This window comes from Pituophis catenifer, unplaced genomic scaffold, assembly GCF_029215685.1.
Source record: "Pituophis catenifer annectens isolate HBS135680 unplaced genomic scaffold, rPitCat1.0.hap2 SCAF_1, whole genome shotgun sequence".
NCBI lineage: Eukaryota > Metazoa > Chordata > Lepidosauria > Squamata > Colubridae > Pituophis > Pituophis catenifer.
In genome coordinates, this window is record NW_027256881.1 from 77,553,379 (window position 1) to 77,841,736 (window position 288,358).

Below are 288,358 nucleotides of genomic sequence, written 5' to 3' on the forward strand. Positions count from 1 at the left end.
ATATAGGTTTATGTCCCATTCTCACTTAGAAAGTTTGATCAATTTTAGGTGCATTTTATCATGGAGCAGAAGATGGTACAGAACAACTGGTCTCAAGAGCATCCTTGGGTGGAGCAGGTCAAAATTTTGAGATGGTGACGATAGCTGCAAAATTACAGCTGTTCTTTTTTATATGTATCACATGATGCATGTTAAAAAATGTCAAATTTTAATTGCACTGTTAAGGTTGCCATCTTGAGGTTTTTTTTAATGACCCCTCCCTGTGAATAACCATGGTTGATCCTTGGTAAATGCTGTAGCAGTGAACTAATTTGTAAATTCAAGAGGCCATTAATAGATATGGTTCAAGATGGTGTCACTGATGGCAGCCTTGGTGAAATGCTCTCCAATAGTTTGATGTTTCTATTATTTTCTATGACTTGCTGCAGATTACATATGATTAAATTACTTTGTATGTTCACTGAGAACTTATGCACCAGAGACAAATTCCTTGTATGTCCAATCATACTTGGCCAATAAAGCGTTCTATATTCTGTTCTACTCTACTTTACTCTACTCTACTCTACTCTACTCTACTCTACTCTACTCTACTCTATTCCTTCAAGTGATTCTCTATAGCACTTAGAGCCGTATCTGTGGGCACGTGTGAGCATTGCCCTAGCAATGCCCTAGCTTAGCTCCGCGCACTGGCCAGCTGATTTTCGGGCCTTCTGGGCCCACTGGAAGTCGGGAAATGGGCCATTTCCGGCCTCCAGAGGGCCTCCGAGGGTGGGGGGGAAGGCGGTTTTCACCCTCCCCGGGCTCCAAGAAAGCCTCTGGAGCCTGGGGAGGGCAAAAAACAGACCTACTGGACCATCACGTGCCAAAAACGGAGGGAGCAGGAGGGGGTCCCGCACATATGCACAGAGGGGACACATTGAATTATGGGTATGGGCACGCACGTGTGACACCCCCCCCCCCACGCTCCCCACGCTTTTGGCACATGACAGCAAAAAGGTTAGCCATCATTGCTCTAAAATATATAATGTGAAAAAATAGTCAGATGTATGAATCTTACTCAGATTTAAGCTTTCAATTCTTTCTCTGGTTTTTTTTTTTCAATTTGATTTATATGCCGCCCTTCTCCGGAGACTCAGGGCGGCTTACATGTTAGAAACTGGATCTAGCCCAATAACTCAAAGACATAGCCCAATTCTTTTCAGTAGTTTTATTGTTGGTCTGTTGGTACTGGAGGTCACTGACCTTGTACCTTTCTCTTTCAGGTATACATCTGGAATCAACTGTGGAACATGTGGTTGGCCCTTTTGTACCCAGGAGGAGGGGTCAAGAGGTAAGGAGTGGTTACAGGGATTATGGGATATGTGGTTAGTTAACCCTTGAAGGACCGGGTGGTCAGGGAGAAGTAATAGTTAGGCATTTATCATGACAAAACCCCCTCTAAATGCCTAACTGGATACCAGGGGTAATGTATGCGCACATACAGGAAATACACAAGTACAGACATGAATTACAAGCAAACACGCATTTTTGACATTAGGTAAGCATGTTGTTTATGTGGTAGGGGTTTAGTGAGAATATCTGTTGTTTGCTCCTCTGTGTCACAGTGTACTGCTCTAATGAATCCTATCTCTGAAAACTGCCTGACGTGTTTGTATTTAATGTCAATGTGTCTAGAACGCTGACCTATGGCATCGGCCCTAGAGATCTCTATTGCTGCTTTGTTGTCTTCGTGGATAACTATTGGATATGAGGGTTCAGCCCAGATGTCGCAGAGCAGGTCATCGAACCATACTAAATTGTTTGCGGCCTTTGATAGGCAAACAAATTCTGCTTCCGTGGTTGATGTGGCCACCAGTTTTTGCTTTCCAGTGTACCAATGGATGGGGCAATTGTTGAGTAGTAGCACGTAGCCAGAGGTGCTTTTTCTGCATCCTATGTCCCCAGCCCAGTCAGCGTCAGCATAGCAGGTTAGCTTTGGTTTCTCGGATGTTTCTGGTTCTAGGCAGAGTAGGGCATCCGCGCTGAATTTTAAGTATCTGAGTAGTCTTTTGATGGCGTTCCAGTGTATTAACGTGGGCTTGCTTACATGCCTGGACAGTAGATTGACGGCTAAGGCGATGTCGGGCCTGGTCCAGTTGGATATGTATAGCAGTGACCCTATCGTTGATCTATACAGTTTGTTGTCTGTGAAGGGTTCAGATTCCTCATACATGGTCTTCAGGAACTCAGGCTGCATGGGGGTCTCGCTGGGTTTTGCTTCGGACATGTTGCATTTGGACAGCAGCTCGATGATCTTTTCTCTCTGGGAGAGGCGGAAGCCCTTGTTGGTTTTTATCACTTGGACCCCTAGGTACCTGTCAATCTTCCCGAGTGACTTTAGGGAGAAGTGGCTACCCAGGTCGGTGGCGAACTTGTCACATCTGTCCTTGTGTTTGCTGATGTACAAGATGTCGTCCACGTAAACGAGCACACCCTCGAATGTGTTGTTTTCTCTCCTCGTAAAGAAACATTTGTCGGCTGAGGTGGCCTCGAAGCCCATGGATCTGAGGGCCTTGGCCAGGCAGTCATACCACCTTTTGCCTGACTGCTTGAGTCCGTACAGGCTTTTGTTCAGCAGCCAGGTTTGGTCCTCGCCTTTGTTGTATCCAGGCGGCGCCTTGACGTATATTTCTTTGTCCAACTCGGCGTGCAGGTACGCTGTTTGCACGTCGAACTGGAAGACCTCCAAGCCTAGGATGGTGGCTATCACCAGGGCGCTTTTGACGCTCTCCGCCCTGACGGTTGGCGAGTAGGTGTCTGTATAGTCTTCGGGGTATCTTTGGGCGAAACCCTGCGCGACTAATCTTGCCTTGTATAGGACCTTGTTGTCCTCTAATGTCTTGACCCTGAACACCCATTTGGTTCCTATTGGTTTTTTGTCCCCTGGAACTTGGGCAGGTGAGTATACCTGGAGGTTCCTTAGGCTTTCCATCTCCTTCTCCATGGCAGACATCCATTTTTCTTTTTCTTCCTGGGGGAGCCCGAGGATGTCCTCATATGAGCTGGGCGTGAAATGGGTGTTGTGGATGGTCATAACGTAGTCCTCTAACTTCTTTGGTAGCTTGTTTCTGGTTCCTCTGATTGGCCTGCTGGGGGTTGGTTCGGTTTCCTGCATGTTGTCTGCCTCATTATCCGTTAGGTCATCTATCTTCAGTGAGGGGTGCCCTTCTTTCCAACCTTTGACGCTTGCCTTGCGATGGTTGGCTTTGTGCCCTGTGACCTCTCTGACCTCCCTTTCCCCTTGGTCATGCTCGAACGTGACCCTATTGGTTGGGATGTCATTGGAGTGTACCCTCGACCAGTTTGCGTTTTCGTGGAAACTGGCTGATCTGGAAACCACAAAACGGTTATTGTTGTCGACAAATCTGTAGCCCTTTGTGCCCGGTTCGTAACCCACGAACCTTAACCTTTTTGATAATTTTTCCCCCTTTCTTCTTAGCTGCCTGGGAATGTGGACATCAGCTGGGGCGCCGAATATGTGTAAGTGAGCAATGTTGGGCTTTCTGTTGTATAGCATCTCGTATGGTGTCTTATTGATAGAGCTTGACCACAGTCTATTCAGGGTGTAATTGGCGTAGTGTAATGCCTCTGACCAGAAATGCTGCCCCATCTCAGCATCCTCCAGGGCGCATCTCATCATGGTTTGCAACACCCCGTTTTTTCTCTCTGAGACTCCATTTTGGAAGGGGGAGAAAGGTGAAGAGGTGTAATGCGCTATGCCCTGCTCCCTCAGCCACCTTGTGAACTCTTTGGCCATGAACTCTGAGCCCCTATCGGTCATTATCTGCCTTATTCTCATGTTGTGTTGCATGTCTACTCTCCTGTGGAATTCTTTAAACCTTTGGAACACTTCATTTTTGTGTCTCAGGGAGTAGACATACCCGTACCTGGTGTAGTCATCTACAATCGTGAGGAAGAACCGCTTCCTATGTCCTACAGAGGGTTTCATTGGCCCTACCAAGTCCATATGCACCAATTGGAAGGGGTATTCCGTGGTTCGTTTGGATCCCCTGGGGATGGCCTTAACCTTGATCTTAGAACGCTTACAAACTGAACACTCCAAGTAGTTTTCGCAGTTCTTTACTTTGAGACCCTCGGTACATTCCGTCATTTTCTTTACAATGGGGAAGCTTATGTGTCCCAGTCTCCTGTGGAGGAGATGGGCGCAGTTATCATGCAGTGGCTTGCCGATAGATACGGACTTGCTTGTCTTCTCATGGCTACTTCCTGCCTCCTGCTGCACCCCCTCTGTTTCTGGATACTTATCTATCCTGTGGTTTGTGCTGGTATCAATGCCTTCTTCCTCTCTTGCATTGGGTGTGAAGTAGGGGAGTCCCTCGTGTATGGTTACCTTTCCTATCTCTTTCCCCTGCTTGATCAAGTGTGCCTTTCCATCTTTAAACTTTATTTCTATATTTGTGTCTCGTGTTAGCCTCGTGATGGCTAGCACATTGTGGGGAATCTCTGGTATGTACAGTACCTCCTTTAAGTCCCCTAGCTGTGTGATGTGTACGTTTCCTTTCCCCACTACTCTGACCTTGCTTTGGTTTGCCACCTTTATCTCTGAGTCTATTTTTGTGAGTGAGTCTAGCAGCTCTGGGTTACAGGTAGTGTGACTTGTGGCCCCTGAATCTAGAAGCCATGAGTTTCTCTCTATCTTGTGTTTGTCATCTGGGTCATCGTGCCTGATCCCGTACATGGAGCCAGAGCTACTCTCCCTGGAGTGGTCTCTGCGCTCGTGGTGTTTCTTGGGGTTGGGTGACCATCCTCGCCCCCTTTCCTTTGGGTACCTGCGTTCAGGTGACCTTCCCCCTCTACTGTCGTGCTGCCCCCTATCCCTATGGTTCCTGGGGCAATCCTTTTTTAAGTGGTTCCTCGATCCACAAGCATAACATTCTGAGGTATCCCTGGCCCTATCCTGGAAATCCACCCTCTTTGTGGGTCTGGGGTCCCCTTTGGCTAGTTGGCGTTCCCTCCTCAGGGTGTCCTCTGCAACAAGCTGACTGGTCAGTGAGCCTAGTGTGAGGTATTGCATGTTGAGGCTATTTAGTTGGGTCATGAATATGTCCCAGCTGCTATCAAGAGAGTTTATGATTATGCTTATCATGCTCTCTTCAGTGATGATTTCCCCCCTCTGCATGAGTTCTGTCCTTGCAGCATTCATCTTTAAGATGTGCTCACTCATGGGGACCCCTGCCTTATGCTTGGTGGAGTGGAACTCCCTGGATAGTCTAGTGGTGGTGGCTCTGCTTTGGCTATAAAACAGGTTACATAATTTTTGCATAATATCATAAACAGTTAGATTGTCCTCAATAGATGGATACATAGCGGATGGAATGGAGGTTAACATGATGCAAAATGCCCTGTGATGAATGCAGTCAATTTCCAGTGACCAGGGCTTTTGGGGAGGTTTGTTAGCTAGGAACAGTGCATTCTCTCTCATGAGAGCAACCCTTAATTGTTGGCTCCATTCTATAATATTACCCCCATCTAACTGCAGTTTTGGCAAATTGGCATAATTTGCCCCAGAAATGTTAGTAAGGTTACTTACTGGGGGGAGCTGTCCATGGTCCAAGTTGTGATTAAATTCACAATAAGGCTTTGGGATGTCTGTGGCCATTCTGTACTTGCTTGGATCTATGTAACTTGCTTCTCTTATTACAGGCAGGTACTGGGCATGCGCGAAGCTCATTCCGCGCTGGAGTCCATCGGGTGAGGTTCCTGTTGCTGGAGCTCCCAGGCCTAGGCCTAGGCCCGTCGGTGGGAGGCTGGACCCGCCTCCGGTGGGTCCGAAGATCCCTCCCTGAGGTGGACACCACTGCTGGATGGCCGGATCCCCGGCGAAGAAGGGCAGAAGGTGAGGGGGCGACGCGGTCGTAAGTCGAGGACTTTCGCGGGTCGGCGGCGCGGCAGCAGCGGAGGTCGTAGGTTGAGGACTTCCTGCTCCCGGCGGCTCGGCGGCAATGGCGGCGGCGGCGGCTGATCCTCCCTCGTGGTCGCTGGTCCCTGGTCGCGTGGACTGGCCTGATGGGTGTCGTGGCGTTGGTGAGTAGCCGGTCCTTCTCTTCTGCCTCGGGCCTCGCGTTGTCGGTGTAGCGGGTGGTGAGTTCGAGTCCTGCGGTTGACTTTTCCTGCAGGCGGGCGGTCTTTTGTGCCGGTTGCTGGTGCGCGCGGAGTTTTTTGTGGGCTGTGCCTCGGTTGCCTGGTCTCTGTTGGTTGTCCTGGCCTTCTTGTGCCCCCCGGGATTTTTCTTCGATTTATTGAGTGCCGCGGGAGGCTCGAAAGCAGAGCCTAGGGCAGCGGTGATGGTCTCGATTGCCTTTTGCAACTCGAGATCGGTGGGCGTTTTTCTTTTTGTTATTGCGATCTCTTCGTGGTCGCTTTCAGAGTTGGGCTCTTCGTAGTCACTTTCTGAGTCTCCCTCGTCTGTTTCGGGGTTCGGGCATTTTCGCGCCAAGGGATTCAAATCCTGGCTTCCCATTGGCTGGTGCTCGTCCCAAGATGGCCGCCGGGAAGGGGGCGCGGAGATGGATTCTGCCGGCTCAGGGTCATCGGGTTGGGGTGGCTTACCCTTTTTTGCTGGCTTTTCTTTCTCTGTGGTCTTTGGGGCCTCGATCGCTGCTTCTTGTTGCTCGAAGAGGCTTTGAAGGTCCGCGATGAGGTTTTCTTTGTTGCTGTTTCCCTCCATCAGTTTCAGGATGGAGAGTTTGAATTTATTCATTTTCTGTGCTGTTTCTTCTTCCGGGGCGATGATTTCCTTGGATGGCCCCTCTTCATCTGATTGTGAGTCCAGGCTGGAGTCCTGTTCGCTTCCAGCTTCTGTCTCCTCCATGGCTGTGGCTTCGGTTGCAAGCTTCTCAGCCATCTTCTTGGTAAGAGCTCTGGTCTGTGCTCTGTTTGCTTCTTCAGGATAGGTGTTGGGTTCAGTCATTGTCTGGAGTTATGGGCAACCGACCTCTGCTACCATTTTGTTAGAAACTGGATCTAGCCCAATAACTCAAAGACATAGCCCAATTCTTTTCAGTAGTTTTATTGTTGGTCTGTTGGTACTGGAGGTCACTGACCTTGTACCTTTCTCTTTCAGGTATACATCTGGAATCAACTGTGGAACATGTGGTTGGCCCTTTTGTACCCAGGAGGAGGGGTCAAGAGGTAAGGAGTGGTTACAGGGATTATGGGATATGTGGTTAGTTAACCCTTGAAGGACCGGGTGGTCAGGGAGAAGTAATAGTTAGGCATTTATCATGACATTACAATGCGTTAAGCAATAGCCTTCATCCTTTTGTATATTTATACAAAGTCAGCTTATTGCCCCCACAAACTGGGTCCTCAATTTACCTACCTTAGAAAGGATGGAAGGCTGAGTCAACCTTGAGCCTGGTGAGATTTGAACTTGCAGTAATTGCAGACAGCTGGTGTTAATCACAATGCTATCAGTCTGCTGAGCCACCAGGCTCAGTGTTATTCCCGTTATTAGCCCTTTCCCTGTGTTAGCCCATTATTCTCAATGCAAAAGGGTTCGAATCTCGCCAAGGCTCAAGGTTGACTCAGCCTTCCATCCTTTCTAAGGTAGGTGAAATGAGGACCCAGTTTGTGGGGGCAATAAGCTGACTTTGTATAAATATACAAAAGGATGAAGGCTATTGCTGAGCACATTGTAAGCTGCCCTGAGTCTCCGGAGAAGGGCGGCATATAAATCAAATTAAAAAAAAAAAAAAACATACTTAAGGAGTATACATGCATAATATTTCTGGTACCTGCAGAGTGTTCACATTAAAGCTATCATGGGTGTGTCAGCAAGCGTCAGATGTGACCTAGCTTGGGAAAAAATAAAGAGTTCTGTTTTTTCCTCTTCCCATATGAGTTCATGAGTTTTCTTCATTGCCAAACTGGCTCTGCTTGAACACTGACAAATAAAGATCAGCACTGGCCATTTGTCAAATTGCAAGCAGATCAAGATGTGTGGTTAATGTCTTCATTCTGCTGCTAGCTAAACTTTATTTTCCTGCTGTCACCATTTGTCAAGATGTTTCAGAACTTTACACCGGATTATGAAAGGTAAGTAATACTATATTCATTTGGTGATTAAGTGATTTTGGATCCAAAGCATAGCCTGACTTATCCCTGCCAGAAAATGTTCCTTTTGGTCTGTTCTTGCACCACACCTTCTTACACATTTTTCTATTCTTGCACAATTTTCATGTATTATTTCTGCTATTGCAGATATTTACCTATGATTTTTTTTCTTATCTTTTACATTGGTGTGTGCATTAACAAAATAGTAAGTACAGAATTTCAGACACCTGTAATATAATGTCTTATATTTATAAAGATCTATTTTTCTGACAAGAAAGATTGCCACACCATCAGATAATGTGAGTCCTTCAAAGCAGGTTATAAAAGGAGAAGAATACAAGGAGGGAGACAATTGTGCAAAATAAGAAATATCAGCTCTGTTTCTTTTCATTGTGTTTCATTGTTCAGTCTTGTTCAACTCGTGGGTGTGTGCACGCCCGATCCGTGGTGAACCAGTAGCAACCCATCACTGCAGTGAATCGGTGGGATTCAGCCAGTTCGCACCACTTCGGGAGAACCGGTTGTTAAATTTCTGAGCAGTTTGGTGAACTGGTTGTTGGAAGAAATCATTAGGGCAGAGAACCGGTTGTTAAATTAGTTGAATCCCACCACTGCAGTGAATGTATAAACTCATCTCATGAGCCATTTACCTTTTTAAAAATGTTATTTCATTTATTTCACTTTTCTTAAACTGCACTTCAGAAATCTGTATATGCATGCATTCACATCCCAAATAAGTGCATTAGTTCTTTGTTGCAAGGACATTCTGCCTTTTGTTATGAGCATCAAAGCTGACTTACATGAGGCTTCCTACATTTCAATCTCACAGCTATTTGTGAGATGAGGTGAGGCTGAGAAAGGGACAGACTAGTCCCTTGGCTTCCAATGAGCCACAAGGCTGAGTGGAAAAACTTGAAGTGGAAACCTCCCAGTCCTTCAACCAGTTCCTTGTTCGGTGATTCTTTTCACCAGGAAGTAATTTAGAAAAGCCAGATCAGGAGTCAGAAAGAAAAATGCTTGAACCGAGATGCTAGAATTCTAAGAAGCTCAGGAAAAAATTATTTTTTCTGCTTTCCCTGTTTTTCTGTTCCCTAAAAGCCAATACCAAAGTCAGACCACTAGATAAAGAGCCAGCATACCAAAACAATAATTAAACAGAGGGAACAAGTAAGATGGTTAAGAACTGTTTCAAAACCCACTCTGTTTATAAATTTATCTATATAGATATCTACTGCAGGGATGAGTTCTACTTATCTTTACCACCGGTTCGCAACAAGAGCACGCGCACGCGCTTGCTTCACTCGCGCACGTGTGCATTGCTGTGCATGCACAGATTATCAATTATGATGTCCGGGTGGGTGGGCGGAACCTCCCACCGCTTTTACTACCGGTTCTAAAGAACCAGACAGAACCGGGAGCAACCCACCACTGATCTACTGGCTGGTTTAACTAAGGCCACTGTATAAGTAGACTTAAACATTAATTATTTCCAGGAAAAACACTGTAATTATAATCATAATTTTAGTTCGTAGAAGTAGTTTAGTTCAGTTCATAGAAATAGTTGCAAGTATGTGTCTGCATACATGCCTATCCTTTCCCCATTATTCCACCCATTATATCCACTATGGAAATCAGCCACAATTCTGCCATTAGAAATCATACAAGTCCAACCATTGGAGCCCTGCCTGCCCCACCTAGCTAGTAAAAACAGTCAGGGAAGTAACTGGAGTTGATTCCAGGATACAGTCACCCTTTTGGGGAACAAGGAGAGGTTTCAATGCCTTTGATATTCCAAAGTTCCTGGCAGCAGTTCTTGAGGAATTTAGTGAGGGTCTTTCTCAGCCCTGTTCAGAGATTCTATGTCTCAAAATTTCAGTGTTAAGTAATCAGATAATGACCATTTACATAAAGGAGATTTGCCTCGCCTATATAACTCAATGCAACATTAGTCTTTCTAATTTACCAACAGAATTGCATTAGAATTATGGATATTGATTTGCATAATAATTTAGAGGAATATAAGGAAATACGTTCACTGCAGATGTAGGCATTATTATTCCATCTACTAAGTATGTTACTTAAATATGTTTTCTTGATTTTCATTTTTTTCCTCCTCAAATGCTTTCACTCCTTCTGTTAAAATTCCCAGTGTCACTCCAAATTTAGAGATTAGTCTCCTGTGATAAGGAGATACCCAGATTGAGGTTTGTCAGAATCCCTACAGAATCTTTGAATATTGCCCTTCATTTTGGGGTCACGGGTTTCTCATCTTAGAAACATTTCTCAGCTAAGGTTTTGAAAAAATTAGAAATGAAAGAATCTTTTTCCTTTTTTGGGCTGATCAGCAAAGGCACATATGCTTGCCATCAAACCCAGGGCTCTCCCCTATTGGGAGATATAATGTACGTTTCAGTAGATCACATGATTTTTTTATGACAGATGGAATTGCTATTTGGGCCTTGAAGATCAGGCAAATATTTCAGCAACAGCTGGACTGAAATGCCCTTGCCAAACCTGTATCATATGGGTGGTGGGTAAGCGATTTCTAGGGAAGGAGAAAATGTCCACAACATTTTCAAGCTTACATTAATGACAGGCACATTTTTTTTTTTAAATGGAAGGTATTCCTTCATGTTGCCTTATTTTGGGATTTAGTTGAAACCTAGTAAATCTGGAAGACTATACTTTGTTTCCCCGAAAATAAAACATCCCCCCAAAATAAGATCTCCTCGAAAATAAGACCTCTCCAAAAATATTTAAACCCATGTGCAGCCGGTCTCTGCCATTTCCTCTGGTTAGGGTTAGGGAGACAGAGCTGGAAATCAGGTAAGATGGTAAGAGGATCCCTGTCTTGTTCCATGCGCCCCAAAATAATAAGACCTCCCCAAAAATAAGGCCAAGCACTTATTTCGGGGTTCAAAAAATATAAGACAGGGTCTTATTTTGGGGGAAACACAGTAGATTTCTAGAAAGGTGATGTACAGGACATGCAACCATGCTGTTGACTACTTAATAACTAAGTAGCCCTATCTGCATGTCACAACTCAATTGAGGGAGGGATAGTGTCTACTGGTATCACTTACATCCAACCAGATGTGGGATTTGTGTTAGGGTCAGTTTTAACATCAAACAACACTAGATTTGTCTTGAGTAGAACTAGCCTTCCATGATTAGGCAGATCCTGCAAAAATTTCAGAGAAGATTCACTTTCAACAATGTTAAGGTGCCTCTGAACCAGCTGGGCTACTGGATTTTTGTTTCAGAGAGTTCAAAGTCCCAGGTTACCACCTACCTTTCTGCAAAGAATTCTTTGTTTTGAGTGGCACACCCAAGGCCATCTGCTTCCTGGTCTTGGACTATTTACTCCAGCTCACAGCAAGCTGAAACAGTTGTGTCTTGCAAACACAGATACCAGTTTAAGAACATCTCACTCTGCTCATGAGAATTGTTTGAAACTCTCTTCTTGCTTGAAAGATTAGCTGTAAAACAGAACGAGAACTCAGAGAAGAAAATGCATGGGAATTTTTCTGTCCCATGTGTATTTCAGGAGGAAAAAAATGCATTTAGTGCAACTGAGATGAGAGTTGTTAAGAAAACAAAGAACAAGATATTCCACATGGGCTGACAGTGTAAGAAAGAACAAAAAAGGGAATAGGGAAGAAAGAGAAACACACACATTTAGGTGCCAAGAGGAGCCAAAAGTAGTGTGCTTGTAGCTTGTTTTGACGAACCCTTCCCTTTGTTCAGCTGTCAGCTGCAAATAGCTGCATCCAAATACAGAGTACAGTTTGGTGGAGATACAAATAAGGCCATCTGTTTTCTTTCTGCAGAACTTAAATTGGCTCATGGTCGAACTACTACATTTCACAGAACTTGTTAAAATTGGAAAGCAAAAAGAAGAAAAGCGCAGGTAGATGGAGTGAATGCACATGCTGCAAATATTAAGGGAAAAAGACTGCTTGACTAAAAACTTCACAAACAATTTATTTGCTAAAGCGTGGAAGTATTTCACTATATCTATTCATGTAAAGTGCTGACAGGAATGTTGTAAGGAATCAAGAAGTCTGCCTTGTTATATGGCTCTTTCCAAATCCTTTTACAACAGGTGTCAAACTTGATTCATTGAGGGCCGCATCAGGGTTGTGTTTTACCTTGGGGGGGAGGATTGGGGGGGAGGCATGGCCAGCTCAACGTCACTCATGTCTGGGGCACCTGTGGTGGCCCAAGCGGCCCCACAGGCTCCATTTTCTCTGGCAGAAGCACCGCAGGCTAGTCCGCTGTTTCCAGGGCCACCCAGTGGGCCAGATCTAAGCAACTCGTGGGCTGGATCTGGCCAATGGGCCTTGAGTTTGACACCCCCTGCAATACGAAGTTCAACAGTCTTATTAATAGCGGGATTCTTTCTATTTTTACAGAGAAGAAAAGAATACTGACCACTCCATGCATGCCTTGATCACAGAGACTACTTCTACTGCTCATGCAGCCAAGGGAAATGAGACCCAATATTTATTCCAAGAAGAGAAGACTCTGTTGATATTGTTATATATTACTCTACCTTTCTTTTTTTTGGGACTTTTCAGCAATGGAGCTGTTATTTGGTTTCTCTGCTGTAGAATCAAAAAGACTAAATACACAGTATATGTACTGAATTTAGCTGTTGCTGATTTCAGTCTCCTCTTCTGTCACATCGTATACGTTTTAATCAGTCTAGTTGCATGGGATGACTCTGTTTGGATGTCACATTTTCCTTTAGTATTTGATATCTTGAATTATTTGGGATACAATACCAGTTTTTTCCTATTGACAGCAATTAGTGTGGAGAGGTATATGGGTGCTTTTTTCCCTTTCTGCTATCGTTTTAAACGGCCAAAGCATCTTTCTACCATACTGTGCGCTGTCCTGTGGGCCCTCTCCTGTATCATGATGGGAATAGATTATTTATGTTGGCAGGAATACATGTATTACATAGGTATTTATCCTGCAAATACAGTCGTTACCGCTGTTCTCATGCTATTTTTGCCAGTTATGGTCTTTTGTAGCTGCAGTCTGTTTATCAAAATATCTAGATACCCAAAGTCAAAATCTCCAGCTCGCTTTTATCGTACTGTTTTTATCACAGTCATTCTGTTTCTTATCTTCGCTCTGCCTCACAAGATCCTTTGTCTGATGGAATACACCCAGCCAAAGGTGGACATAAAGTGGACGATCATCCGTAGCTTTTCCTTGCTTAATTTAATCAACAGCAGCCTCAATCCTTTTGTTTACTTTTTTGTTGGAAGACAGAAGCAGCAGCATTCCAAGGAACCCTTGCATGTAGTGATCTATAGGTCCTGCAATGATGAAATCCTGGAACATATAAGCAGTGAACAAGTGGCATGAACACCCATTCTCACTAAAAGCAGCTTTCTACAGATCCGTTTGTTGAAAAGTGATTGATTCATTCAAAAGGCTGCTTATGAAGTCAGTTCTCTAGCACGTTCCAGGATGATGATTTGCCAGGGCGGATTTCCATATCGCTTAACCACGCCACCTCTGTACCTGAGGCCTTTTTTTTTTCCCCCATTTTCTTGCCTTTACTAGGATATATAATTTTACTTGGCTTGGCTTTTTAGATAGTCAACCATTATTGTTTGTACCTGATAATAGAGCCTTTCTCAATAACCTTGATTATATCCTTTTTTTGGCAAATTAAGAAGTCTCTTGGTTCTTTGGATATCCAGTTTTCTTCAATATGCAATGAGGCATGGGCCAACGCTCTAATTACATCCATGTGGAAACTTCTTTTGCATTGTGCCATTTATTTTGGCTTGTTTGTTTCTTGTAGAACTACTTTATACGTGTCCCTGTTCTTCATATTATTGCAAAGAAAATGGAGCTGACATGTTGAAAACAGAAAAATAACAGTTTGCAATAAGCTTTAACCAGGTTCTCCTACTTTAGCGATGGAGAACGTACTCTCTCTTCACCTCCAATATTGCTTAAAGTAATGGCATTTGTGGCATTAGAGGTATGTGTGGAGGCTGATTTCCTTAAGAGGACAACATTTTATTTCCTAGGAAAGAAGAAAATAATACCTGAACAGGCTTAGGCACGTCTGCAGAAGATGACAAAATTAGGGAACAATGGAAGTGTGTGGGGAACAATTACAGATGGAATGAATGGAGATGTATATACGCTCAATGTGTCTCATACTCAAATATAATATCCTAGGATATAATATGTAATGATCATGTTGACTTCCTATTTTTTGCTTCCTGCAACACCCCCTATGTCCATGATGGTGAACCTATGGCACATATCGGTGGGCACGCGAGCTCAGCTCCGGCACGCATACGTGCGCCGGCCAGCTGATTTTCAGGCCTTCCGGGGCCACCAGAAGTCAGGAAACACACTGTTTCTGGCCTCTGGAGGGCCTCTGTGTGGGAGAGACCGTTTTTGCCATCCCCAGGCTTTTAGAAAGGCTCTGGAGCCTGGGGAGAATGAAAAACTGCCCTACTGGGCCCACCGAGCCATCGCGTGCCAAAAGGGGGGGAGCACATGGGGGGCGCATAGAATTATGGATGTGGGCATGCATGCGTGTGACCCCACCACGCTCCCTCCACTTTTGGCACATAAATAAGCACAGGTATAACTTTTCTTCATTGACAATGCACCTTTTTCTTTGATCGTTATGCCTGAACTCGGGGAAATATAAAATGCCTCCTTTCCACCCTATGGGTTCAGCCATGCCACTATAGCCCTTTAGTCCAACATTATCCTATCAAAGCATCAAGTTCCATATAATCTGAAAGCAAGCACCTTTCCCACTAGTCACTCTCCAGCCCTTGCTTGCCACCACCACTTCTTTCTCAGCATTTGCCTCCTCAGCACTGTTTTCTTCAGTTTCTTCCTTGCTGATTTTAAAGATATTATTTCCATGATTCCAGCCAGATGTAGAAGAGGAAACTAGAACTGAATTATATGATTCAGAGAAGAAGAAAAGGACATTTTTCTACAGCTCTGAAAGGCCAGTGAGATATCTGCTGCAACCCTACTTTTGTTTATAATCTCCTGAAAACAATGGGGATGTCAATCTGGGTTTATCTTGTTTATTAGCCGGTTTACCTAGACATGTCTGTTTTTGATTATCTTTGTTGCTGGTGAAGAAAGCATAGTGGCAGTGTGGAATATCATTGTTATTTTGAGGAGTTTAGTGACATATTTCTCCTTCACATTAAGAAAAGTCTAGAAGTTTAGAGCTCATTCTGAGCTTAACCTGCTTGTTTTTTTACTCTTGTTTACTGAATAAGGGGGGGGGGGGAGAGAGAGAACTTTCCTATTATGAAAGTCTCAGACTTTATATTCCTATTCTAGAGTTATGTTATCCTAGTCAAGGCCGGGTCTTGTAGTCTCATGACTACAACAGAGCCATGAAGTCATGGTGCCAAATTTTGATTAAAAGGTTGGGGTTGTTGTTTGTTGGGAGCATCTTCATAGAACCTAGCACTGAGTACTGTGGAAACTGACTGCCCTTAGGGTATCTCTGCTGTCATTATTAAGGAGCTCCTGGCAGCTTGTAAGAGATTTGGGTATCATGGTATGCCGTATGTATGCTTTTTACATTACGCTTTTAAATTTGTTTGCCTGAGCTAATAATAAAGTTTAAAATCCCTTTATTTACTGGAGTGTGTATTGCTTTTGAATCCAAAAGAACCAATTGCCTGGGCACCTGATCACTGCCCTGACACCTGGCAAAACAGTAAGAGATGTGATTGTCCAACAGCCAATTTGTTTCTGTTATTCAGCTCTGCAGGACCTTGTTAGCTGCACAATGGGTGGCAGGGGACATCTTTGAGATTATTTCTTCCTTGGGTTTTATTTTAGTGTTTGAATTATTATAAATTTGGTGTTGCTTAATTTAATATTTCTTTTGTGGATAAACAACATGTATGTGTATATGGGCATTTTCTTCTCATATATTTCTTCATTGCATAATTTTATCCACTGGGCAGATACCCTCAAAGAGAGGAAGTTCTTCAAATGTCCTGGTTTTAAAGGTGATGATTAGCACCTTGAATTCTACCCAGAAAGAAACTGGAAGCCAATTCAGCTCACACAGAATGGTATACTATTGGCAAACTGAGGGGGTGTCTATTACCATGCAAAATGCTATATTCTGGACCAACTGTAATTTCCAGGAGGTCTTCAAAGATAGTGTCATGCAGAACACATTGCAATACTCACACCTGAAAGTGACCAAGGTTTGAGTGATCCTAGGCAGGGCATCCCAATCCACAAATGAGTGTGATTGAGACACAATATGTATCTGTGCAAAGGGTCCCTAGACACAGCTGCCAGCTGCTTCTTGAGCAGGAGCCACAAATCCAGGGAGTTCCTCAAATTGTACATCAATTCTGCCAAGAGTCAAAAACAAAAATAATTGAACACAGTTGGTTAGCGAAGGGGGCTTTTCACCACTGTATTCCAGCCTCACTGGACTCACCTCTTCCCTAAAATAGATATTAGCCCCCTCATGCACCCAACCATATGTCACTTTCTCAGAGGTCTTAACCAGCCAGGAGGGGCATGGGTCCAGAACACAGGCTACTGAGCTCACAGCTAAGTTAATGTGAACATGTGCTGTCAGAATCACTAGTAGGGTAATTCAACTTGGTTAGTGGCTGATGATTTAAACATGTTGGGCAAGGCTGTCAAATCCACGGGCCAGATGCATCATATGCTGGCCACGCCCACATCCAATTTAGCAAAGGGGGGGAGAAAGTCCTGATACATCATGTGACAACGCTGTGACAACACGAGTTTGACACCCCTAACGTTTGGGGTATAAGTCCTATATGGGGCCATTTTTGCTACTCTCCATGCACAACACCTACTACATTAGCTTGCTATTCTAATTTCTAGAAGTAGGAATGAGCTGGGGAGGAGTACAAGTGACATTACATGCAGCATGAGGATATCAAACACATGATATTATACCAAATGTCAACCCATCAAGGTGGGGCAAGTCAAGAAACAACAGACAGTATAAAGTCTACTATTGCTATAAGTTACAATTAAAGAATCTTTAAAGTCTTTTAGAGTTTTTTCTATTTCCTCTTATACGTACAGAATCAAGGCAGAGTTATCTTGTGGGGGCTTTTTTCTCACTCCTCATCCCTTCTCTGGCTAATTGTTAATATAAATGGATTTAGCCATTAAAACAGCACAATTTTCATCAAAGACAGAGAAAAGTACAAACTCTTCATGATCTAAAGTGAGACCATTTGGGTAGCCTGAATTTGAGCCCATAATAAACTTGAAATTATACTTTATACTTCATTAAATAAAATTAGGCTGAGAACCACTTTGATGTAATGGCTTAAGGCATCAGCTTAGAAACCAGAACACCATGGATTCTAGTCCTGCCTTAGGCACAAAGCCAGTTGAGTGACCTTGGGCCAGTGACTTTCTATTAGCCCTAAAAAGGATGCAATTGCAAGCACTTCTGAAAAAATGTGCCAAGAAAATTGTAAGAATTGATCCAGGCAATCTCCAAGAATTGGACATGATTGAACAGAAGAAAAATAAAATAGGCTAATGGATTATGAACCAATGAGAATTCTAAACTATGGTAAAAATAGGCATGCCTGCAAGGGGAAGGTACAGTATAAGAAAGTCACAATTGGCCACTTTTATTATTTTGGACCATCCATCACCACCACCATATAGGCAGTCTTATCAGTTTCCTTTACAAAGTGGGGATGATTAAAATTTAATGGAGTAACACTTCTAGCCATGACTTCATTCTGGCATCTAGCAATATTGCTGGATTCTGGATATTTCTCAGCTATAAATATGATCCTCTGTACATAGTACGACGCCATCCAGAATAGACATATTGGCCATCTATGGGTTTGTAGGGTTAATTTATTCCTACCTTGAGTCTCACATTATTCACTTCCACCAATGAAATCAAATCCAAATTCATAAAAGAAGCAACCCATTTAAAGTGAAGAATTCAAAGAGAGTAGATTGCTACAGAATCTTCCCAGCTGGAAGGAGCAGAATCACTGCCATTTCATGATCCTGTTTTCATGCCATCCAAGCCATCCCAGCAGAAACTCATGGCTGATGACTTCAAAAGTTACTGAAAAAATGAGGACTGTCAACAAGAAAACGAATGCTCTTTTTGTCTCTAAGGGTATCTGTCAGATTGATCGCATGAGACTTCAGGCCAAAAATCATGAAGTTAGATCTCAATCGATATGAAGGACAATGACTCTGTGAACTTTGCAACACAGCAGCTAACAGTTTCTATGAGGTCATGAAAATATCATCTTCTGTTTATTACATAGGACACCCATTATCATGTTGCAGTTGGCCATACCTTTGCAGCAAGCAATAAAGCTTCATATGAAGGCAGAAGCATAATCAGACAAGACTGAAAGGGAAGCAGAGAGTAATAATGGTAGTATTTAATTTTCTACTTAGCTGCTTTTCTTACCAAACGGATAACGGTGTTGTTATTGTCATTGGTCACATCACATTGGTTTTATTATATTAACTTTCTATCATGGATAAAGACTAACATGATTGAACATATGATTCACTGAGATGAAAGGGGTGAAAATCTTATTTTCATCTATGACAAATTGATATGTTTTGAATGTATTGAGTGATACATAATTGAGAGGCTCTTCCTTGATTAAGTCACAAGTTCCCAAACCACCAATTAAATATACAGTAGATGGGTCCCTCGATTTAGTCATCCAGCCAGAAAAAAATAGAACTGGAACCAATCAAATATACATGCCTTCTGGAATAGAGTTGACTTCTTAATATAGAGGGAATCTGCAGGACTGTGAACAGACCATCTTCTGATGACTGTGTCACAGATTGTTGAACAAGCCCAAACGAAGCAAGAGGCAGCATTTCAGAGAACAAAATACTTACAAGTATGTTTGACCATTTTTGTTTGTTTGTTTTCCCTCCTTTCTAGTAGCTCTTGTCTTTTGCCTCTGTAGAAATCAGAGACAAATTATCCATGAAGCATCCAAGCATCCTGGAATACTAACATCAAATATATATTCATTACAGAACACACAGCATCTTAGGTCTCTGTTTAACTGGTCATAATTCTAATTCTCTCTCCCACCTTTGCCCCTGATACAACTAAAAGCTGTACCTCTGTTGTAGCTCTCTCTAGAAGGCTAAAAGGGAGGCACAGGAGAAACTGTCAAGGCAAGGAGAAACTAGAAAATAATCTGCCCCTGCCTATTATCAGGAATCTCCACTGGATTACAGATATTTCCACAAATGACAATTAATCTTCCATGTAAGTGAAGTATTCCAGTTATTATCAATTGTATATCTGAATTAATGTGTTCTTTGCCTCATAAATTCTTATTAAGGTGAAAATGTCATAAATCCCTGTTCGCTGTTTGCTAGTCACGTGTCCTATTTAATTCCCAAGTAACTGAAATATAGTTTATTATCAAATACTGCAGCTACAGATGTCAAAATGGTATCACCTGATAGAAACTGGGCTGGTACCAAATTCTATCCCGCTTGAATTTAGAAAGATTCTTTTAATAGAAAAAAAAATGCAGAATGAAAGCTGGTGCCAGCCTCTAGTAGCGTATTTCGCAAACTTAGCAACTTTAAGACATGTGGACTTCAACTCCTAGAATTGCTGGCCAAGCAACGCATTTGCTCCCAAAATCCCAGAAAGTTTGCCCACCCCTGGATTAAATTACTTGAAAAATAACTTTTCTATATAAATGCCTGACTGGGCATTAAGGCCTTTAGGAGGTGTCTTTCCAACAGGGAACCTTTTTAGTAGCTTTTCAGATTTGGCAACATCTTCCTCAGGGACATCAGACTAGCTCTATTCTCTCTCTCTAGTCATGCAAAAATCTTTTTATTTGGATCTGTGGTGTTCTGTATTTTTTATAGTTTTGTTTGTTTGTTTGTTTAATATATTTTAATGGAGTAGTTTGGTGTAGTGTTTAAGACACAGACTGGAAAACAGAAGACTATGAGTTCTAGTCCCACCTTAGCAGTAGTGAAATTCAAATTTTTTTACTACCAGTTCTGTGGGTGTGGCTTGGTGGGCATGGTGTGGCTTGGTGGGCATGGCTTAGTGGGCATGGCAGGGGAAGGATAGTGCAAAATCTCCATTCCCACCCTACTCCAGGGGAAGGATACTGCAAAATCTCCATTCCCACCCCACTCTGGGGCCAGCCAGAGGTGGTATTTGCCAGTTCTCCGAACTACTCAAAATTTCCGCTGCCAGTTCTCTAAAACCTGTCAGAACCTCCTGGATTTCACCCCTGGACCTTAGGCACAAAGCAAGTTGGATGACCTTGTGCCAGTTTCCCTCTCAGCCCGAGAAGGTAGGCAAGGACAAATTACTTCTGAAATCTTGCCAAGAAAACTGCAGGGACAACTCCTGGCAAAGTCATGGATCATCTATGGTATATCTTACGGCTACATTATAAAGGTCAGACCACTTTTTGTAAGCATCATCTATGTGTCTTCTAAATGAAGATCTCTGACATATGATCTAGTACAAAACATTCAGCCAAAGTAAAATGATGCTCAAGTTAGATTTTTCTGCCCAATCTTGTGGATGACAATCAAACAAGCATTCCTATCTTAAAAGCTGATTCACTTAAGTTTTCCTACCTACATTCTTTGCCACATCTTACTAATACTTTTTGTGTTTGATTTTGGCAGATTGAAAAGGATCACAAACGGATCACTGCGAGATGGCAGAAACATACTCTCTGTCTTTCCATACTATTGGAGAACATCAATATGCTGGGACAGAACTGGAAACTGGATACGGTTTTCAAAGAGCAATTACGATTATTTCCATTCCAATCTGCATTTTAGGATTATTTGGGAATGCAATTATCTTCTGCCTTCTCTCCTGCTCCATCAGGAAAACCAACTTTACTGTCTATTTCCTAAATTTGGTAGTGGCTGATTTTGTTGTACTCATCTACTACGTTATTGTTTTTGTTTTATTCTTGAAAGCTCTTCCTATCAGTCTGTATTCGTTACATTTAATGGATCTGGCACATACATTTGGGTTCAATGCCAAGACCTATGTGCTAACAGCCATTACTGCTGAAAGGTATGTCATGATTTTTTGTCCAGCCTGGTATCAACTTCGCCGGCCCAAGCATTTCTCAGAAATCATGTGTACCATTTTGTGGGGCTTATCTGGCCTACTGGCCATCACATTATATTGTACTTGCTATATAGAGACTGATGCATTACTCAAGGACACTAATCAGCATTGTGAGTCTACAAAAATGGTCAGAGTAATAATCAACCTCCTCATTTTTCTTCCCATCATGGTCTTTTCTACATATATTATTTTCACAAGAATGCTGAATGTATCCCAGGAAACTCCTCTGAGAAGACTTGACATCACTATAGTGGCCACTGTTCTTCTGTTTCTTCTCTTTGCTGCTTCAGTGAGGATTATCGAAATCATAGCCCGTTGGGTTCCAAAAATCCATATTCCAATTCTTTTTCTCACTCTTCATTTTCTTGATGCCATTGACAGCAGTGGGAACCCCTACCTCTACCTGATTGTTGGCTATTCAAAGACAAAGCTTGATTCTGAAAAACCTTTCCAAACATTACTTGAGAGAGCTTTGTTGGATGATGGAACAACACAAGAGTAGGCAGGAGCTTATTAAAAGAAGATTGTACCAAAGGGATGCTATCAAAAATTATTCCATTGTAACTAGTTATTGCCTTGAGTTCCAGAATAAATAGATTGCATTTATTGTATAAAGTTTGGCTTTGCTCATTACTTCTAATGTATCTACAAGTTTCTAGACCATGCTTATCATCTTCTATGAACAACACATCTCAAATCTTTAGCCATTATATGCAACCAAGACATTGCCCTTTGGATACATTACTTTTTTTTTTTATTGAAAAAGTTTTACAAATACAAATTTTTCCCCCTTCCCCCCCCTTTCCCTCCCTAGCCCTCCCTTACCCTCCCCTCCCCCATGGCTTCCCCAGGGTGAAATCCAGATCCAAATCATATTATATAATACTTTACCGCCCATCTACTCTACGCCCTGTGAAGTATACATTTCTTCCTGACATTCTAGTATACTATCCCCTGTAAACTATACATTTCTACACAACATTCAACTAAAAATTATCTGGTACTTCCTAGTTTAGTATTTATTCTACATATAATCTATCCATGTCCTCCACTCCCTTACATAGATCTCTTGTGTCCGGTCTTTTATGTATGCTGATAACTTCACCATTTCTGCAAAACTGGCCACCTTCAGAGTCCATTCTTCAATAATAAACATAACATCCCTTTCAGTATTAAACAATCAGTAACCTAGCCTATCACCATATACCATATCAATTTTGTTTCACCCACTTTCCCGCAGGTCCGCCATATATAATAATTTATAAAATCTAAACAATCACATCAAGTCCTTCTTCCAACAGTGTATTTAGTGTCTTTAGTTGTCATCTGTCCCCATCATTGAAGAGTACTTTTATATATAACCCCCCCCGAGTGACTTTATATTTATATTCCATATAATATCTTCTGTAAAGTCTTTCATCTAGATTATTAATTCCATCGACCATGTTAGGGTAACAACCAGATCAACTGCAAATGCCCTTCTTCTGTAGTCCTCTTGCCTCATAGCTATTCCCTTCAACGTACACATAATCCATCTTTCTTAAAATCTATAATAGAAAGTTCCAATTCACTCAATTACAGGCCTTCTCCACATCCTAGAACACCAGCACTGCAGGGTTTTGGATACATTACTTACTTACATTACATTACTTAAAGCTGTGCCTCAAGGCTGCATTAAAAAAAAAACCTGATCTTTGAGCTGCCTTGATGATCTGTCCCTATTCTGGCTTAGTAATGAAGCCAGCAAATGGTACTGCCCTTACCGGTTGAATGCAGATGTTAAGGAAAGCAATTGTTGGATCCCCCTGGTTTATTTCTCGTCTCACCAAACATCACCAAGAAAAACTTCAACCAATGATTCGGCTTAAAGTGGGCTGAGGCAAGAGTTCATATCTAGAAAGTTGTGGACAATTTGGACTGTGATAGAGTTGGACTGATTGGTATCAATACGTTTTTGGATTTGGATTTGATTTGATTTAGCAACTTATTATGATTTTAAATCCATACTATAGAGGACTTTAGCTTGGCACTGAAAAGAGGAGTAAGACTAGTAAAATAATTATTCGACCCCAGGAATGTAGAAAGCTTGATAAAAAGACCAAGAAAAAGACACATCTTGACCTTATTGAGCTTAAAAAGGGGAATTGAAGGTTTTGGATGGTCTTTTAAAATTAAGATACCCTATGCCTGTGATGGCAAACCTATGACACGTGTGCCAGAAGTGGCACACAGAGCCATCTCTCAAGGGACGCTGAACCATTGCCTGTTGCTCCTCCAGGTTCTGGTGCGCTGGCCAGCTGGTTTTCACATGCATGGGCGCACCGGAAACTGGAAGAGCAGCCACCCATTGCACATGCACACTCCAGGAAGATGATCTTCTTGTTTCCAGTGTGCGCATGAATGTCGGCCACTTGGTCTTCTGATTTCTGGCATGCATGCACGTGTGAAGACCAGCAGTGGCAAGAGCAACAGGCCCACGTGCCAAGAGACACATGAGTAGAGAGCCCAGAGCTTTTGTCCAGGACAGGTGGGCCAGGGTTTCCCTCCCTCCCCATCTGAGCGGGCTTCTTGCATGGCCCCAGGGCCTGCCGCTGCTTTTCCCTTGCCTGGTGGGTCAAGGCACTTGAGCAACCCGGCTGCCTTGTGGTGAGAACCACATCGCCCCGCCATGCTCGCCCAGCTGACTGCGAGTCTTTTGGCAAGCTTGGCACGCATTGCGAGGCCGGAAGGCAACAGGTACCAGCCTGTTCCCTGGCGAGACAAAGCATTGGCCATTCCCTGGCTGGCGGCAGCACCCTTGGCACCACCACCTCAGCCTCTGAACGCGCAGCCTATGCTACCCTGCCTGGGCTCCTCCCTGCTGGGAGCCACTGTCTGAGCAGGTGCAGCTGGCAGGGCTTTGGCAGACCAGCAGCCGGTGAGGGTTGGGGAACTGGGCTGCCTGTGCAGGTGGACCCTGTGGCCACCATCAAAGCGGGGCCGAGAAACCCTCTTGGCTTGCTCTGCCGGCTGCGCGGGTCCCCTAGGCTGAGGTGGGGGTCGGGCAGGAGTGCTGCACCACCTGCGGTTGGACCCATTGCCCGACCTCCAACATGCCTGCCGCTGCGCCACCAACCAAGCCAACGCCGGGGAAGGAGCAGAAGGGCGGCTGGCTAGGGCGGGGTGGGAGGGAGCGATTCTTCCACTGCTGCTTCCCCAGCTACGGCAGGAGTAGCGGGCTGAGGCTTCCCTCTCTCCCAGCTGGAGGCTTAGGGCCAGCAAAGTTTGGTGCAGGAGGCTTTCCAGGCCCAAATTGAGATGCGGGGGGGTGTACGTGCAGGGGCACATACGCGGGGGATGTGCACATGCACAGGGGAGCAGGGGAGGGGGCCCTGCGTGCATGCGCAGATGGGGTGCGCATTGTATTATGGGTACCGACATGTGCTGTCACGTGCGCACACACACACTTTTGGCGCGCAAGGACAAAATGGTTTGCCAACACTGTCCTATGCCATAGTATAGCATTACTGGGATCCCTGGGTCTCTCTTTCTTTACTTGTCTACTTTGAAGGGCTGATTGAACTGATGGCTCAAAGCATTGTTCAAAGAGAAGAGTGTAAGAGAAGAAGAGGCAGAGCCTGGGAACAGAGTCAAGAGAGGAACCAGCCTAGAGTCAGTACGTTTCAACAGTGATCCAAGTCCAGCCTGCCCAACCACGAATTCTGTTAATTCTTAAAGTAAAGGTTCCCCTCGTACATATGTGCCAGTTGTTCCCGACTTTAGGGGACGGTGCTCAACTCCATTTCAAAGCCAAAGAGCCAGCGCTGCCCAAAGATGTGTCCGTGGCAGAGGTGGGTTTCAGCAGATTCTGACCAGTTCTGGAGAACCAGTAGCAGAAATTTTGAGTAGTTCAGAGAACCGGTAGTTAAAATGTTGACTGGCCCCACCCCCATCTATTCTCTGCCTCCCAAGTCCCAGCTGATCAGGAGGAAATGGGGATTTTGCAGTAACCTTCCCCTGCCATGCCCACCAAGCCATGCCACGCCCACCAAGCAGCACCCACAGAGCCAGTAGTAAAATTTTTTGAAACCCACCACTGCTCCATGGTCATGTGGCCGGCATGACTAAATGCCAAAGGCGCACAGAACACCGTTACCTTCCCACCACAGGTGGTCCCTATTTTTCTACATTTTTTACCTGCTTTCAAACTGCTAGGTTGGCAGAAGCTGAGACAAGTAATGGGAGCTCACCTGTTACGCGGCACTAAGGATTCGAACCACTGAACTGCCGATTTTTCAATCGACAAGTTCAGCGTCTTAGCCACTGAGCCACCGCGTCCCGGTAATTAATTCTTATTAGCACCAATTTAGTGCTGACCATTATTTGACCAGATTCTTGTGTATAGGCATGAGCAGTAAATCAACTTAACTGGAGTTTAATGTGTGGTCCTGATTCTTCACACCTGGCAGATTAGGAGTAACTTGCAGAGATTTAGCTCTTTCCGATCCAGTGGATTTCTTGGGAATACTGTAAGCACCTTCTTGCTACAGAAAAGAACAGTGTATTTTTTGAGTGGTAAAAATAGATTGAAGTTAGGTACATATTTTGTGTATATATTTTTTTAAAAAATAATATCACAGCAACTAGCATTAACATCAGTGAAACTCAAATTGTCCATGACAGACTAGGAATGAAAAAGCTAGTCTATCTGCCTGTCTGCTGTTGGCCTTTTCTTCATCTACCAATCTATTGTCAATTAAGCCCTCCTGGAATACAGCATTCTGGCTTTTGCCTTGGTTTCTATACTGTAGATACAGGATAAAGTTTCCTAACTTACCTATTGTATTTTTCTTTTTTCCATATTTATCAAGTCTTTTTTCTCTTTTGGGCAGAGGCTGGGGGTCTCCCAGTGTGTGGGTCAAGCCTTTTTACAATTACAGATAGTCCTCCACTTATGATGATAACTGAGCCCAAAATTTATGTTGCTAAGTGAGAAATTTGTTAGGTGAGTTTTGTCCCATTTTTCTTGCCATAGTTGCTCAGTGAATCACTACCGTTGTTAAATTAATAATCCGGTTGTTAAATGTGAATCTGGCTTCCCCATTGACTTTGCTTGTCAGAAGGTCACAAAACTTGTTCACATGATCTGGGGACACTGCAACAGTCATAAATATGAACCCGTTGCCAAGCATCCAAATTTTGGTCATGTGACCATGAGGATGCTGCTATGGTCGTAAGTGTGAAAAAGATGGTCATAAGTCACTTTTTCAGTGATGTTGTAACTTCAAACTGTCACTAAATGAACTATTGTAAATTGAGGATTACCTGTAAACGCAATGTTAAAATTCCTTAGAGCAAGTTTAAGCCAATATTCATGAAACAGGAACTAAAAAACAAAGCTAAGTATCCTCTGGATTTTTTATTGTCTTCTTTTTATAGAATTACTCAAGGATAGTTGAATTACTTGCAATCTACGTGATAGGATTAAATCACAAAGGGAACAAAAGAAAACAAGAAAAGAGTCATAACCAGTTTCTTTATTTTGTTATCTGAAATTATAATCAATATCTCTAAAATGTCTAAATATTGCAACAAAGAGGAATAAGTGGTTCTGGAAAATATTATGGAAAGGCAAGAGTTAAAATAGCAATTGCTCTGTGTTCACCCTTGTTCCTGAAGCTGGATCACAAAATGGACTAGGATTTGAGAGATTTAGTTCAAGTCCACCCTACCATGGAAACTCACTAGTGAGTTTGGTATCTTTCACCTGGTATCTTTCAGCCAATTTACTCTACAGGGTTGTTTTGAAGATTAATTGGAGGCAAGAGTATTATTTAGAGCAGGGGTAGGCAACTATGAACCCTTTATGATCTGTGGACTTCAACTCCCAGAATTCCTGAGCCAAGATGGCTGAATCAGGAATTCTAGGAGTTGAAGTCCACAGGTCATAAAAGGGCCACAGTTGCTACCCCAATCTAGAGCTTGAACTTCAGGAAGAAAGGTAGGATATTAGTGTAATAATACATTTTTTAGACTAAATAAAGTGACTGCATAGAACAGTGATGGTGAACCTTTTCAGCACCGAGTGCTGAAAAGGTCGCACAGAAATGTTGCATGCGCGTGCTCGTCAGGGCTGCTCTCTGGAAAAACCGAACTTTCAGCTGGCCAGCATACACGTGCAGGCCGGTTTTCAGCATTGCCGCGCATGTGAAGGGATCACGCTCCAGAAAAGCCGAACTTCCAGGTTCTAGCGTGCATTCACGGCTGACAATCAGCCAGCCGGCACGCATGTGCAGGTCGGTTTTCGGCACTGCCATGCACGTGAAGGGATCGTGCTCTAGAAAAACAGAAGTTCTGGGTTCTGGCGCGCATGCGCACCTGACAATCAGCTGGCCGTCGTGCATGCGGACACCGGTTTTTGGCACTGCCATGTGCATGAAGGACAGCCGATCATCACATGTGCATGCGTGCCAGAAACCCAGAAGACAAACAGGCAAGACCACTCATGCCGGGCAACATGGCCATGCATGCCACTTTAGGCATGCGTGCCATAGGTTCGCCATCATGGGTATAGAATCAGACAAGAAAGTCCCAGCAAGGAATTCGTATCCCATCTTACTATTAATTTTTGAACATTTTCTGAAACCATGACAAAGTTCAACTTCATTTATTCTGGTCTATAATCAGTCAGAGCAACATACAAAAATACTGAGACATTATACGGAGACACTTCTATTTTGCACCTTCGTCTTCAGTAAAAAAAAAAAATCCACAAATTAATGGAATAATTAATGGAATAATGTAAAAAAAAAAAAAAACCACCTGCTCAGAAAGCTAAAATCTTGCCTTTTGGGCCCAGCTCATCTGCCAACTGCCGAAATCTATTGACCTCCAAGCCCCCAGCCAATAAATTAGTGATAACTTTGAAAATGTCATCATAGCGGAAGTGAGAACCACTGTGAGGTCATAAGGTTCTCATGTTCCTTGGCTGCGCTGCAACGTATCAGCAAAGCTGTCCAGACCTTTCTGAGTATCAAGCTTCTGAGAAGAAAATCAGCAAGATAGAAACAAAGTTGAAAAGAAAAAAAAAAAAAAGGAGAGGATTTGTGGAGGTAATTCAAACAATGACTTGTCTCTTCCTGGGATGACATCCTGGGATGTTGCCCAAATTCATCCTACTGGAGAATTAGATATTTTACTTATTTATTTATTAAATTTTTATGCCGTCTGTCTCACTAACCGAAGTGAGTCTAGGCCAGAAGTACCCAATCCCTTGTCTGCGGACTGGGACCTGTCCACAGCACATTGGGAACTGGTCCGGGCAAGCAGCAGGCAAGTGTGTAATGCTCTATTTATGCATGCATGGGAATAGGTTGTGTGCGCGAAACTATCCCTTCCCCTGTACCACCACAGTTGCTACCTGTCTATGATGCCAGAAAGGTTGGGGACCGCTGCTCTAGGCAGCTTACAATGGCATAAAAGCATAAATATGAAAGCATTCAAAGCATTAAAATTAACAACAATTAAATAAAGGTTAAAGACCAACAGCATGAATGGTACAGGGCAGACCTTTTGACTCTCACTCAACCAACAACCTCCAGTATAGTGCACCCCACTGGGGCCTCAACCCAACCTGCAGAGCCATGTTTATGGTCCTTCCGGAAGGCCAAAAGGATGGAGGTGGATCTCACCTCCAGTGGAAAGATGTTCCAGAGGTTCATGGGCTACGGCAAAGATGGCTTTTCTCCTTGACCCTGCTAGTTGAAATTCCTTGGCCAACGGGAGTCCATTGAAGGGCTCTTCTGATGGAGCAAGTAGAGCAAACTGTCCCACTGGGGTGAGACAGTTTTTTAAATAACCTGGCCCCGTACCGTGAAGGGCTTTAAACATGATAACCAACACCTTGAATTAGACCTGGAAGTAAACCAGCAACCAGTGCAGCTCACATAATAGCGGCTGTTACATGCACCACTTTAACGACATCCAGAACTGTCTGTACAGTTGTAGCTTCTGAATACTCTTCAAGGGTCGCCCCATGTAGAGCATGTTGCAGTAATATGTTGTTTTATTCTTTTATGTTCTATTTTATTTTTATCCTGAGAACACCAAATCAATAAATATAATATGTATATACCAGTAGTGGGTTTCAAATCCTGGCACTACCAGTTTGCTATTGGTAGTGCGTGAGCGCGCAGCACTTCTGTGCATGCGCTGAAGCTTCTGCGCATGCACAAAGCGTTTTTTATGATATCTGGGCGGGTAGGTGGAGCATCCCGCTGCCACTGCTACTGGTTTGCCTGAACCGGGGCAAACTGGGAGCAACCCACCACTGGCATATACGTCTGTGCCTTCTGACCTCTTTCCAAAAGCAAGTCTGGTTTGCAATGACGGAGTTGGGAGTCTCCAAGGCACAGAAACAAGATGGATAACTTGACAGAAAAGATGGCAAAGGACGTACATTCTCTCAGTACATTCCGTCTAGAATAGTCTCTCCTCCAGAAACTCTTGTGCCAGGAAAATTTCCAGAATCATTCTGCCTTTTGCTGGCTTCACAGTTTGAATCTGGAGGCCACTGACTTCTTCTTCCCTGACTTGGATCCTTGTTCCCATCAGGGCCTTGCAATTCCTTCCAGCTTAAAACAAGATACAGTGCAAGGTCCCTATTGAATTCTGGCTCTATTCTTCTTGAGTTGGGGTTGCTGGGTCTAAATGTAAACATTCTCATATAGACGCTTGTTTCCTGAGTGTGGCTGATTTTTCAACATAAATGCTTGCCCCGGGTAATGTGGTATCTCGAAGGGCTGGTTTTTGTGCAAGGTTCCCTTTAATTGAATATTAATTGGATTAACATCTTAATTAACATCTTGAAATGTTAGTTGGGAATAACAGAAATAAATGAGGCAATCCTTTAAAGATGCCAGCATCTCCTGTCTTTAAGAAGAAATTAATGGATGGAAAATGGACCATATAGATCCAGTTATCACTAAATCTGTTCAGAATGGGCTGGTGACCAAAATGCATTCTGTATGTATGTATGTTCATAGCATTCTGCACATTGTTGGGAGTAGGTTTTTGGCAAATAGGTTTGACAAAGGACAATACCAGTGTAGCATTTCCAGTGAAATCATTATGCTATTAACAGTGTTACAATACATAAGTCAAAGGACATTTCCAGAAGACAGAATAACACCCTAGGTCAGGGGTGTCACTCAAGGTGCTTAGATCTGGCCCACGGGACCACCCTGGAAACAGCGAAGGACTGGCCCATGGTGCCTCTTCTGGCAAAAAAAAGAGTTTGGGAGGGCCGCACGTGGCCCCTTGGGCTCCATGTTTGGACGCGACAGCCTCCTGCAGTCCTCTGCCAGTGTACAGAGCTCAGGGGGGCATGCGCAACCCTCCCAGGCCTCATTTTCAGCCATGACAAGCCTCCTGCAGCCCTCTGCCAATGAAAATGGATCCCCCCAGCCCCGGCCAGGTCACCAAAGGTATCCCTGACACGAGTGACGTCAAGCTGGCCATGCCCATCTGGGCTATATCCTCCCAAAGTGAAACACAACTCTGATGCAGCCCTCAATGAAATCCAGTTTGACCCTCCTGCCCTAGGTCCTATTAAAATATCAATATAAACATATCTTCTGATTCCCAGAAAACAGACTGTATGTCAGCATACATTCCAGTTAGCACTTCTTGCCGGTGTGAAATCTGTGTGAAAGAAACACTAGTATTATTGCCAGACAAGGGAAACTTTTTAGTGTTTCTTACTTGTAAAATATGTAAGAGGCTTAATAATGAGAATTGTTTTTAATTTTGACAGATTGAGAAGAATTATTGAACACTGACCATAGCAAGATGACGGAAGCAATTATCTTATCTCCCCACACTATTACAATGAAAACAAATCACACAGAGCCACATATAAGCAGCAAAAGGTTTTTCATAGAAATGGTGGCAGCCTTATCCATTCCAATCTGTTTCTGGGGATTGATTGGGAATGCAGCTGTTTTTTGGCTTCTCTGCCGCAAGGTGAAGAAGACAACATTCATAGTTTATTTTCTCAATTTGATAATAGCCGATTTTATTGTGGCTGCTTACTTCCTTACAGTGTTTTGTGTATTTCTGACATCACTTTTTATCAGTTATTATTTTTCACGTACAATGGAGAGTATTTATTCATTGTCAAGCAATGCCAGCATTTTTTTATTAACAGTTATATGCTTTGAAAGGTATGTCATGGTCTCTTTCCCACTCTATTATCAACAGCACCGTCCAAAGGACTTCACAACGAATATATGCTGCATAATATGGTTCTGGTCTTTCCTAGTGGCCCTGATGTTATATGTTGGCTGCTACCCACAATTGTTTTCAGTCTCCGCTCCAAGGACTTCTATATGTCATGGTGCATTAATTTTTGAATCTATTGTTCAGCTTATGGTTTTTTTCCCCATCATGTCCTTTTCTGCTTTCTCTCTTTTTATCAGAAGGCGGAAAAGAGCAAAGCAAAGGACCAAATCAAGACTTGATATCACCCTCATAATCATAGTTGTCCTTTCTCTTATTTGCATTTTTACATTTCAAACTCTTGGTTTTATAAGCAACTGGGTTTATGCACTTCGTGAACCAACTTTATTTAAACTCTCTCTGCTGTTTGACTCCATCAAGAGCAGCATCAACCCTTTGGTCTATTTCTTTGTTGGAAATCAGCAAAGACAGAAGGTCACAGAGCCTATGTATAAGTTGCTTGAGAGAGCTTTGAATGACAAAGAAAGCACAGATACTCCGGACACGTTAGCTACAGCCGGTCACAAAGGAATTTGGACATCAGAAATGAAAAAAACATAAAGACATATCTGATGAAACTTTTTCTTTCCCCAAAAATGCATATTACAGATATATTTACCATTTGCTACTTCTAATTTAGTTTACTACCTAAGGCCTTTAGGAGAATCAAGCTCATGTTTTAAAAAATGGGATTTTAAGATTTTATATTTGTAAGGGCTACTTTGCCTGGGGGCCAAAGCCTACAAAAAGCACAATCAAAAAGTATGATCACATAAAAATGAAAACTACATACATACCAACCCTATAAAGTGGACTATTCATATTGCTTTGCTAAAAATAAAACTAACACTATTAACTGAACCATTTCATCATGTGTGGCCTTTGTAGCTGGATTAATTTCTCCTATGCATAGGAAATGGCTAAACAAATAGGTGTGTGTTTTCTACATTTATAGTACAAGAAAAGAATGACAAAGAGAGCACATAAAAGATGCTACCTCTATCAGGTCTTTCTGAAAACACAGAAACATTAAGAATGCCACTGTGCATGGTAATGCCAGGGAAGAGAAGAGAAGAGAAGAGAAGAGAAGAGAAGAGAAGAGAAGAGAAGAGAAGAGAAGAGAAGAGAAGAGAAGAGAAGAGAAGAGAATCCTTATTCAATAGATTCAATTTGTTCATTAATTCAGTTAAGAATTATTTATTGAGTAAAACACACTTGAATCTGAAACACTTAAATGCTCTTTGTTCTGCCTATCATTGATAAGGCATTAACCAATTTGCAATCAGATAAAAAGTCATGCTCCTCAAGAGTAGATTCAGATAAAACAGGATATACTATTGTAGTATAGGAATTATACTACAACCCCCAGTCCATGGAACAGCCCAGGTCCGTGGCATGCCGGCAACCAGGCCGCACAAACAAGCAAAGTCCCATCGTGATATGCAGGCAGCATGCAAAACCATGGCCCCTCTGTCTGCAGAAAAATCTTTATCCATGGAACCGGTCCCTGTGGCTCAAAAGGTTGGGGGCTGCTGCCATAGAATCTCCTTTCTACTGTATGTAATATGGTATATGACCTAACATTTTGATTCTAAAATGTTATAAATTGAGCTATTGTCTGCCTTCCCAAGGCAAACAAGACAGGAAATGACTAAATCAGCAAAATCTGCTTTTATTGCTACATTAATAGCATCTTGCAAGTCTGAAGGTATGAAATTACCAATGCCACTTTTTAACACCTAGTTCAATTAGGGCTGGTCTTTCCTGCTTCTTCCTCTGACCATTAATCCATTGGGTGCTCACCCTCTCGTTTGATCATGTCCTATGCAGCACCTCTTTCAATGATATTCCCACATACCATTACAACTATCAATGTCAGGTGCAAAAACCCAGGTCTGCATGTGAAGATTTCAATTAGCTGACTTATTACTTAGGCCTATGTGCAGGAATCTCCTCTTACTGATTGTTTGCATCTGGGTAAGACTAGATAAGGTTGGACTTCACCCTCTTGTGCCTATGCAAGAACTCTAGATCAGGGATCTCCAAGCCCAAAGCCACGGCCCATTATCAGGCCTTGAGAAGTTAGGAACTGGGCTGTGGAAGCAGCAGGCGAGCGTACACATCCGCACTTGTGCAAGTAGTGGGTGAGCAGATATGTGTGCTTCCTTTACACTAGGAGTATGCATGCCCCCCACTTCTGGAAACAAGGCTGCACGCACACACGTGCTCTTGCCCACTGCTCGCACAGAACCATCATATGCCACGGTGGCGCAGTGGTTAGAATGCAGTACTGCAGGATACTTCTGCTGCCTGCTGGCTGCCTGCAATCTGGCAGTTCAAATCTCACCAGGCTCAAGGCTGACTCAGCCTTCCATCCTTCCGAGAATGAGGATGAGGATCCAAATTGCTGGGGGCAAATATGCTGACTCTGTAAACTGCTTAGAGGGGACTGTAAAAGCACTGTGAAGCAGTATGTAAGTCTAAGTGCTATTGCTATCACATATGCACCCCTGACAGTCCACAAAACCAGAAATGTTGTGGAACAACTCTAGACTATAATTCTCTGCTTGATTCCTCCCCTGGGTCTGTCAGTCTCTCTCCAGCCATTAATGCTTTTCAACTGTTAAGGGGACAAGTAAGAACTGTGGTTGTAATTCCAATTGCCCAGGAAGTATACTGGGACAGGAGAGGCTTTAGCTTGTTGGTTTTTAAATCAATCTGAGATGGCTATTAAAATAGAGGCAGAGAACTTGTATTCTGCTCTGTAATCTGAGGGGGAAAGTGTTGGGAATAATAAGGCTATTATTATTTTAAGTGCAACCATAGTTGTCAATTTGAAATGTCGTCATTGCTTACATAGTAGTGACCAACAACAAACACGCTAAGATGATCAGTCATGACTGATACCTGGATAATCAGCTATCCCTCAATGGTGGGACTTGAATAACTTAACAACCGGTTCTCTAGCTGGGCAGGCATGGCCGGTTGGTCATGTGACTGGGTGGGTGATGTCACTTATCACATCCAGCCCCGCCTCCTGGCCACTCGCCTCAAAGACAGAGGTAGGATTCAGCCAATTGGGGCTAATCCCACCACTGGCTGCCCCCCCCGCCCGTTTTTCAGCCTGGTTTTGGGCCATTTCTTGGGCTGTTTTCAGGCCCTTTTTGGCTCCTTTTCAGCTGGTTTTTTTGGGCCGTTTTTCAGGCCCTTTTCAGGCCATTTTCCAGGCCATTTTCCAGGCTGTTATTTGGGCCATTTTCAGGCCATTTTGGGGGCATTTTTCAGGCCATTCTCTAGGCTGGTTTTTTTGGGCCGTTTTAACATTAATATTATCTTGCAAGTCTGAAGGTATGAAATTACCATTGCCACTTTTAACACCTGGTTCAATTAGAGCTGGTCTTTCCTGCTTCTTCCTCTGACCATTAATCCATTGGTCTAGGGATTAAGGCAGCAGGTTAGAAAGTGGGAGACCATGAGTTCAAGTCCTGCCTTGGCCATGAAAACCAGCTGGGTGACCTTGGGCCAGTCACTCCTCTCTAAATTCAACCCCCCAACAGGGTTGTTATGGGAAAAATAGGAAGAGGAAAGTGTGTTGGATATGTTCAGGAGGAAAATGGGTATGTTCACTTCTTTATTTGTAAACAAACAAACAAACAAGAATTAGTGCTTTGTGTCATTCTCTAGAACACAGCCAAAAGTAGAAGTTTTGTCTTTGACCGCTATTCTGATCAGGCTGATCTAAAGACGTTTCGGTTGATAAAATCAAAATGTATTCTAAACACTTCTTTAAAAGGACATGTATTTCCTCTCTTTTCTCCACAACATTTCATCTACAAGACAGACTGAAACTGAAGATAGATTAAAATAGGTCTCAAGTGATTCTATTGTGAATCTTACCATAGTATTAATAACAACTCCTCTGAGGTCACGAGATTCTAGTATTCTATTTGTTACGCAAGGAACACATCATAATTGTGGAGCCAGCTCTATCTTGGCAGAATTGTATTACAATAATGTGAAAAACAGAAGTTTGATCAATGAAGACTAAAAGAAGAACTGGAATCTGGTGTTAGTATTGATTCTTTTGTTTAACAGAAACTTATATTAATTTAATCTCCAAAAACCTACATTTCTTGCCACATCATTATTAAGTGCCTGATTAAGATGTTTATAGGAACTGCCCAAAAATACACGTAGTGTATGGTTTGTATCTCCTGAGAACATCCAGTCAGTGGATAGATTGTTCATTGATCTACCGGAAATGAATGTCTTACAACTGAGTTATAGAAAACAAAGATAAAGCTCAAGGACTTTAATGGCACTCTTCTGGAAAGAAGTGTAATAATCATGCCAAAGGTTTAGACCGAAGCACTATGGATTAGCCATAAATTTCTCTTTTAAGTGTTAACTGAGACTGATGTTCAAATGAGAAAATGACAGATGATTTGAACCAGAGGTTTGGCCAGTTTCTTATGGTTTTGGAAAATAGTGGTGTTTGAAGATCAGTCTTGTCATTCATAATGGCAACAGGATGATATTCCTCATACTTGCCAACTCAATGGAAGAAAGCATCCCACCCTCTTTCTAATTTCAAGCCTTCCTATCTCCAGCCCATTCTTCTGGGACCTATAAATTGTGATCAATCCTATTTCCCCTTGCTACATTTCATTAGATACTCTGCCAGTCTTACAGTCAATCTACTGTATTTCTCCAATCTTTATTTCATCTACCACTTTAATTTTGGGAAATGTTTCTTGCCTATTGATACTTTTAACACTTAAAACATTTTTTTTTTATCCAGAAGTAATTGACGGCATATAGGCTGTAATATAGTTACATAATATTGTAAATGTATTGTTATCCAGTCTAGGAAGCAAGTCTTAGGACACAGAAAAAGTGCTTTCACTTTTTATATAAAGATATTTAATTATTTCTTTTTCTTGCCTGGGAATCACAGAAACTAGCCGAGAGCTGCTTGTAACCAATTAAATGCCATTTAACATTATGCTTTTGCTTTTCCTGCCCAAGTGCTTTGGAAAAAAAAAAAAGAGCTGAAAATTAAGATAATGAATCCTTAGTTAGAACAGAGTTTATTACAAATTAGGCTGCAATCCTCAGGTAATAATTTGGATGTATCTTGCTGCTTGGTGAAATGAGACTTGTCCATTGTCCATTAGACCTCTTGCCCATCATCCAAAATAAAGCAAAGGGAAAAGAGGCATTTCTTTACCCATACCAATGATCGAAGAATTCACTTCAAAAGAATGTGATGAAAACACAAATGGTTCTTTGGAAGAGAATATTTGTAGATCAGGGTTGAAATGAGGGGTCCTTGGTGCTCTCCGAGCTTGGTTGTTTTCTTGCAGATGTTTTATTACCAAACTGGGTAACATTATCAGTGCTAGGTTGGCAAGAAAACAGCCAAGCTCAGAGAGCAGCAAGGACCCCACAGACAGTCCTTGTTTAATGATCACTTGTTCAAGCAACCATTCAAAATTAGGATGGCGTTGAACAAACAATAGTTATGACCTGTTCTCAGAATTCTGGCCATCACAGCATCCCACAGTCATGTGATAGCAATTTGCAATCTTCCCAGCTGGTTTCCCACAAGGAAAGTCAACTGGAAAGCCAACAAGGGATGGGAAGTCGTGGTCACAAAGTCCTTACTTAATGATACCAACTGGGACTGCTGGAGTTGCTGACACTAAGTTGCACGGGCATGGGTTGATGTGCTTTAGACCTGTGGCAATTCCAGTCCCCATTGCCATTGTTAACTGGGAATTACCTGTGCAATTTATGAGACTGTACAATATCTCTCAATACTGGCTTTAAAAATATAGTCAATTAAAGTCATATTCTGAGTGTGTACTGTATTAGTGGGACATAAGTAACATCATACTGATCTGCAAGGTAGTTTCTAGATTGGACAAACCTGGGAGTAAAATTGGGCTTGGATGGCACCTATGCTACATTGACCAAGTGTGCCACGCTGGCTGAAATTGTGCTGTTAGCATATGGTATATTAATCCTACAACCATAATAGCTGATAATCTAACCTGTCTTTCTTTTGCTGAAAACTGAAGTGAAGCCAGAATTAATTCAAGTTATTACAATGTGTAGAGGTCAGTATTTAGGGATTCTCCTGAGGAGTATCATGGCACATGGAATATAAGGCATTCAACCTGTGTCTTCTCAAGGAGGGCTAACAAATCCTTGGTGTTAAGCAGATAGTCTAGGCTGGCTCTTCCCAGGCAAAGCATCTTTTATCTTACAGGCGATTTTGTTCGAAGTTTCCTACCTATCTTAATAATTGTGTTTGATTTGACAGGCTGAGAAAAAATAGCACCATGGACGCAGAGGAAAGTTCCTTGTCTTTCCGCTTCCTTGATGTAGAGGAATACAATTTAGAAGAAAAAGTACTATTCATCTCTCTTCCGATCTGCATTGTGGGATTCCTAGGAAATTCGGTTATTTTATGGTTCCTCTGCTGCAGGCTCAGGATTAAATTAAACCTGTATTTTGTGTGTGTGGCAGCTGCTAATAACATGTTAACCTTCAGCATCATTGCTGAGTATATTATGTTTTTTAGACCACTGATCTTCAGTTTAATGTTTCACCGGGTATTGCATGTTTTGCATTTATGCAGTCATCAAGTCAGCTTTTATATCTTTGCAGTTATCACTGCCGAAAGATGGTGCATTCATTTTTTCCCTGTTTGGTATAAACAATTTCGGCCCATGAATTTCTCAGCCATTATGTCCTTTTCTTTGTGGGGGTTCACCTCTCTGGTATCAATTGTGACCCACTTTCTTTGCTCTCCAATAGCGGAAGTACACTTCAAGGACATTGAGAACTGTACAATTTCAACCATACTACTAATCATCACTCAATTAATTTTTATTCCAAGTATAATGTTTTTTTCTTTGGGCATATGGATTAGAATTCACATGAAAGAGGAAGTTCCCCCATTGAGACTTGATATCACCATTGTAGCCATAGTTCTTCTCTATCTGATGTTGAATGTACCATTTGACTTAGCTACGATCTCGATGTACTGGGTTAACAACATTGATGGATATATTCTGGGTAGCCTTAACACACTATTGGAGTCAATCACCAGTGCTATCAGTCCTTTTATATATCTCATTGTTGGGTGTTGGAAGAAGCCGAAAATGAAGAGCGCCTTTGAGTTTCTTGAAATAGCTTTGTCAGGCAAAACAGCCATGCTTGTAAAAACACAAACACAGACTTAAAATTCAACAACTGTATGCATAGAAGAAAACTGATGTGCATTTCTCTGCTGTAAAATAAATTTGTTTACAAATATTGTATGCACTGTTCTAGTACGTGCCTGTGTATTCTGAGTCATGGTGGTCCAATGTTTAGAATGCAATATTGCAAGCTACTTCTGCTGACTGCAATTCGGCAGTTCAATTTTCACCGGCTCAAGGTTGACTTGAATCTTCCATCCTTCCGGGATGGGTAAAATGAGGACCCAGATAGTTGGGGACAATATGCTGACTCTGTAAACTGCTTAGAGAGGACTGTAAAGCACTGTCAAGTGGTATATAAGGCTAAGTGCTATTGCTCTTCTGTGCTATGCCCCATAATATACCAAGCCCTCGTAAATTGCTTCTCAGCGAGAGCAGGACAGTAAATGGAGTAAGTGAAAAAATCACATTGGCATAGTATTCCGAGTATGAAAATTATATTGTGCATGCATAAAAGACATATACGTATATAAAATACTACATGCAAATTTATATCATTTGTTAATGGAGGGGGCAATGCTTATGCAGTCATCAAATGAGGCACCACAAAATAAACCAGTGACCCCTTGGAGCAGGGGTGTCAAACTGGCGGCCCATGGGCCGGATGCATCACGCGCAGGTCATGTCCACCCCAGCTCCACAAAGGCAAAAAAACATCATGATACGTTACGTGATCAAGTTTGACACCTGTGCCTTAGAGTGATCATTCAATGAAAACTCTAAAGAAGAGAAAGATGTATAGGCAATACAATCAGACCACTGAGAAAGGCAAGCAGTCCCCCCAATGCCAAAATACAGGGAGTCCTCAACTTAGAACAGTTCACCTAGTGACCATTCAGTTACGTCTCTGAAAAAAGTGACTGATGACCATTTTTCACACTGATGACCATTGCAGCATCCCCGTGGTCGCTTGATCAAACTGTAGATATTGGGCAACTGGTTCATGTTTTTGAGGGTTGCAGTGTCCCAAGGTCATGTAACTACCTTTTGTGATCTTTTGACAAGCAAAGTCAACGGGAAAGCCAGATTACAACCCTGCAGTGATTCACTTATCAACTGTGGCAAGAAAGGTCATAAAATGAGGCAACATTGACTTAATGACTGTCTCACTTAACAGAAATTTTGGGCTCAATTGTGATCGTAAGTTGAGGACTACCTGTGTTCGAAGCATATAAAAGTGAGGATTTAGAGATGTTCATTTAAAAAAAAAGGAAATCTAGCTAAGTACTCTGCTATAAAAGTACAATTTGAATGATGAAAGCAACATTTTGGGTCTCTGGGATTCACAAAAATTTGGGGGCAATGGCAATAGCTATAATCTGGAATCATACTTTGTTGTAGGTTCACTCGGAAAAAGGGGACTTGCCCATCCAAAAATGACTCTCATGGTAAACATCTTTCCTTGAAAAAATACAGAATGTTTATTAGAAAACTGATAATGATTGGCTTCCGGGGCAGCCTGGCAGATTGAGATCAACTGTGCTTTTTTCAAAACCAGCAAGCATGGCCAAATTAGGAGCCAATGAGGGGAATGGATGCTTAGAACTCCTCTCCAGGTCAAAGAGAAGGTAAGGATCACCCACACTCGACCCCTAACAGGCACTCCTTATGGAGAAATCACAAAAATACATTCTCCAATGGGTTTGAGAGGTAAGACAAGCTGATATTTTTATTTTCAAATGCTAGATGTCATATGGAGCCTAAAAAAGCATTCTTGGAAATAAAGATACTCACGGCGATATTCCATTTTTCAGTATTATCTACCTCCGAATTTTACCTCCGGAAAAATTCATAAATAAAGAGCAAATGGGAAAATTGGTAACTGTCTAGTGAACATGTCCAAAGGCCTAAGTGTACAATACTGGGGATCCCAGCAATACAAAGCACTTTTATAGTCTGTCTGACAGACACATTACAGTAGATAATACATGATGTATACATAATGTGTTTAGTCTATTAGGATGATACTCTTTTGAGCATAATTAAAGTGTGGTTAACAGTTGCTGTGAGGTCACAGGATTCTCATTCTATTGTTTGATCCGTACATCGTCACAGGCCCCTGGTCATAGAATTAGAGGTTTATGATGAACCAGAAACCTGATCAAAAACGGTTGAAAAAAATGTGGGGCGATAACCATAGTAGCATTTACTTTTCTATCTAATTTGACAAACGGATTTATTAGCCACAAGTGTCTATTTAAGAGACATTCTAGGAATTTGTGAACATAATCGTGTATAATGTATTCTGTAATTTGATTGTAAGAATACTTACCAAGTGATCAGACTGTTAAAAGAGATCACTGCACCAAAAATAGAATAGTCCTTATAACGGCTTGAAGGAAGTTTGGAACTGAGGCAAATGAAAATCATCTTTTCTCTTTGGTGTTTTCTCCAGAAGTAAGGTTAACGTGTTCACCACTCCCATCTTTCTGAACCTGTTTGCTATTCGTCACGACTCAAGAGCAATCCTGTATTGGCTTCAGAGAGGCAGTTAAAAGTTTGATCTGCAGGTGATCTTTAAGTAGACACTGATAGTCTCCAATGCAAGTTGTTTTACATAATCAGTGTCTTAGTAGGTGATTGTTGACAGTTACAGCAAATGTAGTATAAGAATGGGGATCCTGTAGCCTTCCCAACGTTGCCAAACTACAAGTCCCAGCATCCCTTCCCTTTGCCAGTTAATTATACCTAAAGGATTACTGTTGGGATGCGGTGGTTCAGTGGCTAAGACACTGAGCTTGTCGATCAAAAGGTCCACAGCTCAGCGATTTGAATCCCTAGTGCCGTGTAATGGGGTGAGTCCCCGTTACTTGTTCCAGCTTCTGCCAACCTAACAGTTCAAAACACTTAAAAAATGCAAGTAGAAAAATAGGGACCATCTTTGGTGGGAAGGTAACAGCGTTTTGTGCACCTTTGACGTTTAGTCATGCCGGCCACATGACCACGGAGACATCTTCGGACAGCGCTGGCTCTTCAGCTTTGAAATGATCACCGCCCCCTAGAGTTGGGAATGACTAGCACATATATGCGGGGGGGGGGGGGGGGAACCTTTACCTTTTAAGGGATTACTGTTAATTACCTTAATTACTGTTAATTACTGTTAAGAGGTATCTAGAATCATTTCAATTATCAGGGCCCAGTCCAGTATAAACAATCTGATTTCTAGAACCTGCAGCATTTCTGTTGTTTGCTGGTTGCCTTGGTTCATGTGGGAGTCATTGGGCATGAAATGGAACATTTAAGCATAAACCTAGATATTGTATTTTGAATTCAATACTGGTTCACATAGTATTATTGTATATGTATACTGAAGTGGCCACTTCTAAAAGGAGTCCTTGCATGTTGCAATTTTGTTCTAGAAAAGCCATTTAATTAAGAAATATAAGAAAGGGGCTTTATCACACATTTGTTGATTTAGATAAAATGTATTACAAAATAAGTAATTTGGTCCCTTTGCTCCTAATTATATTAAAAATGATTTCTCTATTTGAGCAACCATCTTATCACCAAGGAAACTATTTGGAAGATTATGTAGAAATTTTTCTGGATAAATAATCAATTTAAATTCTCTTTCTTCCTTAATCGTTGGTGAACCACAAACCACAATAACCATGTACATAACCATGGGTATGTCTAGTTTAATGAAAAGAAGGACTAGGGGTGACATGATAGCAGTGTTCCAATATCTCAGGGAAGAGGGAGTCAAACTATTCTCCAAAGCACCTGAGGGCAAGACAAGAAGCAATGGGTGGAAACTAATCAAGGAGGGAAGCAACTTAGAACTAAGGAGAAATTTCCTGACAGTTAGAACAATTAATCAGTGTAACAACTTTCCTCCAGAAGTTATAAATGTAACATGATGCAGGTAGTCCTTGTTTAGCAATTGCCTCAGAGCATGGGTGTCAAATTCACCTTGTCACATTGCTGTCACGTGACATTTCACAACATTTTTCCCATTTGCAGAGCTGGGGTGGGTGTGGCTTGCGCCTGCGGGCCACCAGTTTAACACCCCTGCCTCAGAGAGTGACTGTTTGTATTTACAACAGTGATGAAAAAGTTTGCGGCCAATCCTCACATTTACAACCTTTGCAGGTCGGTAAAGCAAAGCAAAGCTGAAGTAAGATAAGAACAGTTGCATTTTCATTCAGCTCAGCGACCAAATTGCCAATCCCACTTGGGGGCATTTATCAAGGACCACCTGCTGTTTTGTGTCACCTGTGAAAAAATTATGGATTGCCGAGTTTCTTTTCGCAATATAAAATCCCATATCTGCGTGAACAGAGCATAATACCGTAATAACAAAAAATTGTTTTTGCTTTTGACAGGTTGAGAAGAATTTCAAAACACGTGAATAGTGTTGTGCCAGAACAAATTAGCAATATTCCATCTATGCTGACCCAGCGAATGAAAATGAGACTGAAGTGGCCCAGAAAGCATATCACATTGACATAAGCAATGATCGTCATTGCTATTCCAATCAGCATTTTGGGAATATTTGGAAACATACTGGTTATTCTTTTTCTTTCCTTTAAGATTAAGAAGACGAGGTTTACCATATATGTCCTAAATATAACTATTGCTGATCTTAGTATTCTAATCTATCTATATACTTATTTTATGCTATTTTTAGAACCCAGTATTGTCAACGCATCTGTATCCTATGTAATAGAACTGATATATGCAGTTGGATGCAATTCCAGCTTCTATATGTTAACAGCTCTATGCTTTGAAAGGTATTTATCTGTTTTTTACTTTACCTGGTATCAATGTCATCGGCCAGAACATCTTTCATTTTTTTTGGTCAGCACATTGTGGACATTTTCTGGCCTGGTATCACTTTTGGAATACTTTGCTTGCTACCCAAGGTTCTACATATACTTGGGTGAAAATACTTTACAGTGCAGAATCACAAATCTATTCCAAATATTTGTTGAGTTCCTAATTTTTATTCCCATCATGGTCTTTTACACTTTGGCTATTTTTATCAGAATGAAGAAAAAAACCCAGCAAACTCCTCCAGCAGCACTTGATATCTCTATTACTGCTACCATTGTTATTTTTCTTGTATTTGATGCATCGGTTAAATTTTTTAATATTATTGAATTTTGGTTTGATGCAGTACACGTACCAACATTTTCAGTGGCGGTATTATTTGACACCATAAGCAGCAGTGTCAGCCCATATGTGTATTTTATTATTGGAGGTTTTCTGAAAAGGACTTCTGATCCTCTTGAAGTTTTCCTTGAGAGAGCTTTGCAAGATGAAGGAACAATAGTGGGGGGAACACAAATGCAGCAAGAAGCGCTTTCCAAATGACTCTTGGAGCCAAAGAAATATCCATAGAAGAATACACTATCGGCTTACAATTCCAATTCCAAAATAATTCATTCATTACTCCTTATATATCATCCAGGTCCATTAATTAAATAACTCCCTGTTTATTCCTGCCATATAAAAAAATCAGAATAAAGAAGTCGGTGGCCAGGAAAGACAGTTCCGCTGAGAGAATTTTAATTCTGCAAAGACTTCGTTGTGGTTATGATCTATGAGACCAAGAGCTCCTAAAGGAGGAAATAAGAGGAAAGGAGAAACAACTGTAGACTGCCTCTATACATGGAAGATTGGAGGGCAGCAGAGGAAGGAGAAGAGAAAGCTGTGGAGTCAAAGGAACCTGGAAGGAGTGGAAAGAAAAATCTATAGATGGAAATATAGTGGCTGTCGTATACTCCTTAAGACTGACAGAGGTGGTTTATGTTCACACAAACAATATTCATCCCACATCTCCATCAGGAAGGTTTTGATAGGTACGAAGTGATGCATCTTGACTCTTGAGTTACATAGAGAAAACACAACTGTTTATCTTTAGATATAATGTTCTACTTTAAAGGACTTTAATCTAATTAGAACACAAGTGGGGGGGGAGGAATTTCCAAACTTTTTGGATTTTGTATGTTAATGTCATACACTTTTTCTTTATTTGAAATTTTATACCTATGACATAGTACTGAAAGGTTCCCGCTGATGTAATCTTAAAGAAAAATAGTAAAATTTTGCCAAATAAATCAGTAAATGATAAGCAATGCAGTGCCTATTTTTTTAAAAAAAAATCAAGCTCAAAATCAGAAGCAAAAATAGATTAAAGAAAAAAGAAGCAGCATAAAACAGTTCTTTAATTAACTGGTAGAATTAAAAACAGTTCTTCACCTGACAGGAAAAAAATGTAAAGAAAATAAAATCTAGTATTGGGTAACCATTTCTGGAAAGACTGAAGGAGACAGAATAAAATATTTCATGAAACAGTTTAATGCTGTAACCCAAATGAAGGCAGGGCCTTTCATCTCTGCCATTTACTAAAGCAAATAGGCGAGATACTATCATAAAGGAGAAACAAGAGCAGGAATGTCTGCAAGGGGTCGTGTTAATTAAGTCAAAATGGCAGTTGTGATCATGTAACTGAAGCACCGTCCCTTTCTGACATGTGTTGTAATAACCATAAAGTGAAATTTGATTGCATGGTTATAGTTGCTATCTTGATTTTTTTTGATTGTCACTTATAGACACCTCTGGCTGGGTGAAGGTAAAACAATTTGGAAAACCTGCTGCACTTTCTAAAAAAAGGTGTCCCTCAGATGCCATGTTAAATTATCATGAAACTGGATACTATGACATTATTTATTTGATGGGTTTATAGAGCCAACCGATCCTGTACGCCACTTGTGAACACTTATGAAGATTCCAAACAGCTTCACATAAGTTATTTTGTTTTAAAGTCAAAAAGACAAAAAAAGTTATTTCAATCCTTACCCAGAAGCCGACAGCCTGATTACCAACAATGGGATGAATTCCTGTTACTTACCTCAGCTCCTACCTACCTAGCAGTTCGAAATCATGCAAATGCGAGTAGATAAATAGATGCCACCAGCCAACTGCAAAAAACCTCAGTTCCTGCAGTCTACTTAGGAAAAGTTGCTGTCCAGGGTACATGTGGATGATCTCACGATCTCTATTTTCTCTAGTGAATTTGGTGGCCTAGAACTACCCTCTGACAGCCACTCTCCCCTGAATACTATCACTCCTCAGTGACAGATGCCTAGGTCACCATATCCTCATTGGAAGTTCCATGAACAAACAGTTCCCAGTAAATGTGAGTCATATGTGTCTTTTGGGGATATCAAAGAGAACTGATTACATAAGTGTATTTTTAATCCAATTTGACATACTGCCCTTATACCCAGTCTTGAGTTAATAAGACTGTTAAATTACACATGCTTTATATTTTGAATTATTGCCTCTTTTTTCCATGTTTCTTTTTGTACAGTTGAAATGCACTGTTACAATTATATTCATAGTAGATTATTGTTTTAAAAAATTCAAAGCAAGGACTTAAGGTTTTACTATACACTTAGAAGAGAAAAAACTAATTATATTTCTAAATTAAATTAAATTAAATTAAATTAAATTAAATTAAATTAAATTAAATTAAATTAAATTAAATTAAATTAAATTAAATTAAATTAAATTAAATTAAATTAAATTAAATTAAATTAAATTAAATTAAATTAAATTAAATTATGGTGCCATGTTAACTTTGGGGTTTGGAAAACTCATTCAACCTACATAATCAGCACCTCAAAATGCTCAATGTTGATCATTTCACTCATGGGAAGTTAGAGACTGTCCTTTAGTTTGGGACACAATGATAGTGCTGTTCTGAAGATTATTCTTAGTGTGGAGAGATCACTGACACAAACTTGAAAAGAGGCATTCAATGGCAATCAAACATCCTTTTTCCAGTTTTTTCTATGAAGAAGGTTTTTTTCCATCTTGCTGGTAGAGAAAGACCATTTCTGAAGAAAAATGAATGACGATTGGAATGAATGATGAGTTGAGAATGGGCTATGAGTATCAATATCAAAATACTTTGTTTTGTAAAATCAACAGCTCTCATAAATACCACAGTATTTATGTTGGATGAAACTAGAAATATCCATTTTTTGCAGTAGCCATGATGACTGGTGGTTTAAGATGGCTTGTCCTGAGCATTGGAAATTGAGTTCAGGATTGGAGCTTAAAATAATTACAGGATTTTTTTTTACTTTTTCTCAACTATAAATAGAAAGAACATACATTCAAGCAGCATAAACTTTTTCAAAAGCTCTCTCTTCACATTCTCTGAATTACCGAGAAGAAGGGTTGAAATAAGCTGTTAGTGAAGCTGTATGTTCTTGGAGAAGAAATTAAGAAGTAAAAAAAAAAATAAAATAGGGCAGTGATGATAGCTGTTCTACATATGAATGAATTCTGGGTCTTCTAGGGTATTTTACAGCCTAGGAGCCAGATACTTAATGTTATTTTTTCTCCTATGCCAACTTTCCTGTATACAGAGTTAATCTTCTAAGTACCTTACCATGAAAAGTGAGTGGTATGGTGACTGGTGTGTCTTGTATGTTACAGGTCTCTGCAGGAACTGCCTACTACTGCAATTAGCTTTTTGATACCAAATAATTATTCCACTTCTTCCAGAATTTAACATTTATTTGTGTAGTTTGTACACAAATTATTTTGGGTTCCCTAGATGAACTGCCCCGGAAGCTTCATATCCCTCTTGAAAAGAAAGGAAGGAGAGTTGCTCAGTGCTGGACAGATTATGTACAAGCAGCAAGCACAAAATGTTTTGTGCAATACTTACGCTTTAAGAAAATCCGCAATATCTCTTTCATTACTCCTTTTCCATTCTTCTATATATTTTTTCCCATAATAAAGAAGTTTCCTTTTCGCTACATCTTATTTGACCAAGTTCTCTTTTCCTATTCTTCTTCCAATATCAGGAACCACACAACTTGGGGATCATTGCAAGGTGTTTTAATCTATTATTGTGCAGCTTACATTTGAGGGGAAAAGAAACCAAGCATTTCTAGTGGATGAGCTGTTACGCACGACAACTATAAGAGCCTCCAAGTAAGAAAGCCAGCAGAGACCAAGAAGCCACAATGCCACATATTCTGAAAGAGCACAAACAAATAAACATAAATGCAATTGTTCCAAAGCCAAACAATATCAAGTGTTTAACATCAAGTTTAGTTCTACCTGCCATAGATTCAGTTTCAACTGAATTCATCATTCAAATTGGGCAATTTAATTACAAGGGCATTACACAATGGTTTAGATACTCCATGCTTTACTTATTGTGTAAAACCCCATAATTCCCAAAGCAGCTTATAGCTGCTTTCAAATATATTAAATCACATTCAATAAGTAATTTTAAATAAACTCATTCATAATAAAATACAATATCCTGTTAACACAATCCTGTTAATTCTGAGAATCTTTCTCAGATTTTCTACTTGCTCAGCCTTTGTCTTCACTATTTGAAGTAGCAAAACAAAATGAATACATATATAAAAATTTCATGGCCTACATCTGTCTTCCCCAAGCAGATTCTTCCAAGTGTGTTGGAATACAGCTCAATTCAACCTTGGCCTGTGCAACTATGGAGGCTAGAGATGATGGAAACTGCATTTCTCAGTCCAGAGCAAATATGTCTTTATATTCAATGTTCATTAGAAAGTGGCCGGAACCGTGCTTCAGAGTGCATTATCAATAAAGCTTAAAATAAATCCTGCACTTTTTCAACCCTGGTTCTGTTCTATCTTCCCATGGCTTTAAGCACTGTATATCATTGAGGCTAAAGACTGACAGGTTTTACACTGGTAAGATCACAACTGTATTCCACAAACAGTGCAATTTGGAGATGGAAGTGTTTTTGATATATCAATTCAACATCTTGAATAATTAAGCTCCTAAATGATGCTATCCAGGATGAAAACTTAACAATTACATATTTTTTGAGAATTATCTCATAAATTCCTGCTGGCAGAAAAGACAATTGGGCTACTGTATGTCATACTACTGTATGTAGCTGTTCTGTCTCCAATGGCATGAACATCTGACAATGTCAATCTGGATGACACTCAATAAGCTTTTAATCGTTAATATTTTGAAAATTGATGCTTGTCCAATAGATGAGTGGAAAGAAATCATGGCAGCCAAATGTAGCACACTTCTCTTGAAGAATGTACTTCTAATTGAGCAGTTGCAGCCAAATGCAGATTACAACAACTCAAACATTTAAGTAGGGGTAGATTTCTCCATCAACACCCAGACTGAATTAAGGTAAGTTTTGTAAACTACCATTCCAAAAGATAGCACAAAGTCAAGCTTACTTACTGTAAGAAGCTAGTCACTTGTGGAGAATGCTTCCAACGGTGATACACGGAAATCTGCAGGTTGGGATGGGCTTTATATACTTTCATAACTATCCTGATGCTGTAAGAATAATTTGAAGAGGAAACTCAGCTTGTTGGCTAATACAGTAAAGAAGAATGCTTCATACAACCAAATAATAGTTTTGCTACCTGAAGAAGCAGGCACTAATCAATGCTGGGAAACTGCTGCCTCAGCTATAGTCCCAAAGGTGCTTTTTCAAGAGGCAACTGGACTTTCTGGTTTTTCTTTGAAGATGTTTTGCTTCTCATCCAAGAAGCTTCTTCAGCTCAGAGCTGAAGTGAGAAGTGAAACATCTTCAAAGAAAAACCAAAAAGTCCAGTTGCCTCTTGAAAAAGTACTTTTCGAACAACCATGATCTGGATGACTGAGAACCTCCATAGACATTTGCCTCAACTAGTGTTCCTCTTGCCTCACAAAATAAGCCACACTCTTAGCCAGAAGAAATTAAAACAGGAAGGCAGAAATTAAAACAGGAAGGCAGTCAGAGAATGAAGGGACTGAGTTTTTTCTGGCTGATGGCCAATCTACGGCCACCTAACTTACCTCCACATCAACCTGACCAAAGTATGCTTGCTCACATTCTCACAGCACAAAGGATTTATATGTTAGCCCTTTGTCCTAAGGAAAAGAAGATTCCACCTTGCTTTCACTCAAGTTTCCATCTTTTCCTTTTTAATTGTTCTCTTGGCCAAAGCAAAAGACCAAGAGGAACAATTCCACAGCAACTTCTCGTCTTACTTCTTCTGCACAACTTTCATTTAAGCCCATTTCCATTTCCCTATTTTGTTTTTAGGACTGATAATTAAAAGCTCAAGCATGGCACTAGTATATAATATGCTTGGTTCAGTTTTGCCTTAATAGATTTATGAACCTGTCCATTCTGCCACATAAGCCATGGTTTCTTCAATAAATCTTTAAACCATGATGAACGAGGAAATAGCTGCAGAGGAAGGACTCAGAATTGTTGAGAAATTACCAATAAATTGTTCTTATTCTTTGAAGCTATAAGAAGTTTTGTTTTGAGATGGGAAAAGGGAAATGTAAGCAGGAGCAGAGGTTGAGAGAAAACAAAATGTTGAAATACTAATGGAATTTGAACTATTTAAATCTCTAGATAAGTTCCAGATAGTACATAACTAGAAAGTGAGACCATTTTAAAGAAAACCAAGACATAGGACAATAGATCACAAGATGTTTGAGCATGTAAAGATAACTAAGATTTCTCCATCTTTTAAATATTTGAAAGATTAATTCTCATATTATTTGGGAAGAAAGACAATATTATTCATAAAATCATAAGAGTTGGAAAGAATCTTAGAGGTTATCTAGTCCAACCTCCTGCTCAATGCATGATCCACTAGAACATCACAGACAGATGATCATCCAACTCTGAAAATCTCTAACAAAAGTGAACATACAGTGGCAGCCTGGTCCATAGGCTGATAGCCCATACAGTCAGAAAATTGCAAATTCAGACACAGTTGGGATTTTAATCACATACTCTTTAAAATGATTGGAGAGCAGGAGAAACTGGTTCATTCTTAGCTGACGGACATCAAACCTGCAGAAACTCCTCAGCTCTTGATGAATCTGCTCTTCAGTTACCCCATGCCACCCCTTCACAGTGGCTAGTAGGAGGGGTGGACGTGATGTTAGGTCATCCACACCAGAAAAATTCTGAGGAAATAATAAATTTTCAGTTACTTAGAGAAGCAGAAAGATGTTTCAGACTATTAATTGAAATGTTATGGCATTCTATACAAAACGGATACACGCTGTACAGTGATGGCAGGGGTGGGCTGCTAGGGGTTCGCAGGGGTTCGGGAGAACCTCTAGCTAAGATTCTGTGCAGTTTGGAGAACCCCCAAATCCCACTCCTGGCTGGCCCCGCCCACCCTGCCCCTCCTAGGAGTCCCCATGTGGCCCATTTTGGATACAGGTAAGTGTAGGGCGTGTGCGGAGGCTCGGGGAGGGCGAAAAATGGCCCTATCGGAAGTTCAAGAAGGCTGGAAATGGGGCCATTTCTGGCCTCCGGAGCCCGGGAAGGGCAAAATCCCCCCCCCGCCATGATGCAGGAGGCCAACTAGGCCATGCCCCCCAGCAACTGGGCAGAGAACCCCTTGCTAAAATTTTTGAAGCCCACCAGAGTGATGGGAACTTAAAATTAATGTAAATATTTTTAAAAAATAGCTATGATCATATCCTTTAAAGGCTGACTTGCTTATTAAATATACTGATAACATCTTGATGGCAAATTCCAAGTCCAGTTGACTTTAGCTGATCTAAAGGAAAAGTTGGCCAATACTTGTGTGGAAAACAAGCAGGAAATCCCAGAGCTACAGGTTAGAAAGGGACATTAAAAAACCATTCAAGAAGAAGGTAATAATGAACCATTTCTAATGTTGTTTGGACTTAACAGATCCTGGGAACACAGAGGAGTCATCAAGGCAATAAAAGGAGGAAGCAGAACCATTAGAGAAGAGATTTTGGAGTCCAGGGGAAGGGCAGAATTGTGAGAAACAAACTCAAAAGTAACCAGCTTTCTTTTTTGCCCAGCTTAACAGACACAACTCTGGGCAAGCTCACAACAACAGTCAAAATAAATAAATAAAAATTAAATCACTAGGAGAAACCTGGCACCTCAGCCATTCTCCTCCAATGCAACTAGGTTTTACATTAGGTATAAATTGATCTGGAGAATTATTTTGGCAAGCTTTCAAGGTTCTGTTACATTATCCTACTGGCATTAAAGATCTTATCCAGAAATCCAAGTGATACTTGTTTTCTAAGGTTGGCAGCTTCAGAGGGATTGGCAATATTGCTGCAGAACAAATTGCATGGCCTGATGCAGAAAACCGCCAAGAATTGAGTACAATTCAAAAACATCATACAATCACACACTGCAACGGTTGGAAAAGATCTTGGAGATAAGCTACTCCAACTCCCTTCCCACTGGGTTTCTACTACTACGGCAGAATCTTTACTCTCTTCAATAATGTTACATGGTTGGGAATCCTGGATTTGATATTCAGGGTGTGTTTTGATAAAAACACACTTGACAGACTGTAGTCCTGCAAACATGAAATGTAAATTTGAAACAATTAAAACTATTAAGAATCAATGCTCTTGGAATGTAAGTTCACTATGGGGCAACAACGTGAATGTTTAAAGGAAATTTGCTTTCAGAGATTAAATAATGACTAATCACACGAGTCTGTAATTAAGGATGGCAATGTAGCATCAGTATATTTCCTGCTGAATTCCAGGCCCTCATTTAATCCTTTCCATTTTAAAAAAAGTTACATAATGAAGTTGGTGAAAATATTTAAATACTGAGACCTCAAAGCAAGACAGGAATCTTCTGTCATCACTACCCTCTTTTCCTTATATCGTATCATATCAAAGGGAATGATATACTGCTGAACTTCTGTCCAGCCACATTAAAACTCAAAAACAAAGTGGGAGTTGAGAAAAACAAACGAACAAAACTTCGTGACAAGTGGGTGAGACGGGGACATACAAAAATGTCAAAGAAAACAGTGAGAAGGTCAAAAAAACTGCATGCTGCTCAGATGCCCAAATTTAGAGAAAACAGAATGCTGTCAACATTGGGAATTAATGATGTTCCCAAACTTCATGATAGCCTATTTTAAGTGGGTCCCTGGAAACATATTTACTCAAAAGACCCTGGAGACTCGCACTAAATTTGATATATTTCTCTAAGCATATGAACTAGTGCAAGGCATTTAAGTCAAATGTGGTAAACTAGGACATGTAGTCAACTGCCTTTATTATTTGCTGCTGATTATTAATCAGAAAAATTGGACATTTACTTTCTTCCTATAATATGAACAACACATATGCTGCCCATAACAGTATCTTAATAAATGATCCTGTTTTGCCTCCTTGCCTACATAGGGAGAAAGGGAAAGAAGCAGGGGAAGAGAGAAAGAGATCCTTAATTTCACAATTCCTCCCATAACAGATACAAGCTCCGTAAGGGAAAAGGTAGGCTCCTCTGGCTGCAAAAATTATGTTTCTTCATTACACAACAGAAAAAGGGTGAGTGGGACAGAAATCTGGTATAAGCAATTGATGATGAGATAATTGTTTTAATTCCTCTTTTTTCCCAAATTCTGCACTCAAACATCCCAGCTTTTCACTGTGTAGCTATTACAAGCCTCCTGCCCCCAAACGCCTTCTCCCTGAGGCCCACTTCATAGGCCAGGGGTGGGGAATTATGGCCCTTTACAATCTATGAGCTTCAATTCCCAGGAACTCTGGGAGTTGAAGTTCACAGATCATAAAAGAGCCAAAGTTCCCGAGCCCTGTCAGAGATCAATCCCGTAGGATTTTAGCCGATGGGGGAGGAGGAGCCTTTTCCTGCCTGGGATGGAGGGCCGCTGTAACTCAGCTTTTGTGCTCTGATTAAAGAGTCACAGAGGACACAGATGGTCCTGAGATCTGGACCATCCCCACCCTATTGGCCTTCCGATAAGCGGTGAAGACCTGGGCTTTTCCGGCAGGCCTGGGGCCGTTGATCTCGCTGTTGCGATCTGGCGAGATCCGGCCATGAATGGTGTGAATGGGTTTTAATAGTTTTTAATGTTTTAATTTTTAATGTTTTTATATATGGTTTTTAAATGCATTGTAAGCCTCCTTGAGTCTTCGGAGAAAGGCGGCATACAAGTTGAACAAACAAACAAACAAACAAACAAACAAATAAATAAATAAACAAACATTGCTTGTGATGTTGTGGTATCATTGGGGCACCTAAAATTCAGGGATTTTTCGTTCTTACTTTTTTGATTTTGAGATGGCTTTAAGGGACAAATGTGCAATAGAAACCAATCCAATTTGGGAATGGGAGGTGGGAGAATTTAAGGAATACAATCAGTGCCTTAAAGAAATATTTACTACATCCACTACAAGCCACCTTCCCCAACAAAATTAGCCCTGCCATTTCAAGGGAAATCTGAAGCTGCTCACCCCAACTTGCTAGCTTATCTCTTCTCATAACTGGCTGATGGAATCCTTTTGTATTTCATACTCACAATTTTCTGAATTCCGCCTCGAATCAAGTTCACCTGATTCACATATGCAGCTAATACATCAAGGTACTGAGAAAAAGTGGGTGCTGTTGTTTGATGACTAAATGAAAAGAAATAAGATGAGTTTTTAATAATTTAACAAAGTTGCATTGGAGACAGATACCATGACTGCAAAGTATAAATGCCAAATTCCCATTTAATGCTTTTTGTCCAGTTTAAAATGTTTGCTCTTTGAAAAAAAGAAGAAAATATAATTAGACAATTTGCACCTTTTAGCCTAATAATCATCATATACAATATCCCAGTATGCCTTATTCAGTTTCATTTTTTAGAAGTTTTTGAACTATCAAATCCAAGCTTAATGCTTCTTTTTCAAACAAAAATACTTCCAACACTTAACCTTCTCTTTATACAAAAATTGCTCCATTCTTCGGTAATCTCAGTTGATTTATTCATGTCCTTCTTCCAAATCTACAATACCTACCGATTTTACCAGAAATATACATGTGTGGTATAAATATGGAGAAATTCATCTCAGTCTCTAAGATGTAATATCTAACTTTATCCACAGCAATCAAACATACTGATTCAACAAGCGATCCAGAATTCCAAGGCCTCCTGACTACTTATGATTAATTCAAATCCTAAAAGGGACATGTTACTTAGGATTTTTGTCTCTTGCCATAAAAGAAATTCCTTTAAAGTTCCTTAAGTGAAGAATATGACATTTGGAATTGTGATTTTTTAAAACTCCTCCAAGTAATTTGGTGGGGTTAGCAAATTTATTCACCTCTCTGATAATTCTGACTTTCAGAATATTTATTTATTTATTAATTTAATTTAATTTAATAATTTAATTTAATTTAATTTAATTTAATTTAATTTAATTTAATTTAATTTAATTTAATAATTTAATTTAATTTAATTTAATTTAATTTAATTTAATTTAATTTAATTTAATTTAATTTAATTTATTTAATTTAATTTAATTTAATTTAATTTAATTTAATTTAATTTAATTTAATTTAATTTATATGCCGTCCTATCTCCAACGGACTCAGGGCGGCTCACAACAATAAAATCCACAATAACCACAGTGCAAAGTTAAAATAACCAATTAAACCAGATAAAAATTAAAAACCCATATGAAACCCCATCAGTCCAGGCCGGGGGACTTGAATAACCAAGTTTTTAATTCACGGCGGAAAGTGCGAAGGTCAGGGGCCAGCCGGAGCCCCAAAGGGAGTTGATTCCAGAGGGTGGGCGCGCCCACAGAGAAGGCTCTACCCCTGGGGGCTGCCAGCCGACATTGTCTTGCTGACGGCATCCTAAGCAGGCTCTCCCTATGGGCGCGAACCGGGCGATGGGAAGTTGTTGCTGGCTGCAGGTGGTCCGCCAAATATCCTGGGCCTAAGCCATGTAGGGCTTTATAGGTCATCACCAGCACCTTGAATCTCACCCGGAGGGCAACCGGCAACCAATGCAAGTTGCGCAGGAGAGGTGTTACACGGGAGTATCGGGATTCTCCCATCACAACCCACACGGCTGCATTTTGCACCAGCTGAAGCCTCCGAGTGGTCCTCAAGGGCAGCCCCATGTAGAGAGCGTTACAGTAGTCAATACGGGAGGTGACTAGCGCATGAATAACTGTGCGTAGGGCATCTCGGTCCAAGTAGGGGCGCAATTGGCGCACCAGACGAATCTGGGCGTATGCCCCCCTGGTCACGGTTGTTATATGGTCTTCTAAACTCAACCGTGAGTCCAGGAGGACACCCAAGTTGCGTGCCCTGTCTACAGGGGGTAAAACTTCACCCCCTATAGCCAACGATGGAACCTCTCCTTCGGACCGAGATACCGGTACCCACAGCCACTCGGTCTTGGCAGGGCTGAGCTGAAGCCTGTTCCTTTCCATCCAGACCTGTACCGGTTCCAGGCATCGGGCCATCACGTCGAGGGCATCACTGGGTTGGTTCGGGGTGGAAATAAAAAGCTGAGTATCATCAGCGTACTGGTGGTACTTCACCCCAAAACCACGGATGATCTCCCCCAGCGGCTTCATATAGATGTTGAACAGAAGGGGCGAGAGAACCGATCCCTGGGGCACCCCACAAGTGAGGGGCCTCAAGGTCGATCTCTGCCCCCCTGCCAACACCGCTTGCGTTCGATCCGAGAGGTAGGAGAACCACCGTAAAAAGGAGCCTCCCACTCCTAGCTCCTGAAGCGCCACAAGATACCGTGGTCGACGGTATCGAAGGCCGCCGAAAGATCTAATAGGACCAGAACAGAGGAATAACTTCTGTCCCAAGCTCTCCAGAGATCATCCACCAGAGCGACCAATGCCGTCTCCGTGCTGTACCTGGGTCTGAAACCCAATTGGTACGGGTCGAGGTAATCCGCTTCATCCAGGGCCAGTTGGAGCTGACGTGCCACCACACTCTCAACAACCTTCGTTAGAAAGTGGAGGTTGAAGACCGGACGAAAATGACTCAAAACAGCTGGATCCAAGGCGGGCTTCTTGAGGAGGGGCCTCACCACCGCCTCCTTCAAGGCTGCCAGAAAGCTTCCCTCCCCCAAGGAAGCCATTATCATCACCTGGATCCAGCCGCGTGTCACCTCCCGAACTGAGTAAATCAGCCAGGAGGGGCACGGGTCCAGCACACAAGTGGCCGCACTCAGCTTCCCCATGATACTGTCCACTTCCTCTGGGGTAACAGGATCGAACTCTTCCCAAAGCACAGGACCTGCTGCCTCCTCACTCTCTGACTCTGTCCAGTCAGAGTCCAAGCCGTCCCGAATCTGAGCAATCTTGTCCAACAGGTGCTGGCTAAACTCCTTGGCTCGCCCTCACAGAGGGTCTTCCCTCACCCTCTGATTCAAGAGGGAGCGGGACACCCTAAACAGGGCAGCCGGGCAATTCTCTGCGGATGCGATGACATCGGCGAAGTAGCGATGCTTTGCCGTCGCCAACTCCACCAGGTAGGCCCGTGTTATTTATCAGTTATGTAGATGTTTCTCAACTTCTAACATGAAACAGCATTTATTGTTTATTGTTTATAGTGTTTTGTAAGGTTTTATAATGTTTCTAATATGTGTTAGTTTGCATTAATATGAAAAGGGGAAGATGTTACATTTGTTTTCATTGGAACTTTTATACTGTTTTACAATGCTTATAATATTGTTTATGTAATATGAAAAGGGAAGATGTTACAGTGGTTATGTCTGCTGTGCAAGCAGCTCTATTCTGAGATGCATTTCCTGCCTCTCTAGAAATTGTGTTTAGCTGCTCCTGTGAGGCAGTTTTCGGTTTCTGTCATATATATATGTATATATGTATATGTATATGTATATGTATATGTATATGTATATGTATATGTATATGTGTATGTATGTATGTATGTATGTATTTGTTTTCATAGATTTTCACGGGTACAGGTATGCAAGTCTTGGTGTATTCGGGTCTTTTCCCATGTAAGATTGAGAGAATCTTGGGGACGTTTCGACGAGGTCCCACTCGTCATCTTCAGGCTGGTGTCTTCGGCTTCATGCATGTGTGCTCTGCTTGGGATTTGTTTGTTGGGATTTTAGAGGATTTTGAGCTGGGATCTTAGCCAGGATTTTAAGCATTTTAACTAACAGACTTTTAATGACACGAGAAAACTCCTGAGATTTTAACTTTACACACACACACACACACACACACACACACACACACACACACACAGAGAGAGAGAGAGAGAGAGAGAGAGAGAGAGAGAGCAATAAAAAATTAATTATTGCCATTCACACCTATCATTGAAAAGTCAAACTGTTACTTACTCAGTTTTTCTGCAAAGGAGCAAGTGAGCTATTTTAAGAAGGACTAGAAGAAAGGATATATATAGTTATATACACATTGTTAGTTACTATTAGTGCTATGACTGAAAAAAGAAATGGGAAAACTATTAAGTGAAAAGAGAATCTCACAATGACGTTCCCCTACCATAGTTCATACAAACCATTAGGAGCTCTGGGCTCAGACTTGAGCCTGTCTTGAGGGCACCCAACTAACTAACCCTTCAAATATTCCTAGATTTGCCAAATTGCAAAAGTTACAATAGTAAGATTATGGCTGGTTCCTTAGCTAAGAATTTACCACCATTCCCAAAAGGACTGGAATATGTACTCTTGCAGGAGACACAAACATTACTTTCATTTGCTTTTTAAAAACGCAGTAATGGAAGGGAGAGAATTATAAGAGTAGTCCTCGCTAAACGAGCATTAATTCAACAACCATTCATAAAGTTAGTTATGACTGGACCTGGCCAAAGATATGGCCGTTGCAATGCCTCTGCAGCTATGTCATTACATAGCAATAGCAACAGCCCTCAGACTTATATACTGCTTCATAGTGCTTTACAGCCATCTCTAAGCAGTTTACAAGTCAGCATATTGCCCTCAACAATCTGGGTCCTCATTTTACTAATCTCGGAAGGATGGAAGGCTGAATCAACCTTAATCCCACCTGGATCAAACTGGCAGTCAACCCTGATCCCACCTGGCAGTCAGCAGAATTATCTCAATACTGCGTTTTAACCACTGGGCCACCATGGCTCCAAAATTTGGGCACTTCACCCTTATTTCTGACTGCAGCGTGCACTTCAATTCCTCCTATTTCCCTATCTCACGCCATCTCTAGCCTTTTGGCCACCCTGCACTCCACTGAAACCTACCCCTGCTGCCCCTCACTGACGTTTGCCACCCCACCTTCTTACTTCTGCTGTTGAGGCACACAAAACATTGCAAAGGGAAGGAGCTGCCTTGGCTGGGAGAAGTGTGAGGTCTTTTCCTAACAACAGTACAGCCCTCACTTAACCGAGCAAAGGGACTCCCGGAACTACCTTTGCCAAGTGGTGCAGTCATGTGATGTTTCACCTAAGAAACTGCTTCAATTACCAACAGAAATTCCGGTCCCATGTAGGATAATTAAATGAGTGTAAATGGAAATTGGGAGAGTAATCAAGGTTTTAATTTGGACTGGTGGAGCTACATGCAGATAAGTTCTAGATATCAAAAAGATAGGGATCAATTTGGTATAGAGATGAAGTACAACAATTTAGACAAAATTATGTTGGGGATTGAAAAGAAAATGCTAGCCAGATTTTATAACCTCTTATTAGGCGAAGACAGAGCAGAAGGGATAGCCAGGAATCAACTAAGCATTTGGGAAAAAAATATTGGCCACAGACTAAATTTCAACGACTGGGAGGAGGCTTGGAATAGAAACTATAATCTTACTAAATCAGCAACTTATAGGGAGAACCACTACAAAATATTTCACAGATGGTATCTAGCCCCAGCTAGATTAGCAAAAATATTTCCTACCGCCTCAGGAATTTGTTGGAAGTGTGGAAAGGAGGTTGGCACCTTCTTTCATATGTGGTGGTCCTGCTCGGAGACAAAAAAGTTCTGGACAAAAATACGAACTTGGCTGCGAGAAATAGTGGAAGAAGATATAAAATTATCTCCGGAAATTTTTCTACTAGGAATGACGGGAGATGGACTCTCTAAGGACAAGACACAATTAATTATACATATTATAACAGCGGCCAGATTAACCTTCGCAAAATACTGGAAAGATAAACAAATCCCTCCAGAGATGACAATAACAAATAAAATTCTAGAATGTGCAGAAATGGCAAAATTAACTAGTGTTCTTAAAGACGATGAGAATTCAAAATTTAAGGCAGTATGGGAAAGGTGGTACAAATGGTGGAATAATAGAACAAGACTATAAGGATATGCCTATTTCTAATAATGATAGATTTGAAGATACTTGATGTGTATATAATGTATATATGTAATCGCACGATACCTCAGATGTTACCTGAGATTTGATATTTTCTTTTTAAAAAACCTTTTTTTCAAAAATCAATAAAGTATTTTTTTTTAAAAAAAAAAAGGAAATTGGGAGATTTCCAGCGGGGAATTTACTTTTCAGAGGAAAAGCATACAAATACATTTTTAAAAAATGAGTTATTCATGAAATTTCACTAGCAACAAATAAACATTTACAGATTTTATATATTCATGAGCTGTGAAGGTCAGGATCCAGACATTCTATCTGAAGGCAAAAGCTGCAAAGTGAAAGCTTTAACTATGCTGAAGTTTTCCTTTCTACAGTGTAGGAGAAAATAGGATAGAAGCTACTTGGTTGCATCTGAACAAGTGGACAGCATAATTCTATAAAGAGCTGTGGTGGCCCAATGGTTAGAATGCAGTATTGCAGGCTAATTCTACCAACTGCCAGCAGTTTGATTCTCACTGGCTCAAGGCTGACTCAGTCTTCCATCCTTCCGAGGTCAGTAAAACGAGGACCCAGATTGTTGGGAGCAATATGCTGACACTTAGAAAGGGCTATAAACAACTTTGAAGTGGTATATAAGTCTAAGTGCTATTACTATTGCTATAACTGTAAAGCTACCAGTTTTCTATCCCTTGGATAATCCATATCTGAAATTGGACAAAGCCTAAAAAAGAAATACATTAGATTCTTAAAGATAAAGCACATACCTGCTCCACAGAGGAATGCATCATAGGCGGCCTCATGAGGACACTTATTTATAGCTGAAAGATTTCAAATGCAGAGAAAAAGTAAAACATGGAAAAAGATGTTACACAAGACTTATAAAAAAAGCCGGCTGATGTTTTAATAATTAAAAGTGATATATAAACCATAAATGAAGAGAGAATAATGGTTACATGGTAAGAGTTTCATTCCGAACCAGACGTACCGTATCTGAGACAATCATCCGAGTGAAAGATCTCTGGACAAAGCTGGTCTGTTGGATTCACAACACTGTTAAGAGGCAGAAATTATTTTTACTCCCTGCATGTTTCTTTCTGACAGTACTAATAATCTTCATTGTCTGGCCCTTTTTGAAAAAACTAGGTGGACTTTTTTTTTATAAATTGAAGCTAGAAAGACCAGTTGATTCAGTGAATGTATATCTATACCAGGGGTGAAATTCACTTACCTTCCCTACTGGTTTGTAAAGCCTTCTGCGCATGCGCAGAGGCTTAAAATTGTTGCAAAAAAGCGATGTCATGATGTCTGCGTGGGTGGGCGGAGCCTCCCGCAGCCGCCACTACCAGTTCGCCTGAGCTGGATAGAACCTGCTGAATTTCACCCCTGATGTGTATCCATTCTGCTACTGTTTTATTGTAGGGGTAAGAAACAGAATCAGGTCTAAAGACTTCCCCTCCTTCCCCCAATTACCAGTGGTTGGGAAAAAAATTTAACTAGGGCTTTGGGGAAGTCATCTCTCTCCCAGTGAAATTCTACTGCTGCCATAGCAACTTTCTTTTCTTTTCATGAGGAGGTTGCACCCCTTCCCTCCCTCCTCCTCCACATCCACTCATATGGCTGCTTTGAAACAGAGAAATTGAGTGGGACTAGAATTTCTAGAATAGGTCTCCAGAGGTCAGCTGTAAAGACCTGATACCGCTATTTTATACTCTCCTGTAACTTCTCAAGAACACCATTTATAGAAACTTGCTATTCTCAGAAACTATGCATATGTCAATTCTATAAAGCAGACCAGAACAAGAAACAAGCATGATGTAGGCCTAAAAACTACTTTTATTAAAATTGGCCACAGTAACACAAACTTGCAAGTATGAACATGTTCTGCTCAATCCTATTTTGTCTATCAGGTAAAGTTTGTGTATGTATGTGGGTCTGAATGGATGGATGCCTGCTTGAGACATTTTTGCTCCCAGCCCCCAAATCTGGGATTCTGCAACTTTTATCTCCATCAAGGGCATCCTCTTGACTGTCTACACTATTGTAGATTTATGACCATGACATCAGCAAATTCTACAGATGGATTGACTTTAATGTTATCCTAAAATTTGCTGCTTGAGAGGACTACTCTACTGAGAATGACAAAATGTTTGGGCAAAACATTGGTTGTTTATTCCTCTTTCAAATGTCAAACTGAGCGACGTGCCATCTAACTACCTCTAAATGAAGGAAATACTGAAGACAGAGTACAGAATTAAAACACTATTTGATTTCTGAGAGTTTTTACTGGGATAATCAGTCAGTGAAATGAAGTAGTTGTTAAGATTACTAATCAGATATTTAGTGATTGAACAGGGAAGAGTTTAATGAAGAGGCATGTGGCTGACCTGCACAGCGTTTCATACAACTCCAAAAGGTAAGAAACTTGAGGAAACTGAAATTCCTGTGTTGAAAGTGGGGGGGGGGAAAAGAAACAAAAAGTGTTAAGGTGCCATGGATATGAATCAATTGATAAAGTATAAAGTAAAAGTATGGAAGCCAGATGGAAGATGTGAAATCCACTGTGTTTCTGAATTTTCTTATAACACTATCCTCTGGGTCTTCCCCTCTCACCTATGAGGAAAATGAGATCATTACCCATTTCACTATTAAATTTTCTATGCTATGAACACAACACCCTTAAATAAACTTGGAATTTACATGCATCAGAACTGATTAAACAAAGAGCCTTGATACTACAGTGGTCTAAGCACCCTGTTATTAACACAGCTGCCTGCAATTTACTGCTGGTTCGAATCTCTCCAAGGCTCAAGGTTGACTCAGCCTTCCATCCTTTCTAAGGTAGGTGAAATGAGGACCCAGTTTGTGGGGGCAATAAGCTGACTTTGTATAAATATACAAAAGTATGAAGGCTATTGCTTAACGCATTGTAAGCCGCCGAGTCTCCGGAGAAGGGCGGCATATAAATCAAAATTAAATTAAAAAATTTTTTATTCTACTTCCTCTGAAAACACTTCATCAGCTGCCCTCCCAAAAAAGGGGAAGCCTGGGGGAAATAGGATCCTATGCTGAAACTCAAGGAAGGCCAGCCCTACTCCTGTTTCTACAATGAGGATAAGTATTAACAATGATCTTAGCATCCTGCACTGTTGAGATCAGTGTGTGGAACTTACAAAGCAGCCCTCAAACACAGATATCACCATTGTCACTCTGAGCCGAGTCAGTTGTTACATGCTTCCAATTCATTTTTTCTTAAGTTCAAAAAGAGAAGTTTCTATTTGCTCAGTCTTAAAGTGTACAACTTTTAATAAATGCAATTCTCAGGTTCCTCAGGAACCTATCAACACCTTCTTGCAGTTCCTGCAGCACTGGGTTCATAAGCTTGGGACTTATGATAAAGTAGACCAGAAGCAGGCAAGCCACTTCTACTGAACTTGGGATCACTGCTCTTCTAAGAAATACTGAACAATGAAAAGCAAATAGTAGGCTTTCTTGATCTTTACTAAAAGGGGAAATGACTATGTGCTCATTTAATTCAATAAATTAGAATAGTTAATTTGAAAGAAAATGAAGTAGTGACAGAGCTTGATAGTCTAATAGTCCAGAACCATTCATTTTATTTCAATGGCACTTTATTGCCTCACACAAGTGGGATTTTTTTTAGCCACAAACTGAGATCCTTCAGTTATTTAGTCTGGGATATTAAGCATACTTTTTAAAAAACACTTTGAGAGGAAGAAAGAATTGCAGAGGAAAACAAGCTGGAACATGTTTAATTGTGGTAGAGAATGAAAATGACCTTCCAGGTGGCTTTGGCAATGTTCTTCGTATCCAAAAGAACAGGAAACAGGAAGTGAATGTTATCTTTGAATTCTTCATAGCTTTCTGAAAATTGTAAGTAAAAAATGGGAAAAGGAGGGAGAACAAATTACTGACTTGCAACTGGTTTATTAATGACTGTTCATAGTTACGAAGGAGTAAAGGTACTTACGACTTGGTTCTGAAGTTCCAAAGGCTGCTCTCTCCACAGTCAATGGGATTGCTCACATGATCAGCAATCAGCCTGCATTTACTTCTAGTTTTCAGTAAAAATGTTCCATAAAACAGGGCTCCCCAACCCCCAGGCTGTGGACCAGCACTAACTAGTCCATGGCCCTCTAGGAATCAGTCCACACAAGTGAGCAAAGCCCCATCCACACACATGCAAGATCCAAGCAGCAAGCAAAACAATGCCCCCCCCCCCAAGTCTGTGGAAAAACTGCCCTCCATGGAACCAGTCCCTGGCACCCAAAATATTGGGAGGTGCTGCCATAGAAAACAATGGGTTCACTTAACAACTGTGATTTGTTTAGTGACCGCCATAAAAAAGGATTGCAAAATTGGATTGGTCATGTGGGTGACCTGCTTTACGACCATCAAGACTTATGACCATAATGGGCAGACTCCATTACGGTTGCAAGTCGAGGACTATCTATAATGCTTACTTGTAAATCTATTAAGCTAATGCCATTAAACTTGCAAGAGACCAAAACAGCACCAGTTCTGTTCTAATAGCAAAGATCAAGAGCAATTGCTCAAGAGCAGAAAGAGGGATACATTCTATAGGACTAGTATTCGAAATGACTTTACCAGGAAGGGGTTTGTAAAATTTCTCGTGCAGATACAGAAGATCCATCAGCATATTGTGTCCCACCAACGGCTACAGAGAGCGGAAATAAAAATAAGAAAACAAAACAAAACTCAGTAACATTGTCAGTACCTCATTGCAGTTTTGCATTGCTCCTTTAAAAACACTAAGTGCAATTTGCTTGCTATGGCTATGCTTTGCAGAGAGGAACCTTCCAAACCCAGGCACAAAGTGATTATGTGTTAGTGTCAACTTTTAGAATTTTTTTCTAAAAACAAAACAAAACAAAACAAAACAAAACAAAACAAAAGCATTAATTCAAATGCAATGGGATACACATTGTAGGTAAGCCTTCCTCTGCCTTGGAATCCTTAGCAAGTTTGTACAATTCTGCTGGATGCAAGAAGCTTCTAGTTTAGTTTTCCTTTTGCAAGTAGCTTGGACCTTGGAATTTGCATTTCAAATCAGGTAGGTGCGTATCTTAAGCCTTACAGAACTACTGTATATAATTATATATTTGGAAATGCATTCAAACTAACTCCATCATGCTGAGAGATCTACCAGTACACTATGCTAAATATGTATTTGGAGCACATATATATTTATTATGAATTAGATTTAAGATGTAAGAATTCTGTCTTTACCAGCCAATTAGGAAAAAACAGGTAGTCCTTGCTTAATGACTGCCTTGTGCAAGTGATCGAAGTTACGACGGTGCTAAAAAAAAACACTTTGTGACCAATCCTTGCATTTATAACCATTTCAGTGCCCCATGGTCATGTGTTCATCATTCTGAAACTGGCATGCATTTATAACCAATATCCTTCAATCATGTGACCATTACTCACATGTCACTGGGTGTTGTGCCTTGTGATTCTTGACGAGTGTATCTTGTCTTTTTATGTACACTGAGAGCATATGCACCAAAGACAAATTCCTTGTGTGTCCAATCACACTTGGCCAATAAAGAATTCTATTCTATGTAATTTTTGCTTCCAACAAGTAGATAGTGCAGAACATAAGTAATGTAATGGAAGTGAAATCTTAAGTTGTGATCATATGATTTTATGGTTTAGGAACCATATTGCTTCACTTAATGACCGAAGGTTGAAAGCCCAGTTATGGTCATGAGATTTTCTGCTTAGTGACCACGTTACTTAGCAACTGTATTGCCAGTCCTAATTGCAGGTAATCCTCAATTTATTATCATAATCGGGACCAGAATTTCCATTGGTGATTAAGTGAATCACACCCAATGTTATGACCTTGTTTGAGGGATCCTTGGTTCTTTCTGTGTTTGGTTGTTTCCTTGCAAATGTTTCATTACCCAAACTAGGTAACTTCATCAGTGCTAGTCCAGCCTTGTTTGCTGTGGTTGTTAAACGAATCACTGCACTTGTTAAGTGAATCACACAGCCATTAAGCAAATCCAGTTTCCCCCACTGACTTTGCTGGTCGCATGCCAGCTGGGAAGTTTGCAAATGGTCACGTGACCCTGGGACACTGTAACTGTGAAGTTTCCGAAAGATGCTCTAATTAATTCATGAGCCATGAGCCAAACTTCAAAAGAAATACAGTCATTTATTAGGAGCACCATTTCGGCAATATTCGGATGCAGTTAGAACTAATCCCATGTAGATTTACGTTCCCCTATGACCCTGTCTCTCCCCTCCTCCCTGGCCATGTCATAAATCACAATCCCCAATTAACCACTTTGGCTGGCTGTGAAATCCAACACCCTTCTTCTGATTGCAGTAAGAAAGCAGTTCAGTTAGGGAAATCCGAGGTGGCGCAGTGGTTAGAGTGCAGTACTGCAGCTACTTCAGCTGACTGCTAGTTTAGCAGATCAGTGGATCAAATCTCACCGGCTCAAGGTTGACTCAGCCTTCCATCCTTCCGAGGTGGGTAAAATGAGGACCCAGATTGTTAGGGGCAATATGCTATTTAGTATACTGTCTTTGGTGTAAGCCACCCATAGTCCTCGGAGAGTGGGCGGCATAGAAATATGACTAATAATAAAATAATAAATAATAAAATCAATCAGCTCTATCAGTTCTCCCTCCCTTCTGCTTATGGCAACTTGAAAGCTTTGGAAGTTGACAGCAACCATCCTAAATATATGCTGGTTTTCAAGTGCCTGAATTTTGCTCATGGGACCATGGGGGTGCTGCGATGGTCATAAGTCACTTTTTCAATGCTGTCGTAACTTTGAACAGTTGCTAAGCAAATGGTTGTTAAATCAAGGATTACTTATACTATCATAAACAGCCTAATCATTCGCCTTAACAATATGCGACTAATGATACCTGAAAATTGCCTGTAAAGTAAAAGTGTGCAAAGGAAGCCCCCAGAGTTGTATTTGGCCCAAGAACATCAATCTTTTGGAGAGACTGTAAAAGTTACTATCAAATTTTAATCTGACAGAAGGGAAATTAATTCTACAAAAAACAGATCTATGGGCATGCAAAATTTAAATCAATTTTAAATGCAAATAAAATAAACTTTAACTTTTGTCCATCCTTTGTAGAGTGTGACTTTTGGAATACTATTTAAGGAACAACTGTAGGTTGATTTTGCAACAAACTCTGACAGAGTTTGACAGAAAGCTTATCCACTCCTGTTATAGTTTCATGTAACAGCAATAGTTTTGAACATCGTGAAAACACTGTCACTAGAGAATAGAGTATTTAACAATATATTCAAACTGAAAATTAATTTCCACAATCAGAATATGGGATCCATCGATTTCACAAACAAGATTTCAAGATTATTTTAAAACATGTTGAATGTATGTATCCTACATATAGTATGTGAATATAGTTCCTGCTAGGATAAACCCATCCTACTTATGCCAGCAGAGAAGGCCTACTATGGATCCCATTGGTCAAAGAACTCCGACTATCAGGATCCAGAAGAACAGCCTTCTCTGCTGCAGAACCCGCCCTTTGGAACATGCTACCTTCTAGGGCAGGGGTCCCCAACCCCAAGTCACGGACCAGCACCGGGTTGTGTCCTGCCAGAAACAAGTGAAACCCCATCTTCTCCTCTTTTAAATTTAAATTTTAAATACAAATTTTAATCTGTTTAATTATGGGGTATTTTAAAATTCAGCCAAATTATTTAATTCGTTTTAATCTATTTTAAATTTTGTATCTCTGTGTTTTATCTTCTGGCTGTTCACCGCCCTGAGTCCTTCGGGAGAAGGGCGGTATAGAAATTTAATAAAATAAATAAAATAAATCTGTGGGATGCAGGCAATATGTGAAACTACACCCCTTCCGATGCATGGAAAAACCCCTCCCCACAAAATTGGTCCCTGGTGCCCAAAAGGTAGGGGCCACTGTTCTAGGGTAAGTTCTGCCCCCATCCTCCTATCCCTCTGCAGGAGCCTGAAGACCTGGTTCTGCCAGGTGGCCTGGAGCCCCAATGATGGAGTTCCAGGCTGGAGGTAGCTGCTGGATTGATGTCAGATTCCACCTTCCCATCCCCCACCTCCCTTGCTCTCTGCTCCCATATGTCCATCTTTTTTGGTTATCCTATTGATGTATTCTCATTGTTTTCTTTTTCGTAGTTTATTTTATTGTTCAATTATTTTGGTTCTGTTGTGTCACTCTTTTCATTTCTTCCTTTTCATTGTTGTAAGCCATCTAGAGCAGGGGTGAAATCTACTTACCTTCCTTACCAGTTCGGAAGGGCACGCGCTGTGCACACAGACCTTCTGCGCATGTGCAATACCTTTTGCACATGCGCAGAAGGTAAAAAACACATTACTTCCTGGTTAAACCCAGGAAGTAATGACACCTGGGCGGGTGGGCAGTGTTTTACTCCACCATCGCTACCAGATCGCGGAACCACCGGCCAAGATTGCTACCGGATTGGGCGATCCGATCCAATCCGGAAGCATTTCACCCCTGATCTAGAGTATCCCCAGGGCGAGATAGGTGACAAATAAATTTAATAGTAATAAATAAGTATTTTGTAACTCAGGCTTATATCATGAATGAACTTTCTAACAGAAAACTGGGCTTTACCTTCTTAGCTCTCACAAGTGTCTGGAAGATATTGGTGAAGCCCCTTGCAGAATAAAGAATTTGTTCTCTTTGACATGGATCAAAAGCAGTGTTTTCCAGGACCCAGCGGTATTGTGGATTCATCTTTTTCACCATTAACTAAGAGATAAGAACAGTAGTTGTCATTAACTCATTCTCTTTTGTTACATCTGCTTGGTTAAATGTTTAAATACTAAATCTTTTTAACTGTCAAAACATATTTGTCTGTTCAAACTGATGGTGTTTGCTACATTTATTATACAGTATTTAACAGAGAGAATTTTTCAGTCTACAGTGACTGCAGAAAAATCGAGGCAATAAACCACTGTTTTAGGGGACAGGGAAAAATTTTTCGCTGTAGACATAAGCATTTTCTGTTTCAACTGCATAAGTTTTTCCCCTTGCCATATGTGTGTTTCCTTTGGGCAAAATATAAATAAAAAAGAAATTTTCCAAAGAAGAATGAAAGACTATTTAACCAAATGTATATGCATATTTATATGTATATAATTTAGCTCCATTTAGTATTGCATTAATAAAATTTATAGCGCACAAATGCTTAGTCTTTTTTATTTTTATTAAAACTCTCAAGAAACACAGCATTGGAACATATACAGATGCTCCAGAGTTTCTAAGGAATGAGAAGTATTTAAATTTTCAAAATCTAAAAGAAGAAATCTCTCCTGCATACTTTTTTTGTTGATTTTTTAAAATTAAATAAATAAATAAATAAATAATGAAGTGCCACATCTAACAACCAATTACAAGATTCAAGTAACATAATTTGTAATATCCATGAAAAATTAATATAGTGGAAAAAGAGTAAGCATTCAGAGAAAGCTCCCCATTTAATCTTAGCTCAAGCTTTTATGCCTTTTCTTAAACTATAACTTCACTTATTAATAGTTCCTTGTGTCACAATCGAATATTAATATTTTAAATAGAAAGTCACAAAATAATCCACCTTTGTTATTGTTGTGTGTTCTGTGAAAATAATACCTCTATGCCAAATTTCATTACTTTCTACTTTTTTTCAATCCTTTTTTTCCTGTTCTACTTACCATATCTGTTTTCATTTCATGCTAGCTGGTTTCATGGTTTAATCAAGTTCTATTTGTGCAATGACATGAATCCCAACAATCCTTCATAAAATTATACTGCAAATTTTCCCTTAAGATAATCACTACCTTTATTATTCTTGTATATTTCAAATAGTTGATTATTTCTGTATTCAGTATTTTCACTTATTTTTCCATAAACAGATATTCATTTAACATTCCATAATATTTATTTTTAAAAACCTCCTAATACAATTTCTAGAATTATTCATAAGCAAACATTTCCTTAAAAGTATTGTTCCTTAATAATTAGGCAGGATCTAAATGAAGCTCCATGTATGCCCATGCCTTACATATAGCATGTCACTAATAGAGAAGTATAGCATAAACCACTAATGTAGCAAGTATAGCATAAGCTGCTAATAGAGAAAAAAATTATGTAATTTGCAAAGCTGTATCATAAGCCAATTTTGTTCTGTGCCTAGTGATATGGCAAGCCTAATTTAACAACTACTTTTATATAATCCCAGCTAAACATTTGTCAGAAATTTCAATGTTAAAACATGGAAACCTATTCAATGGCAGGAATAGATTGATTTTGAGGATCTTAATACGTATACCAATCTTATCTAATATCCTACAATATTAAACTCACTTTTTCATCTTCCAAAGGAATAGTCCAAATATCTGGAAAAGCTTTTCTTAGAATGAGTTGTAGTTCAATCACTTGAAAACCTGTAAGACGAAGTGTAAATAGCATAATGGAAAGTTGAAAATGGTATAATTACAAGATATTTTTCTGTGATTAAAAAGGCTCTTCAGCCTTGCGCATTTAAGTGAGAAATTCATCACACTGTTATATAATTGAGAGATGCGAAGACACCAAAGGAAAATGTGAACAGAACATAAGAAACACAAATAATAAGATAAGAAACACACATATCACACATTTTCTTATCCTTTTTTCAGTATATTATTATTATTATTATTATTATTATTATTATTATTATTATTATTATTATTATGATTGGTCGCACAATCAACCAAATGTTTAGACTGGATTTGGCATTTTTATTCACCTATTCAGTTCTTCCCAAGGCCCTGGGATAGGCCAATGTTGTTCTTTGATGGGACTAAAGATATCATCATAGATATCATCGTAAGCCGTTCCAAATAAAGCTTCCTTTGGAATTGACTGGTGGCGATTGTTTAAGTGGTGCTCCAGATATTTGGAATTGCACCCAAGGTGCCTATTGCTATTGAATATTTTTGCTTTCTTTTGCCATAGTTGTTCTAATTCTATTTGCAGGTCTTTGTGCTCTGTAATTCTTATGGTTGGTTGCATAGCTAGGCAGATGTTTAGAGTTGGCATTTTTTTCTACCTATCAAGTCCTTCCCAAGGATGTGGGATGTCGACTGGAGAAGAGCTAGTTTCACTTTCGCCATGTGGATTGATAAACAAAGATGGTGACAACTCTGGCGTTAAGCTTGATGGCTGCCAGGTCACATGTGAGCAGGATCAATGCTGCTCCAGAGGTGACTGTCTAGGAAGCCCTAGAAACAGACCTCTTAAGTGCTTCCACAGCCACGATTCCAAATCTGGTGGCTGGAATTGCCACAGAGAGAGAGCAAGGAATAACCTTGCAACTCTCCTTCAAGAATAAAACTCGTTGGTGGTAAGAGGGGAAGAGAAATGCTCCGAGACCCCTGCTTTGAGCTCGTTGGTGGTAAAGCGGCAAAACTGCATAGAAAAAGCCGCGGCACTTCAATTAGCCTCAGTACAGCTGATTGTCGGTGCTGCGGAACTCAGGACGGCGGTGGCAGCGGCAGCCGTATTTAGCGATCCTGGAGCCTTCACCAGGAACCGCTTTAAATCTGTTGGTGGTATGTTGGTTTGAGCCCCTTTTGAAATCGTTGGTGGTATAGAGCTGTAAAATCCCCACCAGAAAGAAAAGGGAAAGAAAAGAAAAACTTCCCTTTAATATGGGGCTTCCAAAATGGCCGCTGCCAGGAGCGAAGCAAAGCCTGGTAGACCAGGTCACTCCAGTAAAGAATAGACCGGCAGGCTAAAAGAAATAAAATAGCCTGGTAGACCGGTACCTTTGAAAAAATTCAAACAAAATTTCAAAAATAAAAGGTAGAGAAAAATAAAATAAAATAGAAGAAATAAAATAAAGTCAAAAAACTCACAAATTGTGTAATATCGAACAGACCTGGGCTGAGAACCAGATCTGCAGATGTTGCTCTCAGGCCGACTGAGTCGAAACTGAGCCTGAAAGGGAGGAGCAAGGGGCGTGGTCAAAAAGCTATGACTCAGCTAGCAGCAGACCCGACTGAAACAACCCATGTCTGGACGATGTCACACCCTGATCAAGGAAATATGCCAAATCCAGTCTTATTATATCCCACGTTTTTTATTTATGTATTTATATATTTCTATCATCCCAAAGGTTTCATATCTATCTCTGTGGCAGTACTAGGCAGCAAACATATCTAATTCTCCTGCCTCCTATTTTCCCCACAACAACCCTGTAAGGTAGATTCAGCTGAGACAGAGTGAATGGCCCAGTCACCCAGTTGGCTTTCATGCCTAAGGCAAGACTAGAATTTACCAGCTCCTAGTTGCTAGTCCAGCACTTTAATCACTAAAACAAATTATGTATAGCAAACAAATATACACTTTCAAAACTATAATGTCTCCTCAATGCAAAAAAACCTGCACCATTTCAAAACAGAGTTTGAGGAAAAATTTTCATATCAAAAACACTGACCCTTTTGTTAAAAGATTGTACTCATGAATGAAGTTATACCGTTTATGAACTATTTTCACATAGATATGTATATTACACACATATTAATAGCTATAGCTCCTTGAAATAGAATCTCTCATGCCACACTACCCATACACACATCCATGAAGGATAAAAATTATGCATATTAAGACAACACTGCCCTCCCCCACCCACCCCGACCTGGAGAAGAAAAAAAAAAAGAGTTTTGAAGTTTTGAAAGAGAAATGGGACAAAATATCAGAAAAGTCACTGAAGCAAGGCTAGGAAAGATGAGAGTTTACCATCCCCCCACAGCATGTTTCAAATTTGAAAGGAAAGAAAAGCAGAATTCGAGATAAAAGGGGATTTTGTTTCTGTCAGATGTAAATGCCTTATTCTCTAATGTGTAAATAATGTATATATGGAACATCAGGGGTTAACTTATTCTTTGGACTTTAATGTATTCATAATTTACCACTCCCATTCCTGGCTCCACCCCTTGTATATATAAGGAGCCATCCTCCCCATTTTCATTGCTTCTATCTTGAATATTCAGCGAATATAGAATGCCTATTATGATTAAAGAGAAATATATTTAAATCTCTAACTTCTATTATCTTTATTGAGTCTGATCCTGAAAATATTGCAACAAGCTGGTAGCAGAGGATGGTTAATTGACTCAATAAGTAATAAAAAATGTCCAAGAAAGATAGGCCCAACACCAGGGCCTACAGCAAAGAAATAGAAACTGACCAAGAGACAATCAACGAATCCACTAATGCGATTTCGAGAGAATCCGAAGAATACACCACTGAAGAAGAAGAACTGATGAGTGAAAATAACGACCAGGAAGAAACCGAGATAGAAAATAACGAACTCAGGTCAGAGATATTAAAGATACTAAAAAGCCAAAAGAATAATGAAAGCCTCATCGCGGACCTCCAGGAGATGCTGAGAAACAGCGGAGCAGCGAGAGAGAAAAACGTCATTAAAGAAAAACCCAAAGATCAAAAAACTGTGAGTGAAATGACTACTGAGAAAATAGTTGTAAAAAAGAAAAGATGTGACATCGCGCGAAATTTTGAATGGCAGCCATCTTGTTTTCAACGAACTTCAAAAGAGAGTGAAGCGGAGCCAATCAAAACGCTCAGTTCAAAATTTCTGGCGCGAAAAACGCTATCAGACGAAGAAAGTGAAAAAGAAGTCTCAAACTCTTCAGATGAACCAAAATCAGAAAGTGAAGACGATTTAACAAAGTCTCAAGTAAAGTCAGCAATGAAAACGCTTTTTGCTGCTTTTGGGCCAAGATTGAAAATTTCCAAGACATCAACAAAGAAGCAAGAAATCAAACCGACAACTCAAGACCTGCACGCTCCCATCCTGACTTCGAAAACGACGACACCCGAGCCCAGAGAGCCATGCCGATTCCGTCCTACACCGCAGACAGAATCGAGTGCCAGCGCACACAAGAGAAAGAAAAGAACCGTCGCCATCACCAAAGCCCCAAAAACCGAGCCAGAGACCGACTCATCTGAAGAGGAGCGGATCGAGAGAGCTGAAATGGAGAGAACCTTCCACAACGGCGCCAAAGAAGAAATGAGCAACGCGCATGTGCAAAACTACGTAGACGGCCCCGAAAGACTTGAACTGGCCAGAGAACCGCGCAGACTCGTTACAAGCATCCCAATGCCGTTCTGTAATTTCCTGCACTTGAGAGACCACGGACTGCCTCAGGTTGTAAGTAATGGACAGAATAATGTAGGGAATTTACCCAGTGACTTCCCAAAACTTAGAGTTGATGGCATTAATTTACAAGAGTGGTACCAACAGCTTCAGGTTATTTTTATGAAAGAAAATTTACTATTCTTTATAACTAGTCCTCCAAGAAGACCTTGGACTTTAAAAATAGATTGTTTACATCATAGAGCATTTTTCATAATAATTTCTAGCGTGTCTCCTGCAATGTATCATAGCATCAAACCAAACCTAACTGTATCAGAAATAATTCAATGCATGTTTAATCTATTTCACAGCGATAGCGTAGCCACAACCACAAGAATGTCTAAGGATTTCTTTTCTTCTAGAGTGAAACCAGGGGTTTCTATAAGTGAGCATTTGATAAATCTAAACAAAATAAGAGCAGAGCTGCAATTGAGGGGGGAAGTGATTTCAGATCAAACAATGAAAAGTGTTATTATCAATTCACTTGATCCATCATGGGATAGCTTTATGTCACACTTAGATACCATTAATTTGGGATATTTATCAATAGAAAGTTTATCTAACAAATTGATAGCAGAAGACAATTCAAGAAAAAATCGTTTCAGTAACCAAACAGAACACAAATCTTTTAGGAAAGTAGTCTTTCAAGATAAATATAATGAGGCCTTTAGATGCCACAATTGTGGATCCAGGGAACACAGTAGAAGAGACTGTCCCAAAGTCCCAAGGGAAAGACATAGGCCAGAATACAGGAGCAAATACAATTACAGACAATCTTCCACAGATAGACACAAATATAGAAGTCCACCAAATTACAGAGAAAGTAGAGGGGGTAGAGAAAATTCAAAAGAGAGAAAATCTGGGTCACTAAATGGGCTAAATAAACAAGACAGCACCAGAACACAACAAGATGAGAACAATAATTGGCTTATTGATTCTGGTGCAACAAATCACACCACTAACAACAAAAGTATATTATCTTCATTTACAGAAGATAAGTTTGTGATAAAGGTAGCTAATCAAGAAAAGGTTCAAGTATTAGGCAGAGGAAATGTGACCTTGCCTGGTTTAGGGAAAATAGAGGGGGTATTATTAATCCCAGAAATACCTCACAACATACTGAGTGCCATAAAACTAAGCAGAGAATCTGACATCAATATAGTTTTCTCAAAGGGGAAAGCAACTATAGAAAAGAACAAAACAAATGTAGGCACTGTGATGATAAAAGGGGGTCTACCCTATCTGATAACCAAAGAAAGATGGTTACATAACATTGATTCAAATATGGAAGATTGTATTGAAGCAGATGATGAAAATGTCAGTAACAGTGACAATGATGAATGTAAAATAACTCATGATAACAAAAGTACACACAATGAGAAGAAACCAAAAATAGGTAAACCAATTCATGATGAGTGTGCTCACATCTTACATAGGAAGTTAGGACATGCAAGCTTTCCTGTAGTACAAAAAATGACTGAACACGCAGAAGGTGTCAAAATAAAAAATTGTGAAAATTATTTGGAATGCTCAGTATGTAAATCCACCAAACTAAAAACCAGTCCCAGACCAAAAAAATCTAACAGATCAACCAACAATATTTTTGATTTGGTACATATGGACTTAGTTGGTCCATTAACTCCATCAATTACCTATAGAAAACGTTACTTCCTAACAATAGTGGATGATTACAGTCGCTATGGTTTTGTTTACACATTAAAGCACAAGGATGAAACCTTTCAGAAATTTAAGGAATTCTACAAACGCATAGAAACACAACATAATATTAGAATAAAACAAATTATGACAGATAGGGGATGTGAATTCATGTCTAAAGAATTCTCCCAATGGTTAAAGGATAGAGGGATGCTACATTTCACGTCCAATCCATTTTCTGCATTTCAAAATGGGATTGCAGAGAGAAAGAATTCCACACTACAAACCATGATTAGATGCACATTAGAGGATGCTGGTTTAGGCAAACATTTTTGGTCAGAAGCCTTACATTATTCAAATTACACTCAAAATAGGACATGGTCCAGTATTGTGAATAAGACACCATATGAGGTGATGTACAATAGAAAACCCAAATTAGCACACATGCACATATTTGGAGTTACTGCAGACGTACACATACCTAAACAATTGAGGAGAAAGGGAGAAAACGTATCCAGGAGATTAAGATTCATGGGATACGAAACTGGAACCAAAGGGTACAGATTCATTGATAATAATAACAAATTTATAGTATCCAGAACAGCTGTGTTCCATGAGCAGGCCAATTGGTCTAAATTGCACCTTAATGAAATATTTCCTAATAAAAGCAAAGATAATATATCTTGCGAGGAAGGAACAACAGAAATTCAAAGTATTAACAAAAGTAAGAACAAAACCAAAACTTGGACAAACAGTCAGCATAAAATAAAGACAGACACATTAACAAAAAAGGAAGCTAGATTTTTGCATGACAACCATAGCAAACCTGAAAGAAATATTAGAAACAATAGAAACCAAATACCAAATAAATACAAAGATTACATAATGCATATGGATAGAGAACAAATAACACCTAATACATATGAGGAAGTATTGAAACTTCCCCGTGAAGAAAGAGAAAAATGGGAACTAGCTATGGAAAAAGAGATGGAAAGTTTACAAGGATTAAATGTATTCACACCTGCGATCGCACCTAAGGATAAAACAATTATAGGTACCAGGTGGATTTATAAAATTAAAAATTTAGAAGGAGGTAATACCTTATACAAGGCCAGACTAGTTGCACAAGGTTATGCACAAAAATATCCAGAAGACTATACTGACACATATTCACCAACAGTGAGAACAGAGAGTGTCAAAACAGCTCTCGTAGTAGCATCTGCACTCAATCTGGACGTGTTTCAATATGACATACAGACTGCATACTTACATGCAAAATTAGATAAGGAAATATATGTAAGAGCACCACACAGTCAATACACTAATAAGAACGAAATTTGGTTATTAAATAAGAGTCTGTATGGATTGAAGCAATCTGGAAAAAGATGGTACGATTGTTTGGTAAAAGTACTTAAAACCATGGATTTCAACGCCACCACTGCTGATAACTGTTTCTTTGTAAAAAAGAGTAATGATCATATTGAATTTGTATTAATTTATGTGGATGATATTTTATATATTGGAAAGCATAAAGAGAGCAGGGAAATCTTTGTAAATAAGTTAAACGAACACTTCTCATTGAAATCACTAGGTAGAGTGAACAAATACCTTGGTGTACAAATTAACAAAACAAAAAGGGGATTCAAACTTACTCAGAAAGATAAAATCATTGAACTCCTAAACAAATGTAACTTAAATAATGCCAAGACATGTGACACACCTATGCAAACTGATTTTCTCAGAAACATTGATGAATCTTCCCCTGAGTTTAAAGACAACACATTTTACAGATCAGTTATAGGTTCACTCCTTTATATATCCAATTGGACTAGGCCAGATATTGCATTACCTCTCAATTTATTGTCAAGATATGTTAGCAGACCAACCTTGTATCATTGGGAAGCTGTCAAAAGAATTTTAAGATATCTAAAAAGTACATTAGATTTTTGTTTAATATTGGAACCCAATAATGACAAAGAACCAAAAATTACTTGTTATGCTGATGCAGATTGGGCTGGTGATACATCATGCAGAAAGAGTACCTCTGGTTATGTTTTTCTATTGAACGATTGTCCAGTTTACTGGTATACTGGTAAACAAGAACTGGTAGCCACTTCTACCACAGAAGCGGAATATGTTTGCTTGTCTAAAGCTGCAAATAACCTTGTATGGTTCAATGATTTGATCACAGATATTTGGAAGAAACCTACTTTACCATTTATTATGCATGAAGACAATAAAGCGGCCATTGAAATATCTAGATCCGATGCAATTGGACAAAGGTCCAGGCATATTGATATAAAATTTAAGCACGTGAGACAACTATCTCAAGACGGATTCATCAAAGCAATACATTGTGATACTTCTGAACAATTAGCTGACATATTAACAAAACCCTTACCTTCTAAACAACACAAATATTTAACTTCTAAATTATATGTATTATATTGTCCTGAATCTGAATGTAACTGGTGTTGTATAACGAACCGGCATTTAGAGGGGGATTTGTCAGATGTAAATGCCTTATTCTCTAATGTGTAAATAATGTATATATGGAACATCAGGGGTTAACTTATTCTTTGGACTTTAATGTATTCATAATTTACCACTCCCATTCCTGGCTCCACCCCTTGTATATATAAGGAGCCATCCTCCCCATTTTCATTGCTTCTATCTTGAATATTCAGCGAATATAGAATGCCTATTATGATTAAAGAGAAATATATTTAAATCTCTAACTTCTATTATCTTTATTGAGTCTGATCCTGAAAATATTGCAACAGTTTCTGTGGAAACAGTTAATATGCTTTAGCCAGGAATCTATACCATATTCTTGGCTTAAGTTCCTTTGTTGTGCTAAAGTCATTTTTATTTCTCTGTACTTCTCTTAAAATAATGTCTATATTTATGCATTCTGAAGGCATGTCCAAAATAAAACCTTGTTTTCTCCAGGCTAATACTTCTCAAAGTATGGTCTGAGGATCGCTGGGGATTCCCCAAGACCCTTTCAAGACTTTTCAGGTGGTCTGCAAAGTCAAATAACTAAATGAATAATTTAAAATTCTCAGGTTTAATTTCTAACACAGTAAATATTGATAGATCTAACGTAAATAAACTGAAGCTTTCTGGATTCCTCAATCATTTTTAAGAATGCAAAGGAGTCCAGAGCAGTGGTGGAATTCAATTTTTTTTACTATCAGTTCTGTGGGCGTGGCTTGGTGGGTGTGGCAGGGGAAGGATATTGCAAAATCTCCATTCCCACCCCACTCTGGGGCCAGCCAGAGGTGTTATTTGCCGGTTCTCCGAACTACTCAAAATTTCCACTGCTGGGTCTCTGAATTTCACCCCTGGTCCAGAGACCAAATCGTTTGCCTGTAGACTATCCTTGGGAACTGCAATATTCTCTTTGCTTATTCCAGACCTGAATCAATTTTGGGTCTACCCAGAATATTGTATTTCTTTTAAAGATCTTTTTTGTTTCCATAAATTTCTATTTTTTTTAAAAAAAAAATTAACTTTAAATTATGTTTACATTTTCTCTTTCTTTCCTTTTAAAAAATAAAGGTAGATTTTGTTTCTCTCTTATGGTCTAATTCCTAATGGGAAAAGACTGAATCCTTTAGCCCCACATTTGCATGCTCTATGGCCACAAAGTGGCTTTCCAGATATAAATTAAACGTTTTAATTTTTAATTCTGGAATACATCTGTCTCACAGTCCAGAGTTTGGGTAGGAAGCCAGGTGAGGCAGTTCCTGAAAGACAAATGGTGGCAGAAAAATTATAAAGATGCTATCAAGAATTATAATGATACACTTGAATTTGATTGGGGGGATGGTTATGACAATATTATCTTTGCAACGCATACCATAAAGCAAGTCAATCTGCAAAAGTCTTTATTACATGTCGTTCAAATGGTTTGAAACTATAATTAACCCCTTTAAAGTGAATACTGCTCCCTAAACTCAAGAACAATATAAAAAATATTTCCAAGGCACCAATAAACAAGAATTTTAAAAATGAAAGAAGCTTAATTCATACCATAAATATCATGCAGAACCATAGAATCTTCCTCTTCCGCTGAGAATATCCAGGAAGTTACTTGATCAATCACTTTTTTCACCTTGTCTTTATCAAAACTACAGTAAGCAGAGTAAGACAATTGAATGACACTATTGTCCAACCCAGCCTTTCCAGTACCTTCAGGTTCTCAGAAAATTAACGCTATTTCTCAATAATAAATCTCTAAAAAGACCCAGCTTCTCAATAAGCCTCTCAGATGTCAAAGCAAATAATAACTTACTGTGTTTCCCCGAAAATAAGACCCTGTCTTATATTTTTTTTGAACCCTGAAATAAGTGCTTGGCCTTATTGCCAAAAGCCCGATTGGGCTTATTATCAGGGGATGTCTTATTTTGGAGGAAACAGGGTAGATGCCCAATGATTTTGTATCATCCCAAAAGTTTCATATCTGTCTGTATCTGTGCATATATTAGGCAGCAAACATGTCTCATTCTCCTGCCTCCCATTTTCCCCACAGCAGACTTTTGTGGTCAGATAGAATGGTGAGTAAATACCAATTCTCATACAACAAGATGCCTTCACAATGCTTCACAATTTTTACTAGTAGCCCGATTACTTTTCTTGATGTAATAAAAATGTTATGTATCTGCAATGAGGAAGACTGAATCCATCTCTAGCAAAATTGTAACAAAAAGGAGAAGGACAGAGCAGGTAGCCTATAGATAGAAGTGGGAAATATATGAGTAGTGATCTGCCTAATGCAGCACAAAGCATATACTGAAGATGAGAAAGAACAATGCTGTGAATTTGAAGTTAAATAAAGGATAATAGCTCACAAGAGTAGAAAAGCAAAATGGCCACAGACATGTGAGAATGAACACAGACAAAAATTCAGGAAGAATGGCAGACAATTAGAGGAAGACTGTGAGGAGAGAGTGTCTGAAATTAAGGCCATGGGTCTTTTATCTATTAGGGAATTGCTTTTTAATTTATCCTTAGGCCTACCAATAAATCTACCAAAGAATCTGAATGTCATACAATATAAACAAAACTTTTTCAACAAAGGATTTCTGTATGTTTAGAGGCCTTTTGTGATGTTAATCATCACAAAACTTTAAATGACAACCGAAGTCTCACTTTAGACTATTTCTGAATTTCAGTTCTTATAGAATGCCATTGGTTGACAGCCATTGTTCTAAGAACAGAATCCTGTCACTCCAATTACTTTTTTTATTGAAAAGTTTTAAAATATTTTTACAAACAAATTTCCCCCCTTCCTCCCCCCCATTCCCTTCTCCCCCCCCCCACCCCCCCAGATTTCCCAGAGCAAAATATAGGGTATAGCATTTAACAAACATAATCAAACATAAACTAACTATAAGCTCTTCACTCCCCCTTACACTTTAACTGCCCCATACATACCAAAATATAAGAATATAAGAATTCACCTAAATATTTCATTCATAAGCTATTTGCAACTTTTTAGTCCCATATTTGTTTTGAACCAATTATTTAAGTGCATAAAGAAACCCAGAAGAAAAAAACCCCAACATTAGTATAGAAACAATAGTGTGGAAGAGGGTTACCTTTGGACCATCCAATTACCAGATAACAGATGCTGAAGCTTCTTCTCTTGTATTTCATTCATATAAGGGATTCCATCTTTAAGAAACTAAAGGCAAATAGTGCTACATAGTATGGAATTCAGGCATTAAGTTCGTTTTCTCCTGACTTAAGAGAAAATCATGTACAGTACTGGGGTAAGTAAAAAAAAAAAAGTAAAGGTTCTCTCAGCTTGGCTTCTAATAACAACATGGACATATTCATATATTAAACCATAAATTCAAGATTAAAAAAAAACCCAAAAAATTGAACTATTTATCAACCACCTATACTCTGGTAATAAGCACAATTCATCCTATCGTCAAGTAATCTGATAAACTCTAAAATGTTGCAAGCTGCTGATTGACAAAAAGGGTGGAGGAAGGAACCATTTAGTTCTATAGCTCACATTAGCATAAAATTGTATATATAAAAAAGACTGGTCTAAATTATTATCTATTAAATAATCTTTATTCAACCTTTTTTTGGTTTTAAAATCACATTTCCACTTTTACAGCATTCAGTTATCGGAATTTATAGTTCTATAGTTCTTTTATTGAATAGCCCGAAGGCCTTTTCAAAAAAGAAAAAGAAAAAGATAAAACAGTTACAGAAATAACAGTCTAAAAATATATATGACATTTAAAATTTAACAATATCGAAGTTCAACAACTAGATTTCCAAAACTAGATAACCCAAATAAGATAGCTCCTCTCTAACTCAGCTCATCTTTCTTACAATCAATGAAATTCTTTTCGATATAACTGACTCGTATTGCTGTCATCCTTTTAAGATAGCGAGTGATAGCCCTTACCAGGGGAGGAGAGTCTGCCTTCAATAGAAATGATAATTTATGCCTTACATTCCAGTGGGGAAATTTATTTATAATTGGGGACAGATATTGTTTTCTTACTTCCTCATACAACCTACATTCAAATATTATATGCGCCGTATCCTCCACAACGTTTGCCCCACATATACATGTTCTTTCGTCATACGGGATTTTCCGGTAACGGCCGAATTTGACGTTGGTATCTAAAAGTTCAAATCTAAACTTGACAAATAGCTCTCTCTCCACTGATGGCATTTCTAGATGTAAATATTTTTCCAGGGTAAAAGTTGTTTTAACTGCTGTCAGAAGCTTAAGGGAGTGATTAGTTGAAAGAGTTGCCATGTCCATTTGCCCATGTATATCTTTAATCCGTTGTTTAACTTGCTTCAGTGTATCACACAACGGAAACCCTACGCCATATCGATTCAATATTTCTGACAGCCGAGTTAGCCAGGAATACCTTTGAGGATTTGAAATCTGCTGTTCCTCTAGGCAGATTTTGGGAAGTCTGCTGGCTTCAATCTGAGTCATTTTTAGCCAGTAGGCTACCGCCCTAGTAATTGTGTAGGTGTGCAGTGGAAAATGTCCCAATTCAGCTCTGATGGCTGCCGCCGAAGTGGAATTGTTATCGGAATCAGTTCTAATTAGATATTTTCCATTTATGGCCTATTGTATTAGACATTTATGTAATTTTTGTATTTACATAAATACAAAATTTAAATACATAAAACCTTTTACTATGTTATACAATTGTTCACCTTTAGTATACATTGTGTAAATTTTTTATATATTAAATATACTTATACTTACATAATCCCTTTAACCTTTAATATCCTTTATCATATTCATAAATATATACGATTTTCACTTTAACATGATTTCTATATCTATTCTATGCATTAATTTTACATCTAGTTTCTAGCCATTTATACTACATGTTCCAGATCTTATAATACTCTGTTTCCTCTCTATTTTTTAACTCCATAGTTAATTTATCCATTTCTGCACAATCGAGCACCTTTTTTATTATCATTGCGTTTGATGGCATGTTTTCCTGTTTCCAGTTCTGGGCAAATGTAATTCTGGCTGCTGTTATGATGTGGAGTATGATCTATTGAGTCTTTTTATTTATATTTCTTTTTATGATACCCAATAAGAACAGTTCTGGTTTCATCTCAATTTTTTGTTCTCTAATTTCTTCTAACCATTTTTTAATTTTCATCCAATACTTCTTAGCTTTCAGGCATATCCATCACATGTGATAGAATGTCCCTTGTTCATGGTTACATCTCCAACAATTTGCCTGTTTATTGGGGAACGTTTTTGCCAGCCTTGCCAGAGGTAGATGCTAACGATAAAACATTTTGTACATGTTTTCCTTATAAACTGCTGACATCATTAATTTATAATTCCCCCTCCCATAATTTTTCCCGATATTCCAATTCGATATTATATCCAAAATTTTTGGCCCAGATTATCTTCATCTTTCACTGTTTCCTCCTCCATTTTGAATCTTAAAAAATAGTTGTAAATTTTGGTTATCACTTTTTCTTCTGTCCCTAATAATATTTTGTCCAATTCTTGTTCTCTTTGGAAGCCAAAATTTTCCAAATCTTTTTTATACCTTGTCTGAATTTGTAAATATGGCCACCAATCTATTTCTATTCCTTGAGATTTTAAGTCTTGGTTAGATTTAAGTTTTCCTTGCCCATCCAATAACCCTAAATTATTCTACTTAGATAGAATGTTAGAGAATTGGTACGCTTAGAATCCTTAAAATCTCTTACCTCCCATACTAAACTTTCCATCCCAAACTAACCTCTACCCTACATTCACCCTGGTCTTTTGGGAGAAAATGTTGATGAAGAATCTCAGTCATCCAGGTAGGTTTTGGAAGTTAAGTCATGGCAAATGGACTTTTCTTTTTTAGTTTGCAATGTTTCATTGCTTATCCAAATAGCTTCTTCAGTTTGAAGAAGAAGCCACTTGGATAAGCAGTGAAACATTTCAAACCAAAAAAAGAAAAGAAGTCCAGTTGCCCTAACTCAACTTCCACACATCTTTCTGGGGAACTGGCCAGTTACAAACCTACTGAGGAGTCTTGTTCAAATGCTGGATCTTCTTCTCCCTCCTGAGACAGGAGCACAGAAAGAATGAAGTAATTCAAGGGGCCCTGGGATATTGACAGTGATAAAAATTAACTATCTATATCACTCCACTGGAAATGAAATGTTGAAAATATATTTTATTATATTGCATTTCAACAGCATTTTAAAGGCAAAGTCGAAATCTAGTTTCTTCCCTACTTAAATCCTTGTCTACTCTATTACATAACATAAAATATACCTTATTATAGTCAAAGTCATAATGAGACAGGAATTGAATACTAGATGCTTGGCAGGAGAACTCTGAATCCATTCGGCCAAACGTGGCAGGGAATAGGAAGAAGTTATACGAATGTGCCATATACCTATAAAAATCAACCAAAATAATTAAGGCTAGCTAACTGGCCGGGAAGACCCGAAAGTTATCATCAGGTAAATATAATTGACAATAAAACAATTTACTTACTCATTTGACATCCCCTTGTAAAATATGGACAAACCTAAAAGAAAAAAAAAGCAGTTCATTGCAAAGCAATATGCTGATCACAGGATCTCCTTTGTGTTATTTTTTTTCCCAACTTCTATGTTAACTAGCATCTTCATGAATGGATTGTGGATCAATCCCCTTTGTACATATCATCAGATATGTTCTATTTGGGAAGAAATGTGTTGGTAAAAGATTTATGAATCAACATCTTAGGTGAATGTGGGGGTAGTTTGTCTGCCGTTAGCCTTCACAGGGATTGCTAATTCACTACACTCTAATACTGTATGTTGCATCATTCCCCCCACCCCCACGTTCCTTAATAGATATATCTCAAGATAATTTAGGAAAGAGAAAAGAGAACATGTATTCTTTTAAGATAAAAACAATTTTTTGGGGGAGAAATTAAGATGACCTAGCTCAGTGAAAGGGACGTGGTGACTCAGTGGCTAAGAAGCTGAGCTTATTGATCAGAATGTCGGCAAGTCAGCAACTCGAATCCCTAGTGCTGTATAACAGGGTGAGCTCCCGTTACTTCTCCCAGTTTCTGCCAACGTATTTATTTGGCATTTAGTGATGCCAGCCACATGACCACAAAGATGTCTTCGGATAGCACTGGCTCTTTGGCTTAGAAATGGAGATGAGTACCACCCCGAGAGCCAGAAATGTCTAGCACGCATGTGCAGAGAAACCTGTTGTGGTCCGCCAGCAGCCTGTGGAGCTGGCAGCGGAATCGGATAGTAATGAGGCTGAGGAAGAACATGGGCCAGTCCTGGAGGCTGGGGAAGGCCCAGATGAGGGCTCTGCATCGGAGGCAGAGATGGGGCCAGGGCCCTCAGGGAGTGATGTGCAGACTTCAGAGCCTCCAGAGGCTGATAGTAGAGAAGCAGAGGAACAGGAGGAGCCTGTTCCTAGTACAAGTATGAGAAGAGCTTCCAGAAGGCAGGAGCAGATAAAGCAGAGAGGACGATTCGGGAGTAGGGCCAAGAGATGATTGGCCCCTCACATAAGGCTTAAAAGACCAGCAACGGCTCTTGGCCTCTTTGCTGGAAAACAACGTTGAGAGAATTGGTTCTTGTTTCACTGTATTCATTTCTTGTTGGCATCTTCTGCTTCTGAACTTTTGCCAAGAAAAGCCTTTGGCAGTTTGCCTAATTATCCCAAGGTCAAGTGATAAACTGTGGAATGTTGTTTTGAAGAATTTGCTTTAATTTAGTTTGGACTACGCTGAGAATGAGTTAATTCTCAGCTGTTCTAATAAAGTCTGTTTGTTTTCGAACTGTTTGTATTTAATACTAACTACTTGGGCCTGGGTCACAACAAAACCTTTACCTTTACCTTAGATCAGTGATGGCGAACCTTTTTGGTACTAAGTGCCGAAAAGGTCATGCGGAAACATCGCACGTATGTGCGCTTGTTGGGGCCATGCTCCAGAAAAGCCAAACTTCCAGGTTCTAGCGTGCATGCGTGCCCAATGATCAGCTGGCCGCGTGCATGCACAGGCCGGTTTTCGGCACTGCTGCATGTGCGAAGGGATCATGCTCTGTAAAAGCGAATCTTCCAAGTTCTGGTGCACATGTGCACCCGACAATCAGCTGGCCGGCGCGCATGCGCACACTGGTTTTCAGCACTGCCGCACATGCGAAGGACAGCTTATCGTCGTGTGCGCATGCATGCCAGAACCTGGAAGACAAACAGGCAAGGCCACATATGCCGGGCGATGTGGCTTCATGTGCCACTTTGGCCACGTGTGCTATAGGTTCGCCATCATGGACCTAGATACTATTCAGATACTATTTCTAACTTTTGATTGCCACATTTTAAACTATCTTAAAACCGATCTTTTAGAAACTAGAAGAGCTCACCAAGTTGATTCACTGTAAACCGTTGAACGCTCTGTCTGCCTTTCCGATACCACTCAGCAGGTAAATCAAAGAGACTGGGAAAAAGAAAGATATGAAGGATTTCCATGTTGTTCATCATGTTCCTAACTTTTATGGGGACATTACTAGAAATATATTTATTTCAACATGCTTACCTAGGCTGATTGTCAGAATGCAAACCTGTGAATTCCATGTCAAGGCCTGCAAAAGACAGAACATGTGCCTTCCACTATTATTAAAGGATGGATACAAAGCTTTATTTAATTCATATATCTCAATCTTACATATGTAGGTTTTTATCGGGGTGAAATGCTCCTGGTTCGGACCGGATCGCCCGATCCGGTAGCGATGGAGGCGGGTGGTTTGGAGAACTGGTAGCAAAAATCCCTGCCCCCCCCCATGCCCAGCTGAGCCACGTGATCATCAGAGGCTTTTTTTTTAATTTTTAAAAGCATTTTTTCTACAACCTCTTCGGCAGAAAAAATACTTTTAAAAGTTAAAAAAAAAGCCGAAGAGGTTGTCGAAAAAATGCTTTTAAAAGTAAAAAAAAAAAAAAGTTGGCCACGCCCACCCAGTCACATTACCCCCCCAAGCTATGCCCACAGAACCGGTAGCAACAAATTTTAGATTTCACCACTGGTTTTTATGTTATTCATAATAATTCATACTGAATATATTAATGAGTTGAAAAAATATATATGTAGTAGTAACATGCTCCTAAACTTTAAAACAGGGATTGAGGGATTTCTTCATGATCTTTGGATAAGAATAGCATAGCATAGGAATAGAATAAGAGTTGGAAGGGACCTTGGAGGTCTTCTAGTCCAACCCCTTGCTTAGGCATTAAACCCTACATCACTTCAGACAAATGGTTATCCAATCTTTTCTTAAAAACCTCCAGTGTTGGAGCATTTACAACATCTGGAGGTAACTTGTTCCACTGATTAGTTATTCTAACTGTCAGGAAATTTCTTAGTTCTAAGTTGCTTCTCTGCTTGATTAGTTTCCACCCATTGCTTCTTGTCCTACCCTCAGGTGCTTTGGAGAATAGCTTGACTCCCTCTTCTTTGTGGCAACCACTGAGATATTGGAACACTGCTATAATGTCTCCCCTAGTCCTTCTTTTCATCAAACTAAACATACCCAGTTCCAGCAACTGTTCTTTATGTTTTAGTCTCCAGTCCCCTAATCATTTTTGTTGCTCTTCTCTGCACCCTTTCTAGAGTCTCAACATCTTTTTTACATTGTGGCGACCATAACTGGATGCAGTATTCCAAGTGTGGCCTTACCAAGGCCTTATAAAGTGGTATTAACACTTCACATGATCTTGATTCTATCCCTCTGTTTATACAGCCTAGAAGTATGTTGGCTTTTTTGGCAGCTGCAGCATACTGCTGGCTCATATTTAAATGGTTGTCCACTAGGACTCCAAGATCCCTCTCACAGTTACTACTATTGAGCAAGGTACCACATATACTGTACCTGTGCATTTTGGTTTTCTTGCCTAAATGTAGAATCTTACTTTTTTCACCATTGAATTTCATTTTGAATTTCAAGATGCTTACAGCTGTAATCCTAGTTTTTGAGATAAGGTTTTTTTTAGCTTCCCTGTTTCAATAATTTTCTCATCACTCTGCGAGTATGAAATCTAAGTGAAGTTGAAAGAGGTGCTAAAAGGAAATAAAAAGCCAAAGGAGTATCCACTACTATAGCAGCCTTCTAACCTGTTCCAAATTATGAAGTAATTTAGATCTGATTTTTACAAACTCGAGAGATGTAAACATTTATGATTGTTCAGTAAAGTGATTTCAGTTATATTTTAATGCACCACACAGATTTTTGTCCATCATTTGCAATATCTTCTCATCTATCATATTCTATACTAATGCATTTAATAAACCGTTCAATGTGCTTTATATTTTTTATCAGTTGGAGCAAAATTCTTCTTTATCAATTTTAAACATTAGCAACATTTCTTCTATAAACTATAAGATTCAGATATGAAATACCAGAAAAGGAAGGATGCCAGAACCGAGCTCTTCAAATAATCACACTATGGAAAAAATATGACTAAAGGATTTATTTTACTGGGGAATAGGAAGTGCAAACTTTACAAATTTGGAGCAACCCATTTGCCCTAGGAAATAACTTATTTTTAAACCACAAAACAAGGTAGTGTTTTTGCTCCTCTTGCACAAAGTATCACTGTACTCACTTAGCATAATCCTGGAAGTTTTCTTGGAATTAAATACTTAAAAGTCTGTTAAGGAAACACTGTACTGATCTTGCTACAACTCTCAAAACCCCATATTGGCTAGGACGGAAATAAAAGAGCTCTGCAATGATTTCTAGACAATTACAAATTATGATCTTTCAAAAATCAGAAGGTATAATCTATATAGCAACATATGGATACCTATTTTCATAAAATCCATCATGCTTGCCTACATCCTCTCCTTATATTCTTCTTACAACAACCCTGTAAAATAGGCTGAGATCATGATTGTGATCAGATATACTAAACCATGATTTGCTCCATCAGCTATTTAACAAGCCACAGTTGTATGATTTATGTAACCATGATGTACAAATTACACTGGCTGGGTGAGAGTTTTATTTTCTATTTATTTTGTATAGATCATCTTTAGGATCCATAACCCAGCAGGAGAGTCATCTAAAGGGTCAAATGGGAATCCAATTAATGATCCCGTCCCCCATCTACAGTAAGCAGATCCTGGTAAGCCCCTGAAGTAGATCCAGTAATTTCCTTGGGATCAAGAACAGCTTTCTCCATTTAAAACACCTCCCAAAGTTTAATGAGGAACGCGCCATCCGTATAGCAGCTGAGACCAAAGTTAGTACGCATAAATAAGGGTGGAGTCGTGTGTGAACAATAGGGTTCCCCTCTTTCGTAGTTTAAAGACGGGGAAGGCTTCGCCCTCCATATCACACCCCTGCCTCACCAACAAAGTCGCAGCCCAGGACAAGCTCCTCTAACCGAGGCAACATTTCTGGAAACTCTGCGGCCCCCACATCCATCCCGCCCTGCCTGCTTCCCGCTTCTCCTCGGAGGCTGAAGTGGGCGGGACCAGCCTCATTTGCTACTCCGCCCTCCCTCCGTATTTAAAGACTTTTCCCCTGAGCATCCGCGTTCCCCGATGGCTGGAAACGATTGTCTGAATCCGGTCATTGATCCTTTTCGTTGTCCGTCTAGGAAAGCAACCCTTGGGGAAGGATTAGAATGCCTAGACTCCGTCAATGATATAAAGGGCTGAGCAACGACTTGAACAAACGTTTATTGGCTAAAATACAGATGGCTATTTAGAAATTAACCCGCTTATATAGATAAGGGTTGTTTTTGGCTTGTAGGTAGCATTTAAGTATGGAATAATCTCCATGATCATATGATCAAAATTCAGATGCCTGACAGCTGTTCCATACTTATGACCATTGCAGTGTTCTGGGGTCATGTGATCCTCTTTTGCGACCTTCTGACAAGCAAAGTCAATAGGGAAACCAGATTAAAAAACCAGATTGAACAATTTGCCTCCAGAAATTGTGAATGCTCCAACACTGGAGGTTTTTAAGAAGATATTGGATAACCATTTGTCTGAAGTGATGTAGGATTTCCTGCCTAAGCAGGGGGTTGGACTAGAAGACCTCCAAGGTCCCTTCCAACTGGGTTACTCTGTTTGTTTCACTTAGCAACCGTGTTACTAATTTAACAACTGCAGTGATTCACTTAACAACTGGTGCAAGAAAAGTTGTAAAACGGGGCAAAACTCACTTAACAAATTTCTCACTTAGCAACATAAATTTTGGGCTCGATTGCGGTTATAAATTGAGGATTACCTGTATTCTTGCAGGTTTTTTTTCTCCTTTTGTGCTCATAATAGGTATGGGTTTAAATGGTACTCTAAGATCAATTAAGGGCTGCTTAATTATCTTACTGAAAATAAAAACTGCACTGCCTTGACTTAATGTAGTATCTTGCTGAATATAGTGTCCGCAGTCATTGAGAATGAGGTAAAATCATACGTATTTTGTTTTCTTTAACCAAAGGTGCTTTTTCAGGAGTCAACGGGACTTTCCTGTTTTGTTTTGAAGACGTTTTGCTTTTCATCCAAGCAGCTTCTTCAGCTCTAACTGATAGTGGAGAATGGAAGAATTTATACTCCTTGCAGAGTTGGTCATTTGCCTCCTTTTAGAGCAGGGGTGTCAAACTTGCAGCCCGTGGGCTGGATGCGGCCACGTCCACCCTTTTTAGCAGGGGAAAAAGTTATGATATGTCACAAGTTTGACACCCCTGTTTTAAAGGATCCTTTAAGCACTTGGCAGTTTATCAGTGTCCTCAGGGTCAAAAGTCCTCTACAGACTTTTCTTAACCAACTTCTTTAGTTGCAGCAATGATCAAGGCCTTTTAAATGGTATCTTCTGAGTAGACCAGAAAGCTGTGGTAATAATGAGCAATCTAGGCAAATAGTTGAGATTTTTTTCCCCTAAAGAGCAGTAGTAGTTTGATATGGTGGTATAATACAAATAAAATCTCTTTTCTTTATGCCGAGTATCCCTTATCCTTTGTTTTATGAGGGAAATGTTTGCTCAAAAAGAAGCAAATGAAGATACTGCAGAGCAAGCCCCTTGATAGTCCTAATCAATTTTCTATTACAGAGATGAAACCTATTAAGCTTCCAGACTCAGCAGAAAATGTGCCAGACTCTGCTAGAATTTAATTAATCCCATGTGGCTCAAGGTCCAGAAGGAATTTTGGAACACCAACTTCCAACATTTTCCATTAAGTAGATCATAATATAGTACTAACTTTTGTGAGCCAATAAAGTTTAAACACTGTCAAAAGAAATCTGATATATACATATTTGCAACAAAATGATTGTTTCTACCATTAAAAAAAATCACCCATCATAGTCAAGTGGTTTATTTTAAAAAGTAAAAGGAAATAAAAGAGCCTTTTGTTACTGCAGGTGAGTGCACACCAGACCTACCATTTTTTAAAAAAAGAGAAATAATATTGGCTGGTTTATTTATTTATTTATTTTAAAAAACCCAGATATAGACACATTGGCTAGGGAACCACCTGTAGCAGGTTATTGTTTTATGCTGTTGTAATATTTTATGAAAATAGTTAACAAGAAAGCAAACAAAACTGTCGCCAACAGTTGTACATCTGTTGGATTTTTATTTAACATAAAAAGATTCAACGGTATTATGTATTAAGAGCAGCGTGTGATCGACTGTCCTCCAAAGATGGAACTGCAGGCGTCTGAGACTGTACTTTCTTGGGCCGCTTCTTATTACCATACTTATCATAAATTCTTTCAAGTTCTTTCAGTTCAACACCACCTTCAGTCATAGCCTGTTTGAAACGTTTCAGCTATTTGCATTTAAAAAGAAAGACACAACTGTTAATTTTGTCAGTTCCATTAGTACTTTCAGCATACACAGTGAATTACAGTTCTCTCAATTCCTTTCTCCTCCCAAATAATGCAATTCTCATGTTAAGAGTATATGCCAACTCTGACATTAAGCATTCATTCATATTTACATTTTTAATGCTTTGGACAGAAAGCCATGCTATAAGTAAACTGTACAATATTGTGGTCAAGAACATAAAACGTAGGATAAGTAGCAACCAAAGTAAGGGAAAAAAATCAACTTGCCCCTTCGCCATGTTTTTCCCATGGAATTATAACCTTGTCATCCACAAAGTTGATTCCAGCTTCGAGACAACGTTGTGCTAATACACGCCCCACATTCTCACATGCTGCCACACCAGTTGTTTTATAAAGATGCTTCTTAATAGCCCATTCGCGAGTGGAAGCGGAGACTACAATATGACCGCTGCAATGTTCAATGTAGCCTTCCACATGTTTTTGGGTTTTTTCAAATCGTAACCTGAATTGTTAAATATGAAAAACAAAATATTGTTTTCTTTTACTAATCAGAGAAATTCACTCGCGGTAACAAAAATTCCTGTACTGTACTTGTAAATCTTATCCTCATATTTGAAATTCTACATATCTCAGATTATTTGTATAATAATTTCTTTCTCTCTCCCTTTTCAAACATTAATTATAAACAGAAAAAGTCGGTATTAGGATGTGAACGTTACCTTGAGTGAAAGGTTTGTCTTTGAGAAAATGCAATCTGCACTTGGATTTTCTCAATGATGGTTCCCTTTATGTGGAACAACCTGTCTCTGGATACCTGGACTACAATCCTCCTGTTGGACTTTCATAGGGTCAAACATATATGACTTTTCAACATGATTTTGAGGGATTTGAATAGTAATCTATCCCTTGATGATAGCATATCAAATGTTAAATTCTGTAATACTTGCTCATTTTGTTTTATTGATTTTAATTCTATGTGTTGGTGGATGTAAGCTACTTAAAACTTTTGGCAATTGAGTGGCACAAAAGCCATTACAAATGAATTAACATGCATATATGCTGCACTGATGAAAACAGAATTATTCCTCTGGTAAGCATAGAATCATTCCACGCTAAGTATATGATTTCCTGCAGAAACTTCTGTGATGGTAGATCCTCAAGTGAGCTCCAAGTCTCTTTGCACTTCCCTCCCCAAAACAACAAACCTTTATTTTTAAACTTCATTTTTAGTGCAATAATCTTTCCCCTAAACTATATTTTCCAATCATAGATATTCCATTAGTGCATCTACAAAGAGGGCATAATCAGAAATAGAACCTTAAAGATTCAAGAAAATAAATATAACTTCAAAACATTGTGGCTGAAATAACATGTGGACTATTACAGACTGTTATGTTCTGTCTCCTGACAGAAATCTCAAGTACCAACAAATTGACTTTAAGCAAACTATGTAGTGTCTTGAATTTGGTTTACAAATGTACACTATAATGAAACAGGAATACAGGTAGTCTTTGACTTACAACAGTTTGTTTAGTGACCATTCAAAGTTACAATGGCACTGAAAAAAGTGACATGACCATTTTTCATACTTATGACCATTGCAGCATCCCCATGGTCATGTGCTCTAAATTTGAATGTTTATCAACTAGTTCATATTTATGAGTGTTGCAGTGTCCCAGAGTTATGCAATCACCTTTTGCGATCTTCTGGCAAGTAAAGTCAATGAGGAAGCCAGGTTCACTTAAGAACCGTCTTACTAACTTAACAGCTGCAATGCTTCACTTAACAAATATGGAATAGAAAGGTCGTAAAATGGGACAAAACACACTTAACAAATTTCTCACTTAGCAACATAAATTTTGGGCTCAATTGTGGTTGTAAGTTGAGGACTACATGTACTACACTAGACTCCATGCTATGGCAGGTGCCACAGGCTGTGAAAATACATATTTTGCACTATAACAGTGGTTCTCAACCTTTTCTTCACCACGGACACCTCTTTTGTTGCCATAGACCCTCAAGACTTAAATCAAAATTTAAATCATAACATTTATTCAAGCCTTTACAGACCCCCTGTGATGATATCGCAAAACCCCCCTCCATGAGTCCGCAGACCGTAGTTTGAGAACCACTGTACTATATAAAGCAAGTTCAGAAGTTCCCAGTAATTAAAAATAGGGTGGATTTGATTTAAATTGAGTTGATTTAAATCACAATTTAAATCATGATTTAAATCACTAGTAAAAAGGCTTGATTTAAATCAACTCGATTTAAATCATAATTTTTAAAGAGCAACTGTCATCTCTGCTACTCCTTTGACCCACTGTTGACTCACCGATAGTCCCAGTGTTGCAGAATATACAGCCTCATGCTACATAACTAAGCTCCATTTCATGCTGAATAAACTAAATTATTTATGTATCTTAAATAGGAAACTATCTTACGATAGATTTTTACCCCAAAAGTTTTTTATTAAAATAAATTCGATAAAAATAAAAAAAATCTGATTTAAATAAAAAAAATCATTGATTTTTATCTACCCTGATTAAAAATTCAGTATACTGGCTTGCTATTTGAGTTGCTCTATAACTTGCTATATTCACACAAGGCATTGCCGTCAATAGGCAGAAAAGAGTAGGAAACTGTAATGTAAACTGATAAGAGGAACAAAATACAATAGCTCTTCAATCACTCGTGCCCAGGTCATTTCATGGTTTGACTGCTGCAATACGCTGGAGGTACCCTTGAAAACCACCCAGAAGCTTCAACTAATGGAATGCAGTGACATAAACAATGGTGAGCATATCTCAGTATGCCCATATATTATCTCTGCTTCATGAGCTGCATTGGGGGCCAGTTTGCTTCCAGGTGCTATTCAAGTGCTATTTGTTACCTATAAAGCCCTACACAGTATAGGGCCTAGTAACTTGAAGGTTTATCTGTCTCCCATAATATCTAGCCAGCTGATTCAATCTGGCAGGGTTGGCATGCTCCAAGTCCTTCAATTAAACAATGCCATCCATTAATACTCTGGAAGTGCACCTTCTTTGTCATAGCACCCTTACCCTGAGGTTACCTCTAAGATTTGATTGTTCCCCAACCTGCTGGTGTTTCCAAGAGACCAGGCTCTTTATCCAAGACTTTGGTAATCTTCTTTTATCCTAGGTTGTTTGCTTTTGTTTTTGTTTCCAGCTTGTTTATTATTCTGCCATCTCTACTCTTCTTGTTTCTTGTTGTTTTTGTCATTCTCTTCATGTATTAAATCATTAGGAAAACATCCAGGATCACTGGGCATTGGGCCCAATATAAATTTAAATAATAATAATGAAACAAGATCTACAACTAGTAGTCAAAAAATGTCAAGTATCAATATTGGGAATTTGGAATCAATCAAAAAGCAAACTGGAATTGCTATAGATTTATATGAACACTAAGATAGAAAAAATTGAGAGGCCGACAACATCAGTATCACTGACAACATATTTGCCCTCTTCAGAATAGAATAAATATTTAATAAAAAGAATTCTTCAAAATTAAGTTATATATTATTGAACATAGGTTATTTTGCATTTTTCTAATTTACCTGTACCAATAATCCCGTTTTGGCCATGAGGTTTTCCAACCTAGATCCTTTCTTGCTATAGCCAATCTTTCCAAATTAAGTGGGTTCCTATTTGTGAACTCAGGAGCAACAATCTCATTTTCTCTTGTATCTACTTCATCAGGAAGAAGTATGGGATTGGGAACAGAAGAATTAAATTTAACTCCTACAAGAAAATAAAAAAAAATGTATACTTAAAGGTCTTAAAAAACAACCAAAAATACAAAAAGATTATCAGTATAATATATCTAAATGAAAATGTACTAGAGTCATTGACTGATGGTGAAGTGGGAATAAGGAAAACAGACAAAAATATTATTAATTTAAACAAGCTGAATCTCATTAAATTATTAATACATTTTGTATTCCCATCTATTAAAAAAATACCTGGCACATCATTGTTTCTAATTTGTGGTTTAGAAAGGCTGCAGAGATGTCCCTTAAATGTTTATTTAACTGCAAAATGCTTATTTCTAGATTGGCTATAGAGTATAATCCCCACTACCTACAGCAAAACAAATGCGTCTCCCTTAAATTAATACTCCCCGAAGAAGTACAATATAATTTAAATCAGCATTTTGCCTGCAATTCAAGTTAAAACCATCTGGAGAGTAAGCAGCTAAGGATGGCCGTCTGTCAAAATATTTTGGTAATCGCAGAAGTTGCATTCTTGCGCAGACTTCCAAGAGGGCAGACCTCAAAAAAAATAACATTACTGTAGCAAAAAGAGACCCATGCAAAAAGAGTTAGAAAAGAGAAAACTCTCTCGCTGACTTAACCGTTCAGTCTCCTTCCCTGTTTTTCTGAATGTCACATTAAAGACACCGATGCTTTAATGTGACATTCCATCAAAAATCTGAATCTCGAAGATTCCCCTACCGTACTCGGGTTCCCCGAATGTCCTGGCCGCCCTGCTCAGCGGCGGAACCAACCTCCTGAACGCCATCACGCCTGGGAAAACTAACAGGAAGAGACCTAGCCGGACCTACAAGAAGCTGGGGGGCGCCACCTTTTTCCTCTCTTGAACTAACGTGTTTTTCCCATGGTCTCTTTCCGTCCTCACAAAAAAGAAAAAAAAAACCCAACTGAAAGCCTGATTGGTCAACCTCATATTAATCTGCTTCATTTCCGCCAGAATGGCTCTATAAACCAATTACATTGCGGATGAATGTGGCTATAGATTTGTAACTGTAGAGCAGCGTTTTTCAAACTTGGCGACTTTTAAGGACTTTAATTCTTAGAATTGCCCAGCCGTCATGTTTGAAAAAAATATAGCTATAGAGGAATGGAAAAGTTTCTGATTTTTAAATCAGAAACTTTTCCATCATCCCCCTATATACTATAGAAATGTTTTCCTATGCTATTTCCTCTGTTCTGTGCCTTAGGAAACCACGGAGATAGGTTTAAAAATGTTATTTTCTAATTAGTTCTTTGTTTTATGCAAATAAAATATAGAAATAGAAATAAAATAAAGAAAAAAAAACCTCAACATATTCTCACGAACATCGCTGGGTTTATGGATGGTACTCAACAGCAAATTTTATAGGTATATAGAGGCTTCTAAAAGAAGTAAAATTAAGTGAAGTGCAAACAAGCGGATACCTTGCATCAAAACGTGGATTCATTTGTTAGTATCAGTAAACCCGTTACTTCTTGTCCTGCCTTCAGGTGCTTTTTAGGTAATCCAATGCAATAATAACTATCGATGTCCACTAACCTCCTACAGAATGTGACGTTTTATTGGCCCAAAGTCACCCAAGCTGGCTCTGTGCCTAAGGCAGGACCACAACTCATGCTTTTTAAGCCCGATGCCTTAACTACACCACCGAAATGGTTCTCAATTATCATAATGAAGATGAAAGTTCGTAACTTATAAAACGTTTAAATGTTTCGATTTCCTCTCCCTTAATTTGCAATATTGAGGGAGTGATTCTGCTGAGACATAGTATTGCCCCCCCCCCCATATTAGAAAATCATCCAGTGTTTTCTTAATCGGGCAAAAATTATGATTCTTGATGAATGTATTTTATTTTTCTTTATGTACACTGAGAGCATATGCACCAAAGACATATTCCTTGTGTGTCCAGTCACACTTGGGAAAGAAGAAAGAAAGGAGGGAGGGAGGGAGGGAGGGAGGGAGAGAAAGAGAGAGAGAGAGAGAGAGAGAGAGAGAGAGAGAGAGAGAGAGAGAGAGAAAGAAAGAGAAAGAATTCGGAGTCAGAGAAAGCTGGCTGTGTGGTCCTTGTGGGTCTGTATGCAGACCTATTGTATACGATCTTACAACTTCCCCAAGAATAACCGTGGCAGCTGAAATTGCAAACATCCAAATATATCAGACTAATGAACCCTTGGGGATCTCTAAATATGTAAAATTTCCTTTTTTTCTCTATCTTCGTGAGATTCAAAGGAAACAACTTCGTTCGTATCCGGTGCAACCTTGACTTGGGAACAGACCACGTGATTGCGCATTTTTTTAACACGTTATGTACCGAGCTTCTCTGATTTCAGAGTTTTAAAAAGCCTTTGCGGAATGGACCCCTTTGGTCAGATTTGATCAGCTGTTATAAGAAACGAAGACTTTTCAATTGACCATTCTTTTTATTTTTGTTTCTTTTTAAACGGCGAGCCCGCCAGTTGGCAGCAGCGCTTGCACAAGCATACGCCCTTTGAAGGAAACGACTTCTTTGACCCTCGCTAGAATCTTCTAGAACACATTGACCCCATCTGTCCTCATTGGTTGTTCCGCGAAAAAAGGGGCGGGTCGTGTGTTGCCCGATCACCAATCGTCCTCCAAGACCCAACGGGCCGCACAGGGGAGTTGGTTTCCTTTTTCTTCAAATCACGCTGGTTTTACGACACTCCCGGGCGGCCGATTCGCGTCTAATCCACCGATAGGCTTATAGGTCGCCAGGGGGCGGAGCTTCTTAGAAGGCCTTGCCTCGCCGTCCGCAATCCCTGCAGGCTCGTGCGCGTTCCCGCCTCGGTCTCTTTGTCCGGGAAAATGGCGCTGGAGGGGCCTTTGGCGGTTTTTGGGGAGCGGGGCACCGGCGAAAACGTCCGGACACAAAACGGTAAACTCTCGAAAGCTTCCCTCGGGCCTTTAAACCGCCACAGAGTTAACGGTTCCTTCGCCGTTGGTCTGTGGCGCGTGGAAAATTGGCCGTGGGCGCGGCCATCCAACGAGGCCAGCCATGCTGTCTGAAGCCGTGGTCCCGAGCAGGATAGGGCCGGGTCTGGGTGCGAAGTCGGCGCCGCGGAAGCAATGGTTGCCGGCCGGCACGCACTTGTGCTTGGTTAACCCGAAAGGGAAGAAGGGTGGCGGCGTCTCGTTCAGTTGATGGTGGGGGGTGAGGGAGAAGGGGCCGCATGAGGAACAGTACGGTCCCCCCCCCTTTTTTTTTTTTTTTGCCTGTTCGGTTCTGGCTGGGCTCCATTTAGACCTGAGATAACTGCGGACCGATTCTGCCCGCACTGCAACTGACATATACGGTTATCCCTGATTCCCACGTGGGAGAACTTGAGTCACGCCCCGTATGAAGGAGTATGAGGGTTTAGTTACAACGGCACTGAAAAAAGTGACTTGTGACCATTTTTCACCCCTGTGACCGTTGCAGCGCCCGAATGGTCACGAGATTTGCATTTGGATGCTTGGTCACAATGACTCAGGTTTGTGACCGTTTGCAGTGTCCTGGGATTATGTGATCCCGATTTGCGACTTTCTGTCAAGCAAAGTCAAGGGTGGGGGAAGGCAGCTTCGCTTAACAGCCGTGCTACTAATTTAACAACTGCAGTGATTCACTTTTAACAAATGTGGCAGGAAAAGTCATAAAATGGGGCAAAGCTCACTTAGCAAATTTCTCACTTAGCAACGTAAATTTTGGGTTCAATTGTCGTAAGTGGAGGACTACCTGTAATGCACTGGCAGTTGAGAAGCAGTGTTGTTAATCCCATCTGGATGCAGAATCTCTGGGGGGAAGATAAGCTATCAGTGGCCTGTGAGCGTTTTAAAATTACTGTAGAAACCATGACGAATATATTCAGTTTAAAAGTAAGTTGGTAGTTGAAACATTTTGGTCCTTAACTTTTACACCATATTTTTTTCAGAGTCTGATACTCCTTTATGTCCTATTAAAATATGTCATGAAGAATGTTAGTTCTTCTGTTGAAGTTAGAGGTGTTTAAATTAACTGTTTCTGAAAGATGTTTCAGAGACATATAGTTCTGTAAAGGGGTTTGCCACAGCTTCTACTTAAATAGTGGTATCTAAGGTTGCTTACTTTGCTCCTGCAAGAAATAATATGCAGAGCAGGCTATTGTAGAAAATAACTGGACTGGGTTTATTTTGATTATTAAATATCAGTATTGTGTTGCAGTTAAAGTTCTAAAGTTTAGAAGGACAAAGACAGTGACCAAACCACTTTTGTGTTGTTAAGCAAATAGCATGTTTCCATGTGGTTACCAAGAGCCCAGCTGTACTATGGGACTGCTTTACTTATTTACATGTTAGAGAAGAAAACTTCTGTAAATGCTGTCTCTTTTACTCTGGACCCTACGGCAATATGCATTTATGAATCTCTTGTTTAGTGTTAAGAGACAATGTAAAAATAGAGTTTGATTATCCAAGTGTGTATAAGAGATTTTTTTTTTTAAAAAGGGTGCTCTTATATTTCAATCTACTGGATTGTCATACATTTATTTCTCTTGTTAAAAGAATTCCAGAAGAAATTGCTAGGTGTTAAACATGTCCCATTGTACTGCCTCTTATTTGAACTACAAAATAAGAGATAATCCTTATGGGATAAATAAATGTCTGTCATAGTCTGATGGAGAAGAATGAATATCAGCTTCTTTCTATATGAAATGGCAGAACAAAGCATTACAAAGAAAAGTACAGTCTTTCTAAGACTGAATCATGTTGTTCCTTTGTTGGAGATGATGCAAAGAACCTGAAGTTAATTATGCATAAAAGTCTTCATAATGGCTTGAATTTTGCTTATGATAAGCTGAATGGTTGGATCACAAACTATGGCCTGGGTATAAAACTACTGCTTTGTATAAATTACAGCATACAGTCTATTTTCAAATTCAACTACAAAATACGTTTGTGTGTAAACAAGATAGTAGTTGAACTCGAAGTAGTAATTGCCAGTTTTATTGCCCAAATCTATTTGCTATTTTTAAAATACTTAAAAGCATATATTTAGCACTTGAATTGCATCAGTTAAATTTTTAGGAAACAATTCTGCTTATGAAGAAAAATATCTCTTTTCTTGAAACAGTTACAGCTGCTGCTTCAATTGCCAATATTGTAAAGAGTTCACTGGGTCCAGTTGGCTTGGATAAAATGCTGGTGGATGACATTGGTGTAAGTAAATCTTGCTTTATGAAACTATCAGTAGAAAAAAAATTGTCTTAATTTTAAAAGTAGGAAGATGAGTAATCATTTATTCAAGGTAGCCAACTAATATGGTGGGAAGATGGATAGGCAGGGTTTTTCCTCCACCCCAGCATTCCTCTTTACCTCTCCCTGATCTGGGAAAGAAGAAAACTACCCCTACCTCTATATATGTAGTCGTCACATAGGTGTCAAAAAAGTAGTCTAGGATACTCAGAAATCTACTCCCAAATAGCCAAACTAGTAGCCTCTTCTTTTGCACTGGAATAGCAAAAAAAAAAAAAAAAAAGGCCTTGGTAGCAGTTTTTGGACTGCTCACTAAGTCAACATTTATGTTTACCTTTATACTGTATTTCTAAAATAAAAAAATAGAAAGAATAAACAAAAACAGGATAAATAGAATAAAATAAAAATAAACTTTTGGTCAGTAGTATTCCAGGCATTAGCCAAAGATGTCATGATGCTCCCTCCCTCTCTTTTCCTTTGCTTCTTTGGCTTCAGTTTGATAGAGGTAGTTTCACAGTGATGTTTCCATATCAGGAAAATATTTTCTATCACTTTGAGCAAGTCACAGTCAGTCCAGCCCACTTCATGGGTTAATGTTTGTGTGGAAAATAGGAAAAGGGAGGATTAGGTATATTTTAAAAATAAGGGTGGGATAATTCTAGAGCTTAATAAGGACAGTAGCATATTACACATTTATTTTAATAAATTTATATAGCCACACAACTCACACATAGGTGGCTCTGGGTGGCTTACAATATTTAAAAAACCCACCATATAACTCCCCCGCCCCCCATGGCATCAACAACACAATCAAATCAGCCACTTGATTGGCTGTCTCCATTTATAATCACCAGGCCCATTGACAAAACCATGATTTTTAAGGCGTAGATTATACAAAGCTATCATTTAGCAGTACCTAGTGTTGGATTGCTAGACAGCTACGTGATGGTTAAATAGCTAAATACATCATTAATTGAAAGGCAGTTATTCCTCGATCCCAATCGATATTAAACTACATGATTTCTGTGTATTTGGAATATTAGGATGTGACTATTACTAATGATGGTGCAACTATCCTGAAGTTGTTGGAAGTAGAACATCCTGCTGCAAAAGTACTGTGTGAACTAGCAGAACTGCAAGACAAAGAAGTTGGAGATGGAACTACTTCTGTGGTATGTATGGGTATATTGTATGCTCTCATGACCATATCAACATTGAAGTAGCATTAATAGTATTTAAAACTTTTATTTTATAGTGAAAGTTTTTGAAATTAATTTGTGCCCCTTTTAATAATGACAAACACTAACTTATTATACCAAAACAGCATAATTAGCTCTGGCACTGTCTTCAGTTAAAATACAATTTCACTTGGATACGAAGAACTGGTATGTATCTTCAGAGAAGTTGAAATTCTAAATCCATTTCAGGGCTACTTAAGTTTGCCTCTAAAAAATGAAATGAAAACTTTCCCATTTAACTACCATTTATTTCTTCTACAAAATAAATGGCTATGCTTATGGGATAAAGGAATAACTGCCAAAGTCTGAAGGAGAAGACTAACTATCTTTTTCCTATATGAAGTGGCAGAACATATTATAGAATAATTTTAACTCTATGCATTTGTCCTCAAGCATTTGTTCAGCGACTGTTGAACAAGGAGATGCTGAACAAGGAGAGTTCTCCAGCGCGCTGCCTGGAGAATCCAAATTATGGGTTGGTTCCTCAGCTTCATTGCCAGACTGGGTGACTGTTTCTTTAAGAAACATCCTTGGCCACTCCTCCCTTGCTTGGCTAAGCCCCAGTTCATTCACTCTGTCAAAGCAAGAGACTGGGTTTTTCCTTGGCTCTGACAATTTGGCTGAAGAATCTCCATAATTTGGTTTGTCATATTCAAATTTTCTCAATTCTGGACTGACTACTAATAGTGCTGCGGTGGGTGAGTACTCCCTGGGGATTTGCCAGGGGACTCCCCTCCGTTGGCCTTCTTGATTCCTCGGAGCACTACCTGTCTGGCAACTCCGAGTGATTATAATTGCCGCTGGTGTGTGTGTTGGGGCCGGATCGCCGGAATTACCACCTCCACCTTTTTTCGCACTCCAATTAATTAGAAATTGGCGGCCAGGAGTCCCTGCAAGGCTCGGCAAACTCCTAACTGTCTGCTTCGCCTCGCCTTACTTCTGCGGCTTTTGGCACCCTCCAGGGGAGCGGCGCAGCCTTCTTAGTCATCTGACGGCTCATCACTTTAAAAAACGGCGTTTTCGGCGGCTAGATTCGAGCCGCGTGCCATTTTGCTTCCCTTCTCGCCTCCTTCTTGACAAGGACAGCAGCGATCGTTATGGCCAGTTTTTCAAGTTGTGATGGTCACAGTGTCCCCTGCAATCGTGATAACGATTTGGGTCCTTGGCAACCGACTCACAATTAAAATGGTCACGGGGTTCTGGAGTTACATGATTACCATTTATGATTCTCACTGCTGGCTTCCAACAAGCACAGTCAATGCAGAAGTCAGCAGGAGATCACAAATGGTGATCATGGGACTGTGATGTTGCAACTGCATGAGATTCACCTAACAACTGGAGCTGGATATGGCTTTGTAAATTGGTGTGGTCATGCGAGTGTGCTTTATGACCACATCACTTAGTGACAGTGTTGCTGGTCCTAATTATAGCTAATGAAGGGCTACTTTCAGAAAAAGAAAGCATGTATTTATTTATTTGTGATGTGATCAACATCACAATTTAATAGTGACAAATATGAGCAGCTAATAGATTTTAATTCCTTGTCTATAGCCAGAGCTTTCTTATTAATCTTGTCACCCTGCTAAAAGAAATGCAAAACTTGAGGACAAGTAATCAATTGTTTTAAATTATTAATGATGGATTAAATAGTTTGTGATGCAAGAATTTAAATTCAGAAAATGTTCTTAGGCTCCCAAGGTAACTCTAGGGTAGTCTTCCCAAGAGAGGTCCCCTTGGGATATTTTTACAAGTACATGCCTATGCTCTTGGCTATTCTGGCTCAGTCTTTTAGTTGCAGTCAAGAACATCTAAAATGTCAACTAAAGGCCTGTGCGCTTCATTGCCTTCAATGTGGCAAAATTATTTTCAGATTATTTTTTGTCCTGGCTGGTTCATCCTACCTCCCCAGCTTCTGCTTAATTTTTGATTATATTCCATGATCATAGGGAATATAATATAGCTCTCTCAATGTTGAAAAGTTCCAAAAAAATGAGATGTTCTGCACAGCTTCAGGCTCAACAGTATTCAAAACAAAAAGTTCTATACACCTGTACCGTGGACCATGTGTTAGAGTAAATTGAATAGCTCTGTATCCTGAAGCAAATGCAACTTGTAAGTTTTTCAAGAATGTCTTTGCTGGAATGAAATTTATGTGGGTTTTTAATTTTTGTTTTGTTTTTTACTGTTTGTATCAAGGGCGTAACTTTTTCACAGAGTAGTTTTAAATTAAATGTTCTCTTTCATAGGTAATTGTTGCTGCAGAACTTTTGAAAAATGCAGATGAATTGGTAAAACAGAAAATTCATCCAACTTCTGTCATTAGTGGATATCGTCTTGCTTGCAAGTAAGACCTGATTTACTTCAAATGAGAAATTATATAAAATATAATGGGAAATTTTACAATTAAGTTTCAAAGTTTCAGCTAATGCATTTTTCTTTAATCAGTGTAGCATTTTTCAAATATCGATGGTCCGCAGAATTATTTTTCAAATATCAGTGATGTTTGAATCAGTGATCTCTCCTATCAGTGATGAGTTAACTGACAAATAGAGAGAGCCCTTTCACTGTTAGTTCTATGTTGCTGGAGTGCTCTTATCTGCAACTGGAAAGCTAGTTTTGGACGTAGATGCAAGCAGGTGTTTATCAGTGAGCATGTAAAAGATGGTACACAGTGCTTTGTCAGTACGGATTTTCCCCTTTACCAATGGAAAGAAAGGATTGTTACTGTCATGATGTTTGAGAGCTAAAATACAATTTGAGATATGTTAGAATTTTTTGTGCTACCTATACCCCAGTTGTGGTTCAATAAAGCATAAGGGTTTGGGGGCAAGTTAGCCAACAATGGTCTGGCTTTCATTGACAGGGAACAATTTTTGTATCGTCCCCATTTTATCCTTTGGTCTTTGGCCAAATGAATATTTATCTTTATATAAATCAGTCTATAACTCTACACCACAGTATTTTGGTCCTGGTTTTTTTTTATTTTTTATTTTTTATTTTTTTTAAGTGTAAATTCTAAATTTTAATGGATTTTAAAATATGGGTATTTTAAATTATGGGTATTAATTCAGCCAAATTTATTTAATTCATTTTATTCGATTTTAAATTTTGTATATCTATGTGTTTTATTTCATGGCTGTGCACCGCCCTGAGTCCTTCGGGAGTAGGGCGGTATAGAAATTCAAAAAAAAAAAAAAATATCTGTCATGATGGCAGCATATCTCAATCTTGACAGCATAACAGGGATTTTGCTAGAATATAGAATTGATCTATATTTGCCCATGAATCTTTAAATTGTTTGAAGCTTTTATGTTTAATGATTAAGTGCACTATAGAAATGATATGCTTTGTTTAAAAATTATTTAGATGTGCGTTTTTAAATGTTTAGTGATACGTTTTAAAATATTAGAAAGCATGGAAATGCAAGGCCATTGAAAATGTAAATTTAAGATATTTTATTTTTCTAATTTGTACACAATTTACTGTTTGGGGGACAGAACATTCTGGTTCTCTTTTCTTCTGGAAAACTCCAGAAGTAAATAGTTGGTCCACTCACCAGAATGGCCAGAACCGTATAGTCTGGAAGAAAATAGAATTTATGACGTTCCCTGAAGGTAGTACGTTTTGCACACTCCTATTATATGTATTTTAATCAACATTTCTAAATTGAAAGCATTTCAATGATTCTGTGAAAATACTGAGTTTCTTTTCCCCAACAGGGAGGCAGTTCGCTACATCAATGAAAATTTGGTTATTAACTCAGATGAGTTGGGCAAAGACTGTCTTATTAATGCAGCAAAAACATCAATGTCATCCAAAATCATAGGAGTGTATCCTTTCACAGAGAAAAATTAGGAATGGGTATTGTGTAGAAATCAGATACTGACTGAAATATCTAATTTCTGAACAAAAATGGCATTTTTATTAGCATTTGTAATTCTCAGTGTTGTGAGGCATATAGGATTTACATTTCATGTATTAGATTATGTTAACCTTAACAGTCTTCTTGTAGTGACAGTGACTTCTTTGCCAATATGGTAGTAGATGCTGTACTTGCCGTAAAATACACAGATCAAAAGGGACAACCACATTATCCTATCAGTTCTATCAATGTTTTGAAGGCACATGGTCGCAGTCAGAAAGAGAGTATTCTTGTAAATGGCTATGCATTAAACTGTATTGTGGGCTCCCAAGGTAAGATCACCCCCCCCCCAATAAAGCAGTAAATGGACATAATTTTAAAAGTTAACACAGTTTTATATCTGTGTATAAACAAGTTTTTAGAAATTGTATTTTTGACTGATAAGTTGACTAGAAGAAATAGTATAACAACATAGAGGTTGAAATTAGTTTACACATTTGTAATAGAGTTGAGGCAAGTATTTTCAGATATATGGTTATCCCCTTTGCTTTTCTAAATTAAGTTTGTACTTTCCCAATCAGAGTAAGGCATTAGTTAGGTATAAGTTTAAACTTAATACTCAGTTTAACTTTCCCTCCATAAATTGCCTGAAAAGATTTGACCAGGGCAGAAAGTGATATTTCAAAGACCGAGAAAGGTGGGGGATTCAGAATTGAACACAGAAATTTTTGGTTATAAACATACTCACCTATGGTGAACAGAAGACTTGGGGGAACTTTTTCTTTCCACAAGAAAAATAATTGTTTTTATACATCTCTTTGGGAAGAAAATTTTCTAGTAAATTGATGATTGTGCAAGATGATCTCTCTGAATGTTTAGCTTTGCATTTTAGTAGTAATTAAGCAGAAATATGATGCACTTGATGTATGCAATGATACGTCTTCAAAATATTGGAAACTTTGGTGAATTTCAAATATTTTAAGATGGATTATTCAGTCTACCCTCACTTTATAATCGAGTGGACCTCTTTCCCATTTGGGAAAGTATATACAAGTCAATTTTTAAAAACTACTTATTAAAGTGAATAGAAGTAAACTGAGGGATACGTATGAAAAGAAAGTATCACTGTGTTTTAGATGCATTAAAGTTTTATATAGAATCTTAAGACTATTTCTCTTTTTCTTTTAGGTATGCCCAAGAGAATAGTTAATGCTAAAATTGCATGCCTTGATTTCAGCCTACAGAAAACTAAAATGAAGCTTGGTGTTCAGGTGGTAATCACAGACCCAGAAAAACTGGATCAGATTAGACAGAGGTATTCTATAGACAGCTTTTTTAACTAAAATGATGCAGATGGGCTGCTTTGAAATAGGAAACATAAATAAATCTATATATTTCTATCATTTGTCCCACACTTACTAAGAGAATGGCATCTTGAATACAAATTTTGACTAAGAATATGACAGTATTCTGTCAAATATCATTCTTTCTATATCCAATAGCTACATTAATCTAATTTGCAAGATCTGGTTGAGCTAAATTAATCATTCCTGTGCCTGGTAAATTCATTTTTAAAAGTTAGTAATGCCTCTTTTAGTTACTGATAGTATTCTGAAATGTCTCCCTTGAATTAGTCTTGAAAATTAACCAAAAGATCCAGTGTCATAATGGAGAAATAGATTTCATCTACGCTTGATTTTTGAGGAAGGCATGGTTAAAGTATTATTTTGACACACTTCTCAACTATTTTAATTAACTTGAACTTAAGTTTATAGTTCTATTTAATCAGTATGCACTTTCTTATGCAGAGAGGCTGACATCACTAAAGAAAAAATTCAGAAGATCTTAGTTACAGGAGCAAATGTTATTTTGACCACTGGAGGCATTGATGATATGTGTCTGAAATACTTCGTGGATGCTGGTGCTATGGCAGTACGCAGAGTTCTAAAAAGAGACCTTAAACGTATTGCTAAGGCTTCTGGAGGTAATTACAGATATTGCTAAATATGATCACGGTTTATATGTCTTGTCAATAAAGAGCTTAATTATGTAGAACAGGGGTCCCCACCCCCTGGTCCATAGCCTGTTGGGAAACGGGCTGCACAAGCAATGGATGAGCGTGCAAGCGCATAAAGCTACATTTGCGCAACGGGTGCACATGTGCAAAACAAATCCACTCCACCCACCCCATTGCTGCTGCTGTTGCTGCCTGTGCAGAACCAGAAAGGTTGGGACCGCTGATGTAGATGATTACTACTGTTCTTTCAGACTAGTAGATATATAAAATTGTTAATGTTCCTTCAGACCAGTAGATATATAAAATTGTGGTGATTTTGTCAAATCTTTTTTACCTTGTATTAGCCATCGTTTGTTCTAATCTGGCAAATCTGGAAGGTGAAGAAACTTTTGAAGCATCAATGCTGGGACAAGCAGAAGAGGTGGTTCAAGAACGAATTTGTGATGACGAATTGATTTTAATTAAAAAGTAAGGATATACCTATCTTGCATAATTTGTAATAGACGCATTTTGTTGTAACCTTTGAAAATATTTCCCATTTAATTGCTGCCATGCTATTTTCAAATTGTATGAGCAGTTATACGCGTGGGATAGATTACTTTTAGTCCCCCTATAAACGTTGAGACAGTAAACGTCTTGACTTTGTTGATGGACTTGGACACACAATTCTAGCATTTCCCTACCATCAAAGTTAGAGATTTATAGTTTGATAATTATTTCACAAGGATTTTTTTCTTTCTGAAACAGTACTAAGGCACGGACCTCAGCTGCTATTATATTACGAGGAGCAAATGACTTCATGTGTGATGAAATGGAGAGGTCTTTGCATGATGCTCTTTGTGTGGTCAAAAGAATACTAGAGTCAAAGTCTGTTGTACCAGGAGGTGGTGCAGTTGAAGCAGCACTTTCCATTTATCTAGAAAATTATGCAACCAGCATGGTAAGTATTTAAAGTTTAAATTGTTTTTTTTAGGAAATCAGACTTTGATTAACATTCAGTGCTATCTATATCTGAAAAGTTTATAGAAGTGGGACTGGAGGGGGCATTTAAGTCCTTATTTCCTGCTTGGTGCAGACCATACTAACGCTTTGTCCGGTGGCAGTCCAGTCTTCATTTCAGCACATCCAGCAAGTGTAGCTTCATTGTCTCTCCATTATTTTATCATACATTAGCTTAAATATTAATAGAATTTTTCTTTGAATTAGGGGTCACGGGAACAGCTTGCTATAGCAGAATTTGCAAGATCTCTTCTAGTTATTCCAAATACGTTAGCAGTTAATGCTGCTCAAGATGCTATAGATCTTGTTGCAAAGCTCAGAGCATTTCACAACGAAGCGCAAGTGAATCCGGATCGCAAAAATTTGAAGTGGTAAGTGCATAGAATTGATGGCAAGATTAGAATATTGATTTATTTTATGCATGTTTGCTTAATCTTGTTGAATGAATCAGAATTGGGCATGAACATTCAGCATCCTAAGCTAAAATGATTCCTAGTTTTAAGATGCTAGCATACAGTAAAGTAACCATATAGTTTAAAGCAAGAGTTGGTGTTTGGTCTTATATAGCTGGTTTATAGCTTGCTTTATCAGAAGAAATGGAGTGGTATATGTATTTTGGGTGTGCAAAATCTAGATTTTAATGTGTGGAGTGTTCTTGATAATTCCAGAATGTTCTAGTTTCTTTCTGAATAACAGTCAAATTCCGTGCATGGATTGGCGATTTCCAAGAAATTAATCCACCAAAATAGAAGTGGTTTGTTATGTTCTGGACATAACTTGAAACAAACTTTCCCTTGGGATTTCAAAAATAGTTTTCACTTTGAGGCATTAACTTCTGGAAAACAGGTGAATCTTAGAAGGATCAGCAGGCCCTGACCAGAAGTTGCCATTGTTATTTGGAATATTCCAATTTTTTAATGCTCCATTTTACCTATTCTTAGCATATATTACAGCTCCTACTCTGTCAAACATTCTGGCACCTGAAATGAAATCTGCTCCCATCTTTCTGGCCTTCCGGAATGGCCTTAAAACATGGCTTTGCCAGATGGCTTGGGCCCGTGGTCCCCTCTGCTGGAGGTGGCTTAAAGTATAAAAGAAGGCTTCATCCCCTTGCTGTCCAGCCCCTTGGGTTAAAGTCTTCCTAATTTTAACTCTTTTAATTTTTTTTTTACTGTTTTGTAAACCTCCCAGAATTGCTTTATCAGTGAGATGGGCAGCATATAAATTTAAGCAATAAAAATAAATATATGATAAAATGGTTGGGTGTTTGCAGGGAACTACTAAGTACTATTTGACTTCTGTTGCATTTGATGTTGAAAAAGTTGAAGTTGATCTCTGGGTTCAGGTTCAGGGTTTGAGAATATCGAAGACATTTGAAATGTGCATGCCTGTTTAAAACAGTATTTTTTTTTTTTAAGGATCGGTCTTGATTTAATCAATGGGAAACCACGTGACAATAAACAAGCTGGTGTATATGAGCCTACTGTAGTCAAAACAAAGAGTTTAAAGTTTGCAACAGAAGCAGCAATTACTATTCTTCGAATTGATGATGTTATTAAGTTGCACCCTGAAAGTAAAGGTGAAAAAGGAGGATGCTATGAAGATGCAGTTCAATCTGGAGCAATTGAAGACTAAATGAATTTTTATTTACCTATTCCAGTGAAATTCTCTCATCTGTATTAACTAGTATGTTGATGAAAGCAAGCTGTCAGACCCCTGCATAACTAGCAAATAAATGAAATATGGCCATATTTTGTATTTGTATCAGTATTATAATGCAGAATGTAAAGGGAAGGAGGTTGGAAATAACCTGAGGGCTTCAGCGGTAGCTACCACTAACAAAGTCCAATTACAGCCTAACACTTAGATTTTGGTGCATTTCTTGTGTAAGTATTTTGCTACTAGTAATAATGCAGAATACAAAAACTTCCCTTGTATGCACACAAACTCTGATTGTAGCTTTATGCTAGTGTTGAAGAAGGGAGAAAAAGTTATACTGGCTGTTTTTCTCAAAGGTAGGATGAAGTTATCTGTAGAGGTTATTGGGGGGGTGTGAATAGTATGTATAGGCTGCCTTCTCCTTCAGTGGATCCCTTGTCTTCATTAGAAATCTTAAGGCAAGAAGAGACCAAGTAGATTGTTGAAGTAAGTTCTACTTAAACTGACAGCAGGATGCTTAGATCTTGCCTAGTATCAATATATAAGTATTAGTTTATATTTCTTTATTACTTACTAATAAAGATGAGTCATGTTACAAATAGATACAAAATCAAAGAAGTTTCCTTTTATCTTTCTATACACATAGCTATGCCCATTCCTCCTCCTATACATAAAGCTGCAACTCCTCGTTTTCCACCTGTTCGTTCTAGTGAATGTAGAAGTGTAACTAGGATTCGACAACCAGATGCTCCAAGAGGGTGGCCAAGAGCAACAGCCCCACCTTCAATGTTAACCTGCAAAAAAAAATAAAACATCAGAAGCATATGTTAAACGTAGAAGTCTTCCTTTCCTATTTTGGAATCTAATATTTAGAACAAGGATTGAAACCTCTGACAATAGATTTTATAGTGAAGACTCTTATACTGAGATCAGAGGAAAGTTTATCTCTGAGGCATCACTTGCACAACATACTTGCCTGTTTCTACTTCAAACATACCTTCAATTTTTCTTAGCATTTTTAGACAAACGCCTCTATTTGGCTATTCAATTTTTATCCCCAGCCATCAAATTTGTGGAAGGAACGTTCTGCTGTGATCTCCAACTTTACTGCTCACCTACTTAGTACTGGAACTATCATAAAATGGTGTTAACTTCTGGCGGTTCTACCTAGGGAAATCAGTTATGTCTGAATGCAGCCCTGAAATAAGTGCTTGGCCTTACTGCCATGCGCTCAAAAGCCCGATTGGGCTTATTATCAAGGGATGTCTTATTTTGGGGGAAATGGTATATATTCCTGAAGTGCAATATTGCTCTTCAATTGCAGAATCTGCTAATGCACTTGAAGTAAATGGACCACCAAGAGAGCCCCTGAGAAACTTCCAGAGAAGGGGCGTTGGTTTTGCTGAAGAAAGGCCAAATGGTAGGGCCTTGTACTGATAGCGTCAGCCTGCAGAGTGGAACTGTACGAACTGCCAGTGGGATGGCAGGATAGGCACGTGGAGGTATGCCTCCGTCAGGTCGATGGATGTTAGGAAGTTGCCTTCTCGGATGCTCTCCAATATGGACTGGAGGGACTGCATCTTAGAATAGAATAGAATTGTTATAGAATAGAATAGAGTTGGAAGGGACCTTGGAGGTCTTCTAGTCCAACCCACTACCGAGGCAGAAAACCCTACACCACTTCAGACAAATGGTTATCCAACATCATCTTTAAAATTTCCAGTATTGGGGCATTTACAACTTCTGCAGGCAAGTTGTTCCACTGATTAATTGTTCTGTCAGGAAATTTCTTCTTAGTTCTAAATTGCTTTTCTCCTTGATTAGTTTCCACCCATTGCTTCTTGTTCTATCCTCAGGTGCTTTGAAGAATAGTTTGACTCCCTCTTCTTTGTGGCAACCCCTGAGATATTGGAACACTGCTATCATGTCTCCCCTAGTCCTTCTCTTCATCAAACTAGACATACCCAGTTCCTGCAACCGTTCTTCATATGTTTTAGCCTCCAGTCCCCTAATCAGCTTTGTTGCTCTTCTCTGCACTCTTTCTAGAGTCTCAGCATCTTTTTTACATCGTTGCGACCAAAACTGAATACAATATTCCAAGTGTGGCCTTACCAAGGCATTATAAAGTGGTATTGAACATCTTGAACGTCCTGTAAACCGGGTGGTTGTTTAATCTCTTCAGGTCCAGAATTGCCCTCTACCCTCCCGAGGTCTTTGGGACTACAAATAGGATGGAGTAGAATCCCTGCCCCTCTTGGTTCTCTGGAACCGGTTGGATAGCTTGAATGTCCAACAAATGTTGGATTGTGGCCTCTGAGAGGCCTCTCTGTGTTGTCTTTTGAGATGGGGCAACGAATGAAAAATCTTGGGGGTGTGGAGAGAAATTTGAGGGTGAGATCTAGTCTCACCGTGTTCCAATGCATTTTGGTCAGCTCCCATGTGAGCTGTGGTTTTAGCCTTATATAGGAGAGATTTAAAGAGATTTAATGAGCTATTCCCTCATCCTCTGAAAGGACCAGTTCTTTCTGGTCGTCATCTCCTGAAAGTGAGTCTGCTCTGCATGGATGAAGTACATGAGGCCCCTGAAAAGCCACCAAGTCTCTTTGAACCTGGGGTGCTAGGTGTTGGCCTTGGTGTAGTGGGGTGTCACAGAAGTAGTCTGATGGCCCTGCTACAAGCCTGCAGCAATCCCCTGGGCTATGGCCTCTTGAGATCAGAAGTTTCATCTGATCAGAAATTTCAGGCCCCTGGCTGTCCCTTATGCAGAGCCCCGCCGCTATGGGTGTAAAGGTGGCCTCTGGAACAGGATTCATCCTCTTTAAAAGTGGCTCCCAATGTCTTTCTGCTGGCAGGTTTGACAGTGGAGCAAAAAAGACCTCATTGCTGACTGATGTAAATGGTGGCTGAGAGGATTGCTCTCTGGCACCATGTGGCAACCAGGCCTGAGAGCTGAATGCATTCTGTTGCCTTGCATCATTCAAACGATCTAACAGCTGTAAATAGCAGGAAATGACAGGTCTTCCCCTAGGGGAATTTTCCTGTCTCCTTCGCTTGGCTTCTCTCTCAACCTTGACCATTTCTTTGTCCAGGGCCTTTTGATACTTCCAGGCATCCTTCTCCTCAGCCTTAGAGGCCTTTTTGGAGGACAGGGCTTTTGTTCTTATCCGGGCAGCCGCTCCTTTAATGGCCAATTTCGGCACTGCGGAGCTTTTCTTGGGGATTTGGGACAGGACTGGGTAACCCTGGTCTTCCCCACTCAGTTGTGGCACCTCTGATGGTGTGGAATCCACCATTTTGAGCTTTTTGGCCCTTCTGGACAAGGCAGGCTCGCTTCGGATAGGAACCCTACTGCCGCGGCTTTTCCTGCTTCGCTGCTGCAGAGTATGCACCTGGAGTTAACTAGGCAGTGATCCCAGTCCCCTCCACTGTCTGTGGGTAGATGACAGGGACCTCAGCTCTATCCGCTTGAGCCGGATCAAGGCGGCTGTGCCGGATGGACTGGGGACCCAGCTGGGTCAAAAGCGGCTCTGCTGGACGGACTGGGGAGCCAACCGGGTCTAAGGCAGCTATGCCAGACGGACCGGGGGCCAGCCAGGTCGAAGGTGGCTATGCCGGATGGACCACGGAGCCAGCCGAGCCCGTTCGCTGCTTTGCGAAGGCTTACACAATGCCAAGGATCTTACTGTGGAGATGAGCAAGAATCCAAGGAATAAACTCTTGTCTTTTTGTCCTAATTCTCCTGAAGAGCTATCTTCCAAATGTGTCTCTGAGCCAAGACTGAGTCAAAACTGGGATCACAGGCAAAGGAGGCGTGACCAAAGTAGATTGACAGACTCAGTCTCAGAACAGAAAGGCAAGAGTTAACCCATTCCTTGGATTCTCCTCAGCACACAGGAGAAGGGATGCATACTATTTCATGAAGTAAATTTTGTGGTTAACTCCTTTTACTGTCAATAAAATCACTATGATATCCAGCCTAAATATTAACTAATTACAACCCACTTATTCTGATCCCACACCCTGGGGAAATGGAAAACAAATCCAATCCTTTGTAGGACAGCCCTTTAGGTAAAATTCTTATCAGTTTTCTGTTCTACAGCCTAAATCAGTGATGTCTAACCTTTTCCAGACCGAGTGCCCAAAGTGCATGTGCAAATGCACGCACGTGCCCCCGAATTCCCAAAATGCAATGCATGTGCGGCCCCTGTGCATGCACGGCAGAGCTGAACTGGGGTGACGGCTCACGTGCCCACAGAGAGGGTACTGCGTGCCACCTCTGGCACGTGTGCCATAGGTTCACCACTGGCCTAAATATATCCAATTCCTTCAATTGTTCCATGTAGAACTTCGTTCTCTGAACTTGCTTTAATTTTTTAATGTCCTTTTTGGACTGCAATGCCTAGATATGTTCCTTGGGAAGTGCTACTAGAAGCATACTGCTCAACATAAGCTTCATTTCCAAAAGTCAATGAAATTTTATTTGAATACTAGCATCATTGAGTGCCAAATTATATCTGATGTTCAATATTTCCTTGTGTGTCCCACCAAATAATCAAATCAATTCCTTGTGGGCCCAATCTAATAAATCAATAATTCTTTGTGTGTCCAAACAAATTTCTTGTGTGTCTAATATGTCTTTACATTTAACAAGCAGATTTTTAAAAAGTGAACATAAGATTCTGAGAAGTTCTGGATCACAGCAGAGAAAGATAAACTTTTAATCACTGAAGTACCAATTAGTATTAGAAGGAATTCCCCATCTATATAGTTTGTCAAATTCCCCCAAATTAATGTCCTGCAATTTATTTCAATTGACAAACTATTTTGAATATTACCCTTCCCATCCCACCTAGCAAATATTGCATATTTGCATCAAACAAAATATATTCCGATGCTCTATTCAACTGGAGCAGCATAAATAAACATTTGCAGTATTTAGAGTATTGTGCTTTTATGGCAATGTTAAACATACCTTTTCTGGCTTCAGTTTTAGTTCTTTTGTTATTGCGACACCTAAGGCAGCAAAAGCTTCATTAATTTCATACAGATCAACTTGATCCAATGTCCAACCAGCTTTTTCCACCTGCAAGATCAACAAGCTTGTTCAGTTAACACGGCTGAATTCTATTAAAAAACAATGAGTCCTGTTCTATTTTTTCCCAACATTTGTAATAGTTAGAGATAAATGAGGCTCTGGTTACAAATATAGTGTTTAATAAACAATTCGATGCTCAAATCAGTATTTAAGAGACAGTACTGAAATAAACTCTAGTCTGGAATTTAAAACGCATAAGGTGTAGGGCAGTGGTGGGTTGCCCCCAGTTCGGACTAGTTCGCAAGAACCAGTAGTAACTGGTGTCCCGCCCACCGCCTCAGATGTCATCAGTGATCTGCGCATGCGTAGAAGCTTCCCGTTGCAAACCAGTAGTAAAGGTAAGTTTAACCCACCCCTGGAGTAGGACCACAAATACATACAATTCCAATGTCACCACTGATGGATTTATCCCCTCCAATAGCTATGATAAAAATGCACAATTCAATTAACTCTTGAGAGTTCAATCTTCACTAATGACCAATGCACTTGTTTTCTTTCCACTAAAGGATATGTGCACGTGCACAAGTGCATACACAAATATACATTTAATATCCAGAAAAAAATGGCTGGAAAAATTCACTAACAAGGAGAATTAATGAAACATTTATTAGCAAAGCTACCATAACTCTAAACAGGATTGGAATGGGTTACACATATTATGATCTGAATATACTAGGCTTAAAAAACAGTTTGATTTTCAGAATTAACAGATTAATTCAGTGTAATGGACCCTGTTCCCTACTTACAGCTTTTTTTATTGCCGTGATAGGTGCTATTCCCATAACTGAAGGATCAATACCAACTTGAGCTGAAGACACGATCCGTGCCAAAGGAATGAGATTTCGTTTAACTGCTTCTGATCTTTTCATAAGAATAACAGCAGCAGCACCATCATTTATACCTGAAGAGAAAAACAACTAAACCTAGCTTTAAAGTATCTAACAAAGCTTGATACTTCTCCAGATACATCAGTTTTGCCCAGGTTTATCTTCATGGATATTTCTATCATAAAGCACTAATTTCCAGTGGATTTTTTTTAAAATTTGGCCAGGATGAGGCATAAGAAAAAAAGAAATTTCCCCTAGAAAAGATCTGTGATCTGTTCCTTAAACTAACATGTTTCTTTAATCATCAAAGTTAAGTCACTTGCAGACAAAACAAATCCTCCTTAGCAATTCTCACAGCCGGTTATCACCATCAAAGTTTTTTTACTTTTTTCAACAATAAGTGTCCAATGTTGTAATGATCCAATTTCACCTGGAGGTGTCTCTCCAGAGTCCACAATTCCAATCAACAGTCTGTAAAAGTATTCATTTTGTTTATAATCCACATCGCCAATCTTCACTAACTTTTTATCCTCTTATTTTTTGTCAATTTATAGTCTAATTTAAAATTTCAAAGTCCGCTTTTCCCCCTTTTCTTTTCCTTGATATAAAACTTCTATTACAGGTCTTTTTAGATTTCCCTTTATTTTTCGTCAAATTAAAGAAAGATCTTTTCAATTTCTTTCTGGGTTCTTAATTCTTCTAATTTTTTAAAGTTCTCCAAGTATTTTAATCCAAAAGAAACAATTTTCTGGTCGGGTTTTGTCACTTTGTACCTTCCGCTTTAATCTTCTTCTTCCGTCCTTTCCCACACCCGCTAGCCGCTGAGACATTTATAAATAATTTAAAAGTCCTCTTTCCCCCCCTTTTCCTGCCTATGAGCTAGTTGTCACTCACCCGGCATCAATGTTCTGCTCAATTCGCCGCTCCTGCACAATACTTATTCTGGTTGCCCCAGTTTACTGCAGTCGCAATGGCCGCTGCCCCCCGCTGCCGAGTCAGGGAGAGTTTCCTCTGACCTCTGAGGAACTTGCCTGTTCCTCTTGGTCTTCCGAGGTGCCTCTCCGTCTTCCCTGTCCCTACAGGACAGGTCCGATCCTAAGACCCCTCGGCAGCGGTTCATCAGCCAGGATTTCACAAAACTCATCAGAGCCTGCTAATCCCAAACTGTCTCGCCACAACGCTTCCAGTCCAAACTAACTAACATAGTTTACCTCTGAAACAACTCTTAACTTTTTAGGTTAGATATATAGATGCTTTAAATTCATATTTAATTCAAAAGTACATACAGGTAATGCCCAGGATATAAGCGTTCATTTAGCGCCTGTTCGAAGTTACAAAATAAACGCTCCCTAGTGTTTACGAGCAAGTCCCAAAATTACGAATGTTGCAGCATCGCAGCAGTTGTTCTCCTCGTGAAAAGTGTTTGCAATATCTGTCTCCTGTCCCCCCCCCCCAACTCTTTCTCACCACCACCAGGGCACTTTTTGGAGATGTGAATGACACTGGAAGCGTCACGGAGGGATTTGCTCCATTTTGAAATGCCCCATAGATGCCGATAAGGCCTTTGAAAATGGAGGGACCCTTTTGAAAGGCCTCATAGGTGTCTATGGGGCATTTCAAAATGAAGCAAATCCCTCCATTTTCAAAGTCCCCATTTCTTTTTTTTTTAATTTGATTTATATGCCGCCCTTCTCCGGAGACTCAGGGCGGCTTACAATGCGCTAAGCAATAGCCTTCATACTTTTGTATATTTTATACAAAGTCAGCTTAATTTCAAGCATCCAGCCACTGTCAGGTCCACATCTGGGCCTGGAAAAGTGTCCCAGTGGTGGTGGTGGAAAGGAGTTGGGAGAGGAGTAGGAGACAGGCGCAGAAACACTTTGCGCCCAGGAGCTTCCATTGACTCTTCTCTCCCTCAAAGCGAAGGAAACTGTGGCAAAGAGGAGTCAGATCTTTGCAAGGTAAGTGAGTCCAGCATGGCAGAGAGTGGGAAGCTGTTCTGCCCCAGCTACGGACCCCAAAGAACGCAGCATACACAAGTACAATTTTAAATTGTACTTTTCTGAACAAGGGCTGTTAATTTAACTTCATTAACAGCTAACAAGAATTCAAAGAACAATAACTCAGTTCTGAGGCACAGTATTTCAGATAACCATAATCTTACTGTAGTTGGCAGAATGCCCAGAAGCAATTTGCAGGAAAACTGATGAAAGAGAAACAAGAGCCAAATCAAAATGTTTCTGGAATCAAGACGCGAAGGCATTTGAACGAAGTTGTTTCCTGCAAATTGCATCAGTCATCGTCCTTCCTTAAATAGGCTAGGGGAGGGGCCAATTAGCCCCAAGCCTTACTCTCAAGGAGACCTCCTCTTGAGGAGTCACTCCTGCCTTTTAACAGCTCTACATGCTTGTGCATCGAGAAGAGGCTCCTCTTCTTCTTCTACTTCACTTATGGGAGCTTCTGAAGGCCATGGTTGAATCCCCGCCTCTGGCACCACCTCTTCTCTAGCCTCCTCATTGTCTGACTCGAGTGCCAGCTGCACAGGCTGCTGGTGCAGCACACCAGCCTCCTCGCTGTTGGAATCAGCTACCAGCTGCACAGGCCGTTGACGGGCCACAACAGAAGCACGAGGTATCTCAGTGGGTTGGGGAGGCCTATTCCATCACTAGCCACCCCCCCCATGGCCTCCCCCCCGAGATACCTCATGTACACTTAACAAACCGTGCATTCGCCCATGCATTAAATTAGTGAACGGGTGGACAAAAGCAGGGAGTCATCTCATTCAAGGTATGAGATTCACTCCCACGAATCCTCGAGGTATGAATGAAATGGGCAGGGTCCATTACATTTGTAACTGGTGGACTACCTGTAGTACCAGAATCAAAACTTTTGCAGTTGTAATTAATGATCAATACCATTGTTTCTTCTTCTGTATTTTTTTGTTTTTTGTTTTGCCATTTTGAGGGAGGTGGACTTGGTATTAGGTATAATTTTTGAATGGTTTTTTGGGGTGTTTTTCTTTAATTTAATGTACTTTCTATCTGGTCCTTTGCATTCTTTGTCCAACACCTTATTCACACAACACCACACTCCAATAATTCATGTTTCTTTCACTAAATCCAAACTGTGCCAATTAAATTAGAAAAATGTCCCCATCCCCTTATTCTTCATCCTTAATAAAATCGGATTGCTAAAACCAGAACAGATCCGATTTTATGACTTATCTTTAAATTGCTCCACAAACCAACCTGAGGCATTTGCTGCTGTCACGGTGCCTGTCCCATCAGTTATGAAGCAAGGTTTCAACTTTGCCACTGTTTCTAGGTTGCACCCATGGCGAGGATGTTCATCAGCTTTAACTTCTGTGGGGCCTGTCAAAAACAAGTATTTCAGCAGCAGCCATTTTATACTTGGTGCAAAAAAGGAAAATTGGAATTTTTCTATAAGGAATTCTACTTCCCATACTACGCAAAGATATGAACTGCCCTTACCGATGGTATTTTAACATCTGATAAACTGTCAAAGATGTATAAGGATGTGTCAAACATATGTTGGAAATGTTAATACCTTTGAAGGTACGTTTTTATCACCATAGAATTCTACATTGGGGTTTAAGTACAGTATGAACCCAATCTGTTGTTTGATTGATTTTGGATTAGCGTAAGAAGTAAAGTCCATCCGCTGTGATTTATTCAACATATCACTATTAACCAAACTATAGCATAAATAAATATATTAAACTCATAATAGGGCCCCAAAAATGGATTTATGTCTTGAAATTTTAAAATTCAGTGAGATTATTCTTTAAATTACTATTAAATTAATAAAAAATTTTTTAAAAAAATACATGTTAATGAAACAGGAAGAAACTTTGGTTCAATCTATGAACCACTTCAAAACTGACATTGTTGTAGCAATGAATGTTAGATATCATTCTTTCCAGATCTCTAATTATTCTTCTTTTTCAAAGTCTAGATGTTTATAATTGGGAGCACACAATGGTTACATTCACAATTTTATCTCCGTCTAGCAGTAAAGACTGCTTTACTAATTATGCCTGAAGTTACTAAGTGTCTCTCCCTTCCCCGTACACCAATTATTGTAACACATGAGGGCGGAAGAATTGAAGCAAATAAACATGAATACAAAGATGAATTGTTATAGTTAGAAACATATCCCATCCCTTTGTCCACTATGTCAAACTGCTCACTGACCTCTTCTAGAAGGTACAACAACAGGTACAATCTCTTTATCAAAATATCCACCCTTCTGGGCATTTTCAGCCTTGTTCTGTGACATTACAGCCTGCTGGTCTTGTTCTTTTCGAGTAACCTTCCATTGTTTGGCTACATTTTCAGCTGAAATAATTAAAAAATACAGTAGATACTCTAATCACAATGCGTCAGAATTTAGTTACTATATACTTATTATATTTATTACACTAATTCTTCTAATACTGATAACAGAATGCATCGTTTACAGCATGTAATGTTCATACATTCCCACCAGGTTTGAATTGGGCTTTGTTGGAAATGTACTTCCACTGAATATATGAGTGCACAACACCACAAGCAAAGAAATGCAATTCTGAAATCCTGTGAGGTTGATCCTACTTGACTAGGTGATTAGGACAAAAGAAGCTATTGAAAATCAACTGAGCAAGAGGTCCAAATGGCTGCAAAGTGGTGGATGCCTTTGAAGATTATTTACAACCCTCTCTAAGCATTTTACAGATTCAGCGTATTGCCCCCAACAATATGGATCCTTACTTTACCGCCATCAGAAGGATGGAAGGCTGAGTCAATCTTGAGCCGGGAAGAATCGAACTGCCGAACTGTTGGCAGCTGGCAGTTAGCAGAAGTAGCCTGCAGCACTCTGCCACCATGGCTCTTAAGCAGTTTTTTCCATGCTATTGTAGTGTGTGGGTACAGGGATTCATTGCAATTACAGCTGGCAAGCCTACATTGAAGCTAGACATTGCTCAATATTTGTCCTCCCATCCTTATAATTCTTGCTTCCTCTCCACTCTTCTTTTTTCCGTGAAATAAAGCCGGGACATGCTTTTATCCAATCTTCTTGTAAATCTTGTTCATATGGCTTACCTGTAATACCCATGTGATAACTGTAGAAGGCATCTGTCAAGCCATCTACAATAATACTGTCTTGCAAAGAGGTTTCTCCCATCTTCACGGCATTACGCAAATGGATGACATGAGGAGCCTATGAAAAAAACATTTTAACACATTTAGGACATTGAAAGCAACTTTCTTTAGAAGTGGATGGAAATAACCTCTGGGGCGCCCATTCTTGCTGTATGACCCTTCCATTCATTGGACATAAGTAAATCTAACATAGAGAAGGTATCTCAACTCAGTTGTAGAACACATGCTTTGTATGCATGAAGTCTCAGCTTCGATTCCTGATATTTCCCATTTGAAGAATGACATGGTATGTATGAATGAGAGTGTAAGAAAAAAGAAGCTTCCATATTGCTTCCTCCTGGATTCTAGCTGGGAGGAAGGTGAAGTCTTGAAAGAAGCTAAAGAATATTTCACTTTAAGACTAGAGGCATCTGCAGGTGAAAGACATATACACATCTACTATATGCACAATAATCTCACTGCTATTTTTTATCAGAAGCAGCAGTAAGACAAAAGGATCAGAAGAACTGTTTGTCCTCTGCCATGGACATTTCAGAAGAAATTGTGCCATTCAAATATGAAATATCAGGCCAATGTCCAAATGCCAACAGCATGAAGGAAAGCCCAACAATGGCATTCTTTCTTTCTTGACTGTGTATGTGTCTGTCATGTAAGTCTCTCTCCCTCTCTTTCTGTGTGTGTGTGTGTGTGTGAGTGTAAGTATGTGTATACACACATGTAATGATAAAAAAAACAAACCCTAACCCTATGTACACTCACACACTTACAATAAACAGATTCTTCCCAGCTATCTTTCTCTCTGGCCCAACTACATTCCTTACTACTTCTACTCATATATACTAGAGATTCAAAGGAGAGAGTAAGTTCAATTTATGATAAATCACGGTTGGAATAACTCAGGTTTGTTTAAAACAGAAACACCCTAGCAAACAAGTTACATTTTAGTTATCCAGGGTCATTTAAACCATAGCTGTACAATCCCCCTTACTCTCCTCCTCCCCTCCCCACACTCCCCGGCAAAATGACTACTTGGTTTATTTCAACTTAGTTTCCCTTCAAGGTTTAGCAATAACCCGTTTTTCCTGTAAAATTGTTACTCCTGCACTACAGGTTTTTTGGGATATTCTGGCATGAATAGCAGCTAACCCAAAGCCCTAACAGTTCTAACTTGTTTCTGGCTGACCATAAAGTGTGAAGCAATTTTTTAGCACAAAGTGCTAATTCTTCCGTAGAAATGACATGATTGAGTATAGTTTATTTTAAAAAAACAAAAACTGGACCTTGCTTTCTAAACTTTTTAAATTACAAGAAGCTTTATAAACCCACAAAAATATGTCATTTTATCTTAATGCAAAAAAAAATTCCAGGTTTATTTCAGATTTTGTTTTGTACTTTGCATGAATCAGGAAGTAATCTAAAAAAGCATGATTACTTGATCTCCTAGTGTTGTATGGAGCCACTCAATTCTATACTCAAAAGTTTTAGATATTGGTGGTGTTCATATATGATTTGTTTTGGCATTGAGTCATGTTCTGTTTAACAAACTGTGGTTTAATAACTCTGCCTGTGTGCCAATAAATATCTGAAATTGGGCTGCAATTATAGAATAATGGGATTGGAAGGGACCTTGGAGTTATGTCAAGCCTCAGCCCAAGCTATTATGGTTGCAGATGTACCTGGTGAGAAAGAAGTTGCTCTTCATAAAGGCTCAAGCTTGTGTATTCTTTAATGCAATAATTCTCCCATGGGAATCATCTTTCCATGTTTTTTCAGCATAAGTCTTAGGAGCAGCAAGCCTTAACCTTCTGTGAACATCAAGTAGCCTTACCTTGCTCATGTTTTCCATACCACCAGCCACCACAATACTGGAATCTCCTGTCATAATAGACTGAGCCCCGAGACACACGGCTTTCAGGCCTGATCCACATATCATTTGACAACTCCAAGCTGGTATCACGTATGGAATCCCTGCCCCGACACTGGCTTGTCGAGCAGGATTCTGGCCAGCACCTAGAGAAATAAACACATAGGAACGACTATGCAGGTCATGAAACTGGAGAAGGCTAAATTAGAAGGGGAAAACACTAGAAGGGGATCTGAAGCAGTAAAAGTATGGGTAACAATACAGGCAGTTAGAGCACATGGTCATGTTGGTGATTTAACACACCCAGAATTGTGGGAAAAGAAAGCACCATTATTACATTCTTCATTACATTCCTGTCCTTGTTTGCCACCACCCACTCTTCTCTCTGATTTATGCATGCATGCTTGGAATCCCTACTGTTGCAACAAATAATGGGAACTGCAGAAGGAGAATCTATGCAAGAATAAGAAGGAAATGTCAAAGTTGTTTCATCTGCTATTTCCAGGAACATTAGACATTGCTACACAAATTGCTAGTTTGGGAGATTGACCTTGAACATATGAGAAGAAAGAAAGTGCAATTTCCAATAAATAAAACTAAAGAACCATAATTCATTATCTCCCTCTTTTTCTCTCTCTCTTTAGTTTCTGCATTACAAAAATGCAAGAGAAGAAGCCATAAATGGGATCCAGATCAAAATCCTGGATAAATGCTTCATCAAGTTCATACCTGCAGTCAATACTTGTCCAAGTATAACTTCAGATACTTCTTTAGGATCAATTTTTGTCCTCTCCAACAATTCTTTAATGACTACTGAAGCCAATTCATGGGCATGCAGGGTTGACAAGACACCATTGAAGGATCCTAGATAAAATATAAAAGTAAGAAAGAGGTGTGTTTTAATTCTACTCTATTCCCTCTTTCCTTTCCTGTTCTTCTTTTAAGCATTCTAGATAACATAGAAAGATTACAATTCTAGGAAAATAAACAAATATATTTTCATGGGTATACTTGGGAGTTAAGATATGTGTATATTATTCATTAAAAGTCTGGCATTTTGTTTTATTATCGAGTCTAATGTCAAACAATTTGAGAACTGATTCTTCAAATACAATAGCATTTTCTTGATCTGCCAGATCACTAGATTCATTTATGAATCAGACAACATCCTATAGTACAGTACAAGGCTTTATTTGGGAGAGCACTATTCCGGTTGTCATACCTAGTAAACTTCAATAAATGCATTTTGTGCATCTATTTTTTACCTCCTTATGCTAAATAGAACTCAAAACTATATGAACATTTTATACGTTTTATTTACAACTCTTTTAATTAGAAAAACTTGGGCTGTCTAATTTTTATACGTACAAGAGTCCTCATTGCTTTCTTGTTAAATATACTCAGGAATTATTCGTATCTCTAACTATGATGTTTTACATGGATGTTTACGAAACTGATTTATTTTTTTTTTTTTTTCCTGCTCTCCAAGATGCTCTTCTAGATGGAAGACCAGGAGTTGGGTTTTATTCATGGCAGGAAACAAGAGCCGGGAACCAGACAGTCCTGGTTCTACCGGCCAGGCGCCAATCAGAGCAAGAGGAATTCCTCAGCAAGAGTCGCGAAGCAATCACAACGCATCTTCACGCGGTGGCTCTATAACTCACTGTCCAATCATTGAGGGAAAAGTACAGGCGAGGGAGGAGCCTTGTGGATTACGCAAAAAACAAACAAAGCAACGGCTGTGAATAAGCCAACAGATGGGCAAGCAAACATGGATCCATTTTTTGTATCATTTCTTCTGCCGTCGTAGCATTAACCCCCTTTTTATTTACTGCAAGCTGTCTAGAGACACTTAGGTGGGGTGGGCGGTGAATAAATTTGATAAACGGACCAGGGGGGGAGAATTCCACCCACCGTTTACCTGGAGCTTAAGAATGGCAAAGTCTAGATTGCAACACCAGCTCTTGCTAATAATTTCCCGTGTGGTCTCCTAATGAATCTCGATGGTTGCTCTGCAGACAAAGGCAGCGAAGAAACGAAGATGCCAAATCGGCGCGAGCTTTGGGGAGATCAGATTGAAGAAGCAATGTCCGTGCAGTGTGGAGCGGTAAGAAAATACGTTAGAAGGACGATTTCGCCTGCTATTTTGCATACGGCAGCTAAAATTAAATCTTGTTAAACTCCATCGGACTACCAGGAATATCGTTTCCAATCTGTTATCCGAATAGTTAACTAAGCAATTAAGAAGCCCTGTATCCTCTACAGTTCTCCACCTCTTCTCGCCTACCACGATCCTACCTCGGTTCATTTTCGTACCTTTCTACCACGGGCAGAAAAAGTACAGGATTTCCTCCCATACCGGGTACCATAAAAGGGGGGGAGGAAATGGGGCGAAGGGAAATTTCCCGTAGACATGAGAATGAATGGACCATTCAAGGTTGGGAGCAAGCGGGATGTCAGTCCACGGAAAGCGCCCCTTTCAGAGCAATCCAAGATCGGGCCCCAGGAGTAGCTTCTACTCACCGACCGGGGTCCTTGCAGCAGCGACGAAAACGACGGCCTCGTCCCCGCGATCCATGATGCTTCGAAGAGGCAGAAACACCTTCGCTTCTGCAGCCGCGCTCTTTGCCGGTGCAAACAGTCTCGCGCCTCCTTTAGACTCAGGCAGCGATGCGCACCTTAGTTCTCATTGGTTGCCTCGGGCCCCGCCCACCTCTTACTTTGCCTGGCAGGGCTTCGATTGAAAGGGCGGCCGTCGTCACGTGACAGAAACTGGGTTGCGGCTGACGGGGGAGAGAGAAGGCGGACCGCTTCATCCAAACGATTTCGGCCTTGATGCTATATGGGGGCTACGCCTGCAGCGAGGAGAAGTAGGGAGCCTCTTTATTCGTAACGAGTAATAGGCCACTGTAACGACATAGCTACCTCCTTCCCTAGTACAAAGCACCAGGACTTAAATCAATCTCTATGACATGTATTCTCAGAAAATCGTCCTGAAGGTTAATGACAGTTTTCCTACCTGGCACATTTTGTGCTGGAGTGAGCATTGACAGGAAGGGTTGTAAACAACATGTAGAAAGGGTCGTAATTGTTTTGTTTTGTTTTTTAAGCTGATGAAGTTGTATGAACAAAGCAACGATGCTTTTAAAGTTTCTGTTTTTATGGAGAAGCCAGCACAGGTTGGGGTATAGCAAAGTTTGAATTTTTTTTATAATTCTACATACTCGTTTATAACTCCGCATACTCTTTTTATCATTCCACATGATGATACAGCGCAGTGTAAGAAGCCCCTTGCAGCAAACCGTATATTCACATTATGATTTCTGACAGAAGAATCAGTCCAAATCATTCCCTTTTATAAAATTAGGAGTTTTGTATACTTTCAGTGGGGTCAATACAGGAATACCTCAAATCTTTTGATCTAAATTAAAGATCTTCTCAAGTAATGTTAGCAGATCTAAAATGCAAAAATCTAGACAATCACTAATTAGCAGTGAAAAGGTTTTGTTTCCTGTATTTTTTTCTCTGTCAATTAATGATTGTCCAGATTTTTATATTCCAGATGCAGTAAGTGGTAGCCACCTGAGTATAGTATAAGACTATAGCTTTGCTTTCTGTAAACAAGGATATTCCTCTTTTTAAACATGCCAATTCATTATGCAAGCACTTTTCTTGCAAATTTTGAATTCTACATTTCTAAGATCAAACATTTGTGTAAGTGTGTGTAGGCTATAAAGAACAAATTTTGAAATTCAAGTACTGTTGTGTCTCCTTACCTAGTTAGTATATATGCTATTATGTGACAGTAAATTAACTGATTTAATTGCTTAGTCAAAATCAATGTGAAAAAATAAAATTTGAAGCTTGTTCAATACATTACTAATATTAGCTTTGTTATTTCCAAGTAAACAGTCAATAACATAGTTTATATCTATTGTAATGGCTAAACTATAATTAGCTTGATGTAGTTTACAGGATAGTGTGTGAATTAACTCAATGTAACTTGTAAACTATGGTTTATGTCTTAATGCTTTTCCAACGACCAGTGTTTCCTCCCCCACATTGGAATGTAATTGGCTGTTCCCGTTGCCCATTTTCATCGTGCTTTTTACCTTAAAAATATACACAATAAATAGAACATGAATACAAGTAAGATACCCATATAATTCAGTTCAAGTTAAAAGCTCAATCATATATTAAATGCCACTAAGACAATTTTTTAAATAATTTTCACAGGAGCATGTTATATTAAATTATACAAACCTTTAGGGGAAAAGTAAATATTACATTTGGATAGCAATATTTCCATGTATAAACACAAATTTATTTCCTAAATTTTAATGTTATAGCACTTCTATTGTGAAGTTCCTGCATTATTTCATGAAAGGATGAAAATCAATTTCATCTTTTAATAACTCAACCAGTGATTATTACAAAACAATAAAAATGTGATTTACTATTACCTATTTATAAATTGCAATTAAAACATTGAAAATCATATGAAATACGTTTAATAGTATTTTTATGAAGAGAGGGACCAATGAAGACAAAAGTGTTTAGGACACACATAGATCATAATGTCCTGATGGGCAATGCAACCCCACTCGGAACCATTGACAGAAAATGTCAAAATGTAAGGAGACCTAGAGTCCACAGTGTCTCAGCATACAAGGGTTGAGTTTAAGCCGGGTTCTCCTTACCCATGTTCCCATAGACTCCAAACACCGGAAAGAACTTTTACAACATCATTTTGTTGGCCAGGTTTGGAGACATACCACTGGGTATTATCAGCTTTACTTGAGTTCCATGTAAGTGATGGGACGTACTATGTCATGATATTACGTGTTCCCTTTTGGACACCTATGTTGTGATAGACTTCCTAAAGGATCAGAAAATTAAGTTTTAGGCTATGAATAAGTGTGTTAATTAATTTAATCAGCAGACATACAATAGTTAGTGAAAGTATAATCTATATGATTCTAAAAGATGGAAAGAGAAGTTAATCTTTGTTTTAGCAACTGTCATAAATGTACTTTGGAATATTCTGAATGTTGTGCCTCTTTGGATGTCAGCATTGTAACTATTGATGTAAGATACAAATATTTGAACAAGAAGAATCTGAATCCTCCTTAACTGGGGGCCCCGATTATTTCAACATTCTGCTGGCAGTTCAAAAAGGTTGCTGATTTACTAACTTTTCTATAGGAATTCATCCTTACTTGATATAAAGCAATTTTTTTAGCAGTGAGTCGTGACATCTTTATACTTTAGAATCAGGTTCTATCCCGCAAATTGAGACTTTGAAGGCCTTTGTTTATTTAAGGCCTGTTTTGTCAGCAAACTGAAGTACATAGAGGAAAAATAATTTAAGCTACTATGTAATAGGTTTCAACATGTTCACCTTATGGTAATCAGAATTAATTATAAATGCCCATGAATAAGAACTTTCTTGTGAAATGTAGAAAATGCTTTGCCTGATAAGTGTTGGTATAGTTAGGCTTAGCTTGCTATGGAGACAGCCATACCATTTATTTTTATGGTTATAGGTGTGTAATCATTTTACTTAATGGCACTGCTCAGGGCACCAAATATACCCCCTCCAGGAATGCCAGTGCAATGCAAAACGCTCAATCTTTTTCTATCTTACACATAGTATCTTTGACTCTGATTGGGCCACCTCATTTTTTAAAAATATTAAAATAAAAGTGGAAAAAATAACTGGAACATGTCAGTGTCAGGTGGCCAATGAACACAAAGGTCACTGCAATGCCAGCCAACAATAAAGGCTGTTGAATTCACTGGCCAAGTGTGGTCTATTGTCTTGGTTAGTATAGGTTTGAAGGATAAGTACTGTAATTATTTTTTTTTTTATTTTTTTAATTTTGATTTATATGCCGCCCTTCTCCGGAGACTCAGGGCGGCTTACAATGCGCTAAGCAATAGCCTTCATCCTTTTGTATATTTATACAAAGTCAGCTTATTGCCCCCATAATCTGGGTCCTCATTTTACCAACCTTAGAAAGGATGGAAGGCTGAGTCAACCTTGAGCCTTGGAGAGATTCGAACCAGCAGTAATTGCAGGCAGCTGTGTTAATAACAGGGTTATTAGACCACTGTACTATCAAGGCTTTTATGATACTATACAAAACATGACTTAGTGTGCTGTTATTTTGATGCATTATCAATATTACTGATCACCTTGACCAAAAATATTTCCTCCATATCCTTACTATATCTGTCCTGCTCACCTAAAAAAACACTCAAGTTCATTATTACAAATTTGATGGGCCATTTAACTATCAAGTCCTATTTCCTGCTCTATCCATGGTGGTGATCCAGTCTTCATTTCAGCACATCCAGCAAGTGTAGCTTCATTGTCTCTCTCCATTATTTTATCATATATTAACCCAGATATTAATAGAATTTTTCTTGTTTGAATTAACAAGGAACAGCTTGCTATAGGAGAATTTGCAAGGTCTCTTCTTGTTATTCCAAATACATCAGCAATTAATGCTGTTCAAGATGCTATAGATCTTGTTGCAAAGCTCAGAGCATTTCACAATGAAGCGCAAGTGAATCCAAATCGCAAAAATTTGAAGTGGTAACAGAGGTGGGTTTCAGTAGGTTCTGACCTATTCTGGAGAACCGGTAGCAGAAATTTTGAGTAGTTCAGAGAACCGGTAGTAAAAATTCTGACTGGCCCTGCCCCCATCTATTCTCTGCCTTCCAAATCCCAGCTGATCGGGAAGAAATACAGTATCCTTCCCCTGCCACGCCCACCAAGCCATGCAACACCCACCAAGCCACACCCACAGAACGGGTAGTAAAAATTTTTGAAATCCACCACTGTGTGGTAAGAATGCATAGAATTGATAACATCAGAGTATTGATTTGGACATGAATATTCAACATCCTAACTCCATGATGGCAAACCTATGGCACGGGTGCCACAGGTGGCACACGGAGCCATATCAGTGGGCATGTGAGCATTGCCGTAGCTCACCTCCAGCGCGCATGCGCACGCTGGCCAGCAGATTTTTGGGCCTTCTGGTCCTGCCAGAAGTTGGGAAATGGGCTGTTCCCCGCCTCCGGAGGGTCCCCGGGGTGGGTCGGGAAGGTCGTTTTCTTCCTCCCCAGGCTCCTAGAAAGCCTCTGGAGCCTGGGGAGGGTGAAAAACAGGCCTACCAGGCCCACTGTGCCATTGAGTGTTAAAAGCGGGGGGGGAGATGTGCGCACAGGTGTGGGGCACATTGAATTATGGGTGTGGGTACACATGTGGGTGACCTCCCCGCACGCCCCCTGCTTTTGGCACGTGACGGCAAAAAGGTTAGCCATCACTGTCCTAAGCCAAACTGATTCCTAGTTTTAAAGGGCTAGCATACAGTAAAGTAAGCATACAGTTTAAAGTAAGTGTTGGTACTTGGTCTTACTGCAAAATTTAAATTTTTACGTGTGGAATGTTCTTGATAATTCCAGAATCTTCTAGTTCCTTTCCGGATAACGTTAGTCAAATTCTGTGCACGGATTGGCAATTTCCCAGAAGTCAATCTCCCAAACTAGAAGCGGTTTGTTATGTTCTGGACATAGCTTGAGCTTGAAACAAACTTTCCCTTGCCATTTCGCAAATAGTTTTCACTTTGGAGGATTAACTTCTGGAAAACAGGTGAATCTTAGCAGAATCAGCATGCCATTCTGCTAAGAAATTGCCATTGTTATTTGGAATATTCCATTGTTTTAATGCTAGATTTTACCTATTCTTAGTATATATTACGGCTTCTACTCTATCAAAAATACTAGCACCTGAGGTGAGATCTGCCCCCACCTTTCTGGCCTTCTGGAATGGCCATAAAACATGGCTGTCAGATAGCTTGGGGCCCCAATGGGGATGCTCTCCACTGGAGGTGGTTTACAGTGTAAGAGAAAACTTCAGACACACCCCTGCTGTCCACCCCCTTGATTTAAGTCTTCTTAATTTTAACTGTTTTTATATTTAACTTTTTTACCGTTTTGCAAGCCTCCCAGAGTTCCTTTATCAGTGAGATGAGCAGCATATACATTTAAGCAATAAAAATAAAAATATGATAAAATGGGTGTTTGCAGAGAGAACTAGTAGGTACTATTTGACTTCTGTTGCATGTGATGTTGGACAATTTGAAGTTGATCTATTATTTCAAGTTTAAAGTTTGAGAATATCGAAGACATTTGAAATGTGCATGCCAGTTTAAAACAGGTTTGTTTGTTTTTTTAAGGATCGGTCTTGATTTAATCAATGGGAAACCACGTGACAATAAACAAGATGGTGTATTGGAGCCTACTGTAGTCAAAACAAAGCGTTTAAAGTTTGCAACTTGGGGTGTACTTCCAAGAGGTAGGATACAAGCTTGCCACTCTGTCTGATTTTTTTACTGCCTTTCTGGGGGCATGTGATCTTTCCTTAAATCTGGATGGTTTCCTTAGGGTATCTTATGAGGTGAGTGAGACCAGCTGGTATCTTGAAGTGGTGCAAATGGATCTAATGATTGCTTCTCCTGGGTGTGAAAGGATGCTTTGTCAGTTCACTGAGCACAAGAGTCTCTTGTCTATGGGGATTCTTCAGTCATCCAGGTCATGGTTGTCCCAAAGGTACTTTTTTCAAGAGTTGTTGGAAAAAATATCCATCTGGTTCAGTGTCCAGAAGAAAGACACTGGAAACATGGAGGATGATTGGAAAGATGGTTTATTGGTGAACAGGACCACTAACAAAGTCAAATTACAGCCAAACCAGGGGAGAAATCTTCCTGGTTCGGATCAGACGGCGGCGGGTGGTTCGGAGAACCGGTAGCAAAAATCCCTGCAAACCCCCCCCCTCAGCTGAGCCGCACGATCATCAGAGGCTTTTTTTTTTTACTTTTAAAAGCATTTTTTTTCTAAAATCTCTTTGGCCGAAAAAGTTTTTAAAAGTTAAAAAAAAGCCTCTGATGATTGTGTGGCTCAGCTGGGATCATCAGAGGCTTTTAAAAGCATTTTTTTACAACCTCTTTGGGCCGAAGAGATTGCAGAAAAAAATGCTTTTAAAAGCCTCTGACAATCAGGCAACTTGGCTGGGATGGATCGTCAGAGACTTTTAAAAGTATTTTTTTAACAACTTCTTCGGCCGAAGAAGTTGTAGAAAAAATGCTTTTAAAAGTTAAAAAAAAATAGTTGGCCACGCCCACCGTCACATTACCCCCCCCCAAGCCACGCCCACAGAACCGGTAGTAACAAATTTTACATTTCACCACTGAGCCAAATATTTCGCTTTTGATGCATTTCTTGTAAGTATTTTGCTACCCAGAATGCAGCAGAATAGAAGAACCCATCCCTTGAGTACACACAAACTGTGGTTGTAGCTTTCTGCTAGTATTGGAGAAGGGGGAAAATGTTATAATGTAATGGCTGTTTTTCTCAAAGGCAGGATGAAGTTATCTGCAGAGGGTAATATTAGGGTGGGTGTGGATGGTATGTATAGGCTGCCTTCTGCTTCTAAAAGGTTCATTGGACCCCTTGTCTTCATTAGAAATCGGAGGCAAGAAGATACCAAGTTGGGGATGTTACTTGGAACCCTGACAGATTGTTGAAAAAGTTTTATTTAAACTGACAGCAGGATGCTTAGATCTTACCTAGTATCAATATATAGGTATTGGTTAATATTGTTTATTACTTACTAATAAAGATGAGTCATGTTACAAATTGATATAAAATCAAAGAAGTTTCTCTTATCTTTCTACACACATAGCTATACCCATTCCTCCTCCTATACATAAAGCTGCAACTCCTCGTTTTCCACCTGTTCGTTCTAGTGCGTGCAGAAGTGTAACTAAGATTCGACAACCAGATGCTCCAAGAGGGTGGCCAAGAGCAACAGCCCCACCTTGAATGTTAATCTGCCAAAATAAATAAATAAAATATCAAAAGCATGTTAAATCAAACGTAGAAGTCTTCCTTTCCTATTTTGGAATCTAATATTTAGAACAAGGATTGAAACCCCTGACAATAGATGTTCCCTCCCAGTGAAGTGGGAAAGACTCTTTTTTTATACTGAGATCAGAGGAAAGTTTGTCTCTGACTGAGCCATTACTTAAACAACACACTTGTCTGTTTCTACTTCAAACATACCTTTATATTTTCTTAGCATTTTTTAAACAAACACCTGCTATTTGGCTATTCAAATTTTATTCCCAGCCACTAAATTTGTGGAAGGAATATTCTGCTGTGACAGCCAACTTTACTGCTCACCTATGTAGTACTGAAGCTATCATAAAATGGTGATTATAACTTCTCTAACCGTTTTTATTGTCAGAAAAATAACTCTGATATCCAGCCTGAATATTAACCAGCAATTACAAGCCACTGATTCTGATTCCACCCCCTGGGGAAATGGAAAACAAATCCAATCCCTTGTAGGACACCTCTTTAGGTAAGATTCTTATCATACACCCCTTTAATCTTCTCTTCTACAGCCTAAATATATCCAATTCCTTCAATCATTCCATGCAGAACTTTATTCTCTGAACTTGCTTTTATTTTTTGATGTCCTTTTGTACTGCAATGGCTAGATATGTTCCTTTGGAAGTGCTACTAGAAGTCTACAGCTCAACGTAAGGTTTGTTTCCAAAAGTCAATGAAATTTTATTTGAATACTAGCATCACTGACTGCCAAATTATATCTGATGTTCAATAATTCCTTGTGTGTCTGTCTAATCGTTCTTGGCCAATAAAGAATTCTAATATATCTTTACATTTAACAAGCAGATTTTAAAAAAGTGAATGTAAGATTCTGAGAGGTTCTGGATCACAGCATGGAGAATGATAAGCTTTCAATCAGTGAAGTACCAATTTGCACTAGAAGGAATCCCCCATCTATATAGTTTGTCAAATTTCCCCAGATTGAGGTCCTGCAATTTATTTCAGATGACACATTATTTTGAATGTTACCCTTCCCATCCCACCTAGCAAATGTTGCATGTTTGCATCAAACAAAATATATTTCAGTGCCCTAGACATCTGGAGCAGCATATGCATTCCAGGCTATAACTAATCTGCAGTATTTGGGGTATTGTGCTTTTATGGCAATGTTAAACATACCTTTTCTGGCTTCAATTTTAATTCTTTTATTATTACGATACCTACGGTAGCAAAAGCTTCATTAAGTTCATACAGATCAACTTGATCCAATGTCCAACCAGCTTTTTCCACCTGCAAGATCAACAACCTCGTTCAGTTAACACCGTTAAAAATCATGCTGAATTCTGTTAGAAAATAATGAGTTCTATTTTCCCCCGAAAGAAAATATAATTATTTGCCATAGTTAGAAATAAATGAGGCTCTGGTTACAAATAGAGTAATATCCAGAAAAAATGCTTGGAAAAATTCACTAACACGGAGAATTAATGAAACATTTATTAGCAAAGCTACCATAACTAAACAGAATTGGAATGGGTTATACATATTATGATCTGAATATACTATGCTTAAAAAACAGTTTGAATTTCAGAATTAACAGATTAATTCAGTGTAATAGACCCTGTTCCCTACTTACAGCTTTTTTTATTGCCGTGATGAGTGCTGTTACTACAACTGAAGGATCAGTGCCAACTTGAGCCAAAGACACGATCCGTGCCAAAGGAATGAGATTTCGTTTAACTGCTTCTGATCTTTTCATAAGAATGACAGCAGCGGCACCATCATTTATACCTGAAGAGAAAAACAACTAAACCTAGCTTTAAAGTATCTAACAAAACTTGATACTTCTCCAGTTACATCAGTTTTGCTCAGCTTTATCTTCATGGATATTTCTATCATAAAGCACTAATTTCCAGTGGAATTTTTTCAATTTGGAGAGGATGAAGCATAAGAGAAAAAGAAATTTCCCCCGGAAGAGATCTCAGAAGTGTTCCCTTAAGCTAAAATGGTTTTCCTCTGAAAACAAAACGCTTAACTTTTTAGGTTAGATATATATCATAGATGCTTTTTAAAAAGTGGAAAGTTCATATTTAGTTGAAGAGTACATAGTACCAGAATCAAAATTTTTGCAGTTCTAGTTAATGATCAGTAGCATGGTTATTTCTTCTTTTGTGTGTTTTTCTTTAATTTAATGTACTTTCTATCTGGTCCTTTGCATTCTTTGTCCAAGACCTTACTCACACAACACCACACTCCAATAATTCATGTTTCTTCCACTAAATCCAAACTGTACCAATTGAATTAGAAAAACGTCCCCCTTATTCTTCATCCTTAATAAAATCAGATTGCTAAAACCGGAACAGATCCGATTTTATGACTTATCTTTAAATTGCTCAACAAACCAACCTGAGGCATTTGCTGCTGTCACGGTGCCTGTCCCATCGGTTATGAAGCAAGGTTTCAACTTTGCCACTGTTTCTAGGTTGCACCCATGGCGAGGATATTCATCAGCTTTAACTTCTGTGGGGCCTGTCAAAAGAAGTATTTCAGCAGCAGCCATTTTATACTTGGTGCGAAAAAAGGAAAGGTGGAATTTTCCTATTAGTAATTCTACTTTTAATACTTTTTCAACAAAGATATGAACTGCCCTTACTGATGGCAGTTAACATCTGATAAACTGTCAAAAATGTATATGAATGTGTCAAACATATGTTGGAAATGTAACCAGCCTGAAGGTACCATTTTTATCACCTTTGGTAGAAATGTAAAAAGGCTAAGAAATACTGGGATCAGATATGTACGTTGATTCAGAGAATTCTTAGAAGGCAGAATTGAAACCGGATATTTTTCTTTTAGGCTTCATGGATACATGTCTTGAAAAAATTATGATAACATCAGCAAGACTTTTGTATGCCGCAGGTATGGAAGGACATACAGATCCCGGCAATGGAAGAACTGATGGTGAAATGAATGGAGTTGGCGGAGATGGCAAAACATTTTGATCAAAGAAAAGACTGTTATCTAACTTTGTTTCTACTTGGAAACCACTTTTGGATTTTTTCCCTGAAACCAAGACAAATGAAACTTTGATTTTGGCATTTCACGATCAGAACTGTTTTATGATTATAGAAATACTGTGTGTTACTGTTAGTCTTGGAGTAAGAGGTCACAGTATGTCACATGTGTATCTCTACCAAAGAAAGTGGGAAGTCGTTTGTTCCCTTGACTTTTTCTTTCCTACTTCTTTATTTTTCTCTTTCTTACATTTTATTCTTTGTTGAAGGTTTTATTTTTTAAAAAACGCACTGCCCTTCAATAGAGACTGGTAGAGGGATCATCTGCAGTAGTATTTTATCCTGGAACTTTAATGTCCAGTTCACAAGCTATATGCTTCTTGTTATTAAAAAGTGGTAAAGGTAAAGGTTCCCCTTGCACATATGTGCTAGTTGTTCCCGATTCTAGGGGGTGGTGTTCATCTCTGTTTCAAAGCCGAAGAGCCAGTGCTGTCTGAAGATGTTACTGTGGTCATGTGGCCGGCATGACTAAATGCCAAAGGCGCACAGTACGCTGTTACATTCCCACAAAAGATGGTCCTATTTTTCTATTTGTATTTTTTAATGTGCTTTCGAACTGCTAAGTTGGCAGAAGCTGGGACAAGTTACGGAGCTCACCCTGTTACACGGCACTAGGGATTCGAACCGCTGAACTGCCGACCTTTCAATCGACAAGCTCAGCGTCTTAGCCATTGAGCCACCATGCCCCCATTAAAAAAAAATGTGGTAGCATGCTTATTTCTCCCTTTATATGACAATGACTATTAGCCAATTTTTCAGTGACTGCAATTTCCCAAACTCTTTAATTATATTATTCTAGCCTAGGAGTGATAAATTGAATTCATATAATTAAGCCATAGATTTCTACATTGGGGTTTAAGTACAGTATGAAACCAATCTATGTTGCTTGGCTGATTTTGGGTTAGCATAAGAAGTAAAGTCCACCTGCTGTGATTCATTCAACAGATCACTATTAACCAAACTAGCATAGAAAAATATGTTAAACTCATAATAAGGTTCCAAGAATTGATTTAGTATGTCTTGAAATTAACTCATGAGAAATTTTAAAATTGTGGATTATTCTTTAAATTACTATTAAATTACACAATTATTTTTTTAAAAAAAGACGTGTTACTGAAATGGGAAGATACTCTGATTCAATATATAAACCACTTCAAAACTGACATTGTGGTAGCAATGAATATTAGGTATCATTCTTTCCAGATCTGTAATTATGCTTCTTTTTTCAAAGTCTAAATGTTTATAATTGGGAGCACACAATGGTTACATCCAGTGGTGGGATTCAATTTTTTTAACAACAGGTTCTGTGGGCGTGGCTTAGTTGGGGGTGTGGCTTGGCAATCATGTGACCGGGTGGGCATGGCTAGCTGGTCACGTGACTGTGTAGGCGTGGCTAGCTCAGCATGTGACCGGGTGGGCGTGGCTATGTGCATAGGGACTACTCAGAGGGCTGAAAAAAGTCATTTCTGACTGGGCCTCGCACTTTTGACCGGTCCTCACACTTATGACCATCCTCACATTTATGCCCATGCAGCTTTCTTAACAACCATGTCACTCATTTCACAACTGCTTCTCTTCACCATGGTGACAAGATAGGGCAAAAACGTAAAATGTGAGGACAGTCGTAAGTTCGAGGACTGGTCAAAAGTGTGAGGACCAGTCAGAAATAACTTTTTCAGCCCTCTGAGTAGTCCATATGCATAAAAGGATACAGCAATAGAGAGGGATGAAGGAAGGGAAGGGAAATTAGAGTAGGAGGGAGGGTAAGAGAAGGAGGAAGAGAGGAGGAGAAGGAGAAAGGAAGAGGAAGTAGGGAGGAGAAGAAGAGGGGGAGGAAGAGAAAGTAAGAAGGAAAGAAAAGAGAGAGGTGGTAGGTTTGAGGAGAAAGATTGCTGTACAATAAAAAAGATGAAAGGGAAGAAAGCCAACCCCAAACAAATATAAAGATATTAAGATAAAGAATGAATTGTTAAACTTTAAAGAATAAAAGAGAACAAATATGAATAAATAACAATAATTAGAAACACACATACAAACATACAATGTATTTTCTTTGAACAGAGTATTTGGCCGGTTCACAAATTTAAACAGTGTTTAGTCATTTCAATTAAATTTACAATTTCTATATTTCCTTTTTGCCATATTTATTCCTCATCTATTTTTGTAAAAAACCAATATTACCCTTCATCCTCATCTCTAATCTTAATCAAATTCAATTTTTCCCTTCTATTCTATATTATACCCCTTCCCATTGTCATCTATTTTTATATCCATCCTCACATTGGTTAATTATGTAATATTAGTTGTTTAATATAAATTCAACATTTTAATATAAATCAATTAGTTATATTACCTTTTTTGTATATTAATCAATATGAACATGAATATTCCAATTATTTCCATGCAATCCAATTTCTTACAAATCAATTAATTATATTTACCAATAATAATAAACCAAATAATTTCCCCCATATATTCCTCCAAACCACAACTTAACCATTTCTGCTTTCAGAAATATACAATTAATAGTATCTCAATTATTACAATTCCCTAGTTAAATAGAGCTTTTTTTCTTTTGTGTTTTAAAATCTTGAACTCTCCTCTTTTTCCCTAAATTTCCCATTGTTTGGACCTACCTTTTTTGGTGAGGAAAAAGAAAAGAATTCTGCCTGCCTAATTTTCCAACTGTTGCAGCAACAGCAAAGCAGTTTCAGTTTCGTGTTTCAGCAGAGCTAAGGGAAAAAAAATCTGCTCCAGGACTCTTTGCAAGGAAGCAGCAGAGCCCTGAACAAAACAGCTGAGAGCAAATCAGCTGAGAGTCGGGAGGCCGATAGAATCAAGGGGCTAATTAGCCTATGCTGAAGCTCCGTGGGCCAATAAAATTACAAAAAAACACCGAACCATTTGTTAAATTGCTGGCTCGCCCACCCCTCGCCCACCACTATTTATTGGCAATAAATAGTGGTGCGGAGAGGCGGGGCAAGCCAGCAATTTAACAAATGGTTCGGCTGCACCACTGGCTATAGGGCGGCCCTTTGAAGCCCCGCGGCAAGAATTTGAAGTTTTTTTTCCTCTAGCCATCAGCTGGGACTCCGGAGGCAGCAATAGATTGGGAATGGGCGGGGTAAGCGAACGGCCGGCGATCCAACAGAGCAGAGAGTGAGGGTGAGTGAAGGCATGGAAGCTGCTTTCTCCATCCTGCTCTCTTGCGTCCGGAGCCGGTGGGGAACCACGTGGAAGCCCACGTGGATCCCAGGCAGCGGAACTCAGGCTAGGGAAGGGATGGGCAATTGTGGCTCTTTTACAACCTGTGGCCTTCAACTCCCAGAATTCCTGAGCTCTCAGGAATTCTGGAAGTCGAAGTCCACAGGTTGTAAAAGAGCCACAATTGCCTACCCCTGGCTAGGGTAGGCTGGCGCCGCGCGGATGGGAGGCGGGGCGGGGCGAGGGGTGGGCGAGCCAGCAATTTAACAAACGGTTCAGTGTGCTGCGGGGCCAATAAATTACAAAAAAACACTGAACCGTTTGTTAAATTGCTGGCTCGCTCGCCCCATTTATTGGAATAAATAGTGCGGAAGGGCGGGGCAAGGGGCGGGGCGAGCCAGCAATTTAACAAAGGGTTCGGCTGAACCCCCTAGAACCCCCAGAATCCCACCACTGGTTACATCCACAATTTTATTTCCATCTAGCAGTAAAGACTGCTTTACTAATTATGCCTGAGGTTACTAAGTGTCTCTCCCTTCCTGGTACACCAATTATTCTAACACATGAGGGCGGAAGGATTGAAGCAAATAAAAATACAAAGATGAATCAATATTGTTAGAAACATATCCCATCCCCTTGTCCACTATGTCAAACTGCTCACTGACCTCTTTTAGAAGGTACAACAACAGGTACAATCTCTTTATCAAAATATCCTCCCTTCTGGGCATTTTCAGCCTTGTTCTGAGACATTACAGCATGTTGGTCTTGTTCTTCTCGAGTAACCTTCCATTGTTTGGTCATATTTTCAGCTGAAACAATTAAAAAGTGCAGTAGATACTCTAATCACAATGCGTCAGAATTTAGTTACTATATACATATTATATTTATTACACCGATTCTTCTAATACTGATAAGAGAATGCATTGTTTGCGGCATGTAATGTTCACACATTCCCACCAGTTTTGGACTGGGCTTTCTTGGAAATGTATTTCCACTGAATAAATGAGTGCACAAGGCAAAGAAATGCAATTCTGAAATCCTGTGAGGTTGATCCTACTTGATTAGGTGATTAGGACAAAAGAAGCTATTGAAAATCAACTGAGCAAGAGGTGCAAATGGCTGCAAAGTGGAGGAAAATATTTGAAGATAATTTACAACCCACTCTAAGCGGTTACAGAGTCAGCGTATTGCCCCCAACAATTTGGATCCTTACTTTAATGCCATCAGAAGGATGGAAGGCTGCGTCAACCTTGAACTGTTAAGAATCGAACTGCCAAATTGTTGGCAGCTGGCAGTCAGCAGAAATAGCCTGCAGTACTGTGCCACCACAGCTCTTAAGCAGGTATTTCCATGCTTTTGCAGAATGTGGGTAGAGGGATTTATTGCAATTACAGCTGGCAAGCCTACATTGAAGCTAGACATTGCTCAATATTTGTCCTCCCATCCTTATAATTGTTGCTTTCTCTCCACTTTTCCTTTTTCTATGTAATAAAGCCGGGATACACTTTCATCTAATCTTCTTGTAAATCTTCTTTTCAGGTGGCTTACCTATAACTCCCATGTGATAACAGTAGAAGGCATCTGTCAAGCCGTCTACGATAAGAGTGTCTTCCAAAGAGGCTTTCCCCATCTTCACCCCATCACGCAAACGGATGATATGAGGAGCCTGGAAAAAAACATTTTAACACATTTAGGACATTGAAAGCAACTTTCTTTAGAAGTGGATGGAAATAACCTCTGGGGCGCCCATTCTCACTATATGACCCTTCCATTTATCGGACATAAGTAAATCTAATATAGAGAAGGTATCTCAACTCAGTTGTAGAGCACATGCTTTGTATGCATGAGGTTTCAGTTTCGATTCCTGATATTTCCCATTTGAATAATCACATGGTATGTATGAATGAGAAAGAATGTAAGAAAAAAGAAGCTTCCATATTGCTTCCTCCTGGATTCTAGCTGGGAGGAAGGTGAAGGCTTGAAATAAGCTAAAGAATATTTCACTTTAAGACTAGAGGCATCTGCAGGTGAAAGACATATACACATCTACTATATGCACAATAATCTCACTGCTATTTTTTATCAGAAGCAACAGTAAGACAAAAGGATCAGAAAAACTGTTTGGCCTAAGTCTCTCTCCCTCTCTTTCTGTGTGCGTGTAAGTATGTATATGCACACATGAAATGATAAAAAAAAAAAAACCTAACCCTAACCCTATGTACACTCACACACTTACAATAAACAGATTCTTCCCAACTATCTTTCTCTCTGGCCTGACTACATTCCTTACTACTTCTACTCATATATACTAGAGATTCAATGGAGAGAGTAAGTTCAATTCATGATAAATCATGGTTGGAATAACTCAGGTTTGTTTAAATCAGAAAGACCGTAGAAAACAAGCAAGCTACATATTAGTTATCCAGGGTCATTTAAACCACAGCTGTACAATCCCCCTTACTCCCAATAATAGTAGTAGTAGTAGTAGTAGTAGTAGTAGTAGTAATAATAATAATAATAATAATAACAACAACAACAATAAACAAAGGATCAGCTCCTGATTGATAAACTGATTCTAGAGAACTGCAAAAGTCGAAAAACAAATCTGCATACAACTTGGATTGATTACAAGAAAGCATTTGATTCAGTACCGCACAGTTGGATCAAGTGCCTGGACGTCATCAGAATATGCAAGTGCATTGGTACTTTCATTGCAAATGCGATGAAGTCCTGGAAAACAGAACTGTTTATTGGAAGTGAAAGCTACGGACTGGTCAACATCAAAAGAGGGATTTTCCAGGGTGATTCTTTGTCACCTCTGTTGTTCATCATCACCATGACCCCCCTGTCAACAATTTTACAGAAAACTAACCTGAGTTATCAAACTGCTAAAAACTCACAGAAAAGCTCTCACCTGCTGTACATGGATGACCTGAAGCTATATGGAAAATCGGAAATTGAGATCCAGTCACTGACCAATACAGTTCGAATTTTCAGCACTGACATCAGCATGAAGTTCGGCCTGAACAAATGCGCCACAGTGGCACTGAAGAAAGGGAAGATCATAGACAGTGATGGAATTGAAATGCCCAATGGACAAACCATCAAGTGCCAGCAACCTGAAGCCTACAAATATCTGGGCATACTGCAGCCTGACAACATCAAGCACGGGCAAGTGAAAAATGAAAAGAATACACACAAAGGGTCCAGAAACTTCTAAAAAGCAAACTGAATGGCGGTAACACCATCAAGGCTATAAATATTTGGGCCATACCCGTCATCAGATATACTGCTGCGATCGTGAACTGGACACAGGCATAGCTGGACAGCCTGGATAGGAAAACAAGAAAACTGATGACCATACACTATGTGTTGCACCTGCGTAGTGATGTTGACAGGCTATATTTGCCCAGAAAAGCCAGAGGCAGAGGACTTTTGCAAGTGAAGCAGTCGAAGAAGAGAAGCATGCTCTGGCAGATTATGTGAAAGACAGTATTGAACCAGCTTTGATGGAGGTCAACAAGAGGAAGCTGCTCAAAGTGCAGCAAACCAAGAATCAAAATAGGAAAACAGCATTGCAAACTCGGGCTGACAGCTGGTGTAATAAAGCACTGCATGGACAGTTTCTTGAAAAGATCCAAGGAAAAGTAGATAAGGAAAAGACCTGGTTATGGCTGACCAACGGAACATTGAAGAAAGAGACAGAAGGCCTGATTCTTGCAGCCCAAGAACAAGCCATCAGAACAAATGTAAACAAAGCCAGAATAGAAAGATCTGCTGATGACCCCAAATGCAGACTCTGCAAAGAAGCGGATGAAACCATTGACCACATACTGAGCTGTTGCAAGACAATAGCTCAGACTGATTACAAACAATGTCACAACACAGTCGCTCAGATGGTCCACTGGAACTTGTGTCACAACTACCATCTGCCTGTAGCAAAGAACTGGTGGGATCATAAGCCTGAAAAAGTGGTCAAAAATGAGCATACAAAACTGCTGTGGGACTTCCGAATACAGACTGACAAAGTTTTAGAACACAATACCCCGGAGATCACAATTGTGGAGAAGAAAAAAGTGTGGATCGTCGACATTGCCATACCTGGTGACAGCAGAATCGACGAGAAACAACTTGAAAAAGTCACCAGATATCAGGATTTGAGAATAGAACTGCAGAGACTCTGGCATAAACCAGTGCAGGTGGTCCCAGTGGTACTCGGCACACTGGGTACTGTGCCTAAAGACCTAGGCAAACACTTAAAAACAATTGGTGCTGACAAGATCACCATTGGTCAACTGCAGAAAGCCACCTTACTGGGATCTGCTCGCATAATCCGCCGATACATCACGCAATCCTAAACGCTTGGGAAGAGTTCGACTAGTGATTTGTGATACGAAATCCAGCATGGTTATCTCGTTTGCTGTGTATACTGTCATTTTTGTGTATATAATAATAATAATAATAATTTTATTGTCATTGTACGTGTATACACAGTATACCCATACAACAAAATTTACTTAACACCCAAAGACCAGGTCCAACACACATAACAATCCCCAAACACACTCTCACCCATCACAATTCCCCACCCCTAAACCACCCAAACATCTACACAACAGATCAAGTAATGCTATTCAACACCTCACTGATACTGGCCCTTTAGTTCATTGTTGAATGCAATTATAGCTCTGGGATAAAAACTATTTAGAAAACGTGTGGGCCAAGTTTTAATTGTTCTGTATCTTCTGCCAGAAGGCAACAGTCCAAAAAGATTGTAAGCAGGATGGGAAGAGTCTCGGAGAATGTTATGCAACTTCCTCAAACAGCGAGATTCAAAGATGTCATCCAGGGCTGGTAGCTGGAGCCCGATGATATTCTAGGCAGTTTTAATGATTCTCTGTAGAGCTTTTTTGTCCGCTACAGAACTGCTCCCATACCATGCAAGAATGCTGTATGTCAGGACACTCTCAATGGTGCTGCGATAGTAGGACAGAAGTAGATGCTGAGATAGATTTATCTTCCTGAGCATTCTCAGGAAGTACAGCCTCTTCTGTGCCTTCTTCACAAGCATGTTAACATTCATAGTCCATGAGAGGTTCTTTGAGATATAAATTCCCAGAAATTTAAAACTACCAACCCTCTCCACCTCCTCGCCATTTATGTACAATGGTAAATGTACATCTCTCTTCCTCCTGAAGTCAATTATAAGTTCTTTAGTTTTTTTGGTGTTAAGTGTAAGATTATTTTCTTTACACCACAATGTCAGCCCTTGTACTTCCTTTCTGTAAGCAGACTCATTGTTCTTATTAATGAGCCCCACCACTGTTGTGTCATCCGCAAATTTAATAATTGTGTTGGTGTTATACAATGGGGTGCAGTTATGTGTGTACAAGGAATAAAGGAAAGGGCTTAGCACACAACCCTGGGGGGTTCCTGTGCTTAGTATCAAAGTAGAGGAATGGTGAGATCCCATCCTTACTGACTGTGGCCTATCTGTCAGAAAATCCTTTACCCACAAACAAATTCTCAGATTTATACCCAAATTGGATTTTTAAGAAACAATCTGTTGGGTAAAATGGTGTTACAGGCAGAGCTATAATCCACAAATAACAGCCTCGCATATGTCCCCTGTTGTTCCAAATGATTCAATACAGTATGGACAACAAGAGACATAGCATCGTCAGTTGATCTATTACTCCTATATGCAAATTGGTATGGGTCCAAAGTAGATGGAAGACTAGCCTTAATACAGTTCAACACCAGCCTCTCAAAACATTTCATGAAAACAGATGTTAAAGCTACTGGTCTATAATTATTAAGGGATACCACTACTGTCTCTTAGGGACTGGCACTATAATGGATGTCTTCAGGCAGGTAGGGATAGAGCACAAAATGACTACTTGGGTCTATTTCAACTTAGTTTCCCTTCAAGGTTTAGCAATAACCTGTAAAGTGTGAAGCAATTTTTTAGCAGAAAGTACTAATTCTTCTGAAGAATGACATGGTTGTGTATGGTTTCTTTTAAAAAAACTGGACCATGCTTTATAAACTTTATAAACTCAAATTGGGCTGGACATGGTGCAATTATAGAATAATGGGATTGGAAGGGACCTTGGAGTTATGTCAAGCCTCAGCCCACTGAAGCCCAAGCTATTGTGGTTGCAGATGTACCTGGTGAGAAAGAAGTTGCTCTTCATAAAGGCTCAATATACAGCTTGTGTATTCTTTAATGCAATAATTCTCCCATGGGAATCATCCTTCCATGCTTTTTAACCTCTGTGAACATCAAGCAGCCTTACCTTGCTCATGTTTTCCATACCACCAGCCACCACAATACTGGAATCTCCTGTCATAATAGACTGAGCCCCGAGACACACGGCTTTCAGGCCTGATCCGCATATCATTTGACAACTCCAAGCTGGTATCACGTATGGAATCCCTGCCCCGACACTGGCTTGTCGAGCAGGATTCTGGCCAGCACCTAGAGAAATAAACACATAGGAACGACTATGCAGGTCATGAAACTGGAGAAGGCTAAATTAGAAGGGGGAAACACTAGAAGGGGGTCTGAAGCAGTAAAAGTATACGTAACAATACAGGCAGTTAGAGCAGATGGTCACGTTGGTGATTTAACACACCCAGAATTGTGGGAAAAGAAAGCACCATGACTTCTTCATTACATTCCTGTCCTTGTTTGCCACCACCCACTCTTCTCTCCGATGTATGCGTGCATGCTTGGAATCCCTACTGTTGCAACAAGTAATGGGAACTGCAGAAGAAGAATCTATGCAAGAATAAGAAGGAAATGTCAAAGTTGTTTCATCTGCTATTTCCAGGAACATTAGACATTGCTACACAAATTGCTAGTTTGGGAGATTGACCTTGAACATATGAGAAGAAAGAAAGTACAATTTCCAATAAATAAAACTAAAGAACCATAATTCATTCTCTCCCTCTTTTTCTCTCTCTCTCTTTAGTTTCTGCATTACAAAAATGCAAGAGAAGAGGCCATAAATGGGATCCGGATCAAAATCCTGGATAAATGCTTCATCAAGTTCATACCTGCAGTCAATACTTGTCCAAGTATAACTTCAGATACTTCTTTAGGATCAATTTTTGTCCTCTCCAACAATTCTTTAATGACTACTGAAGCCAATTCATGGGCATGCAGGGTTGACAAGACACCGTTGAAGGATCCTAGATAAAATATAAAAGTAAGAAAGAGGTGTGTTTTAATTCTACTCTATTTCCTCTTTCCTTTCCTGTTCTTCTTTTAAGCATTCTAGATAACATAGAAAAATTACAATCTAGGAAAATGAACAAATATATTTTCTTGGGCATACTTGGGGGTTAACATATGTGTATATTATTCATTAAAAGTCTGGCATTGTATGTATTCCTTCTCTTGTAGTATCTCTGGGTTTAATGTCCATCTTCTTATTTTCTTTTTTTGATCTTTCCATATTATTTTCAGGAACTGACCTTATTTCTAGAGGTAAATAATAAACAACACACTTCTTTGCAGAATCTATGGGACACAATAAAAGCATACACAAGAGGAATAACTGTAGCTTATATGGATGTTTAAGAAACTCATTTAAGTTTTTTTTTTTTTTTTATAATACAAAACTCTAGGAAAGGCCTTATAAAATATAAAATTGGACTGACAACTGTACTCGCTCCATCAGGAAGGCGAGCAGTAAACCCCGTCAGGCAAGAAATTCAGGAAAAGAGCTTTTTTTGCTGTGACTTTCAGCCTTTGAAATATTGTGCCACTCAACGTGAGGTCTGCTCCTCCATCTTGGCCTTTCGAAAGGCCCTGGAATCCTGGTTCTGCCAAATGGCTTGGGGGCCCAATGGGGGCATCCCACTCTGGAATTGTTTAGTAGATTAGGAGACGATCCCACCGCACCCCATTTATGTATTCATCCCTTTTATCCAGTTTGGTTAACTTGTAACATGCTCATTTTTAAGACTTTATTTTTTTTTTTACGTTGTCATTATTTTATATTATTGTTTTGAGAGTGTAAGTCACCCATGGTCACTTTACAGTGAAATGGATGGATTTATTAATAAATATAATGAATACATAAAAACGTGTAGAAGAACTAATCAGAAGAGTAAAGGATCAAAGAGGATGGGGAATGTTCTGCCCCAGCTCCGGATTCCCGAGGATACTGACACACAACAACGATCCTTATCAAATTTATTAAGTAGCAAGAATAAACCAAAGTCCGGCAAAGGTTGGCAACCAGCCCAGAAAACAAGATACGATAAGACTTTTCCAAAAATGCTCTCATAATTACAAATTGTTTCCAGCAAGAAATTACTAACTGCCTGCGACTTAAATAGGCTAAGGGAGTGACCAATTATCCTCAATCCTTACTCTCGAGGAGACCTCCTCCTCCTGAGTAGCCACTCCTGCCTTTTGGCAGCCCTGCGTGCTCGAGCATTGAGGAAAGGCTCCTCCACTTTGCTCTCTCCACTTGAAGGAGTCTCTGGAGGTTCTGAAGGCCCAGGTTGAGTCTCTGCCTCTGGCACCACATCCTCTTCAGCTTCCTCGCTGTCCGACACGAACGCCGGCTGCGCAGGCTGCTGGCGCAACCCCACCCCAGCCTCCTCATCGTCGGGATCAGCCACGATCCACGCAGGCCGCTGGCGGGCCACAACAGGGAATAACCATCCGAAGCTAAAATGCAACACTGTGTTTTGAAGCCAAGCCTCCAAGATGCTGACCAGGAGTTGGGTTTTATTCATGGCAGGAAACAAGAGCCGGAGACCAAACCGTCCTGGTTCTACTGGCCAGGCACCAATCAGAGCAAGAGGAATTCCTCAGCAAGAGTCGCGAAGCAATCACAGCGCATCTTCACGCGGTGGCTCTATAACTCATTCTCCAATCATTGAGAAAAGTATAGGCGAGGGAGAAGCCTTGTGGATTACGCAAAAAACAAACAAAGCAACCGCTGTGAATAAGCCAAAAGATGGGCAAGCAAACATGGATCCATTTTTTGTATCTTTTCTTCTGCCGTCGTAGCATTAACCCTCTTTTTATTTACTGCAAGCTGTCTAGAGACATTTAGGTGGGGTGGGCGGTTAATAAATTTGATAAATAAAGGGACGGGGGGGGGGAATTCCACCCACCGTTTACCTGAAGCTTAAGAATGGCAAAGTCTAGATTGCAACACCAGGTCTTGTTAATAATTTCCCGTGTGTCAAACTGCTCTTCTAATGAATCTCGATGGTTACTCTGCAGACAAAGGCAGCGAAGAAATGAAGATGCCAAGTCGGGTCATTCTTTGGGGAGGACAGATTGAAGAAGGAATGTTGGTGTAGTGTGGAGGGGTAAGAAAATATATTAGAATATATGTACTGCGAATATACAGTAACAATAAACCTTGGTTCACAGCTAAACGTAAGCAGCTACATCGTTCCAAAGAGGAAGCCTACAAGGGAAAAGGGAGATCAGAGCAACAAAAAGAAGCTACTCTGAAAAGCTAAGGAATCAGTTCTCAACAAATGAACCAGAAAACATGTGGAAAACTCTTAAAAATATCACCGGTTACAGCAAACTTTCTTCCCAAGCTGAAGGAAATCAACAACTGGCAGATGACTGAATGTGTTTTACTACAGGTTTGAGAGAAAACTACTACCACCCATCTCTACAATCCCCATCTCAGACACACCAACAACAGCCAAGCCTCCTACAACCTACCCTATCTCATTGAGCCCACCTCCTCTGGTGATTACAGAGAATGAGGTGCAAAGCTATTTCACAGACAAAAGCCAGGAAAAGCACCAGGTCCAGACAAGATAACTCCTTCTTGCTTAAAAACTTGTGCTGACCAACTGGCCCCCATCTTCACCAGCATCTTTAATAAATCACTAGAGATGTGCTATATTCCTTCCTGCTTCAAATGCTCTACTATCATCCCAGTGCCGAAGAAATCCTCCATCAAGGAACTGAATTAATTCAGACCGGTTGCTCTAACATCTGTAGTTATGAAGATCTTTGAAAGACTAGTGCTCGGCCACCTGAGAAAAATCACGAATCAACTGTTAGACCCCTTGCAATTTGCCTACCTAGCAAATAGACGACAGATGATGCTGTTAATATGACTCTGCACTACATCCTACAACATCTTGAATCTCCAAAGACCTATGCAAGGATCCTCTTTGTAGACTTCATCTCAGCATTCAATACCATCATTCCAGATGGTAAACTGGAATGGTAAACTTCTAACTAAATTAAATCAGCTATCTGTACCTGACCACACTTGTAAATGGATCGTTATCTTCCTAACAGACAGGAAGCAGCAGGTGAAGTTAGGCAAAAATCACATCAGATACCTGCACAATTAGCACAGGAGCCCCCCAGGGCTGTGTGCTCTCTCCACTTCTCTTCTCTCTGTACACCAATGTGCATCTCAAAAGATCCCTCTGTTAAAATACTGAAGTTTGCAGATGATACCACAGTGATTGGTCTCATTCAAGACAATGATGAATCTGCATGCAGACGGGAGGTAGTGTTGTGGTCTGCCAGCAGCCTGCGGAGCTGGCAGCAGAGTTGGACAGTGATGAGGCTGAGGAAGAACATGGGTCAGTCCTGGAGGCTGGGGAAGGACCAAATGAGGGCTCTGCGTCGGAGGCAGAGATGGGGCCAGGGCCATCGGGGAGTGATATGCGGACTCTGGAGCCTCCAGAGGCTGACAGTAGAGAGGCAGAGGAACAGGAGGAGCCTGCACATATGAGAAGAGCTGCCAGAAGGCAAGAGCAGCTAAAGCAAAGAGGACGACTCGGGAGTAGGGCCAAGAGATGATTGGCCCCTCCCATAAGGCTTAAAAGACCAGCAACGGCTCTTGGGCTCTTTGTCGGAAAACAATGTTGATAGACTTGTTCTTGTCTTGCTGCACTTATCTCTGATCGGAGCCTTCTGCTTCTGAACTTTTGCCAAGAGAAGCCTTTGGCAGTTTGCCTAATTATACCAAGGTTGGTGATTAGACTGAAGAATTTGTATTATGAAGAATTTGTTTTGATTTAGTTTGGACTACGCTGAGAATGAGTTAATTCTCAGCTGTTCTAATAAAGTCTGTTGTTTTGGAACTGTTTGTGTCAAATACTACCTACGTGGGCCTGGGTCACAACAGGTTGAACAATTAGCCTTGTGGTGCAACCAGAACAATCTTGAACTAAATACACTCAAAACTGTAGAAATGGTGGTGGATTTTAGAAGAAAACCTCTTATACTACCACCTTTTACAATATTAGACAACACAGTATCAACAGTAGAGTCCTTCAAGTTTCTAGGTTCTATCATATCTCAAGACTTAAAAAGGACACCTAACATCAAAAACATAATAAAAAAAGCTCAACAAAGAATGTTCTTTCTGCTCAAACTCAGAAAGCTCAAACTGCCCAAAGAGCTGCTGATTCAGTTCTACAGAGGAATTATTGAGTCTGTCATCTGGCACCTCCATAACTGGTTTGGCTCTGCAACCAAACAAGACAAACAAAGACTTCAATGGTTAATTAGAACTGCAGAAAAAAACAATTGCTACCAACCTGCCTTCTATTGAGGATCTGTATACTGCACGAGTCAAAAAGAGGGCTGTAAAAATATCTACTGACCCCTCACATCCTGAACATAAATTGTTTCAACTTCCACCCTCAAAGAGACGCTATAGGACACTGCACACCAAAACAATTTGACACAAGGACACTTTTTGGCCAATAAAGAATTCTATTCTATTCTATTCTATTCTATTCTATTCTATTCTATTCTATTCTATTCTATTCTATTCGAACTATTTCGCCTGCTATTTTGCATACCGCAGCTAAAATTAAATCTTGTTAAACTCCATCGGACTCCCAGAAATACCGATTCCAATCTGTTATCCGAATAGTTCTTACTAGTTAACAAGCCTGTATCCTCTACAGCAGTGGTCACCAACCAGTGGTCCGCGGACCACTGGTGATCCGTGAGAAAATGTTGGTGGTCCGCGGCACACCTGGGTGGAGGACCCGCTCTGGGATGAGCAATAGCCAGTCCTGTGACTAGAGCTCTGGAATATGGGACTGGCCAGGCATGGGGGGGGGCTGTAAATCTCTGCTGTAGAGTGGGGTTTGTGCAACTTGCAACTTTGCAGCACAGCCCTCGCGGGCTGGAATGAAGTAATGGTACAAAAGGTACAAAGGTACAAAATGGTACAAAAGTGCAACCAGGCCAAAGCAACGGGTGGCGGCAACCCCAGGCTGTTTCTTCCCCCTGCTTTGACTTTCTGTAGGCTGAACCCACCAGTGGCTGTCCCCGCCCCTCACCCTCCTTTCCCAGTCAATTCTCACCTGGCAAGGGAAAGGGAGAGGGGATGGAGATTAGCTCCATATTCCAGAGCTGGAGTGAAGCTTCATCTCTTGCTGGATCTTGCGGCCATTTCTTCTGGCCCTTATTGGTGCTCTGCATACATCAGTCTCTCGGGGAGAAGCTTAACTTCCTCTCAGCCCCAAAACACTGCCTGGCCCAAGAGATGAGAGCAAGAGAATGAGAGAGAGAGAGGGGGAGGGAGGGAGGGAGGGAGGGAGGGAGGGAGGGAGGGAGAGAGAGAGAGAGAGAGAGAGAGAGAGAGAGAGAGAGAGAGAGAGAGAGAGAGAGAGAGAGAGAGAGAGAGAGAGAGACAGAATGAGAGAGATAATGAAAGAGAGAGAGAATGATAAAGAGGGGAGAGAGAGAGAGAGAGAGAAAGAGGAGGGAGAGTGCCTGAAGGACCACATCTCATCACTGGAAATCCAGGTGCTTCAGCAAGCGGCGCACTGGATTCGTATTAGTGGTCCACGGGATTTAAAATTCTGAACTTGGTGGTCCCTGGGTCCAAAAGGTTGGGGACCCCTGCTCTACAGTTCTCAAGCCCTGTATCCTCTACAGTTCTCCACCTCTTCTCGCCTACCACGATCCTACCTCGGTTCATTTTCTTACCTTTCTACCACGGGCAGAAAAAGTACAGGATTTCCTCCCATACCGGGCAGCATAAAAGGGGGGAGGGAATGGGACGAAGGGAAATTTCCCGTAGACATGAGAATGAATGGACCATTCAAGATTGGGAGCAAGCGGGATGTCAGTCCACGAAAGCGCTCCTTTCAGAGCAATCCGAGATCGGGCCCCAGGAGTAGCTTCTACTCACCGACCGGGGTCCTTGCAGCAGCGACGAAAACGACGGCCTCATCCCCGCGATCCATGATGCTTCGAAGAGGCAGAAACACCTTCGCTTCTGCAGCCGCGCTCTTTGCCGGTGCAAACAGCTTCGCGTCCCCTTTAAACTCAGGCAGCGATGCGCACCCTACTTCTCATTGGTTGCCCCGGGCCCCGCCCACCTCTTACTTTACCTGGCAGGGCTTCGATTTGAGTAACTTGAATAACGTTGAAGAACTGGAATTAACTGGGCTTATAATACTAAAACATAAATCATGTTTCTCCAAACACCTACATCTAGGTTCCCACAACATATTAAGCCAAGGAATTTTTTTGACAGGTGAGCATTGACAGGAAGGGTTGTAACAACATGTAGAAAGGGTCGAAATTGTTTTTTTTTATGTGACAGTAGATTAACTGATTTAATTGCTGAGTCAAAATCAATGTGAAAATATAAAATCCGAAGCTTGCTCAATACATTACTTAAATTAGCTTTGTTATTTCCAAGTAAGCAGTCAATAACTTAGATATAGTAGATATAAACTATCTACTGTAATGGCTAAACTAAAATGAGCTTGGTGTAGTTTACAGTATAGTGTGTGAATTAACCCAATGTAACTTCTAAACCATGGTTTATAACTGATGCTTTCCCAACAACCAGTGTTCCCTCCCCCAAGTGTGCTTCACCTATCCTTGAAGGGGCAGAAAACTACACTGGAATGTAATTGACTGTTCCCGTTGCCCATTTTCATTGTGCTTTTTACCTTGATAATATACATAATAAATAGAAAACGAATACAAGTAAGATACCCATATAATTCTGTTCAAATTAAAAGCCACTAAGATAATTAAAAAAAAATATTTTTAAAATAATTTTCACAGGAGCATGTTATATTAAATTTTACAAACCTTTAAAGGAAAAGTAAATATTACATTTGGATAGCAATATTTCCATGCATAAACACAAATTGATTACCTAAATTTTAATTTTATAGCACTTTTATTGTGAAGTTCCTGGATTATTTCATGAAAGGATGAAAATCAATTTCATCTTTTAATAACTCAACCAGTGATTGTTACAAAAGAATAAAAATGTCATTTCTCTATAAATTGCAATTAAAACTTTGAAAATCATATGAAATACGTTTAATAGTATTTTTATGAAGAGAGGGATCAATGAAGACAAAAGTGTTTAGGACACACATAGATCATAATGTCTTGATGGGCAATGCAACCCCACTCGGAACCATTGACAGAAAATGTCAAAATGTAAGGAGACCTAGAGTCCACAGTGGCTCAGCATACAAGGGTTGAGTTTAAGCCGGGTTCTCCTTACCCATGTTCCCATAGACTCCAAACACCGGAAAGAACTTTTACAACATCATTTTGTTGGCCAGGTTTCGAGACATACCACTGGGTATTATCAGCTTTATCTGAGCTCCACATAAGTGATGGGACGTACTATGTCATGATATTTCGTGTTTTTGGACATCTGTTGTGATAGATTCTTCATTTCAATGCCCATGTCTTAATTGTTCAAGTTACTTTAATTCTGTTTTCTTACTTTGACCTTCATTGCCTTTAGGCTATATTCAAGACTGCTATGGACAGGTGAAGGTAGTGTTTTTTACCCCCTTATGCTAAATAGAACTCAATTTTGTGCTGGAGTGTCCCTCCAAAATACGTAATAAAAACCAAATTGCCTGATTTCTTGGAATTCTATCCTGATACCATCACTGGGACTGGAGGAGGCCATTTAATTTTCATTTCTATTGTTTGAATTGCAGGTGGACTTTGCAAAATAATTCAAGGTGTGGGGCTCAGCTCTCCTAGGCCCAGTCCAATACTACGCAGAATGCAGAACTATCTAAAATGGTTATCTGAAATTGGCGTAAAGGTTGCTTTCTGCTGTGTAGGAGTGATTCTTTTTTCAAGATTATCGATTTGTTTGTAATTCAGAGTTTTGCACGTTTGTGCCATTGTGAAACAGCTGGAAAACTATTAATGAAATGTTTCAGGAATGACGAATTAGTTCATAAGAGTAACTACTAACAAAATCTTTTTCTACAGAATATATTGGCCAGTCCTACACAAGTAGTTTGAATAATGTTGAAGAACTGGAATTAACTGGGTTTATAATGCTAAGGCCTAAATAATGTTTCTCCAAACACCTACATCTAGGTTCCCACAACATATTAAGCCAAGGAATTTTTTTGACAGGTGAGCGTTGACAGGAAGGGTTGTAAACAACATGTAGAAAGGGTCATAATTGTTTTTTTTTTATGTGACAGTAGATTAACTGATTTAATTGCTGAGTCAAAATCAATGTGAAAATATAAAATCCGAAGCTTGTTTAATACATTACTTAAATTAGCTTTGTTATTTCCAAGTAAGCAGTCAATAACTTAAGTTTATATCTACTGTAATGGCTAAACTAAAATGAACTTGGTGTAGTTTACAGTTTAGTGTGTGAATTAACCCAATGTAACTTCTAAACCATGGTTTATAACTGATGCTTTCCCAACAACCAGTGTTCCCTCCCCCAAGTGTGTTTCACCTATCCTTGAAGGGGCAGAAAACTACACTGGAATGTAATTGACTGTTTCCGTTGCCCATTTTCATTGTGCTTTTTACCTTGATAATATACACAATAAATAGAAAACGAATACAAGTAAGATACCCATATAATTCCGTTCAAATTAAAAGCCACTAAGATAATTTTTTAAAAAAATATTTTTAAAATAATTTTCACAGGAGAATGTTATATTAAATTTTACAAACCTTTACATTTGGATAGCAATATTTCCATGCATAAACACAAACTGATTACCTAAATTTTAATTTTATAGCACTTTTATTGTGAAGTTCCTGGATTATTTCATGAAAGGATGAAAATCAATTTCATCTTTTAATAACTCAACCAGTGATTGTTACAAAAGAATAAAAATGTCATTTCTCTATTTCTCTATAAATTGCAATTAAAACATTGAAAATCATATGAAATACGTTTAATAGTATTTTTATGAAGAGAGGGACCAATGAAGACAAAAGTGTTGAAGACACACATAGATCATAATGTCCTGATGGGCAATGCAACCCCAGTCAGAACCATTGACAGAAAATGTCAAAATGTAAGGAGACCTAGAGTCCACAGTGGCTCAGCATACAAGGGTTGAGTTTAAGCCGGGTTCTCCTTACCCATGTTCCCATAGACTCCAAACACCGGAAAGAACTTTTACAACATCATTTTGTTGGCCAGGTTTCGAGACATACCACTGGGTATTATCAGCTTTACCTGAGTTCCACATAAGTGATGGGACGTACTATGTCATGATATTATGTGTTCCCTTTTGGACACCTATGTTGTTGTGATAGACTTCATTTCAATGCCCCTGTCTTAATTGTTCAAGTTACTTTAATTCTCAAGTTTTCTTACGTTGACCTTCATTGTCTTTGGGCTATATTCAAGACTGGTATGGACAGGTGAAGGTAGTAGTACCTCCTTATGCTAAATAGAACTGGAGTGTCCCTCCAAAATACATAGTAAAAACCAAATTGCCTAATTTCTTGGAACTCTATCCTGATACCATCATGTTCCCATAGACTCCAAACACTGAAAAGAACTTTTACAACATAATTTTGTTGGATAGGCTTGGAGACATACCACTGGGTATTATAAGCTTTACTTGAGTTCCACATTAGCGATGGGACGTACTATGTCATGATATTATGTGCCCTTTTGGACACATATGTTGTGATAAGAGTTCCAAAAGGATCAGAAAGTTAAGTTTTAGGCTATGAATAACAGAGCTAATTAATTCATTCAGCAGGCATACAATAGGTATTAGTAGGAAAAATGATTGTCCTTTTTGCCTCCCTGATCCAGTCATGGCAAGCAAAAGCAACTGAAAACAAGTCTGCTTCAGTTGCAGCATCTTTGTTGTTTCCATTTTTTGTCTGTGTGTTTTTGCAGTTTGCCTTTGAGGGTGAAAGAGGAATGCTAGTACCAATAGAAGACAATATTTGTAGCTCACGGTTAAACTGTGAGGTCTTTAGTGCTCTTGGTTATTTTTTTGCAGATGTTTCTTTGGGTAATGAAAGCTCGGGGCACCAAATACCCCCTCAGGAATGCCAGTGCAATGCAAAAGGCTCAACCTTTCTCTGTCTTACACATAGTATCTTTGACTCCGATTGGGCTACCTCATTCTTTTTTAATATTAAAATAAAAGTGGGGGGAAAAAACAGAATATGTCAGTATCAGGTGGCCAATGAACACAAAGATCACTGCAATGCCAACCAACAATAGAAGTTGTTTTCACTGGCCAAGTGTGGTCTATTGTCTTGGTTAGTATAGGTTTGAAGGATAAGTACTGTTAATTATGATTACTACACAAAACATGACTTAGATGCATTATCAATATTACTGATCACCTTGACCAAAAATATTTCCTCCATATCCTTACTATATCTGTCCTGCTCACCTAAAGAAACACTCAAGTTCATTATTACAAATTTGATGGGCCATTTAACTATCAAGTCCTATTTCCTGCTCTATCCATGGTGGTGATCCAGTCTTCATTTCAGCACATCCAGCAAGTGTAGCTTCATTGTCTCTCTCCGTTATTTTATGATATACTAGCTGATTACCCGATGTTGCCCGGGTATTTATTTATCCCAATCTTGTATTAGACAGGAAAAGGAATGAATTATATCTTTAGTGTCAAATCAAAGCAATTTTATTTACAGGGTTTTAAAAGTATAAGCACAGTATACAAATTATAAAGTAAAATATTATTCAAATTAAGTATAATATTAATTTAAAAAAAACTTGATTATAAACAACATTTTTAGTTTCACCTCCAAGAGCAAGAATAAATAAATTCTGTGATGAACCCACCCTTGAGCAAGCAACATAAATTTATCCGTGGGAGAAACGTGGTGATCTCAAATCCACTCCACAGTACTTAATAGACTGAACCTGTGGCTTATTGATCATGATTGAGAATGCAAGTGTCAATTTTTTTTCAAATGTTTTTCAATTTTTTTCCCAGAGAGTAAGTCATCTGTGTACCAAGTTTGGTTGAAATTGCTTGAGCCTTTCCAGAGTTATGCTGGAAAACACACACACACACACACACACCGAGGGGTGTTAGCCAGGGGTGAAATGCTCCTGGATCGGACTGATTCGGTGATCCGGTAGCGATGGCGGAGCAAAGCTCCACCCACCCACCCAGGTGTCATTACTTCCTGCGCATGTGCAGAAGGTTTTGCTTCCAAAACCGGTAAGGAAGGTAAGTAGATTTCATCCCTGGTCTTAGGGGTGTCTTATCCCCACAGTATTTTTTTCCAGAGAGTAAGTAATCTGTGTAGCAAGTTTGGTTAAAACTGCTCAAGGCGTCAAAGAGTTATGGTGGAATACGCTATGCGCAGAAATAGGAGGCTTGGGAAGCTAAGTAGAACAGTGAGGAGGGGGAAAAGCTGTGCCACGCGATTTAGATTTATTAGAAAGCAGGATTTCCTGCTTTCTAGTGATTTTAAATTGCACGTCACAGCTTATTGTCGGAAATACCGATTTGGACCAACCAGCAGCTTTTTTTAACTACTGGTTTGCCGAACCGGTAGCTTTTATCACTACCGGTTCGCTGGAATCATTGCGAATCGGTAGGATTTCACCACTGCTGTAAAGCCTACAAACTTGAAATTTGCCACGTATGTTCGGCTTCTAGGTGCTCACTAATAAAGGATTTTTCAAAATGACCATCAGAGCATTAGTATTTCCTATATTATTATAAACATGCTCTGATGCTAAGGAGTTCTACTCCCCCTCCCCACCTGAAAAGAAATCTGTTCCAAATGCAAAACACAAGGAGAGGAGAGGAGTTTCAGTTTCAGTTTTACTTTCACAGCAGCAAGCAGGGGATAGGATAGGCTTCTGTGGGGCAAGGCTGATGGAGAGAAGCGGATAGGATAGGGGAGGCTTCTGTGGGGCAAGGTTGAGGGAGAGAAGGGGATAGGATAGGGGAGGCTTCTGTGGGGCAAAGCCTGAGGGAGAGAAGGGGAGAGGGAAGGGCGATCGTAACTATTAATTAATTTTCAAGCTGTAAGTGTCGATTTATCAAGCCCAATCACATAGTTTCGTAGCGGAGCACAGGTATTCAGCTAGTATTCCAAAGAACAATGGAAATTTCTTAGCAGAATGGCATGCTGATTCTGCTAAGAGTCACCTGTTTTCCAGAAGTTAATCCTCCAAAGTGAAAACTATTTGTGAAGTCCCAAGGGAAAATTTGTTTCAAGCTCAAGCTATGTCCAGAACATAACAAACCACTTCTAGTTTGGGGGATTGACTTCTGGGAAATTGCCAATCCGTGCACAGAATTTGATTAACACTATCCGGAAAGAAACTAGAGCATTCTGGAATTATCAAGAACATTCCACACATAAAAATTTAGATTTTGCACACCCAAAATACATATACCACTCCATTTCTTCTGATAAATAAAGCTATAAGCCAACTATATAAGACCAAGCACCAACATTTACTTTAAACTGTATGCTTACTTTACTGTATGCTAGCATCTTAAAACTAGGAATCATTTTGGCTTAGGATGCTGAATGTTCATGCCCAATTCTGATTCAACAAGATTAAGCAAAAATGCATAAAGCAAATCAATACTCTGATGTTATCAATTGTATGCATACTTACCACTTCAATTTTTTGCGATTTGGATTCACTTGCGCTTCATTGTGAAATGCTCTGAGCTTTACAACAAGATCTATAGCATCTTGAGGAGCATTAACTGCTAACATATTTGGAATAACAAGAAGAGACCTTGCAAATTCGCCTATAGCAAGCTGTTCCTGTGATCCCTAATTCAAACAAGAAAAATTCTATTAATATCTGGGTTAATCTTATATATATATATATAAAAGGATCTATGTATGTATGTATGTATGTACCGTATTTTTTGGAGTATAAGACGCACCTACTTTTTTTGTTTTGTTTTTTTTAATAAAGTTTTTTTTTTATTTTTTAGACAAACACATGCAAACATACAATGTATTTTCTTTGAACAGAGTATTTGGCTGGTTCACAAATTTAAACAGTGTTTAGTCATTTCAATTAAATTTACAATTTCTATATTTCCTTTTTGCCATATTTATTCCTCATCTATTTTTTTTAAAACCAATATTACCCTTCATCCTCATCTCTAATCTTAATCAATTTTTCCCTTCTATTCTATATTATACCCCTTCCTATTGTCATCTATTTTTATCTCCATCCTCACATTGGTTAATTATGTAATATTACAATTGTTTAATACAAATTCAATATTTTAATATAAATCAGTTATAAAACTAACTTTTTTTGTATATTAATCAATATGAACATGAATATTCCAATTATTTCCAGGCAATCCAATTTCTTACAAATCAATTATATTTACCAATAATAATAAACCAAATAATTTCCCCATATATTCCTCTAAATCACAATTTAACCATTTCTGCTTTCAACACAATATACAATTAATAGTATCTCAATTATTACAATGTCCTAGTTAAATAGAGCTTTCCCCTTATGTTACTCATTTTCACATCTTAAACTCTCCCAATAACCCAAATAGTTTTGCCCATATAATCCTCCAAATCACAACTTAATCATTTCTACTTTCATCACAATATATAATTAAAAATATTTCAATCGTTACAATTTCCCTAATTAAATTTTAAAATGTTCTAGCTGTTATCCAAGCTACAACTTAATCCTTTTTACTTTCACCATCATATACCAAGGTATTTCAATTGTTAGTTTATACTTATTCATATTTCTAAAAAAAATAAAAAAATAAAAACTTATCATTGTCGAGATTTCAAAAATACAAAGACAAATATTCCAATTATTATTCATTTCATTTTTACAATCATGATTTCCCATTTATTTCTTACTACTATTCATATTTCAATTCTAAATATGTATAACATCTTTCTCTTTCATTTCTTTTTCTTTTTCTCCCTTCCATTTTTATTTTTGCCTTTTTCTTTCTTTTTCTTTTGTGTTTTAAAATCTTGAACTCTCCTCTTTTGCCCTAAATTTCCCATTGTTTGCACCTACCTTTTTTGGTGAGGAAAAAGAAGAAAAAGAAATCTCCCTCTGCCTAATTTTGCCTCCTTGCAACAAACAGTAAACAGCCTGCTTTACTGTCAGTTTCATTTTCAGCATAGCCTGATTAGCACAAGGAAAAAAAAATCTGCTCCAGCAATTTACTTCCTTGTAGCAAGCAGCAGAGCCCTGTGCAAATCAGCTGAGAGCAAATCAGCTGAGTCGGGAGGCCGATCTAATCAACTTGTGCTAATTAGCCTATGGTGAAGCTGAAAGGGGCTGTTTTTTCTTGCTGTTTGCTTGCAAGGAGGTAACTGCTGCTAGGCAGAGGCCAAAGGGTGGGGGCCAGTGGGTGCACAGGGCTACATTCGGTGTATAAGATGCACCTAAATTTTCACCCCCTTTTGGGGGGTAAAAAGGTGCGTCTTATACTCCAAAAATACGGTATTTATGGAACAGCTCGAGCAATTTCAACCAAATTTAGTACACAGATGACTTACTCTCTGGAAACAAATACTGTGAGAGTAAGACACCCGATGTGTGTGTGTCTGTGTCTGTGTGTGTTCCACCATAACTCTGGAACGCCTCCAGCAATTTTAATCAAACTTGCTACACTGGTGACTTACTCTCTGGAAAAAAATACTGTGGAGGTAAGACACCCCGGTGTGTGTGTGTGTTTGGCACATAATGCACATGCAGCGTGCATCCGGTGCACATTGCGCATGCACACATAGCATACATTTGGAATGCACTGCATGTGCATGCACAGCACACGCTTGGTGTGCACTGCACATGCACAGGCAGGAAACCAGTGGCAAACCAGGGAGGATTTCATCACTGCTTTATGGTCCTGGAGATTTTGTGATGATTCATGAGTGGTATTTTGCTTTTATATATATACATTGTTTTAATGCTAAATTTTACCTATTCTTAGTATATATTACGGCTTCTACTCTGTCAAACATTCTGGCACCGGAGGTGAGATCTGCCCCCACCTTTCTGGCCTTCTGGAATGGCCTTACAACATGGCTTTGTCAGATGGCTTGGGGCCCCAATGGGGATGCTCTCCACTGGAGGTGGTTTACAGTGTAAGAGAAAACTTCAAACACACCCCTGCTGTCCACCCCCTTGATTTTAAGTCTTCTTAATTTTAACTGTTTTTATATTTAGCTTTTTTACCGTTTTGTAAGCTTCCCAGAGTTGCTTTGTCAGTGAGATTGGCAGCATATACATTTAAGCAATAAAAGTATTGCTTTTATTTTTTGATGTCCTTTTTGGACTACAATGCCAAGATATGTTCCTTTGGAAGTGCTACTAGAAGTCTACAGCTCAACTTCTTCTTCTTCTTTTTTGCCATTTTTGAGGGAGGCGGACTTAGAATTAGGTATAATTTTTGAATGCTTTTTTGTGTTTTTCTTCAGTTTAATGTACTTTCTATCTGATCCTTTGAATTCTTCATCCAAGGCTTTACTTGCACACCACACTCCAATAATTCATGTTTCTTCTACTAAATCCACACAGTACCAATTGAATTAGAAAAATGTCCCCATCCCTTTATTCTTCACCCTTAATAAAATCAGATTGCTAAAACCAGAACAGATGATTTTATGACTTATCTTTAAATTGCTCAACAAACCAACTTGAGGCATTTGCTGCAGTCACGGTGCCTGCCCCATCAGTTATGAAGCAAGGTTTCAACTTTGACACTGTTTCTAGGTTGCACCCATGGTGAGGATGTTCATCAGGTTTAACTTCTGTGGAGCCAGTGGAAAAAAAAAATTTCAGCAGTGGCGCTTTCTGCTGGTGAAGAAACGGAGTGAGAGGCGCGGAAGCCACTGCCATGGTGGCTGCCCCCCATGCACGGACGGGACAGCCCGTAGTGCTTTTCCTTCAGCCTGGTGGGTGGCGCTTACCCGGATGGGCTAGTGCGGGTCGCCCTTCATCTTGCCGAAGAGCAGGTCGCTGTACTTGTAGCTGTGCCGCTGGCCGGAGCGGAACATGGCACAGGTGGAGAGACCGATGCAGCCCCTGCTGAGGCTGCCCTGGCCAAGTGATCGCCCCACCTCCCCAGCAACAGACGCGGCAGGGCCGCCTTGCCTGTCTTCACCACCTCCGAGTGTAATAAGTTTGAAGGTACATTTTTATCAACTTTGTTAGAAATGTAAAAAGGCTAAGAAATACTGGAATCAGATATGTACCTTGATTCAGAGAATTCTTGGAACGCAGAATTGAAACCAGATATTTTTCTTTTAGAATTGATGGATACATGTCTTGAAAAAAATGTGTCTGTTTTTATTTTTAACATCAGCAAGATTTTTTGTATGCCACAGGGATGGAAGGACATACAGATCCCGGCAACGGAAGAACTTATGGTGAAATGAAATGAAGATGGCGAAACATTTTGATCAAAGAAAAGACTGTTATCTAACTTTGTTTCTACTTGGAAACCACTTTTGGATTTTTTCCTTGAAACCAGGACAAATGAAACTTTGATTTTGGCATTTAACGATCAGAACTGTTTTATGATTATAGTAATACTGTGTGTTACTGTTAGTCTTGGAGTAAGAGGTCACAGTATGTCACATGTGTATCTCTACCAAAGAAAGTGGGAAGTCGTTTGTTCCCTTGACTTTTTCTTTCCTACTTCTTTACTTTTCTCTTTCTTACATTTTATTCTTTGTTGAAGGTTTTGTGCTTCTAGGAGCAATGTGTGTGATCGCAGCTGTTTCTTTCTTTTAACTGCCAGTGGGGGTGTGAACTGATTGGGTGGGAGCTTGGCTGTGTTCTGATTGGGTGGAGGTGTGTTCTGATTGGTTGGGGGTTTGGCTGTCCTCTGATTGGATGGGGTGTGTTCTGTTTAGGTGGGGGCTGGGTTGTGTTCGGGTTAGTCTGAGTAGCAGGGGGAAGTTTTTAGTAAATTCGTTAAAAATTATTTTAGGATTTGTGGTTGCTACAAATTATACATCCTGGGATTACTCTTGAATTCAATAGTTCTCTTATTGCTTGATGGAAAACTACTGGTTCAGGCTTTTCCAATTCAAAGGATCTGTGAACATGGCTAATTCTCTATTTAAGGCCACTTTAAGGATTTCCATGAGCTGCACTGGCTCTCTATTGGTCTCCGGTCACAATTCAAGGTGTTGGTTATTACCTTTAAAGCCCTACATGGCTCAGGGCCAGGTTATCTTCGAGACTGCCTTCTGCCGCATAGCTCCCAGCGACTGGTAAGATCCCAGAGTTGGTCTTCTCCGGATCCAATGTCGGCTGGCGGGCCTGCGGGGGAGGGCCTTCTCTGTGGCTGCCCCAGCTCTCTGGAACCAGTTACCTCCTGAGGTCCGGACCATCCCCACCCTATTGGCCTTCTGAAAAGTGGTGAAGACCTGGCTTTTCCAGCAGGCTTGGGGCTGTTGATCTCGCTCTTGTGATCTGGCGAGATCCGGACATGAATGGTGTGAATGAGTTTTTAATGTTTTTAATTTTTCAATGTCTTTTTATAATGATTTTTTAAAATGTATTGTGAGCCGCCCTGAGTCTTCGGAGAGGGGCGGCATATAAATTTAATTAATTAAATTAAATTAATTAGAGTATAGGTAGTCCTCAACTTGTGACCACAATTGAGCCCAAAAATTCCATTGCTAAGCAAGGTACTCAAGGGAGTCATAACCCTTTTAATAATCATTTTTGACATGATTAAGCAAATCACTACAGTTGTTAAATGAAACATGTGGTCATTAAGCAATTATGGCTTCCCCCACTGACTTTGCTTGTCAGAAGTTCCCTAGCAAGGTTGCAAATTACAATCCCAGGATCCCAGGACCCTGCCATTATTGTAAATACACGATAGTTGCCAAGCACACAAAGTTTGATCACATGTCTGTGGGGACGCTGCAGCAGTCATAAGTGTGAAAAGTGGCCATGTCACTTTTTTCTGTGCCATTGTAACTTTGAATAGTCATTAAATGAATGGTTGTAAATCTAGGACTACCTCTACAGCATGGATTAAGTTCCATTTAATGAGATAAAGAGATTTTTAATAACTGGAGGTTTTTTTTAGGTTAGCAGGACAGATATACTAAGGATTACATGGAGGAAATACTTTTGTCTGAGGTGATCAATAATATTGATAATGCACACTAAGTCATGTTTGGGCACTAATCATAATTACAGTACTTATTCTTCAAACCTATACTAATCAAGACAACAGACCACACTTGGCCAGTGAACCAACGAATTTTGTTGGTTGGCATCGCAGCGACCTTTGTGTTCATTGGCCACCTGATACTAACATGTTGCGTTTCCCCACCCCATTTTTATTTTAATATTTAAAAAAAACGAGGTAGCCCAATCAGAGTCAAAGATACTATGTGTAAAACAGAGAAAGGTCGAGCCTTCTGCATTGCACTGGCATTCCTGAGGGGGTATTTGGCGCCCTGAGCTCTCATTACCCAAAGAAACATCTGCAAAAAAATAACCAAGAGCACTAAAGACCCCACAGTTTAACCGTGAGCTACAAATATTGTCTTCTATTGGCACTAGCATTCCTGTTTCACCCTCAAAAGCAAACTGCAAAAATACAGACAAAAAACAGAAACAATACTGATGCTGCAACTGAAGCAGACTTGTTTTCAGTTGCTTCTGCTTGCCATGACTGGATCAGGGAGGCAAAAAGGAAAATCACTTTTTCTACCTAGTTCTGATGTATGCAGTGCCATTAAGTAAAATGATTACAAACCTACAAATATAAAAATAAATGATATGGCTATCTCCATATCAAAGCAAGCATAACTATATCAACACATATCAGGCAAACCATTTTCTATATTTCACAAGAAAGTTCTTACTCATGGGCATTTATAATTAATTCTGATTACCATAAGATGAACATGTTAAAACCTGTTATATAGTAGCTCAAATTATTTCTCCTCTTTGTACTTCAGTTTGCTGACAAAACAGGTCTTAAATAAAAGCCTTCCAACTTAAAGTCCCAATTTGCAGTATATAACCTTATTTTTCACACTGATTTGATTAAGCGATTAAATGAGTTAATTTACTGCCACATAATAGCATTTATATTACCTAAGTAGGGAGACTACATTATTTGAATTTCAAAGTTTGCTCTTTATAGCCTAGAAACACACACATGCGCACACACACACTTTTGATTTTAGAAATATAGAATTCAGAACTTGCAAAGAAAGTGCTTGTAAAAATAAATGGATTGGCATGTTTAAAAAGTGGAATATCCTTGCCTTTTTGCAGAAAGCAATGCTACAGACTTATACTACACTCAGGTGGCAACTGGCTACTGCATCTAGAATATAAAAATATGGACAATCATTAGCTGACAGTGAAAAAAAATACAGGAAACAAAACCTCTTTACTGCTAATTAGTGATTGTCTAGATTTTTGTATTTTACATCTACTAACATTACTTGAGAAGATCTTTAATTTAGATCAAAGGATTTGGGGTATTTCTTTATTGACCACACTGAAAGTATACAGAAGCTCTAATTTTATAAAACAGAATGATTTGGACTGATTCTTCTGTCAAAAGTCATAATGCGAATATAGGGTTTACTGCAAGAGGCTTCTTATATTTTGCTGTATCATCATCTGGAATGATAAAAAGAGTATGTGCAGTTATAAGGAAGTATGTAGAATTAGAAAAAAATCAACGTTTGCTGTACCCCAACCGGTGCCGACTTCTCCAGAAAAACAGAAACTTTAAAAGTATGGCTGCTTTGTTTACACAACTTTATCAGCTTAAAAAAAAAAACAATTACGCTTCCCACAAGTTGTTTACAACCCTTCCCGTCAAAACCCCTTGGTGTACTACTTTGTGCGAACCTACCTATTGGTGTTTGATAAACATGACTGATTCTTTAGCATTATAAACCCAGTTAATCCCAGTTCAACGTTACTCAAACGATTAGTGCAGTACTGGCCACCAATATCCTGCAGAAAAATATTTTGGAAGTAATGGCTCATCATTCCTGAAACACTTGATTAATAGTTTTCCGGCTGTTTCAGAACGACAAAAACATGCAAAACTCTGAATTACAAACAAATCGATAATCTTGAAAAAAGGATCACTCCTACGCAGCGAAAAGCAACCTTTACGCCAATTTCAGATAACCATTTTAGATAGTTCTGCATTCTGCGCAGTATTGAACTGGGCCCAGGAGAACCGAGCCCACGACCACTGACTGAATCATTGTGCAAAATCCACCTGCAATTCGAAAAAGAGAAATGAAGATACGACGCTCTTTATTTTTATTCTGTGCCAGGTCTCCTTCCGCCAAAGTAGCCTCACTCTTGCAGGTGGTTATATAGTACGATTTCGAATCCTTCCGCCGACCGACCCCCCCCCCCCACCTACCCATCATGCTTTGCAACTGCGCATCCTGACAGACGGGGGGAGTAGAGTAGACCGACATGGCCGTTTCGCACCTCTTTACCCCTCCCCTCCGAAAATATTAATAATTCTGTCCCTTTTCCCGCCAACGGCTGTTTGTCTCTATAGAAAGGAGCAAAAGGAAGTACCGTCTGCGCGCGGCGGAGGGAGGGAGGGGGGGGCGAAAGAAGCGACGGAGAAGTATAGATCCGGCACGAAGCGAGCGCCGCAGCGGCTGCCGCGGAGTCAGTTGCTGCCTGGTTGCCTGGGCCGGTAAGTGAAGAGGAGGCGCGAGGGAGGGGGCGCGCGAGTGGTGGCAGTCGGGCGGGGGAGGGGCCGGGGAATTGAGTGGCAGCGGTTGGCTCCGCGCTGCTGCGGCGCTGCCTTCTGGCTGGGACGAGGCGGGAGTGAAGGAAGGGGCGAGGCGGCTTTTCTCATTTCCCTCTCGGGCGCCATTTTGTAGCGCAGCGAACCAGCGAATAAAGAGCGGGGCGGGAAGCGGAATGTGGCGGCGGTGGTGACCGTTTCAGGGCGGTGGTTCTAAGTTTATCGATGCGGCAGGAGAGACCGTCCTTGGAAGCATCTGGAGCGCTCTGAACGCGACGCCTTGGCGGCGCCGCCATCGGCGGGAGGTGAGTGGTGGCCTACTCCGCCTCTTCCCGCGCGAGGCGCCGCCGACTCCAGCCTTAACGAGAGACCGCCGGAAAGAACGAAGAAGAGATTGCGAAGGCCGTCCAGTGTGCATCGGGAGGTTCGGGGCCCCGAGCCCCTTGCGGCAGCCCTTCGCGGGCTCCGACGTCGCCACGCCTGTAGCATCTTCTTTGTCGGCCGCCCCCGCCCGCGTTTGCTGCGATCCTCCCGAAGGCCCATTTTAGACAGGCGACCTTTATTTTCGGGAAGATCCTGTTTTGTTTACCTAGACGGCCATAAAGCGAGGAGGATTTAAAGCGGTTCTTCTTACATTCTTCGATTGCAGATCGGTTCCAAACGTGCGGTTTTTTTTTTTTATTTTTATAATTCTAGTCTGAGAAGCTTGAAATATAAGATATAAGGTCACGTGTCTGCGTGTTCGTCTAAAAATTATATACACGGGACTGTCCAAATATTTTGAGTAAATGGGTTGAACTGGGCTGCGGATCACATACTCATATTTTTAAGACCTTAGTTTGCGAAATGGTTTTAAGTTTGTCAATATTTTATGTCTTAATTCTTTTCAATAAAAAAATAGGATAGGTTATGTTGCTATATTTTATTACGAAGTTAACAGTGATTCTGGAGGAAAACATAGTTAGATTTACTCTTAAAGCCTTAAACTGACCGTAGATTTCATTATTTTTACATCCTCTGCTGAACTGTTGGTATTTTACTTGGCAGTTTTGCCACTGTGCAGACAGAAGTTGTATAAAACCTAAGATGTGATTGATTATTTTCCACATAGCAAATGACTCTTCAAAATGATTTCCTCCTATGTCAAATTATAAATCATCTGTTTCTGCATATCCAGTAATTGGTAGAAATGGGAATTGTAGCCCAATGCACTTGCAGAAGACCCAAGTTGGGGAAGAACCTGTTCATTCTACAGGTTGCTTAGAAAGAACTATCATCATTGATGTGCTACATTGCAATGAATATGTTACATTCAGTGGTGATCCAGTTGGCTATGCCTGCCCATATAAAAATTAGTTGCATGTAGAAAGTTATTTATTGTATTGACCAAGCTCTTCACATGTAGAGTTAAAATGTTGATGGTGCCTCTGCTCAGACTACAAATCACAATGTACTAAGGGCAAGATTGCATTTTTTTCAGATTATACAGCCAGGTTTATATGAGATGAGATATTTGTACAACTGTTTATGTTGATAATGTTTTAACCATAGTTGCTATATCATCTATCTCAGTCCAGTGATTATTATGAAGAGAGGAAAAATATTTTTCATTAAAATAAATTTTTTATTTTATTTAATAAAGATGTTGAGAAAAACATTTCATCTTAAATTGAAATTGGCTAGCTCTACTGAATATTTATTCAGCAGAGTTTACTATAGCATAGTAATGTCTAACAATACATATTCTATTTTTTTATTATACTCTTACATTTTTGGGGCTGTTATAGGAAAAACTTTGGGGTCAGATCATGTTCTTAATTTTAGGGTTGTACATAAGAGATGAAGGCTGTATGCAGAACAATATCTCAAGTCCCTAAATCTGTTCCAAATACATCTTAGCATGCAAAGAGAAGATAATTATTTTAGAATTAGAAGTCATCTAATATAAAAATGGATATTTATTTGCAGTAGAAAAAAGAAAATTTCAATTCAGCTACTGAAAATAACAGATTTACACAAAGTAGTTTGTTATTGTAATTAGTTTGAAACAAATTATAGAAAGTCTGGGTTAATCAAATTTTATGGTACAATAAAAAAAAGTGAACTGATCCTTATGAGGGAAACCCCTTAAAAATAGTCAGAATTCAGTAATTGGATGGAAAACTACAAGAGAGTAGACTGGGAAGTCAAAACATCCTGTGAGAAAGTAAGCCAGTTCTGTAGTGTTGCAAAAAAAACCCCTACACTGATTTGTCCAGGAATTGAGACTTATCATTCAGAGGTACTTACTGCTTTCTTATAAGGTTCCATAAAATTGTGATTTGGAGTGTTTTTGTTTTTTGCAATTTATAAAAATTTAATAAAAATATTATTAAATTATCTTTCCTGATAATTTAAGTAAAGCATTATTTATAGGGTCCTCATTGAATTTATATGGTGTTATATAAAACAACAGAACTGTTAATTGCTGCATGCTTGTTGCCATTCTTTCATCTTTGCACTGGTCCTGTGAAATAGATCAGCCTGAAAATTACTGACTGCCTCATCTTGTAAAACTAAAGTTTCAGAGTTCTGGTCTGATGCTGATCATTACAACTATCAGTGTTCTAAAACTTTGAGCAAATACTATATATTTATTTAAAACATATTTACCCATCTTATAAACAATAGGGACAACTTTCTACTAGTTGTGGAAAACGTTAGCTTTGAATTACCTATGCGGTGCAGAAAAATAGTAATATTTTAAAATCAATAAATATGATCCTGGATTGATTACTTCCTGAAATGGCAAAAACCATAAATCTAGTAAAACAGAGTTATCTGTAACTGGATGAATCTGTATTACACAAGCAGTAGTGAGTTTATTCATGCACTCAGAAATTATTTAAATTCATTATTGTTGAAAATAAATGTCTTAATTATCCACAAAATGAACATATTTTTATAATATAGAGTTCAGTAGGGTACATTTCTCACTGATACATTTCTCAAGAGTTACAACGTGGTACATTGTTGAAACAAAAGTTTTTACTATTTTCCAAAGCTATTATAAAAATGTATTAGATATACTCAAACTGATTGGAACTTTTGTACTTTAAGGTGTATGCACATTTAGTTACACTTGTTAGAGGGTAAAATGGTAATAGTGTTATTTCTTCTACAGAGTTCACAATGACTAATGAAGAACCACTTCCAAAGAAGGTAATCTGGAAACATGTATTCTACTATTACTTTTTCCATGTTGATGCTAGATGAAATAATTCAATGAAATTATTTTTGTGCAGGCCCGTCTCAGTGAAACAGACTTCAAGGTTCTACCTAGAGAGGAATTGATCTTAAGGTAAAATGATGGTCTATCTCATAATAGCAAAAATTCATTTCTCATGTCTTACATAGAATAATTTGGATCTTCACAATAGCTTATTGAATAAGAAGGACTAATGAAGAACCATTTTTGCATATGAAAATGTTAAAAAAGTTTAAGCTAAATCAGACATTAAAGGCTTAAGATACCAAATTTTGTAGTTTGTGATTTACTGAGATTCAAAGAAAATTTCAGAAAAATGAAAAGTAAGTATCCCATTATTTATAGGCAGTCCTTGACTTATGGTCACAATTGAAACCAGAATCTTTGATTAGTGAGTGAATTGGTCGTTAAGCGAGATGTCATGTGGCTGTTTTGCTCAATGACAGTACTCCTGGTTGTGGTTATTGAGTGATCTCGGGTGGAGAGAAATAGCTGCTTGCCGAAGGGAGATGACCTCATATGGGGTCAAAATCTTCCAGTGGGCAGTACTTTCACGGAGGTGAAAATCTCACAGAGGTGAGATACGGAGGATCCCGGATCTGCGCACCTTCCGCCGTGCTGTGAAGACCTTTTTATTCCATCAGGCGGGCTTGGTCTAATCTCTTCCGTTTTTTAAATATGTAAATTTTAATCTGTTTTTAAATTATTGGGGTGTTTTAATCTGTCTGGGCCAAAATGATTTAATTTGATTTTATCTGGTTTTTAAATTTTTTGTATCTGTATTTTATTGTTTGGCTGTTCACCGCCCTGAGTCCTTCGGGAGTAGGGCGGTATACAAATCAACTAAACTAAACTAAACCTAAACTAACCTAACCTAAACTAACCTAAACTAACCTAACCTAACCTAACCTAAACTAAACTAAACTAAACTAAACTAAACTAAACTAAACTAAACTAAACTAAACTAAACTAAACTAACTCAAAACAGCTGCCCAATAGAGGGACTTTCTCCACAAGGGTTTGAATCTGTCTGATGGGCAGCCCTTTCACTCTCAGAGACTGGTTGAGAAAGATGTTTGCAGCCAACTCCCAAAGATGAGGATATTCTCTGATTTCTGGGTCTGGCTGCAAATGCTCTGTGCTGAAACCCTGTTTGGATCTCAGGGCAGACCTTTTTTAGCCCTCCCCAAGAAACCAGAGGGAGTTCTTCTAACAGGTGGTTGACTTTCTGGGGAAGCTATCACAGAAGTTTGCAAATGTTGCTCAAATGGTTGTGAGGTGCTTGGCGACCCATTGGAAATGAACGGGTTGCCAAGAGCCCAGATTGCAAACATGTGACCACAGGGGTACTATAATGACCATAACGTCAGGTACAGCTCATAAATCCCTTTGCTCAGCACTATCATAATTTTGAATGCTTGCTGAATGGATAGTCATTAAGCAAGAATTACCTGCAGTTTGATCCAGACCTCTGTTTTGATCATAAGTGGCCCCTAGCTGTTTTTGGCTAATCTCTTAAAAAGAAAAATCAGTGTTCGTAGGATTCAATTTGGAAGAGGTCCTTTGAAATGTGGATTCACAAATTAGGATCTTTCTGCAATTTATTAAAGCAACTATGTTTTATGAGTTTGCACAATTGCTGCGGGGACGCTTTTGAAGTACAGACCTAAAAACGAGCATATTTTGGAGCACCACTTCTAAATCAAATCTGAAGTGCTGCATAATTCTGGTTAATATTTGAATTGAAGGACTGTCAGGATAGCTAAGAGCTATTGCTAGATGAAGACTTTGAAAAAGACAACTTGGAAGAAGACAGTGACAAGTCACTTGCTAAAGAACACTACGTGGAAGTGTCTATAAAGTCATTAGGACAGAAGCATTACTCAATCAAATATTTACCTATGTAATGGATATAGAGTCCACATATTGCACTAGGCTATTGTTTTTATTAATTTGGATTTTCATAATACATAATGTTTTATACATAATAATTTGGAAAGCACAGTGGTTAGATTTGCACATTGCACTCGGTCAAAACAAGTGATTAATGCAGGTGTAGGAATCTTTTTTTTTCATATCTGAAATTAGTTTAAAGGTATGATTATGTACATGTAATATACATTTGGGATGGGTTAAACAAGCATGGGGAAAATCTCAATTCAGTTTTCAATTTAGTGACCTTGAGTCAGTTGTTTATAGCAGCATCCCCAACCTTTTTGGCACAAGAGACCAATTTTGCGGAAGACAATTTTTCCATGGGGGGGGGATGGTTTTGGTTTTGTTTGCTCACCACTTAACTCCAGCTGTGTGGCCCCAGTTCCTGGCAGGCCATGGACCAGTCGGAGGTTGGGGACCCCTGTTTTATAGAATTACTTTAGCCCCATTTTATGCCCTAATACCGGTAGGAGATTAAAAGCAGTTAACAATTTCACTGAGCCATTGAAATCTATTAAATATACTTTGCAAGGATAGAAAAATATGAGGAGATAAGGCAAATGATTTTGTTATACGTTATATTTATCTTTTGATTTTCAGTTAGGTCTTCATTTTACTTTTATTTTCTTATTGCTTTTCTGCATTTTACATTATGTTGCTTATTCCCTGGAAAAGAATAGTGTGGTGGGTTATGTATGTATTTTAAAAAGTAATCAAAATAGCCAGAGATGAAAATACTGAAAAAGATAAAAAATTATTAAAGAAAGTTAACTGTAAACCTGTTCAAACAATATTGCCTCTACCTTTGTTCACACATAAAATAATTAGGTAATTTGTTTTTGACTTAAGATGATGTGCAAATCCACCAAAAGAAAGGATTATTTTTGAAAGCAGACTACAATTTGAAGTAGGGGCTTGTGGGTGTATGTTTCCTATAGCTGCTAAAGGTGTTCTTAGGTGTTAAACTATACATATCTTATCATGATAATTAAAGTATTTAATGAAAGCTGTAAGATAGGTTTAATCGTATGCTGCTATTTTTTTAATCATATATGCAATTCAGAAATGTTTTTCTTTCTTTGTTAGATGGAAGCAATATGAAGCATATGTGCAAGCTCTTGAGGGCAAATACACTGATCTAAACTGTAAGTTGAAAATCAGCTGAATATATAATTAGACCCTGCCATATTCTTTGAAAAATAGAATTTAAAAAATTGAGTTTTTGGGAGGTGAATTATTGGACCACATACGGACAAAGCAACTAAAATATATATTCCTATAGTATATACATTTTTAAGTAAGTTTGAACCTATTAATTCACAAATTGGGAACTTAATATTTATCATCTGCTTGAGGAAGATTATATATTAATGCCATCAGGCTAGTCCTCCTATTGAAGTAAATTGTAGTAAGTTGTTTTTATCTGATCTCTGTCATTCAAAGTAATTGGTTAATAGTTTTTCCTAAAACTAATTTAGAATCATACACAATTAAAAGGATCACTGATTAGAAGTTAATACCTGAACTACCTGCTTTCTTATCTTTTGTGCAAACTTTAAAAAACTTACTGGGAAAAGGAGATAAAGTATCTAGCATAAAACTGATACAGGCAGTCCTCGCTTAACAACCATTTGTTTAGTGAGTGGCTGTTCAAAGCTATGACAGTACTGAAACAAGTGACTTAAGCAAAGGTCCTTGTATTTAGAACCATTGTAACATCTTTGCAATCACGTTATTGTGATTCCAGTGCTTGGCAACTGTTACACATTTATAAATCATGTCATCCTCTGGTCACGTGATCATTTGTGACCTTCCCAGCTAGCTTCTGACAGGCATAGTCAATGTGGGACTGGAGGTAGGTCACAAATTGTAGGCACTTAATGTCTCACTTAACCATCACAGGTGATTCGCTTAATGTCCGACAAAAAAAAGGTTGCAAAATCAGGTGTGGTCATGTGATGCATAACTTAATGACTGCACTGCTTTATTATAATTTTTTTTATCTATGAGTACTACCTGTACTCAATCTCTAATGATACATTAAAATTTATACACTGTCTGAATCAATAATTTGTAATATGAAATGATGGAAGGCTTTCCCTTGGGCATATACATTAGGCTAGATATTTTTTCTGTAATATTGTTCAGTTCACCAGTATGTAAAAAACAAAACCCAAACCATGTTACTCTGAATACATTTATTAAAGCAGGCTTTGTCAATTACAGATATTGGCATATTTTCTCAGTTGACATGTGATAGATGTGTACATAGTAGTTCACATAATTGATCTGATTTTACCAATTGTTTTGCGATAATTGTTAAATGAAACTGTGTTATACATAGCATATTTTTAAATTTCATTATTTTATTAGTTAAAACTTTTTTTGGATTATCCCTTTTGGATAGTCATTTCCTTATAATGTATCCATGAAAGCACTACCTGCTTGATAGTACATTTTAAATGTGCTGTAATACATGTATTTTCATTAAACCTGATTTATATTTCACTTTCTAATTCTGAAATTGATATGGGGCAACTTTTATATTACTACTTGGCTCCTATATGGTTTTTATTGGACGAGAGATATGTTATTCTTGTATAGACAAACTTAATATGTTAACAATAAATAAGATAATCTAATTATTAAATAGTCTTTAGGGCATCAACAGACTTTAGGATTATGTTTTCTTCCTTTGGATAGTCAAGCTTGTTTACTTCTGATTTAACGACAATCAACAAGAAACCTTCATAAAATAATGAGCTTGTTAAGATGTGGTATATCTTTGGGATTTGAGTTTAGATTATTTTAAGTTACTCATTCTTGTCCCAGAACTATCCCTTTAGGGAGAAAACATTGGCTTCACCTGTGCCCTGGGATTAATACTGGAAACAATAATTAGGGACGGATTGTGTTTGTAGCCATGCAATGCCTGTAGAGTTTGACATTACTATTTTATGTACCAAAGAAAGTTGCTTCCTTTTCCTTAATATGAATCTGTTGATAAAATTCAAAGTAAAATGCAAGTAGAAGAAAATTCTGGCAGCATTTGTTATTGATGCTTTTGTGCTTCATGTAGAACTGATAGGTGCAAATGAGCAGATTGTAGTTTGTAGCTCTTCACATTTTCATACAACAGATATGTCCAACCTCTTGGCTTGTCCTGGGTTGCACTGAGTGAAGAGGAATTGTCCTGGGCCATATAAAGAATATATAGTTGATGTATATAAATGCACGTATTAATGTTAAAAATTAACGACCCTGTATATTTGTAAGCTCCCAGAAGCTGTTTTTTTCCATGGTTGTAAAAGATTACCATCATACATTTGCAGGTGATTTTAGGACATTAGGACTGAAAAGGAGGATTATGACAGAGTCATATAGCTTGTATGATAACACTGTCATGCCATTACTATTTTCTGTTCTTTTGTGAACTGTTAAAAGACCAGTAGAAAATAGTCATAGAGTGAATTCTGTTGTGGTGTTATCTGTGTTCTCATAGAAGCTATATCTTTCTTTCTTACATTTCCTTCCAAAAGGGAATGTATTTATGAATCACATTATCTTGTCTTTGTTTTGTTTAGATACTATTTTTATCTTATTGTTTATCTTTTTATCTTACTATTTTGAAGGTTTCTGGTAATAAATCTTGTAATTTCTTCCCTTTTTTACACTAGCCAATGATGTAACAGGATTGAGAGAATCCGAAGAAAAACTGAAGCAACAACAACAAGAATCTGCTCGAAGGGAAAATATCTTGGTGATGCGACTAGCAACTAAAGAACAAGAAATGCAAGAGTGTACTGTAAGTGAAATTAATCAAATCATTTGAGTTTGTCTCTGTTGAAATCTATTGATTTGCTTTTGAATGCTTTAGACAGAATTCTATTCATTAGTTGTGCTAATTATTCCTACTATTTAGCATGGTTTGAAATTTTATATTTTTATCAAAAGCCTGTATTAGTGATGTAAAATATATTGACATATTACTAATTTTTCAGAGTTGTGAGCTACTATAGTTCAATAGCAACCTTTAATATAGATGATAATGATTACAAAACATATTCAATACAGAGATTAGATAGATCACTAACATTAGAGAACCTGTAAATAAAAACCACTAATTTGTATTACACAATTCTGTTGCAATGTTCATATAAATCTAAAACTAAAGCTTCTTTTTTGTTTGAAATGGTAATGTGATTGTGTGCAGCTCTGAATCTCAAGTCCTTGAAGTCACCCCCAACCACACTACTAAAATTTGATAGCAAATTTTATCCATAATCCATGATAATATTACACACATGTATGCCCAACTCTCTATTGCATTTCATATATTTGTTGAGCATCCTTTCAAATTTTCACAATAGATGCTTATAAAACTTGTATTCAGTACAAGTGAGCTTGCATTCACATTTTTGTTGCAACTGTATCATACTAGATGAATATAGCTCACTTTTGTTTATAGAATTATCTGAAATTATCTATGTTTAAGTGAAAGTTCTTGATGGTTTTAGTTGGTTAGAATAAAACCTTACTGATTGCTTAATGCATCTGGTAGATTGTGGTCTATGTGTGTCTTTTGTACCTTAATTATTGTTCTCTAGCATCTCAAAACTATAAAATTGAAATTCAGCAGCAAAATGGCCAATTTGTAGTGTGCGCGTGCTTGCGCTCAAAAATAATGGTGGAAAATGGAGTGGGACAATTCCTAGCTTTGTATTCCCTCACCTTCATTGTTGAAATTTTACCACTGAATTTTAGCAGTATACTTGTTTTTGATAAGAGTTGGGTAATTTTTAAGAATGGAAATGGAACAGTTTTCCTGAAGAGGCTTCCCATGCTCACCATAAACTACTGTCCTCAAACCCAGGAAAAGTTGAAAAAGTTATTCTAGCCGTTTTTGATGTCATCAACTTTTCAGTGATACCACATGCAACCCTCTAGCTTACTTGGATATTCCCAAAACTGGACAAATGAAAGTATATTATTAAATCCACTGAAGTTTCTTGGGGTCATCTCTTACTTACTCTTTAATTCTCTTGAGTTTCCAATCCTCAGCAACCCTAACGTTGAGAATTTGTGATTTTTGAGGACAAAATTTATTGTATTAGTATGATTCTCTAAACATTGTATTTTCACTATAATAGCTTACTGAATAATAAATAGTGTATATACTGGAATATACTGGAATAAGTGTAATTGGAACTCACCATTACAATAATATTTATTCTGCCTCACTAAAATCAAAGCTTACCTTTCTTTCCTCGCAATATGTAAGAATTAGGTTTTTAAGATTATGAGATATTGCCACCACTAAAAACTAAACTTCATAAGACTAAATTGCTCAGTTTAAAAATTGTTTAAATGTTAATATTTATTTATAAATCTTATTTTATAAAATTACAAATAATTATAAATATTTTATAAAATGTAAAATAGTATATAAATAAAATGGAAACATTACCATCATACAATCTCTGCCCCTCTTGCATATGTGTTAAAAGTGCATGTACATTGCAGTGCAATCTCTGCCCCTCTTGCATATGTGTTAAAAGTGCATGTATTGCAGTGCCATTTCTTAAAATTTGTGATCAGTGCATGCATGGTTGTATGAATTGTTATGGTGTTTACAGCACCCTATATAAATTCTGTCATATAATTTCAGAGTTCATTTTTATTTTCTATTAATATCAATAAAAAGAAAGGATTATTTTTCAGATTATGTGGACCTATGATAGTATATATTGACTTAATATTTCTTTCCTTCATGCAGAATCAGATACAGTACCTCAAGCAAGTCCAGCAACCAAGTGTTGCTCAACTGAGATCAACAATGGTGGACCCAGCCATCAACTTGTTTTTCCTAAAAATGAAAGGTGAACTGGAACAGACTAAAGACAAACTGGAACAAGCCCAAAATGAACTGAGTGCCTGGAAATTTACACCTGATAGGTAAACAAAACATACTCCCCAGTCAAGACTTCCCTGACAGAGAATGCTTTGGTGGGACAACCACGTACTCGTTTCCACACCAAGACTCAGACGTTTTGAGCCAAAAGCTACATTTTATTCTGTCCAGCTTGTATTGCTTAATGTAAAACTTACCAGATGAACCTTGTGTTTCAGCTTTTCCCCCCCTTTGCTTCAGAGGCCTGACAGCGTCGGACTGTTCTGAAGAAGTGGCCACCACAGAAAATGTGTACTTTCTAGAACATGTAGACACTTGCAAAGTGGTTCTGTTTGAAGAAAATGAGGGAGAAGCAGAAGTCTAAAGTCTGTGGCACACTATGTCTACAGACAAATTGGAGGAGAACCTAGAGATTTTAAATCATGAATTGATCATATCAAATTCCAGTAAAACATATAAGTGGAATGTGCTTCGCTCTTAATCCTAAACCTAGTGATGTAGAGACTGATTAAGTCAGTTTTGCCATTAAGACTGTGGACTTCCTCCTTGTTCACTGAACTGCTGGGTCAAAACTCAAATGAGGTGAATTTTGTTTAAATCACATTTTTTGCTAATCAGCTGTGAGAACATACACACACTCAAGTGTTGGTTTGCTTAGCATTTGGGCTTTATAGGAATTCAGTGAAACTTGTCATGGTTTGGATTAACGAATTATTCTGTGGATGGCTGGTAAAATGTAAATTCCTAAATCTAGTGCTGTACAAACAGATGCAATTTAATTACCAATTTTTATATTGTTGAACAGTTGTATACATGTGAATCTCAACTAGAATATATAAGCAAAAACTAGTTGCGATTCCTATCCTATCCTTGACAGTATAAAATTGCCATATATATTATTATCCTGAGAAAATATATGCAAACTATGCAAGGCATACCAGAGTCGGTTGCCTAGCTAGCATGATGCATTTGTATATTTAGATTTATATAAAGCTGCACTTAAACTGCTTTAAAATAGGTAATGTCAAATAATTGAGAGACACAGCTGGCTGAACCACTGTACGAAGCTCCCGTGAAATATGAACGTAAAAGAATGGAGAACAGGCTGCTACCATGTTTTATCCTGTTCTCTGAAAGAAAGATAATGTCAAAGCTTATTGCATACATCCCATTGGTTTACAACAGTTCAAAATCATTGGTACTGTCTGGCGCCATGACATGTCTAAGTGATTTCTAGGAATAGTTTTATCGGACATTTCAGTATTCTCAAGATTACAGTGGAAAGGCTTCTAAAATTTCTTGCTTTGTCTTAATATTTGTATAGTCTTCTCTAGTAGGTTGATTGAAAATATCTCAACTGGACATAATATAATAATTCCAGCATTCCACATTCAGTAATTAATCTAAAACAACCATTTTATGAAATGCATATACCTGTGATAAAATTATTTCAACATAAAAATGTGATAGTATACAAATCATGGGTATTTCATCAAAAGGGAAAAACATTCACACTAATTCAGGCTTTTGGAGATCATCTTGGTGGGATGGGATGGAAGATCTTTTAAAGGTCTATCAACAGAACTGAGGTAAGATTTCTGCAAAAAAAAGTATCCTAATATGTTACACTTGTCTTTGTAAAACTTGTTGAATGTATAATCAGAAAACCATTCTTCATAGGTATGTTTTAATTGTGTCATACAAATTGCCTGTGAATTCCCAACTTGATCAGATAATATTTAGAAAGATAGTGTTTAGTTTCTATATATATCCAGTTTGTTTGGATTTAAAATAGGCACCTGCCATTTAAAAAATGGTTTCAGAAAAGGACTAATTTGTAGTCTTAATTCAATCTTCGATATGCACATAATCAGATTAATAGATTAATTAGAAGATAAATGTGAAATTGGTACTTTTAAGTACTCAATTATACTTTCCTTTATTGTTGTTTCTATAAAATTGTAAGACTGTGTTCCTTAAGCTGTTGGCTACCAGGTGTTTTGAACTGCAATCCTCAATACCCCTAGCTACCATATATCAGAGATAGAAACAAGTTTCTTGAAAATTTAGAAACAAAAAACTCAGAGGCTCCCAGATTGAAAGCGTTTGGTTCAAGAGATGAGTGTTAATTTATTGTTTTTAAAATATTTTCCTTAAGTTGTTTGTCTTATGTGTTCTGCCATAATTTTCTTCTGATCTTATGCTTCAAAATGGTAGTGTATTTTTCTACACTGTGAAAGTGATTCTGAAGTACTAAGGAAAGAATATTCTTGTATTTGCGTATAATATTTTGTGGATCCTATGTCTTTGCAAGTTTGTGCTCAAAATCTTATCTTTTTTCAACAGTGTTTTAAGAATTGTATTGCATTGCCCTTGTTTACAGGCTTTTGAACTGCAGCAAGAGAAAATCATATTCACAGTATGAACATGAATAGGAATAAGATACAATATGGGTGTTTCATTAGATAACAATATGTTTTAAAATTATATTCGTTTAGTTTTTGACATTTTTAAGATTTTCTTGGTGTCTTCCAGATGCTTTGGACAATGTGAAACTGTATTGCCTACATTAATTAATGTGTTTGTTTTTTGCTTATCTTAGTCATTTATAAATTAACATATAAATTAATATACATAAAATCTAGTTCAAATTACAAGAGTTAGAATGTTGCCCTAAGTTTAAAAAAAAACCCTTTAAAATGTTATTCAGATTCTAAATATTCAGCATTTATGTATTTTATTAGTGGTAAATCTATTGTAGCCAGATTTCTTACAGGCAATCAGGATCCAAAGAATCATCCACTTAATTACAGGAAATTAGGGTTGGGATATGTCTTTTTCTATTAACCTTCATAAAATGCTGCTTTTTAAAGAGTGTTTACTATTCAATGAAGGTTGTTATTAAAAAAAATCTAAGGCATATTTGAAATTTTGACATATCTAAAATAGCTTTGTGGCAACTAGCCAAATTTTGGGTTCACTTACTTCATCCAAGTTGTTTATGTATGAGAAACAAACAAAAAAGCTAGATATGCTGTAATATGTAATATACATATTTTTGGAGGCCAGGATTCACAATGGGTTCCACACATGTACAATATATGCACTGTTGGGCATTATGCTATATTTATAGTTTTCCTGTAGAAAAATAATTTATGTAGGAAACTATTTTGTATGATACCTTTGTGTCAGTCTACTAAACAGTACTGTCGAATGTGTCAGTTTTTTTCCAATCAGACAAAAAGCGGGGTAATTTAATAATTCTGCATTGAGTTACAATTTTGAAACAGGTACTTACTAGATTTGTTTTTAAAAAATCCAAAGGAAAAATGCTGAAATCAGCTTTCTTAGGTGATGTGATCAAAACTTCAAATATATTTGCTAAGCTCAGAAAATAGGCATGATATTGCAAAGTATAACTTCCTAACATTGAAAAAACCTAAATTGGATACATGTACCCATGTGTTTTCTTTTGGGATTTTAATTCTAGCAGTCTGTTAAGCCACGTTTCTCTTTCAAAATGATATGTGTAAGTTATCTTCCAATAGTTATAATGTGCTTATTATGTTGAAAAGGTGCTTTATTGCATTATTAAGCCTTTTAGGATAGGTATTTTGCCTTCCAATGGTGCTTTTGGCCAGATTATAATTTAAGAATTTTTATTTATATTGAATCATACCATTGGTTTACCAGCTCAGTTTTTAAAATTAGTTTAAATCTAAATTAATTTTGCAAATGTTTGCTGCTTTACTACTAAGCTGTCACTGCTTTATAGAGTTTTTTAAATATATGTAATAAATAGTTTTGTCAAATAGAAATAGTTCTAAGTTCCAATACCACAATTCAAGAAGGATGTTGACAGATGTATACTATGAATGATAAAGTTGATAAGTAATATCAAAGTTCCATGAGGACAAACCTTTTAGCCTAAAAAAGCAATGTAAAACATGTTATTTTTCCATGTTTGAAGGACTTTTATATAGGTCACATTATCAGTTACTCTAGAGCCATGATGGCAAACCTATGGCACACATGCCAGAGGTGGCACGCAGAGCCCTCTGCTGGCACGCGCGCCCTCGCCCCAGGTCAGATCTCTGTGGCGTTTCTTTTGTAAGCATCTGTTTCCCTGCAAACGATGAAACAGAAGCTCATGAAAGAAAAAGATCTAACCTCTTGCCGCACTGCCTGTGTTGGGATGCCCTGCCTTCTGCCGGCCAGCTGGTCTTTGGGTCTCTGCTGCTCATGTGCGCGATTGTGCGCACACACCTTTCAATTTGGCCATGTGCGTGCTCGCAGTTGGGCACTCGGTGTCTAAAAGGTTCGCCATCACTGCTCTAAAAGTTTAGGCTTGAACCAAACAAGTTCAAATAATAATCCAAGAAAGATTTTAAACATTAGAAAAAAACTTCCTGGTTATATAAAATGTTAAGCTCTGAAAGGTACATTACTCTTAGTTGTTTTAGGGGAGAAGTTAGATATTTATAGGAAAGGATTTCCTGGCAAAAAAAGAGCAAGCAATGAATTATAACTAAAGCAGCAAGTAACTAAATTGGTCTAGGGGCAGCAGTTAACTTGTATACTATTGGCAGAGATTATGTCTGCATTTAGCAAGTTTATTACAACTTTCATATTGGTCTTACACTAGCCTACTGCAGTGTGACTGTCTATTCCTAGATAGCTGACAGGCATATAGGTAGATGCTGCTTCTTCTGTTAGCATAGGCTGCTTACGCAAAGTAGCAAGTAGCTCAGTGTATATAAAAAGAAGGTGCAGAAGAGCTTTTAATTTATTCAATTTATATGCCGCCCCTTTCCGAAGACCCAGGGTGGCTCACAGTACACTCAAAAAATCACTATAAAAACACTTAAAAATTAAAAACCTTAAAGACATTAAAACCCATTCAAAGCTTTACTTTGCCAGGAACACTTCTTGTACTTGCTTGACACTGGAGCAGAATACTTGGCCAGGTCAATAGGAGGCAGATGAAATCTTCAAACTTTCTTTTTGGTGATTCCAAATTTGTGTAAATTCAAAGATATGGAGTTAAACTTACAGACATGACTAAGCTTTTCATTACGTAAATCCATTTTTTTCCTGTTCCTAGAAACCAAAAATTGAATGTTGCTATTTTCATCATTTTTGCCCATATTTTCTTAGAGTCGTTTCTACTGAAATTGCCTAGTCAGACAATAAAAGCAATAGATATCTTTTGATCATAATTATAGTTGCTTATTGTAGATACTTGCCTTTCAGCTTGGCCATGTGGGGCCAGAAGACCAATAAAAAATGTTCAATGGCAACTGGCAGCAAGATACTATAGAAAGATGTGTTACAGAAATAGTGCTCCCAGTGGCAGCTTTTATCAAGGGAGATGAAAGAAAATTGTCTTCATTTTATGATAGATGGCTCTTTCCTTTACAGCCAAACAGGCAAAAAGTTAATGGCGAAGTGTCGAATGCTTATCCAGGAGAATCAAGAGCTTGGAAGGCAACTGTCCCAAGGACGTATTGCACAACTTGAGGCAGAGTTGGCTTTACAGAAGAAATATAGTGAGGAGCTTAAAAGCAGTCAGGATGGTAAGGGATTTTTAAAAAAGAAAATAGAGAATTGTACTGTGTGTGTGTAAGCTTCAAAAGTCAAAACATTATGGTATTATACATTTCTACTATGGAACACCTTTAAAATGTTCTGGAAGGAATTTCAAACTCATAAAACTTGTTACAGTTACCAGCACAACTAAATGGTAATGGTGAGAATTAAGCATGAATTTTTCACACAATTAACTATATGTTTAATTTTAACTTGTATGATTATGTCCTTTGCAAAAATTTTCTTTTCCACTGAGCAAAATCATAATACAAACTAAGCATGTTGTGGTTATTCTATAGTGTTTTGATTATTATTATTTTGAAAAGCAGAAGTCCTAGTGGTGGTACATAAATGCTTAGTCTTTAAGGTATTCTCTTCTAGTTACTTACTGTAAAGTTATTTCAGTGCCTTAGAAGACAGTTACAGAAAGTTAGCACTTAATTTAAAAAGAATTTGGCAGTTTTCTAGTGTTGCTTCCATGTAAATGTGTGGTTGAAGACTATTTTGTGTAATATTATCTTCGTTTTGTTTCTTAGCCATTGGAAACTTGTTTTTAAATCTTCACTAAGTAATAGGCTATTGCGGCTAGCAAACTTTGATTTAATTCTTATTAAAAATTATTTTGAATGCGTTTTTGACATTTAGTTATATGAATGCTATATCTAAGATACAAGTAAACAAATGAAACTGCACTAGAAATTGTGTTTTTTTCCCTATATGAGATACAAAAGGAAGATAATCAGTGCTGTTTCAATGAGCATAATTTCAAAATATAATTATCAGATGCAGTTACCATAGATTTTAAGTCTAATGCCAGTCTCCACATTGCTGTTTTATCTTTTGGGGTCTTCAGAAGCCATAGCTCAACTTAGTTAAATTGGTTAGTTATTAAATTGTAATATACTACAAACTTTAAAAATCTTTTTAAAAAGATTTTTGTAACAGAGACAGCTTTTGCTGTCCTGTTACAATGTGCTCAAAGATTTCTATGCTATAATTATTACTTGGGTCTAATATTTGTTAAATGCCACATAGAACTTATACATCATTTAATTAACATTTAAATTAAATGTTGTACTGTATGTCATTATAGTAAAGAGCAACTGCAATGTGATTCTATCCAGATCAATTAGATTGTGTTACCTAAGAATCTTGGGAATTAAAAAAAAATACACGGAAGGAACTGTGTAGGAGATGGTTGATAGATAGGCTAGAATTTATAAAAAAGAAAATATATGGACATACATTTCTTGCAGAAAGGTAGAAAATACCTTGCTACTAATATCAAGTTCTTTTATTTGTGTACAGTAAGCAAATCTTATTTATGAACATTATCAGTGCATACAATTTGAATTCAGTACTAGTTTTTATGTTAGGATTTGTAGATCGGTTTTGGCCAGAAAAGATTTAATTGCTTAACTCAAAGTAATTAGAAGCAGCAAGGTATATGTAACCATTTAGATAAGCAGATCCACCACTGGGACTTTTGCATATCAGTTGACCTTTTTACAAGTGTATTTTTCATGTATTTCCTTTATGCTGAATTTAGGCATAATTGCAAAAATCTGTTTACGAGCTTTACCAAAGCTTTAAACAAACAAAAAGGATTATGATGGAAATTAAAATAGGGATTAAAATTTACATTTTAAAGGTATTCTGTTGGACTTTGTGTTGCTCACGTGTGTGTATGCATGCACAGAAAATAGATTCTAAATTTATATTAAATTTATTTTTTTAAAGGGCTACGATGGAATGTGTTTAAGATCAAGTAAGGTATTAATATATGAAACTGAGCATGTTGTTTAGTTATGCCCAGTTTGAAGAGACAGATCCTATTTATTAAGTATATGCTCTAAATTATTTTTCTTCATATAGAACTGAATGATTTCATCATCCAGCTTGATGAGGAAGTAGAAGGTATGCAGAGTACCATTCTAGTTCTACAGCAGCAATTGAAAGAGACTCGCCAACAATTGGTTCAGTATCAGCAGCAGCAGTTACAAGCTTCAACTCCAGGTACCAGCCGGACTCCATCTTGTGAAATTACAGATCAGGGTGAAACCATGAGCAAAGATTGCAGTCGCCTGGCCAATGGACCAAGTAATGGCAGCTCTTCACATCAGAGGACAGCGGGGCCTGGTTTTTATAGAGAAGGTAGTGGAACAGAGGATGATTTTCCACCCTCACCAAGCAATGGTAATAAGCTTTCCAACCACTCTGAAGATAGAACTGGCAGAGGATCTGGTAGTTATATAAATCAACTCAGTACTGGGTACGAAAGTGTAGACTCTCCCACTGGTAGTGAAAATTCTCTTACTCACCATTCAAATGATACAGACTCTAATCATGATCCACAAGAGGAGAAAACAGTCAGTGTGAAAGGTAACAGAACTTCGGGGTCTCGTCATGTTCAGAATGGTTTGGACTCTAACGTAAATGTGCAGGGTTCGGTTTTGTAACCTTTTTCTGCAAAAATAATTTTTTATAGTGTCACTTAATTGGGAGAAGAAACTGTCCAGAACTGTTCAAATTAGTGCATATATGTCACAATTCTGCCTTTGTGGGTTTTCTGCTTCAATACCTCTGCCACTTCTGAAATTTTAACAATTGATTACGTTGAATGTTGCTAAAAGGATGTTTGTGTAAGCTCAAGGTATATTTTGAGTTAATGTGAAGTTGAAAATGGAATTTTATTTCCAGGTATAACACAATGACGTATGTACAAATCTGTGTATATCTAGAACTTGTGCTGTGTAAGGGCATTCTTTACTCATACTGTTTATAACACTCAAAACTTTGTCATAATAGTTGTGGGTTAATGACTGCCAAGTTTGCCCAGTACAGTAGTTTTCTAACTAAAATAAACTTGGTGAGGGAGTCCTATAGTAGTTTGTGTTCCACTTTTGCCACTATGCATCTGTGTGTTCTCTTTAGGTGACAATGTTTAAGAATTTTGTGTGCATAGTTACTCAGTTTTAAGAACTGTTGTATCCTGTTAATGCATATTGCTCTGTGACTCCAATATTATCTTACCTGTACTGACCAAACCCAAATAAAATTTTTAATAATGTAATTTATTTGATGCTGCTGCATTTATTTATTCAGCATTGGATTTTTCTTCACTGCCATTTTCTGCAGAAATCTTTATAAAATCTTTTTAAAAATATTTCTTTAATTTGAGACAAATGATGGATTTTGCATTGATGTTTTTACATGATGAAAATGATGCAGCCTACTTTCTGGACAGAAAGAGGAAGTAAAAACTGAGTAACATAAATACTAAAAAATTCCTTATCTGAAATCCTTAGTTGCACTTCTCTCTTTCTTTTGTACATTTGGTACACTCCTCTTCTGACAAACTGAATTTCTAAACCCTGAGGTTCATTGTTTAAGCCTATATTATTCTATTTGGACTGGTTATTTAGTATAGTATCACAGTAAATTTTCTGTTCAGTTTAATGAAAATTTGTAGGAAAGAGATTATCTCAAGATAATTTGCATCTATCTGTCAAACTGATTTATGCCTCAATGTGACAGTAGTCAAGTTGTCTATATACTGCAATTACGATGTCTTATATGCAGAGGAATACACATCTTAAAATTTGTGTATTCCTCTGCATGTAAGACTAGTCTAAATGTAGCCTATTAAAGCCTTGTCAGGAATGGTAAATTATAACCATTACAGAATAAATATATTATAAAAAGCATTATGGATCCTTAAAAGCCACAACAGAGCCATGTTGATATACAATAGTGGTTAAGGCACCAGGCTAGAATCTAGAACTGATCTGTAGTCCTGTGTTAGGCACAAAACCATTTGGGTAAACTTGGGCCAATCCAGCGGTGGTATTCAGCCAGTTTGGACCAGTTCGGGCAAACCGGTAGCGCTGACAATCAGCTGGTACCACCCACACCCTATCCCGTCCTTTATTTCCTGCTTTCTAGCTCATCTCAATCGTGAGGCAAAGCTGATTTCCCCCCCTCATTGTTCTACTTACCGTTGCTGTCTTGGAAGGTAAGCAGCTGAGCTTCTAAATGCTCCATTTTCAGCACGAAGTGTGCACTCACCAAACCAGTTGTTAAACCGACACTGGGCCAATCCCTCACGCAATCCAGGGAAAAGGGAAGCCACTTCTGAAATCTTACCAGTCTTGCAGTGACTTATCCAGGCAGTTGTCATGCATCAACACTGACTTGAGGGCACATACAACCCCCCCCCATTACAATTGGTGAATTAGAGGTAGAAGTTACAATTTTGATATATTTAATATAAACTTGCATCATTCTAATGCAATATGGTACTTCAAAAGCATCAATAATTAGTATTTTGGGGATAACTCTATAAATGATACATTTGCTTTTAATCTTAATGGTACTTGCACAATGTAGTCCAGACCAGGGTTTTTCTGAATGTTCAAGAGAACCCTAAGTTTCCAGGGGAACATGATGGAATTCTGTGAGAGACAAAGGGCAAAAAAAATTCACTTGAACAAAAGGGAATCCATAACAATTTTTCTAAGATACTGTGGGAATGGAAGGACATATCAGAATATTCAGAAACACTCCCCTACATAGCAATTGTGCTTATGCGACACAGCATTGTGTGTGTTGAAAGGCCCCTGGTCTAGCTGATCTTGCATTCTGTTTCTTAACATCCTGGAAAATCAGCAAAGTCTGGGTAAGTCTGATAACTTATTTTCTTTAATGATCATGTAAATATCTGTGATCTCAGTTCCCAATATGGCACTCTATATTCCTGTAGATCCATCAACAACTTAGATGCTTACCAAGCTTCCTGGCCTATCTTTTTTTTTTTTTAAGTTCCTTTCAAGTAAAAATGTATTGCCTGGCTTGAAGGGAGGGAAAAGTATGCTAAGTAATCGTATCGTAGAAGCTAAAGGTGGAAAAGAGCTTTGCCATTTTGTTTTCTGATAAATCCATTTAACCACACCTTACCATGCTAGGTCACGTCAAGCATTCAAACTTGTAGTTATTTTCCACCATTAGATATACCTAGGTTAGAGAAAGCCACCAGAAAGACCAAAAACAAGAAAACTTCAGGGAGATGTTTGTGATTTGAAAACAGCATGCAACCAAAGATTGTCTACATTTATAAAAGTATTTATTTTTAAAAGCCTGTTTGGCTAATGGCCGTTACTAAACTGTAGCAGCAAACTCCAAGTAATCATAACTTATATATAATATTGTTTTGCTATTGAATTTCTCATAAGTTCATTCAATTGGTTGGTCTAAAGACAAGGTTTTTTTCAACTGAAGTCACGAGCAAATTTGAGAGCCATCACACTCGCTCTGTCTAGACAGTCACCTTTTGTCTTGTCCAGGCAGAACAAGAGCAGAGTCTGGGAACAATTCTGCTGTGCGCTGCAAACCAGGTTGTGCACCCAATGCAAATCACTGTCAGAATGTGCTGCCAAGGGCAACTTCAACATTTACTGTGTCCATGCTCTCTTGCTTTGGATATGCCTTCATGTTTAAGTCACTTGCCTTACCACCAAGCCACACTAGCTGCACACATCTTGTTTGGCCTTTCTGCTCTGCTTGAATCCTGTCTATATACCCAGTGACATTCCTCAACACATAACAGGCAAAGATAGGGATGCAGAAGGGTGGCTGGAGTGAGACTGGCACTATAGGATCTTGTGTTCCATGGCTGCTATCACAGAAGGGAGAAGACTGGCTGCTTCTGTGGTAGAGTGTAGAGCTGAGAAGCAGCGACAGCATCTCAGCAAATCCTAGCAAATTTGGCTAGGAGAAAGAAAATGGAATATCCTTGTCCAGGGAACAGAAGTAAGGTTGGACTCCTTGTCTGGCCTGCCAGTTCTATTTGCTGCCATGTAGCAAAACTGTATTGCCCACAGAACTCTCTCATAAGAGATCATCCTTATCTGTCTCCCATGAACTCGTAGGAAGCCAGAAATGACTTCAAAATTCTGCTACTAAGGACTATATCAATATTGTTTCACTTAAGCTTGTGGAGTCTGTTTCTTGGCCTGGTCTATCTTAAGAGTGTTGGCATCAAATTTGAAAGCCTGAGTGTGTTTTCTTTTCTCTGTCTCCTATACCCCAGGAAATTATGGTGGAGCCAAACTAAGCTTCTTTATCACATTTCTTCTATTTCCTAGACTTAAAGTATGCTTCTGTTTTTATAACCATTTCTGTGTATTTCCTCCAAGGTCATTCATGTGGTTCATACTGTACAGAACTACACTTGGATGTTGACCCTTGTAAATCAATGGCCATCTTCCTGATGCTAATTACCATCCTGCGCACCCCAAAAGAGCTGGTCCTTGTTTTTACCCCACACTAATCATCCCCCCCCCACAACCCTAAGAAATTCTAGCTGCACTAGAATTTGAGCCAATCCCTATTTTTGCCATGTTGACAGATCTGAGCAGAGGTGGACCAGCTGAATTCAGATTCAGAAATAACTGGTGCCTGGGATAACTGTCCTGTGCTGGGTTAAGTTTCCATGTCATCTCTAGCAGTCCCTAATGCATTTGTGGAAAGTTTGCCTTGCCCTCTATAGTGGATCAGATGGAGATTTGAGCCTGATGCTCAATCCTATATACTTGGATTGCCAGCATAGGAGCAAATATGATGGTAGGAAAAGTTATCTTATTGGCCTAGACTCCCCCAAGTCATTCTGGACTCCAGAAATGGTGAGACTCTGAAAGGACTCTTGCTGTCCTGTCAAGTCAGCTTGACTTTTAACTTCAGATTGTTTGTTGCCTATTATTTTAAATAGGACCAAAGTCTTCATTATTTGTGATTTAACTACTAACCTATTGATTTAGGAAACGGCACTTTCAACAGACTCCAAGGAAGTAGCATCAAAGAGATACAGGATGGCTTCACACAGTACATTTTCTGAGAGGTAACAACCACAAGTTTACTCAACCCTATTTTACATTATATCGGAAACCATGAACTAACAATACTTGCTGGGATGCTTAATGCATAGTGGTATGCTAAAATCAACTAGTTTGGAGTGACATTTTTGATTCAATGTGCTTTGGAAATCCAGATAGCTGAGTTAATTCAGTAACCATAATTCAATTAGCCAGAGAATGAGGAAAAAAAAGGAATTGTCTTTTCTTCTTTAGCTTTTTATATTAAGCAAATGTCACAGGACTTGATGGATTGACTAAATTATGTGCTATCAAGTCTTTTTTGACTCCTAGCCACCATATAGTCACCACACTTACCAATGCTTTTAGAATAAAATTGCACATGGACACACACAAAGATCCCTGCACATCTGCTTGGATTGCAAGAGAATAAAAAATTCTGCCTGATTTCGGGGACTTTGGAGAATTATGAAATTTTTTATTTGCCAAATGAATCAGTGCTGCAGTAACGTTTAGAAATTATGGCCATTAATTTCCATTATTATAGAAACATAAATTAATTTCTGCTATTATCTCTGTGGGAGCAGGGGTGAAATCTAGTTACCTTAACAGTTCGGAAGCGCACGCACTGTGCACGCACACACACACCTTCTGTACATGCGCAGAAGGTAAAAAAAAAGTACTTCCTGATTAAAACCAGGAAGTAATGACAGCCAGGCGGTGATCGCTTTCGGATCGCCGAACCACAGAGAAAAATCGCTACTAGATCGGGTGATCCGGTCTGATCCGGGAGCATTTCACCCCTGGGTGGGAGTGAGTTGCATTTTAGTAACATCTGTGCAGCAAAGGTAACATGAAAGAACTTTTAATGTATTATGAAATAGTTATGCTAGACACTGAACAGTTTTGCTACATTCTCATTATTTAGCTGTCAGGATGGAAGTAGTCAGTTATTCCACTGGTCAGGTAGCTCTAGCCCGGGGGTCTCCCAATTTGGCAACTATAAGACTTGTGGACTTTAACTCCCAGAATTCCCCAGCCAGCTTATAGTTGTGAAGTTTATAGTTGCCAAGTTTGGACAGCCCTGCTCTAGGCCAGATCAAAAACCATTCAGTTATAGCAGGCAGGGTGCTGACGGAGTGAAAAATTTTACTTTCTCCAGCGCAAGTTGTATTGCCACAACAGGTTACACCTGGTTAAAAAGTGCAGAATACAGCAACAAAGATGATTAGGGGACTGGAGGCTAAAACATATAACAACGGTTGCTGGAATTGTGTATGTCCAGTTTAATGAAAAGAAGAACTAGAGGTGACATGATAGCAGTGTTCCAATATCTCGGGCTGCCACAAAGAAGAGGGAGTCAAATGATTCTCCAAAGCACCTGAAGGTAGGACAAGAAGCAACGTGTGGAAACCAATCAAGGAGAGAAGCAACCTAAGGAGAATTTTCCTAACAGTGAGAACAATTAACCAATGGAACAGCTTGCCTCCAGAAGTTGTGGATACTCCATTACTGGAGGTTTTCAAGAAGAGATTGGACAGCCGTTTGTCTGAAATGATATAGGATCTCCTGCTTATGCAGAGGGCTGGACTAGAACTCCAAGGTGCCTTCCAACTCTGTTATTCTGTTAACTGAAAAGGCCTAGTGCAGTATTTTTCAACTTTAATAACTTTAGGACAGGTAAACTTCAATTCCCAAAATTCCTTGGGTAGCTTGGTGGCTGGGGAATTCTGGGAGCCGAAGTCCATTCTATCCTAAAGTTTCCAAGGTTGAGAAACACTGGCCTTAGTAAATTTCGTTCACAGCATGCTGCGCCCCAAACAACGAAACCTTTTCCTTCCCTTTTAGCCTTGGCGACGGATAGCAAGTGCCGGCTGCAAATAGCGAACGGCAGCAAAGAGACCCACAACACTTCGTGTCACGATCGTCCAAAAAGTCTGCCTCCCAGGACTACTGTATACCTTTACTTCAGTGCATTGTCTGAACTCAGCCAATGCATCTGCGACGAGAAGGCATCCAAACGGGTCATTGCTTGTGAATGAATGAATGAATAAATAAATAATTAAATTAAATTAAATTAAATTAAATTAAATTAAATTAAATTAAATTAAATTAAATTAAATTAAATTAAATTAAATTAAATTATTAAATTAAATTAAATTAAATTAAATTAAATAAATGCCCGAACAAATATTTGGAAAAGAAACTCCAATTCGGTGGAGAAGCAAAGTAATAAATCAGCCACACCCATCCCCTCCTAATTCCTTCCAGGCTACCGCTTCCGCCGCTGAATCCGGCACATCCCGTTTTATAGGCCCGATAAGAAGATACCCTCCGCCGAACACCAACAGGAGGAGGGCGAGGCGGGGCTGCGCAGGCGCCGTAGTGAAGAAAGGGGCCCAAGGCTCGCGGCACGCCGAGAGCAGCGCGCGCGACGTCGTCCTCGCGCGGACGGGGTTTTTTTTTTCTTGTTTTTGGTGCGCCGTCCTTGCTGTCTTGCGAACCCCGCGGCGGTCATGCTTTGCCGCTTGGCTGTTGCGGCCGGCCGCAGGTGAGAACCTGGCGGGGTCGGAAAGCCCTTGAATTCCCTGCCAAGGACGTGACGAGAAGCGGGAAATTAGGAATGGGCAGGAGGACGCGAGGGCACGAAAGGGTGGGTTGCTTGGGTGGTGAAGGAGGAGAGCGATGCTGGAAGGACGCTTGGATTCGGTCGAAGGCGGCTGCCCCAGGCTAATAGCAATAGCGCTTCGACTTGTATACCGCTTCACGGTGCTTTATTAAGCGGTTTACAGAGTCAGCCTATTGCCCCCAACTATCTGGGTCGTCCTTCATTTGGAGTTGCAGACTTATCGTCCCATTGAAGGCCAGTATAGCTGGAAGGGTCTGCATTGGGCAAAGCGTGAAACTACTCCGTTAAGTTTTTGCATGTAGCTTTTGTTCTGTGTCCAAAGAAACTCTGCAGCTGCTGAAATCTACTGTTATTTGTCCCTGACACTGTCAGTAAATGCTTTACAATAATTTTGGAACGGGCTAATTTTGGCTAGTGCACATTAACCTTGCTAGGTAAATTATTGTCATTGGCCAAAGTCATTGGTTCCTCCCTCTATAAATGGGAGTTTATTTATTTGTTGAATTTGTATGCCACCCATGTCACTGTTAACGGCGATTCTTGATGGCTTACAGAGTAATTAAAAAGTAAAAAAAAAAGATAGCACAAAACACTTAAAAGTAGGAAGATTAAATAAACTAAAAACCCAGAGGACAAGCAACCCAGGAGTGGGGATCTTCTCTCTATCTAACCTCCAGCCTACAAGGCCCATATTGAGACTTCAGGCCAACTGGCAAATAGGTAGGTTGGTGCCCTTTGATTATGTGCCATTGGACATGGATTTCCATGAACGTGCTCTTCTTTAATACTTGCTTTTTGGAAGTTCCCACCCCCAGAATTAAAACGAGCTTTCTGCATGTGCAGTCATTTTGTGTTAAACTTTGTGACCAAGTTTTTCTTGCACTTTCGCCTTTGACGGTTTATTGGTAAACATGACATATATTCTTCCATAAAAGAGAAACAAAAACAATAATTGCATTTTATAGCTTAACTATGGTGCTACATTTTAATGTTTGTGGATATACGTATGTTGTTTTATTATGTTGTTTTAACTCTTGGCTGGGAGCTACCCAGGGTTTGATATGAGATTGGCACCTATATAAATGTTGAGAGAAAAAGAATGAATAAATGAATCGGGGGATGGGATGGCAACAGCTTTATTTACTGATTAAAAACATAGTTTTGACTAGAAACATGAAAGAAATCTAATATCAACTTTAATGAAAAATAAAATTCAGACTTTTATTTTTAGCAGTAATAAGTGATAAATCATAGTCAGTGCTTAGTGTTCCCAATCCATATACACAATACAATCCATATTTGCAAAATACATTTAAAGAATAAAACAAATATTAGATGTAGTTCAGTGAAAATCAATGCATTCTTTTATTTATTGTCTTTCAGAAATAAAACTGCGCTGATTACATCTCTTGGTTGTCTGGCCTCCAGAAAAAAGCACACACTCCCTGACTTGCCCTATGATTATGGTGCTTTGCAACCACATATTAGTGCAGAAATTATGCAGCTTCACCACAGCAAACATCATGCTGCATATGTAAATAATCTGAATATTGCTGAAGAAAAATACAAAGAGGCTTTGGCAAAAGGTACTGGGAATAATATATCACTGTACATCTTTCTGGTTTTATTCCTGCTAAAACTGACTCTATGACTGTTCTATGTACATTTGTTTCCCCTGTGCTAAGAGTAATAATTATTCAAGGTGAAAGCCTTCTTCTTTGGACTGTCAGTGAGTCAGACTCTCACACAAACTCTTTTGAATTCTCAGAGGAAAACATGGGATATAAATCAGGGGTGAAATCCAGCAGGTTTCTGACAGGTTCTGGAGAACTGGTAGCGGAAATTTTGAGTAGTTTGGAGAACCGGCAAATACCACCTCTGGCTGGCTCCAGAGTAGGGTGGGAATGGAGATTTTGCAATATCCTTCCCCCAGGAGAGGGGTTGGAATGGAGATTTTGCAGTATCCTTCCCCTGCCACGCCCACCAAGCCACATCATACCCACCAAACTATGCCCACAGAACCAGTAGTAAAACAAATTGGATTTAACCACTGATATAAATGCAGTAATTGTGTTCCTATCTTCTCTTACCCAACTGGAGTGCAGTAGAGGCCATTGTAGAGTCCAGGATCCACATGTCAAATTTGCGTTTAAAAGACTAACATAAACAATAATGAAACCAATTTGAGGAGTTGTATGCAAAATGAATATGTTAAAGAGAAGGCATTGTATCATGTGAGCTAGCAGTTGATAGTAGCCTTAATATATTTGGATTATGAGGAAATCACAGTTGTAATTTGTTGTCCCCTTTGCTGACTAGCACAAGTAAGCAGAGGAGGCCATTTGTCGTTTGTGCCTTCCACTGTCATGATATTGCAAACTATCATATCAGTGGAGTTAGCTAAACACATATACAATTGCCCTCATGTTATTGAGCGTTATGTTGTCCCAGAGAGTGCTCTTTTTGGATTGCAGTCTTATGTTATTTGGTTTATTACATTTTCAAAAGTATTTGTTATAAATGGTTTATGCAAGTTATTGAATATAACTCTTAATCCTAGCCGTTTGGAAGGTAACTTAAGTTTATAAATTTGTTTCTAAGGTACCAGCAGACTATTCACGAGAACTTTGTATGATGTTTCTCAACAGTTGCTCATAGAAGCTTTACAGATAGAATAAGGAGAAGAGATATAGTCCCTACGAGTTTAATAATTAAACTGGGACAGGAATGCTTTTAGTTGATGGTTCCAAGAAAAGCAAATATAGTTATCCAAAAATCTTTATTCATAGGATATAGCCAAGCATTGTTCTTGGTGTGTGGTCTAGAGATAAATCAAAAGAATCTTATTCAAACTGCATGAAACAGAAAATAAAAATCAATTTGCATAAAGCTAGTTTATATTTGCATCATATTTCAAGTTGCATTCTGTGTTTCATCAGAAGAAAATTTGATTAGTCTGATTATTCTTTTTTTATCGAAAGAAGCTTTCAGCATAAGCGTTTTCCCTTTTGGCATTATTTCCATTTCCATGTAAGGATACATTCAAGAAAAAAGGCTGGGAAACCAAGTTTTGTTTTGTCTTTCCCCTAATTCAGATGTGGGTCAGGAAGCAGCAATTACAATTCCTTGAAACTGGTATAAGGAAGCATGGATTTGGAATATTGGAACCCAGAGCTAAAGGGAGCCACGTTAAGTTCCTAACATTTTAGAGCTTTTGCTGAACTGAAGAATGCCAACACATGTTTTAACTAGGATGTGCATAACAGTACTTGAATATATGTGTGAATTCTTAAATGGAAGGCACTTGCATAAGATGTTTTGTGTTAGGACTTAGTGGTTCTGCTTTTTCTCTGTTCTTTCCATCTTCAGGGGATGTAACAGCTCAGGTGTCTCTTCAACCAGCTTTGAAGTTCAATGGGGGAGGTCACATTAATCATAGCATCTTTTGGACAAATCTGTCTCCTAAAGGTGGAGGAGAGCCAAAAGGTTTGTATTTGAACTGGTTTATAGTAGTTTTAGTAATATTGATACAGGTGTAAGTAAACTTTGGGTTTATTTTAGAAATATTACTTAAGTTTTTATTTTTTTTTTATTTTTATTTTGAATTTGTATACCGCCCTTCTCCCTGAGGACTCAGGGCGGTGAACAGCCAAGTAAAAAACATCAAGTACAAATATTAAAATACAGTTAAAATATACATATATAAATTTGGCCCCATTAATTAAAAACAATAAACAAAGCACTTAAAAACACTTAAAAAAAAAAAAAAATTAGGCCAGCCCGGCTTGCTGGAAAAGGAAGGTTTTAAGGGCACGGCAGAAGGCACCGAGGTCTTGGATTCTCCTTATCTCTGGAGGCAATTGATTCCAGAGGGTAGGTGCCCCCACAGAGAAGGCCCTCCCCCTGGGGGTCACCAGCCTGCACTGTTTGGCTGATGGCACCCCGAGGAGGCCCTCTCTGTGGGAGCGCACGGGTCGATGGGAGATTGTCGGTGGCAGCAGGCGGTCTCGAAGATAGCTAGGCCCTATGCCATGGAGCGCTTTAAAGGTGATAACCAACACCTTGAAGCGCACCCGGAAGACCACTGGGAGCCAGTGCAGCTCGCGCAGGAGCGGTGTTACATGGGAGCGCCAGGCTGCTCCCGTCACTACCCGCGCTGCTGCATTCTGGACCAGTTGGAGCCTCCGGGTGCTCCTCAAGGGGAGCCCCATGTAGAGAGCGTTGCAGTAGTCAAGGCGAGAGGTGACGAGGGCATGAGTGACTGTGCACAGGGAATCCCGATCAAGAAAGGGCCGCAACTGGCGGATCAGGCGAACCTGACAAAAGGTCCCCCTGGTTACAGCCGTTAGATGTTCCTCCAAGGACAGCTGCCTATCCAGGAGGACTCCCAGATTGCGAGCCCTCTCTGTGGGGGCCAACGACTCGCCCCCAATAGTCAGTGATGGAGTCAACTGACTATATCGGGATGCCGGGAGCCACAGCCACTCAGTCTTGGAAGGGTTGAGCCTGAGCCTGTTCCTCCCCATCCAGATCCGCACAGCCTCCAGGCACTGGGACATCACTTCAAAGGCATCGTTGGGGTGGCCTGGGGTGGAGATGTACAGCTGGGTGTCATCAGCGTACTGGTGGTATCTCACCCCAAAGCCACGGATGATCTCGCCCAGCGGCTTCACATAAATGTTGAACAGGAGGGGCGAGAGGACCGACCCCTGAGGCACTCCACATATAAGAGGCCTTGAGGTTGACCTCTGCCCACCTGCCAACACGAACTGCGACCGGTCGGAGAGAAAGGAGGAGAACCACCGTAATACGGTGCCCCCCATCCCCAACTCTTCCAGCCGGTGCAGCATGATACCATGGTCGATGGTATCAAAAGCCGCTGAGAGGTCTAACAGGACCAGAACAGAGGAACAACCCCTGTCCCGAGCCCTCCAGATATCATCAACCAACGCGACCAATGCCGTTTCCGTGCTGTGTCCAGGCCTGAAACCCGACTGGAACGGATCTAGATAGGATGTTTCCTCCAAGAATTGTGGAAACTGTCGCGCGACCACACTCTCAACAACCTTCGCCAGGAAGCGAAGGTTGGAGACAGGACGATAGTTGGCCAATATTGCCGGATCCAGGGACGGCTTCTTGAGGAGAGGCCTCACCACCGCTTCTTTCAAGGCGGCGGGGAAGTGACCCTCACTCAACGAAGCGTTGATAACACCCTGGAGCCAGCCTCGTGTAACCTCCCGGGAGGTTAAATAAAACAAATCAGGTTCTTTATCAGTAGCAAATGAAAATCAGATCTGAATGCTTGATCCACCTCACTCCAAAATATTTATTAATATTTGCAACGTGGGTGTCTTCATGTTACTAATATTAGAGCTAGTTTTACAGTGTCTGCAGATTCATGCAGAGGTGGGGCATCTTTTCAGATGCCATGCTGGGACATATTTATCAGTGGTAAGTAAAATATTTCTATATAGCACTTAGCAATAACACTTAGACTAATATACCGCTTCATAGTGCTTTACAACCCTCTCTAAGCGGTTTACAGAGTCAGCATATTGCTCCCAACAATCTGGGTCCTCATTTTACTGACCTCAGAAGGATGGAAGGCTGAGTCACCCTGGTGAGATTCAATCTGCCAAACTGCTGGCAGCCGGTGATCACCAGTAGTAGCCTGCAATACTGCACGCTAACCACTGCGCCACCGCTGCTCTTTAAAGTGCTCTATGTACCTGCCCCAGGTTATCTGGGGGACCATCTCTTTCTAACTTTAACTTCTACCTATCAAGATAGGGCAGGAACACTTCTAGTACCTTTCCTTAAATGATGCCATCTAATGGCATTTGGGATATGTGCCTTTTTGCGTCCCACCCTTTTAACCTTCCAAAAAAACACTTGAAGCTGACTTTTCCTCAAAATACTGAGATTGGGTGAAATTGTTGAAATGAACTTCTGAGAAGTGAAGGTTTAACTACAGTTCCTGGTTTCGGTTGGTTTAGTTTTGTTTTGGATTTGGTTTCAGTTTTGATTTCAGCTCAGTAAATTTCTGTAAATTGATGTTGTTTTACCAATATAAATGTTATTTTAATACCAATATTTTAATTTGCTTTCATAAATTCTTTTGGTCCAATACAGCAATTGATAATCATGAAATAAACCAAGATTATGGCTTTCGCCAAAAGGCCGAAACTCCCTCTATGGAGCATTAATGGCCATATAATAAAACAAGTGATTAGGATTAACTATTTAGGAGTTGTCATGCATGCCACTGGTTTGACGAAAACCCATGGGAATATGCTGCAGGTACTGGACAAAGATCTGCCAGTCCCATCCTTGTTTTTCTGATTCAAAGGAGGCTATTAGGTTCCAGCCGCACTTAAGCTCTTTCAGGCTAAGTTGCTAGCCCAGCTCTTTTATGGGACTCTGGTTGTCCCCTCCAGCTTCATGTTTTACCTCTCTGGAGAGGGTGCAATCTAAATTACTTAGAGCATTTCTCCAGATAGTATGCTGTGTCTCAAACACACATCTACAAGTGTAGACAGGTAAGATAAAAGCTGAGTCAAGAATGCCCAACTTCTATAAGCCTTTGGTTAAAACTCAAGTTATATCTCCAAGAATTAGCATTATTAATTCTTCAGGACAATTTTCAATCTGCATGGATCAAGGCTGTTGAATCTAATATTTTAAATCTAGGCTAGTCTCCGTCCTCAATTCTTAAGATGGAATAAGATCAGGCAAAACAAACCCTGAAGCAAAGGTATAAAAGATATAGAGAGGCACGCAGACCTAAAGAAGGCCCCAGGTTTCCTATCACCAGTAGGCAACAGATATATTGTCACTTCTGCCACCTACCTTACATGGCTAGAAATGCCCAACCATCAGAAAGCTTTCTTGCCCAATGTCATGCTCTCCCCTCTGTAGTATTGGATGGTAAAGATCAAAAAATACCAAGGCTCTGCCTCTGTGATTCCAGAGAAGTGGAAACTACAAAGCATGTTGTTCTTCGTTGCTCCTTTTATGGAGATATCCACACCAGATTTATACTGCCTCTGATTAGTGGATATCCTGATTTGCCCAAATTCAGCTTTTGCTCAGATGCTAGTCATGGATATAGTACCCCTTGTTACAGTACATGTAACTTGTGTTTTGTGCAGCATCACGGAAGATCTGTTCAAACTTGATGGACCAATCTCCCCTAATGCATTCTTTGTAACTATAATTCATTTAAATTTTAATATTTGTTGATAATAGTTTTAGATACTATTATTTTGTTGTAATTTTAAATGCTAACATATTTAATACAGTTTTAGTGTTTACATTATAATTTAGAGTAGCCTGTATCCTAGATCTCACTTATAGATATCAATTAAATTGTTTCACAAATGTATTTTAATTTTGTCTTAAGCATTATTTTGTTTATTATCTGCCTTTGGAGACAATAGCATAAATAAGAGATTATCAGCAGGTTGCAGAATCGCACAGAACCTACATATCTAGTGAATCCCTTCTTTTGTAGGCATGAAATAGCTTTGCCTTTTGCTGCTTACTGTTATAGTGGCTCAGCATTACAGTAGCAGCATTGCTAAACAATTACCGTTAACTAGCATATCTTTCTCAAACCTTGATTAAGAGGCAGCCTGATAAATTACAATCATCCTGATGATAATGGATGCCTTACTGTGATTACAATTGCATTGAATTGATGGGAGGAACATAACAAAATGTGTAATTTTTTTAGGTTGCTTCTGTTTTCTTCACATTGGTTAAGATTATGTTGATTTCTTATTTACACCAACTCTCTTCAGAATTAATCTGAAATAGTTCTTTGTACTACCTGATGGGAAAAAAAAAACATTGATGTTCTATGTAAATGCAAACTGTTTATATATTTCTTGTTTTAAGGAGAGCTTTTGGAAGCCATCAAACGTGATTTTGGCTCATTTGCAAGTTTTAAGGAGAAACTCACAGCTGTTTCAGTTGGTGTCCAAGGCTCAGGTTGGGGATGGCTCGGTTTTAATAAAGAATCTAATAGACTCCAGATTGCTGCCTGTTCCAATCAGGACCCTCTCCAGGGAACCACAGGTGAGATTCTCTAGGTGACTACATCTATTAAAGACCATTTTTAGCCACAGAAGGAATAAAGCAGTAGCAGTTAGCATTTAGACTTATATACTGCTTTACAGCACTCTGAATGGTTTACAGAGTCAGCATATTGCTCCCAACAGTCTGGGTCCCCATTTTACCGACCTTGGAAGGATAGAAGGCTGAGTCAACCTTGCGCCAGTCAGGATCAAACTCTAGGCAATGGGCAGAGTCAGCCTGCAATACTGCATTCTAACTACTGCGCCACCATGGCTCCAATATGAGCATTGATGATTCTGCTTTATGTTTCACTAGCGAATGCTTTTGCTTTACTCATTTCTGTTGCTAAATGAGACATTTGTTAAGTGAATTTTGCCCTATTTTACAAACTTTTTTGCCACACTTGTTAAGTGAATCACAGTGGTTGTTAAGTAAGTAACACAGTTGTTAAGTGAATCTGGCTTCCCCATTGACTTTGTTCGTTAAAAGATAAAGGTTCCCCTCGCACATATGTGCCAGTCATTCCCGACTCTAGGGGGCGGTGCTCATCTCCGTTTCAAAGCCAAAGAGCCAGTGCTGTCCGAAGACGTCTCCATGGTCATGTGGCTAGCATGACTAAACACCAAAGGTGCATAGAACGCTGTTACCTTCCCACCAAAGGTGGTCCCTATTTTTCTACTTGCATTTTTTATGTGCTTTCGAACTGCTAGGTTGGCAGAAGCTGGGACAAATAACGGGAGCTCACACCTTTACGCGGCACTAGGGATTTGAACTGCTGAACTGCTGACCTTTCAATCGACAAGCTCAGCGTCTTAGCCACTGAGTCACCACCTTCTAACGGACACAGCAACCATCATAAATATAAGTCAGTTGCCAAGTGTCTGAATTTTGATCATGTGACCATGGGGATGCTGCAGTGGTTGTGTGAAAAACAATCCCGAGTCACTTTTTTCAGTCACAATCCTGAGTCACTTGTAACTTTGAACGGTCACTAAATGAACTGTTGTAAGTCAAGGACTACCTGTACTTCCTTCCAAGAGGCATGATGGGTGTGTAATGAGAGTAATTAAACCGTCGGGAAATCAGTTTATTTTGAAAAGTATTTTTTATATTCCCTTGAAAATAGCTAATACTAACTGGCTGGTCAGTGTTTATTTGGGTAATAGTCCTATCGGCTTTATTTAAATTGGGGTTGGGGGTTTGTTTGTGGCAATAACTTGTTAAAGTTTGTAGTATTTTTGCAGTATTTTTCCTCTTTTTTTTAGGACTGACTCCTCTGTTGGGAATTGATGTATGGGAACATGCATATTATCTTCAATATAAAAACGTTAGACCTGACTATCTCAAAGCTATCTGGAATGTGATCAACTGGGAAAATGTATCTTCAAGATATACAGCTTGCAAATAATAGAACAGAAAATCTTATAGAAACAAGACCTAAGGGTTCCTCAGATTATTTTCATAATATGTAGCAGTTCAATTGCTAATTGTTCCATCACTGAAAATATCACATCACCAGAAAGTCCTCTCTATCAAGCTAATTTGTACCTAATTGTGGTAAAATGGTAGGTTCTGAAAGTGCTAATTGTCTCCTTTAAAAAACGGGTTATCTAATTTTCTGAAAGAATATAAATTTCTAAAACTTAAAAATGGATTACAAATGAAATTCCTTTTAGTAATGTGAATTTGAATGCTTTTAAATAATTTCTTGCAAATTGAGGAAGAGTCCAGGAAATAAAATTTAGAGAACATTTAATAAACGAGATTTCTTCAAAAGTTATGTATCAAGAGCTTCATGGTACTTAAATAAGTTATACTGTTATACTCACGTTAACGATAAAAATTTGGCATGTTCATTATAAAGATTCAAAATCTGTGTCAGTTGGTAAATATAGAAAGTTAGTTTGTGAAATTTGAGCTTCTGAAAGGGGGAAAAATCAGTGATAAATATAGTATACCAAGTATATAAGATAAATTGATTGGATTAAAAGCGTAATTTGCACTTTGGGTCTTTGAGTGAAATATATCCATTTATTGCTATGTCTACTATATATCTCACTATTGTATATGACGCTCCAAAAATAAAAGTGCAAAATGACTCTTAAGTCATTAAATAAATGTGTATAATGCTAATGGATCATTTTAAAATGAAAAAACATTAGGATTAAATGCGAAAACTACTGGGATTGGTGTATTGAGTATGCCTGGGGAAATGGTTGTTAAAAATTCAGAATGCCACATCTCACATACTTTCAAAGAGCAAAATATGGAAAAAGTGAAAATGAGAAAAATGTAGATTTATTTAGATACAAGGTAAACTGAATAGGCTTAAATGATAAAACATTGCATATAAATAAGATATTGAAAGTTGGTTGCAGAATACAATAGAATAAATAGAATACCTGAGAAATGGTTCATTTTGTTTGGAGACGAATACGTTTGTATTTTTGTATTCAGATCATGCTGTGGTGTTGGCTGAGAACCTAAATTTGCAGCAGATGTTAGGGTAGATAATGCAATGAGTATGAATGAAAAATAAAAGATCAAAATAAGTGTATTTGGAATCAACAGATATAAATTATATATATAAACAACTGAAAATTAGAGCATGAAAATGATTTTGTGCACCTTATAAGGATCTTAAAAACATTTGAGTATAGTAAATTCCCCTTGAGAATTTACAAATCAGTAAATGGTATGTAAAGATAGTTGATATTCTATTATGTAAAGGTAGCAGGAAGTCTTTAACCTTGCCACTAGATGGCGTTGCTCTACCATATTTAGAAATTCTGTTTGGCTAATGCAATAAATTGGTATATTTAAATGCTAACTAAATTGTTAGGACATAAGCTTCTATAGGCTAGAAAATATTTCAACAGATGTAGAAAATGTTTGCATAAGCTGGAAGAAGAGTGAATATTAGTTATCCAACTCAGCAAATGGAAAGATACACTAGGAATTAAGGCAGGAAACTTGTTAAAGACTAAACTATAGGAAACAGGTTTTATCAATTTTTTCTTTTAATGGCTTTCGATCCATTCTCCCCATTGCCACTAATTGACGTAGATAAGAAGAAATATCTATTCTAGAATCGAGGCTGGTATACAGCAACCCTATTTTTAAAGATTTACTAGGGAATGTGGGAGCTTTGGATCCACAATATCCAAAGATTTTACCTAAATCACTGCCAACAGCTGGTTCTATCCACAGAGCTATCATATTACACTCCCCATTCTTTTTCAGCTAACAGGTTTGGTATAATTAATAGAATTTTTTTTTAAAAAAATTATCTCAGACAAAAAATGTGTAACTTGCAACCAAGCAGAAGCTTTTGATTTTTTTCAAATGGGAGAGAGATGGTTTTCAATATCGATCCTTTTTTAAAATAAATGAAGTTTTCAGTAAGTGGCTACAATAAAAGTTCTTTTTTAGTGTTGACAGCATAAATATGGCAGAAAAATGAGAACATTCTCTTCTCTGAAATCCTCTTGGAATTGAGGGTCTCACAGGTGTATCAGGTGTGGCTTCAGCCATAATAGCACTGAATCTGTGAAATTGGAATTTCTGATTTTTCTAATATTTTATCCATGAATATTAATCATATTTTAAAAATAATTTTGGAATGGTATTGCCTTGTTCATTCATGCATAAAGTGGTTTCATCCACTACAAGCACAATAGGATCATATTTATTTAAAGTATATTCTTTCAACTGATGTTCTGAAAACAAGTCTGGTAAACAGAAATGTATGATCTCATAAATTTAAACCAATTTAAATACTAACGTCCCATTGGACTTTTGTTGCAGAATAATTTACAAAATACTACACATAAATTCTTACCTGTGTTTAAATTAAATAAAATTGCAAATAAATTGACTTATGGCAGCAGTCTTCTGATCCCTGGAAGTAAATTCAGAGACTAAGATATTTCAGAATTGTCTTTCAGAGGGTAGAGCTTCAACACAAAAAATGCTAATGTGGCACATCCTCTTTTAGAGTCACTGAAACTTGCTGTCAAAAGATTTGACAGAATTGGAGATAAGCAGAAGATATTTCATGAATATATGAAAACACAGATTCCAAAGAGCAGGAGTGTCAAACTCGAGCCCCACTGGCTGGAGGTGGGGTGCTTAAATCTGGCCTGCAGGGCTGGCCTGGAAATAGCAAAGGACCGGCCCGCGGTACTTCTGGCAGCCAAAAGATGCTGCATGCGACCGCACTGTGCCCCATTTTTGGCCTGGACACCCTCCTGCAGCACTTTGCTGATCAAAATGGGGCATGGGGCCACACACGACCACACTGTCCTGTTTTGGCCGGCAAAGTGCTGCAAAAGATTGTTCAGGCTGAAAATGGCACAGTGTGGTCTTGCATGGCCATCCCCTGTATCCCTTCTTGGCCAGCTGGGTGCTGCAGGAGGTGTACTTCCCATCTCCCCCCCACTCCCGGCTATCCCGCAGAGGAGAACTACAATGCTGATCCCGCCCTCAAAGAAATCCAGTTTGACACCCCTGCCCTAGAGAGATCCCCAGAATTAGAAAAAAAAATAGATGACAGGTCTGGAGAATTCATATGTAATTGGGAAAGGCAAATGCTCCTGCAATTCAGAAAAGCAGGTGATTCATCTTTGATCAGTCCTTTCACTCATGGGATTCTTTTGCCCAGAAGATTAAATCAACAGTTGCATAATACTTTTCCAGCTGAGATAACGCAAAATATACTGTTATTTGGAAGCTTCACCTAGCAAAAAATGTATGCAGAATCTGCATAGTCAAATGTATGAACTTGCCATCAGTAGAGGGAGTTCTTTAGCTGGCCTGGATATTATAGCAGCTTGTATAAATAGCTCATATGTCTCTGGGTATTTTTCTGTTTGGGGGTGCACACAACCTTCCTTGTGCTGTCATCATGCATTTCTTTCCATGTTTAAAACTATTTTTAAAAACTGAAATTTTCACACAGACTAACTAGCATATATCCTTAAACATAATTAACAATTGTGAGACTTCAGAAGTTTTAAAACAGGAGAGAGGTAATTGAAAAGGCACCAAAGATTCTAGATCCTTCAAAAAATATGCATGTACAGAATTGGTATACATGCAAATATTACATTAAAAAAGCATAGTTGATAAGCTTAAACCAAATCAGTTTATCTGAATATCTAATTTAGGGATGGGGAATTTCTGACCTCTGGGCTTGATCAGTCCAACTTGTGAGGCTTAAGGCAAGGTTTCTTTCCCTATGCAAAGTTCCTTTATCAACATCTTGTGGTTCTAGTCCTGTTTATACTTTTACAGGACTATTGGTAGGTTTGGGGTGGCTTTGGCTACATTTTACCTCTCCCTCTTTTAGATGAAGAATGAAGCAAGGGCCTCTGATGCTGCTTGAGAATCATAGTAGGTCATGTCCAGGCAAACTGCAAGCCATCCCACTGGTTAATTGTTCTCACTGTTTTTAAGAAGAAACACATCTTCTATTCGATCCTTTCCACTAGAACTTGAGCTCTTCTGAAAACAAAAATGGTACACACATTTTTTTTTTTGCTGCTGCATTTTATTATTTTGGCATATGTAAGGATTTTTTTTGCATATGTGCTTTGATGAGACAGGACAGCATTTGGTGAGGCCCACAAATTCTCAACCACTTTAACTGGCCACCTATCAATGGTGTATATGCCATCTCAATCACTAAGATACCAGGGCAGATTGGGGCAGATTTAAGGGCAGGAATGATTCACTTTTTGCTTTTATCAAAGAGGCACAAAAACATGCTGCTGAAATCAGATTGTTTTGATAAACATTTTGGCACAATGTCAGATTCCTCGGGGGGTTACAAATTGCAGGATGAAGCCTTCATGTGGCCCATGTATTTTGCTTTCCTTTGGAAATATTGAAGAAAAGGCAGAATATAGAAGAAACAATAGAACTAAAGATGTACCTTTGTATCAGGGATGAAATCCAGCAGGTTCTGACAGGTTCTGGAGAACCGGTAGTGGAAATTTTGAGTAGTTCGGAGAACCGGCAAATACCACCTCTGGCTGGCCGCAGAGTGGGGTGGGAATGGAGATTTTGCAATATCCTTCCCCCAGGAGTGGGGAGGGAATGGGGATTTTGTAGTATTCTTCCCCTGGAATGGGGTGGGAATGGAGATTTTGCAGTATCCTTCCCCTGCCACGCCCACCAAGCCACACCATGCCCACCAAACCGGTAGTAAAAAAAATTTGGATTTCACCACTGCTTTATATGACTCTTAAAGAAAAGTAAGCAAGCTAAGAAGATGAACATTGTGCTTATAGTCAATAGAAGTCCAACCTGATTCAGTGACAACTGTGTAGTGATAGAATCATTTCCATTGTATCCAACTAAAAAAAGTGACAGCAAGAATGCTAGTTGGTTTTCCCTGTAAGTGATCATAATGGAATTTTGTACTGTACATGCTAGTTTCTAAACCAGAATTCTGGAAGGATATCAGATTGGAAAAAAACTAAACTAGTCAATTCCCGTGAACTATTGTAGTTGTATTGTATCATGAGGTCTTAGGCTAAGAGCCTTTCTGGTGAAAATACTTTCTACTTTCTTCACAGTCTGCATCTCAGAACCAATGAACAAGATAAGTATGTGTTTGTGTTTATTATGTTATTTATCTGAAACATTCCTTCCTATACAATGAGCACTAATTTCCTTGGTCCTATTGGTTTGATAGGAACCTAGTCCAAAAGACAGGTGGTATCCTTTCCACTAATAATATAGCTTGTAGAACATGAGTGTAAAATCCATTTTACTAACAAGGGCCATTTATAGATAGGAATGGTTGCCAACATCAATATCACAGAGTACTTGAAATATTTATGCAAAGCAAAATTTAACCACTGTCTTGGAATCTTAGTGCAAATGCGAGGGGCATATATGGAAGTTTCCATACACATGAGTGCCATTTCTAGACTAATTCAGCTCAATAAGTTTAGTGCTTAGGAATTTGGGATACTGAGAGCAAAGCAAGTCTCTTTTCCTAAACCTACTTACATATATACCTCCCTAAAATCCAGCAGTCTTTATGGGAGAAACAATTGTTTAGTGTCCAAACATTTTTTCCTTTGCCTTGGAAAATAACTTACTCTGCCTTTTGTAAAGGAAGCCATAGTAACAGTCTGAAAATACATCAGTAGCTTCCATGAGCCAATTTGGAATGAAACACACACTAGTATGGTAGCCTGGAAAGTCAGCAATCAGTGCCAGACATCAACGTACACCATCGTTACGAGCTGCAACCTACCTATGCAGTTCACTCCAAGCTTGTTGAAATTCCTGAAAGGGCCAAATGTGTGTGTTGTTTTGGATCAGTTACAGTAACTCACTACATCGTGAATGAACAAAGCAATGGAATAACTGCAAGTGTTTGGCATGTTAATCCCTGCCTGAAAAGCTTGGGTTGTATAAAAGGATGAAGTATTTCACCGATTTCTTTTATTTAACTTATTCAGGGCAAGGAATGGGTTTGTAATTAATCATAGATTAACAGCAACATTTCCCCACTCCATCTCTTTTTAAATGCCTTTCTGCTAAAATGAACGTAGGCAATGAAGTCAATTTGATGTCATGGTTCAAGGCATCAGTCTGGGAACTGGCAAACCATGAGTTCTAGTCCCACCTTAAGACATAAAGCTAGCTGGGTAGCGTGGACCAGCCATTCTCTCTTGGCCCTAGGAAGAAGACAATGGCAAACCACTTATGAAAATATTTCCAAGAAAAATGCAAGGAGTAGTTCAGACACTTATCAGGAGCCAACACTGACTTGAAGGGAAAGAGAGAGAGAAACAGAGAGAGAGAGATGGAGAGGAATCTGGACTGAAATAGAGGTAAAGGAGTGTGATCGGGGTGGGCTTTAAAAATTTTAGCAAGGGGATCTCTGCCCGGTTGCTGGGTGGGAGTGGCCTAGTCAATCTCCTGCACCACGGTGTGTGAGGGGAGTTTGCCCTCCCTGGGTTCTGGAGGCTTTCCTCGAGCCTCCGGGAGGATGGAAACTTACCAACATCCAAAACGGGCCGCATTGGGACTCCTGGGGTTGGGCGGGGTAGCCAGGAGTGGGATTTGGGGGTTTTCTGAACTGCACAGAATCTTAGCTAGAGGTTCTCCCGAACCCCTGCAAACCCTCAGCAGTCCACCCCTGAGTGTGATGCAGTGTGAGCTAAGAAGTGAAAGTTGTGTGACAATTTTTTACTCTACCCAAGGGTGTCAAACTGGCAGCCTGTGGGCCAGATGCATCACACCCAGGCCATGCCCACCCCAGCTCCGTGAATTGGAAACATGTCGTGAAACATCACCTGACAGCAATGTGATCCAGCAAGTTTGACCCCCATTTTCCTGATGGGCTAGGAGGCAGCCCGACACAGAAGCTGCAGAAAGAGTTTTCATTTGGTGAAAAACATGAACATTTTCCAACTTTTGTATAATTTTTCCAGGGGAAAAAGGAGAACATTACAATTATATTTGGTAGCAGTTTGCTTGTTTGCTATTCTGACCTCTTTCACATTGCTGCGCTATATATTTACATTAATTGTTTGGTTTCTCCCAAAGAATTCAGGAATTATAGCTAGTGGAGGCCACTCAGAATCACTACATTTCCCTGAAAAAAAAAAAAAAAGGAACAAACCAATTTAAGGGTACAATGAATATCTTAAAGAAATGCACCATATTGACTACATTACTTGGCTTATAGCAGTGATGGTGAAGCCTTTGAACTCTGTGTATCAAAAATTCAGAAAATCCTATCTTGACTTCTGCTAGTGTGTCACATACAAACATCCTGGACAAAAGAGAAAAAATTCATAGCTAAGAAGAGTAATAAATTAAATTATTTAAATGATTTAATACTTATGTAATTGTGAATATTTTTCAGAATGCCTATCTGAGGCAACCCCAGGTTGCACGAGGCCTAGAAGAGAGTTTTTAAAATTAACATTTAAATAAAATCAGTTGCCATGGGCGAATAGGCGGCAATATAAATCTAATAAAAAAATAAAATTAAATTAAATAATTAAATAAAATTAAATAAAATTAAATTTAAAAAATTTAAAAAACCCAGGGCTAATGGATAGCCAATTAGAAAAGACTCATTGATGGTTGGTTTTTGTATATGATAACAGCCAAATTATTATATGCATAAAGATTAAAAAATATGGAAATATCTACAATAAAAATGGATTGTGAAGATGGTAGAACATGCAGAAATGGCTTATTTGGCTTCTGACTGGGGAAGGAACAACTACTTTTATGAAAGACTGGAAACCCTTTATGGACTTTTTGCTGAAAATGAATAAAAATGAACTGGTGATTTCTATATTTACCATTTAATAAGGGTTGAATAAATGGAGAAGGGAAACAGAGAAGGGCCAAAATGGTTTCAAGACTGTCTATTACTGCTGTAAAGAAGATCGGAAGATGCTTCTTTAAGTTTTTTGTTTTATTTATCTTTGCTTTCTACTGTTTTTGACACTTTTTTCTTTTTTCTTGCTTGCTTCTATATTTTTGTGTTTATCTTTTAACTTCATAAATACAGACAGACAGACAGACATAGTTTTGTTTTTTTTTACAAAGTTAAAAGATAAATACAAAAATATAGAAGCAAGACAGAAAAAGAAGTACCTCAACAGGAATAAAACTTTTCTTTTTATAGATCCAAGACAAATACCTGTTCCTAGAAAACTGACCAAGATATTTTGGCCTTGGAAATATGTATTAAACATCAGAGCTAGCAGTGATGATGGTAGACATCAGAGCGAGCAGGGTTAGTGCTAGACAAAGATCCTAAGAAATTATTATCGGAATTAAGTTACAGTTTACCAATGAGCAAATATAGAAGTGGGGAAAGAAGATTCCAGAACAAGCCTCATGTTCAAAACAAAGAGCCTGATTGGCTTTGATAAAATTCCCATAATGGATTCCCATAATGGAACAGGACAAATGGCTCAAGATTATATCCTAATGGATTCTTAATTCCCAGAGAGATTTTGATTGAATTAGATCTGTTGAAATCTTTATGTTAACTGAGGGGAGCTTAGCAGCATTAGCCTAAATAATGATAGATAATGCTTCATAGTAAATGTTATTGCATGCTGTATGGGGCGTCTGCGTTTTCTGAATATCAGAGAGTTTCTCCACTCAGAGATTAATTTGGGCCAAGCTGAGTTCTTCCTGGTTTTCTAATCCATTTTCTTCTGAGAGGAAACATCTGCTAAAGCATTTCTTTTTCTTTGAGAGGTTCTGAACAGTCCTTTTGTAATAAATACACTTTCCATGTGATTTTGATTTAAATACAAAGAATGATAGTTTTACAGCCAAAAGACTTTCTCACGTGTGTGTTTATATATGTTTTAAAAACTATCATGCGAGGTCAAACAACAAGACATTATGGAATTCCTTGAATTATGTGAGAGGTTGAATTATAATTTTGGAAAAGAGAACAAATGGAAACAGTTTAAAACACATTTTATCACGCTGCACTAGGTGTGTGTGCAGATGTGCTTTGAAAATATGCTTTAGTTTTTAAAGCCAAAAACTTTTGTCTCAAAATTCTAAGAAATGCTAAAGCATGTAGTTAGTCAATGGCACATAATATTATCTACTCCATCAAAAACAGTTTTAATTTGGTTGACTGTCTGATTCTTCTGTTTCAAAGAATCTTTTGTTTCAAAGAATCTTTTGTTTCAAAGGCTTAGCAGTTCAATCAGCTCTATAGATAAAAACCATAAGGAGGGAGAACAGGACCTTAAAAGTTTATCCATTAATAATCTAAATAGATAAACTAAATAGCAAATTTCTCGCAAGTTACTGTGCGAGAGGAGAAACTTCCCCACTAGGACAAGAAGCAATGTGCATCTTATTTACTTCTCTCTACTCCTTAATTAAATATCAGTGATTACAACTAAAATATTCCTGGATCATAATATTTTATTAATCCATTTAGAGGGAAGAGAAGTGGATGTCTTTGCAATGTTTTAGATACTGTCCATACTGTACATTGATGCAGAAACAGGTGTTCTATGCTATAGAACAGTGATGGCTAACCTTTTTGCCATTGTGTGTCAAAAGTGAGGGGAGCATGGGGGGGGGGTCACATGCGCGTGTAGCCCACACTCATAATTTTATGTGACCCGCCTGCCCACACATGTGTGTGCGACCCCCCCACGCTCCTTACGCTTTTGGCACGTGATGGCACAGTGGGCCCGCTAGACCCATTTTTCACTCTCCCCAGGCTCCAGGCCCTTTCTAGGAGCCTGGGGAGGGTGAAAACGGCCTTTCCCACCCACCCCGCAGAGGCCCTTCGAAGGCTGGAAACGGTCCATTTGCCGACTTCTGGTGGGACCGGAAAGCCTGTTTTTCATTCTCCCCAGGCTCCAGATCTTTCCTAGGAGCCTGGGGAGGGCAAAAACGGTCTTCCCCACCCCTCAGAAGCCCTCTGGAGGCTGGAAATAGCCCATTTGCTGACTGGTGGGCCCAGAAGGCCCGAAAATCAGTTGGCCAGCACGCGCATGTGTGCTGGAGCTGAGCTCGCGTGCCCACCAATATAGCTCCATGTGCCACCTGTGGCACGTGTGCCATAGGTTCGCCATCACGGCTATAGAACAAATATCATAGGTGAGTAAAAATGATGAAATAATTGAAAGACCTTAAGAGCATTATTTTTAGTAAGTGTAAAAAATGCAAAGAAGAAAAGAAAAGAAGAAAAAGAAATATATACAGAAGTAACTTCTGAGTAAATATAAACAAATTTAATAACTCTTCACCCCAGTTAAGTATACAAACAAATCTCTCTTCTTCCCATATCCCATCTAGTATCTATATACAAATCTAGAAATATCAACTTTTCAGTCCTGGTATCAGCAAAAAGTCCAGTAAGGATATGGAATGCCAGTTTGGTTTAGTGGCAAAGACATCAGGCTAGAAACCAGGAGAGTGTGAGTTCTAGTCCTGACTCAGACATGAAAGCCTACCAGAGTTCCAGAGGTTGTTAAAGCATCCAGGCAGTACCAGGCATGAAGTCTTTAATGCATCTACTGCAGAGGTGGGTTTCAGCAGGTTCTGACCACTTCTGGAGAACCGGTAGTGGAAATTTTGAGTAGTTCGGAGAACCGGTAGTAAAAAATTCTGACTGGCCATGCCAGTCTATTCTCTGCTTCCCAAGTCCCAGCTGATTGGGAGGAAATGGGGATTTTGCAATAACCTTCCCCTGCCATGCCCACCAAGCCACGCCCACCAAGCCATGCCACACCCACCAAGCCATACCCACAGAACCGATAGTAAAAGATTTTGAAACCCACCACTGATCTATTGACATTCAGTTGTTTTTGGTCAATTAAGTTTCTTTTGTAATTTTCCAAATGTTTTAAAAAATCACGAACAATAAACTGACTAAGTGTAACTATAATAATAATAATAATAATAATAATAATAATAATAATAATAATAAGTTATTAGAGTTAGACAATTTGGACAGAAAAACAAGGAAGCTTATGACAATGAATCATGCCTTGCACCCTAAAAGTGATGTTGACCGATTATATTTACCAAGAGCAGAGGGTGGTCGAGGACTCCTACAAGTAAAGCAGACTGTGGAAGAAGAAAAATGCAGCTTGAATGATTACATCCAGAAAAGTGAAGAACCAATGATTAAGGAAGTAAATAAAGGAGGCCTTTTAAAGACAACTAAAACAAAAGCAGAATATAAGAAAGAAGTAACTGAGCAGCGAGCTGAAAATTGGAAAAGCAAAGCTCTGCATGGCCAATACTTGAAAAGTATTGAAGGCAAAGCTGACCAGAAACTAACTTGGAACTGGATAAGATCAGGAGTACTGAAAAAAGAAACAGAAAGCTTTATTTTGGCAGCTCAAGAACAAGCCCTAGCCACAAATTGCATGAAGGCAAAAATTCAACATGTTACCACCAACAGCAAATGCCGCCTCTGCAATGAGAAAGATGAGACAGTCGACCACCTGATCAGTGGGTGCAGCAAAATTTCACAAACTGACTACCTACAACGCCATGACCGTGTTGCTAAGATCATTCACTGGAAATTGTGCCAGAAGTTTGGATTTGAGTACAGCAAAAACCACTGGGAACATCAGGTTGAGAAAGTTTTAGAGAATGAGAAACTCAAGATCTTGTGGGACTTTAGGATTCAGACTGACAGGCACTTGGTCCACAACACACCTGACATAACAATAGTTGAAAAGAAAAAGGTATGGTTCATTGACATTGCAATACCTGGTGATGCACGGATTGAAGATAAGCAGCAAGAAAAAATCACAAAGTACCGAGATTTGCAAATTGAAGTTGAGCGACTGTGGAAAAAGAAATCGTGTGTTGTCCCGATTGTAATTGGAGCCCTTGGAGCAATACCCAAAGGGCTACCCCACTATTTAGAAATTCTAAATTTGCCGGACTTGAACATTTTGACTCTACAAAAAACCACCTTACTTGGAACAGCTTATATCCTCCGACGATACCTTAACAGTTCCTAGGTCCTTGGTTAGGACTCGAGCTGCTGAGCTATTAACCAGTCTCAAAGGCTGTGAATCTCACTAAAGATTAAATAATAATAATAATAATAATAATAATAATAATAATAATAATAATAATTTTATTTATATACCGCCCTTCTCCCGAAGGACTCGGGGCAGTGTAGAGCCAAGATTAAAAACATAAATATACAATATCATAGTTAAAATTAATTATAATCATTAAATAGTTTTGGCCAAATTTTAAAAACCCAATATTAAAACCCAATTTAAAATCATTCAGTTAGACAGCCCCGCCTATCGGAACAGTAGGGTCTTGAGGGCACAGCGAAAGACCCGGAGGTCAGAGATGTTATGAATATCCGGGGGCAATTCATTCCAAAGGGCAGGAGCTCCGACAGAGAAGGCCTTCCTCCTGGGTATCGCCAGCCGACATAACTTGGCCGACGGTACCCTGAGAAGTCCCTCTCTGTGGGAGCGGACTGGTCGGTGGGAGGCTATTGGTGGCAGAAGGCGGTCCCGTAAATATCCTGGTCCTATGCCATGGAGCGCTTTAAAGGTGGTGACCAACACCTTGAATTGCACCCGGAAGACCACTGGGAGCCAGTGCAGCTCGCTCAGGAGAGGTGTTACATGGGCATAACGAGGTGCGCCCATAACCACCTGTGCGGCCGCATTCTGGACCAGTTGGAGTGTCCGAGTGCTCTTCAAGGGGAGCCCCATGTAGAGAGCATTACAATAGTCCAGACGGGAGGTGACGAGGGCATGAGTGACCCTGTGCAAGGCTTCCCGGTCCAGAAAGGGACGCAACTGGTGGTTCTATCCCATTCCCAACCCATATTTCCCCCAAAATATTTTTCCTGCTCAGTTGGATTTAGAGCAAGATTATGCTAATAAAATAGTAGACTCAAACACTACTTCAACTCCAGTCACTAATGTTCTTATTCTGTTGGGCTGGTCTCTCTAGGTCCCAAGAGTCAGAATGCATGTTGGGGAGTTGCATCCCTGCATGCTTGAATAAAAATTGTACAGTGCTTGGTATAAAACAATCTTATCTTCAGTTCTCTCTTTTCTAGGAAAGGAAAAAAACCAAACCAAATATGGTAGCCCTAACATGGATGATTGGGTCCTCTTCTTAATCATTCATTGGAAATGGTATACAGGTGGACCTTGACTTACAATCATTCATTTAGTGTCCATTCAAAGTTACAAAGTGATTTATGATCAGTCCTTGTGTTTATGACTGTCACAACATCCTCGCAATCACATTTGGCTGTTGTACAACCGGCATATATTTACAATGATAGCAAAATCCTAGGGTCATGTTGCAACCTTCCCAGTGGGCTTCTGAGAAGCCAAGTGAACAGAGGAAGCCAGCTTCCCTTAATCACTGTGTGATTCACTTAACAACTTTTGAGTCACTTAAGAACAGCAGTGATTTGCTTAACTGTGGCAGAAAGGATCATAAAACTGGACACCACTCACTAACAGCCACCTTCAGTGGTGGGTTTCAAATAATTCCACCACTGGTTTGCCAAAAATGTGAGTGCGAGTGCATGTGCATACACTCAGCTTTCACCACGTGGCGAGGGTTGACCAAGCAGCCTTTCGGGGCCTGCTCCCCTCCATTTCTGCTCTCCAGGGGCAACAGCTGCTTCTCTCCGCACTGCTGGGAGAGCAACTTGTGCAATTTAGCAGCTGTGAGCAATCACTTTCCTCTAAGTCACAGCATTCAACATGCCTGCTGCTTCTCTGTGCCGCAGCGCTTTCCGGATTGGATTTAGAGGAAAGCGGCAGCTCACAGCTGCTAAATTGCACAAGACGCTCTCCCAACAAGAGCAGCAGTGGAGAGAAGCAGCAGGCTGACCCGGAGAACATATAGAGCGTCTCCATGATCGACCAAGGCTTGGCAAGGGACAGAAGAAGCGGCTGCAAGATCTCCGCTGCAGCGCTTTCTGGATGGGACTTCTTACAGGTAAGAAGAACTGTCCAGTCCATTCCTAAACTGCTTCAGCCCTCCTGCGCCCACGGCACCCCCCCATGTCCCTTTGGTCTAGCGCAGCAGGCCGCAGGCCCAATTGCTTCAGCCCAGGGGGGCATAGTATAAGGGCGGGGGGGTGGTGGCATGCGGGCAGAGGCCTGGGGCAAGGCCGGAGCTGGGGTTCATTCCCCGACCTGACCAAAGTGAAAGGCAAGTGGGCAGAGGCTCTGGGGCAAGGCTGGAGCCGGGTAATGGCCTGTTCACTGACCCAGCCAAGGAGGGTGGAGGCTCCGGGGCAAGGCCAGAGTGGGGGAATGGTGCATCCCCCAACCAAAGGCGAAGGGAGAGTGGGCGGCATGCAGGAGGAGGCCCCGGTAAAGCCAGAACCTGGGACTGACATTCCCCCAACCTGAGGCAAAGGGAGAGTGGGCGGCATGTGGGCAGAAGGATGGTGATTGGTGAGATCCCAGCCCAAAAGGCAGCTGAGCCTTGCTGTGTCCACCCCGAGGTGGCCCTTCAGCCAAGTGCCTTACCTTTTCAGGTAGTTGTGGTGAGCAGAATGGGCAAGGTGTGGATATCAGCTGGTCTGAGTTGCCAGTGTGGTAGGCCATGATAAAGGCTGGGAAGCTGGCAGTGCCATGTGGGATGGTGGGAGGAAGCTAGCTAGGCCGCAGCGCCGTGTGGGATGTAGCCACGGTGGCAAAGCAAGCCAGGCAAGCTCCGGGGAAGGTTGGGGTGCAGTTAGCTAGGCCACAACACATGTGGGATGGAGCTGTGGTAGCAAAGCAAGCCAGGCAAGCTGGAGGCCAGGGCCGGGGATGGTGGTGGAGGCAGCTAGCTAGGGCGCAGCGCGGCATGAGATGCAGCTATGGCAGTGAAGCAAGCCAGGCAAGCTGGAGGCTGGGGGGCGGGCAGATAGTTAGGCTGCAACTTGCAGGCTTACTTACCCAGGCAGACAGATCAGGGCTGCTCAGTTGGGCCACAGGCACCATGTGGGAAGGCAGGCAAGCCGCAGAGTCTGTGTGGTCAATGCAAGTGAGGAGCCACACAGTGTGCTATGCTGGGAAGACAAGATGAAGAGTGACTGAGTGGGACGGGGTGAGCGAGTGGGTGGGGGCAAGCAGTGAGTGAACGGGCGGGCGGGGGCAAGCAGCGAGCGGGTGGGCAGGGACAAGCAGTGAGCAGGTGAGCGGACAAGCAAGCGGACAGGAGTGGGGCCAGCTAGAGGTGGTATTTGCCGGTTCCCCGAACTACTCAAAATTTCCACTACCGGTTTGCCCGAATACCACCTCTGGCCGCCTTGCTTAGTTATGGAAATTCTCATCCAGACTGCGGTCGTAAGTCGAGGATTACTTGTAGTAACAAGTAAAGTAAAGTAGAGTAAAGTAACTCTATCTCTACTTGTAGTCTAACTCTATCACAGTTAGCTCAAGGCCATCTGAGGATAAATATAAATAAGGCACTTTGAAACTCACACTGCCTCTCTCTCTCTCCACTCTTTTATATATCTTTTCATTTCTTCCTAGTTTGTTTTGTTTTTTCTGGAGATCTGAAACAGATTGAGAGCAGTACTAGGGTTTTTTGTTTATTTATTTGAACTTTCGTTTTGAGTTCTTTTTTTTAAAACAAAACATGCTTGCTTAATGCAAAGCCATGAGTCAAGCCAAGCTAACATGCAGAAACAGCACATAGTTAATTTTCCTCTCCTAATCCAACATTTTTGGTTGAATGTGACTTCAGCTCTACTCACCACAAACAAGCCTTAAGGGTATATAAAATAGAATTATTTGGCAGCAACCAAACTGTCTTGAACCCAGTTTAATTCTAATTGTCCTTTGGGCATGTTGTTTTAGTTATTTCAAAGCTAATAAAAGCAATGGGGAGTTGATATATACTGAGTATTCATAGTCCAACTACACCAGGGGTGAAATCTAATTTTTTTTGCTACCGGTTCTGTGGGTGTGACTTAATTAGTGGGCGAGGCTTGGTGGTAAGGTGACTGGGAGGGTGTGGCTTGTTGGTCAGGGGGGCGTGGCCAAGTCAATGTCACTTCTTTGCCCTTTTTTAACCTACAAAACACAACACAACACAGCTGGCTCACCCACAATATAAAAGCAGCTGTGCTAGACCCAAAATGGCCCCTGCAACAAGCAGGAACCTCACACAGCCACAAAAAGCCCAAAAAATCAACTTTCACACTTTACACACACACAATACAACTGGCTCACCCACAATGTAAAAGCAGCTGTGCTAGACCCCAAATGATCCCTGCAACAAGCAGGAACCTCACACAGCCACAAAAAGTCCAAAAAACCAACTTTCACATTTCACACACACAAAATTCCACATACAGCTTTGTGAGATTTTGTGTGATTGTGTAATTAGAGTGAAACACTACAGAAACACACAAAATCTCAGAAAGCTGCACAAATATTATTTTATTTTATTTTATTTTTATTTTTATATAAAAGCAGCTAAATTTAAAACTTCCTAAACTTTAAATGGCTAGGTCTAAAAAAAAGAACAACTAAAAAAAACCCAATTAACTATTTTTTGAAAGCTCCCAAAGGGGAAAAAACTTACCCAATACAACAGGGGTCTCCAATCTTGGCAACTTTAAGACTTGTAGACTTCAACCCCCAGAATTCCTCAGCCAGCTTTGCTGGGAGTTGAAGTCCACAACTCTCTACCTGCTTGACTGCAGGCAGGGAGATTCAGTTGCTTGCTGATGCAATGGATGCAAGGCATTGCAACCAGCAGCTAAGGTAAGCAAGCTGAGGGAGGGGAGGGGGAGGGATTTAGCAGGCAACAGCTGGGATCGTCAGAGCTTGGCTGGTCAGAGCCATTTAAAAGGAAAAAAGTTTTTTTCTTTTACATGGCTCTGGTGATCCAAGCTGAGTTGCCTGATTAGCTGGGATCGCCAGAGCTGGGCTCTCAGAGCCATTTAAAAGAAAAAAAAAGGCTCTGATGATCGCGTGGCTCAGCTGGGCATGGGGGGCAGGGGCAGGGATTTTTGCTACCGGTTCTCCGAACTGCCTGCCACCATCGCTACCTACTCGCCTGAGCCGGTCCGAACCGGGAGCATTTCACCCCTGAACTACACTAATTGAGATGTTTCCAAAAGTCAGAGACAATGTGACAAGAGGCAAGAGTACTATCAAAAGAGATCCCTTCTATGAGCTATTCTGGTTAAGTGTTTGATTTATCTAGCCCAGGGGTGTCAAACTCAAGGCCTGCGGGCAGGATCTCGCGGGGTGTTTAGATTTGGCCCGTGGGACCACCCTGGAAACAGTGAAGGATCGGCCCGCAGTGCCTCTGCCAGCAAAAATGGACTTCCTGCTGCCTGCTTAGATTTGGCCTGTGGGGCCACCCTGGAAACAGCAAAGGATCAGCCCGCAGTGCCTCTGCCAGCAAAAAGGGCTCCTGAACTCCATTTTTGGCTGCAATGGCCTCCTTCAACTCTCTGCCAGCGAAAACGGAGCTCAGGTGGCCCTTCCGAGCTCTGTTTTCGCTGGCAGAGGGTTGCAGGAGGTCGTTGCAGCTGAAAATGCAGTTCGGGAGTCTGTTTTCACTGGCACAGCGCTTGGGCCATCACAGGCACCCCTGACACAAGTGATGTCGAGCTGGCTATGCCCATCCTGGCCATGCCCCCTGCATCCTCCAAGGTCAAACACAACCCTGATGTGGCCCTCAATGAGTTTGAAACCCCTGATCTAGCCCTTTCTCTTGCCTTTCCATTAGCGTTGTACTTTCTGACACTTCTGGGTGAGTGAGAAACTACTGTTTCTATTATTTTGAACATTTAATCAGAGTCTGCATTTTTGTACATTTATTATTCCATGTCTTTCATTCTGGAATGATGGAGAACAGGTCTTAACTTCCTTTCTGGATGCCGTTATATGTTTGGTGACCCAAAGAAAGTTCAAACCTGTTATGTGTCTGTTAATTGTACTGCTTTCAGGCTAATATTTAATTAGCTTACTAATCAGATTGTCATGATGCATTTTGTCGAACATTTTGCTGACACCAAGAAATAATAATGTACAGCTTTCTCACAATTTACTAAGGAAATTACCCAACAGGGATATGAAGTGTTCACTGATTTTGGAATGGAACTTTATTACATTTGGTTTCCATTCTAGACCATGCCGAACTTTCCCCAAACTACATGGTTCTGGAGGTATTTGTGTGTTTCCAGAATCCAGTATCTCCCACTTAACAATTTATGAATCTAGATATCAGCTGTTTATATATTTAAAACCTGGGACATTACAGAATGTAGATCAAAAAATTGAAATATGTAACAGATTAGCAAGCTAGAATGATGCAAGGGTATTGCTGAAAGGGAACTGATGACTCCCCAAATTCGATATCTAACTTGAAGTGTAGTTATTGTACTTCCGACATATCTTGAAGGCATGTTGACTGTTTTGGGTAAAAAACTTCTAAAAAGATTCTTGAAGCAGCTTATTTTTAAGGGTCTGGTCTAATTTATGACCCTCTCCCAAAGTCTGTTCAAATTTTCTTATGGCCTTAATAGATCAGTCTGAGAAGGAGAGTGGATATACAGAAAATAATCCTCCCCCCAATGCAATGATGAAATCCAATTTTTTTTACTACTGGTTCTGTGGGCGTGGCTTGTTGGGCATGATATGGCTTGGTGGGCGTGGCAGGGGAAGGATACTGCAAAATCCCCATTCCCTCCCCACTCTGGGGCCAGCCAGAGGTGGTGTTTGCCGGTTCTCCAAATTGCTCAAAATTTCAGCTACCGGTTCTCCAGAACCTGTCAGAACTTTCTGGATTTAACCCCTGCCCCAAAGAGTCACTGGTAATAATAGTAGCATTACCTTAGAACACTCATTGATCAGCTCAAAAGGCAGAATATCTTTTTTTTAAAAAAAAATGAAACAGCAAATAAAAACCCCACTAGGGTGGGGCAGGGAAGGTATGCATGCTCAAATATGAGTTTTGGTTTTGGTTGCACCTGCCTCATGGTGTAAAACTATATTAGCAACACATCATAGAACTTAACATACATTCCTTAACAACCACATATGATATACATAGTATATGTGGAGAATGCAACACGGGAAATGAAATAAAAGCAAGAATGTGCATTCTCACATGCAGGGAATGTGGTTCAGTAGTGGGTTTCAAATTCTGTCGCTACCAGTTCGCTGGTGGACACGCGCACCCTCGTGCTCGCGACACTTCTACACATGCATAGAAGCTTCTGCGCATGCGCAGAGATGTCCAGGGTGAACCAGTAGCAACTCACCACTGATGTGGTTGCACAATAATGTACAAGAAAAGAACAAAAAGCTTGGATGTATTTGTTGCTCTATAATGCAAATAGCAGAGGTATGTATTTTTTTTTTTTTTAATTTGATTTATATGCCGCCCTTCTCCGGAGACTCAGGGCGGCTTACAATGCATTAAGCAATAGCCTTCATACTTTGTATATTTATACAAAGTCAGCTTATTGCCCCCACAAACTGGGTCCTCAGTTTATGTGCATTCTTCATATATTGATTCCGATGTTGTTTAAGCAAATCTATTATTTCATCTGATAATGTGAATGATTTAGTTTCTGCGGTAAACTATTGTTCAAACGTTGTTAGCTTTTTTGTAATATTAATTCACTGCTTCAAGAAATAACCAGTTAAGATGCAGGAATAAGAAAGTTACCACTGGGTGTCCAGAACATTGACCTCTCAGAAACAAAAACACAAAGGATCCAACCTCTGAGAGGAATGCAGAAAGATAGAACATAATAGACTTCTTAGCTGGGGATTTCTTAGGAAGATAAGTAGATTCAGTGCATATGTGCAGGACAATTTTCTGGACAGATGTTTTCTTTAAGGATTTTGGGCAAACATCTATGAATGGTAAACAAATATCCTGACAATATGTAGTTCTCAAAAGATGATGACAGCCAAATGATCTAGGACCTTTGCAGATGATTTAAAAGACCAGATTTGTTTTTCTTAGTTCAATTTATTTTTCCTAGACAAATCCCACACAATCTTCTTCTAATGGAAACGGGAGGGCCTGGCTGAAGCTTCGTGGGTCATAGTGGGAGACAGCTATATTTAGATCTATTATCTTGCAACACAGACTTTAAGAAATATGCATATAATTTCACAAGAGGCACAAAACAATGGAGTACTGTATTTTTCGGAGTATAAGAGGCACCGGAGTATAAGACACAGCTTAGTTTTTGGGGAGGAAAATAGGAAAAAATCTGCCTACCAGGTATTCATCTGGCTGGTATCCTTAATCTGGTCAGCTTCAGCAGTGATGGGTTTCAAATTTTTTTACTACCGGTTCTGTGGGTGTGGCTTGGTGGGCATGGCATGGCTTGGTGGGTGTGGCAGGGGAAGGATACTGTAAAGTCTCCATTCCCACCCCACTCCAGGGGAAGAATACTGTAAAATCTCCATTCTGTCCCCAGTCCAGGGGAAGGTTACTGCAAAATTCCCATTTCCTCCTTTATCAGCTGGCACTTGGGAAGCAGAGAATAGATGGGGGCGGGGCCAGTCAGAATTTTTACTACCGGTTCTCCGAACTACTCAAAATTTCTGCTACGGTTCTCCAGAACTGGTCAGAACCTGCTGAAACCCATCTCTGAGCTTCAGCATATTAGTTTGCTGGTTTTGAGCACACACGCTTATCTCCTGCTTGGGGATAAAAAACAGCTTCTAAAGCACATCTGATCTTTGGAGAGAGAAGCAATGAGAAAAGCAGGCAAAGCTAGTGCCTCGTTAGGGCTGAAAAACAGCTTCTAAAGCACAGCTGAGAGGGAGTAGCAATGAGAAAAGCAAGCAAAGCATGGAGATCGCTTCACTCGCTAGCGCCTCGTTAGGGCTGAAAAAAAGCTTCTAAAGCACAGCTAAGAGTCAGAGGGAGCAGGCAAAGCACAGAAGATCTCTTCACTTGCTAGCGCTTCGTTAGGGCTGAAAAAATGCTTCGAAAAAGCTACATTCCGAATATAAGACGTACCCAAATTTTCAGCCTCTTTTTTTGGGGGGAAAGTGCATCTTATACTCTGAAAAATACAGTATTGCTTTAGGGAAAGAGGATAGTTTATTAACATTATTTTTTTAAGGGAAGGGTAAGAGATTCCATGAACAATGCAGATAAATAAATAAATAAATTAAAATAGCTAATTCTAATGTGACTCCTGAAATGTATGTATGGATTTGGGAAATTGCTCCAATAAAATGATATATGTTGAAATTGGCCTGTATGTAATCACTGAAGTCATTAAGTATATGTAGGAGGCAATCCACACATGTGAACTGATGCAGTGGGCACACTAGGAACTCTAAATGTGGGGAACTCTTCCTTGTCTCATTAGCTAGGTAGACTTAAAAGACAAAAATGGACAAAACTAGGATGGTTAACAAGAAATGATGATATCCACGATAAAGAAAGAGAAAGAAAGGTACAGCTGGATGTGTGCATGTTCACCTGGGTTGCAACTTTCTTTGGGCAAATATCTAGCCATATATAGACCTACCTGCCTTCCTTTCAAGCAGATCAAAATAGAATAAAAAACACCTATCCACTCTAGGTGAATTCAAATCACCAGGACCACATTCACCAGTATTCTAGAGTACTGAAGGAGCTGGCAAATGTGATCTCGGGACCACTAAACAAAATCTTTCAGAGCTCTTGGAGCATGGGGGAGCTGCCTTGCTTCTTGTCAGATGCTTTGGAGAATAAGTCTATCCCTCCCTTCCTATGACTACCCTTCAGGTACCAGAAGACACTTTATGCCAAGTCATAGTAAGTGAGTTTGTATATCACACTAAGTCAAAAACAAACAAAACATATGGCTTTGTGTAATATACAAATCCAGATTAAGTACAACCTGATTGTTTTGTTTTTATTTTTATAAACTTCTTCACAAAAAGTGCAAGGAGACACTATGTCACATGGCCAGGTTTACAGAACCTTTTGAACCACAAACTAGCCAATCATGTTCTAGTTTTATGTGGTTTCATAAAATTCAACCTTGTCTGTTAATATGAGTCAGTGTGTTGATTGAACCCAGATGGCACTTTTTTAAAAAAATGTTTCCCATCATGGTAACTTCTAACTGTCCTGTGATTATAATGCCACTAAATCCCAAACCCAGGACAACTATTAACCTAGGAGCAGAGTAATTTTGCCAATTGTAGCTCTGAAATAACAGAAGGACACCAGCTTATTGTGCACCTCAGTACACTGGATGTTAAGACAAACAGTGCCCTATTGGTGAGTTTTTCAGAGATGTCAGTTTGGCTGTGAGCAGAATCCTATTCAGATGTAGTTCAGTAGAGCTAATCTCACAGATTTGTCTCAAAGGTTATATTGTTCTCTAGAATTTCTATCTATCTCAGTTGTTTGGATATTTAACAGAGTTAAATGGCTTAGTGGGGTAGATGACTTTTTTTTTACCCTGATTTTGTGATAAGAAGATCATGCAATGTCTTTTCTAGGTAGACCCTCAATTTTATAGATGTATTATTTACTGTGTGTGTAAGGTACAATTAAAGCAATTAGCAATTTCTCTTATGATCTATGTTTATATTTATCTAATCTTGGTAAGTAGTAAAAGAAACAGATGTCAAAGTACGAAAAGTATAGAAATCATAGTAATGAACTTAAAGCATCGGGAAAGAGATTAATAGGCTATTCAAAAGACAAGTACAAAGGATTAGAATTTGGGGATATCCATCAAATTATCCTGACAGTAGCTTGCAAGAACTGTGTTTGTATAGTTATCAATACAATACTTGAAAAGGAAATGGTAGAATTCAAAACGAAATAGAATCACTCTTTCTCTTGCCTACTTTTTCTCCCCACCCTGCCTGCAAGCTACAACTGAGACATGATCTCAGCTACAGCTAACTGAAAAAGCAACTAGACTTGGCCAATGAGAATCTCACGTCTTGTTCCAAAAAGCCCTGAACTGGACGACATAAGAAAAGCAGTTGCAAAATGGGTTTTCAGCATGCTTGGGCTGATGAATGCAGTATGTTAATGAAAACTGCTTCCCTGGGGCTTTTTTCATGCTGCAGTATGAAAAAACTGAGTCAACTTTGGACTCATGACCTCTCGGGACGGGCCAATTTTCTACTATCTTGCTGTCCAGCCGCAGAGCAGAGTTTCGATTAACCCATTTTTTGTTATTTTTAAATCTCTGCTGATGCTCCTTTCCTATCACTACCCCTACAAAAAAGCCTACCATCCTCATTATTAATATTCAGAAATTTCATGAAAAGCTGGTGGTTTAGGTATTTAGGTATTTCTAATGGAAGATGGGATACGGTGGCTCAGTGGCTAAGATGGTAAGCTGGTCGATCGAAAGGTCAGTGGTTCAGCGGTTCTAATCCCTAGTACCGTGTAACGGGGTGAGCTCCCGTTACTTGTCCCAGCTTCTGCCAACCTAGCAGTTCGAAAGCACGTAAAAAATGCAAGTAGAAAAATAGGGACTACCTTTGGTGGGAAGGTTACAGCGTTCTGTGCACCTTTGGCATTTAGTCATGCCAGTCACATGATCACGGAGATGTTTTTGGACAGCGCAGGTTCTTCGGCTTTGAAACAGAGTTGAGCACCGCCCCCTAGAGTTGGGAATAACTAGCACATATGTGCGAGGGAACCTTTACCTTTACCTTTAATGGAAGTATGTATGATGTACAGTATGCACCTAGGATGTGTGTGGCCCTTGCTGATGATTCATCATTGTTATTACTATTGTTTTTTTTAATGAAATGTTATTATTTATATGTAGTACAGTTATTTATTTGGATTCTTTTGTAAGCTGCTTAAATTTGGCATGAATAAAGCAGGGCAGAGGGAGTTGTAAATAAATAAATATGAACATAGCAACAACATGAAGGCAAAATCTGGAAGGAAACCACGGTGAGAATGAAAACATTTCAAACTGTTTACTCTTCTGTCATGATTCACTCCAGGTTGTGTATGTATGAATTTTGTTGAGACAGGGTGTGGAGATAAAGCGTTAATAGAAATAAAATTCTTAACAAGTGCAGTAATTCTTGGCTCTTGGCTGCAATTTCAAATTAACCACAATTCTAAAAGTTTTGCCAACAATGGATTTAGTGTAATACTTAGCTTAATGGCTGGGCAGTCAAAAAGTAAACATATTCACTATGAGGTAGACACTTTAGAAAATAGGACTCAATTTCTAATCCAATTTCAGATGCCATTATTAATGAATGCCAATACAGAGCAAAGCAGTCTAGTTTGCAAACTTTAGGTCAGCATAGATATGAAACCAACATATCTAAGGCTTTCCTTCTCATACCTATCTATCATCCATCTGTTTATTCATCTATCCTCTATGTAATTATAAAAGGGTAAAACCAAGAGCTATTAAGGGATAGAATTGTAATGGAATCCTTATTGGTGTTTTTCAAATAAGGTGGGCAGAGTTGGCTTCGTGGCCTTCACTTTAATGAGTCAAGTCCTTAAAGCACCACTTTTAAACTCTTGCAGAAGCTTAGATAAAAAGCTGTCTACTTTAATGAATAGCTGAGATGTGCTGTTTTTGCACAGGGTCTGAACCAGTTGTTCAAATCATTTTTGAAAGGTGCATAGCCTTGGTAAATTAATATAGTTCCAAGGCATGGAGGATACAGGTGTATATTGAATAAGCTTCAAAATATATAGTATATATCTTACTATATCTTTCAAAAGAAATAAGATTCGAAACTGCTGCATGCATCCTCTCGGCACATGGAGTCAAAGTGGCGCATAAGCCGGACCAAACACTGAGAATGAGAATGATGCGCCCAAAGGAAGCATTATTCAAGAAGGAGACATCTTCAATAGTTTACCGCATCAACTGTAGTAATTGTGCAAGCAATTACGTAGGGAAAACGGCCAAGCGGTTACAGAATAGAGTACACACACACGAACTGGCTGTCCGACGCAAGGAACAACGCTCCCAGATCTGGACACATATGGAGGAGTACAGCCACACATTTGATTTTCAAGAAGCTGAGGTTATTGCCCATGATAGGACTAAAGGAGGACGCCTACTATAAGAAGCCTGGTTCTCCAATAACAATTCCATCAACAGGCATATCGAACTGCCACCAGCCTACCAGGCTTTGAGACACCAGGAAAGACCCTGCAGGATGAGCAGAGATGGCTTTCCATCAGTGAGCAGAGACCAAAGGCACCCATCCCCCACCTCTGAGCACGCAAACTCAGCCTGTGAAGGCATAGTCAGTCCTGACCAAACACAGAGCAACCCGGCAGGGCTGTCTCAAACTGTAACAGATAGGATTAATGAGAAACGAACCTGGCCTATCACGAGGTCACAGACAAGGCAGCAAATTGCAATGGTTGACAGGCTAATATCATCCCCCACTGATAAGCAAGCATGAACAGTAGGAATTAAGCCTCCATCATCCAGCATGACGACAGCAAAAACAACACAGCTGATTACAAGTGGGAGACAGCTGGAAGGGCCTATTACACACGCAAGGGCCAAATTGATTAATGGCATATAAAGGCAGAGATCTCTGTAATGGTAGTTTAACTCTCTGACGATATCAGCAGATGGCTGACGAAAGCTTAGTTAAATAAAATTTTAATTATTTTAAAATGTTAAATTCCGGAGCTCGTAGGATGTCTGCTTCTTTCTTTACTAATATCTTCGGCTTTGAAACGGAGATGAGCACCGCCCCCTAGAGTTGGAAACAACTAGGTCATATGAGCTAGGGGAACCTTTACCTTTACCTATTCCCCTAAAGTCTGCTGAAGATGTTACCTAGCCTGGTAATGAAATGTTCCAAAACCAACCCACAAGCTTGAAGAACGAACCTTTACCCTCAGATAAAAATAATTCCAGCTACTCTCTATGAAACATAGAAAAATAGGAAAGGTATGTTTAACAGTTATTTTACAATTCTGGATTAGAGCCTTTGACATTTGATTAAGACTCTCCATCATTAGTTCCTTTTCCCTTAGCTTTGATGTTGTTCTAGAAGAACTTCTAAAACTTTAGAATAAAGCAAAATACTGCACACAACTTTTAATGTACCGATTTGTACGAGTGTATGGAGAAACTGGCTCATTGGTTGGAATATGTGATTTTTTCCAATAATTTCTTATCATTGTCATGGGCATCTATTTGCCTAAGAGCTCTAACATAAGCCAAGCACATTCATATTGTGCCAAAAGACTGTTTTTGTGAGCTGTTCACCAACTAAATGACTTCTTTTCCACTGCCAAAAAATAAATCTGCCTTTTATTCATTTTCTTCTGAATATCTGCTTGGGGCTCTGAAAGAGTGCTTTATGTTTTCTTCAGCTACTATTTTTTGTTTTTGCCATATCTGAAGGCCAACATATGCTACCTTTGTGCATTCAGAAACTCACCATGTGTGTTACTTTTCCTATTAAGGTGAATAATTTTACACATTCTGGAAGAGCTTTCAGGAACAGAAATGATGTATGATGACAATGTCAAGGGGCCAGGCTACTTATCATAATCATATCATATCATAAGTTTATTTGTCAAGCATATATAAGATAACAGGTAAAAGTATAAACATAATTTGAATACATGAAAAGAGTAAGTAAAAAGGAATATTAGGACAGGGACGGTAGGCACGCTGGTGCACTTAAACACGCCCCTTACAGACCTCTTAGGAATGGGGTGAGGTCAAAGTAGACAGTTTAAGGTTAACGTTTTGGGGGTTTGGGGAAGAAACTACAGAGTCAGGTAGTGCATTCTAGGCATTGACCACTCTGTTACTGAAGTCATATTTTCTGCAATCGAGTTTGGAACTTCTTCATCATTTTTGTCTCTCTGTGCAAAACTGATTTCCTTAATCCCTCTATGCTCAGAACTGGATTTAATGAATGCAAGAAAAAAAATGTAACACTTTTTAAGGAAGTGTTGGAAAGTGCCTCTTATTTTAGAGAGACTCGCTATGCATAGGAATATATTTGATTCCAGAATGTCCAAATACAAAGCAAGGACGACCGTCTTCACCACCAATGGACAAATAGGATGACTCAGTACATGAGCAGGACACAGAATTGCACAGAAGGACGTCATTCACTCTAGGCCATTTGCATCCACTCCATCTTGAGTTTGATTTTCACCTAAGGATCAGTGGTAAAATCCAATTTTTTTTTACTACAATGCTCAATGAGTTCCAGGCCTGCCTCAAGCACAAAGCTGTCTGTGTGACCTTGGGCCAGTCACTCTCTTTCAGCTCTAGGAAGCAGGCAATGGCAAGTCATTTCTATAAAACATTACCAAGAAAACTGCTGGGACTTGTCCCGGCAGTTGCCAGGAGTCAAAAATTTACTCAAAAAAATGTTTGTGGATCATTAATCCAGATGTTTTAGGTAAGAATGTTTTGTATTATAATATCACTGAGGCATTTTAAACATTATCCTTTAAAAGAATTGTGGATCTTTTATTAGTCATCCAAAGCAAGGATAATTCTATTGTTTAAATTTTCATTGCAATGCAAAATTCATGCAATTATATTCAAACACGAAAGACTGAAATCATTCAAGCTGGGGTCCTAACATTCCTATGGATTAACAATTGAAGGATTGCCAAACTATTCATGAAGATGGCTACATCTGAATCTGGAAGAAAGACCAATATTCTTCATACTCCCAGTGAATTCTACATCTTAATATTTCAAGCACAGAAGCTCTTCTGTGACTCCATTCGGTGCACTTTGCAGAAGCAAATTTATGGTGAGGCAGAGTGAACAGAGCTGGCTTCTGCCTTTCACCCCAATCCTAAACTGGTGTTCTTAGGTCAGCAGAGAAGAATGTCCTGTCACCAGTTTATCTTAACTTTTGCCTCAGATGACAAAAAGTCTTGAGCAGTCCTTGGTCATAGTCTATAATTATGTCTGCCTTGAGTAGACAGAATGTTTAGAGGGTTATATATTCCAAAACCTTATCTGTAGGATCTTGAGTGAATTCTGGGAATACAGAACTCCGTGATATCAGTGGCAGTAGTACCTGTAATAACTGTAGTAGAAGGAAGAAATAATGGATTGAATTACACTTCTGCAGACCTATTTTTTGTATATACAAAATCTACTTTATATATATTAGTTTTAGGAAGAAAACATGAGAATTGTAAAACAGGGGTATCATACCTCTGGTCTGTGGACTGGTACTCATCCATGGCCTGTTAGGAACTGGGTTGCACAAGCAAGCGAAGCTTCATCTGCGCATGTGTAGGATATAGGATTTGGTCCTAGAGAAAAAGACATGAAGGCATAATTGTAGCCCAATCTCAGTATTTCTGCCAGGGTTGAGGGTTCCTAGGCAAAATGCTGTTCCTAGAGAAGAATTTCTTGGGAAATTTGAGATGTTGAGAAGAGCTATAGTCATTTTCTCTATAGCGTGCTCAAATTTTTCTCTTAAGCTTTTTTTTTTAGACATAAATATATTGATATGTTTTTATTATTGACTAGTAAGACAAAAAGAATGAATGCTGGAAGAGGAACAGATATAATCATATGACCCTACAAGGTTTTGGGACTCTGGTTATCCACCAGTAGGCAGCCATCAGAACCAAAATCAATATTCATTGGTTCTTTTCCTTCATAATCCAGAAAGATCACTCCAGAATATTTTTCTGACTAGATTGGAGACTTTGTTATAATTAACATCAGATTTTCTAGAGTTACTATAGTGACTATACAACTCTTTCTTGCAGGCAAATATCCAGGAGAACATTGCTTGATTGTCTACATTTAACTGATGACAGTCTTACTGAAGTCTTTTCTGAAAAGGTTGAAATATCCATAATATTCCCATAGTTTTTCAAGTAACGCAATATCTTTAAGTGTCATGTCCCAAGCAAAATCTTAATATAGCATCTGCTTCACAAGCATCAGAGAGAAAATGCAACTTTGAGCAACTTTTTAAAAAAATCAACATGCAACAGATGTGGCTAACCTCTTCCATCCAATATAAAGCTTGGTTTCATTTTATGTTATATGATTTTGAAAACTTGATAACCAGCCAATGAAGGAAAAGTTTGTCTGTGATGTCACTACTTTGGAACATTACAATATATGAATCATATATTAGAAACATATTGTGCTGTTATTCAGTCATCTGACACTTTAGAATGCTATCAACATGAACATTTATAATGCCTTTACTTATGCACCAGCTTTGTTCATAGGAACCAGTGTGACTAACTTGAGAGATAGGGTTTCCATTTCTTATGAGGACTTCCAAATTGTACAGGCTGTTTATCAGTGGTGGGTTGCTACCGGTTAGCCCCGGATTGGGCAAACTGGTAGTGGCGGTGGTGGGAGGCTCCGCCCACCCACCCGGAGAGGCCCTGGGAACCCCACCTGATGGATCCTTCATCTTCTATTAGCCCCCCTCCCCCCATCTTTTGTGGCTGGATCCCTCCCCCATGCTGCTTTTGGCCGCCTCGGGAGGGTCTGAATTGACAGAGCCTCCCTCTGAACTGCAGCCCCTGCTCTACTCCCAAAGCCCCCGAGCCCCTGCACCGATTGGCTGGCTGCGAACTGTCCTGGGTGCCCAAAAGCCCAACACGAACTTACTTCGATGAATGGGTCACGGCAAAGGGACTGGGACAGAGGGGCCCTGGCCCAAAGTGCGTAATAACATGGAGGCGAAACCCTGGTGAAGAAAGAGGCAGCACCAAGGGTTCGAGCCAAAAAGTCCTAGATCCGCCCTCCACAATAAAATACCGCAAGAAAACATAAACATAAAATGCTAACAGGCTTGGAAATAAATATTATATGGAGATGTATACAGAGTAGATGAACATCTTCAATATAAATGGGATCTAATGCAGACTGGGCCTATTTGTAACATGTACTCCGAGTGTCAAATGAAGCAGATTCTTCCAAAGAGAGCTCTTTTGCTAATTCTGTTCTATGTTATGCCAGTGAAGTAATTAGACCCAATTCTCTCAGATTTTCTTTACATGTCACATTTTGTGATCCTGTCTTTGGCAGCAGTTCTAGGAAGATGGAGTGGGAGATTCCCTTCAGTCAGCCATGTATGTTGACTGGAAATGCTCCAATAAGTGCCTAAACCATCACACAGGGGGATTGAGAAGGATTGTTCTCCTTCTCTAGCCATGTTTTTTTAAATTGATGACTGTTCAGAATGCTTGAGAGGAATTACCTCATTCAGATGTGTTTGTTTAACTGCAATAAGGGCACATATCTACTGAAGACATTAAAGATACTGTATATAGTCAAGGTATTAGGATCTAGAATTTGGGGAACACATGTGAACAAATCTCTCTCTATTGTTTCTTTATATATGTCTCTCCAACTTTCACACCAGTTTCCAAAATCATTTTATTGGTTGGGGTAGGAAACAATGTTTAGTTTTAGAGATTATAAACTGGAAAGCATTAAATGTAGATTAAGACAATTCAAGATTAATTAAGAAGAAACATTTCTTATTCTTTTTTAATGTGGAGATTAGATAACCTTTTAAGAAAGTGGAATGACATCCCCCAAAGAGAGTTAATAATACCAAAACGACAACATTTTTAGAAATTAAGATTGTGGGCCAAGTTTATGGGACAGTTCATTAGTATTAACACTGAAGCAATGTTTTAGAAAAGCTATAAATATGCTCTCATTTTTCAATGATACCATTTCTTTTTGAAACTCACACAATGCTCGGAAAGAGAAATTAGGACTCAGGAAAGATTATTTTTTAGTCCAGAGATACTTTAAAGCCTGTGCAGCCTTAGAAGTCTGTAATTGCTAAGAAGATATATGTCATCCACATGTCCAGACATGTGTATTATTTTAAAAAAATGGACAAGGGAGCCAAAGATTTCTGTCATGAACTACAAGCCACCTGTCAGCCTCCGCTGACAGGAAGCACACCTGACATCACCATACTATTCTATGCATTCATTACATGATGGATTTTTGTCTGTCAACAGATAGCCAATAGCTTCTGTGAACCTGAACTATAGGAAGAATACTGTAAATCATTACAGATAACACCCAGTGTGTTATCTACATAACATGTTTTATCTTTCTAGTGATTGCCTGGAAGAAAGAAATATGGAGCAATGTGATTTACTTTTCCCTCCCAGGAATTTTTAATCAGTTTTCATGCTCAGATGCTCCTGATTTCCCTCTGCCATTAATAGCGAGTAATTTGGGACTTACTAGCCAACTTGTTATTTGGGTTAGGTCAGTGGTGGGTTTCAAAATTTTTTACTACCGGTTCTGTGGATGTGACTTGGTGGGTGTGGCATGGCATGGTGGGCGTGGCTTGGTGGGCATGGCAGGGGAAGGATACTGTAAAATCGCCATTCCCACCCCAATCCAGGGGAAAGTTACTGCAAAATCCCCATTTCCTCCCAATCAGCTGGGACTTGGGAGGCAGAGAATAGATGGGGGCGGGGCCAGTCAGAATTTTTACTACCGGTTCTCCGAACTACTCAAAATTTCCGCTACTGATTCTTCAGAACTGGTCAGAACCTGCTGAAATCCACCTCTGGGTTAGATGGGAAAATGGGTAGAGCTTCCTGCAACACTGTCAACCTCACATGTCCTATAGGCTGCCTCTTGATACATTAATAAAAATGGCCAGTTATTTTATTTCTGATTATTTGTAATAATAAGAAGGAAAATGATATAATGGTATGTAGCAGTGGCAAAATCCCCCTGGTTCTATCTGGCTCGCCGAACTGGTAGTGCCGGCGGTGGGAGGCTCCGCCCATCCACCGGGACATCATTACATCCCTTTTTTTACCATTTGTGCATGCGCAGAAGGTTCTGCGCATGCACAGAAGAGGTGCACATATGCATAGGGTGTGTGCGCTCCCGTGCGCTCCCGTTCCCGAACCGGTAGCAAAGGTAAGTGGATTTCACTGCTGGTATATAGGAATAATGTTGGGAGATGAGAGGAAAGAGCAATAGACCGGATTACCAGCATGTAAGAGGTAACTTGGTTAACAGAAGGAGAGGTAGCATAGGAAGCATTTCAGAAAGAACCCTCCCTAGTTTTGCAGACAGTAAAAGGGGAGGAGGGGAGAAATGCTTTCAGGTTTGTAAAGTTTTGTTAATGTAACCTTAAAATAAAGATAGTGCTGATATTCCTGATAATGTTTCTTGTTTGGATGATCTAACAGGTACTTAGCTTATAAAATGATAAACACTGTACTTCTCTAGCATCGGTAGTCCCCAGCAATAGTCCTTAATGTAAAAGTGGATAATTATGCACTCTGTATATATACAGAAATATGAAGAAACATTTATATAAAAAAACCAATTTCAGATATGCTATTATAGATAAGAAAAATATAGTGTGAATTAACAGAATTTCAAAAATCTATAAAATAACACATAAAGAAGAATGCAGAAGAAAATTATGCATAAAAAATAAGAAGCTGGAATATATTATCACATGATGTCAGATGTTATGATACCGCTGACTTGGATGGCTTGGGACAGAGTAATCAAATAAATGGATATTAAGGCTATCTGCATCTACTAGCGATGATGAATATACTGTACATGGTAATATGACTAATATCAGAATGCCTCTCACAGATAGCTGGAAATAGTGTGATGGCAGGAGATAGTAGTGTATACCCTTTTCTCTATATAGCAAGAATTAGTTAGCTAGTTAAGGCAATTTGTAATTTTTAGCAAATTGTAGATTTCTTTGGTATAGCAAGCTCTGTGGATTGCATCATTCATTATAAATCATTCCAGCCTTTGAGACTTTTATCTGCATTTTTACTGGTAACAAGAGAAAGAAGACAGCAAGGATTGCTTAATCTGATACCTGCTGAAAGAAAGGGAAAAAATAGCTACATACCAAACATACTTTTTAAAAAAATATTCTTAGCAAAGAGTAAACTGCCTGAGTTTCTAAATTATTGACAAGACCATCCCCAGGTGTTCTCTGCTTAAGGTCATCACTTTACCTAAAATATTCCTGGCAGTGGGTCAGCTATTTCATGTTATAACAAAGTCACTCATAGGATGTGCTGCAGAGACATCTCCAGATGTTGTCATTCATAGTCTGTCCCTTGAGTATAAAAAGATAGCCAAAGCTCCAAACAATTGGAATTCTTCGTGGACCTAAAATCCTGGAAAGGAAGATGTGTCACACTTCCAAAATACTAAGAAAACTACAAGGCCATGTCATGAAGTCACTGGAAATCCCAAAGATGCTTTTCAAAAGTTCAGTTGCCTTTTGAAAAGCACTTTTGGGACAACCATGACCTGGATGACTGAGAATCTCCAAAGACATTAAACCACTGGGAACTGAGCCCAAATTAAATGAGATTCCCCCCGCCTTCTGTTCAATCGGGTTTGATTCTCAGAGACAGTCTGGACAAGACTCCAGTTTCTTATCAAGATTTTTCAGAAGTGGTTTGTCTGTGTATTAAATAGGCAATTTGTTGTTTTTACTCTTTGCCAAGTTCACTGTCCAAGTTGAATAGCTATAAAATGAACAGCTAAAAGAACATAGTTTTTTAATAAAACTTTTCTATAGTTAATATAATACGGATGCCATCATAGCCATGTGATGTCAAATATTGCTTAAGAGACAGCCATAAATATGTGAAAGAAGAAGACAGGAAATATCTCCCTCTCCCTTATACTTACTTTGTTGGAATCATCCAACGAAGATGACCAGCAATAAATCCATGCAATACAATGTAGCTCCTTTCATTTAATGAAAATGAATGGAATTTATTGTGAAAAATGCAGGGGTGACCCCTGGCAAGCGGTTCTTAAAGATGTATTTGATGTATTCATAAAAGAACAATGACAACTGGTTATAATAACTAGGTCAAGGCCTATTGTTTTCAAGAACCTATTGCTTTCAAACCATCAGACTGGTGCAGTGGTGAACTCCAATTTTTTTTTCTATCGGTTCTGGGGGCATGGCTTGGTGGGTGGGGTGTGGCTTGATGGGTGTGGCTTGGTGGGCATGGCAGGGGAAGGATACTGCAAAATCCCCATTCCCTCCCCACTCCTGGGGGAAGGATATTGCAAAATCTCCATTCCCATTCCACTCTAGGGCCAGCCACAGGTGGTATTTGCCAGTTCTCCAAACTACTCAAAATTTCTGCTACCGGTTCTCCAGAACCCTTCAGAATCTGATGGATTTCACTCTGGAGTGGTGGCTGTTGAGGAAGATGGATACTTATGTCGCCACAACAGAGCGTTCACAGTGTTCTGTGAGGTGGGTGGATGGTGTTGAAAGATTTCAAACTGATTTTGCTACTGGAGGAGAACTAGAACAGGTATTATATTAAACTGCATTTCCATCACTCAGCCGGCAGCAGAATGCTAGTGTCAACCTTATTGTGGCTCCTATCAATTACTGCCATTTCCTACTTAAGCCAGTTCATGAATCTGGAACATGGTTTGAAAAACCGAACTGCAGTTGGCTTGGGTGGAGTTGGAAATGAAGCTCTTTTGCAATGCAGTGAAAATGAGAATATTTCTTGGCAGTAGATAGGCTGTTCTATATAAGCAGTTCAGTTTCTTTACAGTTGTTGCTGAGTTTTTAAAGACAGGAAGAGAAAAATATCATAGTTTATGAAGTGGTTTTTTGGCACTAATCAGTTGTGAGAAAACAATCCTAAAAAATAGGAATTGAGTTTCTGGAGAGTAGTTTTTATTGATTTCAGTGTAGAAAAACAACATGGACACGTGTCATTGGAGATTTTCAGTCATCCAGGTCATGGTTGTCCCAAAGCTGAAGAAGCTTCTTGGATGAGAAGCGAAACGTCTTCAATGAAAAACAAGAAAGTCCAGTTGCTTCTTTGGAAAAAAAAAACACACCTTTGGGACAACATGGATACGTGTTTTGTTTTGTGGTAAGCAAAATCAATGAAATGTCCTGTGTAAACAATGTCATGCAAGTCCCAACCAGTTCTGTAACCATGTTGGTTCTTTGGCTCAGATACAAACTATGAAGTATGCCTGTAATCCTAATAGATTATTTTTGAAAAATTAACCGATGAACGGCAAGAATGGCAGAAATCAGAAAAGGGCCAGTTTGCTGGGAATCAATTCATCCTGTCTTGCCCATTTGAAAAAAGGAAATGTATCCCTACCAGAATTTTAAAAAGGTGTCTTTATTTGTATATATAGCCGCAATTTCCTTACTACTGTAAAGAATGGTATATTTACTTACTACAGTATACTTTAAAATCTTTTGACACCTAAATATACTTTTGAAGCCCTACTGAGTGCAATAACTCTGATTTCTGAATAAACATCTGCACTGTACTCCACTTCAAAACATCTAAAATTTGATAATCCAACTGCTGCATATTCCAGCAGTTAAGCATTTCAGTATGTTTGTATTTAGGCTTGTGCATATATTCTGACATACCCCTAAAGGCTCTGAATGAGTAAAAATGAAGAAATCCTTTTAAAATGATGGTGATTATGTTGGAGCACACGGTTGCAGATTTTTAAAATCTTATGTCTGTAAAGTTTTTTTTAGTCAGTTTTGATTTACTTCTTGACTTTTTATTTTCTTAAACATCTTTCCTTCATGTTTTTCTCTCATTCCACTCCCTGACTTTTTCTCTTTTCGCCCTTCCTTAAAGCAATCAGAGTAATGCAATGAAATAAAACACTTCCTTTTAATTTAATTTATCCCCATTTAATTTGGGCACTTCAACTAAATGCTTGCTCTCTAAAAAATTACCTCGAATGAAATATTTAATTAAAAGAATGCCACAGAGCATGAGAAAAGTCTCTTCTAGTTTCTGATGCAGAAAGCTTCAGTTCCTTCAATTTGAGACACAAATAATGCATTCATTAAATGTATTTTTCACTGATGTTTCCTTAAAAATCGCTAAGTAACTTCCAAGTACAATGTTCTGTTTGTGAAAAGAATAACATTGCTGTATAAATGACTTCAGCTATAACCTTGAGTAAACTTATCTTGGAATAAACAGATTGAAATCAATGCATTAAACTTGTTTAAACATGAACATAAAATATTATTGAAAACAAAACAAATAGATTTAATATGAGATTAGCTCAACACACACACATACACAAATGAAATCAATTCAATTAATATATGTTCTTCAAGCAGAATCTCTTTGTAATTTATTGCAATAACATTTACTAAATCCTAACACATATGTAAATATATCTTTTGGAAAGTTTGAAGGAAATTCATTCAAAATGTTTATTAGTGATACTTCAAAGATGAGAAGTAATACTCCACCAAAAAAAAAAAAAATATGGAGAACACAAGGAGGATTTGAGGACAGTAGCAGCATTTGTCTCCTGTTGCCTTCCACAATGTTCACTAGACAATATGTGTGGATGGGCAACTTGTAGCCCTTCCAAAGTTGCTAAATTACAATTCTCATTAGATCCAGGAAAAATGGCTAATGGTGAGTCCTGTATGAGTCCATGATGATGATGTCCTGCAGCTTACCATCTTTTGGAGGTTCACACAAAGGTTGCCCAAGATTGATGACATTAAGTCTCTTCATTCAAGGAGGTTTTCTTTGTAGTTTAAATGCCATGGAAGAACAGAGTTTTGATGTTACTTTTAGCTACATTCTGAATCATCTTCAGACAAGTTCACCGTAAACCTCTTTAGATGATCTCAATAAATGTAGAAGTTTATATAGAAAGTGATGATTATACTTACAAATTGTATTACAGCTAGTCCTTATTTAGTTACCACTTCAATTAGGATCAGAAACTCTGCCACTAATAGAAGTGTCAGTATGTGCCTGACTTTGCTTTCCTTTCTGCCATTTCCTTGTTCTTTAGAATGCTCACTGCAGTGGCTCTGGGATAGCCAACTGACAAGATTAATGTTTCACACTTTCAGCTTTTGTTTTTTTCTTCACACTCTCCATCCTTTGGAATGTTCAGGCAGCTATTAGGATAAGTAACATGAAGAGAATTAATGTTTGTATTTATGTTCACTGGGGATTACAAGAGAGTAAGCAGGCACACACTAGGGAATACACATCAAAAGCAATGTGCTGGTACAGGTAGAGGTGAATGCCCTACACAAACAGCTTGGGGGATTCTCCATTGTCTTCCTTTATACTCTCTTGTAATCCCTTCCTTTGCAATCTCTCTACTCTGCAAGTGGGGGGGGGGCAGAAAAAAAAAACCCAAGCAATTTCTATAAGCAATCTCTCCTTCCCTGACCCTTGTCTTCACCCTCACCTCCTTTTCATGGAAGCTTATGCCTTAATTTGTTTGTATTAAAAGATGCTACCAAACTCTTTCTGAATTTTGCTTATTATAGATAACCATGGCTTCCTTTCACAGTGCATAGAAAAGATGTTCAGTCAAAAAGCCTAGACTTCAAGATAACAATCTATTATTTATATTTTGCTTAGAAATAAACTGGCAGCAAGGGCATTTTTTAAAAAAAATGTAGGTGAAAAAGGGCTTATGATCTTCCCGAGAACAATCTGGCTGGCTAGCTGAAGTTTTTGGACAAGGCAGTCCCACACTGATTGCAATATGTAATCAAGCTTGGAGTTTACCAGCACATGTATTGGACTTCCAAGGTCATCACCTTCCAGAAAAGGACTCAGTTATCTTATCATCTGAAGTTGATAAAAGGCAATCATGGCTGCTACCTCATTTTAGGAATCCAGTGAGAGATAGAGGTCCCAAAACATCCCCCTCACCTTCCTGGAAATATGGTCTTTCATAGAGAGCATCTCCCCCATCTTTCTAGATTCTGTTATGATTTATTATTCTAATCCAGCCTATTTCTGACTATGAGCAGGCATTAAAGAAAGTTGCATCATTATCTGGAAATGTTATAGAGAAATAAATTAGAGTGTCATCAACTTGCTGATGGCATCCAGGTCCAAATTTCCTGATGAGCTCCATGATTTCATGTGAACATTCAACAAGAAACAGCTGTCTTGTGACACTCTGTGTATGTACCTGAAAGTTAAGAAAAGAAACACTGCAAAACAATACTTCTTATTCTCAAATCTTTCACATAATCCAGAAAAATACCATAGTCAATGATCCTGGAAACTGCTGAGAAGTCAAGAAGGACCAAAATACCATTTTCTTTTTATTCCCAAGTCTTGATTATCCAGCAGGTTGTTAAAGCCAGTGGGTCCTGAAGATAGTGTGGAATGAGGTACACGTAGTCCTCATTTAGCAATTGCCTTGTTCAGCAGCCATTTTCAATTACGATGGCGATGGCAAAAAATAACTTTATGAACAATCCTCACATTTGCAACATTCTCAGATCTGTAAAGCAAAGAAAAACCAAAGCAGGATCATAAGCACAGTTGCCTTTTCACTTAGCAACTGCTTCACTTAATGACCGAGTTTCTTGTCCCAGGTGTGGTTGCTAAATGAGGACTACCTGTATTGTGCAGAAAAATTGTCTTACATTTTGTCCCCACCAATTCTCATTCAATATGTTAAAAAAAAATTCAGCAGAGGAAAGGATTTTGGAGAAATTGCCATAGATATAGTATATTGTTCTTGAACCTGTTAAGTTATGAAGCAACCATATAGTATGTGAGAATGTCACATCTTTCTTTCTCCATCAGTCTCTAGCCTCCTTGGCTTTCTGAACTTCCATGAAATACCAAGAGAAGAATTCATGAGACCAGATGGGCTTTTGCAGACTAGAAAATTGATGCATTTTATTTTGTTTATGTATAATGTTTATCTGTAAGCTGCCCAGAGTCATTATGGATTTGGGTGGTCTTAAAACAACAAATAATAAAATAAGATTGGGCAGCCAGAGAACTTTCAAAACAGAAAACTATAACATCAGAAGTATCTGAACTCTGTAGACAATCTAAAAAAAACCCACCAAAACCCTTACTATGTTTGAAAGAAATTCCCACACATCCTGAGAAAAAGAGGAAAACAAAGTCCTTCTAAAGAGAAAGAGAAAAATAGTGGGGTTTTAAATTTATTTAAATTTATTTTTAAACTATTTTAAAAGACCAAGGGGTCTACCTATCATTGACATGTTTCCCAAGCATGTAGAAATTCTTGACATGGAAAAAATGCTTACTCCTCTCTGACATTTTTCTCTTGAACATTCTGAATTGTTGATTAATTGAATGACAATTGGCTTGCTCTAGAGGTATATTTGAAAGTAGAGCATCTTACTTGCTCTCAGTAAGAAAACATACAAATTAATGCCAGAGCCTGGCTTTGAGATCCTGAGATCTGTTTCTAGTGGCCAAAAAGCTACAACTAAAACAGTAGTGGGATTCAATTTTTTTTACTACCGGTTCTGTGGGCGTGGCTTGGTGGGCATGGCAGGGGAAGGATACTGTAAAATCTCCATTCCCTCCCCACTCCAGGGGAAGGTTACTGCAAAATCCCCATTTCCTCCCAATCAGCTGTGACTCGGGAGGCAGAGAATAGATGGGGGTGGGGCCAATCAGAGGTGGTATTTACTGGTTCTCCGAACTACTCAAAATTTCTGCTACTGGTTCTCCAGAACTGGTCAGAACCTGCTGAATACCACCTCTGAACTAAAACTGCGAGAAGATTTCCTTTAGGAAATTCAACATTCTAACTCAAAAAAAGTTCTCGAGTTCCTGGAAAATATAATAATGAGTTAGTGGGATGGAGAAAAATATGTTATGGGGGTTTAGGGGCCAAAGTTGCAAAAGAATCTTTAAGAGCAGCTGTTTGTAAGAAAGGGACATTTTTATCAAACACAATAAGATTTTTTTCCAATTATGTAAATCTTCAGCATTGCTTAGTTTATTCAATAAGGAATTTCTTGCGTAGGGATTTACAAAATTTATAGAGACATATGCAAACATCCCTGCTAACTAAGCAGCTTGGCTGTACTTTTCCTTGTGAAGTGAAATGGCAGCAACTGAGCAGAATAATTGTTTAGAACAGAACACAGTGTATTTGGCATGATATAGCTTCATAAAAGTGCTTTATCTCAAAAGAGACAGAACCAAGGGACTAAAAGCAAATGATTTGATCAAAAACATGCTAAGCTGCGGCAGATGCAAAATTCTGAATTTCTGTTCACTCCAAATAGTAATAACAACATTGATTAGTTGCAGGTTGCAACACACAAATAAATCCCATCAATTCTGGTAAATTCTTTTTGTGTGTAAGATTGGATTGTTAATGAACACAAGTACATCTAATACAATCATTAGCAGGACACAAGAGGAAAAATACCAAATATCTCATTCACCTTAGAAGAAACACTTTCCACAAATATTTTCATTTTATGTCAATGTCACCCTCGTGAGAAGCAGAATGGGGAAAAATAATTTTGTTTTGTCTGTTGTATTTCTTTCTGTCCAAAAACATACCATGGTAGATAATATTGAAAGGCACCGGGACCACCAGGACAAATGCACTAGCCTCATTCCAAACCCGCATTAGATCAACAAGCGTTTTCTGGCTGGAATTCAGATTGAAAGGTATCCAGATGACCTATTTCTTCCAGAGCTCTTTGGAGCTGCAAACTGATCTTCACAACTTTTCATAAAAAGGCTAATAAAAACTGTCTAACGGTGTTACATTCATCCTCTTCTTCTTCTTCTTTGATTCCTCTTTTACCACTTTGGGTGTCGAGGGAGATACACAGTTCTGGTTCTTGCACTTCTGGCAGCCTCAGCCATTGTTATTAGAGGCTCTTTTTCTATATACCTTGTATGGCAGTGGTCCCCAATCTTTTGGGCACCAGGGACCAGTTCCGTGGAGAGAGGTTTTCCTGCGGATTGGAAGGGGTGTGGCTTTGCGTGCTGCCTGCATTCTGCGGATGGGGCTTCACTTATTTGCTTGGCCTGGTTTTCGGAATGCTATGGACTGGTGCCAGTCCATGGACCACTGTTGTATGGTATAGAATCCCAAGACATTCTCTCCAGGAAAGCAAACCACTTACATTCATCAATGATGTCTTAAGGAGAGTGCGGACTATCCCCTCCTTAAAAATGTACAGGAACTCTCTCTGTCAAAGGATGTATTTACCATTGCATGAATCCAACCAGAGGAGAAACAACAACCTACAGAACGTTAATGACTGGCTGACTGCTGACTGCAAAGAGTATAAAATCTTTCCATCCCCACCAGTTAGTTAGATCCGAAGAAGCTTCTTGGATGAGAAGTGAAACATCTTCAAAAAAAAAAAAATCAAGAAAGTTCAGTTGCGGGGATGAGCTAGATCTTTTAAACTTCTATTATTTTTTCTTCACCATTCAAAAATTACTATTGAACAACCAGTGTTTTATCAGGTGCTCACACTGGAGATGTAAAGGGCGACAAGCAGATGATCCCTATTGCATCACTTATTAATTTTCCCAATTTTTTTTATCTCTAGATGAAGCAAACCTAGCCTTACTTCTCTTTCCAGCTCTTCCCCTGTTCCCCCCTCTTCCCCCTTGAAGGACAATTTATAGTTGTGCCAATAAATGTTCAACCAGCAGACTTTAGTGTGTGTGATTTCTCCCAGAATAACAGGAAAAAAAACCAATCCCATTTTGCTGGCTTTCTCTCAATCAAGACTCCCACAACTGCTATTTACATTTGGAAAGCAAGATCATTTATTAATTGCAGCTGCTCAATTAATGCTTGGTCTTCAAGCATTGCTGGTCAAATATTAGTGTTTTAACATTTGTTTCCCACTATGTAAAAGGTATCATGTCAAAGTTAAAAAGATTATTTGGAAGTGATTGAATGAATGAATTGCCATACTGGAAGACCTGCCTTGGATACCTTTTGTTCTAGATACCCTTTTTATTATTAATAGATTTCAGTGTACTGAAACTTTGGAAAATAATAATTAGAATATTTTAATGTTTGTATAGAATTTGTCACAAATAAAAGACAACTCATGATGAAACACATTTGACCTTTTCCTGAGCCCAATACTTGGCGACGATGTGCTATGGCTTGAAAAGTATCCCTTTGTAAGTTTATTATACTTTCAGATAGCACTTGGAACCACAACATGAATTTGTCAAAAACTTTAGAAGCCAAGCTTCAAAGGCTTTTCTCCATCCCCCAGCAAAAGTCAATTTCCCTGGCTTGCAGATGGTGTACAGTCCTTTCTCAACTGAACACATGAGGTCATTTTGTTCAAAGGCAGCTGTAGGCCACATGAAGCCAAAAGTTCATGAATCCGCCAGCCCCATTACCAGCTGGAAGTTACACTGAAGTTGTCACTGTACATTCTATTGTCCTAATTAAAATGCAAAACAATAACCTCAAGCAAACTATGTATGTTTGGAGATGGGAAAAATATCACATGCTGTCTGGAGAGAATGTATTACTGCCAATAGATAGCATTTGTACAGCAGTGCCTAGTACACATTATCTCCCATCATTTCTTCCCACAGTCAAGGATAATAAATAAACAGACACCACAGGGGGAGGGGAGTAGAAACATCTCTGCTGGTCTTACCTAAACTCTGCATGATTGCTAGCTATTTTCATGCTCAGTGTAGAAGAGTTGTGTTGATCAGTTTTGGTTCAAGAATCAATGGAAATATAATATGATGCACATCGGAGTGTGTATGTATATATATATATATATATATATATATATATATATATATATATATATATATATATATATATATATATATGTTTTCTCAGGTTTTCGCGGGTGTTTGTATGTAGGTCTTTGGTTATTCGGGTCTTCTCCCACGTAAAATTGGAAGTGTCTTGGCGATGTTTCGACGAAGTCTCATTCGTCATCTTCAGGCTGGTGTTCTCGGCTTCGTGCTTCCAGGAGCAATGTGAGATCGCAGCTGTCTCTTCCTTTTAACTGCTAGTGGAGGTGTGAACTGATTGGGTGGGAGCTTGGCTGTGTTCTGATTGGGTGGAGGTGTGTTCTGATTGGTTGGGGGTTTGGCTGTGCTCTGATTGGATGGGGGGGATTGGCTGTGCTCTGATTGGATGGGGGTGTGTTCTGTTTAGGTGGGGGCTTGGTTGTGCTCGGGTTAGTCTGAGTTGCAGGGGGATTTGAGCTGGTGAGCTGCGTTGCTGTTGTTTGGCTTCGCGTTCGTGGTCGTGCCACATCTTCATGGTGGGTGTCAATTTGCTTCATGTATGGATTGGAGGGGTTTAAAGTGGCTAATGATACAGCTGTGGTCTGGCTTCTGGTTCGTCCTAGAAGCACGAAGCCGAAAACACCAGCCTGAAGATGACGAATGAGACTTCATCGAAACGTCGCCAAGACACTTCCAATTTTATGCGGGAGAAAACCCGAATAACCAAAGACCTACACACACACACACACACACACACACACACACACACACATATATACCAATATTGAACTTATATTGATTGCCTAAGAAAGGAATCTTAGGCCATGATGGATAATTCAGTAGCAATGCTGACCATGTTTGGCACTTGTAGAAAACACAGATTTCATGGGGGGAGAAAATGGATTGAAAATAAAATTAGGAGTACAATTAGTCCTTGTTCAGTGACCACAATTTGAACTGGCAACTTTGTTACTAAGCAATGAAGTCACTAAGCAAGTGGAAAATTGCACAACTGCAATTCTGCTTCCCTTTTCCCCAACCCCTGCTCACCTCAGAGCCAGAATAATTAACAAGAAGGGAATTCATGTTTGCATTAATTCATAAGAGAGGAAGGGACGGCAAGAGAGTAAGCAGGCACCCAGTGGAAGGGATCACAAGAGAGTAAGCAGGCACACAATGGAGAAGGCACATTGAAAGAAATACACTGGCACTGGCCCATAGTTCCCAAACCTGAGTGGCTCCCAACCTTGAATGCATTAGGCAAATATCAGGGACTACAACATCTTTTGATTTCCTTATAGTTTGGGAAGGAATTTTGAGATACAAAATTGTTTCTTGATTACTTATCTTGCCAGGCTCAAGGTTGACTCAGCCTTCCATCCTTTCTAAGGTAGGTAAATTGAGGACCGAGTTTGTGGGGGCAATAAGCTGACTTTGTATAAAATATACAAAAGTATGAAGGCTATTGCTTAACGCACTGTAAGCCGACCTGAGTCTCCGGAGGAGGGCGGCATATAAATCAAATTAAAAAAAAACAACAACTTTAAGCCTATGTCTGTGTTTAGAGAAACAACTCACTCTACATAAGTAGATATTTTCTAAGTCAATAACATCCGAAACTCTTATATTAATTTTATACTAATTCTTATACTTAACTCTTATACTTACTAATATACTAAACTAGTATATATTAATCAAATTAAAATGAAATATCATTTAAAATGTATGGACCCCAGTATATATATGCATTAGTCCTTCATCCAACATATTGAACAAGATTCTTGACCAATTTAATTGGAACAGAAAAATGCACCTCCATAGAAAGGCATTGCTCCTAAAGTTAGATTATTAAGCTTTCTCTCTCATTCCTTTCTTTTATTTAAATTAAGTTCAGCAAGAAAAATAATAGATGAATTTGCAGAAATTGGCAGTATGAACTATCCCTATTTCAAAATAGCGATAGCATTTAGACTTGTGTACCATCCCATAGTGCTTTACAGCACTATGGGCAGTTTACAATGTAAAAGCATTATTTGCGTATTGCCCCTAATGACTTTTGAAGGATGGAAGACTGAATCCTTCCAGATTCAGAGCCTGTAGTACAGTGGACTAAAGCACTGTTATTAACTGTTATTAACATCTGCTGCTTGCAAGTACTGCAAGTTCAAATCTCACCAGGCTCAAGATTGACTCAGCTTTCCATCCTTTCAAAGGTAGGTAAAATGAGGACCCAGATTGTGGGGGCAATAAGCTGACTTTGTATAAATATACAAAAGTATGAAGGCTATTGCTTAACGCATTGTAAGCCGCCCTGAGTCTCTGGAGAAGGGCGGCATATAAATTAAAGCAAAAAAAAAAAAAAAGAATCAGTGAGCCCCATCAGTTTTGAACTCCAAACTGTGGTCAGAGTTTGCCTGCAATACTGCACTTTAACCATTGTGCCATCAGGGTTCCTTATAAGGCTTATAATACTTCTCAGCAATCTGTTATTTAAACAGAAACCAGAGGAGCACTTAATGATGAGAAATATTAAATTCCAGTCATTCACTGGGGAAAAGCAAAACAGAATCATTAGATTTAACCTGTTTGTTAGATTTACACTTCACACTTTACATTTTATTTCTACCTTTCTTAGGAAAAACAAAAGTCTTAGAGCTTCTGATGCATTCAGGCTATATCCTTTCTCTTGTCTCATTTTTGTTAAGGAGCTTGACATGCAGGTGAAATTAGAAAATAAATAGAAAAGGAATTGTATTGTTTTCCAAAGTCTTCTAAATGGGTAGGTCACTCTGAAAGCAACAACAGGAAAATGCTGGAATAGAAATGGGGAGATTCTTGCTGATTATGCTTCTCTCATCTTTTCCACACAGTGATTTGAGAAGCTACATTTATAGAACTTTAAAAAGGCCCAACTATTTAGAGTACATTCATGTCAAAGATACTTTCAAATGTTGCAAATCTATCCATATTTATTGGGTCTAAGCTTAACGGAACACAGGAAGGCTCAATTCCAAGATCAGATGTATGGCCTTTATTGTATTACTGTATTAGTTTATGTACGTTTCCCAACATAATATTCTCTCAACTGTATGTAGCATGACATTTTCATATCAAACTTAACTTAATTTGCTGTATTTTCATAGCAGACTGAACCATAAAATAATCAAATTAGCCAAAAGGGCACAGCATACTAAGGTAAAATGTGGTTGGCTGGTTTGTGGTGCAGTGTGTTGTGGTGCAGGTGCAGAGTCATGCAACAATCAGAGAACAATCCAGACACATCCATGCAGATAAATAAATGATGAATTGTTTTGTAGAGGTGGAATGGATTTTATTCACAAGTCTAGTGCATTGTGAATGAGCTCAATTATTGGCAATTGTTTAACTATCTGAAGGTAGTTCCCGTCAGATAGTTAAGAAAGCAAAATACTTGGGAATATATTTAACAGCAAACTGTGCAACAATCAAAGAAGATAACTATATATAGCTACTGCAACAAATTAAATTGGATTTGGAGAAATGGAAAAATTTGCAACTATTAATGGTAGGAAGAATAGCAACTATAAAAATGAATATTTTGCCAAAATTACTTTGTTTTTTAATGATCCCTATAAAAGTAGAGAAAAAATACTTTGACAAGTTAAACACAATAATTTTGAAATTTATTTGGCAAGGGAAGAAAGCTAGAATAAGATTGAAAATGATGCAAGAATCTAAGAATAATGGGGGCTTTGGGCTACCAAATTGGGAGCTTTACTACCAAGCTTCTGCATTAATGTGGGTGAAAGAATGGATAACTCACAGATATAGAAGATGATTGTTTTTAGAATGTTATGATCTCGAGTTAGGATGGCATGCTTTTCTATGGTATGATAAAAACAAGATTCATAGATATTTTCAGATATTTCAAAGACATTATATAAGGAATGCCCTGCTTTTAGTATGGGAAAAGATGAAAGCAAAAATATATATGAAAATACCAGGCTGGCTTTCAACAATAGAAGCATTTATTCACCCAAATTTAGTAACTCTGGAAATTTTTTTAACACATAAAGATATTTTGAATGTGGAAAGGGAACTTAAAACCAAACAAGAACTACAGAATCAAGGTGTTGACTTGTCGTGGTTGCCACATATGCAAATGCGAATGAGATATGAGAAAGATGAAATGATAATAAAGAAAATATATAATTTCTTATTAAGTTTAAAAATGGAAGATGAGCCGGTAAAAGAGACAATGATATGGGCAAACTTTTTTGGATATACAATAGAATTAGATAATTGGCAAAAGATCTGGAAAAAAAACAACAAATTGACGATGGCAACCACCTATAAGGAAAACTTGTACAAAATGTTCTATAGGTGGCAATTGCTGCCGGCGAGGTTAGCAAAGATGTTTAAAAACAGGTCCGCCAAATGTTGGAAATGTAATCAAAGACCGGGCACATACTACCACATGTAGTGGACATGCCCAAAAGCAAAAAAAATTTTGGACGAAAATGAACAGATGGTTAGAAAAAATGTTATGAGCCATGATTATTTTTGTTAGGCATAATGCCAGAAAAATATGAGAAAGGAAATGTATATTTAATATTACATGTCTTGACAGCAGCAAGAATTGTATTTGCACAGCAAACGGAAACATGAGAAAACACCTACAGAAGAAGCAATAATTAAAAAAACATTAGATTATGCAGAAATAGATAGACTGACACTGAAGACAAAAGAAAAAGAAGACAGAGACTATTTTCAAACATGGGACTTGTTTTACAAATGGTTAGACAGCAGAGGTAGAAACTAGGAACTGGAAAAATAGTATTATGTAAGCAAATTAACCCAGACAACACGCTGTTCACAAAGCACTTATGTATGTAAAGAGAAAATAAATAAATAAATAAATAAATAAATAAATAATAATAATAATAATAATAATAATAATAATAATAATAATAAAAATCTTGGCAATTGTTGTTTGCAAGTGCTAGACTTAAAAATATAGATAGGCCCATAACTATAACGTTATGAATATTGGTATAGCTATGAAAAAAACTTGAAAACATCCTACCTTTATTAAAAAGTGTAAATTTTGGGGCTATGGCATAAGCTACCCAATATGGATAGCAAAACACTGATCAGCCATTAGATGGCAGCAAACAATGAAATTTTCTTATTTCTTGCCTGCCATCTAATGGTTATCCAAATTTTTGCGGCCATAATAAGGAGTGGCTAGCAGACTGTAAAACTTTTCTTACGGTATGTAAGGTCTTTTAAAACATATTTATATTTATGTTAAAAAGGCTAGAATAAGTCACAAGGTTGCCAAGCATATTATGTGCTGCTGAAAGTCTGAATAAACAAAAACAATCTAGAAAGTGCAAAAGTATTGAGTAATTTATGAAAATATAAGGTGGGAATTTTGGAGCCTCATGTTATTGGAGACATTCTCTAATACATCATATTACTCTGATTCCTGCCTCTACATGAGCTGTTTTTGCTAGGACACAGACAGAAACTATTTTATCATATTTGATAAATTGAAGGGAGAGCAGCTGCTATATTTCAGATTAGGTCATCGCTTGTCTAGAAGAGGTCCCATCCCTTTCCCCCAAAACCACAAGTAATAAGGTGCATCTCCTTAAGAGCCAAATCTACTTTCCACATTCCATTTGCAGTTTCCAACTGCAAACTTTGAATTTGCAGTTGTGGACATTTACACAGTTACAGCAAAGAACAGAAACCTCACGTTTTTCTCATATGTGGATTATGTCAGATGAAAATCTTTGCTGACTGTCCCAACGAGGGAAAGGGCTGGCCTTTTAGGAAAAAAAATAAATAAGTTGGACAGTGAGGAATTTAAAGGAGCAGATCTATCCAGAGCTTTTTGGAACGGAGGAATAGTTAAAGCAATCAACTTTGATGCTGGATAAGAAAGAATTTTGCAGAACTGCTTCTGGCTACAAGGAGCTTTTCTGCATACCCAGGGAGCCTCAGACAAGCATTGACATTTGTGCCACAGTTTGGCGCCTTCAGTGCTTACGTCCTAAAACAAAAAGAAGTTTGAAAAGTTTAGCTTTCATAGTTTTTGGAAGGAAAAGCGGTTGAAATTTACAACAGCTGAGAAATGTCAGCTGGACTTCTTTGTTATATTAGAAGCATATTAAGGTTTAATATGAAAGAGTAAATGTCATAAAATACTCTTCAGCCCAAACTGGGTTGAGATCTGGTACATAGAAAATTTCCATTCCATTTTGGAAACATGCCCTCCCTTCATCAGATAATCAATTCCCCAGTTGGCTGGGGGATTCTGGGAGTCAAAGTCCACAAGTGGCCAAGGTTGGACATCCCTGACCTACAGGAAAACTGTATTAAGTGTGGTTCAAATAAATTTCTACCTCAGCTCATAGTTTATAGAGGTGCAGATCACAGCACAAGCAGGCACTGCCAGTGTGCAGAGCATTTATGATTCATTTACATGAACTTTAAACATATATTAGAGGTGATGACACATCGTAGTCTAACACATCTTTTTCCCATTTCTCTTTTCCTGACCAAAGGCTCTTCTGGAAGATTTCACTGCTGTTTTCCATTGGATATTCATCGAGACAGGGCTGTCAAACTCACAGCCCACAGATTGGATTTTTCGCGTGCTGGCCCTGCCCACGCCCAGTTTAGCGAAGGGGGAAAAAGTCCTGATACCAGGGGTGAAATCCTACCGGTTCGGACTGGTTCTAGGGATTATGGGCATCAGTTTGTCGAACCGGTAGTAATTACCTCTCCTTGGCCCCACCCATGCCGGGTCGGTCGCCGCTCACCTCTTCCAGCTGCTCGATATTCCACAGAATTCAATGTTAAATACAGCAGAGAGAATGTTAACTTTTCTCCCTCCATTCAGAATGGAGCTGCTGCAGCCTATCCCTTTAAGGTAGTTCCTAGGTGGGAGGGGGCCAGGAGGGAACCATAAAGGGAGCAGCAGCTCCGTTCTGAATGGAGGGGAAAAAGTTAGCATTCTCTCTGCCACAGAATTCAATGTTAAATGCAGCAGAGAGAATGCTAACTTTTCTCCCTCCATTCAGAACAGAGCTGCTACAGCCTGTCCCTTTTAAGATAGTCCCAGGAGGGAGGGGGATGGGGGGAGCAGCTGGAATGGAGCTGCTTTTGTGAAAGACAGGACAATGGGGAAGGGGATTTTCCTGCCTGTCGTCCATTCCTCAATCTCAGCGCAGACTGAGGGAAGGATGGTAAGCAGGAATATTCCTTTCCCCATTTTCCTGCCATTCGCGACAAGGAGTGGCTGGGAGGGGGGGGCGGTGAGGAGCCCCTCGATATGAGTGATGTCGAGTTGGCCATGCCCACCCAGTCACATGACCTCCCCCCAACAAGCCATGCCCACAGAACCAGTAGGGGAATTTTCTTAATTTCACCCCTGCCTGATACGTCATGTGACACTGCCATGACGATGTGAGTTTGACACCCCTGTTCTAAGACAACTCCTTCATGGATAAGGAGGCTATTTTTCTGTTGTGTCATATAATAAACACCAATTTGGTCTCCTTAATCACTTCGTTCAACTCTTCTTCATACAATGAAGGAGAGGACATCTGTGAAAGGCTTTTGGTGTACAGGTAGTCCTCAACATACGACCACAATTGAGCCCAAAATTTCTGTTAAGCGAGACAGTTAAGTGAATTTTGCCTCACTTTATAACCTTTCTTGCCACAGTTGTTAAAGGAATCACTACTATTGTTAAATTAGTTATACAGTTTTAGAGTGAACCTGGCTTCCTCATTGACTTTGCTTGTCAGGTCGCAAAAGGCGATCCCATAACGTGAGTCAGTTGCCAAGCATTTGATATTTTGATCAGATGACCATGGGGATGTTATAATGGTTATAAGTGTGAAAAATGGTTACAAGTAACTTTTTTCAATGCCGTTGTAACTTCAAACAATCACTATAGAAATGGTTGTAAGTCGAAAACTACCTGTATCAATGCATCAGATCAGCCAGTTATTTTCTCTGAAAAAATGGCCATCAGTGCTCTGCAGAGGGATTACATAGTAAATATTGGCAAGCAAGTTCTTGTAGGAAGTGACATCTGAAAATAAAACAAAACAGAGCAAAAACCCTGAACACAATTATTGTGATAAACTATTGCGTGCCAACAAGCGATGCTGTCATATATTAAATACCTTAGGATATACAGTAAATGCTTGTTCATATTCCCTTTCTCAAACTGTAGTATTAAAAGGAGTTGAGACTTACATAGAAGAAACATGAAATCATATTGCACTTATTAAACAAAACAATATGCATGTACAATAGAAAAGAAATGTAAAGAAAACAAGGCCCCATGAAGAACCCTGCTAAGTTATTGTTATTTTTTTATATATAGTTTATTGTTCAAGTTTATTATTCAAGTTTTCTGGATCAGATAAAAGGATTTCTGAGTCCTGGGTAGTATACAGCTAGTGATGAGAACCATAATCTTTTCTGGTTGGTATTTCCCAGTAACTACCTCTATGCTAGGAAACAGCATGCTGCTATCCTGACAAGGAGCCATTAATAACTTTATCCTGCACAAATCTCTCCAAATCCTTGTTAAAGGCCATTTTGTGGGGAGGATTCAAATCTAAGCATCTGCCTCAAGCATTTGTATAAACGTAGAGATTTCTGAAGCTATAGAGACACGCTTCTAGTTAATCTTAGGTCTTTAACCCCATACTTTTGAGGACAAATTTGTTTCGGACATAATCTCTATCTAAATCCATCTTTTTTATTAACCACAAAAATAAATCAATATGTTTTCAGATGAAATTCTGTTTCTTGAATGTTTATGTGTAAGGATTTTCTTCTAAAGGCATTGTCCTATTGAAGCAGATTTCTTCAAACTGGTGTCCTCCAGATGTGTTAGGATTGTCTAGGAATGTTGAGAATTACAGTCCCAGGTCAATGGAAGGGCTCAGTTGGAGAAATTTATATTTCAGCATCACATTCTTGATAATGAATGTACCTTTAACCACTCTAAACCAAGAGCCTGTTTTATTTTCTATTGTAAATCCTGCTCTTCCAGATATAGAAAACTAGCCTTGATAATGAGCAGAATGGGGAAGACACCACTTCTGCTTCTAGTTATATGCACTGGATCTAGACCAGAGGTGGGTTTCAGCAGGTTCTGACCAGTTCTGGAGAACCGGTGGCGGAAATTTTGAGTAGTTCGGAGAATCGGTAGTAAAAATTCTTACTGTGGTGGGTTTCAAATTTTTTTACTACCGGTTCTGTGGGTGTGGCTTGGCGGGCGTGGCAGGGGAAGGATACTGTAAAATCTCCATTCCCACCCCATTCCAGGGGAAGAATACTGTAAAATCTCAATTCCATCCCCAATCCAGGGGAAGGATACTGTAAAATCCCCATTTCCTCCCAATCAGCTGGGACTTGGGAGGCAGAGAATAGATGGGGACAGGACCAGTCAGAATTTTTACTACCCGTTCTCCGAACTACTCAAAATTTCCAATACCGGTTCTCCAGAACTGGTCAGAACCTGCTGAAACCCATCTCTGCCCTGCCCCCATCTATTCTGTGCCTCCCAATTCCCAGCTGATCGGGAGGAAATGGGGATTTTGCAGTAACCTTCCCCTGCCATGCCCAAGCTACGCCCACCAAGCCATGCCACGCCCATCAAGCCATGCCATGCCCACAGAACTAGTAGTAAAAAATTTGAAACCCACCACTGATCTAGACGTGATTCAAAGACATGATCCTCACCAAATGATGTGACTCAGGGAACAGATATTTGGATTGTAGACCGAAATCAGTGATAGAAAACCCAATACAATTGCTTGGATGCAGAATCCCAGAAATTAATAAGGCATGTTTTTGAGTACAGGTTGTTCTCGACTTACAACCATTAGTTTAGTGACTGTTTTAAATTACAACAGCACTGAAAAAAGTGCTATGACTATTTTTCACACCATTGCAGCACCCCCATGGTCACATGATCAAAATTCAGACACTGGCATATGTTTCTGATTTATTTATTTATTTATTTATTTTATTTCTACACCGCCCTTCTCCCGAAGGACTCAGGGCGGTGTACAGCCTGATTAAAAGCACAAAAACAGACAAAATTTAAAAATAATTAAAATTATTAAATGATAGGCTCAATTATAAAAACCTCAAATTTAAAATCCCATATTTAAAAAACAATTTAAATCTTTACATTGATAGCCCAGCCTGGCGGAACAACAAGGTTTTGAGGGCACAGCGAAATACACGGAGATCAGAGATTTCTAATGGTTATAGTGTCCCGGGGTCACATGATCACCTTTTGCAACCTTCTGACAAGCAAAGTCAACGAGGAAGCCAGATTCACTTAACTAACTTAACAACTGTAGTGATTCACTTAACAACTGTGGCAAGCAAGTTCATAAAACGAGGCAAAATTCCCTTAACAAATGTCTCATTTAGCAACCGAAATTTTGGGCTCAATTGTGGTTGTAAATTGAGGACTACCTGTAGGAATTGCTACAAGAAGTCAATTAATGTGTAAGGGTCCATGCTCATTGGGAAATAAATCTTAGTGAGTCTTCTTCAAAACATATTGGCTACAACAAAAGTATTTAACAAAATATTAATTATCAGTAAGCAATGTTTATTAAACATGGACTAAAAGAATAGAAAATCAGGATGCCTTAGATGGCATCTAAGTGGCACTGGTGGCGCAGTAGACCAAGTGCTGTTAAAGTAGTACTTAGCTGCCAGCTGCCTGCAATTACTGCAAGTTCAAATCTCACCAGGCTCAAGGTTGACTCAGCCTTCCATCCTTTCGAGGAAGGTAAAATGAGACCCAGATTGTGGGGGCAATAAGCTGACTTTGTATAAAAAAGAACACCGCTTGGGGGGGGGGCTGAAAGCCCTACTAAGCAGGTATATACAAAAGTATGAAGGCTATTGCTTAATGCATTGTAAGCCGCCCTGAGTCTCCGGAAAAGGGCGGCATATAAATCGAACTAATAAATAAATAAATAAATAAATAAATAAATAAATAAATAAATAAATAAGAAATTTATGATCTGCCCAGTAAAGAAATAAACACATTGCTTTTGAATCAGACTTGAACTCATCTGTGGGTTATATTTTTTTTCCTGAATGTTATAGTGGCCTATTCAATGAGGTTCTTCCTCCTCACAGATTTTAGTGGTTTTCCTTCCTCTTCATTTCAATCACTGGCCTTTTTCACATCTGGAGATGGGCTGTTGGGGTGGATTTGGGCCAAGAGTTTAGAAAGCAAATCCCTTTATGATTATCATTAAATGAGATGTTTGTCATCCTTCTCATGTAACAGATTACCATCCTTCCTGCTTCATCTCAAACCCTTCTTCTACAACTGCAACCTGTTAACCAGGTAATTTTTTGGGGGGTGGGGGGAGGAATTTAGCACTCTTCAAAAAGACTGGTGGAAAGAGCCTGACTGATAGATTACAGGTGCAGAAGACCTTCCTCTTTTAGTCAAGCCAGTTCACCGGCCATTAAAACCTGCCATTCAAAATCATTTCTACACTTGTCCTACCCTCTCTTACCACTCATTAAGGAAAATGTCTAGTGGTTGCAGGGGTGGGTTCCACTTACCTTTACTACCGGTTCGCAGCAGCATCACGCACGAGATCTGCATGCGCAGATCACCCATGATGATGTCGTGGTGGGCGGGCAGGGTCGACGTCGTGGTAGGTGGGCGGGGCCACCCACCCGTTTTACTACCGGTTCTATAGAACCGGACAGAACCAGGAGCAACCCACTACTGGGTGGTTGCCTTTGTCATTATCAAGAGTTGTTCAGCGGAAGCGAATATGAAGCCAGGGAAATCCAACTTTTCCTTAACCCGTTCGAAAACTATAAGGAAAGCAACAGAAGTTTATATTATTACTGTGGCAGAATAGGGCTTGGACATCAGGGCAGCAGATTTTATGCTGGTATAATTTCCCTGCTGGCTCAAGAACTGGTGAATTTCACTTTAATGATATGTCTGTGCCCTAAATTGATTAAAACTCTCCTCTAAAAGCTCTTCAAAGCTCTTTCTTTTTGAAGAAAAAAATTCAATTTTCTCCACAATTGTTTTTACTGGGAATAGTTAAGGGTTTTACTTTGGGTGAAACAAAGTTGATATTGTACATGATAACAGCTGCGAGACTATTGATAGGTAAATATTGGAAGAATGAAGCTTTGCCCACGATTGAGGAATGGACTTTGAAGATGGCCAGTTTTGCAGAGATGGCGAAGATTTCAGCATTTTTAAAAGACTGTTCACAAGAGACTTATGAATGGGAATGGAAAAAGTGGATAGATTATGTTCAGAACAAATATCAAACTAGGAAGTATCAAATAGCTTTTATTTGAAAATGATATTTTAAGATAGAAATATCTTAGTGTAATTAAGATGGAAAAATTATAAGGAGGAGGGAGGGGTTCAAGTTTTATATAAGTTTTATATTAAGGGTTTTTTTTTTTCTTACCTGATATAAGTATATTGTGTGGAAGTCCGGGGGAAGGGGTGGGCTAGGGAGGGTTAGGGAGGATGGGAAGTTTGGGGTGGGTGGGGGGGGGGAAAGGGGTGAAAATGTAATTGTAAAACTTTTGCAATAAAAAAAAAAACTCTCCTCTAAAAGCTCTGATACAGCCACTTTTGACATCACCTAACTCTGATGTTTGTTAAAGCTGCACCACCTTTCTCAGGGTTCTGAAAGAGCCTGAGGAAGGATGCCACTTATGTAAGGAAGCTACCAGTACCTATTAAAATTAAATCAACTTTTAAAGGAGCTGCGAGATAGAGAGATCAAAGCTCCTGCAAGGTCCAAATAATATTTTTCAACTGTGCACAGCTCTATTTTTTATTTATTATATTTTATCACGTGTCATACTTTCACCTGTTTTGCTTTACCTTCTGTTGCATTTTTTTAAAGTGGGCTTTTCCAATGCATATGATTGTCTGTGTTCCTAAATTCTGCATGATTTTTTGATGAATGAAATTTGATTATTCCAAGAGTCTGATTTGATTGGGAAAGGGTTGATTGTGAAATTGGCTAGTGACATCGCATACGGTATTTGCTTTTATGTGCAGCATATACCGCAGTTTAATTATCCTACCTCAGGTAGTCTTCTGCAAAAAGCATCTTTCGTTGTAATTGCTTTCATGGAAATGCCTTGAAGAAGTCATGGAAGCAAATTAGACAGTTGCTTGGTACAAATTTCAAGGCTAAAATTGTAAATTCAGTTGCAAGAACATATTGGATTTGCTGGTAGTTGATCTATTCATAATTTCAACAAACATTGTACTGTTGTTGGTCCTGATTAACTTGTGTGAAGCACAATGTATGATCGTAGTAGAAAAGGAGATAGTAGAAAATGAGTGTTTCATATGCCTATGAACTTGATAAGAAAGCCAGCTTGGTATAGTGGTTGAGGTATCTGGCAAGAAACCAGGAGACTGTGAGTTCTAGTCCTGCCATAGATACAAATCCAGCTAGGTAATCTTGGGCCAGACACTCTCTCTCAGTCTTTGGAAGGAGGCAAGGGCAAACCACTTCTGAAATTTTGCCAAGATAAAATGTGGGATGTGTCCAGGCAATCACCAGGAGTCAACATTGACCAGAACAGGGTTCCCCAACCCCTGGTCCATGAACTGGCACCAGTCTGAGGCATGCCAGAAACCTGGCCGAGCAAACAAGTTGCATCCCCATCTGTGGGATGCAGGCAGCATGTGAAACCACGCCTCATCCGGTCCATGGAAAAACCCCTCTACATGGAACCGGTCCCTGGTGCCCAAAGGGTTGGGGGCCCAAAGGGTTTGTTTGTGACTAGAAGACACAAACAAACAAACAAACGACATAGTTCATATTATCATTTCTTCAAAAAGATAGTCCATGTAGCAATTACAATGAAACAATTATATTGCAGAGCAGATTACCTATTTATTTCTACATGGCTGCTCATGCAGAAATTGTTCTGGGACTGAGAATGGATATAATATAAACCGCATGGCATTTAGCAGTTCCAAAAGAAAGGTGATTGACACTGTTTTCAAAGACGGTGGTGAAGTTCATTTTGTTACATTGTGTATGTTTGTTAATATCTTGCACACATGTGCAAGAGCATGAAGCTCTTTCCACATATCAAGAATAGTTATTATATGAACCTATCAGTAGAAATCTCCCTTGTAATACATGCATGTAGCCATCAACTGAGAGAAAAGAGAGAGAGGAAATAAGTTTCTTACTTAAATGGGATGATATAATTAATGTGAAATGTAACCTGGTCCTCAGAGATGAATGATGCGTACAGGTTTTTTTTTCCCAGTTTCCTCTGCTGTATAAACCAATGTGTCATCTGACCTATGAAGGATATGTATTGAGGGACTCATCTCCCCCACACAAATATGTGTTTGGTTTGACTACAGTTTCTTTATACTGAGGGCCAGGAACAAGTCTGGTAGGAAGTTGAGGAGAAGAACATTACAAAGTAAGTTGTGCATTAATTTTGGAACAATATGCTGCTCAGGGAAGATCCTAATAACCTATTGGGTTGAGCACAATTGAGTTTTCTTAGGAATGCTGCAGCAGAACCTTTGTCCAAAACAGTTTTTATTGAAATATTTTGATTTTTAGAATCTCTTATCTCACTTAGTTTATCTCGCCCTCCCTCTCTCCGACTTGTCGGTGGTGGGTTTCAAAATTTTTTACTAGCGGTTCTGTGGGTGTGGCTCGGTGGATGTGGCGTGGCATGGCTTGGTGGGCGTGGCTTGGTGACCGTGGCAGTGGAAGGATACTGTAAAATCTCCTTTCTCACCACACTCCAGAGGAAGATTACTGCAAAATCCCCATTTCCTCCCAATCAGCTGGGACTCAGGAGGCAGAGAATAGATGGGGGAGGGGCCAGTCAGAGGTGGTATTTACCAGTTCTCTGAACTACTCAAAATTTCTGCTACCAGTTCTCCAGAACTGGTCAAAACCTGCTGAATACCACCTCTGGTACATATTAATAGTGGTCATTCCCTTTCGTCCATATCCTGAAACATAGGGATATGCTATATTACTTATGCTGGTTAGCACAACTATTAGCACTTCAAAGTCCTACCCCAGCAATAGACACAATGTCAGAGGCTCCCTGTGAAAATCAAATGGGAATAGCCAGGGCCTGCTGTAGCTGTCCCTAAAGGAAATAAATCCCCAATAGAATGGATGGAAGTACTGAGAAAAAAAGGTCCTTTGTACCTCAGGGGCTTCATATTAGAGCAAAAGAAAACTAAACCATCAGTCTGAGAATGAGGATGATGATAATGACCAAGAAGAACCTTGGTGGCGCAGCAGACTAAAGTGCTGTTAAATAGCACCAGCTGCCTGCAATTACTGCAAGTTCAAATCTCACCAGGCTCAAGGTTGACTCAGCCTTCCATCCTTTCGAGGTAGGTAAAATGAGGACCCGGTTTGTGGGGGCAATAAGCTGACTTTGTATAAAAAAGAACACTGCTCGGGGGGGGGGGGCTGAAAGCCCTACTAAGCAGGTATATACAAAAGTATGAAGGCTATTGCTTAACGCATTGTAAGCCGCCCTGAGTCTCTGGAGAAGGGCGGCATATAAATCGAACCAATAAATAAATAAATAAATAATAAATGCTATCCATTCATGTCTAACTCTTGGTGATTCTATCGGCCAGGTCTCCCCATATCTTCCATTATTGGACTATTTCTTTGAGTTCTATGCTGTGGCTGGTGACGGCTTTGATGATGTCCAGCCATCATTTCTTTGGTGGCTAAGAACCTTTTTCTTTTTACCGCTAACTCTTCCAAATCTAATTACTTTCTGCAGTGAATTCCCTCGCATTCAACCATTCCCTACCAAGTTCTCACCATCTGGGTTGGACTTCTGCTCCCACAATCCTGAGCCAAGATGACTATGGAGAAGGTTACTGAAATTGTCACATTTAGTTCAATGGTGATTATGTTTTTCTTAGGATGTAACTTTTTTTAAGGAGATCCATGAATGCATTACTTTGACTAGAATTTTTTATCCATGTGGAGTTTTTATTAGAGAGGTATGGTAGCTTGCTTGGCTGCTGAGGCCCTTCTGGAACCCTTGGATTGACTGGGTATTCTAGCTGGATGTACATCCCTTCATTTGGAATGTGGATGTGTGTGCACACGCTTGTTTTTACACATGGATCTACTCTTCTGTGCATCTGGCTATGAGTTCCTCCCAAGAACGTGAAGTAATTCCTGGCTTCTGAAACAAAGACAGGCCCTCTCTTGTTTTTTAACTCCTTGCTCTTTTTTGGCTGTGCAATGAGGCAACAGGGATTTACATTAATAATTGGAAAAGTTGTGTGAAGCACATGGTTGCTCCGATGCTTCTTCTGAAAGGTCAGTCTGGGACATTTATCATTTGGAAGTGTAATTGTTAGTTCTGGAAACAGTTCTCCATCACAAAAAGTGTTACATCTTGGGAAATTTCTTTCATCAGAATCATCTGTTAAAAAGGGGCAAGATGGAATTTTAGTAATATCACGACTGTATATGCCTAGTAATACAATAAGAAGAAATCATTCGAAGCAATTATTTTTTCATATGTTTCGTTAGGCAGACCATTCAGCTCCAGAGTTCTATTTAATCCACTCTGGAAATTTTAATAGGAACATTGGCATTTGTCTCTCATTTGAATCTCTGAGAATTTTCTTTTATTCTTCCTACATTCAATGATTTTATACGCAGTTAAATCTTCTACAACTCTTCAGTGTTCTAGAAACGGAGCATTTTGCTCCCTCTAGCAAAGGAAGACAAACCTAAACCAAAACTTTAGCAGGCCACTGCCAACATCTCTGTGTTGTTTTATGAAAGCCAAAATTCTATAAATTGGATGGAAGGAGGACTTTGGATATCAGTTTTAAGTCCCCCAGAATATTTCCATGGAAATAAATGAAGTTTGGTTTTGTTTTTCCTGCTGCCCTGATACTACATATGTTTATTTGGCAATAATTTTGTCAGAAAGAGGTAATAAATCTTTAGAAATAATATATATTAGTAGAAGCTGGCTCCAATTTCCCATTCTGCCTTAGCACAATTTTAGCTCCTTTTAAAATGCTACATATGTATAAGTAATGGTTTGCCAGCAGCCTTCTTTGCCCTGGAATTACCTGGATGTTTCTTATAGAAGTTCTCTCTAGCCAAAATCTGCTTAACTTCCAAGCCCAGATAACCTGGCCAAGGACTGCCACCTGCTGCGATTCAAAGCAAAAATGCAGATTGTAGATGGGGAATAAGTTCTACGGGAAATAGGTTTTATTTACACCTGGACCCAAACATCAACCTTCATGTGCTTTTCTTGCAGATTTGCAGAAAAAAAGTAGCCTATTAATTGCATGTGGTGACTTCATTCATGAGAAACATATGTAAAAATACAATATTAGTTAAAAATAGTCTGTTTCATCAATTCCTGGTTGCAGAGAAGACAGTACAATCTGTCTACAGTATATCCCCATTCGGAGCACAAGCCAATTTGGGGAGAGGGGGTGTCGCATATTAATATTGCCAAGTTGTGCTTTCAGGAAGTACATGATTGATCAGAGCATCCTCCATCACTGTTTTGGTGCCTAAAGCTGAGACAGTCTTTAATTTAAGCTTTTTAAAAGTGTTTGCAGAATAGGGGGAAAAAAATCCTAGTTTGACACTTGTACTTAAACTACCTTGCTGGTCAGCTTTTTTTACATACCATATCAAGAATCTGGAGCACAAAGTTGCCAATATGCTTAACACATTAATGACTAGGGATGTTTTGTATGCATGCATGGGCCTCAAAGGTGGGTTTCAGCAGGTTCTGACCAGTTCTGGAGAACTGGTAGTGGAAATTTTTAGTTCGGAGAAGCGGTAGTAAAAATTCTGACTGGCTCCGCCCCCATCTATTCTCTGCCTCCCAAGTCCCAGCTGATCAGGAGGAAATGGGGATTTTGCAGTATCCTTCCCCTGGATTGGGGAGGGAATGATATCCTTCCCCTGCCACACCCACCAAGTCATGCCCACCAAGCCACGCCCACAGAACTGGTAGTAAAAAAATTTGAAACCCACCACTGATGGGCATGCATGAGTTAATTTCACAGCCATCAGGCCTTGCTAGCTTTCTTGCTAAGGAAACGTTTATTATATCACAAGAAAATGCTTGCAGGAATCATTCATATAATGTCTCTTCAGCAAGCCAGATCCTCACCCAGAGAGTACATCAAGTACTGTACGGTGCTTGTGATGTGAACAGAAATGCTAGCTTAGCTTTTTGTGACAGGCAGAAGAACAAATCTCTAGCTGAAAGCAACAAGCCCCATAGCTTTAGACTCATTCATCTTTGAGCCTGCCAGATGGCAGGAATCTCAGGAGAGCCTTCTGTCTCATTCTGCAACTCTTTATAAATAAATAAATAAATAAATAAATAAATAAATAAATAAGACAGACTCACACTAACCCTGCTGCCAACAGATAAAGACATTTCTCATTATCTGGGCTTTTAAACTGACTTGTCTACTCAAATCCATTGCAACTAGGAGGGGCCTCTTATTTCCTTTTTTCCTGAGGCATTTTGTCTCCTCTTTAAAATGGATCTGCTTCGATTCTTTTAGGATAATGTTATATTTTATTTTAAAGCTATTATCGTTGGCTCCCTTGCTCATTATTTATCTGAAGAAAATAAGACATGCATTGAATATGTAAACAAAATGAGTTTATTTTGGAGAGCTAAGTAAGGAAATCACTGGCCTTCTGGATTTAGTATAATACAAAGATGGGATGGGATATATATTCAGATGCAAAAGACTGAGGGCAAACGAAGAAGGGGACAACAGAGAACAAGGTGGCTGGATGGAGTCACTGAAGCAGTCGGCACGAGTTTAAACGGACTCCAGAGGATGGTAGAGGACAGGAAGGCCTGAAGGAACATTGTCCATGGGGTCGCGATGGGTCAGACATGAATTTGCAGCTAACAACATTCAGATGCACTTTTCTACAGTACTAGGATATCAACTACTGAGAATTTAAAGAAGGATTATTAATGGAAATTGTAAATTCTCTAAAACAGGTGTCGCCAATTCCCCTGGCCTGTTGGGAACCAGACCGCACAAGTAGTGGGCGAGTGCGCGAAGCTTCTTTTGCACATGCGTGGGAGTTAAGTTGTGCACGCGAAACCATCCCTTCCCCTCTGCTGCCACTGCCGCTGCTGCCGGTCCACAGAGCCAAAAGGTTTGGGGACCACTGCTCTAAAATATCAGTGCTTTTTAGAATATTAGAAAATAGGAGTGATGAACAACTGGGAATTCTAACAGACAAGGTTTTTCTTAATTCCAGTATGAAAAAATTGCACCTGCCACAATCCTCCTTTTTTATATGTATTAGAAAAATTTAATTTTATTTAATAATAATAATAATAATTTTATTTCTATACCGCCCTTCTCCCGAAGGACTCAGGGCGGTGTTTGTTTCACAACTGCCCATCTGTGACTCTGTGAGCAATGTACAACAATTAAGCAAAACTATGCAATATGTAAAAAAGGAAGGCTGCTAAAAATGTGCATATACAGAACAAATACACAAAAGTGTTTTTTTTTTAAAAGGAATATCGCAGATGGAGAAAGTGGATGGGGTTGAACGATGATTGAAGACATGGGAAACAGAGATAGAGACTGTTGGTAGAGACTGAATCAGCCATTCCCGGTTAGAACTCTGCATTGTCCCAAGAGTCTAATCTGAAGGTTGGTACGGTAAATTGCCATGAATGAAAAAAAAAATGTAGAAAACATTTAAGAATAATTTATTGATGGCATTGAGCTTTTCAAAAGGATTTTGAACTCATCTGCTATTTCTGGAGACTTGCAAAAAACCAAAAAAAAACCAAAGGAGAAAACAGGAGATGGTTTCTCCCTTAGCTTTTCAGACAGAGTATGTCTTTAGTTACAGCCCAGTTGCTATTTTGAAAACCTTCAGGACAGAAGGGGAGAGTTATGGCCTGATCAGTTTTACATTATTAACATCTGTGCAAATTTTAGAAGTCCATATGACGAGACTTCAACGTGCTGTCCAAAAAGGACTCTGTCTAGGGAAAGTGATTGTCTGGAAAAATAAATGATAGCTAAGCGCTGTGGTATTCTGCAAATAAAAGTTTGCACAGTTTAAGGGTCTCCTGGACTCACGGCTCTTCCTTGAAGAGCAGATGCCATCTGGGTTTTGGATGGCCTTGTGAAACTCAAATTATGCACAATTTGTTCTCAAGTCTCGGTTGAGAGGTCCTAATCACAGGCATTCATGCCTTTATCACCTCTTCTTCTGATTAGTGCAATGTGCACTAATCGTTAGCAGATTTTTATATCAGACTCATTCAGTTGTCTCTAATAATCTGTACCAGGGGTGAAATCCAGCAGGTTCTGAAGAACCGGTAGCGGAAATTTTGAGAAGTTCAGAGAACTGGCAAATACCATCTCTGGCTAGTCCCAGAGTGGGGTGGGAATGGATATTTTGCAGTATCCTTCCCCCAGGAGTGGGGTGGGAATGGAGATTTTGCAGTATTCTTCCCCTGGAGTGGGGTGGAAATGGAGATTTTGCAATATTCTTCGCCCAGGAGTGGGGTGGGAATGGATATTTTGCAGTATCCTTCCCCTGGAGTGGGATGGGAATGGATATTTTGCAGTATCCTTTCCCCAGGAGTGGGGTGGGAATGGAGATTTTGCAGTATCCTTCCCCTGGAGTGGGGTGGGAATGGAGATTTTGCAGTATCCTTCCCCTGCCATGCCCATCAAGCCACGCCCACCAAACCAAACCAAACCACACCCACCAAGCCACGCCCACAGAACCAGTAGTAAAAAAAAAATGAATTTCACCACTGATCTGTACACATTAGGTCAGTAAAAGCATTTAGATAGAAGAGCATTACAAAACATGTTAGTCACCTCTCCTCCAAGTGAGGAGAACCATCTGAATTCTTTGTAAGGCTCTTTGTGCCTGCTTTGAAAGCTTTACCCAGTAGCTGGAGGTAGGCATTTGCATGCAGAGACTATGCTTCTGCTGGGATCATCAGCAGAGCGAAGTGGCTTGGTACACACACACATATGTGCAAACAGCGAGGGACAGCTTGGGAGCAGCTGTGTGAACCTTTCGGAGGGCACGGACACTTTAACAAAGAGGAAATGAACTTTCCTTTAGACCGGCACATTTGATGAAGGAACTCTTTCAAAAGTTTTGCATAAGCCTAAAATGCAGGACATCCTATTTGGGCTTCTTTCTGAGGCTGCAGTCCAGGTCAGGCTCTAGGATCCAGAAGGTCTGCCTATGAATTGGCCAGCAGCAGCCTCAGGGTTTATAGAATCTGGCTGCTTCTGTCAAAATGAGGAATAGAATAGAATAACTATTGTCACTTTGGATGTACATTAATCGGCATAGGTTAAAATGAAATTTGTTGCATACAGCTCTCAAAGGGTCACCACCTCCAACATATACCACATAACGATGACATAATAAACAAGCAAACAAACAAACGAACGAATGAATAAATAAATAAATATAAAATTATGCATATATCCACATATACCGGTATTATATAACACAGAGAAACGACACAGTCTAGTTCGGATGGATACATGTATATGTCAAGAAAAACGAATCTTGAGAGTTTACCAGACAGATGGCATAAGCAGTACTATGGCCCTATGCTACAAAGTCTGTCAGGTACACAAGGAGAAAAAAGTTGGGTTTCTCAGTTATCAATATCACAATTGGGCCACTTATTTTTCAAATCAATTTATAAGGCCATCCATCTCCCAACCTGAGTGGCAAACTGTGGGTGGAGGCAGATAAATCAGATAAAAATCCTGGCTGAACTCTGGAGGAAAGAGCCAGGTGTTCAAGATTTTGCAGGAGGTAAACAGGCTTTTGCCTGTCTCACCCCGTCTTGTCAGCAGCTCTTGTCTGATTCAAAGGAGAGGTCAAGTTGCAGAGCAACAGAGATCCAATAATCCTGGGAATGGTGCACTGCCAACAGCAGGTAGGCAAGGGTCAAGAGGCAGTATAGTGAACTGGGCCCAGAGATGCCAAAAACCATTAGGCAGACCAGGGTCATGTGCCAATGCAGCCATCCAGGAACAGCAGCAGGCAAGTTGACAATGTTCATTTAGAGGAGCAAGCTTCAAGGGACAGCCAGACCATTTTCTTCAGATCTATACCTGACCTTTGATTGATAAGCAAGGACCAGGAAAACGATGTTGTCAGCATTCCAAGTAATGTACCCATAGAAATCAGAACTCCGGGGCAGGCAGGTTCCTCAAAGTTTTATTGGGTAGATCATATTGGCACAACTGGTGAAAGCTGACTCTAAAAGTTCCTGCGGCTTTCACCTACTTAAAAGTAAATGTTTCCCCTTTCCCCCAAGTCACTGATCGCATGTCCAATCCAGGAGCTGGCCAATTGCTTGGTTACTTCACCCATCCTCTGGCCAGCCACCTGTGGGAAATGTCCTTGGGTTCCCACAGGAAAGTTTTGGCAACAAACCCCATCTAACTATTTCCCCCCTCCTTCTGTTGTGTGGCAGCCCTGAAGCCTTCAAGATGGTCTCAGCCATGATCACTTCAGGGTTGACAGATGTCATTTCACTTAATTAAAATTAACCCAGATTCATTGCAGTGATTAAAATTATGACTCTTTGAGAGTATAACTGCTCTCACATTGAGATGATTTGATGACAACGTTGGTAAGTGTAGTGGTGACCTCTTAAAAGACTTTCAGGAGTCACCTGTGCACCTGATTCCTCAATCTGTGCATCTCTGTTCTAAGGCTGAATTATAGAATCATTGACTTGGAAGAACCTTAAGGGTCCACCAGAACATCTCTAGCAGATGACCATGCAGCTATTGTTTGAAGACAATAGACAACTTACTACAATGTGATCGTTTCTCCTAACTCATTCACTTAGAGAGGGGCTTTATGGATACATAATAACTCCTACGATGATGATTACTTGCTGACCATGAAACCTGGGAGGACACTTTGAAGCCCTCCTTTAGTCAGTTGGGTTTCCAGGGTAGGCAACCCTCTTTTGGAACAAGAATATGAGAGAGGTAATAAACACTGCCTTGTCCTGCAACTTGATTGAAGAAATCTCTGCCCAGATCAGTTCCATTGCAAGGACATTTTATACCATGCTAGAACAGCCAAATCAATGGAGAAGACAATAGAGTTTGCTTTGTTTATGGCCTGAGGAGAATTTTCCAGAAACTGCAGTGTTTTGTTAAAATGCCTTGGCCACAAAGTTCAAACAAAGTACACGGCTGGGATTAGTTCATGTATTTAAATTTTTGTGAGAGCAAAAAGTTACATGGTCCGCGTGTATTATATTTAGCTTGAGGTGAAGACATTCAGTCACCTTGGTTACATTTGAAATAATGCTTCCAAGGAAATAGCAGTTACACCCTTCAACCTCCAACACCACTGGATTGGTCGCCAAGAACATTTCTAATGTTACAAATGAACTGATTAAGAAAAACAACCTGTAATTGATATACATGGCAGTGAGTTTCACTGCTAAACAAACATAAAGTAGATTTGTACTGGAGTTGGCAGAGTGGCCGAAGCTTCTTTCCGTGCACAATGCAACTGATTGAACAAGACAATTAGGGCACATTTCAGTGGTGGGTTGCTCCCGGTTTGTACCGGTTCACAAGAACCGGTAGTAAAAATTTGTAGTAGTTCAGAGAACCGGTAATAACATTGGCTGGCCACACTCCCGAACCGGTCCCTGACCCAGTCGCCGCTCGCTTACCCTGCCCACTTCATCAGAGGCTTTTTTAAAAAAAACTTTTAAAAGCATTTTTTCTACAACCTCTTCGGCTGAAAAAATGCTTTTAAAAGTTAAAAAAAAAGCCTCTGATGATCACGCGGCTAAGCTGGGATCATCAGAGGCTTTTAAAAGCATTTCTTCTACAACCTCTTCAGCCAAAGAGGTTGTAGGAAAAAAAATGCCTTTAAAAGCCTCTGGCGATCCCAGCTGAGTTGCCTGATCGTCAAAGGCTTTTAAAAGCATTTTTTTTCCTGCAACCTCTTAAGGTTGTAGAAAAAATGCTTTTAAAAGTAAAAAAAAAAAAAAGTTGGCCATGCCAACCCAGTCACATTACCCCCCCCAAACCATGCCCACAAAATAAGCCACGCCCACAGAACCGGTAGTAAAAAATTTAAGAACCCACCCTTGGCACATTTGACTGTGTGAAATGTATGCAGAACTAAACCATTGCTCCATTCTTCTGCAGCAATTCTGTAGCCGGAAATATAAGCTACCACAGGAAACGATACATTAGAAACCTGGTCATTCCATCAAAAATTATGCTTAGGGTGCAAAAATATATGCATTCAAACATAATTAAAATACTAAAAAACTGCAGAGAAAATAAACACCATTCATCCAGGAACCAAGAATTTGCCTAATAAAAATACTTATTTTATTCTGTCAAGAAATTCATGGTGGAGAGGGAGAATAACCATTTTCCTCTTCTGCAGCTACAAAATTGTGCAGCTGGGTAATAAATAACCACTTTTTAAAAAATCGCATTCCTGAACAAGAAGGTAATAGATGTTTTAAAGCAAAACCTACATGAAATTGCAGCAAAGCACCTGCTTTTCCTATAAGTGATGGAAGAGCAGAGATCAAAAAGAGAATTGTGTAGAAGTCTAAGGAGCCAGCTGGCAAGGTTCATTAAGGCTCTTTTGCTGGGATGTGGAATTGAACATCTTCTCCGTTCCACCTTCTTCTGCTCAAAATTCCAATAAACCATCTGTTTGAGAAGCAAAATGTTTATAAGAGTTACATAAAACAGCAATAATTTCCCCTCTGAAACAGAAGCTATTTTCTCTCCCCACCCGCACATACTTTCCATAACCACTCATGAGCATGTGATTTTCTCATAATCACGATGCAGCTTCTCCTTCTCGGTGCGCCCATCTTCACACATTCTTTCTCTGAAGCTGGGACAGAACAAGGATACAACAAATGCCGAATATATTACAATTCAGTTTTAAAAAGCCCCAAGATTCATAGGCATTTTGGGCTGTGCCCAGAAGAGGGCACTAATACTCAATGCAAAACACCTGAGCAATGAACACAAATTAATGAAAAAAATTGTTTTTATGGATTGTCAGCTGCAGAACCTCATGTTGATGGCCAGATGTTATTTGCAGAGGGATGAGTTAGGTTATAGTGGTTGCTTCTAAGTTAATTAAATCAGATAAAAGGTAAGGTAAAGGTTCCCCTCGCACATATGTGCTAGTCGTTTCCCACTCTAGGGGGCGTTGCTCATCTCCGTTTCTAAGCCGAAGAGTCTGATGACGATTCTGTGGTCATGTGGCCAGCATGACTAAACACCGAAGGCGTATGGAGCGCTGTTACCTTCCCACCGAAGTGGTCCCTATTTTTCTACTTGCATTTTTTACGTGCTTTCAAGTTGCTAGGTTGGCAGAAGCTGGGGCAAGTATCAGGAGCTCACTTCATTACACGGCACTAGGGATTCGAACCACCAAACTGCCAACCTTTCTGATTGACAAGCTCAGCGTCTTAGCCACTGAGCCCCCACGTCCCCCATTTAGATCAGATAGCACAGTGATAAAAATTATTTGCCAAGTTTTACAATTATTTTTTACTATTATTATCAGCACAAATCAATCCACTGCAGGTTGGAGGTCTCTCCTTTAAAGCTTATGGACTATAAACCTCCTTGATGATCTAGGGCAGGCTGGTAGACAATTGTTTTTCTATTTCCCAGTCTAGGGCTGAGAATGCCTGCTTTAAAGTCACATAGGCACACAAACACAATCACATCTAAGTGTGAGCAGTATACAACCTAAAATGGAATGAAGGGAAGAAATATTAATGGTGGGTGGTTTGAGGTCTTACTAGCAAAAGAGCACACATTATAGAGTACTGCTATATCATATTCAGAAAAAGAGTCTTCTTCAGTCTTTACCGCATCCCTTCTAATATGAGTTCACCTAAAACTTCTGAACATCTGTCATTTTTAGTAGTCACATTGGACAGACCCCATGTTGGGAAAGCCCAATAAAGAGCAAGTATGGCAGTGGAGGAACCATATCATTCAGAAGGCATGTGGACCAGTGATGAAATCCAAAATTTCTTACTACTGGTTCTGTGGGCATGGCTTGGTGGGCGTGGCAGGGGAAGGATACTGCAAAATCTCCATTCCCATCCCATTCCAGGGGAACGATACTGCAAAATCCCCATTTCCTCCTGACTCCTGGGGGAAGGATATTGCAAAATCTCCATTCCCACCCCACTCTGGGGCCAGCCAGAGGTATTTGCTGGTTCTCCGAATTACTCAAAATTTCCTCTACCGGTTCTCCAGAACCTGTCAGAACCTGCTGGATTTCACCCCTGAAATGGACAGTTGTAGCCAAACATTCGCACAAGAAGACAATAACATGCATTGACTAGGCTTTATAGGGAGACATTCCATCTGACATATAGGGATATAATACAACTAAGAAAAGTGCTTCAATAGAAGAAAAAAAAAAGTGATATGAACAGTCGAGAAGATGAGAGAGCAACCATCATAAGCAAACCTCTACCTAGTATATTGAATGGTTTTCACCTAATTGAAAGTAAACATTTTTCCCCTTCCCCAAACAATCAGTCACGTGGTCCAATCAAGGTGCTATCCAGTTGCCTGGTAACATCACTCCTCCTTTCTCTGATCAGTTGTGAGAATGTCCTTGGTTCCCAGGAGAAAGTATTTTGTTTTGTCTACAAAACCCCAGCTATCTCTATTCCCTCACTCCCTATCCCTCAGCTCCAGTGTGGCAACACTGAAGCTCCAAAATGGCTTCCGTCAAGTCAGCTTCAGGGTTGACAGCATGTTTTGCATGCATTAAAAATCCTTCCACCACCACCACCACTGGAAGAAGAATTTCTCAACCCAATGGAGAATTTGGCAACACAAGGACTTTTGCCTAATTATATTCCTATAACCCTGCTTAGAATCTGGCTGACATAGTGCTAGGATGCTTAATATGTGGCCTGAAAAATAAAGCCTCCTTTAAGGAAACTCTTGAAGTTTACATGATCCTGATGATCATAAACACGCTGCTATTTTTACTAACAGTATTGAAGTGCCACTACCTTCTTTTGTGGTATTTTCCTTCCCTCCAATTTCCCAGCCTAACCTAAAATCCTATAGTAAAGTATCCCATCCAAGTATTAATTGGGTCCAAACTTCCTTTTGTAGGTCAGGTTAAATATAGTTTGACTTCCTCGAAATAACTAAATATCCCTCGAAATAAATATTCTCTCCACACCCATTTGCTGCATTGTCCAAGGATCAAAATAAATCTTGCCTAAATCAATTCAGTTTGTTTTCTATGCCTTAATTTCTTCATAATCATCTATATTTCCCCTTCTCTCTCTTTCTCAGCTTGTGCTGCTTGCAATAGTTAATCCAACCACTTTCAGAGATGGTTCTGTAGAAAGCTAGCCAGGATATGCTCGTTTTTGTTTACCAGTTCTCTGATGAGGTCAATCAGAGCTTTTAGAAGCTTTTCTCCTGCTGAGTCTTCAAATATGGCATTGCTTATTGCTGCTTGGGTTAGATTGTGTAAGCAAGTTTGAAAGCGTATGGCCCTAGACTGCCAGGGATCTGTCCCACATTAGACAATGAGATCACATTACTCCACTTGAGCAAAAGGATGGTGTCTGATTATGAAGAGGAGGTGGTTTATGTATTTTTTTTTTTTTTTGCCTCTGACACTGTGTGGTCTTTTCCTAAGTATCACTTCATTCTGCACTCCAATCAACTCCTTTGATAGCATTTCAAATTAGTGGTTGGCATTTGCCACATACAAATCCACAAAGGCAAAAGAACGTAGGAGAAATCATACTGCTTTGAAGCGCATGTAGTTTCAACCTTATTTCCCAGAAAGATAGAAATATTCTAATTTGGGAGCCCCCTGATTTGTTTCACCCAATTTGCTTTTTCGCAAGTTAATGCTCAAGAGATGATGGAGGGAAAGGATAGCAGTTTTCCACTTGGGATTCTGGGATTTTTTGTTACAGAAAGAGGTGAGATCCCCTAGGCATGAAGAGAATGATTTGCAACCATTCTCTCTTTCCCATACCCCAAAGTCAGTTTCTGGCCATATTACCTAATAAAAGTGGAGGTTTGGGTTATAACATTTTATTTGCCTAATTTTTTTTTTAAAAAAACTTGTTTGCCTGAAACCTTAAACTAGTGCCTCTGTTCAATGGCTCAACAATCAAACTTTGATTGCTTGTTTTGTTTTTTCAGGGAAAAAAAGTCATGATGTTCACCATGAAGAGACAAGTCCCATCACTCTTTTGCATATGTCCATGGGTGACATGTGTAAAAAAGAGCAGTTATGATCACATGCTTATATCCAGGGCTGAAATTCACTTACCTTCCCTACCGGTTCGCAAAATATGCGCAGAGGCTTAAAATCGTCACAAAAAAGTGATGTCATGATGTCCGAGCGGGCAGGCGGAGCTTCCCGCAGCCGCTGCTACCGGTTCACCTGAGCTGGATAGAACTGGCTGAATTTCACCCCTGCTTACATCCACTATCTTGAATTGATTCCTCCCGCCCCCATGGATCTCCCCCCATGGATCCCTCCATGGATCTGCTCCATGGAGAGCGGGAGGATTCAATTCAAGATGGTGGACGTAATCATATCCTGTACATTCCCATCGCTATTCTGCAGACAAGAAGCTGAGAGGTCTCAGTATCCCATAGGGCTGTGCTCACTGATAATTCTGGGAGTTGTAATCCCAAACTATCAAAGGGTATATGATTGGAAAGAATGTGGTGCAACCGACAGATCCTTTGGATTGCAAAAAATAATTTGAAGAAAATAACTTCTAAGCCTCATGTTAGATTGAAAATTTGTTTCTTCTTAAGATCATAGTCAAGTACAAAAAACAGCAAAAAAGAATATTCATGGCTGATTTCTATCTATAGGGATTTTTGTCTATTGTCTACAGAGTCAATTCACTGAAATCATAGACCTAACTCAATTTGTGTCTAATTTGTTTTCAATGAGTCTAGTCTAAATATGATTAAGTTGTTTCCAGTATTATAATCAACCACTTGGGTTTTTTTTTTTTGAAGTTGAGTTTAGTCTACATGTCTTACAGGCTTTAAACTGTGTTCTCCATGGTTTGTGTTTTTGACATCGAGAACACTCAAAGCCCCTGGTGGTAATAGTTTTAGAGGAAACTTTTACAGGCTTGAATTAAATATTTCATTCTCACACAAATGCATCAAGTAGTTGAAACACAATAGGATATAGGAGAAGAATATGTTTTCCTATATACATTCATAAATGCATATCCCTAACAACTGACTCACATTAAGGATTGTATATGCAATGTAAAAGTTGCATATACTCATATGAAAAGTGCATGATATCAGCTTACGCATCTATCAATTATCTTTCCCCAAAACAGCTGTTATGCTTCCAGAATTAGAATCCCACATTTCAGTTTTGGCACTTATATTGGTTGCTCATCCCAAGGCATCCAAACAGAACAGATTTCTCAGAAGCAAATCTTAATCAGAGCTAATAATTTCAACAAAGAAGGCTGTTCTGAAAATTATGCTTTCTTTTACATCAGTACTTCAAGAAATTGTTTTGATCACCAGAACCCTGATTTGAAACCAGACTTTCTTTACAATGAAAAAAAGGCAAAGCTAGTAAATTTCCAGAAGTTCATGAGCATGAGACACTACAGGCAGTCCTCGACTTACAACATTTCATTTAGTGACCGTTTGAAGTTACGTCACTTTCAAAAATGACTCATGATCATTTCTTGTACTTATGACCATTGCAGCATCTCCAAGATCATGTGGTCAAAATTGAGACGGTTGCCAACTGACTCATATTTATGACGGTTGCAGGATCTTGGGGTTACGTGATCACCTTTTGAGACCTTGTGACAAGCAAAGTCAATGAGGAAGCCAGATTCACTTAACAACCATGTTACTAACTTAATAACTGTAGTGATTCGCTTAAGAAATGTGGCAAGAAAGGTCATAAGATGGGGCAAAACTTAGCAACATAAATTTGGGGCTCAATTATGGTTGTAAGTCGAAGACTACATGTAGATCTGGGAAATTGCTGTGGTATTTGAGATGATACTTTTTATCTGGTGCTGTATTTCTTTTCCTGTAATTTAAAGCTGTTACAACAATATATTAGGAGGGTGAATCCAGAGACTAATGGCAGTGCTAGGTTGTGACACAAATAATTTTGCTCATTGCTAATTTCAACAATAGTGGCCTCCTGGAAAGACCAGGACAAGCACCTGAAGTAAGTAGAGTAGAATAGAATAATAGAGTTGGAAGGGACCTTGGAGGTCTTCTAGTCCAACCCCCTGCTTAGGCAGGAAACCCTATACCATTTCAGACAAATGGTTATCCAATCTCTTCTTAAAAACATCCAGTGTTGGAGCATTTACAACTTCTGGAGGCAAGCTGTTCCACTGATTAATTGTTTGAACTGTCAGGAAATTTCTCCTTAGTTCTAAATTGCTTCTCTCCTTGATTAGTTTCCACCCATTGCTTCTTGTCCTACCCTCAGGTACTTTGGAGAATAGCTTGACTCCCTCTTCTTTGTGGCAGCCCCTGAGATATTGGAACACTGCTCTCATCTCACTCCATTTCCTTCTTTTCATTAAACTAGACATACCCAATTCCAGCAACAGTTCTTTATATGTTTTAGTCTCCAGTCCCCTAAACTACTTTGTTGCTCTTCTCTGCATTCTTTCTAGAATCTCAACATCTTTTTTACATTTGTGGCAACCAAAACTGGATGCAGTATTCCATGTGTGGCCTTACCAAGGCATTATACAGTGGTATTAACACTTCACATAATCTTGATTCTATCCCTCTGTTTATGCAGCCTGTGGAGGTGGGTGGACCTGTGGCAGGTCGTAATAGGCCTGATGCATAAAACATCAAACAGATGAGGCATTGACTCTGAGATATGTTACTTGCCGAGTCTTGAATATTGGTGACTTTGGATCACAGATTCTCTCTCAGTCCTGTCAACCTCACAGGTTGATTGTCGTGTGGAAAATAGGAGGAGAACATTGTATGTAGTACCTTGAGTTATACAAAGTAAAGGCAACCTGGAAACATATTAATGAACAAATATAGTATCCAGGGAGCAAATTGGAGGTTATTAGCTACCATGTTTCCCCAAAAATAAGTCATCCCCCAAAATAAGCCCTCCCCTGAAAATAAGCCCTCCTCCAAAATAAGCCCTCCCCGAAAATATTTAAATGCATCCACAGCTGGTCCCCATCATTTCCTCTGGTTAGGGTTAGGAAGACAGAGCTGGAAATTTGGTAAGATGGCAAAAGGATCCCTGTCTTGCTCCACGTGCCCCCAAATAGTAAGATCTCCCCGAAAATAAGGTCAAGCGCTTATTTTGGGGTTTAAAAAAATATAAGACAGAGTCTTATTTTCAGGAAAACACGGTATGTGCTTTCACTGTGGCTCCCAGCATAGCTTTAGAGATCTCAAGTACTAAACCTACCAAATTTGGAGATTTGGTGTCAAACGAATTCATTTCAGCTGTGTGATTTTTCTGTCTTAAAAAAAAAAAGCTGAAAGATGCATATTGAACATCTGGTAGGCTTAATATACTTATTTTGACTTTTAACAATTCTCTGGGATTGAAGAATGTATCACATGAGACCAATTATAAGCAAACTTAAACCCATAATGGAATCCAGTCACTCTTTTAAAAAAGGATACAGGAAAGATTCAGAACATTATTATTATTATCTTCCTCTGAAATAGGTTACTTGAAAGACCTCAGTTTTACTGTTCAGACCAATAAAATCTTAGATAGTTGGCAAACATGTTCACATCTACAGATATTTAGAAGAATATCTATAGCATCAATAGTCTGGCATTCTGTATAGAAAACAGCAGACACATATTTTAAGGCTGATAGTCTCATTTCTCTCAACTTGATCCAGAAAAAAAAATGGTCTGTATTGAAGGAACCTTTTACAGTCATTTGGAATAACGTATGGGCTGAAAAGTCCTCAAACTGAGATAATTTACAAGGTGTAACTCAAATATTAAGTCTGCATTTAGTTGCTGTGTTGCTGTATTATATTTTTCAGAAAGAGAAAACCAAGCCACTGTAAATGGACATTTCTTCAAGAAAATAACGAAAGCAGAAGAGGAGTAAATTGGGAAAAGGGAGGAGAAAGAGAGAATGGGGTGAGGTGGGGAGGAGAATGAATAAACTTATGGAAAAAAGAAGAATTTATATAGTTTGCTTTTCCACAATGCATGGTGATCAGAACAGAATGGGACACATCCACATGAGAGAGAAAAAGAATGATTACTGCCACTATTGGAAGCATAAGTTTTAAAAAATGTCAACTTCTTAGGCATCTTCACACATTTAGTCAGGGACAGAAAGAAACAATAATATATGTAACATAGTTTGCATTGGTGTTTCTCTTTTTTTAATTCATTTCCCCAGTTCTTTTGTATCACATTGGCTATGTTTGTATGGCAGAGTTACCCCTATTTAACTGGACTGAACTGTGCTTAATTAGCCCACTTGCTATATTCTCTATAATACAGGGGGCCACGAAGTAATCAGAGAGACTGGGCCTATAGTACAGGTAGTTCTCGACTTACAACAGTTCATTTAGTGACCGTTCAAAGTTACAACGGCATTAAAAAAAGTGCCTTATGACCCTTTTTCATAGTTACAACCGTTGTAGCATCCCCATGTGTTAGAGTTTGCAGCAATCCAACCAGTAAGTAAGTAATTCATTAGGATTCATGTATAAAAGAAACTTCTTTATGTACAGTAATATAAAGCATGATGCATGTATACAATACCCATGCAGCAGAAGCCAGAACCAGAAATCAGAATCCAGAAGCACAGAATCAATATAATCACAGAAGCAATAGAAGCAAATAAATATATATATATATATACATATATATATACATATATATATATATACATATATATATACATATATATATACATATATATATATATATATATATATATATATATATATATATATATATATATATATATATATATATATATATATATGTCTTTTTTCCTTTTTCGTAGGCTTTTATGTGCATATTCTTTCTAGCCAGGTTTTACCTACGTAAACTAGGTTGTTCTGCAGCCCTGGTTCTGTGAAATCTCATTCACAAGTTTCTGGGCCTTTTTTTTTTTTTTGCTGACAAACTGCAACTCTGTCTCCCAGAGAGCAACACAGAGTTGCAGTTTGTCAGCAAAAAAAAAAAAAGGCCCAGAAACTTGTGAATGAGATTTCACAGAACCAGGGCTGCAGAACAACCTAGTTTACGTAGGTAAAACCTGGCTAGAAAGAATATGCATATATATATATATATATATATATATATATATATATATATATATATATATATATATATATATATATAATCCCCCTGCTACTCAGACTAACCCGAGCACAACCAAGCCCCCACCTAAACAGAACACACACCCATCCAATCAGAGCACAGCCAACCCCCCATCCAATCAGAGCACAGCCAAACCCCCAACCAATCAGAACACACCTCCACCCAATCAGAACACAGCCAAGCTCCCACCCAATCAGTTCACACTCCCACTGGCAGTTAAAAGGAAGAAACAGCTGCGATCACACACATTGCTCCTAGAAGCACGAAGCCGAGAACACCAGCCTGAAGATGACGAATGAGACTTCGTCGAAACGTTGCCAAGACACCTCCAATTTTACGCGGGAGAAAACCCGAATAACCAAAGACCTACATACAAACACCCGCGAAAACCTCAGAAAACATATATATATAGACTGTGTGTGTGTGTGTGTGTGTGTGTGTGTGTGTGTGTATCACGAAGTATAAATTTGGTATAAAATGGTTTGTCATGAATGCAACTGCTTGAGGGCTCCTGGATTGGAGCTGAAAGGCAAAAGGGATGCAAAGTATTTGAGCTTCAGCTTCAGTATCTGTCCTTCCAAAGTACAGTCAGGGTTTATTTCCTTTAGAATTGACTGATTTGTTCTCCTTGCAGTCCAGGGGACTCTCAAAAGTCTTCTACAGCACTACAACTCAAAAGCATCAATTCTTCAGCAGTCAGTTTTCCCTATGGTCTTTTTTGTCCTTATCCTGTATGATTTTGCTTTTGTCCTTTGAATCTTTTTCTTCCTTATTGTCTATGGAGATTCTCAGTCATCCAGGTCATAGTTATCCCAAAGGTGCTATTTCAAGAGGCAACTGGACTTTCTTGTTTTTCTTTGAAGACATTTTGCTTCTCATTTAAGAACCTTCTTCAGCTCTGACTGGCTGAGCTGAAGAAGTTTCTTGGATGAGAAATGAAACATTTTCAAAGAAAAACAAGAAAGTCCAGTTGCCTCTTGAAATAGCACCTTTGGGACTTTTCCTTCCTTCTTTTCCACATTCTCTTCTTTTCCTTAATCCTCCTCACAAAGTAAGCTTTGGCCTTCCAACACAATTAGATTTCCTTTGCTCTTGGCTTTTCTTTTCATCAGAGGAGAGCAGCCTGACAGCAATCCATGTTTCCATCTACCTCCTCTCTTCTCCTTCTAACTCAGCCAATTCAGCTACATTTAGGGTTGTTGTTTTTTCTTTTACTATGCAACATTTGAGGCAAATGAGCATGAATAAATGAATGGATGGTATATTTATAATAAATCTTGGTTCTCGTGAGGTCATTTTGGAGAAGAAAGAAATTAAAGTTGCTGTTAAAATCCAGAAAAAGGGTAGAAGTTCAAACATCTAGTCACTGGGTTATATTTTCTGGATGCTTTATGAGATTCTCTTTAAAATTTCACAACTCAAGTGGTGAATATTGTATTCGAATTGTTACATGTTTTGGTTGGTAGAATAAAACAAATGTAAAAATTAATCTAACTGTAATTAATCTAACTGTAATAATTAAAAATTAACATACAATATGAGTTAGCAACACAAAGATGGAAATAATCTCTAATTGCCCCAGAATTTTTAATAATATCAATTATTAAACAGATCCAACTCTTACAACTAGAACACAAAAAGTTGAAAATGAAGATTTTCTTTTTTTTAAAAAAAAACAAGATTATGACAGGTTAAGTTCATTTTAAATTTTCTCTTTGATTGTTTTTTTGATTACTTCTACATCCTTGGCCAAATAAATAATTGAAACAATTTTGCTACATTTCATGCCATTATATTCATAATAAATTTGGCTTACTTTGCCAGAAGAAAGTCAAACTATATAATTGGTGTTTTGAAACTTAGCTAATTTAGGTGAAATGAGGCCTCCTTATGCCCCCAGGCGCTATTAAAACAAAGCTTGATAGAAAGATTGATGGATGACTGAAAATGACACCATCAACCTGTTATGACTGGAAACCTACCCCTAAGCAATTGTAGCAGCTGCTGTTGCTAAATGTGTATCCTTCAAAATTTCTCAATAAAAACCTGTGTTTTGTTTGATATTTACAGAGACATCTGATTGTTGAAAAGAACCATATGAGGTAAATGTGAATATGAGCTCCTTTTCATCCAACAGTAGATTGCAATGAATTCCTAAGGGGAAAATTAATATGTACCGACAATATTGCAAATCTGGCTACCAGATCTAGGTTGCAAAAAAAAACAACAACAATCCAAAAGCACCAGATTGCTATTAATGTACATATATATGGCAGCAAAGATAGGAAACTCTCTTTGCTGCCATCTAATGGCCATGGTGAGTTGTACAACCCAATCTGCTGCCTGCTGACTTGAACCATACTTCACTCTATTCTCTATTATTTGATTGGCCTCCAGTGTACAGCACACCAAGCTGTTGTTCAATTCAATTCAAATCTTTATTGTCAGTGCACAACATATGTACAATGAGATAGGTTGAGCTCCCTCAGTGTTGTTCGCTTGTTTTTGAAAATTGAATGATTCAGCAACAGCAAAACAAGACAAACAATATTTGTCTGCAGTAGCAGTTACAAAATCATGGGAAGTAATAATCTTGCTTTGTTGGTCAGATCCCATCAGAAATATTGTATCCAATTTGGAAAACACTGGTACAGATCATTTAAAGATGACCAACAAAGATAAGCTGGGAATTAAAAATTATGATTTGTGAAGAGAAAGCCAAGGAACCGGGAGAGTTTGGTCTTTAGAAGAGTTGGCGGGTTATGATAGTACTCGTCAAGAGTCTGAATTAGGTATGTCATACTGTATAAAAAAGCTGACATCATGCTCACTATCATTCCTGAACATATGAAATAATAAATCTAAATGACAGGAAAGAAAATGGCAGAGGAGTGTTAGAAAAAAGTGGTCTAACAGTATGACAGAGTCAACAGAGGGGATGGGATCCCTAGAACTAAGGAGAAATTTCCTGACAGAACAATTAATCGGTGGAAAAACTTGCCTCCAGAAGTTTTGGGTGCTCCAACACTGGAGGTTTTTAAGAAGAGATTGGACAACCATTTGTCTGAAATGGTATAGTTTCTTGCTTGAGCAGAGGGATGGACTAGAATACCTCCAATGATCCTTTCAACTATGTTATTCTGTTGTTCTTTTATTAGATATGCTCAAACAGAGACCATTGGACCAGGATTCTCCAAATTGGATTCCTACATGGTTAGGGGTGGGTTCTACTTACGTTTATTACCGGTTCGCAATGGGAGCATGCGTGCGTGCTTCTGTGCATGCACAGATAGTCAATTATGATATCCGGGAAGGTGGGCGGAGCCTCCCACCGCTTTTACTACCGGTTCTAAAGAACCGGATAGAACCGGGAGCAACCCACCACTATACATGGTGCAGGGGCTTCGACTCAATGGCCCAAATGCCCCAACCCAAATCTATGAGCCTATGGAAAAAAAGAAGTTGCTTCACAATGAGAAAAAGCTGGTCTTTTGGCCTGAATAGCACTGAATAATAAAGCAACTCAGTCTGCCCGAAGAATTCAGATCAGCTGATAAAATGGCATTCAATAGGGATTAAAATCTTCCTCCAGCCAAATATTCCGAAGAACTGCCATGACCCTTGTTGCCCTTACTGTTATACTGAATGTCTTGGGTGTGACAGGAATGAAGGACTGGATTCATGCCATGTCAGTATCATTGGATCGGAGACATCATCAATCACCCAGAAGTTGTATGAGCACTGAGCATGTTATGCTATGCATTTCTGGAATCTAAATCTGACAAGATGAAGTCATGCCTGTAGCCACTTTTCTCCATAAAAAGATATGATTTTGCCTTGCCTGAATTATATAGATGCTAAGAAATTTGTTTTCATGTCATTTGCAGTAATTGGATTCAGCTACCTGGTAGTTCTCAGTATTTGACAGTATTTTGTTATACTTAATTAACCTTTCATCCTTTCTTTCTTTGAGCTGTTCCAATACTATGGAGTGATTCTGGTGTCCCAATTTCTATTTTGTATCCATTGGTTTGTTTATTAAGTAAATTTATACATTTATCCAACAGAACAACTCTGGGTAGCAAATAGAAATATAACATAAATCATCTTTTCAACTGCATATTTAAAATTGTTTAATACCTTTTAGTGAAAGATAAGACTAGAAGCAATGTGGTACTTTGGGGGAAAAAATCAAGAGCAATAGTAATTCTTATTACACAGCTGGAGTCCCAATGGATGGGTAGTATATTATCTTAAGAGCCGTGGTGGCGCAGTGGTTAGAATGCAGTATTGCAGGCTACTTCTTCCGACTGCCGGCTGGCTGCAATTTGGCAGTTCAAATCTCACCAGGCTCAAGGTTGACTCAGCCTTCTCTCCTTCCGAGGTTGGTAAAATGAGGACCCAGATTGTCCGGGGCAATAAGATGACTCTGTAAACTGCTTAGAGAAGGCTGTAAAGCACTGTAAAGTGGTATATAAGTCTAAGTGCTATTGCTATTGCCATTGCCATTATGCAGGGGAAGTTTCTATTTTCTAGCATCTGATTATTTATTTTGTTTATTTATATAGAAAATTTATAGGGCCACCCATTTTACTTAAGAATCCTAGCTAACAACAATCCACACGAAACAATATAATAAATCCTCTACAAACTGAAGTAAAATAATAAGACAATAACTGAGGCATCACACAACAAGCTCGCAACACAACACAAACTACAGTACATTTATACTGGATTTATCCAACATCCCAACTTATCATCTGGAAGATAACTAGTAAAAGTCAACGGGGAAGCCAGATTCACTTAACAACTGTGTTACTAACTTAACAACTGTTGTGATTCACTTAACAACTGTGGCAAGAAAGGTCGTAAAATGGGGTAAAACTCACTTAACAACTGTCTTGCTTAGCAATGAATACTTTGGGTTCAATCGTGATCATAATTTGAGGATTACCTGTACGTAGGCAAAACATACACAAAAGCTGCAGGACTTTGTTCATACAGTTGCAGGCACCATCTGGATTTCTTTGACACCTTCTTCCCCTGCAGATGCTCCTACTTGTGAATTTATGTTGGGATTTTGTTAATGTTTAGGTTCATGCATTGGTTGAACAAAAGAAATCTGAAAAGTATCTCTCACTGACCCATGGAAATGGAGGTCAGCAAAGAGCCACAGCTGCTGGATGTGGGCTGCCTCCTCATCTTCATTATGTGACAAGAATCTGGAATCTGCCTCTTACAGTCTTGGCTTACCACCCCATTCATTTTTGTTTTACGGTCATTATTCTGTCTTTGTAGATCAAAATATTTACAACTGGACACTCATCCATTTTTTATAAATGGTTGGCTTGTCCCTACTGTAAGGAAGAATGCATTTCTTGCCAATAATTGCTAGTTTCATAAAGAGCGAGCCTTGGCCGCTGGCATGAAATAGCTTCAAAACAATGGACTTTTAGTAACTTAATACATTCCTTTGTTCACATTGGCAGCGTCCCATTATTCCCAACACTTTGTGTTATTTCTGCCTAGCTACAGGATGCCAGATGTTTATTTCCTAATCACATAGAGAGCTTGTGCTAGTAGTGATAACATTAAGTTTGAAACATGAACTCCTGAGAATTTAACCTTATATTCTTGGTCTAGAATATAAGGAACACAATTAGGTTTTAAATCATTGTTTCTTGGGCTTCATCGATAGACTTAATTGAATATATCAATTTCCTACCATCCTTTCTCAAACTTCCATTGAGTTAATTAATACCTTTTTGGCATTTTTAAGAATTGACACATATCCGTTGAATGGAGGTTTGCTTTGTAAGAGCATGTACATTAATTCTTTTATGTAGCATATATTTTATCAATCTAGTTAACCATCCAATTGCACAAGGACCGATCTTCAGATTTTTTTCCCCCATTTCTTGTATTTGTCCAGGGACACTCAAAGACAGGATGCTTTAAACTGGCTGTTCCTAGATCTGTGGAAAAAAATGCTTTTAAAACAAAGCGGCTGGATTGATGCCTCCGGGCACTGAAATCATGCCAGACTTGTGCAATTTTTAGATATGTCAACAAAATCATACTTCAGAGGCTTTATATATGTGAGAACTATGCATTTTTGGTGCATACATGTCCCAAAAAATCCTTGTTCAAAGGAACATCTTGTAGCATTCAGTGCCTGAATTAATGTGTACTCTACCCATGATTATGTACCCCTATGTAAATAACTATTCAAGCACATTTGTTGATCACTGCTGTCAAAAAGTTTAGACCAAGTTTAAAAAATATGTCTGTAAATTATGCATGATTGTCTCATTTAATATGCTCAATAAACACTGTAAGTTCATTGCATTTACAGAATAAAAAAGATTTACTGTATTTATTGATTTGTTCTATACAGGTAGTCCTCAATTTACACCACAATTGGCCCCAAAATTTATGTTGTTAAGTGAGAGATTTGTTCAGTGACCTTTGCCCCATTTTATGACTTTTCTTGCTACATTTGTTAAGTGAACCACTGCAGTTGTTAAATCAATAACATGGTTGTTAAGTGAATCTGGTTTTCCCCATTGATTTTGCTTGTCAGAAGGTCTCAAAAGGCGATCCCATGAACCCAGCACACTGCAACCATCATAAATGTGAGTCAGTTATTAAGCACCCAAATGTATATCATGTGACCATGGGGATGCTATAACAGTAGCGTGAAAAATGGTCTTGCCATTTTTTTCAGTGATGTTGTAACTTTGAAAGGTCACTAAAACGAACTGTTGTAAGTTGAGGACTACCTGTACTCTCATTTTTTTGGCCTTCATTCCACAACAATAGTTAGAATAGAAATAGAATAACAGAGTTGGAAGGGACCTTGGCGGTCTTCTAGTCCAACCCCCTGCCCAGACAGGAAACCCTACACCATTTCAGACAAATGGTTATTCAACATCTTCTTAAAATTTTCCAGTGTTGGAGGATTCACAGCTTCTGCAAGTAAGTTGTTCCACTGATTAATTGTTCTAACTGTCAGGAAATTTCTCCTTAGTTCTAAATTGCTTCTCTCCTTGATTAGTTTCCACCCATTCTTCTTGTTCTACCCTCAAGTGCTTTGAAGAATAGTTTGACTCCCTCTTCTTTGTGACAGCCCCTGAGATATTGGAACACTGCTATCATGTCTCCCCTAGTCCTTCTCTTCATTAAACTAGACATACCCAGTTCCTGCAACTGTTCTTCATATGTTTTAGCCTCCAGTCCCCTAATCATCTTTGTTGCTCTTCTCTGCACTCTTCCTAGAGTCTCCATATCTTTTTTACATCGTGGCAACCAAAACTGAATGCAATATTCCAAGTGTGGCCTTACCAAGGCATTATAAAGTGGTATTAACACTTCATGTGATCTTGATTCTATCCCTCTGTTTATGCAGCCCAGAACTGTGTTGGCGTTTTTGGCAGCTGCTGCACACTGCTATTTATAAGGTGTAAGTAGGTGAGAAGTGGTAATGCTCTGAATGAATGCTATAATTCATTTTCCTTAGTTCCTCCATGACTAGCAAAAATTATTGCAGCCTGACAGTTAGACCGTTCAGTCATTTTGTTTATTTTCCATGAAAGATCTGTCATACAAAAAGATTCTGTAGCAAAGTGGCCAGAAAAAAAAAAAAATGGGGGTTGAGATGATGTTATCTGGAATTCAATTTACCCTATTTTATTATTGTTTCTCAGCACTTTCCCTCATAAATAAGCAACAAATCTCTCATTGTTGTCCTCTTTAGATTATGTGTTAGAGCAGGTGAGCAATATAACACCAGCAGTCACGAATATACCCATCATAACCAGGGGTGGGTTCTACTTACCTTTACTACCGGTCTGTTTACAAATCTTAATGGTTTCTCTAGTACTTTCACTTCTGCTTTGTCTATTTGTCTATTTGTCTATTTTGTGTTCCCACCCATTCTTGCTTGCAGGCAAATGGCACTGCAGATCTTCTAATGCATCACCATGCTACTTTGTAATGCCATTGTTTGTAGGATCTTCTTGGTGGTCCAGTGTTTCTTCAGCTTCTTTGCAGAAGCAGCATTTACTATCTGTTGCCATCTTCTCAATTCTGTTTTCACATGCATTTGTTCTTAAGGTTTGATTTTATACAGTCTGAATTATCCTCTCAGTCTCTTTCTTCAACTTTCCTGTTTTTAGCCATTGCCAGATCTTATTGTTATCTGCTTTGCCTGGTTTTTTTTTTTTTTTAATTATATTAGCCATGTAATACTTTACCTTGCCATATCTCTTTTTTATTCTTTATTTGTAGACCAGTTTGGTTTCTCTAGTACTCAATAGCAATGACAATAGCAATAGCGCTTAGGCTTACTGCCCCATATTGCTTTTCAGCACTCTCTAAGTGGTTTCACAGAGTCAGCCTATTGCCCCCAACAATCTGGGTCCTCATTTTACCAACCTTGGAAGGATGGAAGGCTAAGTTAACTTGAGCTGGTGAAGATTGAACACCTAATA

At 39.3% G+C, this 288,358-nt stretch overlaps 12 protein-coding genes, 1 long non-coding RNA gene and 2 other non-coding genes across 20 annotated transcripts; 11 read left to right on the plus strand and 4 right to left on the minus strand.

Moving 5' to 3' along the window:
- The first annotated feature begins 8,065 nt into the window (after positions 1-8,065).
- Positions 8,066-13,494, plus strand: LOC139322375 (mas-related G-protein coupled receptor member H-like). The gene is made up of 2 exons (XM_070951477.1): positions 8,066-8,097; positions 12,531-13,494. Exons 1-2 carry the CDS (start codon positions 8,066-8,068, stop codon positions 13,492-13,494), a joined length of 996 nt encoding a protein of 331 aa, XP_070807578.1.
- A 7,370-nt stretch (positions 13,495-20,864) lies between these two features.
- LOC139322386 (mas-related G-protein coupled receptor member X1-like) lies at positions 20,865-21,794 on the plus strand. The gene has a single exon (XM_070951488.1). It carries the CDS (start codon positions 20,865-20,867, stop codon positions 21,792-21,794), a length of 930 nt encoding a protein of 309 aa, XP_070807589.1.
- A 9,326-nt stretch (positions 21,795-31,120) lies between these two features.
- LOC139322397 (proto-oncogene Mas-like) lies at positions 31,121-32,110 on the plus strand. The gene has a single exon (XM_070951499.1). The coding sequence runs from the start codon at positions 31,121-31,123 to the stop codon at positions 32,108-32,110; it is 990 nt and encodes a 329-aa protein (XP_070807600.1).
- Positions 32,111-35,113: 3,003 nt separating this feature from the next.
- LOC139322408 (mas-related G-protein coupled receptor member H-like) lies at positions 35,114-38,802 on the plus strand. The gene is made up of 2 exons (XM_070951510.1): positions 35,114-35,166; positions 37,878-38,802. The coding sequence occupies exons 1-2, from the start codon at positions 35,114-35,116 to the stop codon at positions 38,800-38,802; spliced, it is 978 nt and encodes a 325-aa protein (XP_070807611.1).
- A 4,473-nt stretch (positions 38,803-43,275) lies between these two features.
- Positions 43,276-44,136, plus strand: LOC139322418 (proto-oncogene Mas-like). The gene has a single exon (XM_070951520.1). It carries the CDS (start codon positions 43,276-43,278, stop codon positions 44,134-44,136), a length of 861 nt encoding a protein of 286 aa, XP_070807621.1.
- Positions 44,137-47,719: 3,583 nt separating this feature from the next.
- Positions 47,720-89,803, minus strand: PNLDC1 (PARN like ribonuclease domain containing exonuclease 1). The gene is made up of 19 exons (XM_070951531.1): positions 89,713-89,803; positions 86,905-86,950; positions 86,732-86,805; positions 84,849-84,882; positions 84,624-84,747; positions 81,430-81,515; positions 79,862-79,959; positions 70,330-70,409; positions 68,599-68,736; positions 64,570-64,639; positions 63,740-63,825; positions 62,328-62,383; positions 60,929-60,993; positions 60,708-60,761; positions 57,975-58,017; positions 54,162-54,258; positions 50,609-50,784; positions 49,048-49,146; positions 47,720-47,822 (listed from the first exon to the last, which is right to left on the minus strand). The coding sequence occupies exons 1-19, from the start codon at positions 89,786-89,788 to the stop codon at positions 47,750-47,752; spliced, it is 1,575 nt and encodes a 524-aa protein (XP_070807632.1). The 5' UTR covers positions 89,789-89,803; the 3' UTR covers positions 47,720-47,749.
- A 2,108-nt stretch (positions 89,804-91,911) lies between these two features.
- Positions 91,912-96,801, minus strand: MRPL18 (mitochondrial ribosomal protein L18). Its single transcript, XM_070951543.1, has 4 exons — positions 96,641-96,801; positions 95,744-95,927; positions 92,428-92,662; positions 91,912-92,141 (listed from the first exon to the last, which is right to left on the minus strand). Exons 1-4 carry the CDS (start codon positions 96,705-96,707, stop codon positions 91,974-91,976), a joined length of 654 nt encoding a protein of 217 aa, XP_070807644.1. The 5' UTR covers positions 96,708-96,801; the 3' UTR covers positions 91,912-91,973.
- A 1,913-nt stretch (positions 96,802-98,714) lies between these two features.
- Positions 98,715-111,034, plus strand: TCP1 (t-complex 1). The gene is made up of 12 exons (XM_070932620.1): positions 98,715-98,832; positions 101,041-101,126; positions 102,206-102,334; positions 104,647-104,744; positions 106,120-106,230; positions 106,413-106,594; positions 107,451-107,577; positions 108,071-108,246; positions 108,624-108,747; positions 109,027-109,219; positions 109,486-109,649; positions 110,697-111,034. Exons 1-12 carry the CDS (start codon positions 98,763-98,765, stop codon positions 110,911-110,913), a joined length of 1,677 nt encoding a protein of 558 aa, XP_070788721.1. The 5' UTR covers positions 98,715-98,762; the 3' UTR covers positions 110,914-111,034.
- Positions 100,504-100,639, plus strand: LOC139309150 (small nucleolar RNA SNORA29). The gene has a single exon (XR_011599808.1). It is a non-coding gene; the product is annotated as a small nucleolar RNA SNORA29 (small nucleolar RNA).
- Positions 102,628-102,760, plus strand: LOC139309149 (small nucleolar RNA SNORA29). The gene has a single exon (XR_011599807.1). It is a non-coding gene; the product is annotated as a small nucleolar RNA SNORA29 (small nucleolar RNA).
- A 456-nt stretch (positions 111,035-111,490) lies between the features above and the next one.
- ACAT2 (acetyl-CoA acetyltransferase 2) lies at positions 111,491-152,491 on the minus strand. 2 transcript variants are annotated; one of them, XM_070932622.1, is made up of 9 exons: positions 152,424-152,491; positions 124,615-124,749; positions 123,850-124,031; positions 121,962-122,079; positions 121,074-121,217; positions 120,108-120,230; positions 116,779-116,933; positions 115,910-116,020; positions 111,491-111,731 (listed from the first exon to the last, which is right to left on the minus strand). In XM_070932622.1, the coding sequence occupies exons 1-9, from the start codon at positions 152,461-152,463 to the stop codon at positions 111,564-111,566; spliced, it is 1,176 nt and encodes a 391-aa protein (XP_070788723.1). In that variant the 5' UTR covers positions 152,464-152,491; the 3' UTR covers positions 111,491-111,563. The 2 variants fall into 2 exon arrangements, with proteins under 2 accessions (XP_070788723.1, XP_070788722.1); XM_070932621.1 differs by lacking the exon at positions 152,424-152,491 and adding an exon at positions 126,409-126,536.
- On the plus strand, positions 126,671-132,253 carry LOC139308783 (uncharacterized). The gene is made up of 2 exons (XR_011599752.1): positions 126,671-126,755; positions 132,135-132,253. It is a non-coding gene; the product is annotated as an uncharacterized lncRNA (long non-coding RNA).
- On the minus strand, positions 132,602-153,336 carry LOC139308782 (acetyl-CoA acetyltransferase, cytosolic-like). The gene is made up of 9 exons (XM_070932623.1): positions 153,257-153,336; positions 147,147-147,281; positions 146,384-146,565; positions 141,633-141,750; positions 140,750-140,893; positions 136,213-136,335; positions 135,443-135,597; positions 134,989-135,099; positions 132,602-133,787 (listed from the first exon to the last, which is right to left on the minus strand). The coding sequence occupies exons 1-9, from the start codon at positions 153,309-153,311 to the stop codon at positions 133,620-133,622; spliced, it is 1,191 nt and encodes a 396-aa protein (XP_070788724.1). The 5' UTR covers positions 153,312-153,336; the 3' UTR covers positions 132,602-133,619.
- Positions 153,337-167,944: 14,608 nt separating this feature from the next.
- WTAP (WT1 associated protein) lies at positions 167,945-187,841 on the plus strand. Of its 4 annotated transcripts, none has more exons than XM_070932625.1 (8): positions 167,945-168,032; positions 171,250-171,287; positions 171,371-171,426; positions 174,355-174,413; positions 176,946-177,073; positions 179,045-179,223; positions 184,601-184,755; positions 186,644-187,841. In XM_070932625.1, the coding sequence occupies exons 2-8, from the start codon at positions 171,258-171,260 to the stop codon at positions 187,225-187,227; spliced, it is 1,191 nt and encodes a 396-aa protein (XP_070788726.1). In that variant the 5' UTR covers positions 167,945-168,032; positions 171,250-171,257; the 3' UTR covers positions 187,228-187,841. The 4 variants fall into 4 exon arrangements, with proteins under 4 accessions (XP_070788726.1, XP_070788728.1, XP_070788725.1 ...); XM_070932624.1 differs by lacking the exon at positions 167,945-168,032 and adding an exon at positions 168,186-168,391; XM_070932626.1 differs by lacking the exon at positions 167,945-168,032 and adding an exon at positions 168,432-168,748.
- A 6,189-nt stretch (positions 187,842-194,030) lies between these two features.
- Positions 194,031-204,463, plus strand: SOD2 (superoxide dismutase 2). 2 transcript variants are annotated; one of them, XM_070932628.1, is made up of 5 exons: positions 194,031-194,188; positions 195,650-195,852; positions 197,636-197,752; positions 202,166-202,345; positions 203,611-204,463. In XM_070932628.1, the coding sequence occupies exons 1-5, from the start codon at positions 194,154-194,156 to the stop codon at positions 203,751-203,753; spliced, it is 678 nt and encodes a 225-aa protein (XP_070788729.1). In that variant the 5' UTR covers positions 194,031-194,153; the 3' UTR covers positions 203,754-204,463. The 2 variants fall into 2 exon arrangements, with proteins under 2 accessions (XP_070788729.1, XP_070788730.1); XM_070932629.1 differs by lacking the exon at positions 194,031-194,188 and adding an exon at positions 194,838-194,986.
- The last annotated feature ends 83,895 nt before the right edge of the window (positions 204,464-288,358 follow it).

Coding starts and splice junctions, on each gene's coding strand:
- LOC139322375 (XM_070951477.1), top strand. CDS start 8,066: ATGTTTCAGAACTTTACACCGGATTATGAAAG. Junction 8,098..12,530: donor TTTACACCGGATTATGAAAG/GTAAGTAATACT, acceptor CTATTTTTACAG/AGAAGAAAAGAATACTGACC.
- LOC139322386 (XM_070951488.1), top strand. CDS start 20,865: ATGGCAGAAACATACTCTCTGTCTTTCCATACTATTGGAGAACATCAA.
- LOC139322397 (XM_070951499.1), top strand. CDS start 31,121: ATGACGGAAGCAATTATCTTATCTCCCCACACTATTACAATGAAAACA.
- LOC139322408 (XM_070951510.1), top strand. CDS start 35,114: ATGGGAAAAATAGGAAGAGGAAAGTGTGTTGGATATGTTCAGGAGGAA. Junction 35,167..37,877: donor TATGTTCAGGAGGAAAATGG/GTATGTTCACTT, acceptor TTGATTTGACAG/GCTGAGAAAAAATAGCACCA.
- LOC139322418 (XM_070951520.1), top strand. CDS start 43,276: ATGATCGTCATTGCTATTCCAATCAGCATTTTGGGAATATTTGGAAAC.
- PNLDC1 (XM_070951531.1), bottom strand. CDS start 89,788: ATGGATGTGGGGGCCGCAGAGTTTCCAGAAATGTTGCCTCGGTTAGAG. Junction 84,748..84,848: donor TACAAGGGGATGTCAAATGA/GTAAGTAAATTG, acceptor TGATTTTTATAG/GTATATGGCACATTCGTATA. Junction 70,410..79,861: donor GGTTCTGCATGATATTTATG/GTATGAATTAAG, acceptor TTCGTCTTACAG/GTTTTCAAGTGATTGAACTA.
- MRPL18 (XM_070951543.1), bottom strand. CDS start 96,707: ATGGCGTTCAGGAGGTTGGTTCCGCCGCTGAGCAGGGCGGCCAGGACA. Junction 95,928..96,640: donor ATTCGGGGAACCCGAGTACG/GTAGGGGAATCT, acceptor ATTTTCTTGTAG/GAGTTAAATTTAATTCTTCT. Junction 92,663..95,743: donor AAACGGGATTATTGGTACAG/GTAAATTAGAAA, acceptor TTAACAATTCAG/GTTACGATTTGAAAAAACCC.
- TCP1 (XM_070932620.1), top strand. CDS start 98,763: ATGGCGCTGGAGGGGCCTTTGGCGGTTTTTGGGGAGCGGGGCACCGGC. Junction 102,335..104,646: donor GAGATGGAACTACTTCTGTG/GTATGTATGGGT, acceptor TCTCTTTCATAG/GTAATTGTTGCTGCAGAACT. Junction 106,595..107,450: donor CTGTATTGTGGGCTCCCAAG/GTAAGATCACCC, acceptor TTTTTCTTTTAG/GTATGCCCAAGAGAATAGTT.
- ACAT2 (XM_070932621.1), bottom strand. CDS start 126,463: ATGGATCGCGGGGACGAGGCCGTCGTTTTCGTCGCTGCTGCAAGGACC. Junction 116,021..116,778: donor TCACGGCAATAAAAAAAGCT/GTAAGTAGGGAA, acceptor TTGATCTTGCAG/GTGGAAAAAGCTGGTTGGAC. Junction 111,732..115,909: donor TAAAACTGAAGCCAGAAAAG/GTATGTTTAACA, acceptor TTTTTTTTGCAG/GTTAACATTGAAGGTGGGGC.
- LOC139308782 (XM_070932623.1), bottom strand. CDS start 153,311: ATGGATCGCGGGGATGAGGCCGTCGTTTTCGTCGCTGCTGCAAGGACC. Junction 141,751..146,383: donor GTATGGAAAACATGAGCAAG/GTAAGGCTGCTT, acceptor GTTTTTTTCCAG/GCTCCTCATATCATCCGTTT. Junction 136,336..140,749: donor TGTTGTACCTTCTAAAAGAG/GTCAGTGAGCAG, acceptor TTCTTTTGACAG/GCCCCACAGAAGTTAAAGCT.
- WTAP (XM_070932625.1), top strand. CDS start 171,258: ATGACTAATGAAGAACCACTTCCAAAGAAG. Junction 174,414..176,945: donor CAAATACACTGATCTAAACT/GTAAGTTGAAAA, acceptor TTTTTACACTAG/CCAATGATGTAACAGGATTG. Junction 177,074..179,044: donor AAGAAATGCAAGAGTGTACT/GTAAGTGAAATT, acceptor TCCTTCATGCAG/AATCAGATACAGTACCTCAA.
- SOD2 (XM_070932628.1), top strand. CDS start 194,154: ATGCTTTGCCGCTTGGCTGTTGCGGCCGGCCGCAG. Junction 197,753..202,165: donor AGGTGGAGGAGAGCCAAAAG/GTTTGTATTTGA, acceptor TCTTGTTTTAAG/GAGAGCTTTTGGAAGCCATC. Junction 202,346..203,610: donor CCCTCTCCAGGGAACCACAG/GTGAGATTCTCT, acceptor TCTTTTTTTTAG/GACTGACTCCTCTGTTGGGA.